Source organism: Myotis nattereri, assembly GCF_964212035.1.
Source record: "Myotis nattereri genome assembly, chromosome: 2".
NCBI lineage: Eukaryota > Metazoa > Chordata > Mammalia > Chiroptera > Vespertilionidae > Myotis > Myotis nattereri.
Genome location: NC_138076.1, coordinates 12561900 through 12810585, shown reverse-complemented (window position 1 = coordinate 12810585; position 248686 = coordinate 12561900). Strand labels below are relative to the sequence as shown.

The window sequence follows — 248686 nt, the reverse complement described above, 5'->3', positions numbered from 1 at the left end:
CTGGATGTAGGGATGGGAACTACCACATGGTGTGAGCTGGATGTAGGGATGGGAACTACCACATGGTGTGAGCTGGATGTAGGGATGGGAACTACCACATGGTGTGAGCTGGATGTAGGGATGGGAACTACCACATGGTGTGAGCTGGATGGTAGGGGTGGAACTATCTCATGGTGTGAGCTGGATGGTAGGGGTGGAACTATCTCATGGTGTGAGCTGGATGTAGGGATGGGAACTACCACATGGTGTGAGCTGGATGTAGGGATGGGAACTACCACATGGTGTGAGCTGGATGTAGGGATGGGAACTACCACATGGTGTGAGCTGGATGTAGGGATGGGAACTACCACATGGTGTGAGCTGGATGTAGGGATGGGAACTACCACATGGTGTGAGCTGGATGTAGGGATGGGAACTACCACATGGTGTGAGCTGGATGTAGGGATGGGAACTACCACATGGTGTGAGCTGGATGTAGGGATGGGAACTACCACATGGTGTGAGCTGGATGTAGGGATGGGAACTACCACATGGTGTGAGCTGGATGTAGGGATGGGAACTACCACATGGTGTGAGCTGGATGTAGGGATGGGAAAGGGATGAACTGATGGAGGAGTGTCAGTGGAAATAAGTTCCTGGATTTAAAAAGTTAAAGACAATGGCCATACTCTGACATTTACCATAAGAGACAAAGAACTGAACTCGATTCATCAGTCTAGTTCAGTATGGCATTTCCTATTGCATATTTTCAGGGATGAAGCAGGCACTTGAAGGTTAGCAGATTAGTCTACTAGCAGATTTTAAACTGAGGTAAAATGAGAGTTTAGGACAAAATGAAAGGCAATTAATAATGATATTTTCAGGCTGTGGTATATAATGCTTTACTCATTGCAAGCCCTAAGGTGCTATAAGAGTTAAAAGTTCAAGCTGAAAAATCTACACAAACCACTCTGAAAATCTATACTATTTAATGTCATTGCTCTTTGGTGCTAAGAGGTTCTCAATAAGGTGAGTATCTTATATACCATTTGTGCTGTAATATTTAATTACAGCGAGTGTACAGATTAGCTCTCTCAAAGATTCTTTTGAAATCAGATTGCACATCAAAACTGCATTGTGCCCAGCTAAGTAAGCAAATTTAAGAAAGAGGAGAAGGTGATGTCAAGACTTATTGCAAAATGAACAAATAAAGAAATAGGATTTGCTGATGTTCAGCCTATTAAAGTATGACCAAATGTTAGCCTTTGTTTGTCAACTTAACTATGTTTTTCTAAAATTTACAGAGGTTCAGCCCATGGAAAGTGTCCTTTAGCTAGGATAGTATCTGTACTTGAGAAATAAAATAAGCAACATGAAAATGCTGGCTAGATTATACTAATAGTTCAGTTTCTCATCGTGATTGATTACCACATAGATATGTACATTAGTAATTCAGATACAGTTTTTTTTTTACCTTTTTTCATTTTTCTGATTATAAGATTAATACGTGTTTTTGCTCCCTGATACTTAAGGTTTTATAAGCTCAGAGGTTAATTTAACTTCTCCAAAAGAGCTAGACACTCCCCTCCCCCAAATACAACAAACACTGAAGTATTTCCAGTTTCCAAGCATTTCTCCCTTCAGAAAAACTGTAAAAATAAATTTTAAATTTTCCAATACCCTAATAGCCAGGAATGAAGACTAAGTGGCTTGGAACCGGAATTGGACTTGCAGCAAATACCCAGGAACATCGGTGAGGCTCTGAGACCAGAGCAACGGGGTCCCAGGAAGGACAGAGAGCCTGCAGGCTCCATGCGGGGGCAGGATCGCCTGGGCCAGAGTACTAGACTGATGGTATGTGAGTACAGGGTGCGGCACAAGCAGGTTTACAGTTGTGAGTAAACAAAACAGGTTATTCTATTATTTTCTATAAGAACAACTGTAAACCTACTTTTGGAGCCCCCCCTCCTCTGAGCTAAAATCTTCAAGGAGGTCCTGAAGGGTTCTAAGATGTGTGTGTGTGTGCACGCAAACACACACACACACACACACACACACACGTGACTGGTTGAAGCAGAAGAAACCATCCCACAAGTCTCCCATAGATTATACTCAAGCATAAACCTCCAAACAAAGACTACCAAACCCGGAGAAGACCAACCACTACTAGTGTCCAGTATAAGTGAGACTCAATAGAGACAATAAATGTAGTCCCAGAGAATGTAGGTGTTGGAACTGAATACAGAATACTATGTATGAAATGAACTATGAAATCATAAAAATGAGTTTCTAAAAAAAATTATTGGGACTAAACAGATATACTTACCAAATAGAATTTCTAGGGGAAAAAAGTTAATTGCTAAAATCAAAACCTCAGTGGAGAGGTTTAGGTCCAGCCATGACTGACTGACTGACCCTTTCATCATAAACAACGACAGCTTAGTACAACAAACACTGTGGGGCTTTGATCCTTGAGAAAAAGAGTCACGTGGTGACCTGTACATTCAGTCTGGCTTTCTGCCTGGGAGCGCGTTCCAAATGCAGCAGAGGGAAGTGGGTCTCACAGTGCGGGTCTTGGGAATGCAGATTAGCCAGTGTGAGGCCTCACTGAGCAGAACAGGCCTTAGGAGTACGGCTACGCCAGAGTAAGGGTGACCCTGTGTTATCTATATATATAAAAGCTTAAGCGACCATCACAACCGAATGGATCACCGAACAGGCTGCGTGGGGTGGCCAGGCCGGCAGGGGGGTTAGTGAGAGGCAACCAAACGACTGAGCAGCAGGCTGTGTGGGGCGACCAGGCCCACAGGGGGGTTAGTGAGGGGTAACAAAATGACCAAGCAGCAGGCTGCGTGGGTTGACCAGGCCTGTAGGGGGGGCAGGTGGGGGTGACCAGGCTGGCAGGGGGGTCAGTAAGGGGTGACCAGGCTAGGGGGGGCAGTTGGGGATGACTAGGCCAGCAGTGGGGGCAGTTAGGGGTGATCAGGCAGGCAGGCAGGCAAGCAGTTGGGAGCCAGCAGTCCCAGATTGTGAGAGGGATGTCCCGAATTAGAGATTGTGCAGGCTGGGCTGAGGGGACCTCCCCCCCTTTTGCATGAATTTCATGCACCGGGCCTCTAGTCATTTATAAATTGTGTGTGCCTGTCCTTTGTCAAATATAAAGGTCTTTAACTTTTTAAATCTGAACTCTTTGTATATTAAATATATAGATCATTTGACTGTCATATAAATTGCAAGTATGCTCCCAATGTATTGAGTTTTATTTATATATGTCAAATGTTTTTGTTTTTATATATTTGAATGCTCTTTTTATTTGCATTTCCTCCATTGCTTTTAAGCTTAGACATTCCTCTCCCAATTTGATAAATATTGTCATATATTTTTATGGTTTATGTCCTCTTTGCACTTAACTAAAAAAAAAAGTCACCTAGTATTAATTTTGTTACATGGCAAAAGTAATGAGGACCTAAGTCTAAATTTCCCTGCAGCCTTAGCTGGTTTGACTCAGTGGATAGAGCATTGGCCTGTGGACGACCAAGGGCATGTACCGCAGTTGCAGGGTTCAATTCTGGCCAAGGGCATGTACTGTGGTTGCAGGCTCCTCCCTAGGCCAGGCCCTGGTCACATTGATTTTTCTCTCTGTCTTTTCGTCTCTTTTCCACTCTCTCCCCTCAAAAAAAAACAAAACAAACAAACAAAAAAAAAACATCAAACGAAAAATATCCTAGGGTAAGGATTAAAAAATAATCCTATATAATAAAAGGCTAATATTCAAATCACCTGAATGGTGGAACGACTGGTCACTATGATGTGCACTGACCACCAGGGGGCAGATGCTCAACACAGGAGCTGCCCCCCGGTGGTCAGTGTACTCCCACAGGGGGAGCACCACTCAGCCAGAAGCCAGGCTCCACAGCGCTAAGGATGTCCAACTGCTGGCTTAGGCCCACTTGGGGAGCAGGCCTAAGCCATCAGTCGGACATCCCTGAGGGCTTCCAGACTATGAGAGGGTACAGGTCAGGCTGAGGGGCCTCCCCCACCTCCGTGCATGAATTTCATGCACCGGACCTGTAGTAATAAATAACTAACCAAGTTATCCAGCACTACTTACAGAATAATTCTTCCTTTTTGCCACCTAATATAATGTAAATTATATTTTAAATATTTTACATACTCGAATCTGTTTTAAGATACCGTTCTCTTCCCTTGGACTGTCTGGCTGTCTTTATAACTACATTGTTTTAGTTATTTTAGCTTTATAATGTCTTCATATTTCATAAGACTAGTTTTTCTTCCCATCAATAGACCACACTTAGATTCCTCTTGTTTTAAAATTTTTCTTAACTGTTCTTGTTTATTCTTTCAGATAAACTTTAGAATTGTTTTATCATATCCCCTTCACTTTAAAGTTATGAATGAATTTGGAAAGCCATCACACCTATATCAGTCAGGGCTCTCCACAGAATCAGAATCAATAGGATGAATATATGTATGAGTATATGTATATCTACATGTATATGAAGAGAGAGATTTATGATAAAAATTGGCTCACAAGATTATGGAAGCTGACTAGTCCCAAGGTCTGCAGGGGGAATCAGAGAGCTGGAGACCCAGAGAGCTGATGGTCCCATCCAGTCTGAGTCGAAGTCCTGAGAGCAGAGAGCCAATGGTTTACTTTTAGTCCTGAGGCTGGCAGACTCAACACCAGGAGAGCTGATGTGTCAGTTCAAAGGCAGGCAGGAGGAATTTGTTCTCCTTTGCGGGGAAGTCAGCCTTACTCTTCTATTCAGGCCTTCAACTGATTGGATGAGGCCCACCCACGTTAGAGAGGACAATCTGCTTTATTTGGTGGACTGATTTCAATGTTAATCTCATGAAAAACTCCCTCACGGAATCACTCAGAATGTTAGACCAAATAATCTGGATACTCCATGGCCCAGTCAAGATGTCACAAAAAATTAATCATCACAGTACCTTTGTAATATTTTTATCCCCTCCAGGAACAATTATTCCAGTTATTTATTCTCAAGATCTATGGCTTTTATTACCCAGGTCCTACTTCTGCTCATAAGGTCTTTTCTAGATCCTATATACTTATTGTTGCTTTTAGGAATGGAAATTTTCCTCTTAGGTTTTTTTTATCTGATCATTATGGATACATAGAAAAGTAGTTGATTTATTCAGCCACTTAACTCTAAGTAGTTCTGATACTTTTTCCATTGATTCTCTTGAGTTTTTGGTGGACAATCATGTAAATAAAGGTAGATATGTCCTTGTCATTCCTATATTATTGCTCTTATTTCTGTTTCCTGTATTATTGCATTGGTCATAGCTTCCGGAACAATGTAAAATAATAGTGATGGCAGAAAAATTTTTATTTCCTGTTTTAATAGGATTATCTCTGTTTCAAATTAAGTACAATATTTTTCTGTTGCTGTGAGACAATACTTTATCTTGTTAAGAAAGCATTCTTTATTTTCTGGATTTAGAGGAGTCTGGAAAAATGAATGAGTGTTGAATCAGCTCAAATGCCCTTTCAGCTTCTACTGACATGATTATACATTGTCCCAATCTGACCTCCAGATGTGACATATATCTTCTTTATAGGCTTCCTGACCTTAAAGTATTCTACATTATTATAATAAATGCTGATCATGATGGCACATTTTTTTCATTTCCTGGTCTTAGGCTGGTTGACTTTCCTCTCTCAGGTTCCTCATCTCTAAATTGGGGCTAAAAATTGTATTTTTCCCATGTTACAGGGATTAGATGAGGTAATTCCATAAAGTGAATTTGTATAAAATCAGTGCCACCACAATATCTGGCACATAGAGTAAGTTCACCTAGTAGTACCATCGTCATCATCATCCCAAAGGCTTGAATACAGTTTGAGTGGGGAAAATTATATTTCCTGTAGGGTTGTTTAATATTCATGAGAGAGATGTTCCTCATATTTTCTTAAAGAAAAATAAAATAGGCATTTTTAAATTTTTATATATGAGTCATGAGAAGGAGCAATAAGAAGTCATTTTTCATGATCTTTTTTAAAAAACTGTTGTTTTTTTACATCTACCTCCTTGAAGGTCAAATACTGACTCCCTCATAATGTTCCTGGGCAGGACCGGCTTCAGGGTCATGTGACCAGTGCAGGTGCACAAAGCCCCAAACCACAGTGGCCCTGTGCTGTGGTTTAATGGTCAGCAATCACCAGCTTATCTATCTATACAAAAGGCTAAGTCACTGTCCGACTGATAAGTATGACGCGCACTGACCACCCGTGGACAGACGCTCAACACAGGAGCTGCCAAGCTGCAGTGACTTGGCAGCAGCAGTTCTCGGGTGATGCACCCCGGACCAGAGAGGAGGGAGCCCGATTCTGGGGTGCATCACCCGAGAACCGCCCTCTTGCAATCTGGGACCCCTCGGGGGAAGTCAGAGAGCCGGTTTTGGCCCAATCCCCTCAGGCCAGTCTGGAGGGACCCCCCCCCCCCTCACTCTGAGCCACAGCATTGCCCCAGGCGCGGCCTGCCAGGGAGGAGCCATGGGAGGTTGGCTCCAGGGCGTATCTGACCCATCTTGCCCAGTCCCGCCCCACTGGCCACCTTCTAATTAATTTCCTTTCAATGTGCATGAGTCGGTGCACCGGGTCACTAGTAATTCTTAATAACACTAGCTTTGAAGTTTGTGAGTGAGGTCACAGTGGAGCTTGTGCATGGAGCCTTTGCTCACACAGTTCACTCCCTGGAGGGGTTCTCGGCCACCCTCTCCACCTCTACCCTCCAACCTCCCTGCAGGGGCCTGGGTGCAAGTATGGATGAGGATGGGGAAGGGGAAGGGTACCGGTGACCCACAGCATCTTGAGGCAGGACACGGAGGTCGTCCTGCCCTAGGCTGGCAGTGCACCCTGCGTCAATTGGCAGCCAGCCCACAGCCACCACTCCTAAGCCAAATACCAGGACTTCCTAACACCGAGGGTGCAACACCCTTGGGAGTTGCCCAGCCACTGTGGGTTGGGGGTATCAGGCCTGTGGGAAGCAGAGATGTGAGACTGAGCATCCCCAGCGTGTTCCCCCAGCTGGAGCATGGCTCAGCCGTCCAGCAGGGGGCACCAGAGGGAACCTAGCCCCTGCCAGGCCTGAGCAAAGGCATGTGCACTGAGGCATGGGAGGGGGTCCCAGGGCCCCTGAGAGGGTCCACACTCGCCCTGAAAGGACCCCGCACGCAGAGCAGCACACCTGGCTTGCTGTGTGCTGGGGAGAGCTCTTCTGCGTCAGCCATCGGGATTCTGATGCGAGCGGCTGGAAGTGCTCCCAGAAGCTGCGGCCTGACTTACACAGTAAGTAGTTGCCCTGGTCCCCGCCAGCAGTGACATGCTCGGACATTTGCATTTAAAACTGGCACCGCACTATATAATGCTGCATGGGAAAGTCATGCTGATCATTTAAATATTTACTTAAAATGATATTAAGTAGCAAATAAAAAAACATCGTAAGTTGAGAATGAGAGAGACCACGGAAGAAAGGGAAAAGCTTTGTATTTTAACATCTTAACACTTTTTCCTGTTTCGTTTTGTTTGGGTTTTTAACAAAGAGTCCTGCATTTTCCTTTTGCCCTAAGTTCTGAATATTAGCCAGTCCTTCCCTGGGAAATGGAAGTTTGGGCCAAGTGTGCAAAGGTGTCCGTGGGTTTGGTGGGATTTAGGCTGGTAAAAAGACAGGTGAAGAAAGGGTAATAATTTATGCTATTCGGAAGTGGACATGGATTTTCTCAAAATTACATGGAGAAAATGGTTCTTGTATTAGAAAACTAAGAGAAAATGATAGTAAGATGACAAGTATACTGCTTGCAACAAACAACACGGCGTCAGCTCTAGGACAATTTGGTGTCTAGGGAGCAATTGTGATGAACTGTCTGAATTGATTTTTTAAGTTTCATCAATATGATGTCATCAACCCAATTCCAAATGGGTTCACTTAAGAAAAGGTATAAAGTTAACCTTATAACTCCGGCAGAATATAAATTTATAAGGAATAATAGCATGATGTTATACCATTTTTTAAAAATTTCACATCAGGCAGAAGCTATTTCGATAAAATGGAGATTTAAAGGACATGCAGAACAAGGAGGACAGAAAACACACCCTCAACTGTTAGGGCGCAGCCGAGGGCTACAGGCAAGTGACGGGAATGACAGAGAGCCTGCTTGGGGGACAAAGTGGGGAAGGAAATGATGAATGACAATCGCAAAGAAAAGAAACGCAAGAACCAGCAAATAGCGTGTCGGCTTTGTCTTTCATTTACCCAGTGCTGGAACGAGCCCTGGTCACCTCCCATTGCAGTAACAGACACACCATCACCTTCAAACAGGAGAGAGAGGACCAGTTCTTTCAGAGCCGCTTCTCACCCCGTGGACTTGAAGGGCTGCTGCTGCCAGACGATGGACTGCAAACGGCATTTTCATTCAAGATGACTCTGCGGTTGAGGAGCACTTGGGAAAAAGCAATTGTCTCTGGTTCTCTGCACTTGAGATCCTGATACCATTTCTCATTAAGGTGATTCATGAATTTTTTTTCAATTAGATTCCTGTGGTATTTTAAAAATCAATTTGGCTTCTCCCTTTCCACTAAATGAACGAGTCAGTGTGTCATTCAGAGCGGTGTGGACTTGCATAGTTCCAATGTTAAATGACCCTTGGATAGAACCGAGAAAATGGGCAAGGACGAAAAGTCTCCAAGAGACGTACGATTTCAAAAAGGACCAATGGGAAAATATGCAAAAACAAGGGAGATATATGGCATCCGTCCATTCAGAACAGCACGGGCTCTCAAGTCAGACTTCCCGCGTTCAAACCCTGGCTCTGTCGCTCCTCACTTACCATCGTAGTTAAGCACGGTTCTTACATTTTCTATATATATTTATCTTTATTATTGAAAGTTACACAGATGCACCCCCTTTTCCTCCATTGACCCCTTCTAGCCTGCCCCCACCCTCCATCCCCCACCCCAGGCCTTCACCACACTATTGTCGGTGTCCATGGGCTATGCATGTACGCATAAAAGTTCTTTGCTTAATCTCTTCCCACCCAGACGCCCCCCCCCCCCCCTTACATTTTCCATGCCTCAGCTTTTTCACATTAAGATGAGGCAATGATAGCAGCTGAGTCTGAGGGTTGTTATGAGAATTAAATGGGAAATTGCCTGTAAAGCACTGAATTGAGCAAACAATAAATGTTATTTATTATTATCCCTAACATAATATCCCTATGTAGAATCAGTTTATTTGCAATCATGTTCATCAACTTGACCTTAAAGATTAATACAAAGTTAAATTCATGGGCTATTAAAAAATGTAAAGTGGTACTTATTATTAAAGTGGAATAAAAATATTTTTAAAAACATTTTTTTGGTAAATATTGCCAAATACTGTAACCCTATCCTGTACATACTTCCCATTTTAATTGTTGCCACCAACTTCGTCTACTGAATTCTCAGGCACCTACTTTATTGAATATTTTATGCTGTACATGTGAAATGTACATATAGTTTATGGACCTAGAACCATTTCTGTCTACTAGTTTTCCTTGTTCTTAAAAACAGAAAAGAGGAATGCCCACAGCAAAAAATAAAAATAAAAAATTCTGCCTTTCTGTCAGCTTCTGCTGATATTTCAAGGACTCCAAATTATATATTCACATAATTTGCATTTTCCCACTCTTAGTTTTAAAAAACATACATTAAGTCAAAAACTAAAATACATTCATTTTATAGAGGAAACTGCTCTATTGCTCAAAGCTAATTTAAAATAAAATCCAGTCATCCTGAAAAACACATATATATCTTAATTTAGCTTCAGATCCCTAGTCACTCATATTCACACACAGCACCTTTTTTTATTTTTTAAGTGTAATACTTTCCTTTAAGAAGTGGGAATAAAGCCTTAACCTTGTTGAAAAGTATGGCTCAATCCTGTGACTAACTTAGTGCCTAGGATCTAGTGAATGAACAGGAATGAATGAATGAATCAATCAATCAAGTAAGGCATATCAAGCCTGAAGAGCAGGCACAGTCTTTGCCTGACTTTTACTTTATCCTTAACACATTTCCTTAAGTAGGTCTCTGCCATCTATTACGAAAACTAATACATACAATGAATCCCATACTCGAGAGCTTTCTAGTAAAATACATGCCTCAACAGCTAAAATACTTCAGCCTCTAGGAGATGAATTTGCCTTCTGTGATAGTAAGTGCTGATTAATTAGCGTATGTTCATATATATTATGCATGTAAAATACTTAGTACTATACACATAGTATATGTTGTATATGTGTAGCTTTTCTGCATATGCTGGGCACTACGCTAAACATTTTAAAGATGCTCCTCAAGTTATGATGTGATCACAAACCAATAAATCCATTGTAAATTGAAAATACTGTAAGTTGAAATGCATATAGTACACCTAACCTACCAAATATCATGGCTTAGCCTAGACTACCTTAAGTGTACTCAGAACACAATCTATAATAATAAAAGCGTAAAATGCTAATTAGACTGGTTGTCCTTCTGGATGACCTTCCAGATGAAGCCATGGTGGCAGGGGCCAAGGCAGAGGATTTTGTGCATTAGGCCTCTAGTATTTGATAAAATGGTGGCAATACAGTGCACAGTAAGAGTACCAGTTTTGTTTTGTTTTTAAACATATTTTATTGATTTTTTACAGAGAGGAAGGGAGAGGGATAGAGAGTTAGAAACATCGATGAGAGAGAAACATCCATCAGCTGCCTCCTGCACACCTCCCACTGGGGATGTGCCCGCAACCAAGGTACATGCCCTTGACCGGAATCGAACCTGGGACCTTTCAGTCCCCAGGCTGATGCTCTATCCACTGAGCCAAAGCGGTTAGGGCAGAGTACCAGTTTTTAACCCAGGTGATCTCATGGCTGACTTGGAGCTGGGCGCGCTGCCGCTGCCCCAGCATCACAAGAGTATATCCTACTGCATACTGATAGCCCAGGAAAAGATGAATATTCAAAATCTGAAATACAGTTTCTATTGAATGCGTATCACTTCCACATCATTGTGAAGTGGGAAAAGTTGTTAAGTTGAACCATTGCAAGTCAGGGACTGGCTGTGTATACACGATCTCATTAATATCCTCAACAGTCCTACGGGGTAGTAGATAATACTGTATGTCCCAGCTTATATCTGAAACATAAAGAAGTTTTATAATACTCTGAAGTCAAAAAGCTGTTAAATATAAAACTGAGATTCAGATCTAGGGTGCCTAAGTGTTGACCCAGTCTCTTTCTTACCTGCCACGATAAATCGCTTACTGTGACGCAAGAACACTAGGAAGCTGACTGGAGGTGACCCTAACTCCTGGAAGAGGTGTGAACAAAAGGCTCTGGTTTGGCGGGAAATGTAGGCTTCTGAGTTAATGTTTCCGAGCAGATTCCCAAGGGGTTGTGGCCAACTAGGCATGAGGGAAAGATGGAATATTAGCACAGAAAACTGGGTGGAAGGAAGGCTGAGCTATTGGCCTATGTCCACAGTCGTGTAATGTATCATCCAAACCAGGACCCTTTGAAAGTGAAAGGGGACTCTACTCATAATGACATGCGGATAACACCACAACTGGGACTGTCCAGGGTGAACTAGGACACACGGTCACCTTTCCCATGCCCCCCTCTGGCTAACGTTTTCTCTCTTATTCCTTCTGGTTTTTCCTCTCTCACCTTCTCTCTTCTCTCCCTGTGTTCTCCGTCTCTCTCACTGGCTCTTTCCTGTACCTTAAGTGGCAATGAGTTCCCATGGTTGCCTAGAAGTGGGTGCTCCCTGCGTGCGTCATATTTAAACTTATTTATAAAAATGCTACAATTTTCTTTGCTGCTGTATTAGTTATCTATTGCATAACAAATTATCCCAAAGTGCAGTGGCCTAAGAAAACATTATCTCACATAATTTGGAGAGTTGGGAATTCAAGAGCAGCTTAGCTAAGTGATCCACCATCTCCTCTGCTTTCTTCTATTCCTTATAAGTCAGTCACTAAGCCCAGTCCACATTCAAGGAGAGGAGACCTCGCCGCCACTTCTTGAAAAGAGGTGTAGCAAAGAATTGTGGACATATTTGAAATATGTCCTTCTGAATAATTTTTCAAACTTTTGACTCTTTGATTTAATTTTATCTCTGAGACTTGATCCAAACAAAACAATAAAATGTGAGGAAATGCTATGAGCTAAGCTCCTTGTGTGAAAATATTAGAAAACACACCTAAATATCCAGCAATAGAGAAATGGTTTAATGAATTATAGTACTTATACAAAAGAGAACATTGTGCAATATTTAAAATTATCCTGAAGCCAGTATAGTAACATGAAACATATTTGTAATGAAATATTTATGAGAGAACACAAAATTTACATTGAAAAGATGTGTGCAAAATAGAGTCTAGATGGGAACATATCTATATATATAAAAGCCCAGTGACCAGACAGTGGAATGACCAGTTGCTACGATGGACAATGTGGAAGCCAACTGGCTCGATCTGGACCCCGATTGCCCCCCCCCAACCACCCGCGGTCCCTACCCCCAGCCAGCCCCGCCCCCCCAATCAGCATCCCCCACCCAATTGGGGTGGTGACCAGTGGTCAATCTCCTACCTCCCCTCCCCCACCGGCCCTACCCCCAATTGGCCTCCATCGGGGCAGGCCAGCCAGACCCCACCCATGCATGAATTCATGCACCTGGCCCCTAGTACTATAATAATAATGGTTGTGCTAACTGGAAAATCATACAAGATTTTTGTCATTCTCTGTTTCCCAAATGTCTGTTATGTATTGTCCTGTGATGTGTAATTCTGTTATGATTTTTTATCTTAAAGGAGATAGTTAAAGAGCCTGACTGGCATGGCTCAGTGGTATGAACCAGTAGGTCTCAGTTCGATTCCAGGTCAGGGCATGTGCCTGGGTTCAGGCACCGTTAATGCTGGGGTTCTCTGTTCCAGCATCTAGAAGGGTTCAGCAATCTGGAGAAAGGCTGTGTGTAACTTAAGTAAGAGTCCAGAGGCAAAATATAATTTTGAAAGTCATTGGGGGTCAGAGGAGCCTAGCTAAAGAAACTAAGTTCTCCTCATCTCAGGACCCCATGCTTTTTATTAACACAAAAGGACCTGAGGCAACGCAGAGATATACACTTCAAAGGGTCAGGTTTTGTATACAGAGTCCATTGTCAGAATGGGGAGAATTAGCCTACGGCTGTTCAAGTGTTTGGCCAGTAGGAGGCAATAACATGTAGATTAAGATGCCCTGAGCTGTCTGGCAGCGAACAATCAATTTATTGCATCCTTTTCAGGTTTGGGGAAATGCCCTGGCCACTCCAGATTCAGCCCTGCTGTCATGCTGGAATTGGCTTCCGGCAAGTGTGGGTTGTGCAGGAGGCAGCCAATCAATGATTCTCTTTCATCATTGATGTTTCTATCTTTCTCTCCCTTCCTCTATGAAATCAATAAAAAATATATTTTTTAAAAAAGAGATAAAGATAATACTGACTTTCAAAATAAGGATTTAGTAAGCATTTATGTATTTTTTTTCTTAGGTAGCAAAAAATAAAGTGTATTCAGATTTACAGATAGGCTTGTTAGGAGTTAAATTAGTGATGGAATTGCTAGGGAAGAGACAACGCATGCAAAAGTGGTAAGTGAGAAAAATTTATTTAAAGGAAACCAGCAGGGTATGGTTGAGCACCCCTAGGGAGTCAGGTACCCACCCAGCCCCAGGCTCGAAGAGGCAAAGGGAGAGGGTAGCTGTAGCTCACAGAAGCTGTGGTCAGTGGTCAGGCTGGGGAGCTGAAACAAACACGCCCGAGTTATTCTCTGGCCCTCTGCCCGACCCCATTCATTGAACCAACCAGAATCCAGAGTGCAAGGGAGTCCTTTGCTATAGATCTTAAAAAGTGAGCCCCGAATAACACAGAGAAGGGTAGAGAAAGGATCTGGCGGGGCGAATGGAGGTCTCCAGCAGGGGAATCATTTAAAATGCCAGGGAATGCTCTGCTTTGGTGAGAAGAGTCCAAAGATCATGCATGCAATTCAGACCTTTACGCTCTAACTCAACATCAGCAATGTTTGAAGAGCATACATTTCAACTTCAAATTGTTCATGTAAACGTGTCCAGGTATCACACCAGCTATGGACATTGTCACCTTGAGACACAAACAGACAGACTGCATTTCAGATCGTGGCGTTTCAAACTGATTCTTGCATCTGGATGTACATATCTCACACCTTGTTTTATGCAAGGAAAACAGCGTGCAAACCAGCTGGGCGCTTTGATGACACATCAATGAGCCTCAGATAGTTACCCCCGTTCCAGTAAAAGTGGACCTTTCCCCCCAGCTGTGTGGTGAGCTTCACTAAGGCAGGCTCCTTGTTTTGTCTGTGTGTGTTTTTCTCACCATGTGACTAACCATCACCTATCGTAATACCACAAACACAGGAAGTCATCAAAATTTGTTAAATAGATGAATGCATGGATTTATTAAAAGACTTTCATATGTTGCTTTCCCCATTTATCTGTCGAGGAAACGAGACATATCCCAAGAAATGCCAGAGACTTTGAGTAACTTGCTGCAGATCAGAGAACTAGTAAGTGACAGAACTGGAATTCACACCCAGGTTTTTTCAGTTGCAACCCCCAGAGGAAACCAAGCTGGTAGTTCAGTTATATTTCTCAGCCTCTGTCCTGAAACATGGCCGTGGGCTCGCAATGCAAACATGAGAAAACTTCACCTTCTCTTCAGTGTCTCTGGAAATAAATGCAATGTTCTTCCAAATGAGAATGTTTTATTATACAGTTTGAGGTAAATGTACTCTTTTTTCTGCATGAGTGAACATTATGGGAAAATAATCCTACATCCCACTGTTCAAGATGGAGGCTTCTGTCCCATTCCTTAGTCTAACAGTGGTTGTCTCGAAGGTGGTGGTGCTTCTAATCATATGGATTCGGAACCCTCCACGACTCTATTAAATGTTTGCAAAACAAAATCTTCTGTTGTCTCATAGTCCAGATGTAAAGGTTATCAATATTCCCGCCAGCCCCCATTTTCTCACAGCACGCTCATTATCAAAGGGACCGGAATAGGAATATGAGCAAGTAGAGAAAGGTGTTATCGAGCAGTAGCAGCAAGTCAAAAAGAGACTCGCAATCTGGAGTGTGCACGTATCACTTGGAAACAATGATAGACTCGGACTCTGAGGAATAAGATATAATTTACACTGGATTAATTCTAGAACAGTCTGCCTAGGATGCCAGTGCTGACCTTGATGACAAAATGTTTTCTACTGCAAATCCGAAGCCAGTGTGCCTTTTTTGTTAAATGTCAGCATTAAATATTTATTTTTCATCTCGCCTGCTCTTTTTAAAGACCTGGGAAAACCCTGGGTAGGCTTTTTCCCATTTACAATCTAAACTGCACTGTGACCTTGAGCTTTAAGTTACATTTGAAATCTCTGACAACACCTGGAAATACTTATCAATATTAAGCATTAAATGTGTGTTTTTTTCCCCCAGAAGAGTGTGTTTTGAACCAGAGCCAATGTGGATGTACAGAGACCACTGGGCAATACACATTAATTCCACCCCCTCCTACACACACACACACACACACACACACACACACACACACACGTGATACAGAAAATCCTGCGTGACCAGTCTAGCCTGCAGCTTGAGAGAGACAGAGCTGGATATAACCAATTATGATTTGGCTGCCCCAGTGATTATCTGATCAAACAACAGAACAGGAAGGGCTCTGTGGCCACTGGATGAAGGCAGGCGATTCCGTGTTTCAAGGCTAGAGTTTTCCAGGAATAAGGCTATACCTTCAAGTACTATTGGCTGAACAGCCCATTCTAAGAGTTGCCTTTATGTATAGAAATTTGGATACAGTAGGCGCTAAGTTTATCCCTGCATAGCCTTTGAAATTAATCATTTGTACACAAACCTCAGGCTGAAGAATCTGTAATGTTACCTCTTATCCCTCCATTTTCACCAACTGGCTCCTTCCTCTTTAGACTCATGTCTTCAAAGGAAGAGAACTCCGAACACTATAAATCCAAACATACCTTCAACTCCCTAGGACCTCTCACTTTTTGTCTCTGCAAAACAGTAGACATATAATTAGAGAGGGGACTTTTTTGTTTCTGCCATTTGTAAATATAAAGCCTGCTCACGAATGTTCAGACAAGATAAAATGTCCAGCCAGTTCTATGCCATAGAACGTTCTGTGATGACGGAAATGTTTTAGATCCTCACTGTCCGACATGGTTGCCACTAGCCACACATAGCTGTGAGCACTTGAAATGTAGTTACTGTGATTAAGGAAGTTATTTTTTTTTATTTTATATCCTTTTCATTCATTTTGATTAAATGTGATAGCCTCCTGTGGCTAGCAGCTACTTATTGCGTGGCTCCTCTGTCACCACTTCCCGCATCCTGTTTCTCCCAGGGCCTGGCTCCGGGAGCTGACACTGAGTCTTTAAGAAATGGGATACAGCCCAGCTGGTGTGGCTCAGTGGTTGAGCATCAACCCGTGAACCAAGAGGTCCCTGGTTCGATTCCCGGCCAGGGCACATGCTCAGGTGATGGGCTCGATCCTCAGTAGGAGGCATGCAGGAGGCAGCCAATCGATGTCTTGCTCTCTCATCGATGTTTCTGTCTCTCTATCCCTCTCCCTTCCTCTCTCTCCAAAAATCAATAAAAACATATTGTTTATAAAAAAAAATTCACTTATAATACCAAGTGAAATTAAAACTATGTTCCAGTCCATGTGCTTGTCTGCAAACATAACCAATCTAGTTGACTTACACAACCAGACAAAAATGTTTTTCCAGGTATATAAACCCCCACAAATCCAACAGGGAGCCTGGAGAGTCAAGCCTGAGCTGACAGGATAAATCTGATGCTCGGCCAAGACCTTGCATCAAGAACAGTCTTCCTAGGATGCCAGTGCTGGCCGTGACAACACTGGACACTCGCCACCACGCTGCAGGATTCTACTGCCCTTGGCCCCTCTCCGATGGCCGGTGACCTCTCAGGTCCACAGCGGCCACCTCCAGTGATCGGCCCGAACTCCTGCCATTGTGTCACCCCTTAAAAACCTGCCAGTGTCGGGAAGAAAATATCTGCCCCCCCCCCTTTGGGGTTCTATAGACACTGCCTTCTCCTCATTTGAGCACAGAGGAAGGACTCAGCGTAGCATTCACTTAAGTGCAAAGTTCCAATTTTATCTCCAAAGAGATCAGCTGTAGTGCAACCTGTAAAGAAGTGGAAGCAGAGTTAGAGTGATTTTCCATACAGAACAAAACGTTCTCTTAACTCTTTTCAATTTTCTGAATATGGTTTTTAGTAATTAATCATTAGCTCCGGAACTATAACATAGAATTGTACAATTATAATGTAATTATAATTAGGTATAATTACATATCATTTGTCATGAAGTTATAATTTATAATAGGCTTGGTTAAGCTCATGGTTGATGCTATTGAAGTCTCTGAAAACACCGCAGGGGAGCTGCCTGCTTGGGGTGCGCCTGCCATCTAGTGGCGGCAAGCGTTAATATGTCACACAGAGACTCCACAGTGCTTGAAAAGCAAGGTTTGTCAGAGCTAGTTTTTCCCATTTTAGCAATTTTTCTAATGTTTTGAGCCAATTAACCATACAATCCTTAGAGTTTTGAAATGATCTTGCATTGTATTCCATTCCATCCTTGGCTAATTGCAAACTATAAATCTCTGAGAGGCACAGCGTATCATGGCACTGCGCCATCCCCACATTCCCTAACCCAATCCCCTTTCTAAGACTGCTTTTATTTTACATGTGCCCGAAAACATGTGGTTTGGGCATATTATTATTCTCCCACAGAGACTATGTTGGCCAGAATTATAAATGTGCAATTATCTCTGGAATCATTGATGCGGACTGCTGACTTCCAATGGGATTTACACCCTCCCCCGGCCCCCCCCCCTAAAAAAAAAGAGTGATAGGTTTCCTTTAAGAAAACAATGGAAGAGGATCTATCCATATTCTCACCGACCACGCCAGTACGAATGGGAGAGCTATAAGCCAAAGAGCAGGTCCAGACCTCAGCTTCATTCCCACCAGGCCTGGTGAAACTCAGACGGCGGCATTTGCCACACACCACACCCTGAGAGTAAAATCAAAACAATTTATCACGTATCTGAGAGAAAGAAAAGTGACCTTATACTTCAGAGATGCAATGCATCCCTCTAAGAACACTTTCAAAAGGAAGTGTAACTATCAGACAAGGGACCTGGTGACGTTTCTGGGAGGTTGGTATAGGCGGCATGAATGGAAGTCTATACTCCCTGAGGAGGGTGGATCCGTGGGCCTGGCCGACTGCTATTCTTGATTCGGACTATGAAAGGGAATAAGTGGAAAAAATTTAACCTGGATCTGGGAGCAGGAGGGAAATTTGGAGTATTAACCATGACAGTGAGATAGGTTTGAGGTTTGGGGACAGAAGTGTGTGGGGAGCTGGTTCAAAGCCCACCGTGGCTAGAGGGAGAACACGATCAAGTTTCCTTCTTGGGAGCAGGGACTGACAATAAGGGTCTTTTCATTTTCAGAGGTTAATGACTTTCACAAATTCCTGAGTGGGTGGAGCATCCAGGCAGAGGCCTAAGGGTGGAATTTCGGTCCTTAGGGACTGGGTGGGCCAGGTGAGGGGGCCAGTCTCCTCTTCTCCGATACTCCCCTCCCCCTCCCCCTGCCTGGCCATCCCCTCCCTCCTCTTAGAGTTGCCCTCTCTCTCCTTTGTGTTGGCTGACTCTCTTTTTCAAAAATGGCTGTAGCAGTTTTATCAAAATGATTACATGAAAGTCACAATTTGTTGTAACTATTGAATATCTAAAATTAGTGAGTTAACCTTCTATACTTCTCTCTAAAGAGGAGGTCTCTGGTGACATTTCTTCTTAATTGACCATGATCCCCAATTCCTAAAAACTAAAGTCATTGTTCCACTCTCACCAAAGCCCGCTATTTAGAGAGATGACATGTGCATGCATGCTCATGCCTAATGAGTGATTATGCAGAGATGAATCCTGTCCTCATGTGGCTTTTGAGACAATTCTGTCTGAGCTCAACCTTTTCTAAAGGATAAGAGTGGTATCCTTGGAGAACTCAGTAATGGAAGTACTCTTAAAATGGTTAAGGATAGGTTGCAATTATTCCACAAATATTTAGAACTAGAGGCCTGGTGCATGAAATTCGTGCACTGGGGGTGGGGGGAGCGGGGGCTCCCTCAGCCAGGGGCCCTCTCACAGTTCAGGAGCCCTCAGGGGATGTCTGACATCCTTAGCACTGCTGTGGTGGTGAGAGAGGCTCCCACCACCACTGCTGCACTCGCCAGCCATGAGCCTGGCTTCTGGCTGAGCGGCGCTCCCCTGTGGGAGCACACTGACCACCAGGGGGCAGCTCCTGCATTGAGCATCTGCCCCCTGGTGGTCAGTGCGCTTCATAGAGACTGGTTGTTCTGCCGATCGGTCGATTTGCATATTAGCCTTTTATTATATAGGATAAGTATGAACAATGAAGTCACATTTCAGATAACGAATAAAAATGAAGCCTCCTCCAAAGATGTTACACTGGCATATTCTTCCAAAAAAATTAAAAATGTGAAAAGTGTGTAGAATGTTACTGCATTTCTGACCTCAAGACCCTGGCAGGACAGGAAACTGTAGCCTCCGCCACAGAAAGAGGCACAGTTTGCCCTGACTCCCCCTCTGGGAATCAGATCCCTTCCTTTTCATTCCGGATGAATCTGGAGTGACCTTCAACCACGGATTTGCTCATCTCTCTGAGGGTGTTCCAGGCCTGCGAGGGACTTTTATTTCTTGTCTTCAGTATTTCCTGACTGGGAACATAAGGTTAACATCCATGGGAGAAGTTAGGATTTTCGGGGACGTTACCTGTTTATACTCATCTACCCTGCGGGGTATAACCAGTACAGGGTAAATGGTGCTACAACAAAATAAAGCGATTCCCAGGGACTGACATTCTTTTCATTTCAATTATTTCAAGTCCCACAGAAACATGACTGACATTTTCTATGCATTTTTGAATAGATGTGCGCAGGGATTTGGGACTTGAGTCTAATATAGTAGCTATTTGGGTCCAATATAGGAGAGAAGATTAGCTTGTTTAATCCAGTCACAGAAAGATAACCACAAACTCATAAGAGCTTAGATTTCTTTGGCTAAATTTATGCAAATCAGTGCTTTTTATTACTCCTACTTTATCTTTTCATCCTGCAGATGCAGATGAAGTTCATTCACTATGGCGGCTCTGTGGTGTCAGTATACATACACCCACCAGTGTTCATTTAAATTGTTGATACAGAGCAATTCTGTATATAATTCAGATCCACTACATTGACTGACTTGTTCATAATAAGATGAAGGGGGAAAAGAAACTCTCAGAAGATTGTGCATTTTCCCCGTTTCACCATCATAAGTCTGACTACTCTGGGGTCCCTCCCAGGACTTCCAACAAGCGCTTGGGAACCAGCTGTGCAGCGGGCGGGGCACCGGAACGGCCGGGGAGGAGGACGCGGGACCGGGCTCCCCGCGGGGCCCTGGGCGCGGCCACTCTTCTATTCGGGAGGAGTTCACATCCTCAGGGCGAATCATTAGTTTCTCACTCCCGCGGATTCTCCACCCAAAGTGCCTCGTCCTCAGCCCGCAGCCCCACTGCGGGGCGTGGAGGTGCGCCCTGATCCGAGCCCGCGGTCTCCCTGGAGGGAGCCCCGCCCGCACGCGGGGAGCCCCGAGTGGGAGACGGTTTCCCCGCCGGAGGGCCTGGCCGCGGCGCCCACAGACTTTCCTGGGGCGCATGGACCGGGCGGGCGACTCGCGCCCCACCAGCCTCGGGGCTGCGCTGCCGCCTCCCCTCCCCGCGGGCGGCTCCCCTCCCCTCCCTCCCCGGGCGGCTCTGCGCGCGGGTGGCCGCTGGGCTCCCGGCTGCCCGAGCTGCGGACGCCGCCCCGCCTCCCAGCCGACCCGAGCGGCGCCTCCTGCCCCGCGGGGTCTGCCTCCCGGTTCACGGATCGGAGCCCCCGCAGGCCCACGGGGGGCGCCCTAAGCGCACAGCCGGCCGGGGCGCAGCGCGCGGGGCGGGGGAGGCGGCGGGGCGGGGGCAGGGGCGGGGCGCGGGCTCCATCGCCGCCTCCTCGCCGCCCTCCGCGCCGGCTCGCCCTCGTCGCAGCCACCGCTCGGCCGGGCTGAGCACCGGGGAGTCCGCGGCGCCGGCGCGGGGCTGCGGGATGGGGAGCTAGCGCCACGGCGGCGGCAGTGGCCGCAGCGCAGCCTCCCGCCGCCCCCGGGCCCGCGGCGCCGGGGACGCCGGGCGCGGCCAGCCCGCCGGGGAGCCAGGCCCGCGGGCGGCGGCGCCGGGCAGGTGGATGCGGCGGGAAGATGGCGCCCTCGGGCCCGGGCCGCGTCCGGCGGCGGTGCCGGCGGGTGCTGTACTGGATCCCCGTGGTGTTCATCAGCCTCCTGCTCGGCTGGTCCTACTACGCCTACGCCGTCCAGCTGTGCGTCGGTGAGTGCGCCCCGGCGCTCGCCCGCAGCCCCCCGTCCGCCCCCCCCCCCTCCCGCCCCGGGACCCCCGGGAGCCTGTCCGCCGGCCCCGCGGCCGCCGCCAGCCCGGGGCCGCCGCCTCCCCCTCGCAACTCTCGGGTGACCGTTACACCTGCACCCCCACCGCACGCAGCCCGGAAACCCCTTCGCCTTCCGCTCCCCGCTGCGGCCGCGGCCACACCTCCGCCCCACCTGGCGGGACGGTGCCGGGGACCCTGGGCCCCGCCGCCGGCAGCCTCCGCCCGGGGAGGCGGGGAGGGAGCGCCGGAGGCTGCGGGCTCCACGCCGGGCCCGGGACCGGAGCCGCACCGGGCCGGAGCGGGGGGTGGCGGCTCGGCCTCGGCCTGGGTGTCACCGCGGTCCCTTGCTGGTTGCCCGTCATCCACTTTTTTAAATGTCCCAACAGCACTCAGGTTTTGCTGCCTTTGCAGTTTGAGGATGAGCAGTTGGACACTCGAGTTGCCAGGAGGTGGGGGGGGGGGGGGGAGCTACTAGAAAGTATTTTCTGAGCCAGATGCACAGTTGGGATGTTCCAGAAACAGGAGAAAAGAGGTGGACGTCCGAGCGTCATCCAGAAAGCCAAGGGGCTGCAGGCCGAGTTGTAGGCTCCCGAATGGTTGGGTGGGTACTTTCAGTGCTGAAGATCTCCAAGTAAAGAAGTTGATTTTGCACAGTTTTAGGGACTCGTCACGGCCCTTGCTGTGGCAAGCAGGCTGCTGCGGTCAGAGGCTTTGTGAAAGCCGATTGGGGCTGTCGCCAGCCAGGGACTTGAGAATGCTTCTTGTGTTGCGGGTCACACCTAAGAAAATGTGGATGTTTTTGCTTTGGGGAGCACTGACTGGCCCTAGGAGGGGCAGGGGGAAAGGTTAAATGGTGGCCTGTGGAGTTGAACCTTCTCAACATAAGCATTTTCCCAAAGTGTCAGATTCAAACTTGCCTAAGGAAGCATCTCATCTCAAAATGTTGCCCCTCGTGAGAAATCGGAGGTGTCAGAGTAATACACACAAAAAAAATGACCGGCATAACTTTTAAGAGAATTGGGACCAACTTCCAATTCCATGTAGCTTTAAAAGGTGACCTTGTTCCTCTGTGTGTTGAATTTAGAAATGCTACTTCAGTACCAAAAAGTGAGTCTGTTCTTTACAAAGGGTCAGGTTGTGCGGAAATCAGGAAGACAGTGCGTCTAACAGTGTATTACAGTCATCTAGAATGTGTCGGAAGAAAGTTTTCAGAAACATGTCCGAGTTCTGTATGAGCTGTCAATATTAAGACGGCTTGCCCTATTGAGACACACTGTATGTGTTACATAACAGTTGGGAACCTTTGTGGTATTTCATTTCTTCACCCTCCTAAAAGCAGCTGTTCCCATTAACGTAACTGCAAAAGAGGGAAGTCCCAGGAGGCGCTTACTCAGAACAGGCAGCTTACTCTCCTGTATTAGCATAGGAAGCCGAGAGGCTTAGCCTGAGACCTGTCCCCCGTGTGTGATGGTGTGTGATGGCTTGGGAGGGCTTTCCTTCCCCTGCAGCTCGCCCTGCCCTTGCCTGAGGTGCGATGTGGAAATCTTACTGCAATGAGTAGGCAGGTGATGGGGCGGAACTAAGTGGAAAATTGCTATTATAGCTGGATGATACTTAAAAATATTTATATTGTTACTGATTTCAGAGAGGAAGGGAGAGGGAGAGAGGTAGAAACATCCATGATGAGAGAGAATCACCGATTGGCTACCTCCTGCACGCCCCCTACTGGGGATTGAGCCTGAAACCCAGGCATGTGCCCTGACCAGGAATCATACCATCACCTCCTGGTTCATAGGTCCACGCTCATAGACCAGCCCGGCTGGCTGATATTTTTTATATACGGGGTGGGCAAAAGTAGGTTTAAGTGGTGAGTATGCGGAACAGATTTATTCTTGTGTTCCTGTTTTCATCACCTGCATGCCTTTTTACATACAAACAGTTGTAAACCTACTCTGAATACTTTGTGTTTAAGATAAATCTAAAGCATCCCTGACGGCCACATCACTGTTTTAGTAGGCGAACATTTGACCAAGAGGGAGCATGCGTCTTTTTAAGCTGCCTAAGTGACACGGCTGGTTATTGATACCCGGTGATCGCAAGTGAAGTCTTGGACCACTTCCCCTCTTCCTGCCTCGCCTGGGACAGTGCCAGTCACGTTGAAAGCAATCAATAAATGGTTTTGACTGAACCAATAAATGATTCAGAGGCAAAATCTCTGAGGTTGTCAGAAAGTAGTTTTTTATATTTCCATTGCTATAGAAACAAATAGTAAGTAATTGTATGAGAGGCCTGGATCCCAGAGTCCGGAAGACAGAACAAGTGGAAAATGAATTTGATTCCAGAGCCGGCGGCAGCGTGGGAGTGGTCCGTTCTAAAGTCTTGGGTAGCGATGGTTGAGAGGGAAGTTGACCTTGGCTGTGCTGTGCCTCTGTAAGCACAGGGAAGATGGCAATCCGTGTGACAGACACGCAAAACCAGCCTCCTCTCCTTTTCACAAACAAAGCAAATGGGAATGCCAGCCTTCCCTGCCCACCCACCCCCACCCCCCATCCCAGCTTTAATCACATCTCCATTTACCCAGCCCTTTGTGGATTCTTTTCCTCTTGGAAGTTGCTATTCATCATCAGATTTTCCATATTTCACCTATTAAACATCAGCCAGGGTTGGGACCAGAGAGCGGGTGGGGGTGGGGGGGGGGGGGGGGGGATGTCGGGGGCTGGGAACTAGACTAGGCAACAAACAGATTAGAACAATCAGGGCGATGTGCCTGCTCCTCCTCCTGCATCTGCTCTCAGCTGGGGATGACCCTGAATCTAAATTACTGTGTGCCCTTTGCTGAGGGAACTGCAGTTAGGAGTAGTGCTTATCCTGGTATCCTTGGAAACGGGAGATAATGATTCTCATTACAGTTCGTTTCTATATTTAACAACGTCGATGTATGTGGCCCTCCGGGCACCTTTTCAGTTAGCGTAATGTTTGCATGTTATAAAAATAAGCTCACATCTCTTCTTGGAATGTGTGTATATAAAAACGTATACTGCATGAGGATCAAGTGCTCCGGGTAAGTTTCCTTCCTGTTCTCCCAGAGAACCGCTAAGGTAGGACTGTTAAAGCTAGTGGTCGTTCTGAACACGTTTGTCTGGTTTGTTGATTAACTAGGCTCCTTTATTCCTCTTATTTCTTCCCCTCCTTCCTTTCCTCTCCCTCCTCCTACTCTCTCAACCCTAGCTTCTTTTGTCTTAAAGTCCTTTGATCCCTTTAATTATTAGTTAGCTCGTTTCCCATAAAGTAAGATAAATTGAAAGGGTGAAATTTGTAAGCTGGTACTTTCGGCTACAGAATTAGAGGGAGTCAAGGTTGTCTGCAGCCTCAGGCAGGCTTGGGTCAGTGGACATCCTAGACAGGGTTTAAAGGTTTTACAGATCCATTATGGGAGACATTGCATTGACTTTGCTTGTTGAAGAAGGTACCGGAAGTTTTCCCTTTTCAAGGCTAACTAACATTGAAACTTGTTTGAACTCTTATTTTTAATCTTTTTATTTTGTTGTACTTTCAAATTTATAGAAAAGTTTCAAGAATACACCAGAAGCCTGCACACAGATACCCTTGTTTAACCATGTGTCATTTTCTCTTGTGCTTGATTTAATCTCGTGTTGCTTTGTGCAGTCCCACGCTGTACAGGCTTGTAGCCGAGGAGCAGCAGGCTAGACCGTCCAGCCTTGGTGTTTCGGAGGCTAGACCATCTACGACGAGTAGGCTCGGGTGGGTGAGCTTTCTGATGTTTGCACAATGACAGAGTGGCCTGGCATTGCATTTCTCAGAAGGTATCGCCTCATTGAGCGGCACAGACTTCTCAGCTCTGCTGTTGTTGCAGAAAAGCAGCCTGAGACAGTGCTTGAGCAAATAGGTGTGGGTGTGTTCCAGTAAAGTTTTAATTACACAAATACTTGGCAGGCCAGACTTGGCCCTTGGGCAATAGATTGCTGACCCTGGAGTAGGTTAGAAGTTAGCTCATTAGAATATTGGGCTTTTACTCACAGTTTGCAGTCTTACTAATAAACATCTCTACCATGATTGCAGCATCCTGTATTCCGCAGTGATTATGGAAGATGTTTAAGAACTAGTCTACATACTTGGGGATCAGTTTAGGAGATACACAAGCATGTTTTCCTTCTTTTAAAGAAACAAATATCCTTAAGGATAAAATATGTAAAACCTCATTCTTGGATACTATTAAGCTATGATCTACAACAGGAGTCCTCAAACTTTTTAAACAGGGGGCCAGTTCACTGTCCCTCAGGCTATTGGAGGGCCGGACTATAGTTTAAAAAAAAAACTATGAACAAATTCCTATGCACACTGCACATATCTTATTTTGAAGTAAAAAAACAAAAACGGGAACAAATACAATATTTGTATTTGCATGTGGCCTGCGGGCCGCAGTTTGAGGACCCCTGAGCTACAAGGGCATAGCAAGCTCAAGGATGGAGACTGAAGCGGGCTCTAAGTTGCCTTTTTTCTTGAAACTAGAGGTCCAGTGCACGAAATTCATGCAAGAGTAGGCCTTCCTTCCCCCGGCTGCCGGCACCGGATTCCCCCTGGCACCTGGGACCTGGCTTCCCTCGCAGCCCCGCTGGGCTTGTTCCTGAAGGACGTCCAGTGTAATTAGCATATTACACTTTTATTATTATAGATCAATTTGAGCCACACAGAGAAAGCAGTGTGTTCTTGGTATTGGTAAACTATCCTTTACAAAATTATGCAGAATATTAAACCTTTTTAAAGAGAAATACAGACAGGTGATCGTGGGAACATAAATTACCATCTATAATTATTAAAATAATCTTAAATGAGGTGGATGGAGGGCACATCCATAGGAAACGATGTATGTAAAACACTAAGACATTTTTTCTTGTTGACTATCATGATGCAAAGAATATTACTTCTGTGACTTTTCTGGATATCAAATATTTTGGAGATTTTAAGTTCTGTGAGTATATCTTGAAGTCTCTAAAGTTCAAATGTATAAAATATATGCTTCATATTCTTTTTTAACTTTATGTTTTTATTAAATTTACCGGGGTGACATTGGTTAATATCATATAGGTGCTGCCATTTGACTTTGATGTAATTGGTCCCTGGAAAGGAAGAGAAGACTGGTTAATGCTATCTCGGTTCCATTTACTGTCAGAAAAATTTTGTCCTTTGATATATTGGATAATGCAGCATTTTTATTTGCTATTAAATCCTATTAGAGATAACATGTCAAACAATTATCGTGCTCAGCATGTAGAGGTGCTTAATACATGTTGGATGAATTAATCTCTTTGATTTTTTTTCCGTCATTTGATTTTAAATGATTATTCAATCCATTTTTAATACGAAAGCAGGCAATTGTATAAGGTTAATAGGTGAGTGAATAGGATCTAGCAGTCAAAACTCAGTTTAAACTCAGGTTTGCTATAAAAGTGTTTGCTTTCCCATGCTTGCTAAGATTGGCATCCGTACCACTAAATGGAATACTCGCACGGTGTTTCTGGTAGTTAAACAGAAGCTGAAGGGATGGCTTCTTAAATCAAGGTCATCAGTGGTCTCCAGGGAAGGTTAGAGAAAGGTTAGCTTCAGAGGGTGGTAGTAGGGTTCGTTCAGAAGCTTTTGCTGAACCCTTGTGCCAGGCACTTTCCCCCACAGAGGAGTTTAGAGGGAACTGAATTGAGATCTTTTCCTAATAGCTAAGAAAACAGATTGCCTCTGGGGAGAGAAAACACACACACACACACACACACACCAGCAAATCAAAAACAAAAACCCTGAAACCTTCTGTCTGGCTGAGCAGGAGGAGAGAGGTGGTACCTTTCACAGTGCCACTCCCATAACGGAGCAGCAGGAAAGCAGAAAGAGAAAACACACACACATACACACCCACCCGCCCCAGCCCTGGGAGTCGGCTGCTGGACCAGCGTAAACAAGCAGAAATCAATGAATCAGGTCAAAGGAGCTGATGGCGAACCTCCTGTAAATGACTTTCTAATTGTGTTCTTAATCTTACCACGGATAAATCTCTCAGAGTAAGGCTGTGACCTGCAGTTTTTGCCCCTACTGCCAACGAGGTGGCTGTTTCGGCTCCTTATTTCTTACCTGACGCTCGGGCAGCTTTTACTCCGCTCCCTGCTCAGGGCCAGGGACTTGGGGGGTGAAACTGAGCTGGGTGCAGAGAACCTCCTGAAACAACTCGGTGGATCCCCGAGAAGACTGGAGGACTAGCTTAGGAAATAGCCCGGCCAGCGTGGCTCAGTGGTTGAGCGTCGACCTATGAACCAGGAGGTCACGGTTTGATACCCGGTCAGGGCACATGCCCGGGTCGGGCTCCATCCCCAGAGTGGGGCGTGCAGGAGGCAGCCGATCAGTGATTCTCTCTCATCATTGATGTTTCTATGTCTCTCTCTCTCTTCTCTCTCCCTTCCTCTCTAAAATCAATAAAAATATTTTTTTTTAAAAAAGAAAATGGGCAGATGCCCAGAGAAGGTGGGTGAAGTGGAGCTGACGTTATTCTGGAGGAGTGGCCATTGGACGGGGCCAAGGCCCTGGTGACCTGCCGTCAGGGAGCCTGAGGCCACCCCTGCTCCCTGTGGCTGGTCGAGATGGTTCCAGTGGCCCCGGCCGACTAAGCCAGGCTGTGCCCATGGCCCAGTCAACAGGGTTCTGCAAGAGCAGGTGTTTGATCTCTTTGGCTTCCGTGGTAGAAAGAAGTGCCAGGAAAGACAAAAAAAAAAAAAAAAAAAAAAAAAAGACCAATATGTTGCAGAGATTAGGATGGGTGAGTTCTCAATGAGAAGATCCTCACTGATACTGTCTTGCTTGTGTCATTTGTTTTTCGTTTTCATCTTGTGAGAAAACTTGTGGTTTTTCTTCTCAGAAAAATGAAACCAGGACTTAATATTTCATAATTTATACTGATGAGTTCCTGTGCTTTGGGGTGACATCACACCTCTTAGCCTCTCTTCTCCAGGAAGTGGTGAGTCCATGGGGCTCCTGGGATCCACGCTGTGTTTGATGGCTGGAGAAGAACTGTGTTGCCTGGCATGCAGAGTGAGAGATTCGCACACGGCACAGAGCCTCGATGCTGACCCGTGGGAAACCAGTTTTCCAAAGATCATTTGGAAAGACAGTCTTCTTGTTGTTTTGTTTGTTGTTAATCCTCACCCGAGGATATTTTTCCATTGATTTTTAGGGAGAATGGAAGAGAGAGGGAAAGGCAGAGAGAAACATCGATGTGAGAGAGACACACATCGATTGGTTGCCTCCTTCATGTGCTCCTTCAGGGCCTGGCCAGGGAGGAGCCTGCAACCGAGGTACATGCTCTTGAGCGGAATCGAACCCGGGACCCTTTGGTCCGCAGTCCGGAGGTCTATCCGCTGAGCCAAACCAGCCAGGGCTGGAAAGACAGTTTTAATACTGTGTGGAATCCTGTGGTTTAATGGAAGCATTTAGGTATGTCACAGAGAATTGACACCAAAGGATAACATAGTTGAGTTAATTTTCTTAATAGTCCATTAGAAGATTATTGAAATGTTTTTTGCTAATTCCTTTAAGGGTGACTTTATTGTAACATCTTAGTTGTCAGCTCAGTCACATGCTGAGAGTGGAAAGGGGTGGCGTCGGCAGGCGGGGCGCTGAGGGAGGGCCGCAGGGAGGAGGTGGGTGACCTGGTTTCTCAAGAAGCATATGGCAGCAGTAAAGTAACAAGCTGGGATCGCCAGCAATGTTTCCTTTAACGATGATGTCTCCTTGTGAAACATTTGTGTAGCAGTTTTCCCAGCTTGACTTTTCATCTGACCATGCCTTTTAAACTCCATCATACATATTAGTTCCTGAAATGTTACTAAATCCATTTTACACTTGATCTCAGCCAAAAGGCCAAGAAGTGATGAAAATCCACTTTTATATGAGAGGCACTCTTGAGCAAAAAATATGCTGCATTTCTTACCTTAGAACTTCTCACCACTCTCAAATGCATACGTGTCGGTAGATCATTTTAGATATGTTGCTGATTACATTGTGAAACCGCAGATGAGGGACAAGTGCTTTTATAAAGATGGCTGGGCTTTAGTTCTTTGCCAGTGTTTCTCCGTGGTCTTCTGAAATTTCTCTCGTGCGGAGTGAAAATTAAGCATCCCTGCTCTATGTAAATTAATTTGACCTTGTTTTGTTATTTCACTAGCATTGCAGAAGTCCAGGGGAGTGCATCACAAAACAAGTATCAAGCAATAATCAAACACCTTTTTCTTTAAGTCCTTTAAAAGCAAATACCCAAAGAGTACAGTAGCATGGCTGGTGTGGCTCAGTGGTTGAGCACCAACCTATGAACCAAGAGGTCACGGTTTGATTCCCAGTCAGGGCACATACTGGGGTTGCAGGTCCTATCCCCAGTGGAGGGCGTGCAGGAAGCAGCTGATCAAAGAGTCTCCTCATTGATGTTTCTAGCTTTCTCTTCCTCTTCCTTCCTCTCCAAAATCAATAAATATATTTAAAAAACAAGAACAAAGAGTACAGTAGTTTCAATGTAGTTTATCTTCATGATCATCTAATAAGACAACTAGAGGCCCGGTGCACGAACCACCGCAGCGACCACCACCGCAGCGGCGCTCGCCAGCCGTGAGCCCTGCCTCTGGCACCCGTAGGTCAGCTGAGCGGCACTCCTGCTGTGGGAGCGCACTGACCACCAGGGGGCAGCTCCTGTGTTGAGTGCCTGCCCCCTGGTGGTCAGTGCGCGTCATAGCGACTGGTCGGTCGGTCGCTTAGGCTTTTATACACTCTCTCAGATATGAGACAGTGTAACTTGAAATGCAGGCTCTGTAATGCGCGTGTAACTCACAGTGGGGACTCCCCCTCCCACACCCCCACACCCCGCTTCCAAGTCGCCAAGGGACCTGATGCCATTCATGAGAAAGTAACGGATTTCGATTAGGAGCCTCAAACTGAAAGTCTAACAGAAATTGCAGGGGCTGACTCGTCACCAAGCTTATGACTAGGAGGGAACTGCGTACATGGGCTGCGTTTTAGGAAGAGCAGCCGGAAAGGGTTTATCTGTTTCCCTGTGACTAGTGATTATCCGAGGCACGTCCGGGAGGCCAGTCCATGGGGAAGGATGGAGACCAGACACCAGTTTAACTTAATTGAGGGTTTATTTATAGAACATTTTGCATGACATGCAGCTGATTCCAGGACTAGGCCACACTGAAAATTAAGATACGCAGAACTGAGAACGGTGTGTCCGTTGGTGGGGGGGAGGGGTAGAGAGTAGTGGTTCATTATCAGCCCCCCAAACTTGCATGTTATAAGTTACTACAAAATCCAAGAATCGAATGCATTTCGACCACCTGTAATATATTGAATACTCTTTTCACTTACTCATCCGTTGAGAAATATTTATTAACTACTCTGGGAGTTTACATTCTCGTTAGGGGCCGGGAGAACAAATAGGAAACATAAGTAGACACTTCAGTCATCAAAGCACATGAATCTTTGGAGAGAATTATCTATTTTAGCTTTCTATTTTTTTGATCCCTCAGATGTGATCAACAAGTTTGTAATACTGTATAGTTTCATATTAGTGCAGGCTGAATTGCGCCCCCCCCCCCCCCACACACACACCCCATTCATATGTAGAAGCCCTAATCCTCAGCACCTCAGAATGTGGCTGTACCGGGGATGGAGCCTTTAAAAAGGTGATTACGTTACAAGCAGGTCATTAGGATGAAGCCTAATCTCGTACAGTCTGATGGAGACACGTAGAGATCGAGGACAACGGGAAGACAAGGGGGAAGCTGTCACCTACCGGCCAGGAAGAGAGGTCTTAAAAGAAAGTGACCCTGCCAACGCCCTCACCTAGGTTTCTAGCCTCCAGGACTGCGAGCAAAGACACTTCTGTTGTGTAAGCCACCCGCCGAGGGTGCGTTGTGATGGCAGCCCCACCCACGTGTAACACACACATGAAACAATCAAGGGCCTTTAATTCTTTCTGGACATTGATATGCAAGCATCTGAAGTAAGGATTTAGGTGACAAAATTAGTTAGAGAAGCCATTTGAATGTTTAAAAGAATAATTTAGAATATGTAAAAACTTTGCCCTAATATACTTACAAAATAACGAATCAAAGCCCTAGCCCGTTTGGCCCAGCGGATGGAGTGCTGGCCCACAGACCGAAGGGTCCCAGGTTCGATTCCCGTCAAGGGCACGTACCTTGGTTGCAGGCTCCCTGGCCCTGGTTGGGGCGCATGCAGGAGGCAACCGGTGGATGTGTCTCTCACATCAGTGTTTTTCTCTGTCTCTCCCTCTCCCTTCCACTCTCTCTAAAAACCAATGGAACAATATCCTCGGGTGAAAATTAACAACAACAACAAAAAGTAACCAATTTAAAAAAATAAAAAAAGCTGCTAGCCTACTGTACGTAGTCTAAAGCTCAACAATAGCTTTTGAGTCACCAGAGCACTCATGACGGGTGGAAACCTTGTCCTTTTAAAGAGCAACATGTGAGCAGGTGTACCTGGTGCACACACATGGGGGGAGACATCCTGGTCTGTGGTATTAATCCTGAGCCAGGTCCTTCCCCACAGCGCAGGGACCCGACACCGTTCGGGAATGATCCCAAGGTATTTGCATCGCTGGCAGACCCAGGATAAGTGAAATGGTTTTAGGAAAAGAAAGCAACGATCATTTAATTGGGGGAGAGACCCAGACAGGAAACAGGAGATGTGGCCCACACAGGGAGCCGAGGGGGCGACTCAGCCCCAACACTTGTGATGACTGTCTTGTCCAGTTCAGTTCCGTACACAGTGTCTTTACACTTCCCGGGGACATGAATGGATACATCTAGCACGTAATTAGGTGATGTTTGCATAATGTTGCACTCTTACCACAGACTGTCTTACAGCAGGGGTGGTGCAAACCTTTCATCTGCCGGCCACCAGTTTAGGATGTTATCAGATTTGCTTTAGGGCAAGGGAAGGATTTGGCTGCAAGTTAGAAGGAAAAGGCATACTGTCATTCAGGCTGAGATCAAAGCAAGATTGTGTGCCTGAGAAGTTTACCCCGAAGGAAGTAGTGCTTCCTAGTGACCCGGAAGGGTGGGCCAGGAATAGCTCTAGTATTCCCTTCCTGTTAATAGATGTGGCGACCCAGTGCTGTTGCTGCAGGAACTATGGTGCTGATGTTGTTTTAAATCATCTTTTCGTTCATCCCTTCAAGAGCGCCACTGTAACACCCATTCTGATGAGCATCATAAACACCAAGGTTGGAGTTACAGTTTTATTCAGTCCCTGGAGTACGATGCATTTGTCAAATAATTTACACGACCCTAGAAATGCTGCTTTAATTTTTTTTTAATGTGTTACGTGTGCTCTGTTATACCACCCTGGCCTTAGAGTACTCAGCACGTAGCTGCTAACCTTGGGAGGTGGTGTTAGAAAGAAGTCTGTTTCCTTGGAGCAGTAAATGAGAAGCATTCGTGTGTTTTTTTTAAGTAATAAATCAGACAGCTGATGTTCAGTAGCGAACAGCAAGTACTCTGGGCGTTGCCCTCTGTGATAATTCTGAGAATAGCCGATAATAAGAGATTGCTCTAAGGCCGAGTAAAAAATACACAACAAAAATTGTCTCCCTCTGATCTGATCTATTTTTAAATGCTGAAATAACCAAAACGCAGTGGGATTTTTGTTTGCTAGCAATACATAAATACGGACGTACACATATAAGAAAGATGGGGAGTTACACTGGGCAAGATCGTCACGAAGACCCCTCCAGTTCTGACAGCTTGGTTCTGATAAGGGAGGGAAATGTGTTCAGGATCTGAAGTCCCCACTTGCCCCTAGATTTCCATAGCAGACAAGCGCCCAGCGGGAGCCAGGTAGAGAGGCTCGCTGAGGGAGTGGTGTCCACCACAGACTTGCAAAGTCTTTGCCTCTCAGGCCCAAGGGCATCTGGACTTGGGAATGAGGGGGCTTGGAGTTGAAAAGATCCCGGCATTCCAGGGCCTTGGTGGGCCCAGCCCCCCTGTGGGGAAGCCGGAGGCCCACACAACCCTGCCTCACAGGGCAGGTAAGCGCACCTGCACGGACATGTGCATGCCCTGCTGGCACCGGCGGTCGCTGCTGTTTTGACTGGCGACGGAGGGATCATGGGATCCCGTTGGGCAAGCCCTGAAATGAGGACACCAAGAGCAAGGGACCAGCCCCGAGGTCAGATTGCCTGACTTAACTGCCCTGCTCAGCACAGTCAGCGGCTCCGCCTCCGGAGTGGCCTCTCTCTTTGCCAGGGGAAGCGGCAGGGAGAGTTTCAGAGCCACATCGAGAGACAGAGTCTTCATTGCCCTTTCGAAGCTGATGGATTGAAAGGCCTACACGTCCCGGTTGATTGAGTACAAACACTCAGTAGGTGTGTTCTCGGCCTTCAGTCGGATAAGTTCGATTTGACGCTGTCTGATTCTTCAGCGAAGAGCTTCTTAGAGATTTAGGACAATGCTTTGGCCGACCTGCTAAAGAAATGTTGAGAGAGAGAAAAAATACTCTGACTTGGGAGATTTTGATAATGGTAAGAATGACGAATGACCATTCCAGGACAGGTGGACGTCCCATCTCTCTTTATTGCCCAATTAGGCAAGCGGGGCATATACCTTCGGAGTGTGTCTGGGCAGGACCAACCTGAAGAATGTTTTTTCTTGCCCTAGCCGGTGTGGCTCATTGGACTGAAGGCTCCCCGGTTTGATTCCTGTCAAGGGTGTATGCCCAGGTTTGGGTCTCGATCCCCAGTAGGGGGGTGTGCAGGAGACAGCCGATCAGTGATTCTCAGCATTGATGTTTCTCTCTCTCCCTGTCGCTCTCTGAAATCAATAAAAATAGATATTAAAAAAATAAATAACATGACAATCCGGTCATCCCTGAATATGTGGGGTGGGAGGAGTGCCAGTTCTCTTAGCCCAGCAGGGAGGCGGAGAGAATGAGGGCAGCCCCTGTCCACTGTGGTGGGAAGGAAATGAGCTGCATTGTGGCAAGCTCCAAAGGCTTTCCTTAACACAAAGTAGCCAAGCTTCGTAATGCTGCTAATTTATCATTGTGTATTAGAAAAACTTCTGATGGCTAGGTCACACGGAGGCCTCCCTGGCCCCCTGATAACAGGCGGGTGTCACCTTTTAGACCCTCCCCTCCGGTGAGAGACTTCCTGTGCCTTGGCTTATGTGGCCTGACTTAACTGCAGTTCACTTCTGCCTTTGATGCTGCACTGCGGCATTCTTCCGGAAAAGGTCTGCACTCATCGTCCACCATTTTTCATGGTTGTTTGGTCATTTCTAGCACCAGTATACTGATTTCAGATCAGTATAGTTTGTTAGATACACGTTCTGGAGTGGAGGCGGGGGGAATGCATCAAACCACCTGGGAAGCCCTGCTTCTCCCCGAATTACACAGCCTCTCCTCCTCATATTGAGGTTCTGATGCATATCAGGCCCTATCAGGGCCTGGCCGAGTCCTGGTGGTTGCACGCATGTTGGCGGGAGTGGGGGGTGGGGGGAGGTGGGAGCTTTGGGAGGAGTAGGAAAAGAAAAGGCAGTTTAAAAATTCCCTGGGTTAGTGTTTTCATTATGTTAATTTGCCCACATTGTAATTCACCTGCATTTTTCTGCTTACTCACACTCAAAAGGTCTCCCAGCAATTTATTCCCATCAACTTGACATTTCACTCTCCGGAAACCGTAGGAAACTGTAGCGCGGCTGAAAGCTAAAAATGCATGGTGTGCTTCCTTCTCCAGCCAGGGTAAATGCGCTAAGGGCTGGAGTGTTCCAGAAACCAGGTCAGCCTGTTTGCAGCTCAGTGGGCAAAGGATGAGCTATCAGAAGTGATCTGGGAGATGCTCATAGGAGCCAGATCACCTTCAACCCCCCAGGCTTCAGTAAGGAGATTGCACTTGTCTATTCCATGCAAAGCCGTGGGAGGGTGTTCAGTCAGAGGCCATGAAGTTACATTTTAAAAGACATAGAGCTTTCTTATTGCAGAATGAGTTTTTAAGGCACGTGTGGGAATCCCGTGAGAAATGTAGATTGCCTGGCATGGTGAGTGTGGTCAGGACCCTTAGGAAAGTGAGATCTGGCTTTTATGATAACTGAGGGACCCTCAATTGGAAATTACGTCTTTAGGGTCCAAGCTCTGCACTATAAAAGCTGTCAACATAAGAAACATCCAAACCTACAGAGAATGTTCATGAGTTTATTTGAGCCAAACTGACGACAATTGCCAGGAAGCGAAGTCTCCATGGGTTGAGAAAATACTCCGGAAAAGGGCAGTTTTACCACTTGTTTTATACATCGGCATCAAAGGGGAAGGTGTTCAGGGGGTTACATGAAATCCATTGGTGATAGATTAGGGGGCAAGAGAAAGCAAAGTGGGGAAATCTCTGAGATTGGATCAAAAGTAAAACAGACACTCCTTTTACACTGTGTGTTAGGGGCAGAAATAGAACAGTGGCCGGGGACATGGGAGTTAGCACCGGAATGCAGATTGGCAACCTTGTCGCTAAAACAATCCGGAGGCGCCCGCCCTTTGCCGCCCCAGCCTGCATTGCGTGTGACCTGTAGCCATTACACCTGACCTACTTCCCCAGGCCTGCAATTCCTACTTTCCCGTGTGACCTTTGTCCTTCTTCCCAATATACTAGTACTAGTGAGTGTACCTGGCTTACGGGGAGGGGTAGAGCCGGTTTTCACGGAGGGCCTGCCGCTCTCCCATGCCACCGGCAGTATTGGAATAAACACTCACATGTGATGCGACCCTGTCTCTGCTTAATTGGCTCAAGTAGTGACAGGCAGCCCGGACCCATTGTTTGTTCCATTTCAGGAGGGTACAGGGTAGTTAATAAGGAACATGTACAGCATATAGCCAGGGTGTGAGGGGAACAAGATAACAACCAGGGGTCTGTGGGTTAGTGCTTTGGTGGGAGATTGTGCCCTACGGGGTCTGGAAAAAGGGAACTACTCTGACATCCCAAAGGTGCGCCATTGTAGACGCAGAAAGACAGTGAAGGTAGGTTTGTGCCGAGCCAGCACAGCCCAGGGTTCGGTGAGCCTGAGTGGGGGCGGCAGAGGATTAAAGAAAAGACAAAGAGAATAAGCTTAGCCTAGGTCAGCGGTTCTCAACCTGTGGGTCGCGACCCCTTTGGGGGTCGAACGACCCTTTCATAGGGGTTGCCTAAGACCATCGGAAAATACATATATAATTACATATTGTTTTTGTGATTAATCACTATGCTTTAATTATGTTCAACTTGTAACAATGAAATTGGGGGTCACCACAACATGAAGAACTGTATGAAAGGGTCGCGGCATTAGGAAGGTTGAGAACCACTGCTCTACTCTTTGTTTCTGTGTTGAAGCTACTTATCTGTCCTGGACAGAACAGTTTCTACAAACCCACTGATGACTGTATTTGCAGAATGGCTTTTGCCCTAGGTTTCTAAAAGTCAGTATTTTTTCTTTTTCTATTAATACATCACAGTAGAACTGACGATACTTTTAGAGCCAGAGGAACCTTTCAGATAAAGTGCAAATTTTTGTTTAAGGAATAAAATTGAAGGACAGGTCAGCTGAATGTCATGATCAAGGTCACATGTGCTGGGTGGGAAGATTGGACTGGAGTCCAGGTCTCCTACCACCCAGCTGGATGCAGAGGGGAGAGAGGAGACGGTGTTAGCATGCTTACGAAGCAAGCAGGACCAGGGATGCTGCAGCATTGGGAATATGAGGAGGAGCAGGTGAGAGATAGGGATAGTAAGGCAGGACTGCACTTGTCAATAAAATTATAATGGTGTGTGAGGATTACAAAGGAAAACACAGTGTGAGCAATATTTAAAAATATAAGTAGGCCCCAGCCAGCATGGCTCAGTGGTTGAGCGTAGACCTATAAACCAGGAGGTCAAGGTTGGATTCCTGGTTGGGGCACGTGCCCAGGTTGCAGGCTCGATCCCCATTGGGGGGCATGCAGGAGGTAACTGATCCATGATTCTCTCTCATCATTGATGTTTCTATCTCTCCCTCTCCCTTCCTCTCTGAAATCAATAAAAAAAAATAGATTTTTTAAAATGTAAGTACATCTGTTGTAAAGGAAATAAATTCAAAAAGCTGTGTTAGCAATAGAAGGGTATGGTTAGAATTCCACTGGAAACATCAGTTTGAATAATCTATATTCCTTAGGTCTGCCATTAAGATGGTCTGGCAGTAACGTCACCAGTATTCATGGGGATGGTTACTAGGATGCCCTCCCACTGCCCAAGTTGTGATCGTCATCCATTGAAAATGAACTAGAGCTTCTAGGAAAGTAGCTGGAAGGACAAAGGAATGTGCTGCAAGGGGTTCCCACGCCAATTCAGTCAAAGGATTCCCTGGCTCAGTGACATAGCATCTCTACCAGAGCTTAGCTCATTCTGTCAGAGGAGGCTGAGTGCGGAGAAGTGGGCGGTGAGGGTGCGGGTGCAGGCGAGGTAGTCATGCGATGTTTGGGATGAGGACTGTTGGAGCTGGCCGAGAAAGCAGTAGGGAGGGAGGGGTAGAGACAGTGCATTGGAATGACTGCTCAAGGGAGTTTTCCTGTGAAGGTCAAAGGAGCGATTTTGTTAGACATGAGGAGGTCAAGAATATTTGTACTGCTACTATTATTTTTACCTTAATCTTCTGAATCTGAGCTGCTTCTGTGATTAATTGGAAATTTAAAAAAATGTGTTTTCTCAATTATACATACAGTTTACATCCAATGTTATTTTGTATTGGTTTCAGCACAGAGGTTAGGTAATCCTATGCTTTACAAAGTTCCCTCCGATATTCCCAGTGCCCACCTGGCACCATACAGAGTTATTGTAATATTATTGGCTATATTCCCAAGGCTGTAGTTTATACTCCCATGACTATGTTGCAACTACCAATTTGTACTTCTTAATCCCTTAATTGAAAGTGTTTAATAACGATGTCCTGGTTTGAGGTTTTTGTGTGTGTTTTTTCCAGTTTTAACTTCTAACTACAATGATTTCTCATAAGCTTTTGAGCACAGGGACAGAGGCTCATCATCATTTTATCGTCAACAGTGTAAGTATAGTTTGGTCAGGGAATGTTTTTCAAAAAATGAGTGAAACATAAGCAGGAAAAAAAAATAAACCTTAGCTATAAAGTATCCTTAAGATTCCTTCACTAGAACCACATCTTTGTTGTTGGTGTTCTTCGTTATCTACACGTATGGGGCTAAGATGTGTCTGTGTGAGACTGAATTTGGGAATAGCCTAGTGGTTTTATATGGAGGAGTTGCCGTGGGTATGTGGTATGGGTGCATTATTCCCTCCTCCAAAAGAGGGAGTTTCAATTTGAAGGCAAGTTAAAGGAAATTGTGATTAAGAACAGAAATAAAAAGATCACAGCAATATACATTTGCAGGGAGACTACGAAATTGTTCTAGCAACAATTATGTAACTGTTCTTGGCTAATTTAAGGGGGGAAGTACTTTTTTTAAAACTACTATGAAGGCGTATTTTAGTATCTGAAGTTTTGGATGTTTTTTTGTTCAAGCCAAGTTGGATCAAGAAGTAGTTTGTCTTTTGTATCTTAAACGGTTATTCCTTGGGCTGACAGCCTCACTCTTCAGCTTTGGTTTTACCTGTTATATTTTTACAAATGGATTTCTTAGGGATCAATACGCAACGCAGAGTATCACTCTTAAACATTCTAAACCAATTCAGCCTTTGCAGTAATGCCTGGCTCTGTTTCTTAGAGAAATGCTTACCGAGGGAGGAGGGGGTTAGGCAGAAAGAGACACAGTAAACAACTGGCAGCTGGAACTCCCAGCCTTGCTGTGTCCATGATGGCTCCAGATTCTCAGAAGTAATCTTTCACGACCTTCATGTGCTCTTGGCAAACAGGAGCATCGCCCTTGGTAACTGGTAATAATTTTCCATTCCCACTTCTCTCTGTATATACACAATCAGTGCCGAGAAATTGCTGCAGTTCCTTAGGACAGTGGTCGGCAAAGTCATTAGTCAACAGAGCCAAATATCAACAGTACAACGATTGAAATTTCTTTTGAGAGCCAAATTTTTTAAACTTAAACTATATAGGTAGGTACATTCAACTTTAAATTCACGGTTTTCGTCTTCTGTTTTTCTTTGCTTCTTCTTTGTAGCCATCTCAAACAGGGCACCTAAAGAAATGTTTCATCCTATATAATAAAAGAGTAATATGCAAATTGACCCTAACAGCAGAACGACTGGGAATGACTGGTCACTATGACACACACTGACCACCAGGGGGCAGACACTCAATGCGGGAGCTGCCTGGTGGTCAGTGCGCTCCCACAGGGGGAGCTCTGCTCAGCCACAAGCCAGGCTGCCAGCTGCCAGCACAGCGGGTGGTGGTGGGAGCCTCTCCTGCCTCCTCAGCAGCGCTAAGGATGTCCGACTGCAGCTTAGGCCTGCTCCCCACTGGCAAGTGGACATCCCCGAGGGGTCCCAGATTGCGAGAGGGCACAGGCTGGGCTGAGGGACCCCCCCCCCCCGCACAAATTTTTGTGCACTGGGCCTCTAGTTTTATAAAATAAAGCCACCAACACAAAAGAATTACAATTCTTAAATTGATGACAAAAATACCTGTAGGATTTGCAGCTGGGAAACATACAGGTAACTTTATGCTTCGAGTAGGTACTTTTGTCACCCGCGCGCGATTTGCAGACACAACTACTAACCACTGCACATGAGACTGCTGACTGACCGGCTCACTCAACTCGTGCATGAATGCACGTACCTCCCCCCGCGCTGCTTATCCGGCGGCCCACCTGCGCCGTGGTGTCTCCGGTCACCTGACCGACCGACACTCCCCACTTCTTCTAACGCCACTTCTTCAAAATAGACTCGCCCAGGCCAAAAACCGACTTCTGCGCATGGGCCACGAAGTTTCAATCGCCCGCACGTGGTATTTTGTGGAAGAGCCATACTCAAGGGACCAAAGAGCCGCATGTGGCTCGAGAGCCGTGGTTTGTGGACCACTGCCTTAGGATCTTAACAAGTCAGAGGACTTGCTTTCTAGCTGCACTGTAGCTAATCAGGGAAGAGTTTAAAGTTCTGGAAGCGTATTGGAAAGTTAGAAATCTTTAAATCTTAAAATGGGATCATGGGGTCCTAATATTTGGTGACAGGAGATTTGACTTTGGGTGGTGAGCACGTGGTGCAATATACAGATCCTGTAACATAGAAACCCACACCTGAAACCTGTATGTTCATATTGACCAATGTCACCCCAATCAATTTAATTGAAAACAATGCAATCATTGTAGGCCATGGACCAGAAAGAAATTAGGCCAATCCAAGATAAAATTAGACAAATAAATTTTTGAAATGAAAATTTAAAACAGTGACCCCAGTGTTACTATTAAATGTATTTAGATGATCATCAGATGTACGAATAGTAAATATTTCAGGTAATACTGTGATGCTTTTATCCCAAGAGTAAATGCAACCTTTTCTTAAAATAGGCATTTAAGAACAAAAATATTTGCATTTGACGATGACATTGTACATTCGATGTGTTTTTCCAATGAGAAAGAAAATGTTGAAATTGACAGTTGTGCTATACTGAAAATTACAAGTTGAATCATTGACTTACTACTTAGATGTACATGTTTGAGAGAGTATTGGTGTCCTCAGGCTCACCATGGGAGAGACCCTGTATCTATTACTGAAATAGGTCAATTTGAAAATGTTGGTACTGTTATTTAATCAATGATAAGCCATAGATTTTGCTAGTGTATATTAAATCCTTTGAAAGTAGTTATGCACAATGTTACTTACAACATATATAACAACATGGCATTACTGTCCAGAATATATCAAAGAATTCAATAAGTAAGAGACATACACTAATGGGAAAGTGGTAATTCACTCAGAAAAGATGGAAAAACCCCCAATCATTATATTTTTTAAATAATGCCAACCTTCACCAGTGACCAGGGAAATTAGTACTAAAGCAGTGATTTTTATTTCTACCTAAGATACTGACAAAAGTTAAGATTTATTTACTGTTTATAGGACACCGGGAAGGAGCAGAATCTTTGTGGTGTGTAATTGACACAGCCTTTTTGAACTTCTACATTTTACGGAATTATTTACCATCAGCAGGCCTCCGTGTCCATGCATATAACTTATTTAACGGGAAAAAAAAATAGAGGATCTGTGGATTTTGAAGTACATTTAGAGAAAAACAAGTTGTGAAATGAAGAAATAGCCTTTAAAACGATGTCTTTGAATGCGTATCAGCCAATAAAGTAGTGGTCCCGGTCAAAAAGATAATCCGTTCCTACTAACTGTACTTTTTCGTTTTAAATTTCATTTTGTTTTCCTTCTTTCAGTTTTGACAGCTAGAGTCATGGGTTAGCAAATACATTTTCTTTGAAACACCACCTCCTTTGGAATGGTCATTAAGGGCCATTCATACATAGTTGTGCAAATGGAGTCAAATTGCTTTTCCAATTCCTTATATTAGCTCCACTAATGGATTGGAAATTTTGAAATTTTGATCCGAGGAAGAGCTGTAGTCAGCTTTGGAGCACTTTGGGAGCCCGGGAACTCAGTGCCTAGAGAGAAATGCATAAAGGGAGGGAGGGGCAGGGTCTGAGAGAGTGGATGGCTTGCTGAGGGCCCTCCCAGGCCCTTCTCGGTACCCTCAGCCCAGCCGCTGTAGGGGTTTACTGAGGAAGTGCACTCCGTCACCCTCCAGCCATTAGTAAGGCAGAGTTCATCTGTGCTGGCCAGTCCCCTTCTGGGGGTCAGAAATGTTACAGGAAATGGAGAGCCTAGGAAGGAGCCACATTAGCGTTGGTGAGAGTCTGCAAGTCATGCCTTATTTGGGCTAAACGAGAACATTTTTTTTAAATTAAATCTTTATTGTTCAGATTATTACAGATGTTCCTCTTTCCCTCCCCCCCCCCCATAGATCCCCTCCACCCGGTTCCCACCCCACCCTCTGCCCTTACCCCCCCACAACTGTCCTCATCCATAGGTGTACGATTTTTGTCCAGTCTCTCCCCACACCCCCTACACTCCTTTCCCCCAGAGAATTGTCAGTCCACTCCCTTTCTATGCCCCTGATTCTATTATATTCACCAGTTTATTCTGTTCATCAGTTTTTTTATTCACTTGATTTTTAGATTCACTTGTGGATAGATATGTATTTGCTGTTCATAAAAAAATTATGAACTTTAACGAGAACATTTTTAAGGGGAACGGACACAGCTTTGAGTATGGAAAGGTCTGTCATTTAGATTTTCTGCTTATGGATACAGGTGGGAAACATCGAAGCCATAGGCAGAAGCCACAAAGAGGCTAATTTCATTGCACAATAGTCCCATAATCATTCTTAGAACAATCCAACCCTGGAATGAGCTGCTCTCCCAAACTGTGGCTCTGGCTGCTGAGGAAATGCCTAGACAACATTCGGTAGCCCTCTCCGAAAGGAGGTTGGTTTGATCAGAAAATCCCTTTATTTTTTTGCTTATGAAATACGTTTTCTTTTTAACTTTATCTTTATTGTTGGGTCAGGTAATCTTAAAAATCTTTTACAACATTACCCTCTGATTCTAGTGCTTCTTAAGACAATGAAATCATATGTTCTAGGACTAAGCCCTGGAACAGTGCACCCCTTTCAAAAGCCAAATAGGGGCGGAAATACACAGACAAGTCACATCTTCTTCTGCTGTCGCTGAGATAGACGAGAACGTCCAAAGACTTTAGCACAAATGGAGGAAGAGCAGATGGGAAACTGCCAGTAGGCAATCCAGACGCTGAGGAAACTGGGTCACCCAGTTCCGGCTCTCGTCCCCGCTTGTTTTAGCTCCCGTCCCCGTGCTCACCTCCCTGCCGCGCGGGGGTATTTACCGCGGCTCCGAAGGGGTGGCAGTCTCTCTGGCAGTTCCCCGGGCCTCTCATTACGCGTAGGGAGCAGTGAGTCACTGGGCACAGGAATCTGTACTTTCAGAAACTGGAAAAGGCGTGTGTGGCGTGGACACAGCTTTTTTTTTTTTTTCATTTTGGAGCGCTAACTAGGTGGTTGCCAGTTTATCAACAACAACGAACTGTCTCTGGAAATGGAATGACCTGGAGAACAATGCTTCTGTCTGAACTCTGTAGTTGGGAGGGAGACGAGAAACCAATCAGTACTAAGGGAGCAAGACCCCCCGGGGCAAGCCTGACAGGTTTTGTGTTCTGTGTGGGAGCGACCCTGTCTCCCTTCCCCACCCTCTCGCCCGCAGTGCTCACCTCTCCTCTGAATAAAGTGGGACAGATATTTGAAGAATGTGGGTTTGCAGGGGAGTCCAAAGACTAACTAGCCTATGTCTCTGTCAGGCCCTGTGTTTGCCAGGTGCTTCATATAACTCTCTTTCTTTTTAATTTGTCTACAGTGTCCATGGAAAACATTGGAGAACAAGGTAAAATATACTATTGTTTCAGATATAAAATTTTAAAAATCATTTGAAAGAAGCAAATTGAATTCACTTAGCTTTGATTGGGATAAATAAACTGTTCTTTAAGGACGTGGAGATAAGATGGGGTCAAAGATATCCATTCTCATAGTCCCCAGACTGAATCCTGCCCCACACGGCAGGGAACTCTGCCGGCGATGCCTGTAACTGTGCCAGCTGCTCATGGCTTCCACATACGGGAACACCAGCAACGTCCTGTTCTACCCCGTACCCGTCTCCTGCATAATCCATGGAAAATATCGTTGGCTCTAGTTATGTCACACTGATTTATGCCTTAATGGATGATTTAACTTTTTAATGATTCTGTGAGTATCATCATTCTTTTAAAAAGTTAAAATTGCTACTGTTTATTTTTAAAAAAAAAAGCCAGAACCGGTTTGGCTCAGCGGATAGAGCGTCGGCCTGCGGACTGAAGGGTCCCGGGTTCGATTCCGGTCAGGGGCATGTACCTGGGTTGCAGGCACATCCCCAGTAGGAGATGTGCAGGAGGCAGCTGATCGATGTTTCTCTCTCATCGATGATTCTAACTCTCTATCTCTCTCTCTTCCTCTCTGTAAAAAATCAATAAAATATATTTTAAAAAAAATTGCTACTGTTTTAAAATACCAAATAGGCTATCTTTTAAATTAGCCTATTTTATTCAACTGTATCTACAGAATTGTTATCTGTAGGGTGTCCCAAAAATGTATACACACACTTTGAATCAATATAAAGGCAGTGTTTATGAAAATACATTTCATTGTCAAAATTGAGCTCTCAGCTGTTAAAGTGTGTATACATTCTGGGGGACACCCTGTATGTATATTCCAGAATTAATCATTATCACTGTATACAAAAACCAATATTTTCTATTTGCATAGCACGTCAAGAATAAAACACAACACAGAGTGTGTTCACATATTTTACCTGAAACAAGTGTCAGAATGCTTTTCCTAACAGTCGTCCGGTGTGGTAAACAAGACACTTGACCTTCCACTGGAAGACACGACTCTTTATCCAGATGGTTCTCTGCTTAGATGTGTTGTCATTAACACAGCGAGGGCCGCCGGATTTGACTGGAGCTGAGCAAGCGATTAAACAGCTTCTCGCATAGGAGCGGCTTTTGCGATTCTTTGTCCATGAAGCAGAGATCTTAGAGCCTGAACGTTCTGACAGTTGTTTAATGCTGTGCTTCTGATTTAGAGTTGCAGGCATAAGTGCTCACTTTACCAGTTTAGGAAACATGGCTGTGAGCCATTTTTGACAATAGACGGGCCTACCTACAGGTGGGAGGGCACTAATCATGGTCACATCTAATTATGCATTATTAGGGATTTTTTAAAAACCCTTGGCTTTAGGTATAAAAATTCATTCATTGAGTTGTGCCTATTCCAGTATGCTATAAATGAACTTACTTACAATTATAAAAATTAATAATAAAAATTCAAAATAAAATGAACTTATTATATTTGGCAGTTTTGGCGTTTTAGAATAAGCAGATTGTTTTGAATACCAACTCACATATTACAGTAATAATTATGTTTCTCTCACTTTAGTTGTGTGCCTGATTGCTTATCATCTCCTTTTTGCAATGTTTGTCTGGTCGTATTGGAAAACCATCTTTACATTGCCAATGAACCCTTCAAAAGAAGTAAGTAAAAATATTAGTAAAGTTATCCTAAAGTTGGAAATCAATAATTCTGATGTCTGAAGAGTTAATTTTATGTCTTTTTATTAATATTGCAAACTTATTGAGTGTGATAGTTTTTTAATATTAATGTATCTATTAGTAAATACTTGAATTTTCACTTGGTAAATATTAGTTTTGCACTGGATGAGTATTATATTTCCAATGTTAAATCTGTCGTGTGTTCTACTTTTAGGGTTAGATATCAGGATGGATGGATAGATAAAATACATTAGATAGATAGACAGATAGATAGGAAAGTAGACATGCTTCTATTAAAATTACCCTATTAATGGTGTGTTAGTTGGCTGTGAGCCACCAAACAACAAAGTAATTATTTACCTAATCTCTATATTCAAAGTCTATAGCTGGGCTACACCGGCCAGGTCTCCAGGCTGCTTCTGTGTTGTTGCTCTGACATGTGTAGCCTCCATTCCCAAGGTCACCTCTTAGCCTAATATGGCTGCTTGGTTCCAGCCGTCATGTCTACATTCCAGTCAACAGGCCAGAAAAAGTAGGAAAGAGGAGCAGAAGGATATGTCCTTCCCTTTAAGGACTCTTTTTGGAAGTTGCTGATGCTGTTTCCACTTACATTTAGAACTTAGTTCTATGGCCATAATCTGTTTGCACAGAAGACTGGGGTATAGTCTTTATTCTTGATGGCCGTGTTAGCCATGTTAGAAGAAGGAAAGAGTGGATATTAGGGGTCAATTTCATCCACAGAAGCTTTTAAGTAAAGTAATATGATCTGATATGCATGTCGCAAAGATCATCTGGCTGTTTGTTTCTGGGTCTTTAATCTTGGTTAGTTAGATACTCTTGGAATAAAGGGCTGTGTCTTACTCATTTTTATATATTTGGCACTTAGTCCAGTACATGTTCGTTGAATAGAAATAAACTTTTTTCCCAGTAATAATAGTGTCTTAGTAGGCTAACTTAAAAAAAAAATGGAAAAGGCCCTGGCCAGTTTGGGTCAGTGGATAGAGCGTCGGCCTGCAGACCAAAGGGTCCTGGGTTCAGTTCCAGCCAAGGGCACGTACCTTGGTTGCAGGCTCCTCCTGGGCCAGGCCTTGGTCGGGACTCATGCAGGAGGCAACCAATCGATGTGTTTCTCTCACATTGATGTTTCTCTTTGTCTTTCCCTCTCTCTTCCGCTCTCCCTAAAAATCTATGGAAAGATATCCTTGGGTGAGGATTAACAAAAAAGGTGGTTTTTTTTTGTTTTGTTTTTTTGTTTTTTGTTTTGTTGTGTTTTTTTTTAACATAAAAGGTTTTAAAAAGTTAAAGTCTGGTCATCACTACAGATTGTTTCCTAAAGTGACCTGTTTGAAAAGCAGCTATAGTAAAAAAAAAAAAGAAAAAAAAAAGCCAGTAAATATACTATATGTCCTAGGAAAGGATATTAAAAACAAAACACAGTACTTGCAAAGAAGTAATGGTATTCTTGGCATAGAATGTGTTAGATATAGCCCCTTTTCCTTCTACTACCTACTTTTTTCCTCCTACCATGGTTACCTCTTTCCTATTGTCTCTCTTACCCCCATCCTTAATTGTAGGTTTGAAGGGAAATTGGGACGTCCATTGTAGGTGATCTCATCCACTGTACTGATGATTATAACCTTACCCATGACCTCTGTCAAAAATTTCCAAATGTATTTTTACTTCTGACCTCTCCTGTGAATTTCAGACACAACCTCCCTGCCAAACATAGCTTCTTGATCATTCCACTGACCCCTTAAACCTAACACATCAAAAACTGAATTCACTACCCTCTCCTTCCCCAAACTGTGACTCATCCATTTCTTAGGCTGCTTAATGCCCCTGACATCCACCTCGTCATTCAGGCCAGAAGCTTGGCAGCCGTGCTCCATCTTCTGGCTTCCTCGCCCTCCTGCCAGCATCCAAAGTCTGCTGATGTTTTCACCTCCCCATATATTTTTTTTAGTTACAACCCCTTCTTTCTTTTTGAATCATTGACTTAATTCAGAGTCTCCATCCTCTCTTTTGTCAGAGACACTGCAGTCTTCTATATGATGTCACTGTTTTCAGCTTTGCCAACGTTCCCTTCCCAGAACCCTGCAAACATTCATGCTCCATCCTGAAGCTGGAGCGACCCATCCAAAAAGCAAATGGAGTACTTTCCCTCCCCTGCTTGTATCTTCTCGTGCCTCCCCTTACGGTGAAGGCCCGTCGCCTGAGTCGGACAACAGGGACTCTTGTCTAAATTTCTGACTTCACACTTTATACACTAGTAGTTCTTCATTACGCGTAGTTTCCTGTGTACACCGGGCCATTATTTTCTTTCTGGTTTATTCTTATCTCCTTTCTCATCCAGATCATTCTGTTTTTATTTGTACTGACACCTCCTTATTGGCCGACTTCGGTGGTTCCTCATCATCTCGTGAGCCTCTAGCAGTGGTTCTCAACCTTCCTAATGCCGCGACCCTTTAATACAGTTCCTCATGTTGTGGTGACCCCCAGCCATAAAATTATTTTCGTTGCTACTTCATAACTGTAATGTTGCTGCTGTTATGAATCGTCATGTAAATATCTGATATGCTATATGTGTTTTCCGATGGTCACGACCCACAGGTTGAGAACCGCTGCTCTAAGGCGTTGTGTCTTCTCGGAGCTCAGCCTCGGGGTCTCTCTTACTTATCTACGTTATGGCTTTACCGTCTCATGCATTGCTATCGCTTTCAGGTTAATATCATCAGTCCGGTCCTCTCTTCTAACCCCAGGCTCGTTGACAGCTGCCTATTTGGCATCTAGTTGTGAAGACAGACTTCGGGTCCCGCCCCCTCCCCTAACCCGCCGATGGCTGACGTCTCCCTGTCTCAGCGGTGGCCGCTCCCTTCGTCCAGTTGTCCAGACCCACACGCAGTCACTCAGCGCGTGCTGTAAGCCGGGCCCTCGGGGCTCTCGGCGTGAGCTGTGTCCCCTCACTTCCTCCCTCCGGCCCCGGCCACTGCCTCTCCCGCTCGTGTGTTGCGGTACCCGGGCAACAGGTTTCCTTGCTTTCGTACTTGCCCGCTTCTGTGTGTTTTCAACGCAGTAACCAGAGTCATTCTTTCAAAAACAAGGCAGATCCTATCATCTTCTTCTTCTCAGGACTTTCCTATGACATCTGAGCCCCTCAGCGCGAAAACCTAGTTTCCTGCTGGAGCCCAGGAGGCTGCCCATGGCCGGGCCCACACTGCATATCTGACCCACTCTTCTGTTTTGTTTTTTTAATTATTATTTTTAATTTTTAAATCTTTACTGTTGAAAATATTACATATGTCCCCTTTTCCCCCCATCAGTCCCCTCCAGCCCCCCTTTCCTCCACCCCAGGCCCCCCCCCCCCCGAGTGCGTCCTTGGGTCATGTGTGCACACAGTGACGCACTCTTCCTGAGTGCCACCTGGCCTCCTGCTGATCCATCCACGTGCTGAGCGCGTTCCCCCTTCAGGGGCCGCGACACCTGCTGCTTCTCCTTGACCTGAGCACTGCTCTCTTCTGTGACCCTCCCTTTCTTCTCTCTCTGTGTCTCTGTCCAAGTGGTACCTCATCTGTGAGGCTTTCCATGACCACTCTGTATGAAATAGCAAAACCCTACTACCCCCGGTGTTCCCTATAACCTGGACTTCACTCTGGTTTTCTCCGCAGCGTAACATTCTGTAACACATCCCACATTCATTTTTCTAACACCCCTAGGACACAAGCTCTAAGAGGCATGCACTTTATCTGTTTTGTTCACTAATCCATCGCCAGTAGGGAAGCAGTGTCTCAGCCATAAAAGGGACTCGATAAATATTTATCACGTCATTGGAAGTAGAGAAGGTGTCTGTGCAGATGTAAGGCTCTGTTTCTAGCTTTGCCAGGAACTTGAAATGACTTCTGATTTCTCCCCCAAATTATGTGGAAGGTTATTGGCTAAGAATGATGAGAGAGTTGGGTTGACTGAGGTTTGTAAGAGCAGAGAAGGTTTGAAATAGTGAATGAATACAGTGGGGAAATGGAGTGATACAAAATGCAGAAGAAATAGCAGTTTCAATGGGATTGACGACAGTGAAGTTACAGCTGTACCAGGCTTTGTCAGATGATTTTTCCACAAAACACATATTTACCTTATTTGTTTCATTTAACTGTGTGAGATAGATAGTATTTATCACCATTGTAAAGATTTAGCAACAGGCTCTGAACATTGTAATACGTTTTCCCAATATACAAGTAATATAACCATACTAAATTACATTTAGAAAATAAAAGGAAAAAAACATCCCATTCCACTAATTCAGTTTACATTCTTAATTTCTTTCTAGTTAATTTTTTTTCACACCATAGTCCATCATTGGCTCATTTTCATTTTTAACTACAGCCTAATATTCTCACTGAAACATTGAAATGTACTCAGTCACATCCTAACTTAGATTTTCAGGTTGACCCCAACTGATCATATTGTAAATAATGTTGGTGACATGTCCGCACATAGACCATTAACCATTTTTTAATCATTTCCTTAATATAAATTCTCAGGTAGAATCACTAGATGGAGGAAATTTAAGTCACTTGCCAGATTGTTTCCTAAAAGGATTGTAGACATTTACATAAAGTGCTTCTAGTTTTATCAGACCCTTGGTGTTGCATGTTGTTATTAAGAAAACTGTTGCCACCTTCACTGTTGTAATTTGCACATTGTAGGTACTTGTGAGATTATATGTTTGTTTTTGTTCTAAGTGAAAAACAACTAGCAAAAAGAAAATACACTTGAGAGTTTTGTTTCTATTTAGTTAATTTATTTTTAAATATATATTTTTATTGATTTCAGAGAGGAAGAGAGAGGGAGAGAGAGACAGAAGCATCAATGATTGATCAGCTGCCTTCTGCGCACCCCACACTGGAGATCAAGCCCACAACCTGGGCGTATGCCCTGACTGGGAATCGAACCGTGACCTCCTGGTTCATAGGTTGAGGCTCAACCACTGAGCCACGCTGGCTGGGCTGTTTATTTGTTTTTAGAGTCTAGTTTTTTCTTTAATTGGTATGTCCTTTTAAAATTATACTTTCCTTTGATGTGAAACTGCATTTGAGCCCTGATCTTGGTTTCTAATACCATTCTTCAGTGGAAGGAAGGAGGGCTCCCTGGAGAAATAGCTGGTCCTAGAACTAGAACAGGAAATATTCAAGGTGAGCCAGGAGCATCTTATGGTACCAGAAAGTGAAGATGTTCAAGCAGACTTTTAAAACCGTTTTTTGTTTTTTTTTAATTATCTTATTGGAGCCCAAAGAAATACTTATTTTTCTCAGATAATTATTTTTTAATTGGTTGGGCCAAATTGGCAGTACAAGAAGTAAAATTAACAATTAGTCTGTCTTGAGTATTAGAATTTGTGTAATAATTATTCCTAATTTAAAACTTAGGTTAGAAAACATGCATGATAGATTTGTTTCTATTTTTGTTCCTAATGATATCCAATTGAAAAATTCATCTGTTGAACCAAATTTGTTTCTTGTGCTGTTTATCTATTAATATAACTAATATTTGGATAGAACTCCACAGTTTATAAAGCACTTTTATATATTCTGTTCCTCTTGAGTTTCACAAATCTCTGAGGAAGTGGGTATTATTATTATTACGAGAGGCCTGGTGTGTGAAATTCGTGCATGGGTAGGGTTCCTAGGCCTGGCCAGCAATCAGGGCCAATCGGGCCTTCTTTGTCCGGACCCCTGGTGGTCAGCACATGTCATAGCGAGTGATCGAACTCCTGGTCTCCCAGTCAAACTCCCAAGGGGACACTTTGCATATTAGCCTTTTATATATATAGACTAGAGGCCTGGTGCACAAAAATTTGTGCACTCGGGGGGGAGGGGGGTCCCTCAGCCCAGCCTGTGCCCTCTCACAGTATGGGACCCCTCGGGAGATAACGGCCTGCTGGCTTAGGCCTGCTCCCGGGTGGCAGAATGCAGGCCCAATCCCTAGGTGCAGCCCCTGGTTGGGCTCAGAGCAGGGCCGTTTGGGGAGTTGGGGCGCCGCCCCCTGTCATGCACAGAGCAGGGCGATCGGGAGGTTGTGATGCCACCCTCAGTCACGCTCAGGGTAGCGCCGATTGGGAGGTTGGGGCACCGCCCCCTGTCACACTCAAGGCAGGATCGATGGGGAGGTTGCGGCCCCACCCCCTGTCACGTACAGAGCAGGGCCGATCAGGGGGTTGGGGTGCCGCACCCTGTCACACACAGAGCCGCAGGGCGGTCAGGGGGTTGGGGAGCTCCCCCCTATCAGGCACAGAGCAGGGCTGATCAGGGGGTTGGGGCGCCTTCCCCTGTCACGAACAGAGCAGGGTGGATAGGGAGGTTGTGGCCCCGCCCCCTGTCACACACAGAGCCGCAGGGCGATCAGGGGTTTGGGCGCTGCCCCCTGTCACGCTGATCCCAGTGCTGGGAGGCATATTACCCTTTTACTATATTGGGCAGAGGCCTGGTGCATGGGTGGGTGCCGGCTGGTTTGCCCTGAAGGGTGTCCTGGGGTCCCCACTGGGGTGCCTGGCCAGCCTGGGTGAGGGGATGATGGCTGTTTGTAGCTGGTCACACACCCTTCAGGGTGGGGGTCCCCACTGGGGTGCCTGGCCAGTCTGGGTGAGGGGCTGAGGGCTGTTTTCAGGCTGGGCGTGACTGAAGCTCCCAACCGCTCCTTTTTTTTCTTTTTCTTTTTTTTTTATTCTGGCTCAGCTTTAGCTTTGAGGCTTGGCTCCAGCTCTTAGGCCTCTGCTGCTGAAAGTAGGTTTCTGGCCTTTGTTTACAATGTTGCGATCCTGCTGGCTGAAGCCTGGCAGACTAAAGCAGGTTTCTGGGGTTTTGTTTAGCTTCTATATTTGTTACATAGTTGCTTAGAGTTGCAGCTCAGAGGCCTGCAGTGTCAGGCGGGGAACATTGGAGTCCTCCGTCACTGAAGCAAGCAAGCCTCATGTTAGTTTCAAGCTGCCTGGCTGCCAGCCGCCATCTTGGCTGGCAGTTAATTTGCATATTGCCCTGATTAGCCAATGGGAAGGGTAGCGGTCGTACGCCAATTACCATGTTTCTCTTTTATTAGATAGGAGGATTATTATTCTACTTTCTAGATGCATAAACTAATCACCTGCAAGGTTAATAGACTTGCCCAGATCTCAAACTCTATTACCTTTCTGAATTTATAGACTGTATGCCATTAACATTTTATAAATGCCTTCTTCTGGATTAGTAGATCAATATATGTTATCATTTCTTTGAAAATACTGATTAACATTTAAATCTGTTCCCCAGTTCCACCTCTCTTACGCAGAGAAAGAGTTGCTGGAGAGAGAGCCGAGGGGAGAAGCCCATCAGGAAGTTCTCCGGCGAGCAGCCAAGGACCTTCCCATCTACACCAGGACCATGTCTGGAGGTAGAGGTCGATAATAAGTGCTCCGCACAGGAGCTTGTGGTGACTGTGGGAGAGCATATGTATGTCCTTGAAACTGGCAGACACTCATTGAGAAACATTGTGCTAGGTCTTGGATGGCTGTGAAGTCTTTACTGCACAGTTCCATGAACCACAGTGGGAACACGCGTACCACTGTGGCACAGAGATCACAACCAGGTCACAATGGACTGTCCATCTATCCTGCCTACGTGCTGTGACTCCATGACATGCTGAAATCTTGATTTGTAGTAGTAGTCGTTGTTAAAGGTTGAATTTAAGATTGTCCTGTTGTCATTTAATTTAATTTAAGGGATCAAGATCTATAACATATAATCTTACATACCTTTAAAACAGAAATTATACACAATATATAATAACATACGTAAAATATTGGTACAGTTTTTCATCTTTAAAATTTATGGTAATTTTTTAACAAATGCAACTTAAATAACAAATCTCTTTTACTTGGGTGAGATTTTTAAGATAATTTAACAGCTATCTAATTAAAAGACTCGAAACAAAAAACTTATTTTTACGTTGTTTTGATTTCCAGTGAGTTACCGCCCACTTTGATTTGAAAGTTTTTCCTTGTGTACGCTAAAGTACAGAGAATCACCAGCCAGGGAGGATCTAGCGTTGTCCACCAGACGTCACCTGGAGATTTTGGGACTTTAGACCGTGCTGCCCATTGACGGTCTGCTAGTCCCTTGTGGCTACAGAGCACTGACAGTGTAACTGTGAGTGTTAAATACATTACAGGTTTCAAAGAGCTGGTATGGAAAAACCTAGAAGATACGACTTTCTCTTTAGTTTTTTTAAGGTAGCTCCTGGAGAGCTTAAAAGCGCACAAGTAGCTCTTGTTATATTTCTTTTTTTTTTTTTAATTTATTGCTTAAAGTATTACAAAGGGTATTACATATGTGTCCATTTTATCCCCCCGCCCTAGACAGTCCCCTAGCCTCCCCTATCCCCCAATGTCTTATGTCCACTGGTTATGCTTATATGCATGCATACAAGTCCTTTAGTTGATCTCTTACGCCCCTACCTCCTGCCCCCCAACCCTCCCCGGCCTTCCCACTGCAGTTTGACAATCTGTTTGAGGCAGCTCTGCCTCTGTATCTATTATTGTTCAAAAGTTTATAATGGTCTCTATTATCCATGAATGAGTGAGATCATGTGGTATTTTTCCTTCATTGACTGGCTTATTTCACTTAGCATAATGCTCTCCAGTTCCATCCATGACGTTGCAAATGGTAAGAGTTCCTTCCTTTTTAGAGCAGCATAGTATTCCATCGTGTAGATGTACCACAGTTTTCTAATCCATTCATCTGCTGATGGGCACTTAGGCTGTTTCCAGATCTTAGCTATGGTGAATTGTGCTGCTATGAACATAGGGGTGCATATATCCTTTCTGATTGGTGTTTCTGGTTTCTTGGGATATATTCCTAGAAGTGGGATCACAGGGTCAAATGGGAGTTCCATTTTCAGTTTTTTAAGGAAACTCCATACTGTCTTCCATAGTGGCTGCACCAGTCTGCATTCCCACCAGCAGTGCACAAGTGTTCCTTTTTCTCCACATCCTCTCCAGCACTTGTCGTTTGTTGATTTGTTGATGATAGCCAGTCTGACAGGTGTGAGATGGTACCTCATTGTTGTTTTGATTTGCATCTCTCAGATGATTAGTGACTTTGAGCATGTTTTCATATGTCTCTTGGCTTTCTGAATGTCCTCTTTTGAAAGGTGTCTATTTAGGTCCTTTGCCCATTTTTTGATTGGATTGTTTATCTTCCTTTTGTTGAGTTGTATGAGTTCCCTATAAATTTTGGAGATTAGGCCCTTATCAGATATGACATTGGCAAATATGTTTTCCCACACAGTGGGTTTTCTCGTTGTTTTGTTGATGGTTTCTTTTGCTGTGCAGAAGCTTTTTATTTTGATGTAGTCCCATTTGTTCATTTTCTCTTTAGTTTCAAGTGCCCTAGGAGCTGTATCAGTGAAGAAATTGCTTCGGCATATGTCTGAGATTTTGTTGCCTTTGAATTCTTCTAGAATTTTTATGGTTTCCTGTCGTACATTTAAGTCCTTTATCCATTTTGAGTTTATTTTTGTGTATGGTGTAAGTTGGTGGTCTAGTTTCATTTTCTTGCATATATCTGTCCAATTTTCCCAACACCATTTATTGAAGAGACTATCTTGGCTCCATTGTATGTTCTTGCCTCCTTTGTCAAATATTAATTGAGCATATTGGTTCGGGCCGATTTCTGGGCTCTCTATTTTATTCCAGTGATCTATATGCCTATTCTTGTGCCAGTACCAGGCAGTTTTGAGAACAGTGGCTTTGTAATACAACTTGATATCTGGTATTGAGATCCCACCTACTTTGGTCTTTTTCAGGATTGCTGTAGCTATTCGGGGTCTTTTTTTATTCCAGATGAATTTTTGGAGAGTTCGTTCTATATCTCTGAAGTATGCCGTTGGTATTTTAATGGGAAGTGCGTTGAATTTATAGATTGCTTTGGGTAGTATGGACATTTTAATGATGTTGATTCTACCAATCCATGAACACGGTATGTTCTTCCATCTGTTTATGTCTTCCTCTATATCTTTTTTCAACGTCCTGTAGTTTTCTGAGTAGAGGTCTTTTACCTCTTTAGTTAAGTTTATTCCTAGGTAGCTTAATTTTTTTGGTGCGATGGTAAACGGGGTTGTTTTTATAATCTCTCTTTCTGAAAGTTCACTATTGGTGTATAGAAATGCCTCAGATTTCTTGGGGTTAATTTTGTATCCTGCTACATTGCCAAATTCATGTATTAAGTCTAGTAGCTTTTTGATGGAGTCTCTAGGGTTTTGTATGTATAATATCATGTCGTCTGCAAATAAGGACAGTTTTACTTCCTCTTTTCCAATTTGGATGCCTTTTATTTCTTCTTCTTGCCGAATTGCAATGGCTAACACTTCCAGTACTATGTTGAACAGGAGTGGTGAGAGGGGGCATCCCTGTCTTGTTCCTGTTCTTAGGGGAAATGGTGTTAGTTTTTGTCCATTGAGAATGATGTTGGCTGTGGGCCTGTCATATATGGCTTTTATTATGTTGAGGTATGATCCTTCTACTCCCACCTTGCTGAGAGCTTTTATCAAAAATGGGTGTTGAATTTTGTCAAATGCTTTTTCTGCATCAATTGATATGACCATGTGTTTTTTTTCTTTCAATTTGTTTATGTGATGTATCACGTTTATTGATTTGCGGATATTGTACCATCCTTGCATCCCTGGGATAAATCCTACTTGGTCATGGTGTATGATCTTTCTGATGTACTGCTGGATCCAATTTGCTAAGATTTTGTTGCGGATTTTGGCATCTATGTTCATGAGGGATATTGGCCTGTAATTCTCTTTCATTGTGTTGTCTTTACCTGGTTTTGGTATTAGGGTGATGCTGGCTTCATAGAATGAGCTTGGAAGTGTTCCTTCCTCTTGAATTTTTTGTAGTAGTCTGAGGAGGATAGGTTTTAGTTCTTCCTTGAATGTTTGGTAAAACTCCCCTGTGAAGCTGTCTGGTCCTGGGCTTTTGTTTGCTGGAAGCTTTTTGATGACTGCTTCAATTTCTTCCATAGTTATTGGCCTGTTGAGATTTTTAGATTCTTCCTGATTGAGTTTTGGAATGTTGTATTTTTCTAGGAATTTGTCCATTTCCTCCAGGTTGTCTAGTTTGTTGGAGTAGAGCTGTCCATAGTATTTTTTAACAATCATTTGTATTTCTGTGGGGTCTGTTGTTATTTCGCCTCTATCGTTTCTGATTTTGTTTATTTGGGTCCTCTTTGCTTCTTGGTGAGTCTGGCTAGAGGTTTGTCAATCTTGTTTATCCTTTCAAAGAACCAGCTCTTGGTTTCATTGATTTTCTGTATTGTTTTTTTGGTCTCTATGTCATTTATTTCTGCTCTAATCTTTATTATCTCCTTTCTTCTGCTCACTCTGGGGTTTTCTTGTTGCTCTCTTTCTAATTCTTTGAGTTGTAGAGTTAGCTGATTTACTACCATTTTTTCTTGTTTTTTGAGATAGGCCTGTAGAGCTATAAACTTCCCTCTCAGGACTGCTTTCATTGTGTCCCATTGGTTTTGGATTGTTGTGTTTTCATTGTCATTAGTTTCCAGGATGTTTCGAATTTCTTCTTTGATTTCATTGGTAACCCAATCAATATTTAATAGCATGCTATTCAGCTTCCAGGTGTTTGAGTATTTTGGGTTGTTTTTATTGTAGTTTATTTCTAATATTATGCCATCATGGTCTGCGAAGACGCTTTTTATGATTTCAGTCTTCTTGAATTTGTGGATACTTTGCTTGTGACCCAATATATGGTCTATTTTTGAATATGTCTTATGAGCATTTGAGTAGAATGTATATTCCCTGGCTTTGGGGTGAAGTGTTCTGAAGATGTCTATTAAGTCCATCTGATCTAGTGAGTCATTTAGGATTGCTGTATCTTTGCTGATTGTTTGTCTAGAGGGCTTATCCAGTGTTGTCAGTGGTGTATTAAAGTCCCCTACTATGATTGTATTGTTGTCGATCTCTCCTTTGATATCTTCCAGGAGTTTTTTTATGAATTTGGGTGCTCCTGCATTGGGTGCATATATGTTTACCAGAGTTATATCTTCTTGTTGTATTGATCCCTTTAGTATTATGAAGTGGCCTTCCTTATCTCTTGTTATGGCCTTCACTTTGAGGTCTATTTTGTCCGATATAAGTATTGCTACCCCAGCTTTCTTTTCCTTTCCATTTGCCTGAAAGATATTTTTCCATCCTTTCACTTTCAGTCTGTGTGAGTCCCTTCTAATGAGGTGGGTTTCTTGTAGACAGCAGATGTATGGGTCATGTTTTTTTATCCATTCAGCCACTCGACGTCTTTTGTTTGGAGCATTTAGTCCGTTTACATTTAAAGTTATTATTGAAAGGTACTTGTTTGTAGCCATTTCTGTTTTTGTGTGGCTGTTTTCTTTCTGAGATTTTTATTTCTTATTTTTATACCAGTCCCTTTAGCATTCCTTGCATTGCTGGCTTGGTGGTGATAAACTCCCTTAGCCTTTTTTTGTCTGTGAAGCTTCTTATTTCCCCTTCAAGTTTGAATGATAGCCTTGCTGGATAGAGTATTCTTGGATTCAGTCCTTTGCTTTGCATCACTTTGTAAATTTCTGTCCATTCTTTTCTGGCCTGATGTGTTTCTGTTGAGAAATCATTTGACAATCTAATGGGAGATCCCTTGTATGTAACTTTCCGTCTCTCTCTTGCAGCCTGTAAGATTCTCTCTTTGTCCTGAACGTTTGCCATGGTAATTATGATGTGTCTTGGTGTGGGTCTTTTCGGGTTCACCTTGTTTGGGACTCTCTGGGCTTGTGTGACTTTTTTCTTCACCACTTCAGGGAAGTTTTCTGATATTATTTCTTCTAATAGGTTTTCTAATCCTTGTTCATCCTTCTGTTGTTCTGGTACCCCTATTATTCGTATGTTGTTTTGTTTCATGTTGTCCCAAAGCTCCCGTAGGCTCTCCTCCTGTCTTTTAATTTTTTTCTCCAATTGCAGTACATTTTGGGTGTGTTTTGCTTCCTTGTCTTCTAATTCACTAATTCGGTCCTCCGCTTCTCCTAGTCTACTGTTGATACTTTCAATGGAGTTTTTCATTGCAGCTATATCACTCTTCATTTCTTCTTGGGTCTTACTTAAGTTGTTGATTTTTTCATCTGTTTCTTCTAGCTTCTTGCAGAGGTGGTCGATTTTTTCCTCCATCCGGTTTATGCACTCTAGAACACTTATTCTGAATTCTTTTTCTATCATGTTGCATGCCTCTGTATTACTTAGCTGCTTTTCTGGAGAGTCCTCCTTCTCTTTCCTTTGGGGGTTTCTTTGTCTACCCATGTTTGATCTCACTGACATATCTAGACGTTGAGTCGTTCAGTGGTTGCTCCCTTGGTGGCAGTGACTCCTTGGTCTGTGGTTGCTCTTCGCGCGGTTGCGGTAGCAGCTGCTCTTCAGTTGGCAGCAGCTCCTCTGGTGGGTGCTGTTCACAGCTGTGGTGGCTCTTCTGGCTGGTGGGGCGAGGTTTCACGTACAGCTGCTGTTCCTCAGCAGAGGGTGTTTGTGCTCAGGAGGTTGCTGTTGCTTGGATCTGCTTTCCAGGGGAGTTCTGCTCTTCCCGGCTGCAAACCGTCTCACCAGCTGAGCAATTTTGCCAATTCGGGGTGGATGTTACTAGTTTCAGCTGCTCACTCCATTTGCTCCGGAACACGACCTGGGACGCGTCTGCCTATACCGCCGCCATCTTGTTCCTCCCAGCTCTTGTTATATTTCTCTGGACAGCACCGCCTTTCACCTTCATACTGGGCAGGAGCCAGGGAGACCTTGGAGGGTCACGGGGAGGGCACCCGTGGGCGTCTTCACTCCCAGGCTGAGCAGCAAGGCCACGCTGTTGATCCCTGCAATTCCTGAAAAAGGAAAGGTGTGAGGGGTAACGAGGGACTCATTTCAACACTGAAAACAACTCCATTTAGACCTTGTGGTCTAAGAAAAGCACCTCTTATTCTTAGTTCATAGCAACTGTTTTCTTTTTCAGAGATTATAGCATTAGCTTGACATAACCTTGGTAATTACTTATGGCGAGTATTTTTTCCAAATTTTACATTTGTAAGTGTGGTTTTACTGATCCTACTGGACTGCCCCCGTAATAGCTGCTTTCCTGTAACTTTGGTAGCTGCCTCCCTCCTGTGAGACGCCTGCGGACTGAAATAGCCTCTCCTACTCAGTCATTCATAGCTGCCTTTGCTGCCTGTATTGGAGAAGGGAGGATCAGGTCTCCCGTTACAAGGATTGAAATTCTTATTGGGAGTACTTCTTCTAATTCTCACTTCTAAGCTTGTACCACGCTCAACACAGAAGGTGTGAGACCTTTCTCAATGTAAGCGATCAAGAGAGTTTATTCACAAATTTCTAAAATTAGGTTTGCATAATATTTCTAAAATGTGGTTGTCTCCTCTCTTGGTTATCCTGGCGGGTACAGAAAATCATTGGTTTCATGGAGCGAGACATTCTGTTTACTCAGATGGAAACGGACATATTTCCATGAACCTTTTGAGCCTTACGGTAGGTAGGTAGGTAGGTAGGTAGGTAGGTAGGTAGATAGATAGATAGATAACCACTGACACTTGCGGATGCCCTAGAACAGCGGTCGCCAACCTTTAGGGCCTCACAGACCATCGGTTGGCGACCGCTGCCCTAGAAACATTTCCCCTGACGATCCCCGTCCTTGGGCGACCTCTCCAGAGAACTGAGACTGGGGGCCAGTCTTTTCCATTCCTGTATTTAAACAGTCGGCTATCTCAGTTTTACCGAACGCAAATTTGGAACGTTGTTTAGAATTTAAACGGGAACAGACGACGGGCGCCAGGTAATCGCATGTTCAGTGCGCTGTTCCGTCGAAGGCTAAGTGGGGCTCTTTGTTCACAGCGATCCGATACTGTGACCGATGCCAGCTGATAAAACCAGACCGCTGCCACCACTGCTCCGTCTGCGACAAGTAAGAAAACCGCCCTTTCTCCTACTGAGTGTGTTTCTTTTCTCACTGTTTTCCAGACTGTTTCCTTCTCTCCTTGCTCATGTTCTCACACCTTTCTTGAGGAAATGGAATTGGCATGATCGCTTGCGTTATAACGAGTGTGGTTTAGGGCCAAAATCGGTTGTCCCCTTCCCCCGATTCACACTGACGTGAATGTCCTGCATGATGTTTAGCAGCTCAGACTTGGCTGGCTCGAGGTGGTAAGCATTTCTTCTGTGACCCTCTCCCAGTTGACTGTGACGGCCGGGTGTTACTACATACTTCGTGCCACCACAAGAGCAGTAGAATAGCTCGGCCTCAGGATGGAAAGGAAAGGACAAGTTTCACCCAGACTTCCTTTATATCCGTTGACATGTTGCACCTTCTTCAGCATCAGATAGTTGTATCTGAACTCATTGCGTTGTTTCAGTTGAAAGTTCTATTATTGCATCATAACTGGAAGTAGCTACTGTCTCTATTTTAGATGAGGACTTTCATTATTATTCTATTTTTATTTTGTTTATTATTGACACTTATTACAGATGTCCCCCTCTTCCCCGCTCCTTACCCACCTCCACCCAGCCTCTGCCTCCTCCTATTATTCAGTTTTTAAATAAGTAAATAATTTTGCAATATTTTACTTGCTACAACTCTTTTGAAATAACATATATATTTTTTAATAATTCAGTGGGACTAAGTTTCCATGGGGTGTTGAGTTTTGTGTATATGTTTTTTTTTTTAGATGTATTTTGAAGATGGACCATCATTGCCCATGGTAAGTCTGGCTCTATGCTTAAACCGATTTCTGTCCCTTCTAACTTAATAAATAAAATCATTTATCTGTTTAAATCTTTTTATAAATGAAATTTTGCCTTAGCTGATCTAGGAGGTACTTTCGGATTTAATTTCTGATACTTGCTTAATTAGTTCAAGAGTCTTTATTCAGGAGAATTTCCATGAATAATTTTAAAACCAGTAGCTTACCAATTTAAAAGTTAGCTTCTCATATTTTCTGAGAACAAATGGTTTTCTTTGTATGCACATGCATAAACATAGAAATTCTAAAATACTCCTCAGAAATTATACCAAAATGTACATATAAACACAATACCTCACTGGAAATTTCTAATAATTAATCTAAAGCTTTAACAGTTTATTTTACATAAAACTTGGCATTATGGAGTAGAATAACAAGTATGCAAAAATACACACATACTGTTGAAATAAGGGTTTCCACTTAGAATTCGTTAATATTTTAAAAAATATTCCTAAGTCAGGAAATTGGGTGTCTTAATAGAGTATTCAAAAGGCCTCATTATCTACTGAAGGCGTTCTCTACCTTTCCCCGTAAGTTACCACCCCGTGTGCACGCTCCTTTGCCAGTCACGCTGAGGTTGCCAGCCAGGTTGACTTGCGCACTGAGCATGATATTCCGTGAGCCTCATCTTCTCCAGGGGTGGCGCTTGAGGAGCCTGTGCCAGTGGTAGGTTGAAGCATAGACCTACAGAGAGTGATGATCTCAGTTGCAGGAACAGCAGGGGGACGTCCGGTTTACTGTCTTCTGTAGCCCTCCCCGGGCTGCCTTTTGCTACTGTCTGTGCAGACGTTCTCCTTGAACAGGTTATAAAGCTCCTTAACACCTATAAGAACGATGTTCTTCCCAAAAACGACTTCACTAAATATCCTCCGTTGTGTATTAGTTTTCATTATGTTCATTCTTTTTGTTTTTTTAAATATATTTTTATTGATTTTTTCACAAAGAGGAAGGGAGAGGGATAGAGAGTTAGAAACATGGATGAGAGAGAGAAACATCGATCAGCTGCCTCCTGCACACCCCCCACTGGGGATGTGCCTGCAACCCAGGTACATGCCCTTGACCGGAATTGAACCTGGGACCCTTCAGTCCGCAGGCCGACGCTCTATCCACTGAGCCAAACCGGTTAGGGCATCATTCTTTAGCTGTCCTCACTCTTTCCCCCCGTTGCATTCATTCTGCTCTCATTCTCGACAAGCAGTGCCCCCCCACCCCCCCACCCCCGTACCTTCAGTGATAAGCAGCCTGATCCTTCGCATATCCCTCTGCTGACCCTCCCATGGCGCATGCTGTCAGTGCCCACTGTCTCCCCACAACCCACCTGAGTCCACTGCACCTGCGGGGCAGTCCCCACGCCCGCTGACAGCTCCTCCCCCCCCCCCCCCCCACACACACACCAAGACACCTCAGTCTTTGCTGCTCTGCCTGAGGGCCCTCTTCCACCTGGGCGTTTGCTCACCTCACTAGCCTGGCGTCCCGAAGTGCCAGGGCATTCCTGCTTCATGAGGCCACTCAACCCGTGAGAGGCTAGTTAAGAGCACATGCTTTTTTGAATTTTCTCCCTTCTTGTTTCAAATAAACTGGGGTTACAGAGTGCCGACTGTATATTTATTGAAAAACAGCCTCTGCCTAAGTGGACCCATGCAGTTCCAACCCGTTGGTTCAAGGGTTAACTCTATAGTTATATGGTTCTTGATCGATTAAAGCGATATTACACGTCAAATTTGAGAAATCGAAACACAGAGTTCCTTTTCAGTGGAACGGATATTTTGAATGTGTGTATGTGGAAAGAAATCTTACGAAGGACACTTAAGATCTGCCAATACACTTTAAATGATAAAAAAACTAAACGCTGTGTTAGGGTTGGGCATATGTATACCTGTGCTAAAAAATGTAAAACTCATCGAAAATGTTTTCTGTTTTATCAACAGGGTGAACAATTGTGTTGGATTTTCAAATTATAAATTTTTCCTCCTTTTCTTGGCGTATTCCCTGCTGTACTGCCTTTTTATTGCTGCTACGGATTTACAGTATTTTATCAAATTTTGGACAGTAAGTCATTACCTTGTTGATTTTTTTTTTTTTTGGTATATAAAAGTATATAGTACAGTTTTTCGTTAGTGAATTATTTCAGACACTGATTTTATAGACTTGAGCTCATTTATAGTCAGTCCTCATTATTTGCAGATTCTGTGTTTGTGAATTCACATCTTGCTAACGTTTCTCTGTTACCCAAAACCAGAACTCACAGAGCTTTTGTGGCCATTTGCAGACATGCACAGGGTGGCCAGGAATGTGCGTGCCCCGTGTGCATGTCAAGCAAGGAGATAAAACAAGGAGACGCTGCCTTCTTGTCTCAGCTCCCACGCTGTGCTTTTCACTCTACTTAATGCCACGTTTTTGTTTTTTGGTTTTTTTGCATTGTTGTGCTTTATGTTGGTCATTTCTGTTTAAAATGCTTTTCAAGAACAGTGCTGAAGTACTGTCGGTGTTTTTGAGCACTCATGTGAGGTGCTTGATGGAGAAAATCTGTGTGTCGGGTGAGCGTCCTTCAGGCGTGAGTCATAGTGACGTTGGGTGTGAGTTCTGTGTCAGTGAATCAACAGTAAATGTTGAATAAGCTGTCGATACTGTGTCTTCAGGCACAGAAGCACAGAAAACCAGGTTATGGATAAATAGTTCTGCTGACAAAAGTATGACCGGAGGCTCGCAGGAACCTTCCCTGTGTTTTCCCTGGGAGGAAGCCAGTGCTCATGGCAGCTTTATAGAGCACAGCCACTGAAATAACAAGAATTGACTAAGAAGATTTTTTTTTTAGTATTTAAAAATATAAGTGTTTTCTTTATGTGTAAAAAGATTATTCTTTTAAAGTGTTATATCTAAAATGCCCGAATTTTTACTAGGTATTGCTTGATTAGTCTTTAGTTAATTCATTTGTTTTCTGCACTATTTACCTTAAATGCAAGCAAAACAAAATTAAAATTGAGTATTTTAAATATTCAAAGATACTCCTCGTGAATACCAAACAACAACAAAAAAAGTCATCCCCTGCCAGAATTGCTTTATTATTTTCATGAAATTATTCTTTATTTGGTAAGACTTTCCTAATTGCCAGGTCATTCATGCGGGACGGGATTTTAATCACATTCAGTACCAGAGATTTATTGAGCACCTACTATGTGCCACTTCATGGCTGGGCACTAGGGATACATAGGTGTGTGGACAGGCTCTCAGCATCAAGTAGACCTTCACTGTGCAGCTAGAGGAATGATCCCTGAGGAATGTCTGAGAGATGTCACCCCACGCTCCTCGTTCCTGTGAATAGCTTTAGTCCCAACCATAAATATATTTGTAAAGGAGTAGCCAGGGTTTTCACTGTGAGGACTGCTGTCAAAAGCTCCTGGTGAGGTCTTGTGACCTGTCAGTCTGACAGATCCGCAGGGTGGGTATGGGTGCAGTATTCCCTTCTATCAGAAGGAGACTCCTCCTGGCAGCTCTGGTGCGTCACTGAGCGTCCGTAGCCCCAAACTTACCGTTCTAGATAGAGCCGGTGTCCCTGGGCAATAACACAATGAGAGTCGCGCTGGTTTTGCTTTGAGATGGCCTCTTTTGTCACAGAGTGACGTAAGGTTTATTTTACACCGGCGTTATGCTCTCCTGTTTATCTTTTCTGTGATGCTCTTGTTTACAATAGCCTGAAGCATTACTGTGGATGTGTTGTTGTATGTGTTCTTGTAGTAGACGCCGTTGTAGTAAAGTAAAACATTGGTGAGTATAGTAGCTAAATTGTGCCAGTCAACCTTCATTTTTGGCACTTTAATAAATTTATTTAATCGTTTATAAATATGTAGTATGTTACAAAACGTATTCAAGTAGTAAATTCAAAAGTAAATTTTATAGTTCCTTATACCTTGCTTTCTTCTGTTATAATTTACACTCATATTACCACAGTTTTTCTATGATTCAGTTATGCCAAACAAAATAAATACCCCAAGTTTGAATATATTTTCCATATATATTCATATTCCAATAAACATTTATTTTAATCTGATGCTATATGTTTTTTCTCAAAGTTTTAACATAAAGCCATGTATCTTTCTCCATATCTAAATTCAAGAAATATTTTAAGAAAAAAAAAATCTTACTTATAAAAGTAGGGGAATGCTTATTCCTTTGACAAAACATTTCATTTTCTTCCTTTCTTTATAGAATGGTCTACCAGATACTCAAGCCAAGTTCCATATTATGTTTTTATTCTTTGCTGCAGCTATGTTTTCTGTCAGCTTGTCTTCTCTGTTTGGCTATCATTGTTGGCTAGTCAGCAAAAATAAGTCTACATTAGGTGAGTATGCAATTTTGTAGTTAAAAGAACTTAAGTACATAAATAGATACTCATCAAAAGTTGCCATATGAGTAAATGCCTACCTGTCCTGAAGTGGTAAAAATTATTCCTATTCCCCACATTGTTTTGTGGGATGTGACTTAGACACAAACAAATTCACTCATATAATTGTTTTGCTGTTTATCACATGTAAAACATTGTGTATATGCAGTGGTGAGTAAGGGCTGAACAGCCTGGTGAAGGGCATAGAAAAACCAGTAACTAAACATAAAAGTAATTACAACAAGCAAAGTACTTTAAAGGAAACAAATAGGATCCCGAGGTATATATCAAGGGCTGAGGGTGAGAGAAGGGTGCCTGTTTAGATGAGTGATCAGGGAAGAACTCACCAAAATAATACATATTTAACCTAAGAAGTCAGTCATGGAAAGAGCTAGAACATCTCAGGCAGAGAAAACAGTATGTTCAAAAGCCTGACAGAGGGGGATGCTGTGAAAATAGAGGAAAATAAATATGTAACTAATAAATGCTTACATTAAGAAAAGAGAAATCTCAAATCAATAACTTCACACTTTAAGAACTATAAAAATAAGAGCAGTTAACCCAAAGCCAGCCAAAGTTAGGAAATGATAAAGATTAGAGAGGAGATAATGAAAATAGAGAATTTAAAGATAGAAGATCAATGAAATCAATAGTTGGTTCTTTGAAAATAATAAATTTGACAGGCCTATCGCTAGAAATAAAAAAAAGAGAAGACTCAAATTATGAAAATCAGAAATGAAAGTGGGGACTACCAACTTTATAGAAATCAAAAAGGTTATAAGAGAAACCATGAACATTTGTACATCAAAAAATTAGGTAACCTAGATGAAATGTACCATTTCTAGAAACATATAAACTACCAGTCTGACTCAAGAAGAAATAAAAAATCTGAATAGACCAGGAGCAAGTTAGGAAGTTGAATCAGTAATCAAGTACCTCCCAACAAAGAAAAGCCCAGGACTTGAGGGCCTCACTGGTAAATTCTAGCAGACATTCAAGAAGAATTAACACCAATTCTTCTCAAACTCTGCCAAAAAAATTAGAAGGAAACACTTTCTACTTACGCTTTAAGGTTAGCATTGCACTAATTGCAAAGCCAGATAAAGACATCACATGAAAACTGCAATATCCCTTAGGAACACAAATGCAAAAATCCTCAATAAAATACAAGCAAACCAAATCCAGCAGCATAAAAGGACCATATGCCGTAATCAAGTAAGATTTATCCCAGGAATACAAAGGTGTTCACTAGAACAAACATCATATATCACATTAATAGAAGGGGAAAAACCAAATGATTATCTCAACTGATACAAAAAACGTGTTTGACAAAATATAATACCTTTCATGATAAAAGCACTTAACACACTAAGAATAGGAGGGAACGTCTTTGATCTGATAAAGGGCTTTATGAGAGCCCCACAACTGATACTGCACTCAGTGGTGAGAAAGAAAAACCTTTAAGATCAGGAACAAAACAAGGATGCCCTCTTTCTGCTGCTTTTAACACCACTGGAAATTCTAGTTAGAGAAATTAACCCAGAAAAATGTCCAAATTGGAAAGGAAGTTAAAACTATTCTTTTTCACAGATGATATGATCATATATATAGAAAACATTAAGGGCCCCACATAGTGAAAACAACATCCACCAAAAAATAAAACAAAGTTCTTACTATTTTCAGAACTTGCTGCAAATCTACAGTGATCAAAACATTGTGGTGCTGGTATAAGGATAGAGATGTTGATTAATGAAATTGAACTGAGAGTCCAGAGCTAAACTTATACATCTTTGGCCAATTGATTTTTTTTTTAAAATATATTTTATTAATCTTTTACAGAGAGGAAGGGAGAGAGATAGAGAGTTAGAAACATCGATGAGAGAGAAACATCGATCAGCTGCCTCCTGCACATCTCCTACTGGGGATGTGCCCGCAACCCAGGTACATGCCCTTGACCGGAATCGAACCTGGGACCTCTCAGTCCGCAGGCCGACACTCTATCCACTGAGCCAAACCGGTTTTGGCTGGCCAATTGATTTTTAACAGGGATACCAAGACCATCCAATGAGGAATGAATAGTGTCTTTCAGAGTAATATTTGTAAATCATATGTCCAAGGGCCGAGTATCCAGAATATGTAAATATTACAACTCAACAACAAGAGAAACAAGCCCAGTTTAAAAATTTGCAAAGGATTTCAATAGACATTTAAAAAGACATTTCTCTAAAGAAAATATACAAATGGCCAACAAATACCTAAAAACATGCTCCATATTATTATTTATTAGGGAAATAAAAATCAAAACCACAGAGAGTACCACTTGGATGGATATTAAAAATAACCCACAAGCTTTTGTGAGGATGTGGCAAATTTGGAACCTTCACATATTGCTGGTGGGAATATAAAAGTGTGCGGTCACTGTGAGAACAGTTTGGCAATTCCTCAAAATGTTAAATATAGAATTACCATATGACCCAGCAATTCCAGTCTTAGGTATATACCCAAAATAATGGAAAACAGCAATCAGCAGATAATTTGTATATCAATGTTCATAGCAGTACTATTTGCATTATCCAAAAGGTGGAAACAACCCACATTCCCATCAAAGGATGAATGGATAGGAAAAATATGGTTACATATATTCCAGTGGAATAGTATTCAGCCATAGAAAGGAATGAAGTACTGAAACATGCTACCACATGTGACTGCCTAATGGTTTCCTCTGGGGTGAAGAAAATATGTTGGAACTTGATAAAGGTGGAAGCTGCAGAAAATCATGAATGTACTAAATGTCACTGAATTATGCTCTTTAAAGTTATTAAAAAATTTTTCTTTATTGGTTAAGGTATTACATATGTGTCCTTATCCCCCCATTACCTCCTCTTCCTCCCACTCATGCCCTCACCCCCCTGGTGTCTGTGTCCATTGGTTAGGCCTATATGCATGCCTACAAGTCCTTTGGTTGATCTTGCCCCCTTCCTCCCACCCTCCCCTACCTTCCCTCTGAAGTTTGGTGGTTTGATTGATGCTTTTTTGTCTCTGGATCTGTTTTTGTTCATCAGTTTATGTTGTTCATTATATGCCACAAATGAGTGAGACCATGTGATATTTATCTTTCTCTGACTGGCTTATTTTGCTTAGCGTAATGCTCTCCAGTTCCATCCACGCTGTTGCAAATGGTAAGAATTCCTTCTTCTTTACAGCAGCGTAGTATTCCATTGTGTAGATGTACCACAGTTTTTTAATCCACTCATCTGCTGATGGGCACTTAGGCTGTTTTCAGATCTTAGCTATGGTCAATTGTGCTGCTGTGAACATAGGGGTGCATATATCCTTTCTGATTGGTGTTTCTGGTTTCTTGGGATATATTCCTAGAAGTGGGATCACTGGGTCAAATGGGAGTTCCATTTTTAGTTTTTTGAGGAAACGGCATACTGTTCTCCACAGTGGCTGCACCAGTCTGCATTCCCACCAGCAGTGCACGATGTTCTATAAATTTCACCTCAATTTTTACAGAAGTCTGTAGGAAGAGACCTAGCAATGTTTGAGACACTACCCACATGGTTGATACATAGAAAGCTAAAAAACAAAAAAATATATACTATGAGGTTTGCTGAGTAAGCAGGGACTAAGCTAACTGGAGTTTTCTAGACTAAGGTTGGGAGTTTGGGAATACAGCCAGGACTTACGATCTCAAAGGACACTTCAAACAGTGAGATTCCATGATTATAATTGTCAGTGAAGATTAATTGTGGCCAATGAATGACAATTTTTAATATTCAGGTGAAATCTTCTTATAGCAGATACTATTAGGGTGAAAATTGGTATAATAAAGTAATTTCTAAACAAAGTATCTTACTTTCAAAATAGATGTTGGACAATTAAATTTTAATTTATCAAAAGTAAATGAATTGCTTCTAGAAGCTTTTAACTCCTCAAGCTTGTAGATTGAACTTGTAACACCGAAAGGACTTCCTACAATGTGGTCCTCCAGTTATAAACCTGTGTTAGACATAAAGCTATATAACTTAGGGCAGTGATGGCGAACCTTTTGAGCTCGGCGTGTCAGCATTTTTAAAAAACCCTAACTTAACTCTGGTGCCGTGTCACATATAGAAATTTTTTGATATTTGCAACCATAGTAAAACAAAGACTTACATTTTTGATATTTAATTTATATATTTAAATGCCATTTAACAAAAAAAAACAACCAAAAAAATGAGTTCGCGTGTCACCACTGACACGCGTGTCATAGGTTCGCCATCACTGACTTAGGGGGATAAATGCTAAGGAACTTGGAAATTGCCACGTATTTTTAGTACCTTCACTCTGCTAATTAGAGTTTTCTTTTTTTACATGATGGACAGAACTCATTATACTCATGCGTTTAAACATTCATAGTCAAAAAATAAAATTTTATATTTTTACATCTCAGAAAAAAATGAAGCATGGGAAGAACATTGCTGGCCTTGTTCAGGTTGCATGCTGATATTTACTTCCTGTGTGATCATTTATTTCCTGTGTGATCTTGGGCAAGTCCCACAGCCTCTCTGCGCCTCAGCTTCCATATGCAGTGTGGGCATAACCACACACAGAGTATGATTCTGCATTGGATCTTGGTTTGGACAAACCAGCTTTAAAGTATATTTTGGGTTAGCTGGGAAAAAAGGTACAATTCAATGAGATTGTAAAATGGAACATACTATAAAATTCAGGCTATAGAATGTATGTATGGTCTCATTTTAGTTAAAACCTATGTAGATTTGTATATATCTATATCCATCCACCCATGTATCTAAAAAAGAATTAGAAGATGTAAATTACTTGCTTTTTGTATTTTCTAGTTTTCTGCAATGCCATCTGCTGCTATAATAGTTAAAAGGTTACTTAGAAATTAAAGTAAATGTAATCATTAGATCCTTTTAAAGCGGTACAGGCAATCTTCATTGCTGAGCTGCTGGTCGGCACATAAGTCCTCAGGGGGTTAGCCATTGATTTTCGAGTGCCCTCATTTAACTCAATCACTTCTAAAGGTACGGGTTACTAGTTAATGTTCATTACTCACGTGATTGCTCTGCTGTCTTTTTTAGAGGCTTTTAGAAGTCCTGTATTTCGACATGGAACAGATAAGAATGGATTCAGCTTGGGTTTCAGTAAAAATATGCGACAGGTTTTTGGTGATGAGAAGAAGTACTGGTTGCTACCCGTGTTTTCAAGGTATTTCGTTGTGAAATGTTTCCGGTATTAAACCAATGAAAGTAATCCAGCAAAGGGACTCTATGATTCTGCACAGGACCTCCTGTTTTTTAGCGTACTATTTTATGATTCACTGTTGTACCAATGTGGAAATAAATTAACTCCTCCCTTCCCTATACAGACTGTATTGAAGTCAGTGTCTGGCACACGTTTGGCCCATCCCGGAACTGTGTCTGCTCGCAGACGTGGGCGCTCTCAGAGTCTCACTCTGTTGGTGTTTTCGTGGCTCCGTTGTAAGTGTTTGTTTCCATTATAGCCTCGGCGATGGCTGCTCCTTCCCAACTTGCCTTGTGAACCAAGATCCTGAACAGCCGTCCACGCCTGCAGGACTGAATCCAGCTTCGAAAAAGTAATCTCATGTTGTTCTTTTCTACTTCACTTTCCAATAACATATGTTATCCTCACCTGTCCTTGGGTTACATGATTCTTTGAAAAGTTTTAAGAATATAAGAGAATTCACTACAGTGGTTTCTATTTGGAATGAAGAAGGGAGGAAAAAATCAGGAGCTTTAGTTATACTTGAAAAATTCTGTTATTAATCTGGGTGGTGTGTAAACAGGTTGTTAATTCTCTGAACATTTTAGTTGACTGAAGCATATTGTGATATTTTAAAAAAATGTATTGTACTTAAGCCCTAGCCGGTTTGGCTCAGTGGATTGAGCATCGACCTGTGGACTAAAGGGTCCCAGGTTCGATTCCGGTCAAGGGCACATGCGCAGGCTGTGGGCTCGATCCCCAGTGGGGAGCGTGCAGGAGGCAGCTAATCAATGAATCTCTCTCATTGTTGATGTTTCTATCTCTTTCTCCCTCTTCCTTCCTCCCTGAAGTTAATAAAAAAAAAACTATTTTTAAAAAATTGTACTTCCAAGAAAAAAAAAAGTAAGCCCAGATCAGCTTGCCTGGCGATCAGGTGAGCCGATCCAGGTGGACTTTCCTCTGACTCCCCAGGTAACTTGTAAAAAGATCAGGCAACTTCCCTGAGTCAGGCCTCAGGAAGACGAATGGGATCCCAGACACCTGCTCTTTTGTTAGCAGTTTTGTTAGCAATGTGCACCCTATTCCTGCTGCTCTTTACAGACCTCTGGGCATTATCTGAGCCATTTCTTTGGAGAGAAGGGAAGGGCTCTTGGGAATGTATTAAAGTCGGGAGACTTTTGACAGTGTTTTAAGTCTATTTTGGTTCTAGTCTGTTAAGAATCTAAGGAAAACCTGAAATTTGATTCTGACTTGGCTGCTAACTGGCAAAAGGCAAACTACTTAAACGTTTAAAATGCTATACATATATGAAAAGTTTTTAAAACTAATTTTTATATCGTTAAGACGGAGTTATTTGAATATGACATACTTCTGATTTTTAATGAAATCCAATAGCAAAAGCATAACCATAATGGCTTTCTTAGTTAAATTTTAGAAAGTTTCTTAGGTGCCAGAATGCAGTGTGCATGCACCTATACCTGTGCTCTCCCTGTCTATTGCGGATTTCTCTCTTTCTTTTTTTTTTAAATATATTTCTTTATTGATTTCAGAGAGGAAGGGATAAAGAAAGAGAGATAGGAACATCAATGATGAGAGAGAATCACCGATTCCTGCACGCCCCCTACTGGGGGATAAAGCCCGCAACCCAGGCATGTGCCCCACGATGGACTTGAACCTGGGACCCTTCAGTCCACAGGCTGACGCTCTATCCACTTAGCCAAGCCGGCTAGGGCTAGTGTGGCTTTCTTATTGCCAACAGTTCTCCTCTGCAGCCTGGCCTGACCCCAGAATGCGTCTCAAAGCAGTGATCCTGGCGGCCATTCCAAATTATTTTAAATTGTCCGGAGATGAAACCTATTTACCACCCCATCCCTAGAGGGAGCTATGAATAGACCATACTCCCTGTCAATGAGGGATTTCAGTGTGCTTCACAGGGACATTCAAAGGCACCGGAGTGTTTTGGGTCATGCTCTGAGAGTTTTGGCTTGAAAACTCCTCAGGAGCTAAATGTTAATGGTTTTCTTTACTTTAGTGCAGCAAAATCTAGTTTTATTTTATTTATTTTTTTATTAATTAAATCTTTATTGTTCAGATTATTACATTTGTTCCTCTTTTTTCCCCCCATAACTCCCCTCCTCCCAGTTCCCACCCCACCCTCCGCCCTCACTCCCCACCCACTGTCCTCATCCATAGGTGCACGATTTTTGTCCAGTCTCTTCCCGCATTCCCCACACCCCTTTCCCCCCACAAGAATAGTCAGTCCACTCCCTTTCTATGCCCCTGATTCTATTATAATCACCAGTTCATTCTGTTCATCAGATTATTCACTTGATTGTCAGATTCACTTGTTGATAGATGTGTATTTGTTGTTCATAATTTGTATCTTTACCTTTTTCTTCTTCTTCCTCTTCTTAAAGGATACCTTTCAGCATTTCATATAATACTGGTTTGGTGGTGATGAACTCATTTAGCTTTTTCTTATCTGTGAAGCTCTTTATCTGACCTTCAATTCTGAATGATAGCTTTGCTGGATAAAGTAATCTTGATTGTAGGTTCTTGGCATTCATCACTTTGAATATTTCTTGCCACTCCCTTCTGGCCTGCAAAGTTTCTGTTGAGAAATCAGCTGACAGTCGTATGGGTATTCCCTTGTAGGTAACTGAGTTTCTTTCTCTTGCTGCTTTTAAGATTCTCTCTTTGTCTTTTGCTCTTGGCATTTTAATTATGATGTGTCTTGGTGTGGTCCTCTTTGGATTCCTTTTGTTTGGGGTTCTCTGTGTTTCCTGGACTTGTAAGTCTATTTCTTTCACCAGGTAGGGGAAGTTTTCTGTCATTATTTCTTCAAATAGGTTTTCAATATCTTGCTCTCTCTCTTCTTCTGGCACCCCCATAATTCAGATGTTGGTACGCTTGAAGCTGTCCCAGAGGCTCCTTACACTATCTTTGTATTTTTGGATTCTTTTTTCATTTTGCTTTTCCGGTTGGGTGTTTTTTGCTTCTTCGTATTTCAAATCTTTGACTTGATTCTTGCGATCCTCTAGTCTGCTGTTGAAACTCTGCATAATATTCTTTATTTCAGTCAGTGTATGCTTAATTTCTAGTTGGTCCTTTATCACAACCTCAAGGGTCTCATTAGATTTCTTGTAGGTCTCATTAAGTTTATCGGCAGTTTCTAGAAAATTCTTGAAAAACCTTAAAAGTGTGGTTTTGAACTTTATATTTAGCATTTTGCTTTCCTCCATTTCTGGAATTTATGTCCTTTTTCTTTGTCTCCACATTTTTTATGCTTCCCTGTGTTGATAAAGTGGTTTTCTGTGCTAAGTGTCCTCTAGGGCCCAGTGGTTCAGCCTCCCCAATTACCTGAGGAGGACACTCTTGGTGCACCCCCTTGTGGTCTTTATGCACAGTCTTGTTGTAGTTAAGTCTTGATTGTTGTAGGTATTACTGGGAGGAATTGACCTCCAGGCCAATTGGCTGTGAGAATCAGCTGTGTCTGCAGTGGGAGAACTTCTGTGCTGGAGACATCCCTCTGGGGCAAGACTTGCTTCAATGGGGCTTTGGTGCTCACTGAGTCTGCCCCCTGAGTGTGTCCTTTATGGTTCCATGGAGCTGCAAACTGGATGGTCCCACTCTGACCTCTGGGTACACTGGCTCCGGGATCTCTAGGGAGGTGCTAATCTAGCCTCTGCCTTAGGCTATCCAGCAAAAGCCTCCCTGCAGGGCTTGGGCAGGGCGGGTCCCACGGGATCAACAGGGCGGGGCTAGCAGTTATGGCTGCTCTCAGAGGCCCCACTTCTCGAGGTCTCGGCAATCGCTGTAAGCCCTTCGGAGAGAAAGCTGCCCTCGAGTTCCGACCGATGCCAGACAGTCCTGCTTCTCCCGTATGAGTCTGGGTCCCCAGGGACTCACCCGGAGCTGGAGCTCAGAGCCTGAGACTCCCTCCTGATTGAAACGACAACTGCACCCTCAGCCGCCAGCCCGCTCCTTGTGCGCCTCTGTACCTTAGTATTTTACTTCCATACTGCGCCTCCTCTGAGTCTTGGTATCTTTTTCTCTTTCCTTCTAGTTGTAGAATTTCCACTCAGCCAGCCTTCCTGTGGTTCTGGATGATGTCCGTTCCGTCTTTTAGTTGTATTTTTGAAGTTGTTGTTCGAGGCAGCAAACTCCGTTGTTTACCTATGCCGCCATCTTGGTTTTTCCAAAATCTAGTTTTAATAAGTTATTATGCTGTCATAGCTTTCATAAAATTTAACAGTAGTTTTCAATAATGCTTGTTATCTTTATTAAGTGGTTTTTGTAGTTTAAGACTCTTTGGGTTCTAAAGATCATACCTCTCCCATGACGTGTCCCCAGGGTATGGAGAGGAAGCCGTTTCTGGCACTGTTACCTCGCCAGGTGATCTTGAAGAGGTCAGGCTTCTCCTGTTTCCTTTAATTGTTGAGATTGGATTTTGGCAGCTACAGAATTTTATAATTACCCCTGATTAGCCCATATAAAATTTCTATGGTTATTGTTGGGATCGCTGTGCTCCAGAGTTTTATATCTGGCTATCTACTCAACATTCCCACTTCAGTGTCTAAAAGTCATGAACAGGTACAAAGCAAAACTCCTGATTCCAGCCATCCACTCCCTCACGCCCACCAAAACCTGATTCTCCTCATTCTTCCATACGTGAATCAGTATTTGTGACCTCTGTCCTCCCAGGTACTCTGGCCAGAAACACTGGACTCATTCCAATTCCTTTCTTAAAGTTTTCCTTTATTTACTCCATTTGCAAACCCTATCAGATTCCCCCTCAAATATATCTGTATCATTTCTCACATGAATTGTTTCAATTTCTTCCTGACCTTCCTGATTCCATTTTTTCCCTACTCCTGTCTATTCATTAAGTCGGCGTGATCCTTTTGAAACATAAATCAGATTTTGTTGCTCTTCTGCTCAAAAACCTCCATTGGTTTCCCATCTTACTCAGAATAAAGACTAATGAATGCCCTTACCTCATTCCATCTAACCTGGCTCCCAGCACCTCTCTGATGTCAGCCCTACTGTTACTCAGTAACAATCCTTGGACACACAGATCTTGGCTGTTCCTCATACACCAGGCATGTCCCTTATTTAGTGCCTTTGTACTTGTTCATTCCTCTTCCTAAATGTCTTCCTCCAGAATCCTGAATGGTCTGTGCCTTGTCTTCATTCACTTTCTACTCAGGTGTAAGTTCACAATAGAGGCCATCCTTGAAAAGCCTTTGTAAAAGAGTAACCTGCTCTGACACTTCCTGGACACTAGTTGTCGTAGCTCATATTGTCACCTGACTTATTATATATTTATTTCTTTATTATTATTCTTCCTCGGTTACAGTGAAATTTCCATGAGATCAAAGACTTTATTTATTGATGTAATAGATAATGAATATCATTAAAAGAATGGATCCATGCCAGCAATCAGTCTCCACGGAGTCCCTAAACAGGACTTAGTCTCCTATACCTGCTGGATGGCCTCTTTCCTGAGGAATCAAAAGAATTAGAGTAAAAGGAATGGGAGACATTCATAGGAATGGAAGACATAGTTTTTAAAAAACATTTACCTTCAAATTTTTAATAAGGGTAGGTTAAAGCTGCACAAAATTAAAATATTCTCAAATTTTAGATCTGAGATGCAAAAGCATATCCTTTAAAAAATAATAGTTACAGACAACTGAAATATGTGAAATTATTCTGGGAGGAATTTTAAATAGTTTTTTCTTTTGAGCAGTATTATAATTAGTATTTCAGGGTGTTCTAAAATAATAGTTTCTATGCCAATATTTTTTTTTCTAACTCATGTTATTTTAATTTATATATTTATTTTTTCATACCATCCAATATGTCAATATGTGGCATGTATACTTAAATTTTAAAACTCAAGTTCTTCTTTTAAGACTCTTTCATTTTCCCAAATTAAACACCAGGCTTGAAAGACCTGATAAGGTCAGATGTTTTCAACACCTCCTGCAAGATGATGCTCAAGTTTGTTGTTTCAGTCTTACAGGGGATAGAGCATTCTTTGTTCAAGACCAGTCAGGCCACTTTCAAAACACTAGACCAATTTTTCCTCAAACTTTTCTTTCTATCATCACCTTCATAGATTTTTCCCATATCCACATACCACTTAAAAATAACATTTTTCTTTAATATGTTTGTTTAAACTTGCACTGAGATTTATTTTTAAACCAAACTTCATACCACTGTCATAAATGACAAACCAGTATAATTTGTCATAAATAGAGTATAACAATGGAAAATTGGAAATGAAATACTGTTAGGTCTAATTAGATTCCCTTACCTGCTAAAGTCTGAAGCTAAGGCCAAGTTTTTGTATTAAAAATGGAGATTTGCCAGAGTTGCAGGTTGTCACCTTACTGTAATCAGAATGAAGAGAGAACTAAAGAGAGAACACTTTTTCTCATTGCGAGCCAGGATGATTTAATTGTTCCTGTCTTCCCCCAGTTCTCTTGGGTAACTCCTGCAATGATCTCGCACCCCAGTGGTTTGAGTTCCACACTCTGAAAAACACCTTAATATTGTCGAGAGTTAATGTGATGATTGTGATGATGATTATTCTTCTTCAGTCCTGAAAACCATCAATTTCCTGCGAAGCCATTGAGAGAGTCCCAGAGCCACCTCCTTACTGATTCTCAGTCTTGGACAGAGAGCAGCACAAACCCGGGGAAGGATAAAGCTGGTAAGGGTGTGCCTGTTCGGCTTTTCGGATATATTTTATTTTTAAAAGGTTAAAGTAGTGAAAAACATTCCATTATATTTCCTATAGGATTTTTCTTGCTTTACAGTCTGACTTTCAGTGTAAATTTAGAGTTATTTTCAGGAACTTCTCTTTGGGAAGTACTTGAATGTCTGTTAGCTCTAGAAAATCATTTTGTGAAAGATAGATCTACACTGTGTTTTTTTCCAGCTTAAAGAACCAAGTCTTTATTCCTGCATACTAAATGATCGGAATAAATTCAAAGTATAATTTTTTAAATGGAAAAATGTAATCAACTCAGATAAAAGATTGAGAAATATCTGCTGTAAAGGACTTCAAATTATGCAGTTCTTTTACCCTAAGGTTTCTATCCAATTTCAAAATGTCAAAGTGACTGCATAATTACCATAACTTTAGCTACATGTATTTTTTTCATAGTTCTCTTGTTATTGCTGTAGATTTTAATCTTTTTTTTTAAATATATTTTATTGATTTTTTACAGAGAGAAAGGGAGAAGGTTAGAAACAGCGATGAGAGAGAAACATCTATCAGCTGCCTCCTGCACACTTCCCACTGGGGATGTGCCCGCAGCCAAGGTACATGCCCCTGACCGGAATCGAACCTGGGACCCTTGAGTCCACAGGCCGACGCTCTATCCACTGAGCCAAACCGGTTAGGGCTAATCTTTTGATTACTTCTTTATTGGCAAAGAACGGCAAGGTTTGAAGCCAGACAGACTTGATTTCAAATCCCAATTTGGGCACCTAATTAGTAGGTGGTATTTGTGAAGTTACTTAAACTTTTAGATTTAGCTTCCTTATCTTGAAAACACTACTTATTTCCCAGGTTTGGGAAGGCTTAAGCAAAAACAATGTGGTCAAACATGCAGGTGTGAGTAAATGTGTATGGTGTCTCTATAAATGAGTATGAAACCACTCATTCACCATTGAGACAGTGTTAGCCAGAAAGTCACTCGGTTGACTAATTGAATTCCTTAATCCTTTCTCCTTCATTCCTGTTCTTTTTCAAACTCTCTCTTAGCACTGCGTAGTTTTAGCTGACTGCACTTTATTTACTGGTTTCCTTGATGTCTCTTCGGGATTTAGTAATGGTGGAAAAAAAAAAGGATTGTCCTGATTAAAAATTGTAAGGTCTTTATTAAATATACTACAGGCCCGCTGCATGAAATTTGTGCACTCGAGGGTCAGGGGGGTCCCTCAGCCCGGCCTGTGCCCTCTTGCAGTCTGGGAGCCCTCAGGGGATGTCCAACTGACAGCTTGGGAGCGGGCCTAAGCCGTCAGTCAGACATCCTTAGCGCTGCCGCGGAGGCGGGAGAGGCTTCTGCCGCTGTGCTCACCAGCCGTGAGCCCAGCTTCTGGCTGAGCTGCACTCCCCCTTGGGAGCACACTGACCACCAGGGGACAGCTCCTGCATTGAGTGTCTGCCCCCTGGTGGTCAGTGTGCATCATACTGGCCAGTCGTTCTGGTCATTCCGCCTTAATGGTCACTTAGGCTTTTATTATATAGATTAGAGGCCCAGTGCATGAATTTGTGCACCTTAAAAGGAACTGTGGGCTGCGAGGCTGCAGTGGGCACAGGGCAGGTCTCAGCCCATCCTCTGTACTCCTGCCCTGCCCTTCCTGCCGTAGTCCCCTGTCTGCTGGCAGCCCCACTCCTGCTGCTCCCATGCGCTAACGGTACCAGCCCCACTCGCACCCGCTGACAGTGCAGAGCAATTGGGGCTGGCGCCAGCAGTGGGTATGAATGGAGCCGACACTGTCAGTGGGTGCGAGTACTGGGCGGGACCGCGGCACACAGGAGAAAAGAATTTTCAGTACTGGGCGGGACCGCGGCACACAGGAGAAAAGAATTTTCAGTAACCACCAGAGGCTCGCCCCAATGACAGCAACCGGCGCCCTGCCTTGGTCTGGTGCCCCCGCTCACGTGCTCCACCATCTTGCTGCTGCCGATGCCCACCATGTTCTGTGCGTGCCCTTTGGTGGTCAGCGCTCCTCATAGTGACTGGTTGTTCGGTTGTTCCGCTGTTCGGGCTGTTTGCATATTAGCCTTTTGTTATATAGGATAATCAGTCATATTCTCCTAAAATATTGGCTTTCTTTAAGAAGTCTTGTATTTTTTTGTTTGTTTTTTTGTCCCACTTACTTATTGGTTGATTCTTGTATGTGCCCTGACCAAAAATCTTGTTTTCTTTTAAGGGTCGGGCAAAAGTAGGTTTAGTTATTCAAATGGGAAATAATACAATAATTAAAAATAATAATACAATTATAAATTCTGTGTTTTGTGTATTTATAACTATAAACCTACTTTTGCCCCATCTGGTATATTCCCTCAGAAGATCCCATCATTTGAGTATTCATAATTTGGTCTCTCTTTACCTTCAAACCTGCCATTGCATTTTTCTGATCTATGGGAAGGACAAAAATTGATGACACCTATTTGCCTTTCAAATTCATCAGTTGCCTTAGAGGCAAAGAAGTGATGTATAGTTGCAGGTCAGTTTTTGGGGGGGATGAAGAAGGATTCATGCTGTTAGTAGTTGGCTTCTTGGATTAATATTTCTGTTACTTTGATAGGTGAATGAGAAACATGAGAAAGACGAGGTGAGAAAGGGCTCAAAGATTAGTTTAACTAGAATGAGGTAGGTCAAGGAAGAATTAGGAAACAATGATTTATGATAGTGGGAAGTGCCAGGTTCAGTGTGCCTTTTCCCTCAGGTATACATCTCTGTTTTTTTTCAAAATTTTTTTTTTGGTGACAGTGGTTGTGGCCTACACTGTTTCTCGTGTGTGTGTTTATATTACCATCTTATTTATAAACACCCATACCATGTACTAGGAAAACTCACGGATGAATAAACAAATCTCTGCCTATTTGTTCAAAAGCTACCAAAAAAATGCTAATTCAAGTTCTTTCTTGAAGGGATGAGCAATCCTGCATTGACCATGGAGAATGAGACTTAACTCTTCAAACAAAACAAATTCCTGTTGTATGAAAGTAAGTTAAGCTTTTCCTTTATGTTTTATATTTTTCACACTTTTCTAATTCTCATAGGGCAAATTGTTTCCGTAAGCATTACTTATTTTTGAGTGATTCAAATTAAAAGATGTCTTAGCTGACCCAAAATAAGTTGATGAACAAATTCATTTTTATAGTAATACATTCTGTGGCAAAGGATTGATCCTGGAATGTTGATGTTTACATGTCAATTCTCTTAACATTTCATAGGATTGTACAATTTAAAAAAAATGTTTCTGTCCTTCGGGATACAGAGTAGTCATGTCCTTGATCATCATCAGCACTGGGTCTAAGCACAGAGAGAGAATCACGTACTGTTAGTGGAGACCTTTTACCCTCTTTTTGGTCACACTAGGACCCACCCCACAGCATGTGCCATTCTTAAAATATAGGCATTCCACATCACTTCCATTATACCATAATTTTTAAAAACCTGTACTTCAAAATCGGTTTCTTTAATACATAACCTACTTATAAGCCCGCAGTCAATAGGAAGATACGGTAAAGCGCCCTTTGGAGCAAAGCCATAAACATGTCGACAAAACAAACAGCTATAGCTACCGTTATAACAACTACAAATACATCAAGGTTATCAAAACAACTCTCTATTTATAAAACTTCAATCTAGAATCCCAAAGTCTATGAGAAGTGAGACAGTTGCATCTCAAACAAAACCATTCGTGTCAAAGTATTTCATGGCTATCTGAGTGTGTTTTTTTAGTTTCTGTGTTTGTTTTTTTAACCCATTTTAACCCTCAAAATCTGTTTTTTTAAATCTTTTAAAATTTGTTTTGTTTGGTTTTAATGAGTAGCTCTCTAAGTAACAGCAAAACACGGATCTGGCCATTTGCCCATTGACTTGTTTTGGTCTTGGATGACTATACATTATGGTAGAGTGCATCAGGTTCATCACAACTATGGTTAGGGGAGTGAAAATGTCATCTTCTTATAAGGTTAAATGGCAAAGACACACTATTAAATTTCTGGAAATGATTCTTAAAATGTAACTATGAATAAACAAATGTGAATCACCAACCAATAGCACAAATAAATGTTTTACAGAACATAGGTCTGTAAAGCATGCAGATTTTTATAGGAATTTCCTTAGTATTTTGAATTATTAGTAATAATCACCATTGTTTGGGAGGTCATGTGTTAAATATTTTACAGGTTTACATTGTAATATCATGTCATGTAGATGTCCCAGTGTATTGACACGAGACCGCTGTTGCATTTGTTCATCATTATCCTCCACACTTTGCCAAGTACCAGACACGTAGTAGGTTCTAAATAAGGATTTTGTAAATACGTGGTAAAATAATGTTGTTAAAATTAACAGTCTCACTAAAACTTGATTTTATTACATTTGAATATAAGACATAATGGTCTTAACCATAGGACGGCACAAGTCAGCTGCATTGACATTAAAAAGTGACTTTCTGATGTCATACTTTTCATTTTATTGATATAACCAGTGACAGTAAAATGTTCCTTTTTTAAAAAATTGCATTTTCCTAAGGTATAGTTTTTCCAAATAGTTTTTATAATAGCTTTTCTGCTTTACATCTTTGACTTGAAATTCACTCAGTGCAGATTTATATTGAACATATGCTTAATTTAACTACCTTACTAAATGTTATCTTCATATTCTGTTCTCTTTTTGAACGACATTAGTAAATAACCTGTGGCCTTTTATATATTATTTCTTAGTCAGCATATGTCCCAGATAATTATAATGTACCTAGACCTATAGTAGTGCTAAAGTAGAGACTCAATTTAGGCTATCCAACCTTCCCTCTTATAAATTATAAACAAAAATTCCTGTGTTTCTATGCACATGAAATTTCAGACATATTTCCTTAAGTAAGTCCCTCTTCTAACTCATCTGTCACTCCTAAATGTGTAGTGGCCCTCAGACAAATGCAGAAGAACCCTGCCTCTCAAATTGGCGTCCCAAACCAGTATCATTGCCCTCACCTGAGAGCTTAATAGAAACACAGGATGCTGAACCTCACTCTAGTCCCGTGATGGCGAACCTTTTAGCTTGGCGTGTCCGCATTTTGAAAAACTCTAACTTAACTCTGGTGCCGTATCACATATAGAAATTTTTTGATATTTGCAACCATAGCAAAACAAAGACTTATATTTTTGATATTTATTTTATATATTTAAATGCCATTTAACAAAGAAAAATCAACCAAAAAAATGAGTTCGTATGTCACCGCTGACACGCATGTCATAGGTTCGCCATCACTGCATCTAGTCCTACTGAATCAGAATCTGCGTCTTCTGCATTCTAACAAGGTCCTCTGGTCTTGTATATACACAATATAGTTTGAAGGCATTGATATTGAGGGCTATATTCAAGAACACATCTACTGAGTCTTCTAGTATCGAAAACAATTTTGAACAAGGGATGTTATTGCAACAATGAGTTTGTTTGAATGGATGAGTTGTTGTTTTCAAAATAGTTAACACAATAGTTTCATGTTTTCTGTTTCATTTCTAGGTATCAGTGCTGTAGATGGAGGAAGAGGCTTCCCACAGGAGGGCACCGTTGACCAGTTGTCCCATTTCCCTTTGGCTGGATACGCAGAATATGAATTGATTACTTCTTTCCGAGCTGTTGCTTAAAACATCACCTTTTTAAAATCAGGATACAGATTGTCTCAACTAACACAAATTTCTGTGAAATATTAAAAATAATTGTGTCTTATGGATCAAGGGCAAAAATACCTTCTATCATAAAAAACTTTGAGTAAATTCATGGGCCAGTTTTCACCCAAATAATTCGGTAGCACAATTTATCACAATTTTCATCCAGAAAATTAAGATGAAGAAACTGAGGTTGAAAAGATTTCTAGTCACATTATAAGTTTATTCGTAAAACCTGTTACCTATGAAAACAGAGAGATAGCCAAACAGACTTCTTTGTTTATTCCTTCTGATGTCAATCCAGCTTCAGATGGAGTGAATTTATTACAAGTTCCAAATGACCTTTAGTTGAAGATCACCATCCATTTTTGCTAGACTTTAATCTGATTCTAGCTTTTGTTCCCTGCTAGAAAGTAAGTATGATCACTGATGCTCGAGCTCACTGATAAGCAACTCGCTAGAAAAGTTTTGTCAGAAAGAATACATTTCCATTACATCTGAAATATATTTTTCATCTCTTCTTATCTTAAATTGGGGGAAATCTATAACAATTATGAAAATCGGTTTATTTTTTATGATACTCCTTAGCCAATTTGGCTTAAAAATTTTTTTAAATGTTTTTATTGATTTTAGAGAGAGAGTAAGAGGGAGAGAAACACTGATGCAAGAACCATCCATTGGCTGCCTCCTGCACGCCTCCTACTGGGAATCAAGCCTGCAACCCAGGCATGTGCCCTGACCTGGAATGGAACCAGCAACCTTTTGGTGTGTGGGACGACACTCAACCAACTGAGCCACACTGGCCAGGGCTTAACATTTTTTAAAGTTATTTTATTTTTATTGAACATAGCAAAAATATCTAATTTCTGTTAAGAATTGCTGATGGGTCAATCAATTAATCCTCCATTTATATTGATATTATTTCTGTGTTCTCTCATCAAAGGTATGATAGTTTAAATATATAGTTCGTCATCTATTAAGATTAAATGATGCAAATCATCAAAAATTATACACTTTTGGAAATTTAGTTAAACATAAGTAAATGGTGTGCTGTTTGGAAATTGAGTTTCAGGTAAACTGAAGTGGTGTGTTTGTTGATGCCAAAATCTTAGGCTTCAGTAAATATACTAAGAAGCTCTTGTGCCTTGTATGCACTATTAAAAAAAAAAAGTTTTATTTACTCTTTTTTAATTTGTTGGAGTGTAAGTTTTATAAATGTTAGTGATTAGAATAAGCTGTATACATTTTTTTGGTACCGATTTGCAGAATTTAAAGCAGATTATCTTTTAAAAACTACACAGCTAAGGAACTGGTATTTAATCAAAGGGAAAATGGTATTAAACTTTTCAAATTCTGAGTTAGACAAAATAGGTTAGAAGGCCAGAGGATAATGGAGTAATAATAGATCCTTGTGATTACTCATCCTTGCTAAAAATACAAAGAGTTTAAAATGAGTTAATGGAAGAATCGGTCCAGTCCATTTTCTAGGTCATTTGAGTGCAATTATTTGAACAATAGGATGGCAGTTTTTTTGTGTGTTTTTTTGTGTTTTTTTTCTTTCAGATTTTTTAAAGCTAAATATTTTAACCTGACAATCTGCTTCAAGAAATTTCATACGATATATTTTTACTTTTAACTTAAAGCATTTTTTGGTCATCACTTTTCATTACCTGAAGTGCCAGGTTGGAACCTATAGCTACTGTTTGAAGTCTTAAGGGCAACAGCATTATGTGACATATTAAGAATGATATGCAACCAGATATTTTTCAAAGCACAGTACTATTGCTGTTTTTATTGGAATAGGATTGTTAGATGTTCCCTATTGTCAAACTAGAAGCTAGGGGGGAGAAAGGGAGATTTCTATTCTTTACCTTGCTAGAGTACTGTTCATCATTTCCCCATTTAGGTCATTCATGTAATTATTGAAATACATAAAGCCAATACACATTAAATTCGGATTTGAAAACATTTTTAAAAATAAAAAATTTTCATTAAGTTTCAATGGTTCCCTTTTTGTTTCATACAGTAAATAATCTTTAATGGGTTTTTTTTTTTTTGTTTAGTGAGGGTGGGGTTTACAGTTCTAGGGGGTTATAATTTTTAAAGATGGCATATCTTATTAGATATGCAGTATAAATTTTACTTGAGTGAATAAAGCATACTTATAAAATGTACCTATTCGTTAACTATTTGCCATTGTTCAGTGAAAGGGGGTTTGGTCTTTCAAAAATAAGTTAAAGAAAAATTGCATCTAAATACAATGGTGAGACATTCAAGGCAGCGCTTACCCACGAATTCCCTGCTGTTACGCCGTAATAAAGTCTGGTTGATCGCCTGTACTAGCTGTCTGTATGAAGTTGCTCTGCACGACCCTCTGAACTGCTTCACAGATAGACACACGGTTTCCAATAGTGTACCAGAGTTAGCTACTTACTACAGGCAAAATTCATGTCTATAACCTGGTCGTAACACAGGTTTTCTGAGGAGAAATGGGTGACAGGATGAGATAATTACTCAGTAGTAGTTAAATGATTCCAAGGACAATTGGAACAGACTATAAAACTCAAGTACACTGTAATCAACAGACAAGTATTGGAAATACGGCATATGTTTGGCAAAACTATCGTCACTAAGAAAATCAAAGGATTTATAAACCATGTTCATAAAAATTTAAGCTAGTAATTATGTGAGTCATGCTCAAAAGAACCCATGAAAAACTGTTACTCCACTATAAGCTAGCAAATTTTGAAATACATGTAAACTTGCTGAGCTGATTCTGAAGTTATAGAGTGTCTTTAATATACACATCTTATTATCAAATATTTACTTATAAAAGTGAAAGTTCTAATACCGTTATGATTTTTTTAAACCCAATACATGAACCACATAAATGGTCAATGTAGCAAATCCACTTGCCTGGAAAACCATAAAGAAGGTATTCAGTGTGACCATACCAGCTACCCCTGGACAACAGATTTTAATCTGCTAACGTTTTTGTCCACAGTAACACATTTGGACAATGGATTTGCACAAAGAACATGTCTCCAGGTAAGATCCTCCTGCAGAAAACGCCTACACTGCTTTCCCACCCCCTTGGACAATTTAGAACGTATTTTCTCTTCCGTGTGGAAGCAGACCACATACACACTCTAACTGCTTGTTACTCTTTTACAAACATACCACTAGAATTATTTTAAACGTGGTAAAAATTCAGATTCTAACTTTCATTGACATTTTAGCAACTTGATCATGTTACTTATTAAAAGCATTACACACATGCGAACAATTTTTATTTTAAAACTAGCAATCTGGTCCCTCTAGGATTCCATTAGAATTTATTTTTTTTACTCAAGGATCTTATTTGGTTACAGGACACAGGAAGTTGTGTTATACTTTATAATGGTCCAAACTGTGCACTTCCCTTTCCTCTGCCAGGATGGGTTTGTTATTGTATAGAAATGTAGCCAGTGGGCATCACTGGGGATGAATTCCAGCAGGCTTGTTTCAAACGAAATTTGTGGATCAAAATTATGAACATGAAGAGGCTCTGATACAGACGTTTTTTTAATCCTCAAACAAGAGGATGTAAATAAAGAGGATGCTCTACCATGCTAGAATCTAAGCCAGTGGTTCTCAACCTTCCTATTGCCGCGACCCTTTAATACAGTTCCTCATGTTGTGGTGACCCCCAATTTCATTGTTACGAATTGAACATAATTAAAGCATAGTGATTAATCACAAAAACAATATGTAATTATATATGTTTTCCGATGGTCTTAGGTGACCCCTGTGAAAGGGTCGTTCGACCCCCAAAGGGGTCGCGACCCACAGGTTGAGAACCACTTGTCTAAGCCAACTAAAAGCCCAATCTCTGACACCCTTTAATTGTTGTTATACCAACGAAAAGTTCAAATATGATAATCTGGGCAATACCAATAGACTTGATGCCGCTTGCAGCCCTTTCTCACTGCAGGGAAGTGACAGCAAAAACAAAAAATAACTGGTGACAGTGCCCAGTGATAGATCTTCGTTCTTATTCATAGCCAGGATTCAGTAAGTAGTTCTGTGCTGTTAGTTTACAGTCGGGGAGTGGGGAGAGATGGCTAAGATTATTCATCTGCTGAACTGAATTATTTCTGAGTACTACTCAAACCAAAGATGGCCTTCTGACAAGTGACGTTCCACTCTGGTTTATGCAACATAAAGGAGCTCGTTGCTCATGAAGAACAGGACTATTTTATGGTTTAGGTTGCATCTTGCAGGGAAGGTTTCACAGTGTAAGGAGCTCAAGTAAATTCATTAATATTTAATAGCTGTCTGACAGATAAAGGTGCTGAATTAAAATGAGAAAAAACATAATGCGCTAAAGTAGAATTCTGTTGATGCTGAATTGCTGACCCCATGGAGAGCTTCAGTTCAGTTTTTTATTGGGCTATGAAAGTAAGGCTGTTGTCAAAGTTTAGGCTTCACGTCCCTTTCTATCATTATGTAGAGCCCTCTAACACCTAGTATTAAAAGTATCTTAAATGAGTTAAACATTTAATGGACATTGAATATTTAAAAAGGGAACCTTACCCTGGCTGGTGTAGCTGTAGCTCAGTTGGTTGGAGTGTTGTCTTGTACACTGAAAGGTCGTGGGTTCAATTCCCGGTCAGGGCATATCCCTAGGTTGTGGTTTCAGTCCCTCGTTGGGAGTATTTGAGAGGCAACTGATCTATGTTTTTCTCTCACATTGATGTTTCTCTCTCTCTTAAATTAATAAACATATCTTTGGGTGAGGATTTTTTTTTTAAAAGCCACCTTAATTACAGTAACTATTCTTAGTGTAACATGGAATATATTTTAAAGTTCTTTAAAAACCACATTTAGGCAGGAAGCAGATGTGGCTGAGCCCAGAACAGTTAGAAAGAACCGACAAAGGGAAGTCTGTATACATCCATGTAGCTAAAGCTTGACTATTTACTTTCTACATGATCTTTGCAGTAATAAAAGGCACCAGCTAATAATGAACAATGCTAATTCTTGTTTAGAAAATAAAACTAAGGCGTAAGACACAAGTGGAATGGGCTCCTGCCAAACGAAAACAGCTTAGTTCCTTTTCACAAGTTTTTAAATGTGACCAACTGAACTTTGTCCTGGTTCATGCATATTTTTAGCACCATCAGTTACATCACATCTTAGATTCCACTTCAGGTTGTACTGACTTCCTAGCTTCTCAACTTCTTTGAACATATTCACGCCTGTAGTTGTTCCACAGATACTATTAGTAGAAACTAATTCTTTAGTCACTTCAAACTCTGCATTGGTTTCCCAACAGCTGGGCAGTACTGACTCTTTAACAGCCAAAGAACACTCAAAATCATTTGTCTTGTTTTATAATTATTTTATTGATTTCAGAGAGCAGTGGAGAGGGAGAATCATTGATCCGCTGCCTCCTGCATAACCCCTACTGGGGAGTCAAGCCCACAACCCAGGCATGTGCCCTGATCAGGAATCGAACCATGACCTCCAGGTTCTTAGGTTGACGCTCAACTTCTGAACCACACAGGCTGGGCTAATTGTTATTTTATATGCAATGTCCTCACTCTTGAAGCAGCTAATCTCATCAAAAGGCTAATTTATTTCCATATTCCTTGGGCTACTGCATTCAGAGAATGTGATATGACTCACCATCAGTAAATGGCTTGGCTTGGCTTACACATGAGCCACTTGTAAACGGACTATGGTTGTAGCACCTTCTCATTTTTTATTTTTGTGAAGAAATTACGCTGTGATGAGTTGTATTTTAAAGTTTATAGTTTAAAGTTGCTTTCCCATGAATTGGGAATATTATGATGAGCTTTAGCCTGCTTATGGCAACATGTATTTCTTAGCAGTTAAAGTTGCATGATAAACAGTATTTTACCACATCATTTAATAAGATAATCCATACTTTAAGTGCCTTAAGAGCAAACCGTTCAAAGTGCGCTTTTCTTGTTTTGGCACAGTACTAATTGGTAACAGAAGAATAAAAAAATATTGTGGTACACTCCCAATGATGTTGTAGCATACATACCAAGCAGAAATGTGAACTGAAAAGAATGGTATGGGCTTTCTGTACTCAACTTCCCCATTGTAGTGCATAAAGTATTGTGGCTGCATCCCAACAAAACTTTATTTATGGGCACTAAAATTTAATTTTCATAATTTTCACATCAGGAAATAGTTTCTTCCCAACCATTTTAAAATTGTAAAAACCATTCTCATCTCACTGGCCTACAAAAACAGGCAGCAGGCTGGTTTGGGCCTGCAGGCCAGAGTTTGCTAACCCTTCATCTAGTAGATTTAACAAGATAGTAAGCCCAGAATTAATGGCTCAAGAACACTAAAAATGTTATCAGCTAAGTATCTTTTATGCAAAGCTACATTTAGTAAGTCATAATGTTCCTCTTATAAAAGTTATATTACTTCTTAGAGACAGAAACCAATAGTGATAAAAACTATGAAGTTCAGCAACTATGCGGCTATTCAAAAGGCAATCTTAATTCGTTTTTTTTTTGTGTGTGTTTTTTTTGAGGAGGTGAAGATAAAAATAAAAAGAAACCAATTAGATACCTGCTATATTGGATCAGCTTTAAAAAGAAGCCACCGTAAGTTATGCCAAGTGCATTTACTTTATAAATCTTTCAGAATAAATGCATTCTTAGAGATAGGAATCAATTCTGAAGATCCAGTTGAAGCATTAATAAATAAGCCACCACTGTTGAAATGCAGAAGGCCCAGATTGATTTTTCAATAATTAGCTACAGTTAATGACGTTACTGAGTTCTGTTCAGTTACTCAAATTAAAAAAAGTAATCCCCCAAATATTTTCAAAACAAAAAGACCATTCACCAACATATATAAGAAAACATTTCTGAAGCCTTTATTTACAAAAGCTTTAAAAACAAATAATACCCTCTGTTTTGCAAATGTCTTGTTTAAAAAGGACCACCCAGTTACAGCTCTGTAGTATCATGAATAAATGTACAAGGAAAACAAACCAATGTGGCTAACATTTGGAGATTTGCTATTATTACTGATTGAAGTGTAGATAACACACATCATTACTTGTAGTCCATCATTCTGAGTAGAGTTAATGATTACCAAAATGTCTTCCTACACATGCTCTGGTCTAGTCACATATTCTGCATGGCTAAATATTTCACAGTCTCTTTTGTCAATATATATAAAATAGATTGCAAAGATATACACACACAAAATAAACAAACATTACACTCCTCAGGTAATTTTATTAGCTATATATTAGCTATGTGTGTATATATACACACATAGCTAACATATATATATTTTTGTATTTTGTTGTGCACCAAATCTCTCCATTCTTTATCTTTGTAACAACTATGAAAGCATAATTTTTTGTCTAATTTAATCTGGTACAAAATATACCTAAAGATTTATTATCTTTGGACTTTAATGAATTTGATTTTTGGAATTAACAAATCAAGAGCTCTTAAGTATGGCTATAAAATTAAAAAAAAATTAAAATAAGATGAACAGTGATGGAATAAAAAGCAGATCAAGGGAATTGTGCCATCATAAAACAATTGCAGCATCAACATCTTGGAGACCAGTTTCCTGGCAGACAATAAATGTCCAATCACAAACAAGGGACTTTTCCTGGAGGGTGTAAAGCTGGTTTGAAAGGTTCTTCAGTCAGAGCGGCCTACACACATGCCAATCAGAAACTGACAGACACTAGATGTGCTTGGAAGATTAAACACTAGTACTGAGACAGCAGTTATTAAGCTCCTCAGTAGTTTTCGTCTTTTCTTTTGTAGTCTTGCTGAACCAACCATTTGCACAATGCATGTGCGATATTCCACAGGTGAAAAGTAAATACTTTATAAAGTTGGCAGATGGTCATTTTTCCAGCTAAGAGCAAGGAAAACCAAATTTTCTGATAAAACAGAGGATCTGAGTCAGAATCACTCTCTAAAGTGCAAAATTGATGGTCCACAATCTCAAATAGCTAAAACTCCTGCAGAATGGAAGGGAGACATGAAACACGGAAATAAATTACAGTCAGTGCTAGTTAATTTAGGAAAGGGAAACAAACCAAGCTCCAATCGGTCAAGTTTATATGATGCAGCTTTTCCACTCTCTGTCACACACGCCTGCTAACAAGTATATTAAGGCCAAATTTAACCTGAATGCTTTTCTATTTAAGCTCTGAGATAGGAATGGTCATATTAAATACTGAAAGACAAAAATAAAATGGGCGACGAAAAAAAAAAGTCTATTGTTCAAGGGATTCAACCAGAGATAAAACCTATATACAAGCATGTGTGTAGTTCAAATAAAATAAAAATAAAAGGACTATTTCATGTCATGACTGCTTGTTGGCTTCCTCTTCATATGCATTCCCTGTGCCATTCTGTACATAGGATGAACCAGAACCAAGGCCATACAAATGACCACAATATTTGGCATCATCAATATGATCTTCAAAGAACATCTAAAAAGGAATTTTGGGGGGAAAAAAGAGATAATTTTAACCAAAAGGTACCACTGGTAATGTATATTTCAGCAAAATCAGTACTGGCTGTTCCTAACTACAACGGCAGCTCTTTTCTATCATCTCCTTTGAGGCCACACATATAAATCCATGAATAATACTGAGGTCCTCAAGTTCAGAGCTCAAAAGAAACCAAAGAAAAAGACTACAAAAAAAAGTATAAAATGCATGTCTTTCCTTTTAACATTTAGACCATTTTTATAAGAATCTGTAATCATGGAAAAATGGCAGACCTTTTTACCCCGTTAACTGAACAGCACTCAATGATAAGAATGAATGAAAATAGCAAATGGTGGGTGGGGGGAGTTTAGATAAGTAGCCTTGAGCCTACCTCAAGGCTAAGTTGACTAAAAACAATCAAAGCGTAAACACATCCTGGACAGTAAAATCTGAACATTCACGTTTGGTTACTATCCTTGAAGAAGCCAAGAAAAATAAAGGTAACCAGTGAGTAGTAGGGAGCCCACCATTAATCCAACCATTGAACTATTTTTAAAATGCGAAGCTGAAAATCCAGCACTGGAATGACATACAAAACAAAGTATTTACTTTAATGAATCGATAGTCCAAATCAGTTGGTAAAAAAATCCAGTACTACTTGGCAAAACAGATATTATGTTTCCTATTGTTAATATATTTCTATAAAAAGTTTTAAATTCCCAAAAGACTACTTAGTCAATTCTTCAATGTCTTAGAGGATATACTAAAGAATTTTATAATTTTTTGTAAAAACTAAAGCTTTTATAAGCAAAAAGTCCATTCTATCTTGTTTTTGCACAAATAACCTTTTTTCTTTGCATTTTACCTACAGCGAGGCATACCTGCACCTATCCCTTAACCTAAGGATAGACTCAGGTTAATTCAATTTTATTCTTCCACACCCAACTTCTTTATGTTCTTTATCTCTGCCTTTTACTAAAGGAGGGTCTGCTCAATATGACTTTTGACTCAACTACTTCTTCAGATTTTATTTAACCCTTTGGAATTAAAAACCTCTGGTAAGACGCAATCTTCTAAAAGCACAAGTCCTACTCTATTAATCCTCAAAGTACTGAAGAATGGAATAAGCAAATAATGTTTTTACCAGCAACTTAATACCTCAGATTAAGACAATGCCAGAGGAAACAGATGAAAGAGTCCCCAGACTTGGCAAGAGTAGCACTGACGGGGTCTAGAGCGAGAACTCGAGAGCTCTCCACTGGAAATGTATACACCTGGCCCCCGTGTTCCCATCTAAAACATAATATAGTTGGGCCTATGCACTTTCTAAGGTAAATTCTTTAATCTCCAAAGAAATTATTTTTTCATTTCCACTTAAACTACATTTCAAGATGACTTATTTTAAAATACTTTCATTCAAGTGTGGTAGAAATGACTTACATGGTACCTCTAATTATATTTTCATTTAATAAGTACTTATTGCCCCCAAACTTTACCATGTGATTTTTAATGTTCTCAACCTAACAACCAATTGAGAAAAAGGCACTGATGTCTTCATACTTCTCTCATTTTGAAAAAGGCCATTCCTGTGAGCAGTGAATCAGACCCTGCCTGATGTTGTGGTCCTATCCGTTCCAGCTCTAACTGTTCCGCAACTTCCTGTAAACCGCCCTAGAAGACAGGAGGAAAAAAAAAAAAAAAAGCCTGTCAAGAGAAACATTGCAATGCCTGAATTTACAAATTATATAACTTAGACAATGACCAAAATATAAATAAACTTCAGAATGTAGAGATGACCTTATGAACACTGGAAAACACAAGAGAATGTGAAATACTAAATATTTGTTGAATGTGGGTAAAGTTTATAATTTAATAGAAAATTAGATTTTAATTGGGCAAATTTATCTTTATCATATGTTTTAAGGCATGAAATAGATAAATAGCTTTCCTAAAGATATGGCGGAAGCAGATCATATGGTAACAGGTATCAAGGGTAACATTATCGAGTACATGCACAGTCAGTCCACCCACTGATCAATTATTATAAACCTGACTGTAGGTAGTTACTTTCTAATTTTCCTAAGCTTCTCAATAATCTATTTCTAAATAGTTTCATCCAAATAATTTGTACAAAACAAAGCTATTATGACTAATAAAATCTTAAGTGCTTAACTATGGTTTTGCTGGTTAAAAAGAAAATGTTTTATAATACAACTCCTTAGAAGGGTCTGCTAAAAATCTGCCTATGTTAATAATGCTAGGATTAAAAAAAGAAAGATGATAGTGAAAGAAAGGAAGAGAAAGAATGAACAAAAGAGAGAAAGAGGAAGGAAGTGAGGAAGGGACTATAGCAAAGGAGGAAAGAATAATAATGGAGGACACTTGGAGGAAAGTAAAGGAAGGAAAGCGTAATCAGGAAAAACAAGACAAACACAAAGAAATTCCTCTCTAAATTGTTAAGGACCCTACTAGCAAACCAACCCTTCTGTTTATCACAGCCTAAACAGAGCTTTGGGCAGCAATTGCTTCTGAGCTAAAAATAGCAGGAGGATTAGGTAACATTAGCAGCTGCTTAGAGAGCAACAGGGTAGGTCATTCAGGTGGTGGTCAAAAAGCACTGCTGTCATGAACCTGAATTTTAACATTCTAGGTCACTTATATTCAGAATATCTGATATACTTAGAAATTTTCAAATAACGTATACATAATGAGCAATAATTTGGTTCTGTTTCCAGAAACTGTCATTGTACAGATATCAATTTTAAAATGCAGTTCCAAGGCCACATTAAAACATTCCGGCCTTGGAGTCTCAGCATGTAATACTTTCAGGGTATGGACTGAGTTTCTAGAGTAGTAAGGATATACTACTGCAAGTTCACTTAAGTCACATAGCTAGAATTCTCTTTAAATTGCACAGAAATCTGCTGCTCTTAGGTGTTACAAACATGAAATAATCTCCCTTAAAAATATCCCTGGTTATATGGCAAATTCTATGAGGAGGCAAGCTGACTTTGGCCAAAAGACTGTTTCTCTTATGATTTTGGTTCATCTGTCAAAGCAAAGTTTCCTATTTAATTCCTAAAATATTTCTTTCTGCGTAAAAGTAATGCTCTTAAAGTTTTTAGCATTTTCTAAAAGTATAACATAATTGCACTTCTAAAAGCTTGATGAGGAGAAAATTTGATCAAACTTGAGATAGGTTCTCTGAAGCAACCACTTTACCTAAATGTTTGTTTCTGTTTATTATAGCTTATTCACTGTAACAGAAAATACTGTGTTCCTTAGGAGGCTGCGCCATCACAGATGCATCCTCAAACGAAAGGAACACTTTTCCTTAAAGCAATCTTCCTCTTGAAAAAATTAATGTTCAAAAGTAACAATTACACATGTTAAGCAGTGTCAGGATATAAGATACTGTCTGGACAGGACATTTACTCACTATAGCACTTACTACTAACAAGTCGACAATCTTTGGGGCAGGAAAAGCAAACAAAACCCTTTCAGCTTTGTAATTTAATCCTTGAAACACGATCCAATGACTAGACCCAACAAAATAATCTCTAGCCAAGCCCAACTGAAGGAGAAACTTTTGTACCCTACTGACTACATCTGCACACTGCTGGCCCCTTGCACTCTATCTTGCGTGGATAGATTATGTGCGTGTTGGGAGAGTGAGAACCTGCACTTCTATGCAAGAGAGCCTCACAGTGTCTGTGCTGGTTTTTTATCTTCAATCTGGCAAGCAATGACAAACATCTGATCCTTGGTTTTAATTTTACTGAAAACTTGTTCTGCTAATACATATTAAAGCTTTGCAAAAGGATTTCCCACAAAGCATTATTTATGCAAGGAAAAAAAAATGACCAGATAATACAACTGCACTTAATATAAAACTATGACACATGTTCTGAATCACCATCCCAACCAGGACCCTATCATGTCATCGCTGGTCGGGACTGTGCAATTACAGGTGAAGCCACTAGAAGCCTTACTTTGAGGTTTTTGCAGCTCTTCATGAGGTACTTCACATCATAAATGACGGGAAAAAACAATCGAAGGATCTCGAAGAAGTCAAGCTCTTCTTCAGGCAAGTTAGAATTGGTCAGGATTTTGATTAAGTAGCCAAAGTCATAACCACTACAAAAGGGTTAAAAGAATACAGAAGAGGGACCTTAATACCATGGAGATGAAAAACCTTTTCTGATAATAAATTTTAAGTGAGTCACACTCTAGACAAAAAAGGAATCAACAAAAACAGTGCACAAAACCAGAAAATAAGTTCACAACTGTAATGGGAAAATGTCTTCTTACACAGACCTTGGTACTTCATCCTCCAGACACCAATATGCAGACCTCTACTACCATACCAAGCCTATAGTCACTGAACTATTTTGCTGATCCTTGAATAGAGAACTCTTCACGGATAATGTCAAACTGCCCACAGTGTATGTCTAAAAAATTTAATTAACTATGGAAATGAAGAAATAAAGACGAATGGAAAGTTGGCCAAACAGGTAGCAAGAGAACTGGCATTCACAAGGCAAAACTAATGCAAATCTCCCCATCTTTTTTATAAAGAGGGCACATACTTCAAAAATCCAAAGGGTTAATTCTCTACCAAAGTATATTCACTTCCTTTAACTGACTTTATTAAGTGCTCTCTTCCCTCAAAATTATTTCTGTTACCATCTCCTGATGGCTCCCCAAGAGATACTAGTGGGAATGCTGCACATGCAAGTGAAGGCAGCAAAGGCTGAGACTGTCTACAGAACAAAATACAAACCCATACTCTCCAATCAACACCTCCTGCACCTACTGTTTGGCTTTCCCCCAGTTTTACAACTGCCTACACTCCCAGGCCATTACACACCCTCTTTTCCGTCTACCTTTCCTTCAGGGACCTCTCCCAGGTGCCTTCCCTGTAGAGCCCAGCTCCCACAGATTTGTTACACAAGTTGTTTTCTTGTACTATCCTTCAAAATGCATGTATTGTTTTCTCCATTAGTTTAAAGGGCAGGAATCGCATTTAAAAAACGTCTTTTCAGTATGAAGCTTGACATCTGATGAGATGTTATTTACATATCTTTTGGGGAGGGTATAAAACAAAATTTATATTTACTATTCAGAGTTTTACTTCTAATCTAAAAACGGCAAGAGGGAACTCTTTCCCCCTCCCCACGTGGGAGTCTGTGCTTGTTCTTCAATAAATTTCCACCTTTGCTATTAAAAAAAAAAAAAAAAAAGGCAAAGACAGCTTTACCATTGAAGACCACTTAGAAATATCAAGGTATAAATAACAAACAGCAGAAACCTTTAAATTTCTGGTAGTTGGCAAAGACGTAGTACTCTGGTGTCTACCTAAAATATAAATCAACACAGCCTTTGCTTACTACTAGTAAAGGTAAGATTATATTAGAGTTTAGGATTTATAAATTAGTCTTTATCTTCTAGAAATAGGTAATATGAAGAAAACATATAAGAGCATTTTGTAGAATAAAAATCTTAACATATCTTGACAAGTATTCAAATACTAAGAGTCCAATCTAGACTAACCTCTAAAGCGACACGAACCCTTTGTTCATCTCAATACCCAGTGCCAAGTCACAGTGCTGGCGCAGAGTATCTTTTAAACGAAAGACCATAATGTATGTAGTAAAAGCACAGGCAAATCCTTTCCCATTCTTTTGTTTCCTTCTGACCAGGAAATTTTGTAAAAAAAAAGAATTCAAAAACATTTCCCAAATTAACAGAGACTGAAGTCTTATTTCCTGAGGTAACAAGTAGAGGAGAGTAGAAAGGAAAGATAACAGGTAAGAATTAATATGTTCAGTATCTCCAACTCAAAAATTACTGCTTAGTCTTGCGCCAGGTTTACAACATGAACAGTCTTTTACTGTAATCATTCCACAGGCCAGAGCTGGAACTGGTAAAGCATGTGGGATAGTCTTATTTTTTTAAAAAAATGTATGAAGTGGAGTGAGTATAAGAACATTAACACCTGCATAATACAATACTTTAAAACAATTCTGCAAGATAGTTCTTCTAAATGATGCCATCCTGATCCTTTGTTTAAATAAAATTAAACTCTACCACACACCAACCCCTAGCACTTTGCTTTTTTGCCTCCATAGCACTTAATCTAAAGTGCTAAAAAAACCACATGTAAATTCCATCATTTAGAAAAATTGTGTGCCTATTCCCACCAGAATGTAAACTCTATGAGGACAAAAAGTTTAGCCTGTTTTGTTTATATCTTAATTCCTAGAATTTTATCATAGGGCAAGGCTTATGGTAGATAATAAGTATTTTTAATGAATGAATTCTTGCACTTGGGCTAGGTAATGTTAAATAACCTTAGGTAACAGACTCCAAATGGCATTGCTGGACTAAACCAAGGTCTATTTTCCTAGCCTGTACCCTTTCCACTATGCAGTGCTGACTCTCATGGGCCAAAATGTACCCCATGTTGTAAAACCTTTAAGCAGACCAACATTAGTCTCTTCAGAGTTAGGAGACTGCAATGTGGCAACCAGTTCTTCATCGAACTGAGCCTGAAAGTGCTGAAACAGTGACCAAGCCAAACGTGAAGCAGCTAGGAAACGGTAACACACATGCCATTCTCTTTTTCTGTTTATCACTTCTCCTTGTTTAATTTAAGCACTTCACTCAAAACTGTTGCAGTGTGAGTTCTGTGTGGCACAAACACGCATGCCATTTGTAATGCAATCTCTTTACCTATGAAATGATAACCATTTGACCCCTTCACAGAGGACCACTCCCGATGTCATAAGAAGTTCTGCAAAGTACTGGGTCTCAATTCCTTCCTCCTCATGCTTTTTAAACTGGATACCAGATGTTGTTAGTAGCTCTATAGAGTCTTGGGCATACATGTCCTCCCTGGCAGGAGAAGAAGAAACACAACATTCAAAAGTGCCATACTTCAAACTCTTTTTCTCAACTTAGACCCACAACTACAATGCCACAAACAAGAAAGAGGGCTGGCTTGGGTCCAGGTGTTCCAATGTTTCACATACATGGGAAGAAATTACAGTTTAATCATTAACAGTCATGATTTCAGGAAACTGTGCACACATTAAATAATCATGCAGAACAGTCCAATGGTGAGATTTTAATCTTTACTCTGAACTAGCCTTTCAAAAGTTAAATAAATTTGGGTTTGAAAAAAAGAGTCTTCTATTCACTGGGGACTAGCACCACAAACTGACAGACATGTTCTTTTAGTCTCAGCAGCCGCTTTAACACTGCCAGATGCTGCTGTCGCTACAGGGTGAGGGCTCACCTACCTGCTCTGGGCAGCACCAGAGAGAACACGTGCAAACATCTGACGTGGCTGCGTTAAACGACATTCCAACATTCCGTATTAAAGTCAAAGGAGAGGCCTCCTCTCATAAATAATTAGCCTTGCAAATGGCCCCCCTGAGCAGTAACCTGATTAAAACGAAGGACTCGGGTATAACAGCAATCATTTCTTCTTCTAACAATCTTAATCCTCCAAGATTGCCTACCAAAAATCAAGCCAGGAAATCTAAATATAAACCAATCACTCAAGACTACTTATGCCAAAAAGAAAGCCATCTCTACTTTGTAAGTATACACGGGTATCTAAAATATTAAATAAGTGAAAAAATGAAGGTATATGTTTCTGAGAATGTAAGACAAGTATTTTGTGCATTGCCCCACTAGACTTTTCTGTTTACATTTTAAACTGTAAAAATATCACTTTCCATCATTTAGCAAAGACAATCCTATTAAACCATTTAACAAAACTAATTATACCAAAAGAAAAATCACACTTGAGCCGAAATGTATTCTTATGGTCTAGTCTCTGGAAACCAATCTACTTCCAAAAGTCTCTAAAAAATAAAACTAGCCACTGAAATATTTAAAAATAGGAAAACCAGAACAATCACTGTCGATTTTCCTCTGGAAAACTCCTCAGAAAGGATATCTGAATAAACCCAATACAAGTGTTTTTCATTCAACAACAGTATCATTTGGCCTTATTATACTAAGAATATGTATCTTAAACAGCTAGACCCTCACTCATCAGGTCGCGATGCTCACAAGGGGAGGCATGTTTTAGCAATTATAGCCAACCGAGGCATAACAGATTCTTTCTCCAGACTCACATTATTCTGGGCCACATGCTTGCTTTTATTAACTGTCTGTCTCTCTCAACCAGAATGCAAGCTTTAGGAGGACAGTCATTTTTACCTATTTTGTTCAATGTTATATCATCAGATAAAAACAAAAAAAAACCCCAAGAAGTGGAATAGTGAGTGTTGCCCAAACTTGCCAAATGATAAGAATGACCCAGAGAGCTTACCATAAATATGGACTCCCAGGTCCCATACCCAGGCCCATTGAACCCCAATCCCCAGGAGAGACCTGGATGACTACTTCTGACAAATTATGATCAAGTAAGTAGTAAACAAAAACATGTATGCAAATTATTTCTTTTTTTGTTCCTCCATAGTTAACATAGCTCAATCCAGATAAGTTAATGTACTGTCATCTGAATATCATTGGACTAAATATTTTATCATTTGGAACAAATTCCATGCTTTATAATACCCATGTTATTAGAAAGAGAAAGCTGGGAGCCCCATCCAGATAAGCTAACTAAATCTCCAAATAGGACAGAAGATACTTGGTGTGGTAAGGGAAACTCCGTAACTGTTATGACTCAATTCTCTAAATCAGCAGTTCTCAACCTGTGGGTCGCAACCCCTTTGGTGGTCGAATGACCCTTTCACAAGGGTCGCCTAAGACCATCCTGCATATCAGATATTTACATTACGATTCATAACAGTAGCAACATTACAGTTATGAAGTAGCAACGAAAATAATGTTATGGTTGGGTCACAACATGAGGAACTGTATTTAAAGGGCCAGAAGGCTGAGAACCACTGCTCTAAATCAATAGAATGTCCCTTTTCCCTGACGTCCATTTCAAGTTCTGAAATCATTCCACCTTGCTAGCAGATGTAGGAAAATATTAAAATGTTAGTTAATTCAATCTCAATAAATTACTTTAAATATTGCTTATACTAGAGGCCTGATGCACAAAAATTGTGCAAGGGACTCGGCCCTCACAGCCCCACCCGCCTCAGCTGGCCTCGCAGCCCCGGCTTCGTCCAGAAGGCTGTTCTGCTGTTCGGTCTAATTAGCATATTAGCTCTTTCTTATAGAGGATATTAGAATTGCTATAGGTGCAAGTGCTGGCTTACTGAGTGGATCAATCTGCTCAGAATGGCAATAGACAATGTGACCACTCCTAACATGAATTAAGTACTGAAGTTGATGGTCACAGAATACCCAGTTCTGACAACTGAACAGAAAGGAAAGCCATGCATAAATCTCTAAAAAAAGTTTTCCAAAAAACAGAGATACAAGGCTGTCTATCGCAAGTATTTCCTAAAGTCAGGAACTGACTCATCTAGGTCTGCTAAATGCAGTAAATGTACTGAAATCACCTCTAGCTACAAATCAAACTTAGCCTACTACACAAATTCACGTTTTTAAACATGCAGGTTAGAGATTTTACAATATAGCAACACTTTCCAAACTCAATGAAATCCTGGCTCACCACACATTTTACATTTTTAAAAATGTTAACTCCTATATATTTAAATTGATGCTGAAAATCAGAAGAGGTAAATAAACTGGCATACAGATGGTCACAAACACACAGATGGTTACTAAACATAGCATCTAATGAACCCCAACTGGGAAGAACACAAAAATGCCCCCCAAGTCTGCAAAGGCTATGAAGGACAACCTATTCAGCCTACAACTCCGTAACTGACAGCTGTCCTTTAACCTTCAAATGCCTGTGCACTATCAGTAAAACAAAAGCTATCCTTTGTTTCCGTTGTCCCCGCTTCTTACGGCACTATCTCCTCTGCACTGCCATTTTCCTTAAATGAAGTCTTCCTTTCTGTTATTACTGAAGCCATGATCCCCTGTAATCTCTTCCACACTGTGCAAATGATTCTCTCAAATATCAATTACTATAATCATCAAATTGATGACGCAATAAAAATTTCATTCTCATCTCTTTTGACTTTTAGAGGAATTCTGCCCATGGCTTTCTTCACAGCTCAATACCCCACTTCAAGTTTCATGTACATATCAACTCTGAAATTCAGTCTGGAGAAGATTATAATATATTGATCAGTACCTCACAATTCTAGTTCTTGGGTTTTAGTAACATGAAGCAGACAAAAGAGTTACGATGACCACGACCAACATCCCTCAATTCTGTATCCCTGGTGCCTAGCACAGCCGCTGATACATTCACTTTAGGCCGTAACACAAAGGGAATTTTCACCTTTCTTCAAAATATCCAAGCTTCTGTTCATGGGGCTCTGTCTCCACATTAGATGGCACTTGTTTTATCTCCCAACTGACTTTTTCTACTTAATATTTTTTCATTATATCCTTCTCCTTAAACATCTCCCAAGACATGAACATCAGTGGAAATGGATGCAAAACTTGGTATCGCAAATCTACAGTAGCCCTCTCTGTATGAGAAAAATGTCTTTCAAAGACTATACTAACAAAGCAGTTGTTATTAGAACAATGATGTTTATAGATAAGGAAAATTTCAACTTTACCAGAACTGTGACACGGATGGGTCTCCTCCTACTCAGGTACTAAGATCACAATGGTATCTTAGTTAAAACAATGTTCTAATAATGACAAGTTTAGAAAAAGAGTAACATAGAACAAATGAAATGGTAAACAAATAATTTTAAAAAGTGGTCTTTTGGGAAAAGGCTAAAAAGCCATTTTCTGTGTTTCAGAACTACTGTACTTATGAAAGGTTATTATCAGTTTGAACAGAGACAAGTATTTTTTTACCCTTTACAAGGTTCTGAAGAGTACATTTTAAAATCCAAAAACAAGGAGTCAGGCTAAACACAATGAAAGTATAAGCCATATTACTGCAACACTAACACTACCCTTTAAAATCATCAACCCTGCTTTTCCTGAAATCTCCTATACTACATTTCACATTATTCTACAGAGAATGGGAGGTTCATACATTGGCATTACCACCTTCTTTTACTATTTTTCAAATCAGACGTTACAGTACATTACACAAGTACAGGCTGTCAAACAGGACATTGCAATCCTGTATTGTAACACACTTTGAATGTATTAAAACATTTTCTCCAACTTACAGTCAGTTTATAAACAATCTACCTTTGGCCCAAACAATCTACATTTCTCTTAAGCTATCAAGATTACTCCTACCAATGATAGACAAGAATTACAAGTAAGGAAACTGGGTTTCTACCCTGGGCTTCAGTTAGAATTCAGATTCTGGAAGACAATCTGCCAGATTCTGAAGGGTTCCCGAAAGAAGCACCAGGTTAAAGGACAGTATTACTTCTCCCATATCTATAATAATAAAAGAGTAATATGCTAATTAGACCAGACATCCTTCTGGACCAAGCCGGGGCTGCGAGGGAAGCCGGTGCCAGCTGCTGGGGAAAGGAAGGCCTACTCTTGCACGAATTTCATGCATTGGGTCTTTAGTGTAAGTATAAAAGATTTCGTTGCCTGACCTGGGAATATAATCATTTATATAACATTGACTTGTCAGGAAAATGCACCCAAGTTTCCAAGAAATATCTTACCACGTTTGATATATAAACTACTCATAAACTGGAGTATGACTGTAATAAAAACCTCTTAAGAAGCAAAACTATTACAACAAAGATGTATTTCAAACTGTACACAAGTTTGAAAGTGAAACTAATATTCGTTATTTTTTTTCTGTTAAGAAGTATTTCCAATACTCAAAATTTTCCAAATTCCAAAAAATGTGGCAGGAATTCTTTTCATATAACATTTCTAGAATTCAAAGTACATGAATTGGAGACTCTTCTTTATTCAATTATTTGGACCTATAATATCTAGAAGCACTCTAACCTTTGAGATTTTAGGTTTTAAGTATTTCCAGGATAACTATGCCATATTCACTTAGAATTTCATTCACTATACTTGAGGGAAATCAACTCCAAAAATTAAACTAAAAAAAATTATCAGGTTATATTTATTTCCCACTTACGTCAAATTAAATTTAAAATTAAACTGCCAAGTTGAAGTTCCTGGAGGGTATTCTCCTTGCTCATTCATAAATGTCAGTCCTAGCTGAATTATCTTTAACAAGTCTACATTACACCGTAATAGTTGGTACTGATAGTCAGCATTGCTCCTGAATTCTCCAATAGGTCTTGCAACCACACCTGGAAACTCGGTGTCCTGTAAAACAGTTTTAAAATTCATTATTTACTAAAAACCACAGTCCACAAATTCCTAGAATAAATAAGCAATTTTTGGTACAAATTAAAGAATCCTGTTATTGATGATATTCTATACACTCATTCCATTACAAAGTACCTTTTAACAGAAAAGAGCATTATTTTTTGGAACCATAAAATGAAACTCTACAACCTCAATGAATTTTCCTTACTTTAAATATCGTATCAGTAAAAAAATTACTTATATACAGCATGATAAATGCAACCAAGTACTCTGTTCCCAAGGAAGAGACAAAAAATTGTAAGTTGATGTTTCTCAAGAGGTATGTGAAACTATGCTAATCTGTTAAAACCAATATGGAACTGGTCATAAAGAATGGAAAATGCATCATACTTTCCAATTACTTTTCTCAGGCAAGGATTACATAAACATCAAACCCTTCTAATTTCTTGAGCCAAAACAGTCTTCTCTTTATACTCCAGAGAAAGCATGTCATCAAAAATTGCATGCCACTCACACTCCTGAAGAATGTTATCACGTCTCTAATGTTGTCACTCCTTATCATCTGAGAAATAAGTGAGTGCTAGCAATTTCTACTGAATAAGAAAATTTAATTCTGTGAGGATGTACACCTTTATTAAATAGAAAATTATCTATGTACATTCAAATATTCATATTTTAAACAATCAACTTTTCCCTCCCTATAGAAGTATATTTATTTGTATTAAAAATACTGAGAAAATGATACATCAGTTTAGTATTAAAATTCAAATTAGGAAGCTAAGAACAAAATCTAAATACCAAGTCACTATAAACAGTAAAGAAATTAAAACTTCTCTAAATTTTCCCTACTCAAAAACCACTCTATTGGAAGTACTGTGATATGCTAGATGTTGGAAGAACAAAATATTAAGATACTAACCCCTTGCTTCACAAAGCTAATTTTCTAGAAAAGAGTAGAGTAGCTATAACAGAAGTACAAGATGAGATGCTTAACAGCAATATGTTCATGGAACTCCACTGATAACTTTTTTAAAATTAAAAACCAAACAACAAAACTGCAGATCAACAACGTTTCACTGGGAGACCTTTTTTGTTTGTTTAAGAAAGACATCAGCAGTTTCCTAGCTTATGGGAGCTGATCTGGTATTATCAGTTAGGCCTTAGCATTGCTAGGGGCTGACTTGGCACTTGTAGCTAATGTTCTTCCGTCGAATATAAACAATTTCACACTTCAACATCAGACAAGGCCACTCTGTAATCATGACTAAACACGGAGAACCAGGAAAATGACCAAATACCCATCTTGGTTAGTGACTGACTGTTGCTTCTTTATAGCTTTCGACTTACTTGGGTCTTCTTTCAGTCTAGTTAAAACAAATTGCCCTGGCTGGGTAGCTCAGTTGGTTAGTGTCGACCCTACATGCCAAGGTTGCAGGTCTGATCTCCAGTCAGACCCCACACAAGCAACAAATGAATACATCAATAAGTGGAACAACAAATCCATGTTTCTCACTCTCATTCCCTCTCTCCGTTCCTCTCTCTAAAAATCAATTAAAAGGAAACCTTTATTAAGATACCCCAGCTTCCCACAAAGCCCTGCTTCCTTAATCCCTATCTAAAACTGCCTCACCCAAGTTTCCTCCAATGGTATGCATTTTCCCTCATTCCAATAAGTAATAAACCCAACATGTCACATCACAGGTATGTTTCCTGTGGTCTTTGGTTGGAGGACACAGACAAAATTTCCTTTGCATAATTAAATTAATCCGTTTAAAAAAAAATCAATCAGAAGGGTTGAATTCAAGCCTTTTAAAATTCCTCTTCCCCTTGTATAAGAAGCATTTAAGGATATTTGATCATAGGCATACCATAGCAACATAATTATATTTTCTAATAACTTGACGAATTTTCTTCATCTCTTCATCCAGGTTGCAAGCCCAAACTTCACAGATTCTTTGGCTATGATCTACCGTTGCTGCTGGCATAGTGAGGGCACAAGGAGTCTAGCTGCCAAGCATCAAAATGTTATACTTGATTGAAGATCTCTTTCATAAAATACTTTATCCTTTATTTGTGTACCTGTCAAAATAAACACAGGTTTCCTGGTTCTAACATCAGTTATATAGTGTTTTATGTGCACATATTAATAATTTCCCACTAATTAAAGACTGCTCTGAATTCAACTCACTGAATAAAATTGATAACCATTTTCAGACAAAAATGAAACTTGAAATACTGATACACATGTGAGAAGATCACATGTTACTAGGACAGAAGTAATGTTTGCTTTTATTCCTAATGAACAGAACATTCAAAATCTGATTTGATTACAGAATCTCCTTGACTGGCATTTATTCAAGCCAATTGGAGGGGGCAAAATTAAACCTACTTTAATAATAATAATAATAAGTTATTTCTGAGCAATAAGTAACAGACACAGCGCTTGTCTGAATGTCCATTAACTGCAGGAGGGAAAAAGCAAGGCATTTCAAATTGTTTCTTTCTAATTTCCTAAAAATCATAGCATTTCCCCTGGTTACCAAACACACACACTTCATGTTGCTGGGCCATATACACTGGTTTCACGGGATATGATAACAGGACAGACCACATTTTGGTTCTTGAACAGGAAAAGGCTCCTTCGTTTTTCACAGTTTGAAAAAAATAGCGTAACAGAGATTTTTCAAAGGAATTATGCCCCCACCCAAACTCTGCAGTCACAGGTGTAACCGACGGCTTTGAGAACAGAAACCCAAAGATCTGGGGGGCCCCTGCTTTCTAAGCCTGCCCACTCTGCCACACAGGGCGGGCCGCCCCTGCAGTTCCAGTGCTTTTCTGCACGGCCCTGACTGCAGCTGCAGAAGCAAAGGGGGCCACAGACCGCCCTGCTGGAGGAAGCGTCTCCGCCCTGCGGGCTCCCCGAGAAAGGAGAGGGCGGTGCAGAAGCATCCCAGCCACAGATAACTCTCCTCCCTGGCGGAGCGCCAGGGCGAAGGTGCAGATAACCACCGACTGCAGCCAGATTGACCCCGGGCACTGCCGCGCGCCAGCATCCGAGGAGCTGAGGACCTGGGCCACCGCCCTCCGCGCCCCATTTCCTCCCACCGCCGCCGAGCCCCAGGTACAAAGCCTCTGCGTCATCACTCCGCGCCAGCCCCCGGACAAACCCCCAGCCTCAGCTACCTTCCCTCTCCTCCGCCCGCCACCCTGCTCCGTGCTCCGCCGCCCCGTTCCAGCTGGCGCCATCGCGCACCCTCCCGGGTCCACCGTCCCACCCCCTTCCCACCCCCTTCCCACTTCCCCATCCCGCCCGCCCCCGCCGCCGGCTGCAGGCGCCAGATCTACTTGTGTCACCGAGCTCGCGCTTCTCCTCCTCCTCCTCGCCATAGAGACAGCACTCGGCGGCGGCGGCGGTGGCGGGAGCGGCGGCGGCAGCGGATGCCCCATAGACACCTCTCGCCCAGCGAGGGGGGAAGGGGAGCCGGCGCTGCGCCGCACCGAGCTGCGCCGTCGCGTCGCGTCGCGTACGTCCTGGCGGCGGCGGCGGCTCCGGCTGATGACGCGGTACGCACAGGGGGCGGGGCACGCAGGGCGGAAGCTGGGGGCGGTGAAGGCTGGGCGGCGAGGCTGTCGGGCCGGTTTGGCGCCGGGCCTTGGAGGTAGGGGCCCGGTCCCGGCCCGCGAGTTCCCGGCGTCCAGTACCCGCAGTCGTAGCATGCCCCCGAGGGCCCGGGGACCGCCAGGCGGGCCCGCGTAGAGGAGACGTGGCCACCCCGCGCTCGGGTCCCGGGCGTCCGTCTCCTCCGTGGTGGAAGCACCCCCGGCCTGAGCCGCTGGGAGAGGCCGGCCGGGCCGGCTAGGGCCTCGGGCCCGGGGAGCCGGGGAGGATGAGCTGGCTCTTCCCCCTGACCAAGAGCGCCTCCTCCTCCGCAGCGGGGTCCCCCGGCGGCCTCACCAGCCTCCAGCAGCAGAAGCAGCGCCTGATCGAGTCCCTGCGGAGCTCCCACTCCAGGTGACTGGTCGCTCCCTCTCGGCCGCGAGGAGGAAGGAGGGCGGGCGGGCGGGCGGGCTGGGACGAATCGCACTCGCGGCTCCCGGGCCGGCTCCGCGCCGCTGCCTCTGGTTGATAGACCTCCCTGGGTCCTGGGTGGTGTGTACGCGGGCTCTGGCTTCTCGGACCCCAGTTCAGCGTTTCCCTCCGGACCCTCCCCCGTTGCCCCCCACCCCTCCCCCCCCCCCGCCCCGCCCCGCCACTGCTCAGCTCCTCTCATTCTGACTTGCTCAGCCCTCCTGACACATGGCCGCCGGCTATAATCTGGCTCATGGGCTATTTCCAAGATCCCTCGCTCTGCCCTGCTTCCCTCTTCACTACCCTTTCCCTCTGGCCACCTGATGGCCGCTTTGGCCAAAGTGCGAAGATATTTTACGTGGCCAAAAAGCATTGTGAAGCGCAATGTCCAAGATTCACAAAGAGTGGGAAATGGGGGTGTGGGGGCGGGGGGGGGGGGGTAAAGGAACGGTCGCAACATCCGAGGAAAAGGAAGCCCGAGTTTTTCTCAGCGAGTTGTCCCCTGGGAGTGACATCCTCAATCCTCTTAGGTCTCTAAGTTAAGATCCACGCTGTGCCAGCTCCCCCTCCCCTCGGACAGCCACCAGTCTCGGTGCTTTGCTCACTGTTGTTCTTGCTCCCACCCTCGGGAGCGGTCATAGTCATCATGATGGTTCTGTTGTCTTCCTAGGAGGTTTTCCTTTTCAGCCGGGTCAGGTCAGAAGTATTTTGCAGTTCCAATGATTTCAGCCGTTTCTGCTGTCACCTGGTTTGCTTCTCCTTTTATATTGCAGATACCTGTGGCCTCTAATGGTTTTCAAAAATTAGCACCGCCTCTTTATGTTACCGTATGAATTAATGCAAGTGTATTTACTTAGTAGTGTCACAGCATGCATTTTGATGTAAAGATGTTAACATCGCTCAACCCTAACCTTTTTAAAATAAACTGTTCATTCATTGTAAAGATATGTGTTTAAAGAGAATAAAATTAAGTCCTGTTGACAAACGATTAGAGGCAGTTTTTATCTGTTACTCTACTAATTTTTCCCAAGCAAGTAACTTAAGGTGTAGAATAATTTTAAATTAGATAGATTCGTAAAAATTCACTACAAAATCAATTTGGCTAAAATGAGGCCTATTGCTGATTGAACTTCAGCTGTTTCTTGGTTCTTTTGTCTCAATTGTTCTACTTGTTCAGAACTTTCAAAAGGTAAAAATTTGTGGCATTTAACCAGAAAGAGTAGCATGCTCTTTTATCTAAAGGGGGCTTTCTTTTTGGAAAATTAAGTTCACAGAGTTCTTAGAAGTCTTTTTCTAAATAGAGTTGTGTACTAACCTGTAAGAGCTACTCTTACAAGATATTCTTATGAAAATGACTCATTTTTTTTAATTGAAACAAACATAACAAAAGTTTGTCCCCTCAGAAAGTGCCTCTTGTATGACTATTGATGTACTAAACTTGTACTACTATTGCCAAAATACTTTTTTAGAACCACGCCTTTGGAGTTAATTGCTTTAAGCCTTTAGTATATTCTGTTAAGTATTCTCATTGCTGACAAAATTTTATTCTTTGGGGTTGGAGTTGAATTTTTCAAATATTCCAAAGTCCTTTGCTGCTAAGGCTGGTAAATATGGGAAGCGATTGATCTGAAATGTATTTATCTTTTTGGCCTCCCAAATAAGGTGAGATTCTAAAGCAGTAATTATTAATCTAAGGAGTTCTGAAGTTGGTTAAAGAGGATCTGTAAATGCTTTGAACAAATGCAGAAAGGATCCATTTTATTTATTTTTTGAGCCAGACGTAATGGACGTATAATTGGTCATGTGACATTATCTACATATTTTGTAATGTTATAAAAATTTAACTTTAAGTACTCTTTATTTCTGCAAGTTCTTTTATAAAATACTTGAAATTTGTTGTTGTTGTTGAAATATTACACATTTATAAACTAAACTTGGATAATTAGGAGACAAGTACATTCCAGGAATGGTATGATTCCAGAAAAAATGATATCCACCTATTTTTGTAAAATCTGCCATTTTAACTCATGACATACATGTTAAAGCTAGCTGGTAAAAAATGATCTGTGCAGTATACTACAACTTATACTTAAAAGATTTTGGGGCAGAAGGACACTGATTGGTTATTCTGAAGGTGCACTGTGCAAAAGTTGAAATGTTTTGAATGGTATTTTAATGAATAATATAAAACTTCCTAAATTGTGAATGTGTTGCCTACCTCCCTCATTTTTCATATCTGTCCCTTCTCCAAATGTAAGGTCAACAGCTCTTCCTGACAGTGAAAGTATCCGATTTATTTTTTCTTCCCTTCTTCAGATTTCTGTCCCCCCCACCCCCACCCCTACCCCCCAATTCTCTCATTTACCTTCCAACTCTTCAGTCCGCAGGCCGACGCTCTATTCACTGAGCCAAACCGGTTAGGGCTCCTTCCAACTCTTAAACATTTCATTTTAGGAAAGAGCATGTTGTTTATTCCCTTTCTCTATGAATGTAAACGCCTTTTTTTGTTGTTGTTAACCTTAAGAAATTATTCCTTATCTTCCTCATGCCTCTCCTCCTAAAGGCTAGATGAGTTTTATGTGTATTTCCTCATCTAAGTCTTACTGACAAGGCAAGGTAAATTGGAAACTCGTAGGTGACAACAAAGAGTGTTTAACCAGAGCATAATAATATGTTTGTCTGCCATGAAAATGGAAATTGAGAGTCATGTTGACTAGGCTTAAGTGACATATTCCACCTTCTGAATAACAGGTATCACCATAATTCCAGACTTTCTGGGTAGGAATGGGACTCATTCTGTAGTTCTACTTCCTAAAGAAGCTTGCTCTAAAGCAGCAGTTCTCAACCTGTGGGTCGTGACCATCGGAAAACACATATAGCATATCAGATATTTACATTACGATTCATAACAGTAGCAAAATTACAGTTATGAAGTAGCAACGAAAATAATTTTATGGTTGGGGTCACCACAACATGAGGAACTGTATTAAAGGGTGTCGGCATTAGGAAGGTTGAGAACCACTGCCAAAGCACACTGTTTTGTTTCCCACCCAAATCCTCTTCCCCTGACTTCTTGGGAGAACACCTGTTGTTATCTGGTTATCTGCAAAGCCACCTACTGATTGGAGGCCGTGCTCTTTCAACCCCAGCAAGTAAATAATGATTGTTTACACCAGTGATGATGGTTCAGGTCCTGCTGCTAGTTATTGTGAAAGCAGGCCTGTGAACTTATGGTCAGTGGGAGTTGGAGGAGAGAAGTTGCTGGGGAGCTGTTCAAACATTTTCTCAATTATAAAGATGTCTGAAAGGAAATGTTTTGGATATTGTGCTACATGGACATGTGGAACTGCTTGGATCAGGGGAGGAAGACAGGCTGACTACAGAGTAGAAAGCTGGAATGTCCGTGATGAGATTGTGATGCTGAAGTAACCAGTTCAGGGGCACTTCCTGCCTCTGGACCTCTTACTGTATAACATTAATAACCCCGTACTGTTTAAGCCACTTTCAACCTGGATTTTCAATTAGTTGTAGTTGAAAATGTCCCAGGTGATACTCACTAATCCCAAAATTTAAAGATTCCTCAGAAGTGAAGCCGTTAAGTATTTCCCTGCATTTTCCCTGCAATCAGACAATATTGAAAACTGATGGTCTTAACAGTTACCATCCTAATTATCCTGGTTTCTCTCTCTCTCAGTATCTAAAGGCAGCTTACTTTATTTGTATTTCCTTAGGTCTAAAAGCACAACACGCTGTAAATGGTAACTATTATCTGCAATTAACTATGTAAATTCTAAGTTATAAAATAGTAATCCTTCATTACTTTTTGCTTAGGGATATCAGCTGTCTCAAGCAAAGGATTTCTGCATCATTTTAATAAAGTGGATGATAATTCTGGTGCTATTTTTATTTTATATTCAGTAAGAAAATCTAATTTGGGAATTATGTTTATCAGAATTGCTATCTTTTTTTACTCTGGGATGACTAATAATCTTAATGAAAGAAGCCCTGTACCAGAAGTCAGGAGATCCTGATGTGTCATTAACTGGCAGTGCAAACTTGGGTGTTCACATAACCTTAATAGTCCTGGAGCTACTGGAGTGAGAGGACCGATTGACTACCTGAATTGTTACTGCCACTGGAAAGTCTATAGTTTCCTCAGGTTCCTTGATGTGAACATTGTGTTAGAGATAAAAGACAACATGAATTTGAGCAACATAAATGGAAGTAAGCAAAAGTTATTGACCTTAGGAAAAGCAGCTTGACTAGGTGAATGAAAGCTTTGTAATCAAACGATCATGGATTCCAATTCTGGCTCCAACATATTGTTAGTATGTAGTATATATACTATATACTAACAGTGTGACCTATTGGCAAGCTACTTAATTTCTCTGAGCTTCCATCTGTAAAATTAGGAATTGTGATTCCTCTTGTGCAGGATTGTTGATATTTAAGTATTATACTAGTATATAATCATTTATTGTTGTCTCTGGCACATAGTAAGCTTATGACAAATTACTTCCCTTTTACTACTGCATAGAATTAGTGTGCCTGGAGCCATTACTTCTTAACCGACATGCATATTGCCTCTTAGTCCTAGCTTATTGTTTATGAATCCCTCACCAGCCTACCTAAAGCTCATCTACCTCTGGCAGGACTACATCTGACTTCCCATTCAGAAAGCAAGTCCATTCCAGAGTTTCTACACAAAAGCAATGCATGCATTTTGAAGGATGTTAGATATAGTACATGTAAAGAAACTAGAATATTCTCTGGCACACAGTAGGTACTCTGTAAATGGCAATTATCTTTATTTTAAAAACTAGAGACCCGGTACACAAAAACTTGTGCACTGGGGGGGGGGGGGGGGAGGGTCCCCTGGGTCCCCTCAGCCCGGCCTGTGCCCTCTTGCAGTCTGGGACCCCTCGGGAGATAACGACCTGCTGGCTTAGGCCTGCTCCCGGGTGGCAGAGGGCAGGCCCAATCCCTAGGTGCAGCCCCTGGTCGGGCTCAGAGCAGGGCCGATTGGGGAGTTGGGGCGCCGCCTCCTGTCATGCACAGAGCAGGGCATATTGGGAGGTTGTGATGCCACCCTCAGTCACGCTCAGGGTAGGGCCGATTGGGGGGTTGGGGCACCGCCCCCTGTCACACTGAAGGCAGGGTCGATGGGGAGGTTGCAGCGCCACCCCTTCACGCACAGAGCAGGGCCCATCGGGGTTGGGGAGCTCCCCCCGTCACGCACAGAGCAGGGCCGATCAAGTGGTTGAGGAGCTCCGCCCTGTCACTCACAGAGTAGGGCTGATAGGGGATTTGGGGCACCGCCCCCTGTCACAGAGCAGGGCGGATCAGGGGGTTGGCGCGCCACCACTGTCACACTCAGGGCAGGGCCGATGGGGAGGTTATGGCTCTACCCCGTCACACACAGAGTAGGGCCGATCAGGGGGTTGGGGCGCTGCACCCTGTCACACACACAGCCGCAGGGCGATCAGGGGGTTGGGGAGCTCCCCCCTATCAGGCACAGAGCAGGGCTGATCAGGGGGTTGGGGCGCCTTCTCCTGTCACGAACAGAGCAGAGCGGGTAGGGAGGTTGTGGCCCCACCCCCTGTCACACACAGAGCTGCAGGGCAATCAGGGGGTTTGGGCGCTGCCCCCTGTCACACTGATCCTGGTGCCGGGAGGCCTCTCGGCTCCGCTGATCCCGGTGCTGGGAGGCATATTACCCTTTTACTATATAGGATAGAGGCCTGGTGCACAGGTGGGTGCCGGCTGGTTTTCCCTGAAGGGTGTCCTGGATCAGGGTAGGGGTCCCCACTGGGGTGTCTGGCCAGCCTGGGTGAGGGGATGATGGCTGTTTGCAGCTGGTCACACATCCTTCAGGGTGGGGGTCCCCACTGGGGTGCCTGGCCAGCCTGGGTGAGGGGCTGAGGGCTGTTTTCAGGCTGGCGGGTGACTGAAGCTCCCAACTGCTCCTTTTTTTCTTTCTTCTTTTTTTTTTTTATTCTGGGCCAGCTTTAGCTCTGGCTCCAGCTCTGAGGCCTCTGCTGCTGAAAGCAGGTATCTGGTTGGTTTGGGTTCTATAATCGAAACAATGTATAACTCCAGCTCTGAGATCCTGGCCAGCTGAAAGCAGGTTTCTGGGGTTTTGTTTAGCTTCTATATTTGTTACAATGTTTCAAACTGCAAGTTCAGAGGCTGGCAAGGCAGGCGGGGAACGTTGGTTTCCTCGTCACTGAAGCAAGCAAGCCTCATGTTCACTTCCAGCTGCCTGGCTGCCGGCCGCCATCTTGGCTGGCAGTTAATTTGCATATTGCCCTGATTAGCCAATGGGAAGGGTAGTGGTCGTATGCCAATTACCATGTTTCTCTTTTATTAGATAGGATATTAGTACCAATCTTCATATTCTTAAATTATTTGAAATTTCCTATTGTTGCCAGCCCCTGAGTACATTGCCAACATTTCTAATTTGAGATTTTTTTTCATTAAATTTTTCAAATTTCCAATTAAAAAAATAGACTTTATTAATTTAAGCAATTTTAGGTTCACAACAAAACTGAGCAGCAGGTACAGAGATTTCCTATATGGTCCTTGCCCCTTCCAACTTGTCTTTTAACATAGGAAGCTCTGGAAAGATTTGGCAACTGTTCCCACATAACAATATGTATTAGCTTTGAGTTGAAGAGTAGCTGTTCCCTTACTAGTCTGCCTCTTGTCCATTTTACCAGTTTGCAGTCACTCCCTATTGTACTACAGGAAGCTGTCTTCACTCATTACATTATTTAACAATTATAGGTATTTGAGATTAAAACTTCCTTATGGAAGGAAATAATCATATATATATATATATATATATATATATATATATATATATATGGCTAATATGCAAATTGTCCCTGCTGGGGTTTGACCAGAAGTTCGATCGCTCGCTATGATGTGTGCTGACCACCAGGGGGCGGCGTGGAATGAAGGCAGGCCCGGGCTGGCAGCTGAAACGCCTCGATCGGCCCTGATTGGTGGCCAGGCCTAGGGACTCTATCCATGCTGAATTTTGTGCACTGGGCCTCTAGTGTTGCAATAAAAAATCCAAAAATCTGCTATGCCTTAGCCTATTGAAGCTACAGAATCTATAAAATGTCAACATTTTGACTCTAAATGGATGTTGAGCTCATAGTACACTTCAAAAATTATGTATATCAAAGACCATAATTAAGTGAATTTTAATTTGATACATTAAATCTTATAGTCTGTTTATAACCAGTGATTGAAAGTTATAATTGTGAAGTATATGATACAATATAGTAGGTTGCCATTTAAGAAAAAGTTTCCTAAATCCTATATAATAAAAACCCAGTGATCATAACAGCAGAACGACCACTCGACCAGTCACTATGAGGTACACTGATCACCTTTTGGTTCCCCGGCCTGCAGGCTCCTATTGCTGATGGCAAAGGGAGAAATAGGGTGGGTGGCAGTGGGGGACAGGACTGGTGAGTGGGTGGAGCATCCGACCTCTTAGTCCCTCCTCCCAGCCCGCAGGCTCCGATAGCTGCTGGCGAATGGGAACCAGGGTGGGTGGCCAGGGTGGGTGGCGTCGAGATGGCCCTGATCACAGGCTAGGCCTAGGGACTGTACCCGGGCCTCTAGTAGAATCATTACAGCTCAGATGCTATCTCTAGTTAATTTCCCCTTAGTAGTATCAGTCAATACCTACCTTAAAAAAAAAGTTACCAGGCAGTCATTTCTCTCTCCATTGTTAATTAAACCCAGCCACATCTACCTCTCCCCTCCTACTCAGGAACTCCTAAGCTGTCTCTACTCTCTGCTCACCTGAGCCAAGTCCTGGTCACCCTGGTTACACTGGGTCTTCCCTGCTACTGCTGGGTTCTAAGTCTCCTCTCTGCCTCCAGTCTTCTTCCCTTAATTTGTTTCTTCCACGTGGCTGCCAGTGCATCTTTCTAAAATTCAAGCGTGGCTGTGTTATTCCTTTCAGGAGATCCCCAAAGTACAGCCTCCTTAGCTAGGTGTCTGGTTTTCATAGAAGATGGTTATGTAACTGATGAAAAGGTGTCAAAGACAAAGAAGTTGTAAAGTTTCTTTAATGGCCAAAGATACAGAGACTATTAGAGACCGGTGTTCCTCCTTTCTGAAGCTTTCCTTATGGTGTTTACTCTGCCTAGAATGTACACTTCATTTCCTGGATTTCACTTTCCTGAGTGTTAGCTCTAATTTGACTTCTATGTGTAGTTCAGATATGATTTTTTTCCCTAGAAGACCTCGCTGCTACCAGTGTTGCGGTTCTTAGGTTCCCCGAGATGGAAATTGAGAGGAAACCCCAGAGGAATTCTGAACTGGCTCAGGGGCTGGCCCTGCTTGGCTGCTTTCATAAGCTGGGGACATAAGCTTGCGCCGAAAGGTGGGCTTTTTTACAAAGGTGCTGGGGTCCAACCCCAGCAGGTCCAGGGGTCCCCAAAGGTGTGGATGGAGTCGGCGAAAAAGGAATGACACGGAGACAGCGTTCAGTTGATCAGCAGCCTAGCCAGGATCTCTAGCCAGGATCTCCAGCCAAGTTCTGGTCTGGATCTCCAGCGAAGTTCTGGTTTGGATCTCCAGCCAGGTTCTGTGTCCATGTTCTCTTGCTAGGTTCTCCAGGTTCTCCAGCCAGGTTCTGTAGCCATGTTCCCTCGCTAGGTTCTTCAGCCAGGTTCTGTCCAGGGTTCTAGTCAGGTTCTGTAGCCAAGTTCCCTCGCTAGGTTCTCCAGCCAGGTTCTGTCCAGGTTCTCAAGCCAGGTTCAGTCACCAGGTTCTAGTCAGGTTCTCTTGCCAATTTCTGTAGTCAGGTTCAGTCCAGGATCTTTTGCCATGTTCTCTCGCTAGGTTCTGTCTCTAGGTTCTGAGGCCAGTTTCTGTCCAGGATCTTTTGCCATGTTTTCTCCAGCGAAGTTCTTCTATCTCTAGAGAACGTTCTGTGTAGGTTCTGTGCCTCCTGGTTCTGTCTTCTTAGTTCTGTGTTCTAAGTTCTGAGTCTTGCTGTCTTGTTACATCTGTATTTATACCAGTTGATTCAATCCTATCAATCTCTATTACAAAGGTTAGCGCGTTTCTTATCTCCATTCCAGGGAGTAAAGATTATGTAGCTTAAGCATGATTGTTCGTAGTTAAAGTGATTAATTACCCGCCTGGCACTTAGTTGAGGGGTTTTATTCCCTCCCTAACTTCAGGGGAAAATCCCTACCTGGGGAAACAACCTTTCTCAGGTTTTAACCTTGGTTAAAACACATAGTGCCAAGAAGGTGAGCAAACATATTAAGAACAGTATGCCATATATGCCAGGTCCTTTGAAACAGCAAGGATGGACCGGCTCCCGGCACAAAGGCAGGCTTGAAGAATTTTCCATTATAGATTCTGGTGACTTCCTTTTCCAGCTGCTTTGTTTAATAACTATGTTGGCTCCTGGGCTGTGGGGGCAAGCTGGCTAACTGCTTATTATGCCACCCTAAGAAAGGTTGTTTAGTGGTCGCACCTTGGGGTTAGTAGTTTAAACAGGCAGTTCAGAAGGGATATAAAATTAGTTACTTCTGTGCTTTTGAGTAGGAAGTGGAGGGGTTTGCAGTCAGCTAATTATTTTCCAGTCCTGTGGCCAAGTCCCTATGCTGTCTCACCACAACCCCCACCCGTTTGATGAGGTGGTTTTTTCTGTGTTCCTATAGCTCTTTGCACATCTGTCATTAGTAGCCTGTGTGTTCTACAGAGCACTGTTCAAAAGGTATTGTGAAATAAATCCATGTTAGACATATTAGAAATCAAACACTTTAGAATTTCTCAAAGCCTTTAATAGGCCTAAGTGCATTAGTATTCTCCAGGATAAGGATCAGTTTTATTTATTTATTTATTTTTTTAAATATATATATGTATTTTTTAATGTAATACATTTATTTATTTATTTATTTTAAATTTATTGCTTAAAGTATTACAAAGGGTATTACATATGTGTCCATTTTATCCCCCCGCCCTAGACAGTCCCCTAGCCTCCCCTATCCCCCAATGTCTTATGTCCACTGGTTATGCTTATATGCATGCATACAAGTCCTTTAGTTGATCTCTTACCCCCCTACCTCCTGCCCCCCAACCCTCCCCGGCCTTCCCGCTGCAGTTTGACAATCTGTTTGAGGCAGCTCTGCCTCTGTATCTATTATTGTTCAAAAGTTTATAATGGTCTCTATTATCCATGAATGAGTGAGATCATGTGGTATTTTTCCTTCATTGACTGGCTTATTTCACTTAGCTTATATATTTTATTGATTTTTTACAGAGAGGAAGGGAAAGGGATAGAGAGTTAGAAACATCGATCAGCTGCCTCCTGCACACTCCCCCCTGGGGATGTGCCTGCAACCAAGGTACATGCCCTTGACCGGAATCGAACCCGGGACTCTTCAGTCCCCAGGCCAACGCTCTATCCAGTGAGCCAAACCGGCTAGGGCAGGATCAGTTTTATATCGTGTGTGTGTGTGTGTGTGTGTGTGTGTGTGTGTGTATGTAAGTGTAAGCGAGTGCCACTTTCTGTTGTTCCTGTGAGGATTTTAATTTCATGAATATATAGTCTTTGCTCAATTAACTCTGTTTCCTTGAGTTTCTGTGTTTTGGCTTGCTGAGTTTGGAGCATGCCTAGCATTGTTTGGTTTTGTTCAAACCTTTCAGATGTGTTTGTTTCTGTATTTGGGGTTCCTTGTTGACTTGTTTGAGGATACTTAACTATTTATCATAGCCTGCCTCTGGTGGTGAATGAAAAATGACTTGCTCCCATATGGGACAAGCCACCTCAGGCTACTTCACTGCTATTCCGGGTGCTCTGTGCTGGCTGGCACAGTCCTGGGAAGAGTGCTCTAGCATGCAGTGCTGTTACAGGTCTCCCTTTCCATTACCCTAAAAGCTGCTCCTGCTCTGCCCGCCACACTCCTGGTTTGCATTGACTTGAGCTTGGAGGACCTTCAAACTGCTCCACTTTGCATTGGTTTTATGTTTTGGATTGTCATTAGGTTCTGTATTTACTACTATCTTTTCCTTTCCTTTTTCCTCAACTCTAATCACATTTTTTTAATCTTGCAGGGATTCTTCCAAACTGCTTTTCTGCTTATGGCACTACTTGCCTTGTAGCAATGTTATAGATTTGCTTTTAAAGTCTGTTTTGATATTCCTGGAGATTTAGATAAAAAGGGGAAGTTGTCTATTCTCCTATAATCTTTATTTACATGTGAATCCTTCATTTATTCACCTATAAACAGTCCTTTAGTTACCCATGGGAAATGCATGGTATCAGTACCTTGAGCTCTTTAGTTACTTGACTATTTCTTCATGTCATGTGTGTCTCTTCAGAGCCAACACCATACAATATTCATCTCTATTTGTATTTCCTTGCAAGATGCTGTAAAATGGTAGCTGTTTCAGTTGAACCAAGTTTTACCTATTAAATCCAAGTTTACAGAAAATATAAAGTAGAAGATGAATGATTGTTCTACAAAAGGAATCTTTTAACCATAATTAGTGCCTCTTGCATTTCAGGGTACATTTGTTTACAGTTTTAGGGACTATTAAAGAAATGAAGATTCCAGTTAGTCATACATTCTGACTAACAAAGTTATCTGTTGTTTCAGCTTTCTTTAGTCCCAGATTTAGAGCCACTGAGGTAAAACCATACTACTACACTTGTCTCAGAAAACCTAGAAAAGAAAATTATTAATGGGGCATCGTTTAAATTTTCTCTTGTGGTGTGATTACAGTATTGCTTTAAAATATTGTATGTTTATTTACACCTGAAGTAGTACTGCCTGTCAGCATAAAGATGTGGTTGTAAGAATGTTTATCAGAACATGGTTCACAGTAGTAAAAATTGGAAACAACCTAAATATCTAAAAGTAGAGAATAGGTTAAACAATATGCTAGAATATTATGCTGTCATTAATTGTGGTGACAGTGAATTGAACATTTCTAACCAAATACAATGCCTAAAAACAGTTAAAATTTTAATACTACAAATTTAGGCAGACTCCAACTTAGATGCAAATTCTAAATGCTTATCTAATAATAGCTAATTTTTATGTATTATGTGGAAGGCTTTCCATGCATTATCTCAATCTAACAACTCTTTTAGGTAAATAGATGCTTGTAATATTCCCATTTCCCATGTGAGAGATAACGCTTTGACAGGTTAAGTAACTTGTCCAGGACCACACAAGTTAGTGGTAGAGGATTTGCGTCCAGGAAGCCTAACTGAAGAGGTCATGCTCTCAGTCACTAAGATGCTCTCTCTACTTGGCTTTGAACTGGTGGATGCGTTTGTGACCAGTATTCCCTTGAAGCAGTGACATGGGTCCCAAGATAATGTAGAGGAATAAAAAACTTAATAAAACTTTATTGATTACATGGTGTTCATACAACTGAGGAGGCTGTCAGTATCCTACTTCAAACCTGCTTCCCAGAGAAAAACATTCATAAAATTTTTAAGTCCTAATCTTGAATTTCATCATTTTGAGTCTCCTTACCTATTTCTTCTCCTCAGTCATAGCCCCACTCCATGGATCTCAGAAGAGTAAGCTTATCAATATATGTGATTTCTTCATAACTCCCAACACTTTTGAACCTTTCAAACTACCTAAAATTTACTTATTCTAAAGACTAGGTTTTTATCAAAAGGCCAAAAAATGTAGTACAAAAAAATGAGGAAAATAAGAGGTTTTCTAAAAAAGATATATTCACCTTTACATCTGAAAGAAGTTGAAAGTAACCAAAACAAAATAAATTATTATGCAAAGGCGTTTAGCCTTTCAAAGGTATTCATGCTTGAAAAAGTTTGTATGTTTAAATGTTAAGTTTTTTCTCAACCATAACTTATTAATACAACTTAATATTTTTTCCTTTTGAAAATGTGAATGTTAGTTAGAATTCCACATGAGTCCCCAAAAATCTGGTTGGTAAATTATAATTGTAATAATATATGCCTGAAAACTAACAATAAAATAGAATTCTGAATATAGAATGTTAAAATATAAGGGACTTAGAGTAGTTGGAAATTATGTTCAGCTGCTAGTAATAAAGACTCCCAAAATAGTGACTTACACAAAATAAAAGTTTGTTTTTCTCTCACATAAAAAGTTGTTCAGCATTTCCGTAGTCATCAAGAACCCGCTCTACTTCTTTCGATCTGCTTAGTTCTGCCTAACCTTCCATTCTCAGGGCCACTCATGGTCCAATACAGCTGATTGAAGTCCAGCTCTCAGGTCCAGGCAGACAGGGCACATACACTCATACCAGGTTTTTTGTTCCCCTTTAAAATGCTTTCCTGGAAATTCTACTCCCCAATTTCAGTTTTTGTATATCTTACTGGCTAGCACGTAAGTCTATAGCAACAACCAGCTGCAAAAAAGACTAGAACGTTACTAATTTAGAATAAAATTAGGCTTTTCTTAGGAAGAAGGGGAGTATTTGTTTTTTGGAAAACAGCCAGCAGTCTCCAGCATAAGACTGTAGGAGACATCTCATCCAGACTTTTTAAGTTTAAATACAGCTGGTTAGTGGCATAGTTGTAGTTAGAACCCAGATGTCTTGCCAATCTGTATTAACTAAGCATGCTCACAATCGCTTTTACTAACAGTGAATTAGATAAAGTGATAGTAAGGCAATCTAACATTATTACAAGTGTAATTCTTTGCCCCTTTACCTCAACATCTACCCCCCCACACACACACTCTCACACACTTAAGTATTTCAGAATATTATTGCCTCTTTTTTGATAAACCTTTCTATGATCACTTTTCCTTCAAGATACAAGTTATATAGGCCATCTAGATTCTGTGATTAATACTTAAAATAATTTTAGTAGGCTCTAAAAACATTTAATATTTGTCTTTAATATTAATGGTTTTACAACTTTAGGAACAATTTTTTTCTCAAATTTTCTCCTACAGTATAGCTGAAATACAGAAAGATGTGGAATACAGGTTGCCATTCAGCGTAAACAACCTGACAATTAACATTAATATGTGAGTAGAAATTGTATCCTATTTTTCTATATAATACGACTATTTATTATTAGAAGTAACTTGTTTAAAGTGAACTTATTTTAAATATTCCCTTTCCAGTAACTATAATTTATCAAAGTTGCACAATTTTGTGAATAAATATTTTGTAAAGAAATTAATGTATATTGCCGTAAGAAAACTATAAAAGAGGAAATGCAATAAAAAGATATAAAAATCATGAATACTGTATTCAGTTTCATTGATCTGTACTAAAGTCTTAGCTGGAAGTAGATTGAAAAAGGAGAATGATAATAACAAACAATCAAAGAGATCATGTATGGAAAACCATTAGAGATATATTCACCTTTACATCCGAAAGAAGTTGAAAGTTCAAGACTGATTTGATCTACTGATTATTTTTAAAGGAAGAAATGTAAACATGAGGTTATTAACTTATAAAGAGGAAAGTTGGACAAATTAAGTTCTTACCTCAGGTTATATTAGGTGGCTGGCTTCTAGAGGCAGTGTGTGGGTGAGGTAAAAAGGTACCTAACTGGAAGACAGGAACCAGGGCTGATTCATCTTCATATCCTCATTGCCCAGCGTAGTGCCTGCACAGAGGAGGCGTTACTACATTCTAGTTGAAGGAATGAATTCAAGTATTATGCTGTGTTATCTTGGTGTACAGCAGTTTTTTGATTCCTCACTGTAGCAAATTGGGGCAAATTATAGACACATAAGTAGTGACAGCATAGTCGGGATACAAACCCAGATTAGGCCGGCTCCAAAGGCCACGTGTTGCCTTTTTACCAAACGAGTTTAACATCTTCAACTACATAAATTAAGTAGCTTTATTTCTCTCCAAGTGTCCTATGTACAGCTAAGTAGGAGAAGCCAACAAGGACCCAGTTTTCTTCTTGACATTGCTGCCAACAAAGAGTTTTCTGAGCCAACAGGAACAGAGAAGCAATTTAAAAGGACATATTCTTTTGAGTTTTAGAGGAAATTTGGAGAATAGTCTCATATCCAGTAAAATCCCATTTTTTAAGATTCACTCCCTAATCTTAAATTTGTAATAGGTCAAAAAAAGGTTGAAGTTTTCACTCTCTTATATTGAGAATGTACTGTTTTTTTATTTGAAACCATGTGATTCACCTCAGAATTGGGAGAGATGTGTTAATTGGGACATTTAGAAAGGAGCCACATGAACTGAGGCATTAAGGCAGCTTTGATGTTTCATTCCTAGCACTTTCCATTTTCTCTTTAAAAATTCAGTAGATAGTGAAATAATTCTTGGCAGCATTTTAAAAGTAAGAAAACCACGTGTAAAAAAAATGATATGACCAGACCTGTGGTCCAGTAAGTAACCAGGCTGGGTTAGTGTGACTCACATGCTACAAATGCTTGATCTAATTTTTAGCTGAGATTTGTATTGGTATATTGTATTAGAAAGCAATTAATTGATACAGTGTGAAGACTATTCCATATTCATGGTATCCATGTTCCACATTAAGTAGGTTTTACTGTAAGGCAAGCATGTCAAACTCAAAGGCTAACACAGGCCAAATAAATAAGGTTTAAGTGTATGTGGGCTGCAAAAAAAACAAAAGCTCCAATTTTCATAGAAACGTAGGTTTATTTTGATAGTGACATGCTGAATATAAAGGGCTGAAATAAATGAGCCATCGTTAACATAAAATAAGACATTTTAATAAAAATTAACATTTTTTTCTTGAACATTAACTTAGCAGACACTGAATAACTGCACAAATTAATAAGCGTAACATAAATAAACCTAATTTTCTTGTTCTCCGAAAGCGAAATATTTCCTGTTACGCACACCAAACAAGTCAGTCCAAGACTAAGGATGTGGCAGTTGGCTGCTAAAATATTCACTGCTAGTATCAGTGGAGAGAAATGGTGTGCCTGTATGTAAGATGCATAAGGGAAATGAATGCAACACGATTATAATAATCAGTCATTAGCGAACATTGTAGTTATTAATAATTATGCATAACAGGATATTGTAAAAATTACGTTATGAAATTTTTATTAAAACATTTCTTACATACTGTTATGTTGGCTGGGCTGCAAAAATATTCATTGTGGGCCGCATGCAGCCAAGTTTGACATGCTTGCTGTATGGAATTACTTAATCTTATTTCCAAAGTGTATCCTTTTATATATTTTCAGTCATCTCAGCAACTATAAAAGAGCACTTATTACTGAATAATGAATCCAAATGAAAGTATGAAAATTTAACGTGTTTTAAACTAACTTTGTTTTAGGATTATTACTATGTAATGTAACATTTGTTGTCTTTGTTTTTCATCTGTTCTACCTTTACCAGATTGCTTCCTCCACAATTTCCTCAGGAAAAACCAGTGATCAGTGTTTATCCACCAATACGACATCATTTAATGGATAAACAAGGAGTATATGTTACCTCTCCATTAGTAAACAATGTATGTTTATGGTATATTTATTTCAGAGTAATAAAACAGGTGTATTACTTTTTTACTAAATACTTTAGAAATCTAAAAATGCACTTAAAATCTCATTTTGGAATCAGTAAGTTTCAAAAATCTTTTCCACTGTCTATGATAGTACCGATTCAAAGGCTGCTTTTTAGTGGCAAGGACCTGCTGAGGTTCACAGTAGATATTCCGTAGTTTTTAGTAGAAATAAAATTCAGATATGCCTTAAAGTTCTCAAGCTATGTATAACATTGATTAACGTGAATAATGTACTCTCAGTATTTACCTTTGAACCTTCCAATCTTAATAGTGAAATGTGGAAATATTTTAAAGATGCATCATTGATTAAATAGGCTTTTAATTTGATTTATGGTATTGATTCTATTAGAAAATACTCTATAAGTTGTGGATTGCTGATATGTTTGACACAATGTCCTTTGCTTTCCATTTAATTCTTGACTTGCAAAAATTGGTTTTAATATTTAAGTTTTAGAATGAAGTTATCCTAATGAGAACTTACATTCTTTTTCTGAAAGTGATTTTAATCATTCTGTATTACTGTTATTTTCAGTTTACAATGCACTCAGATCTTGGAAAAATTATTCAGAGTCTATTGGATGAGTTTTGGAAGAATCCTCCAGTTTTAGCTCCTACTTCAACAGCATTTCCATAGTAAGTATATTTATAACAAATGTTTGTATATATTTATTTTAATCAAGGTAATCAAAATATAGTTTAAAAATTCAGATGATGCTAAAAAGCACTCCTTTGTTTTTACATCCCCATCTTCACAAAAATACATTCATACTTTTCAGAGACAACTGTTCTTTTAGCTGCTTCTCTAATATTTACTTTCATCTTTTTAAAAAAAATTATTGATTGATTTGAGAGAGAGGGGCGGGGAGGAAGGGGGGTGGAAAAGGGAGTGTAAAGAGAGAAATAGTGATTTGTTGTTCATGTGCTTATGCATTCATTGGTTGTTTCTTGTATGTGCCCTGTCTGGAGATAGAACCTGCAACCTTGGTGTACTGCTCTAACCAACAAAGCTGCCCAGCCAGGGCTACCTTCATCTTAATCAATAATATGTATATACTGCTATATTTTTATCCTATCATTTAAATATTACCTATTGGGTCCCTATTATGGTTAATAAGGATTTTAGTTATCTTTCACAAACCTCTCATTCAGTGAAATTATATCATAATTTTTATTTAAATAAATTTTTATTAGTTTGACTACACATATCCTGTCACTTAACTAAGTGCTTTACCCTAATTACATTTTCTTGTTATAACTTTTTTGCTTTTTTCTGGAGTTAATTACTTCCAATTTTTCATTGGTTTTGTTTTCTTAGATCTTTTTAGTTTTCCTGCTAACAGTCTTTTTGAGGCCCTGCAGTCTTTTACACTCTCCTGAGGGTACGTCTAGCTTTCACAAACTCTGGTTGGTCCCAAAGCCACTCTCATGGTTTAGATTTTTTTGTCATAGCAGCAGTCCACTTCCACGTGCTAAAATCTTTTCTGGTTATTAAGGCTTCATAACATATTAGCCACAAAATTGTGGTTTAAAACAACGAGCACATTTATTGTATTCAGCTCAGAAAGAGTTCATCAGAGTGAGCTCTTATCTGCTTCGTTGATCATAAGGAGGCTCTCCTCAGAGGCCTTACCTGGAGGTGTCAGCTGGTATACCTAGATGTTACTACCTTTATGTGTGCTGGGCTCCCTCACAACATAATGGCTGGTGTTCTAGCGTGAACATCCTGAGAGCGAGCTATGAGAAAGCCATAATGACTTAGTTGCTGAAGTCCTTCACTTTTGCTACATTTGATTTGTTGAGGCAGTTGTAAAAACTTGACCAGGGGAGAAAAATGCAAGGGGAGAAAAATCGCCTTTTCTTCTAGATAATGGAGTGGCCTGGTTCTGCAAGGCCATATAGGACCAAAAATAATGCTGTGAACATTTTTGTAAATTACAACATGGATGCTTGGAAGATAAATTTTGAGACTTTTTTTAAAAATCTGCAAATGTGTTTAATATACACTTACACTTAATAATTGGTGCAGTTCAAATTCTAAGTTGAAGTGTTTTTTCCACTTTGAAAGCATTTCTCTATTGTCTAAATATAGGCTATTGGTGCTAAGATGTCCAATGCCATTTTGATTTCTGATTTACATAACTTTTTTTATATCTTTGATATTCTGAAACTGCATGATGGTACAGCTTCCTGTTGATTTTTTTTTTTTTTTTTTTTTTTTACTTTTCAGAATAGTTATTGTATTTGTCGCCCAGTCCTTCTGTTTAATTTTAAAGAACGTCATTTTGTTCATAAGTCAAGTGGCAGTGACATCTTGTGCCCGGACATCTGCATAGCTAGATTATCAGGTTCATTATGTCCATCAGCCCTAGCTCTCATCTTTGCCTCTGGTCTATGTCCTGGAGTCATGAGCCTCACTGATATTCTTTATCTAAAAATAGTATTTCCTGTCTTCTGTTAGGATAGGGCTAGATGTTAACTCATCATTCATCTTATCTGAAAATAGAAGCCAACAAGTTTACTTGCTCTCCTTTTACATAAGTTCTATGATAAAGTGCACATTATTATTATCTTTTAATATGAGCTGGCATACTCTATTTCAGATTTTTAAAAATTAATTCTTTATTGTTGAAAGTATTACATTATAGTTGTTCCCCCTTATCCCTCATTTACCCCCTCCAACCCGCCCCGCCCCCTGCCCTATGCTAAAGTGCACATTATTAAAAAGGAAGTTTGATGCATCTCCTAGATTATTTTATAGGTTGTGTCTATCAAAGGGGTCAAAATAAAGCAAAATGGTTCAGAATTATTAAGATTCATTCAAGAATAGTACAAATATTATGTCATGTTGATCATATTGGTTCTTAAGAACGTATCTATATATAACTCACTAATATACCTACAGATAAAAGTAAGTTTTTAAGTTAAAGATGAGAGATCCTTTGAAGTAAATAAGTTTATTTCAAAATGTTTTTAACTTCATTTTTTTCAATCAATAATATAGTCACTTGGCTTAAAATTCAGAAAGTATAAAAGAATATGAAGTGAAAAGTCACCCTGCCGCCTGGCTGGTATGGCTCACTCAGTAGTTGAGTGTTTACCCAATGCACGAGGAGGTTGCTGGTTCGATTCCTAGGTTGCTGGCTTGAGCCCCAGCATGGGTGGTGTGCAGGAGGCAGCCCATCGATGTTGATGTTTTTCTCTCATAGATGTTTCTATCTCTCCCTCTCTTTCCTCTCTTTAAAATCAATAAAAACATATTTTAAAAAAGTCACCCTGCCATTTCTGTTTCCCTGGAAACTTAGTTTTTCTTCTCAGAGTTGTTCATTTGGCTGTGTATGTATAGAATTCATACAAACATGTATAGAATTCAAAATACAGTAAGATTTTATGCATATACAAGGAAGTATGTGCATGTAGTATTTTATTTCCTTCTTTTCATACAAATGGTAGCATGCTATTAGCTTGCTCTTTTTTTTCCTTCAAATAATATGATTTGGAGAGAGCGTCCCATGTTGGTATATGAAGCATTTACTCGTTCTTCCTTATGGCTGCAAAGTGTTTGGCTTATGGATGTACTATAATTTATTTATACAAGATTCCTTTTGTTGTTGTTGTTAATTCTCACCCAGTGGTATTTTTTCTATTGATTTTTTTTAGAGAGAGTAGAAGGGAGGGGGAGAGACAGAGAGAGAAATATCAATGTGAGAGAGACACATCAATTGGTTGCCTCCCACACACTCCCTGACCAGGCTGGGGATCAAGCCTGCAACCAAGGTACATGCCCTTGACCGGAATTGAACCCATGACCCTTCAGTCTGCAGACCAATGCTCTAACCATTGAGCAAACCAGCCAGAGCTATATAAGAATCTTACTCATGGATATTTTTGTTTCCAGTTTTTCTTAAAAGGCCCACCCTCTTTGTCCTCAATGTTGCAGGGAATAACTTTAAAAATATAATTTACCCAAATGTGAGTATATTTGTTGGATATATTCTCAAAGTGGTATTCATATTCGTAATTTTGACAAACACTGCAAAATTGCCCTACAGAGTAGTGGAGTAATAACTTCTACTCCTATACATATATCCTTTGTCAGTGTAGTATATTACCAGAATCAATCTTTGCCAATTTATAAGAAGAAAATGTTTGTATAATTTTAGTTTTTATTTTAGTATTTATTTTATTCCAGTAAAGTTGACCACCTTTTTCTATGATTTAGATATCCCCCCCCCCCAACTTGTGATTTTCCATTTTGCTACCCCCTCTCCCCCAACTTGTGTATTGTTTCCTAGTCTCCATTCTGCTGTTAGGTTGTTAATCCTTTATCAGTTTGTAGGAACTCTTTATATATTAGGTCAATTATCCCTGTGTCTGTGATGAGTTTAAAAAATTTCCCCAGTTTGTTATTTGTCTTTTCTTATAATGGGCTTTGTTGTGTAGAGATTTGTTTGTTGTGGTGTGTTTTTTTTAATATCATAGAATTTGTCATTATTTTTTCTTATGACTTACGAATTTGGTAGTTCAATTTTTAATTTTTTGAGGAACCTCCATGCTTTGGTGATAGAAAGTGGCTGCACCACTTTGTATTACCAACACTGCATAGGATTCTCATTTCTCCACCAACACTTCTTGCCCAGTTAGGAATTTATGACCAGTTTACCCTTGAGATTACTTTTAGTCACTGAACTTGTCAAATTTATTCCAGAGCCCCATTTTCATTCACAACTTTCATTCTTTTTTCTTCTCATATTGGCTTAGTTCAACTGCTCAATCTTTGAGTTCTGATTGTTTCTTCTGCTTCGCCCAGCCTGTTGTTGGACCCCTCCAATTTACTTTTCCCTTCAGTTATCATATTCTTTAGCTCTATGACAGCGGTTCTCAACCTGTGGGTCGCGACCCGTTTGGGGGTCGAACGACCCTTTCACAGGGGTCGCCTAAGACCATCGGAAAACACATACGTAATTGTTTTTGTGGTTAATCACTATGCTTTAATTACGTTCAATTTGTAACAATGAAAATACATCCTGCATATCAGATATTTACATTACGATTCATAACAGTAGCAAAATTACAGTTATGAAGTAGCAACGAAAATAATTTTATGGTTGGGGGTCACCACAACATGAGGAACTGTATTAAAGGGTCACGGCATTAGGAAGGTTGAGAACCACTGCTCTATGACTTCTGTTTGGTACTTTCTTACATTTCTTAGTTCTTTGTTAAAGTTCTCACTCTGGTCCACCATTCTTTTGAGCAACTTCTTAACCATTACTTTGAACTGTTTACCAGGTAAATTATCTCCATTATTGAGGTTTTATCTTTTTCTTTTGTTTGGAGCATAGACTTTGTTTCTTTATTTTTGCTTGACTCTTTGTGTTGGTTTCTATCATGAGATAAAACAGTTGCCTCCCCCAGTCTTGAGGATTGGACTAGGAGATGAACCTTGCCCTATCTCTTGAATGACTCAAACCTTTATGATTATTCAAGCAGTCTATTATATTTTTAAGAGCTAACAGTAGTTCAGGTTGTGCCAGTTCCTGCCTGCTTCCCAGGCTGTGGGTGGTAGCAGCTTTTAAAATATGCAAATATATACTGTCGTGTGGGACACAAGCTTAAGTCCCACTGGCCACAACATCCAGGCAATTTAGAAGTGTCCTGTTAGAGACAGTCTCAAAAGTCTGGCTCTAGGTAAGTGTATAATCTCCTTTCTGGGAAATACCAGCAAGCTGTAGAGAGGCAAAGGGAAAGTGCAAGATGGCGTCTACCACCCATATTCCCTGAGAGCACCTTTGTTAGCCTCTAGATCAGCCGTCGGCAAACTACAGCCCGCGGGCCGGATCCGGCCCGTTTGAAATGAATAAAACTAAAAAAAAAAAAAAAAAGACCGTACCCTTTTATGTAATGATGTTTACTTTGAATTTATATTAGTTCACACAAACACTCCATCCATGCTTTTGTTCCGGCCCTCCGGTCCAGTTTAAGAACCCATTGTGGCCCTCGAGTCAAAAAGTTTGCCCACCCCTGCTCTAGATATATGCCAAACCTGAAACCGGCCCCTCATGCCGAAGTTCCTGCACAAGCAAATAGGGTGTTCCTGCTGTCTGTGCAGGGCCCTGTGGGTAGTGGTCTCTGTAACTATTAAAATCCTATTGGCCCCAGGAACTCCAGCTCCCTGGCCTCCGAGCCAGGTGATCAGTGGCATCTCTTGAATAGCAGACAGAAAAAGCCGGTGCACCAGGTGCTTCAAGAACTGATTCTCAGTTTGCTGTAGCTTTGGGGAGCTGGTGGATGCCAGTCCCATTGGTTCGCAAAGCTAGATGTTTAGAGGGCTCATCTTCATGGGGCTGGTTTTAAAAGTTGTGGAGCTCAAACACTTTGCTCCGTGGAGAGAAACTTTGGGTTTTGAGTTCCCTCCCAATTATGGTTGCCTTGCCACGGGTGTGATTTATGGCAAGATTGTATCTTATCCTCTCATACCCATTTTGATGTCTTTTTTTTTTCTTATTTGCTTGATGTATAGAAGTCAGTTTTTAGGATTTCTTTCAGAAGAAATTATTCATATGTAGCTTACAGATTCTGTGTGTTCATGAGAGGAAGTGAGTTCAGGATCTTCCTACATCACCATCTTGAATAAGAACCCACATTATATCTTTATATATTAACATTTTTAGCAGCTCATCTATACATTTAATTTTTCTTTAAAATTTTCTAGAAAATCAGTTTGTTTTTTAATTCTGTATTCTTTTAAGTATTACATGTGTCTCCCCACCCATTGACCTCTCCCCAGCCACTCCCACCCCTTAGAACATTTCCTCACCTCCCTAGAAAATCAGTCTTGACTTTAAATCATATTTGTTCTAATACAGTGAAAGTTACTAAGCAACCTTCACTTGAATAAATTTTCTGAATTAAATGTTATTTTCCATTCTCTCTATGAAGATATTGACTGTTGCCAGTGGAATGCTTAAAACTTAAATATGGCTTGTCTATTTGCTTCTATTGAGAAGTTGAACTTGTATGGTTTCTAAAACATTTTTCTTCTTCATGGAAACCAACATTTTCTTTTTTGGGGGCAGGGGTTATTTATATTTTATCAAATTATATAATATTTAATTCAGTTATAACAAGTGTCATCTGCCATAAACGGATTCCATCTGTAACATATGACAATTGTTACTTGAAAATTTAGGAATAATTTTACAATTAACCCTAACTTCTAATATTTCTCTTTCTCTTTAGCCTATACAGTAACCCAGGTGGGATGCCTTCCTATGCTTCTCAGGGCTTTCCATTTCTTCCTCCATTTCCCCCACAAGAAGCTAACAGGACCGTCAGTTCTTTATCTGTTACTGACACTGTTTCTTCATCAACAACAAGTTATACAACAGCCAAACCTGCTGCTCCTTCATTTGGCATCCTTTCAAATCTGCCATTACCTGTTCCCACAGCAGACACTTCAGTGCAGGTTGGTATCTTCAATAACCGATACTTTGTACCCTTGAAACATTAATTTAATGAACATCTATTAAATTAATTATTTATATGTCTCCTTGTGCCAGCCACTAAAGTAGGCACAAAAGATAAAAAAGATTAGATCACATTTTCAACTCAGTTAACAAATTCAGAGAGGTCACCAACATATCAAATAATTGTAAATAAGGAACTTCCAATAGAGTAGAAGACAAAGTCGGAAGTTATGTTGAAGACACAATTGAGGGAATGGTCAGTGCTGCTAGGGACCAAGGTAGAGCTTAGAAGGAAAATATGAATCTGTTTTTTCATAACTTTATTCTTAAGTGCCTTAAACCCCGATACAGATATTAGGTGCTCAGTTAAAATGAGGCAGATAAATGAGTGAATGCATTTATGCCTGAGGCTAGATTTTGATACATGGTAATGAATTTGTCTGGATGACAAGTGGTTATATAAAGCATTCTCTGAAGAGGCAGCAGCATTAGCAGAGGCATGGAGGCATTACCAGATGGTGTATTTGTGAAGCTGCCTGTAAAAGATCTCTCTGGCTGTCATATAGGACTTAGGCAAAGGCACAAGAAATGACCATGTAGGAGAAGCAGATTGTGGAGGGTCTGCCATAGCATACTAAGGGCTTCAAGTGTCCATTGGTTTAAAAATTATGTTCCTTAATTAAGCTACTAACTGTTGCCATGTGGGAGTTTGCTGAGATAAGAGACTAATATTTGTGCATACAACATATAAAGGGATTTAAAACCTTCACTTTTAACCTTTAGTGAATTATCACCCATAGTAATACTCAAATGTTATAAAACATTATATCTAGCTTTACTAGTTGTAGTGTTTGTAATAATTAGAATATAGACCCAAGTAAACTTTGTTTTCCAAAATCTTTTATCATTGTATTAATGAATATTATGAACAAGCCACAATTAATAGTAAAACAAAATTATAACTTTTCATGAGTCTTCAATTTTAAAGTCATCGATATTCAAATGATGGATACTCTGTTTCTTATCTGCCCTACTGTCTCACTGAACTTAGTCATGTAACTATTCAGACTTTTGTCAACTTATTAATGTTCTATACTTAATTCCTTTCATTTGAGGTAACTTTATTCATATATTTCAATGAAATTCACATATAATTCTCCACACTTGTCACAGATATACTTAAGAGATTTATTTTATAGCCTGTACTTAGCCCAAGAAAGAGAGCTAAGAAGGTACTCACATGACCACCTCCCTCCCCCACAAAAAAACAAAAACAAAATCAAAAACAGTAACTGAAAAGAATACAGAAAAGAAAGTGGGGAGAGTAAGGACAGTGTAAAGTGCAAAGATAAAGATGTGATAATGAGAACAAGAGCAGTTGAAAAGATGGCTGAAATATAATACTATTTCAAACTCTCTTTAGATAAGCCAGAATGGTTTTGGTTACAGGATGCCAGATGTCCCTGATGAATTTCCCGAACTCTCCGAACTAAGGTAAATGACTTGGAGAATAACATTGGTATTTGTTGTCTGTTGTATTTGTAAATACAAAACAGATCATCATTGTCATATCCACATTAAATAAAAATATTTTTTAATCCTCATTATTTCTAATTTGTGGTTGTCTTAATTGGGAAATTTTATAAATCAGTTTTTATGTTTTGTAGGTTGTGTTTATTGAATGACTAGTATGTACCAGGGATTTTTCTAGATGCTGGGAATGATCATTAGTTACCAGGATAACAATGTTCTTTCTCTTACGTGATTTACATTCTTGTGAAAATTATTTCATTTATATGTTCAATAAATATTTACTGAATGTAAAAAAAAATAATACCAATATTATTAATATGAATACTTAATGTAGGATAAGATTTTGTGGGGTGTTTTACACTTTTTTTTTCCTTCAGGATATACCACACCAGAAATGTACAGCCAAATACTATTTTTTTCTCTTCAAATAATATATATATTTTTAATATATTTTATTGATTTTTTACAGAGAGGAAGGGAGAGGGATAGAGAGTTAGAAATATCGATGAGAGAGAAACATCGATCAGCTGCTTCCTGCACACTCCCCACTGGGGGATGTGCCCGCAACCAAGGTACATGCCCTTGACTGGAATCGAACCTGGGACCCTTGAGTCCGCAGGCCGATGTTCTATCCACTGACCCAAACTGGTTAGGGCTTCAAATAATATTTTTTCTGGATGATTATGTAACTTAGAAAAAGTTTGCTTTGAATTTTAAGAGACAGCTTTTTTCTTTAATATTGAATTTAGATTTTTAATCATGCATTGCTTTTATATGGATCTGTAGTCAAAAGTAAAAGATATGTTCAGAAAGGTTTAGGTGCCATCCCTATCCAGTTGCCTTTTTCACCCTATGGATATTGAGTTTTTATTTTGGCTTAATCTTCTATGCCTGCTCACATACACACAAATAGACGCATTTTTTATTGTGATAGCCACATATCTGTTAGCTGAATAAGGCACTGAGGCTAAAATTGGGAGGTTGTGACTGTTCATACAGCCTACTCTTTATATAGTCCTGCAGTGATTTGACACTACATTCAGACTACTTTATTACCCATGTGGTTGATGTTTTATTTGTTTTGAGGGTTATAGTTTGCCATGTGTGTGCATCCAAAATTATTTAGAACCCTTCAGCTGGATAACTGAAAAATAGTGAATTTTTATCATAATGGAGAAAAACTAGATTATTGATAGTCATTAACACATTGTCTATTCTGTTTCTAGTGTGTCACAACTTACAAATATGAATGAACAAGAGGAGATATTACTAGAACAGTTTCTTACTTTGCCTCAACTAAAACAAATTATGACTGACAAGGACGACTTAGTAAAAAGTATTGAGGAGCTTGCAAGTAAGTCTTCCTTTACTTGTTAAATTTCCTGAGAAAAATGTGACCTTTACCTAGAAATAAACCAGATTTTTATTTTACAGGAAAAAATCTGCTTTTGGAGCCCAGCTTGGAAGCCAAAAGACAAACTGTTTTAGAGAAGGTGAGTTGGTGCTCATTGTGAAGAAATTCATGTGATTTATAAATACAAGAAAACAGCATTTTTATTTTCTCTTTTAGTATGAATTACTTACACAAATGAAATCTACTTTTGAAAAGAAGATGCAAAGACAGCATGAACTTAGTGAGGTAAGATTGTTTAGCTCTTTTTATTTACCATAAGAAATTTTTATCTTAATGTGTGTCAGCCACATTGTTACTTTCGTTTTTATCAGAAAGCATTTATTAGGTGTCTGGCTTTATGAGGCCTTTAGATGCTGATGAACAGCCCTCGGTTATGCAACATTATAAGTCATTTGTGCTCATGCAAGAGCATATTTGGCTCCAAAACAGAAAAATATTAAAATCCCCATAAATAACTTTTCTGGGAAAGTTATTATAAAGCCAGTTTAACTCTTGCAATAAACTTTAACTATAGACTCACTTGTAAGCTTCTGGGGGGCGTGGGGGGGGGGTTTGGGGGGGGGCACGGTCTCCTCAGCCCGGCCTGCAACAACGCAAGTGTTCTGTGCCCGGCCTGGCCAGAGGCATTCTGCAGCTGGGCACAGAATGCTTGCTGCCTCGTTCCCCTCTGCACCCCCACTCGCCCCCCCTGGCTGTTCCATGCCCGCTGCCCAGAGGCCCTCCGTGGCCGGGGTGGAACGCTTGCCTCGTCACTGTGGCGACGAAGCAAGCATTCCGCCAGGCCGCTCACGCTGCCCACTCTCAGTGGCCGCGCCCCCTGCCCCCCACCGGGACTGGGGAACTCCGGCAGGGCTGGGTGGACTGGGCGCTGCCATCTTGTGGTTATGGGCACCACCATCTTTGTGACGGAGTGATGGTTAATTTGCATATTACCCTTTTATTATATAGGATGCCTTAAATGAAAAGTGAGCAAATAGAAAAATATATAAAAGTATAATTCACCACAAATAAATTTTATGCTAGAAATCTGGTTATATGAAAAATGAAAAGCATTTTATAAAAGTAAACTCATTTTAAAAAAATCTCTAAAAGTAAAAGAAAATAGAGTTCATAATCTTTATATCTCATATTAGTAACTAACATCATAATTAACAATATTCTGGTGTTTTTAAAATCAGGAGTTCTGGGAAGGTAAAGCCAGTGTAATAAAACATAAAAAAGAAATAAAACAACAGCAAAAAAAAAAAAAAAAAAAAAAAAGAAAGATGGTAAAGGAGAATATAAATTTATAATGGATTTCAGAAATGGTCATTCTTTAGAATAAAAGAAATAACTACCATTGAGCAATCATTATGTGTTTTACATTGCACTAAGCTACTGACATATACCAGTATTGCCCATTACTCCCCCATCCTCTGAGGGATGTTTTATTACTGAATAGCTTTAGTTCCTTCATTTAGTTCCATTTTGAGTGAATTTTACATGCAGTACGGTAAGGGTTCATTGATTCTGCATGTGGACCTCCAGTTTACCCAGCATCCGTGGTTAAAGACTGTCCTTTCTCTATTGAGTGGTCTTGGCACCTTTAGAAAATACTTGGCCATATATGTGAGGGTGTATTTCTGGGCTTGCTATTGCATATTGGTCTATATGTCTCTTCTTGTCAGTATAACACCGTTTGGATTACTATAGTTTTGTAGTAAGTTTTGAAATCAGGAAGTATGGATCCTCCAACTTTGTTCATTTTCAAGATTGTTTTGGCTATTTGAGGTCTCCTGAGCTTAAATGAATTTTAGCAGAACTTACTCTATTTCTGCAAAAAAATTACAAAAAAACCGTGGAGATTTTGGTAAGGATTGCATTAAAACTAGATCATTTTGGGTAATAATTGTCTTCTTGACAATAATCAAGTCTTCCCATCCATGAATACGGAATATCTTTCCACTTTTTTATGTCATCTTCAATTTCTGTCAGCAGTGTTTTGCAGTTTTCAGTGTACAAGTCTTTCACCTCTTTGGTTAATTTTAATCCCATCACTTTTCATGTTTTGTTCATTAGAAGTGAGTCACTAGGTCCAGCCCACATTGATGAGAAAGAGGATTACACAGGGCAGGGAAATCAGGAGTTGGGGTTCATTGGGGATCATCTTAGAGGATGCCTACCACAATGATCTGATTGCTGACTCTCTAAGAGAGGACAGTGATTTGCCCAGGTTCTTTCATTTAAGAGTTTGCAGCCAATGGCTTGGTCTCTCTTGTGTTAGGTATCCACCCCTATATCCAAAACTGAGGACCTGGGTGGTAGCAGATTTCCTCAGAAAGAGCCTATGTAAGGCATATAACAAATTGCTTCTCCCTCCCTCTGCCTTGTTTTCTTTCTCTCTAAGGAGTTCTGGTCATTATGAACTAACATAATACGTGACTTTCTTTTTCAGAGCTGTAGTGCAAGTGCCCTACAGGCAAGATTAAAAGTAGCTGCGCATGAAGCTGAGGAAGAATCTGATAATGTTGCTGAAGATTTCTTGGAGGGAAAAACTGAAATAGATGATTTTCTCAGTAACTTCATGGAAAAGAGAACAGTATGTAATATTCTTTGGTTAGGACAAGTGACAGTCTAATATCAAATTAAGTAAAAGTAAAAAAATGTTAGCACATTACTGAGCTGGGGTTTTGAGTGCCATGAAAGAAAACTGAAAGAGCCTCTTTGAGAAAGATAGCAGCATCCTTCTATCACTTTAAACCTTCTGCTTGTGAGTACACAGCAGGTAAATCAAACAGTGGTTCTTTTTTAGAACTGATAGTGTGTCATTCCGAAATAAAGCTAGTAAAGTAGCTTTAAGTTTGTGCTTAATATTTGTAATATTCTCCTGTAATAACTTGTTTCCAGTTATTCTAGGAGAATGAGCTATAGAGATTAATTTTTTAAATGTTATTAAGAACATTCTGGAATAACTTCCTGTTTGATGTTACTAGTATTTCCATTATATTTAAAGAAAAATCAGAGTCTGCTTGGCAGTATCTTGCCCTTTGATAAAGTCCTTTATATTTACCTAATTTCTCTGAAACATCACATTTTAAAAATAACCTTTGTTACTAAACTTTGTAAAACATGTGCTATATATATGCCTATTCTGTTAAGGAGGGTGGGGCAGGTTTTATTACCCCATTTCCCATGAGAGAAAATTGAAATTCAGGGACATTAACAACTATGGCTGTAGCATTAGTAAGGCATTGATTTTTCATCTGTTGTTTGTTGGTACTATATAACTGCACCTTGAAGTATTTGTTTGTTAACCTCCCTGGTTAACAATGGTAGGATTTATTTTCATATTTTAAAAACACAGATATTGATATATAATCAGAACTGACAAAGATTCAGTTGTTTTACATTCTGGAAGTTTATAGGTAAAGGTTATCTGCCAAACAAAATTAATTTTTAATTCAACAGGTTAAAAGAATCCTACATAGAATTCTGTCATAATGTAGGAAGGAGTAGGCACATGGTTGGAGAAGTGACTGGTATTTTAAATAATTTATCTTCTAGATTTGCCACTGTAGAAGAGCCAAGGAAGAGAAACTTCAGCAGGTGATCGCAATGCACAGCCAGTTTCATGCTTCATAGGTAAGGTGCATTCCAGAAGGCTTGTGTCTCAAGCCTATTGCCTGACTGAAGTGTGCTTACCACTGCCTGTTGAGCCAGCTTTAAGCGTGCCACCATCATTATAGCTCTTATGCTATGTTACATATAGGATATTTTGCATTATATATTAAGCATAATGTTATATACATAAGCATATAGCCAATAAAAATCTTTTGGATATTTTCTCACTATGATGTCAGCTTAAATGAAAAGTTTTTTTTCAACATCTGATAACTACTGATGTATTGTAAACTATAATTGGTTCCTTTCTCTCAGCTGGTGTGTGAGTATACCATATCCTCATTAGTTTCCTTTGTCTTTGCTTCCTTTAAAATGAACTTCTGTCTCCTTTCCATCTCATGAGGATTTTTCCAATAACATTCTGGCCAATCCCCTGGCCAGGGTTTCTCCTTCCTGCACAGTACTGACAGACTAATCTTCTTAAAATACCACTTCATGGTGTAATTTCTTTACACTAGAACCTACAGTGGGCCCCTAGCAATGACAGTATCAGTGCCAAATTTTTCTCTGGTTTTAAACCTTCTATAATCTGCCACATATTTGAGATTATCCATTTTAATTTTCCATTTTTCCCTTATGCTATCTCATGTGTCATGTTCTTTTGTCTACACCATGTCTTTGTTCATGCTCTCACTTGATCTCAGGACACCCTTCCTTTTGTTTTCCATCTGTCTTGGCAGGGAATGATTTGGTTGTAAGAATTAATTCCCACCCTGACAATTAAAAAGCTGTGTTATTGGGTAATGCTGGGATACATTGTAGAACTAAGTACAAGAAAGTACAGCTTAGTCACCAGAGAGTGAAAACATGACTCAGGGCCACAATAACCAAAGCAGCTCCTCTTCCTCACACCCTTCCATCAACAGTTCAGGCAGCCAGTGAAGACTGACAGGGGACTCACTACAAATTCCTGGGAAAGAAATTGGCTGGGATGGGTGGTGTCCATCCTGACCTCAGCAGTCTGGCTTGGAGATTGGTGTTGTGTGGTCCTCTGCCCACTCAGCTGGGCTGAAGGAGTGGACTTTGAGGAAGGGAGCATAGGAGAGCCCCTAAAAGAGGGAACAGACTACAGGGAGGGAAATCACAGGCATTTCTGATCTTCAGGACTCCCTTCTCTCAACGAGGTTGTGTTTAAGATTAGGGCCAGCATTGTATTGTTTTACACCTTATTTTACAAATTATGCTGATTTTTAGAGAGAGGGGCAGGACGAGGGAGAGAGAGAGAAAAACATTGGTATAAAATATTGATCTGCTACCTCATGCAGGCTCCCTACCAGGGACCGAGCCCACAGCCCCATCATGTGCCCTGACCAGGAATTGAACCAGCAGCCTTTTGGTGCACTAGACCAGCGGTTGCCAACCTTTTGGACCTCACGCACCACCGGTTGGCGACCGCTGCACTAGACAACTCCCAACCAACTGAGCCACACCGGCCAGGGCAAGGGTTGAGTAGTAATATCAAGTGTGCCTTTCTCACAGCTTGAGAAAATGACAGGCACTGAGCAGTTGCTTACTTAGATGAACATGCTAGAATCCTTTCCCACCTCTTTCCCTCGTGGTCAAGTTATCTTTATAGGTAGGTCTTACTGGGATGAAAATTTCTTAGGTTTTTTAAAATTTCTTTTCTTTCTAGATTTTCCTGAATACATGAACTGCTGCAAGAGGAATGGGACACATAACTAAGCACATTTATATTTATGATTTGCAGATTGGCACTTCATCACAGCAGCTGACTTCACAGTATACTGTATAGATTGTATACAGAACTAAGACTGATTTTGTACACATCAGAATGATAGCTCTGATCTTGACTTTGAGAAATTTTTCTGCGCTATTTGCACTAAAAATGTTTATTTATTATTGATAAATCCTATCATATTTAAGTTCCACTGCTCCTCTCTTATTGGTTACTTATGCATGTAATTTTGGCTAGTTTCAATATTTTATAAAATTCATTTAAATTTGTATTTTTAATTTGAAATGCCTTGTTTCTTTATCAAAAATGGTTGGTTTAGATTTTTTCCCCCTCTCAGCCTTTTATGAAAAATTACTATTTTCAACAGTAGAAAGACTTATTTTTCTTCTTTCTTTCTGGATAATCAAACTTTCAAAAACAATTTCTTTTAAATATTCCAGGTGTCAGTAAACATTAAACCTGCCAATGTGCCATCTCAAGAAAGTAACTTTTAATACGTATAATAAACCAAAAGAATCAACCAGCTGTTTATATATTGTTGTTTTATTTTTAAAACTAAAGATGCATTTAAGAAGCAATACAGGTAAATATTTCACCTAATAGAAGAAAATTGTCTTTTATTTAAACTGGTTCAACATAAACTTTCATGCAAATTTTTAATAGAAGTATGTGATGTGGTTGGATAAGAATAGGCTGTCTAAATTACTAATGTTAAAGTTAAAAACAACTTTTGTTAATAAATAGTAAATCTGTACCTAATTAGAAAGTCAGTGAAATTTTCTGACCTTTACTATGAGTTAGCTTTTCATAAGAGAAAAACTATAATAATAAATGAAATTAATATTTAATTTTAGGAGGTTGAATTTATAGTTAATTTAATTGAATTTTTCATTTACCTGGTACTATGTTCAGCAGTTTGTCTCTATTCCCTATTACAGAATGAACACATTTAATGGATAGCTGTAAAAGCTAATAAGAAAATGTATACCCGAGGCTTGGTAGATAGTACCTAAATCACAAAACAACCTAATGTATACTTTGTTTAAAATTCATCCCAATGTGCTTGTCATTTCAAACACCAGCATACAGTACAGTTTGTCTTTTCTTCATTTTTCTGTTCACCCAGAAAATATTTTTGGCAATAGAGTTTTAGGAAAAACAAAATTATGTTCTTAGACTTGAAATATTTTTAATATTTGGTTTGTGTTTAGGGCTAGTATTCACATGGACTTTAAAGATGGACTTTGGATAAAGAAATGATCTTTTATTAATTGCCTGTCTTCCTCGCACTGTGCTAGGGTGTGCCGTTTGATCTTCAAAATGACCAGAGGAGGAAGGTATAATAACTACTCCGGATTTATAGATAGGTGAGGTCACTTCTAAGGTTATGGCGGAGTCTTTGGGGTATTCAGAAACCTTTCCTTATTGTTCTAGTTAGTAGAGCTTCAGTTTTCCCTGCAGTCACTGCAATGGAGGGCATAGTGGTCCCAATCTTTTGCCAACAGGTAGTTTTCTTATATACCAGGTAGATCCCAGAATAAGACACCAGCAGACCACAGCCGTTCTTCAAGGATGTCAGTTCATTTGATCCAGTAATATCATTTAACACCTACTAAGAATGAGGCATTGTGGAAATACTATACAAATATAGGTAAGACATGGTTTAGGTCAACAGTTGTCAACCTGTGGGTCGCGACCCCTTTGGCGATCAAACGACCCTTTCACAGGGGTCGCCTAAGACCATCCTGCATATCAGATATTTACATGACGATTCATAACAGTAGCAACATTACAGTTATGAAGTAGCAACGAAAATAATTTTATGTTTGGGTCACAACATGAGGAACTGTATTTAAAGGGCCAGAAGGTTGAGAACCACTGGTTTAGGTGCTTATCTAAAGCAAAAACAAAATTTTACATAGTCTCTTCAGCCACATAAGTAATTCATCATAATATATTTGTTCTTTTTTGTTATTGTTGTTATTCCTTACCCTAGGACATTTTCCATTGATATTTTAGAGAGTGGAAGAGAGAGGGAAAGACAGAAACATCGATTGGTTGCCTCCTTCAGGTACCCTGACCAGGGCCTTGCCAGGGAGGAGCCTGCAACCAAGGTACAGGCCCTTGACCGGAATCAAACTTGGGACCCTTTGGTCCGCAGGCCAACTCTGTCCACTGAGCCAAACCAGCTAGGGCGTATATGTTTGTTCTTTAAACTATTCCAGTTTTTTTCTATACCAGTTAACATAGCTTGATTTCTCCTTCCAAAATTAATGTGTTGGATAATCTCCTTACAACCCAGTCACTAAAAAGTGGAGTTTAATTGTCACTGTCAGCATTTAAAACACAGACACATTAGTTCAGATATAGGTTATATAAGTCATCCAGGATAGAAAAAGTCTGCATTTGAGTCTGCCTGTGTGAATTTTGGTTCTGTTACTGCAACAGGAATTAAGGGACTCTTTTTGTAACTTTATGGCTATACTATTTTCTTCTTATATGTTATTTATCTCTCTCCAACAAGGCAACTTTTGTTTCACTAGATGTCTCTTCAGAAGTTAAGGTCACCCAGTAAAGTCCCATTTCAACGGGCAGGAGAATAATTCTGTTTCAAATGTGCATTTTAGTAAAACAAGCTTTGCAGAACTAATTCCAGCAGTCAGAGATGGAACAGTGTAATTTAAAACATGTTAACCACGTACAGTTTCCGAAGTGGCAGAACTCATTCCACTGGTTAAGTAGAAACAACCAAATTCTCTAGTTCTTAATTGGGATTTTCCCTCATTGAAATACTGCCTACTGCCCGGCCGGCGTGGCTCAGTGGTTGAGTGTCAGCCTATGAACCAGGCGGTCACGGTTTGATTTTCGGTCACGGCACATGCCTGGGTTGCAGGCTCGATCCCCAGTGGGGGGGGCATGCAGGAGGCAGCTGATCCATGATTCTCATCATTGATGTTTCTATCACTCCCTCTCGCGTTCTCTCAAGTCAATAACACTATATATTAAAAAAAAAAAATTACTAACTTTACACTGTTACACTTCAGTGGTGGTTGACCCACACTCTTGGTAATATTATCTCTGGACTAGTAATCAGAGCTTGTTAATAAGAAAGCTAATAGGTTCTGAATTCATATATACTAACCAGAGAGGAAATGTTGCTTCTACTTTATTAGGTATTTGACCCGTGTTAGAGGAAAAAGTGAGTTATAAGTGTTAGCATTTTTTTTTAAATATATTTTATTGATTTTTTACAGAGAGGAAGGGAGAGGGATAGAGAGTTAGAAACATCGATGAGAGAGAAACATCGATCAGCCGCCTCCTGCACATCTCCTATTGGGGATGTGCCCGCAACCCAGGTACATGCCCTTGACCGGAATCGAACCTAGGACCTTTCAGTCCGCAGGCCGACACTCTATCCACTGAGCCAAACCGGTTTCAGCATGTTAGCATTTTTTAAAACGTGAGGAGAAATAAGATATTCCAAAATAAGGCAACAAGATTATTATAACAATTCAAAAAATATTATCTAAGGAAAAGTTAATAAGTGATCATGAAACCTGAAAGATAAGCTGAAGCAATTACAAAGCTCTTCAGTTACAGAAATAGACCTATTAATCAAAAGGTTACATCTCAACACTGCCCTCTGTTGTTAGAAGTATTAATGACAGGCAGGAAGGATGATAATGTCAAATGTTTTAGGAAATAAAATATGCATCAGGAAATGAAATAAGGGGGGGGAAATGAAGATAGCAGGTGTGCAGGCAAAGGATCAGAGCATTTTTTGAGCTGATCAGGTACATGCTGTGACCAGGAAGGTTTATGTAGATAACCTTAGGTGATGCTAGAGGTCGTCATTCATTGTTCTGTAGTGAATAAAACTTCCATAGACTAGAATAATTTTCGAAATGGGATAATACCCTTAATATTTATTTGACAAAAAAAATGTATACTTCCTGTTCTTCAACACCTAAGGAAACTAAGAGTTGGACTTTCCCCCCCTTTTCATTGCTATAGTTTATAATTATCGATTACACGTACCATTTCTTGAGTTACTTTTTATCTTAAATTGCACTGTTCCCTTATTTTGGAAGGTGTTTCTTGCATGTCCTTTATGTTGGAACTCGAGGGAAGCTTCAGGCCATTAGAAACACGGCTTCGTCAGAGTCCCGGTCCTTGGCGCTGTCCTCGCTGGGCGCACACTCCCCTCCGCTTGGAGAGCGGCAGCTTAGATCCTCCACGCCAGACTCCTGGTCGCTGTTGGCTGACAGGTCTGGGTCTGAGCTTTTCAAGTTGTCCTGGGTGAGGATCAGAGCGGAGTCTTCGTCGCCTTGGGAGGGGCTCCTGGATGGGAATGACTTCACGTGCCCACTGTAGTCCTGGGGAGTGTTGGCTGCGCTGTTGTCCGAGGTGGAGAACCCCGAGTGTTTGCTGGGCTCAGTTGGCTTGCTCTTCACTTGGGAGCAATTTAACCGGACTTTTTGGATTTTTTCCAGCCTCTAAAAAGGAAATAATCTCAGGGGAAATCATAAATAATTTATCTTTTTTACATATGCATGCCTTTAGTAACCATTACCTTCCAGCCGAGTATAATGTTAAGAACGGGATTTAGAAGGACTTGGGTTCAAAGGTACACTATGACTTTGGACAAAATAATTAGGTCCTGTGAGGCTTGGTTTCTTCATCTGTAATATAAGGATGGTAATACCTGCCTCAGCATTGTTTTCTATAAAATGCAAAAACAGTAACAGGAAAGCACCTGGTAGTCAGTAGTCATCCTTCCTTCTATACCTATATGCCACATTTTGTTTACCCGTTGATCAGACGATGGACATTTGGATTGTTCGGAATGCGTTTTACCAGTTTTCATCCTTTGATGTCAGTGAGGAAGACATTATTCATTCAAAAAGCATTCATATTAAGTTATGTGTAAAAGTACTGTACTAGGCAGTACAGATCCAGCTATAGGGAATTTTGTGTAGAGGCAGAGTTCCTGTAATGTAGGAATTTAGAAGAGGCAGGAATTATTTCAGAAGGTGGGGTGCTGTGGTTAGAGGGAAGAGATCAGAGGAAGCTGCAGGGAGGAGGGAGCATGCACAGGACAAGGAATTCAACTTGGACATGATGGTTAGAGCATTCTGGCAGCAGGGACAGTGAGTAGAAGAAGGAAGGTGTCAGTTATGCATAACAAGCAGAGAATGGTTAAATTTGATCAAGGGGAGTAGTGGAGAATGAAGTGTAAAAGGTAGGTTAGACGAGTGTGGGAAAAATCTCATGTGTAAGGCTAAGGAAGTTTGTTATAAAGAAAAAAGAGGTTTTAATTACAGTGCTTTTAGGGAGTTAAGTAATTTTTATTAGTATTTTAATAAGAATACTGGACTAGATTAATACAGTCATCAGCTTTTCATAAAGCTTGGATATCTTTGGGAAGAGTAGATAAAACTGACCCAATGATGACATGAGTGGACTTTGAATGGCAAGTCTTTTAGCACAACTCCGAAATTCTAAACACCTAACTTATGCCTCATTGTTAATTCTACACGTTCTTTAATTCAAGGTCTCTCCGCCCTATGACAGTCTCAGGGCACTCTGAACATTCTCCATCGGAATCTCTAGGCTCGGAGCCCTAGCATCAGGGTTTTTTATGTCATTATGTACTAGTAATTAATTCTCCAGAAAGAATTCATTTTAGTGCTCCCAAATAACAGTAACAACAAATCCTGACCTATTGTAGGAACAGCTGAGTAGTTCGGCGCACTGTGGAAGTGAGCCTCAAACCAGATGTCTGAATGTCTGAAATGTATTCAGTGCTGCTTAGGTTTGGGCTCCAGTTTTCTGGGTGCTCCCCTGGGGGGTTGGGAGGGGTTGTGTTTCAGGTTATCCACTGGCTAAAAATACGAAAGTCTGTGTTGCTGCATTTCACATATCCTGAGTCCTGACAGGCTTCCATGGAGCAGCAATGGTCAGGAAAGTGTGTCTTACCTCTCCTAGGGCCTCCAGCTCTTCCTCCAGCTGCTGTGTTTCCTCCTTCACTGCCATGAGGTAGTCGGTGACCGACTGTCGGGGCTGCAGCCCCTTCTCAAAGCGGTTGTACATGCCACTCCAGAACCTGGAAGGGACAGCAGAGCTCCATGATGCAACCATGTCCGACTGTGAAATCACAGGCGCAAGGCCGCTCGGATATCTCCCATCCCTCAGTCCCACCGTCCTAATCATCATCAAGTGCAACTGCTGGGCTCAAAAAGCCACTTAATTTCATGTTAATGTTTTCCTTGTGGGAGATCAGTAATTTTTTTTGGACAGAATAAATTCATGAATTTTATATATGGTATTGAGTTAGAAGGCATATAATTTTCTAAAGTAGATTGAAGTACCACAAGTTACTATTTTCTTTCTTTTTTCTATTTTTTGGTTTAAGAAAATGGCTCTTTGTTTTGAAGTAAACTTGGAAAATGTAGAACCTTTTAAATTTGAGGATTTAGCTTGTTTTTATCATAATCACCAAAAATTTACATTTGCGTTTGCAATGAATGGTCCCCCTTTTTATCCTACACAACAATGCAAACTGGAATGCAAGTGAGAATCGGGGATATCGTGGGTCCACTCTTTACTTAGAAAAGTACTTACAGGGCAGAGACAGGGTCGTTCATTGTTTTATACACGGTTCCTGGAACAGCTTGGTCTACATTTAACTGACAAGACACTTGGCTTATTCCATCCATCTTTTCTTTCTCCCCCACACCCCACCTTTCACTTTTAAATAATTGGAACTTACATTTTTAAGATATCATTATTACAGAACATGAACTTCTAAGATAATTTCTTATTTAGGGGAAAGTCGAGGGAGAGGAGACACTGGCAAAAAATCAGGTAAGATATTAAAACATCCTCCTTTGTTGTATTTTGTGTCCAAAAAAGCCTTGAAGCTCAGTGTGTCATACCCTTTGGCCTGCAATATTAAACAGTGCCAGCTCTGAGCTCATAACCCTTCCTAGTAAGGTCCTAGAGGTTCACCTACTTGTACATGAAGTTGCATGGCGTTGTGGGGAGACGAAGGATTCCCTGGGTCTGACTGTGATCAGCTCTAAAGAGCGGATTCATGTAGTCGGCCCGATTCTTCCACAGGTGAGCCCATAAAGAGTATGTTCTTTCTTGAATTCTGTTGTAAAGGAAATAAGTTTGAAAATGACCTGTCTTGGTTCTTTTTTATTTGAGAGAGAGAAACATCAGTTTGTTGTTCCATCCATTCATGCATTCAGTGGTTGCTTCTTGTATGTGCCCAGACTGGGTGTCAAACCTACAACCGTGGCATATCGAGACGATGCTCTAACCAACTGAGCTACCTGGCCAGGGCTATCTTGATGCTTATAAATAGTAGACTGTAATATTAAAGCTAGAAAGGAACCAGTAATTATCTGAGTATCACATGTCCGTGTTCTGTAGCAGGGAAATTTACACTTCGTTTTCATGGCATAGCAGAGCACTAATCTCAGCTCCTCTGCTGTCTGTACTGAGTGTAAAATAAAACTGTTATGTAATTTATTTTTTTTTTACCCTAAATCAGTGGTTCTCAACCTTCTGGCCCTTTAAATACAGTTCCTCACGTTGTGACCCAACCATAAAATTATTTTCGTTGCTACTTCATAATTGTCATGTTGCTACTGTTATGAATCGTCATGTAAATATCTGATATGCAGGATGGTCTTAGGCGACCCCTGTGAAAGGGTCGTTCGACCGCCAAAGGGGTTGTGACCCACAGGTTGAGAACCTCTGCCCTAAATAATCATAAACTTTTATTCTTTGCCAGGTATTATTTAAATGCTTCTATGTTTTCTCTCTTTAATCCTCACTGAATTCCTGTGAGATATGTCTGTTTTACAGATAAGAAAACTGGGGCTGAAAGAGATTAAATAGTTTCCGAAAGTCACATAGCTAGTGAGAACAGCTGGGATTCAAACTCAAACAAATACCACTAAAGTGGCTAGTCTGTCACAGCGGAGCACAAAACTGTCGGAACACAGCAAGTTTGAAGGGCGCAGTCCGCTGCTTCCAGATCATTACCATCTACCGGGAAGCACACTGGAAGTTTTTTGCAGAAGCAAACTAGCATCCGCAAGAAAATGTCATTTTCCTTCTGTTCAGCCCATTTCCCAAATTAAACCTGATATTATATAGACCACAGTTAAAATCACTTTAACTTTATGAGAATTTCAAACATTTTCTCGCATTTGCAGTTCATAAATCCCTTCGCTGTTTTTAAGTTTCTGCTTTACAATTTATTTAAAGTTTAAATTTCACCTACTTTTTCCCTGTGGATAGGACAATACCGTTTTAGCCTAAATAAGAGGGTTTCAGATTTGCTTTCCCAGTTCTATTTACAATCTGCATGTGATTATATCTACCAAAGAGGTGTGTTTCCTTCTAAATGCAAAAATCACTTTCTCTGACTCTAGGAAGTTTCCTGTCAATGTTAGTGTGCCAGGTCCGCCAGCCTGTGTGGCTATCAGGAAGAAACTGGGGAAATGAACTTGTACCTACCTGTGTCGGATGATTCATATGAAGCCTTATGTCAGGAAAAAGGAAAGAGCTTGAATCTGTCCGTATAGGTGTGTGGCTAAAATAGTCTTCCACATTATGAAAGGGCATCGGAAATTCTCAGTCACAAAATTAAATACCAAAACACTTACTTGAGTTCTCGTCTCTCCTTCTGACTGTTACATAGGAAGTTTCCAAACTGGCAGGAATATATGTGATGTTGAATGTGAATCAGAAACCGCTCATTGAACTCAAACACACAGGGAAATTGTTCCATTAACTGCCAGACACACTCGATGAACTGGTCAATAACTGGAGAGATTTCTTTTGGATCACCGTCTAGATTGCCATATCTATAAAATAAAGTATTAGGAAAGTTTTATAGCCAGTTATTTTGTTTGCTTTTTTAATTAGAAAGTTATAATATAAATACAAAAACAACCAACAAAAGCAACCCTAGTTCCTAAGTAAATCTTAGCTTATAAATCCAAAATGCAAAGAAGTGGGGGAAAAATAAATTAAAATTTCAATTTCAGGAGAAACTTAGTAGTGAAGATTTGGGTAACGAAGGGAAACACGTTAAAAGTACATTAAATTTTAAAATACACTAAAGCCTGGCTGATGTGGCTCAATGGTTGAGCCTCAACTTATGAACCACTGTTCGATCCCAGTCAGGGCACATGCCTGGGTTGTGGGCATAATCCCCAGTAAGGGGCGTGCAGGAGGCAGCTGATCAGTGATTCTCTCTCATCGTTGTTTCTCTCTCTCCCTTCCTCTCTGAAATATATAAAAATATATTGGGGGAAAAGGGTACATTAGAACTTTTGAATAAACCTTCACTTTGTTTCAATTAGTGAAGAATTATCTAAGCAACTTTAGAGTTTTTTTTTTTTTATATATATATATATATATATTTTATTGATTTTTTACAGAGAGGAAGGGAGAGAGATAGAGAGTTAGAAACATCGATGGGAGAGAAACATCGATCAGCTGCCTCCTGCACACCCCACACTGGGGATGTGCCCGCAACCCAGGTACATGCCCTTGACCGGAATCGAACCTGGGACCCTTCAGTCCGCAGGCCGACGCTCTATTCACTGAGCCAAACCAGTTTCGGCAACTTTAGAGTTTTGCACTTTCGTGTTGTTTCGGGGGGAAGGAATAAGTAAAGACAACTTTTTAAAAAATTGTGGTTTCCCAAGTCTCTAGGGCATCAGTTCTCAACCTGTGGGTCGAGACCCCTTTGGTGGTCGAACGACCCTTTCACAGGGGTCGCCTAAGACCATCCTGCATATCAGATATTTACATGACGATTCATAACAGTAGCAACATTACAGTTATGGAGTAGCAACGAAAATAATTTTATGGTTGGGTCACAACATGAGGAACTGTATTTAAAGGGCCAGAAGGTTGAGAACCGCTGCTCTAGGGATATTTCTGTTTCTAGAATAGTACTAAAACAGCATATAATTTCCACGTGACCACAGATTCTAATATACCTTTCTATCATATCTTTGTTTTTCAAGAGTATATCAGAGAATCTTGAAACTTTCAAGAGATCAGAATCTAAATAAAGACTAGTCTCTTACAGTGTTGTATGAATTTCAGAAAGAATACAAAAGGGGTAATTTGACTGCCATCAGGTATAAAATAACTTAGAACCTCATCTCAACAATGAATGATCCACTTGAGGAATAGAAATGAGTAAGGATTGGTTTAGTTTTTTTCGAGAATGGAAACATTAGAAATTGTCTGGAAACTTCTTAAGAGTTTCAGTTCTACTCACCTAAAAAAAATGATAGCTTTAAAAAGGATTGCCGGATATACTCTTTCCTCATAAAACAGTGATCCATCTAGTCTTCAGCATTTCCCAGTTCCTTCTGTCCGTATGTCCTCTATCTCAGAGATTTTAACTGCTTAGCACATATAGTCAGAACCCCAAAACTGATGATAACAATGATCTTAAGAAGGTTACTTAACTGTTTGGAGGCTTTAATTCATTTGTAAAATGGAATCATTTTGCTTTCCTGGAAAAGTAAGTACCTAATTAAATTATTAGCACGCTGCCTAAATTTAAACTTTAACACAAAGGGCTAGAGTACACCAGCTATAACATTGAACATTTTGGAGGTTAGAGAACACAAGTCAGGCATTATCATCCACACTAACAAAATGCGGCTGGGGTCACCAAAAACAGTAGCTTCTGTGTATCTGAAAGCCTCATATACGGGCCAGGAAGGAGTTAGGCTAGTTATGTAAACTTTTTAAAAACCCTTGCTATCAGCTGTGGGATAGGGAGGGTAGCCCCGTTTCATGGATGGGATGCCAATGCTCAGAGGGGACAGACACCCAAGGCCACGCAGCTGGTAAATGCCACAGTCTGCATCTGGCTGCAAAGCCTCGGCCACTGTACGTGCAGTTCCTCCTCAGAGACGTCACCCAGGACACAAGTGCCTCAGGACAACCCAAATGGCCTCCCTCAGTGAAAGATCAAAGAAGACTTCCACCGCCTTTCACAGCTTGCAGCTTAGAGTGCATGTCTGCACTTGAGAAATGGAATAGTCAGCATTCATTCTTATCAGGACTCAGAACTTCACTTATCTGTGATACAAGGTGCACAATGAAATTTTAACTTTTTGATGAAGATACACAAAGACACTTAAACATATAAGGCTATTTCCCCCAGTTAATTGAGAACTTAAACATAATTTTTTAATCCTAAGCATTTAAAACAGATTTTAAAATATTTCTTACCTGTGATTAAACTTATGGCCAAAGGAGATCCAGTCCTTTTCAATTAATACCTACACAAGAAAGAACATAAATATCATGGAGGGAAGCAAACCAGGAAAAACAAGAGGTCACCGGGATTCAGAGGTTCTTGGCGTAGAAGTCACTCGCCTTGGGTATCCTGCAAATGAGTGAGCTCCCATTGCCCACCAGTACAGAGGTGCGTATGGGAAGGGCAAAGCTGAAGGTCATCCACAGGGAAACAAATGGGAATCGGGATATGGAGATGTTAGTGTCACCACCCACCGAGTGCTGTGAGTCACAGCTCACACTGCTGCTTACACGATCTCCTTTCACTGTGGGGCAGGTATTACCAGCCTCTCTGCAGAAGGGGGAGCTGACTGGGGGTTAGATCCTCACCTAAGATCACACTACTAGGAACTGGTGCTTCCACCTAATAACCTAGCTCTGCACCACAGCCCATCAACCAAAACCAACCTTCTTACAAGGAACAACCTGGAAAGTTTTCCAGTGAACTTTACTCCGCTTAGGAAGAACTGTAAAATCCAGAGATCTTTCCTGTGGATTAGGAGAATTCTAAAATGATGGGGGCACGGTAGGAGCTTCAGCCCTGCTTTGCAGTGAGGGGGTAATAGAGGAGTTTCAAATTTAATTGTAAATGATACAGAAGAATCCCATCAATATCACCAATGCTCTAAGCTGGCCAGAGGTTCCCCTTAAAAAGTATGGAGTGGTTGAAGTTTGTCCTTGACAGCTTGCAAATGTAGTGGGACAATCAGAAAGGCCGGTGGTGACGAAGGATGGTGTGAAGGAGAGGCCCTCTGGGGGAGGTGTTTCAGAATCCCTCCACTGTCCAAGTATAAGCCCTCTGAGCTCAGTGCAGGGAGGAGCTGAGACGGGAGGTGTGTTCACTGACACTTTGAAAAAGAAAAAGCCCGAGAAAGGAAACCTGCCTCTTTTGTCCCCGAGTGTCAACTAATATCCTCATATCCACATGGCTCGTCTGTCAGCATCTGTCCCTGCCATGGATTCATGGCACTTCCCACCAAACCACGGGCAGGAGGCACGAAGCAGACTCAGTCGCTAGGAGGTCTCTGCAGTCATTTTAAGAGAATGGTCCAGTGTGGTCAAAGCATCTCCACTCCAGGCAACTACACACACACATTCTGCAGTTGAAAGCAGCGTGTCACATTCTGATACCCAAGGGGTGCAGAATCTAAGAGGACGTGCGCAGTTTCAGCAGAGGCCACGTAAACAGATTTTCAATACTGTCATCCAGAGCTGTAAAGGACTGCTTAAACAAAAGCAGTAAGTGAAAACGAAACAGTTTTTCCTCTCAAGGACTTTTGTGCATGCTCTGTATCAGTGGTTCTCAACCTCTGGCCCTTTAAATACAGTTCCTCATGTTGTGACCCAACCATAAAATTATTTTTGTTGCTACTTCATAACTGTAATGTTGCTACTGTTATGAATCGTAATGTAAATATCTGATATGCAGGATGGTCTTAGGTGACCCCTGTGAAAGGGTCGTTCGACCGCCAAAGGGGTCGTGACCCACAGGTTGAGAACTGCTGCTCTATATAGATTATCTCCAATTTTTAAAAATTTGAATTTTGTTATATTCACACTACTTCCAACTTGAAATTCCTATGAGCAAATGCTGTGTATAACTATTTTACAAACTACTGAATGTATTTCATATTAGCCCTAAATTCGCATTGAATAGCATTGGTGTTTTTTGTTCCAACATCTTGGACATTTACCCCTTTAAGCCTATTTCTCCTTTAATTCATCTTGCTGATCTAAGAGAAAAATAATGATGATGAGGGAAAAAAAAATTGCTCATGGTTACATTCAGGACCCTGCGTGGGAAGGGGGCCCGGCGGCCGACTCACCATGAAGCCCTTCAGGGTCCGGTAGTGCGGGTCCAGCAGGAGGCTGGCCACGGAGCACACCTGCGCGGTCCTGTCCCAGCCGTCGGAGCAGTGCACAAGCACGCTCGCCCCTTCCTCTGCGACTGCCTGGAAAACAGGGTCAGCAGAGCCCACCGGGAATGGCCGTAAACACGGGACAGCTCATCAGGTCGAGGTTCAGTTTCGTACTCGCAGACACGAAGTGCCAGTGACTTCATTCATTGAGCGTTCACACCCTCATCTGACGGATGCTGGTGGCCAAAGCTTCCCTTCCCAGGACACTCGATCCCGAAGCGACCACGAGGCCACCTCGGCTGAGCATGTGCACTACACAGTCCATACCACGTGCTGGACGAGCACCTCTGAGACACCGCCCAGCCCACCTTTGACACCCCGCGCCCTTCCTCTCTGGGTTTCCACCTTAAGCCTTTCCCTTATTGAAATTATGGGTCTCCTATTGGCTTCTGCCTTTTTTCAAAAGGAAGAGACAAAAAAAAAAAATATGGCAAAACTATGAAATCAGAGATAAAAGCATAAGAGCCAAGTAATGGATCCAGAGTTGGGGGAAGGGAGAAACAAAGGTAAAAATAATAGCAAGTTTGCTACGGAAAGAATTTCTATTTGCTATCACAAATACGAACGCAGAGTTTTAGCTGAGCATCTTGACAGGAAGCAGCCTGGGAAAGGGAGGTTTTGTCACGGCGCTCATCACTGCCGGAAACCCTCCCTTTGCTCAGTTTCCGACTCCCACCCCAGAAGGTCAGCTCCGTGAGGAGACTGGTTATCGCACACGGCCTGCTTGGCACCTAGGAAAGCGCGGTGCGGGCGCCAAGTGAGCCTCTGCCGAATGAACGCATATCCAAGAAGGGCCTGCGTCCCTGCAGTGGGCGCACTCGCCTGTACAAAGAATCCTTTCCTCCACCCAGGACCAAGCCTGACTGCAGAGGATATTCTGTAAGTCTTCTACCACTTGACTGCCGTGCTGACATAAACTAACCGAGCACTGCCCTCTCTCACAAAATCCCACCTCCGGCCGGCGAACTTGGAGGCGTGCACAGCAGCCCCCTCTCCGGCGGCACAGCCACGCGCAGGGCAGCGGAGCGTGCTGGCTGGTCTGCCCCTTCGCTTACCTTCTCTGCCATCACGTACCTTGGCAATGAAAGTTCCTGCGTCCATGATGGCCTTGATGTGCCTTAACCAGCCAGAGTTCTCCAGTCCCCACAGAAAGTCGCTCATGGAGGGAGACTTCAGTTCACACACTGCAAGATAAAGTATGTTATAAAAGCCAAATAAAGGCACTCCCGTTCACAGGTGATCATGTTGTCGGGAGTTTAACAACTCCTTCACTGTAGTATTTTCCAGAAGACTTACATCCAGGTAAATGCCCAAACTTCCTTGATTCTATGAAACCATTTCAAGTCAGGCTTGTATTTCTTTTGGCCCTGGGGGATGTTGTGCAAGTTTAAAAGTATTATAAGTAGAGATTAGACCCTGACAATGAAAATCCTGGGATATTACATAGTGAAGGTCCAGCCGGGATCTATTTACCCTCTTAGCACTGAAAACGGGTCCCTCCACAGCATGCAGCGAGAGGGCGATGGAGGAAACAGTCCCATGACCGGCCCCAGCACTTTCCAGCTAGAACGCACCCGCCAACCACTGCAGCTGGGACCCTTGTAGAAACAGCAACTGTCCTGAAAGTCTTCAATGGACGTGATCGAACAACTTTTGCCAACAACTCCGACCCAGTGGGAGTAAAGCGTGTGGACTTAAAAATGAGACAGTGAGTGGACTTTGGAACTGCTTCAAGAACCTCAGTTAGGGGTTTTCCCTTCGAAAATGAAGAAAACCCAGGGAGGTGATGTCTATATTTACATAGCTAAGGTGTGTAAGCCCGTCAACGATATTAGCACAAGCTAATCTTTTCATTAACATAAAGCAGGAAAAAGCTGGAGAGCTAGTGTTTTGACTACATACCACAAATATTACATTCCAGTGACATATTTATGGGTTTTATAAAGCCCTTTGAGAAACCCTATAAACCAGCCACTGAAAATTAAATAATGTTCCATCAGATTTGGTTGAGTGTATTGTCTTCTGTGATGCAGGGAGCAGGGACCCTGTTCCTACTCGCAACCCTGTCAGTGAATTGCTGTTTAATCTTGCACACGGCATTCAGCTTTCCCAGCCCCGATTTCTTCATGTTTCAAACGGGGAAGGTGTACGAAATGATGTCTAAGTACCCTTCCAACTTTAACTCCCAGAGTCAACTGTGTGCATTTGGAATACATAGTAGACATTAATGACCATGTTTATCAGATATCCTTCCCTAAAATATGCCAGATATGAGGTTCACTCGTGCTTCCCACAACACAATAGCCACCAATAAAGGACAAGCAGTAAGTTCCGAGTCAGACGCCAGCAGTGATGAAGGAAATAACGGAAATTCCCAGCAGAAGGCCCTACTTCAGAAAACCATGTTGCCTATACCTCCTTTAGGCAAGATTCCCATCTCCCTTCCAAACGCCCGCCTGGAGCGGAAGCACAGCTCCAGAGACCCACTGCGCGCTGGCTACCGGAGTGCCCTCTGGCTGGGAGCACGGCCCCTTTGTCTGAGGTGTGGGTGCTGCCCCCTCCCCACCATCGCCGGCAGGATGGGGTAAAGGATGAGATACGCTCATGGAGTGGAATATTACACAGCTGTCAGAGGACTGAGATTACATCATATGGATGTCGCAAAGAGAAAATGTGGAATCAAAAAGTTGTGAAAGGCTGCATAGTATATGTACGTAGATTTTAATGCACACAAAAACAATATAAAGGCAGCTGAGGACAGTCATGGTAATGAGGGCCAGCGCATGCAGCAAGCACACCGGTGCAGGCAGAGGTGCCCGGCTGCAGCCCCTGACAGACAGACAGACGTGCACAGGACCGACTGCTCTGGGTCAGCCTGTGGCCCAGGCACTCAGCAGGCCGTTTCCAAGGTTATGGTGTCTGTCGTTTACATGTGTTGTTTTGAAATAAACACAAAAAAGGAAAAAGCAGTGTAACAGACTGGCCACAGTTGCTTCCGATGAAAGAAAAAAGAAAAGAAAAGAAAAGAATGTTCCAACTAAATGGCATGTTTCCGTGCCATCCTGCCTCTTCCCTCAGGTTTGTTAACATTCCCAAGCCGGTTTCTGTGCCTCCCCTACTTCCATGCCTGTGTGTGTGCTCGGACAAGTTAGTCTCCCTGGACCTGTTTCCTCAGCTGTAACGTGGGGGCAGTAACAGCTCATGCACACGGGTAATGGGTGGTAATAGGATGGAAGGTGTGGGAAAGGGCGCGCTGGTCTTGTGTAAGGTGGCAAAGGCGAGATCAGGAAGGGGAGGTGGCAAAGGCGAGCAGGCTCCTGGACGGAGCAGCATGCCAGGCAGGTGTCGTAGTTCCGGGAGGAGTCTACGACGGTGATGCTCCGGGAGCAGATTCCCAGAAAGCCATGGGGCAGACCTGCCTCTGATCTGCCCCTGAGCTCAGGGTGGGGGTGCCCAGTCTGAAGACAGACTGCTGGATCTGCTGCCCCCTGAAAGCAGACAACCCTGCCCTCCCAGCCCGCCCTGTAGAGATCTGGCCTGGGGGCAGCGCAGCAGTCCTGCCAGGGCCCCCTCTGCCTGCCCACGCCACCCAGCGGGAGGCACGAAAGCAGCTCCTCTGTGAGCCCCACTCCCTGGGCGCCTGCTGTTGGTCTTTCTGCCTAACCCCAGGTCATGACCCCTGCTTAATCCTAAGCATACACATTCCACCACAGGCAGCCTCCGGGCTCCACTGGCCCCGCCCATCGTCCACAGGAACCTTCTCTGGCAAACACCCAGCAGGACAAACTTCCCGGTTGTTATGGTTGTTAGGACAGGGCTCGGTGAGTTGGCATGCGCGCCTCTTAAAACACAACCGGGGAGCCTGAGGGGTATCTGGCAGCTAAGCTCTTAGCTCAGCCCAAGAACAAATGATCCTGTTCACCTTTGCTTCCCCACGAGGCAGGGAAATGATGGCAAGTTAAACATAAAGACACCAGGCTTCCCACCTAACCTGGAGCCGGCCCTGCCAAAAGCAAGCCTGGGTGTCAGCTCGCAGAACAAGGCCCTAACACCTTTTGAGCTCGGCGTGTCAGCATTTTGAAAAACCCTAACTTAACGCTGGTGCCGTGTCACATATAGAAATTTTTTGATATTTACAACCATAGTAAAACAAAGATTTATATTTTTGATATTTATTTTATATATTTAAATACCATTTAACAAGAAAAATCAACCAAAAAAATGAGTTCGCGTGTCACCTCTGACACGTGTATCATAGGTTCGCCATCACTGGCCTAACACTTCCTGCCGGAGACAATGTCCCAGGCCAGCCGGGGCCCACAGCCCCCCCTCTCTTCCCACACTGCGAGCGGCTCCTGGTTCAACATTTCTGCTTTCAGGAACACGGAAACTGTGCACGAGAAGTAAAATAACCTCGCCAGGTTTTCAAGCGAGGTCACCACGGAGGAGTGTGTGTCCGAAACGCTGAGTGGAGCGTTAACAGCAAACAGCTCTGCAGGTGACTAATACGCAGGGACAGATGGGGAACACTGGAGACTGGAACAATTAGTGCTTCAGTGTTTAAATATAAAGCTGGTGGGTCTGTTTGGATAAACTCAGGATAAGGCAGAAATACTGATTTGTTCACTCTTGTTGCCAAACCCAAACCAATATTTACAAACCATTTTGCTGAACGAAGTCCATTTCAGCTGACATCACAGGCATATGCCACCGATTAGAGAGCTGTGCTTCGTGCCCAGGCCTAATATTTGTTTTACAAAACAGGGCAACTTATTCCGTACACATGTATAGGCAACACTAAAATATACGTGTGTTATTCAGGAAACCGAGGAAATATGAAACTTACTTGGAAGGAAATAAGCCTGACGATCGTCCTTAGGAATTTCCTGCTCCAATCGCATTCCTTCCTCTACAGGTGTCGGGGGTCAGGGAGGGACAGTCCCTATTTGAACCCTGGGGATGTCTGTCTTGTCTCCTAAGGTCAGAGCTGGCATGTACCTGGCCCTCCCTTCATTCCCGGGCGTGGCACACCGCCAGGGCTTCTGCTGAAGTGAGGTTTGTCCCCTTCACATTTTAGAATCAAGCCCTGTGAAATGGTCTTCAAAGCACCAGCAAAACGATAGCTGTCTCCCTTCACTGACCATCCTCGCAGGTGAAACCATGCAAAGAGGACTTAATTATGGCCTTGAAAAATGGAAATGCATGGTTAGCCTGGTTCACAGCCCCCCTGCCCCATATTTTACTCGCCCACATGGTGACAGAAGAAACGTCTGAGCCCTGCAGTGAATTGGCTGGGGATCGCGGAGGATTAAAATGTTAGCAACAACTATGATTGATGTGAGTGGTGTTCTTGTCCCTGCCCTTCCCAGCCCACATGGGCCTCCTGTTTAGAGACCTTTTGGTGATTATTCTTTAAAACCACACCAGCTTTGTTCATGCTGCTGTTTTCTGGAATCTGAATACAAGAATGCCATGAGGCCATTTTTGTATAATTTTGTTTCCTTTTAAAGAATTTGACAGTAACATAGAACGGTAAGGTTCAGTCAAGCCTACACTCTTATTCGTTTGCTAGCACTGCCTGAGTCAGTAGCATAGAAAATACACACACACACATACGTGCACAGTGTAACAGCTACTAATAAACACATCTGTGTGTAAATGCATGCATTCACACACATGTTCTAATAATGCTAATTACCATTGGCCTGCAGTGGTTCTCAACCTGTGGGTCGCGACCCCTGAAAATACATCCTGCATATCAGATAATTTACATTAGGATTCATAACAGTAGCAAAATTACAGTTATGAAGTAGCAACAAAAATAATTTTATGGTGGGGGGTCACCACAACATGAGGAACTGTATTAAAGGGTCGCGGCATTAGGAAGGTTGAGAACCACGGGAAGCAGCAGGTTCACAAAACAATGCTCTATTAGCATGTATTAGTTTTGCACATGAATTCTGAATCTAAAGACACGGTTTGCGGCAAATAAATAAAAAAATACACGTGCCCATTTACATTACATTTGCCATATGGAAGGCTTGGGTCTTGCTGGTTTCCTCTGAGTGACCCCCCACACCCTCCCACCTACAGTGCAAACGGTTATCTCAGGGTACAGAGGAGGCAAGGGCTCAGACACGGGGCCCCGCAGGGGCACTGTGATAGCGATCGAATTCCCCTGACTCCGATTTCCATAGTATTTTCACCACAAACAGAGAATAATTAAGTCAGTACACAAACTGAGTGAGGATGACCAGGAGCTGAGTTGCAGGCAGGGCGTAAGGAATGATGGAGTCTGAATAGGAAACTTGAAGCAGATGGAACAGGGACATCTGGACTGGGAGAGCATGTTGAGAGGCTAGGAAGTTGGGTGGGTATAAAATATCAGTGGTAGCCTCGGGAGGGAAGGCCCGGAATCACGGAGGATTAAGATGTTGGCAGCCCAGTGATGCCGAGGGGGCCTGGTGAGGTTGAAACAGCCCTGGTGAGGCCAAGACGGCCCCGGTGAGGTCGGGACGGCCCCGGTGAGGTTGGGATTGCCCCGGTGAGGTTGGGATGGCCCCAGTGAGGTTGAAACGGCCCCGGTGAGGCCGAAACGGCCCTGGTGAGGCCGAAACGGCCCTGGTGAGGTTGGGACGGCCCTGGTGAGGATGAAATAGCCCCAGTGAGGTTGGGACAGATAATGGGGACCAGTATAGACAGGTGAACAGGGGTAGATGCAGAGGCAGAGCAGCATTGAACAGACTGTCAAACTACAGTGGGAAGCCTGGGGAGGGTTTGGGGTGTGGTTGGGGGGGGGGGGTGGTTAAGAGATCAACCGAAGGACTTATATGCATGCATATAAGAATAACCAGTGGACACAAGACACTAGGGGGTAGGGGCCGGGGGAATGTCAAGGGGGGGGAAAAGGAGACATATGTAATACTCTTTGTAATACTTCAAGAAATAAAAATTATTTAAAAAAAAAAAAGATGTTGGCAGCAACTAACCGAAGTGGAACAGCAGCACGTGCAGGGACGGAGCAGGAGGGACTCACTCCATGCTAGCACATCAGCTGGACCGCTGCCAGACCCACACGCTCGTCAAAGCGCAGACTAGGGATGGCCACTGACCAGGGATGGCCCCCGGTGGCCTCACTATTAGCAAACGCCACCTTCTCTTCCTGCCTGACTGTTGCTCTAGCAAAACCAGTACTTCACTTTGTATTACTGAATGAAGCATTTTTGTACCTAATGACAGACTTAGCATATAGACTCAGTCACTGTCTGATGAGCAGACGGATGTCTGACATTACTCTGGTAGCTCCTACTTACGATGTGCTCACTGTAAGCAGGCATTGTGCCTGGTAGTCTCATGAATTATCTACCACACAGGGTATTATTTACTCCCAATTTTCCAATTGGAAAGGGTGGCTTAAAAGAGTTACTAAGTCATCCATGGTTACACAGTCAGTAAATAACTGAGCTGGAATCCATTCCACAGCACATACATCCAAACGGGCATGCTCTCTCCTCTGTCCCTCAGTGCTTACGAGATTATTGATGGCCTGGCCTGTGTGGCTCAGTGGTTGAGCATCGACCTATGAACCAGGAGGTCACGGTTCGATTCCAGGCCGAAGTGAATCCTGATAGGACAGAACTGCTGGCCTAGCACGGGCGGGGGACATCCAGCCTGTGGGCCTTATGAGGCCCTCGGAATCATTTGGTCTGGCCCTGCCAAGGCAACCGCAGGTGGGACTGGAAATTCAATAAATCTAGAAGCTTTTTTCATAGCAACATAAATTCATACATTTATATTAACACATTGCGGACCAGTAGTTTTATTGCTAGCTTTACCCAGTGGCCAGATAAGTTTCTATTTAACGGGTACATAAAATGTTTTACGTAAATGTTAAAGGTACACTTTAAAATTACCCATTGCATTTTGAAGTTATTTATTACATGTTCTTACAAGCTAATATCTTTTTAAAGTATGATACTTTGTAAAACAGTATGTAACATGGAGTGAGAAGTCTCGCAATGTGTGAAGTGAATTATATTAAGTGAATGATGTTATAAATATCCAAATGGCCCTTGGCAGAGAAAAGGTTCCCCACCCCTGGCTAGCAGAACACTCATTAAAAAGTCTTACAACTGTTACTGCTATGTGAAGCTCTCTAGTTCCACTCTCATGGGAAGGTGGGTTTTCTGCGTGGCAGCCCACGCCATGTTGCCAAGTCTGTAAGGTAATGACCAGAGGTTCAGCCAGGTCCTATTGACTGTCTCATCTAATAGGTCAGTAATCTGAGGAAATTAACAATGGTCAAAAGTCAAAAAACAGAGAACTTAAAAAAAAGATGAACCCTTCTATAACCTTTCATGAGCTCATCTCTGGTAGAGTTTCATGGTATAAACTTGTAGTAACGTAACAGAAACACTTTAAAATGAAAAACTTAAATATGAATGATCTACAGTGGGTTGAACTCCTCCATTTCTTCCAGATAGAACGAGGCATCACCTCACACAAAGTCAAGAGATGAAGAAAGTATCAAACACAATGGCCATCCGAACTGACAGCCACAACCCTGACTCTGCGCAGAGAGAAATGTGTCATGGAAACCTTGAAGCTGGGTATGTCAGGGACCCCCGTCCAGACCTTGGTGCACCCATGACAAGCTGGCAGGGAGCCCAGAGCGAGGTGGGGCATGACTAGCACCCACTGCAGGGGTGCCTCCCATGACGAACTGGAAGTTCTCTGCCTTCACCCACCGCGTCTACATCCAATGGCTTTCGGAACAATCGGGCCTCAGAACCGTCACACAGAAGCACAGATCCGATACGATCGCGGGGCCACAAAACCTCTCCACAGTCAGCGCCCACCACGCCAGGGACAGGACAAAAGCAGCTCAATCTCTCCATCGGATCTGCTTGTCCTTCCATCGGAGCTGCCTGGCGCCTTCCCTGTGGGACGGCCCCCATTGCCGAGTGGACACTGGGCCTCTGTTCCTGGCTCAGGACCCACTCCCATGTGATGGTCAGCAGGCTGCGGCTTGCCTCTCTGCCGAACAACTTGCCGAGGAACCGCCCACACGGCCGACATGTGGTTTACTACATTTTCTTTTATGAACTTGTGCTGAGTGGACACGGGCCATGTCACAAGGCAAGCACTTCCATGCCTGGGAAACGTGCTGCTTCCCCCACGTCTCCTGAATGAAGGAATTAAGGAGAGTCGCCCGCAGGAAAGCACAGACCTACCAGATGCGTGCCTGGCTGAACTCATCTACAGCCATTCCCTCACCCACTGCGTTCAGGGCTTGTTTTAAAGTGCAGTATTGCTTCCCAAGAGAAAGCCTAACGCGCCTTCCATAGGAGAGCACTTTTTGGTTTGCGAGGAAACTGTAATAAGTCTGTGAGTTAGACAGCTTGCTATACTCCTTACATTGTTTTCCAAATACAGGAAATGAGGCGTGACCACGTGAGACGAGAGCAAGAACCCAAACGCAGATCTTAAACAGGTGGGTCAGGGTCCCTCCTACCCAGCCCACTACCTGGGGAGGCCATAAAGCCAAACGGTGAAGAGTGTGGCATCTGGATTCACACCAATCAGGTGAAAACCTTGGTTCTACCACTTACTGTCGTGAGCTTCACAAGTTCCTTAGCCTCTTGGACGCAATTTCCTCATCCGTAAAATGGGAATATTAAGAAGATTGCAGTATAGATTACTTGAGTAGATATACCTTAAAATGTCAAACAGATCAATCAGTAAATCACTCCATAAACGTAACATGACCAGGTAGGGTGGGTATTTGTGAGCCTGTGCAATATCGAAGCAACACATCAGCCAAGATCACCATAGCGTGATGGAAAGTACGAGGCTCGAGTTCTGCTTTGTGATGTCATCCTGGGGAAGATGTGTTCCTAAAAACTGAATATAAACATCTTTTTAAATGTCGTATACCAAACGCTAACCAGAGAGAAGCAGGCCTTGAAGACAGCCTGCGTGCTGTGGACAGCTCTGGCAGTGCACATGCAGGGAACAGCAGCCTGGGACCTAAGGGTGCCCCCCACCCTCCTCCACAGCCACCAAGCTCCGGACCCTCAGTGGAATCCTGCCAACATCCTGCATGAGCCTGGAAGCAGATCCTTCCTCATCCAAGTGTCCAGATGACGACGCGGCCTGGCCGACACCTTAACTGCAGCCTGTAAGGCCCTGGGAAAGGGGACCCTGGTTCCCTTTTACATACAGGTTTTCCTCTTCAAATTCACCCTTTTGCAGGCAAATTTGCTCTGCAAAAGGGTGAATCCAATTTGCCAAAGGGTGAATTTGAAGTGGAAAACCTGTATGAGACAATGCCCAGACTCCTCACTCAAGAACCTAGGAGATAATGTGTACTGTGTTTGTTTTTAATGTAATAATCCAACTACAGAGAGTATTTTATAAGAAGGAAAAATTTAAAAAGGGCCTGTCATCCTTCCATGCTAATACAATTATTTTGCTGGACATTCTCTCCCAGTCTTTCTGATTTACCATGGAGTAAATCAGAGTAGTCGTACAATTTTACAGCCTGAATTTTTCACTTATATTATCCACATTCTCCCATGTTACAATGTACACATATATTCTTAACATTTATCATTTTTAATGGATGTAAAATTTTCTATCAAGAGATGGAGCAAAATTATTTAATCTTTTTACTATTATTAGACATTCCTGTGGCCTCCAAACTTCTACTATTATAAATAAAACACTATTATAAAAATAGGCATGTTATGGCTTTCTTTTTTTACAACCATATTTTGGATTAGTCCCCAAGGGGAGGCAATCTGGTAAAAATACAGTATGTCTCTGTAAACAGAATATATTATGTTTCTTTAAGCCAATTGAATGACACCAGAAATACCTGAAGTACCAGTTTTAGCACATATTTTCGTTTTTAAAAACTAAGTGAAAAATGGTAACTGGAAGTTTTAAGTTCCGTTTTTTAAATTACCAGAGCCAGTTTAAATGTTTTCCTATACGTTTATTTGTTTCAACTTACTCATGCCTCTCTTTAAAATTACCTTCACCTGAGTTGTCTCACGTTTCTGAGACTCGGGCTCCTCATGTATGAACAGCAGACAATGCCATATACTGCACACGATTGCAGTGAAAGCCAAATACGAGCGTTTCCATGAAAAACCGAGGACATACCAGTGGCTCAATTTTTAGCTAAATGAGTAAGTCAAAGAGTAAGCGGTCAGTTACACAGAACAACACAATGGCCACCAATATTAACCGACATTTTAGAGTCCAGGCATGAAACCGTTGGGGAGAGAAGTGCAACTTTCTAGGCAAAACCCAAAAGACGGAGCGTGTTGACTGAAAAACGAAGTGGATGCCATTGTCGTCCCGTAAACACCTGCCGACCCTGAACACGGGTTTACACAGAGGTGTTCAGTGTAGCCCAACCTCCAGGAGCCCCGATGGGAAGCTGTTCTATGGACAGCCCTCCCTGCCTCCCGGCTGATTTCCTCCCAACGCCAAGGATGCCCAGGAGATTTTAATCCAGTCCCGTCGGGTGACCATTTCCTCAGCCTTGGGAAGGGCCTGTCCCAGGCTCTTCTACTGGCTGTTCTCTATCCTTTTCTTATTTGAGGGAGAAACCACGATCTATCTGATCGAAAGGGAAGCTCCTGTGGAAAGCACGTAGTAAGTTACAAACTCTGTGCATAAACAGACGGCATCATTACTGTTGCATTGGGAGGTGCGCATAGAACTCATAGGTCAAACGTCAAAGTTCAAGCAGCGCTAGGAGGGACTTGCACAGGACACACACTTGGTCCAGGTTTCAGATTCTGGTGAAACAGCCTGCAGCTCTTGCCCACAGACAGCTGGCTTGCAGCCGGGATGCAAACAGCCCTCGGTTCCTCAGAATCTGTCCTGCTAACACCAGTAACAGTGGTTGGGGGGGGGGGGGGGGGGGCTGACCAGGAGTGAAATGCTACTTCTCTTCCCACCGGGACCAGCTGTGGGGCCCGGAGGCCAAGGCCGCTGTCTGAAGGCGGGAGCCCCCCGAGGTGGCGGATTGCACCACGTCGGCAGCGGAGGCTCCACGGCGGTTTATCATTTACTCGGGGGAAACAGATGGACAAACACTGGTGGAGTCCCTGACAGGCGTCCAGAGAGCTGTCCTTGCGCCCTGCAGTGACACGGGGCGGAGACGTGATGCAGGGCCGCGGTCCCTTACGAAACAGAGAGCAGGCTGCCCTCTGGAACCAGCTCAGTTTGCACGTCCTTGAGCGAGCCGGGCCCTGGGCATTAGAGAAAAGGCTCCTAATAAGAAACCAAAAAACGCTCGTTTAAAAGGGAAAGCCAATGTGGTATGTCATGCACGCTTAGGAGCCACTTTCTGTAAAGAGAATGTCAGTTCTCAAAAGGCAGCTTATGAAACCACTAGAGGAAGAACAGAAAGAGGCCCTGGTGGCTCAGTGGTTAGAGGGTCGTCCTGACACCCCAAGGCTGCAGGCTCCATCCCCGGTCAGGGCAACACCAGAACCAACCAATGAATGCACACGTGAGCGGGACAACAAATCAATGTCTCTCTCTCTTTCTCCCCCTCCCCCCCTCTCTCTCCCTCCCTCCCTCTCTCCCTACCACTCTCTCTCTAAAAAGTCAATAAATGAAAATTTTTAACAAGAAACATATAAAGAATAGCAATGATCTGATAATGACAAACGCCCTTCATACTACAGTTAGACCACCCTTTCGATGGCAGCAGGGCCAACCAAGTCCAATTTTTGAACCTTAAAAGCACAGGGACAGCCAAGCTGCCCAGAGGTCTGAGAAGCTCAGAGGGCCGTGCCCAGGTCACCATGCCCTGACATGGGGATTCCCTGAATTCCCTGGGGAAGTCGGGTGAGATGGCTCTGGGGTCGGGATGTTTCCCGATGCAGGAAGGAAGTTCTTCTAACCAAATGCTCAGTGTTAAAATGTCTGCAAGCAGGGAAATCCCGTTGGAGATTCACAGGAGTCACGGCTGGCAGGGCCCCTGGAAATCAGCCCAACCCTCTCCTTTCCCAGCAGGCAACACAGTCCCAGAGATGGCTCACGGTCTCACCGTGACCGAGATGACCCGAGGAATCCAGGAGAGAGGATGGAAGTCAGGCCTGTGCGCCACCCACGTCTCTCCAGCCCCACCCTTAGGCCTCACTACACCTGCTTGTCCTGATTAAGCAGAGAGCCGCCTAAGTCACCAAGAGCAAATGCATCCTGGAAAAAACCGTCCAGCACTTTCTTCGTCCCGGACACCATATGTCCTGCTCAGACAGCCGCGGCCCAGCGCTCAGCGCCACCTCCCGGGCTTCCCCACAAGGGCCCGCACAGCCTTCCCGGGTCCCCAGGACACACACCCTCCCTTCGCGCTCGGCTCCGGTTCCCACGAGAACCAGGAGTGCTGACTGTGCCAACAGATTCCTCCTCGGGCCTTGACGCTCACAAGGAGCCCGGGCAGTAAACGCAGCTGGTTTTGCTTGAAATGCAGAATTTCTGCTAATCAGCTTACGGCTTGTTTGGCCACACGAATGTAATGTGTCGCTGTAATGTGCTTTACTGTAGGTCGTCTGTGTGTGTCTCCTGGTGCCCGTGACCGTGGAGTGAGTGGGTGTCGTTTAGCTGTGGGACGTTGCTGGGGCTGCTGCTGTTTAGAATGGGGATGGGGACCCCCCAGCATCCTCCCACCTATGGGCCCGTCAGCCAGTCAGCCAGTCGGATTCAGCGTATGGACCGCTTCTCTGTTCCTGAGCCGTGGGCTGTTGCTTTAACCGTAGGGTTGCTTTATGTGAATCAACTAATATCAGGAGGGAGAGTACCTGCCTGCTAACCAAGTCCCCGTGACACAAAAACTAAAACAAAGTCACTGCAACAGGATATGCTTCCCAACGTAACCCACCGGTGTAAACAGCATCCTTGTAGAGACACAATTTTAACATGCAAAGACTACCTTGCTCCGTTTTGGCACAGAAACATTCAACTGCATATTTTTCCCAACGCTGTGCACAGGCAGTGGCTTACCTTCCAGCATCTTCTGCAGACTGTTCCTCATGACGTGGATGTTCTCGATCCCGATGAACTGGAACTTGATGTTGGAATAATTGTCTTCATTCTCGTAGCCTTTCCCGGCAGCGCGGTTTGCCATGGCGTTAAGCTGCAGCGGTCGGCAACACAGAACAGTCACCCGCAATACCCAGGACAGGAACCGCCAGAGCGCGTCATGGCTCTCCCGAGCAACATTCACAATGAGGCGCGGAGACGGGACAGGTTTTACATCACGGGACACGGTACTGAGCTGTGTAGCTTCAGACACACATGCTGAGCTTGTGCCTGACAACATACATGTGTCGACGTGGGGATCATTTTCTGAGCTGGGAAGAAGCGTTCTATGGATACACATTCTACGGATAAACTGCCTCTGGCAGTTCCCTGCCCCGATCTAACCCCGGACATTCTCACCTGTGATCGGCAGGAGGGTCCCGGCAGACACGGATGTCCGTGTGAGGCCCTGCGGGTTAAATGATTACATCCTCCAGCCTCACGCTGCAGCAAGCACACCTCAAATAGGAAGGGCTGCACCGTTCTCATTGGCCCACAAGAATCCCCCAGACGGCCAGTGAAGCCTCGAGCAGGAACCACTGAGTGCAACAAAGAGAGGGCGTGCAGACGCTGTCTGCAGAGGCACGTCCTCCGGCCACCTTACTGCAACCTGGGGGCCTGTTAAAGGGCTGTGACCACTTTTATGACCATAATTCTGTATCTGAGGAGTGAGGATTTCCCAGTGCAAACAGTGTAATGACCATGGACTCTCAGGAGATTTATTAAGTACAGACTCTGCCCTCGTCCTGTCTAACTAAAGTCAAGAAGGGGACAGGTCTTGCCTGCGCTCGGAAATGCGCAGATTTCTAGAATACCTGCTGTCTGGCTGAGTAATCCCATCCTAGAAAACATGTTTACTGGCCATTGTCTTCTTCTGCCCAGAGGACAGGGGCTGTCCCCGGCAAGGAACTCACACCAGGGACTCACCACCAGAAACAATACCTGTTTTCAGGACCACAAAGCTATACTGAGAGGATAGCAATACACACTTTTCAAAAAGCTAAGTTTAAAAAGCCAAGTCAAAAACATATATATTCTTTGACCGAGGTCTCCTGTTTACGAGAATCTGACACAATTAAAAGCATCAGCACATAAAGATGCACGTCCAAGAATATTTATTGCAGCTTTTTATATAATAACAAAAAGCTGAAACTCTGTGAATATCTCAATAGGACAATGACTACTAAGAGTACTAAGAGAAACATAGGTTATCTATCTATCTACCTACATATCTATCAACAGAGACAGACAGACAGGCTTGGAATTGGCCCGTGACATGTTAACATGTTAAGCGAAAAGGGTAAACTACAAAATAATATTCTACAATTATCCCATCTTTTGAAAAATAAACCAACGTACAGAGAAGTGTTAATGTTTATGCAGGTTTGAGTCAGCAGAATTAAAGTGAATGAAAGACTGTATCCAATTGGGCAAAAGTTACAGCAAAAAGATAGAGGTGGCAAGTGACAGGGGCCTCCCCTGCCGGTCCCTACCCACATCGTCTCCAGGATCGTCTTTCTATGTGGACCAAATTATATTAAATTTCAATCTATAGTGAAATAACAGTCCTAAAAACAATTTCTTGTTTCAGTGAAAAAAAAGTCAACACCTCAAAGGCTCCTGTAGTCCTTGTTACTAAGAAGCTGCATGAGGTTCGTAATTTAAATAACAGAAGTCAAGCGTTTAGAAGTGAAACCTAAGCCGGCGGCAGAACGTCCCCTTTCCACAGTAGGTCCTGCTCCGTGATGCAGCTCATGTGAGTGACATCAGCTGGGCCACGTCAGCCCCTCAGCTCCCCTCTTCCAATGCACTAAAGGCTGTCCCCTTTCTCCCAGGCATGCTACAGGAATACAGGGTTTGGCCTTAATCAAGAAAAAAAAATTAAAATAATGTTATTTTTAAGACTACGTACGTTCATGCTTTAAAATGTTTAAGTATTTTAAGGGGGGTAGTTTCTTCGTATAATTATTTTCCAAAGCCACTGGCTTGTCCTTCACAGCGAGCCTCATGAAATGAACCGACTCCCAGGGTCATGTGAGCATCCGCCTGCTACCTGAGCCCCAGGGCTATTCCCCTTCTGGAATAATTCAGGTTAAGCCTGCTCACCTCATGCGGCAGAGGCACTATGTAAACAGTGCAAGGAATAAACCCCAAGTACTATTATAGTTATTATTATGATAACCTGTAACTTGGAGTCCGCTCACATTTTACGTAGTTGATCACCTATAACCTGGGAGAATTTATCGGTAGCCTTCTTTTAGGAGCAAAGAAGCAACACAGATGGCCTCTTGAAAGTCAATGGTGCTTCTCACAGTGAACAGAAGGTGGCGCTATTTAGCCTCCCATCCAAAGTGTACTTTCTCAAGGTTTCTACATATTTCAGAGGACCTAATACGATTATGTGGCAACAGCTGAACCCTCAAAGCAGGAAATACAGCTTTAAAATGAATAAAAGTTCAAGAAGCTATCCTGGACCCCTGGACCAATTATACATATAATTACGTAATTATATATTATATATATTCAGATAAAATGTCCCTTACATAACAAAACACTATTAGTAAATCTAATTTGGTCTCCCATCCCTTTGGGTGAGAACTTCACTTCACCTCTCTCTTTCTCTCTCTTTCCCTCTTCTCCTCCTCCTCTATCCCCCTCTCACTCGCTCCAAAAATCAATGGAAAAAAATATCCTCCGGTGAGGATTTTTTAAAAAACAACAAAAAACTCAAAGGAAAACCTACTTATTTCAGCTCCTAAAAATTCCCAAGTAGATAAAACAATGGAGGTAACTACATTCCAGTTTCAACTTATGCTTAAGAAACACGGCGGACAAATGAAAAGTGGAACTGGAGAAAGGCACCCTGTTCCTAACCTAAGACCACCCAGCTGTTTGATAATCTCAGCATCATTACATTCAGAAAAGCTCCTAAAGGAAACAAAAGGAACCTACTCATTCCTCAACAAACACTTAATGAGCACCTGCTGTGTGCCAGGCAATGAGCACAGTAAGAAGATGAGCAAGAAGCTGTTCTACTGCCATAAGCTCATCGCGGAGTGGAAGGGAAAGCTCAGAGCACCACAAAGCAGGGCTGGGCAGGGGCTGGGTGACTGGAGGCAGTGGCGGCAGCAGGAGCTGGAATCGGGAGCCGCCCCACGTGGCCTATGGGATCAGGGGGAATGTGTCATGAGACGGACGGTAATGATCTGGAAGGATGGAGAGAAAGGGATGGGCATTCCAGACAAAACACGGAGGACGACAGGAGCTGGGGAGTCAAAACCAGAGGAGCAGGTGGGTATTGTGAGCCAACCGATGGCAGCGAGGTGGGAGGTGCAGGTACGGCGGCAACAGCAAGGGAAGAAGCTGGAAAATCTTTGGAGAGCCTTCCGAACAGGCCCGATGAAGATGCTCAGCCTTCACCTGTGGCCCTGGAGAGCAACGGAGGGCTTCTAAGCGGGTGTCCATGACACCAAGACCCACTGGAATGGGGTGGAGGGCACGGGCTCTGGGAGCTGTTGGCCTGTCCATGTCCTCCCCGCAGCACAGGACAGGCACTCAGTGAAGAGCTAAGGACTGGCTCACCCCCCAAATAAATATCAACAGTGGAATGACCCTGCAGGTGAACAGTCTAAACATGTAAAGAAAAAGAACCCAATTCGTCCCCTAATCTTCAACCAGCCTGTCAAACATACCAAAACCATAAACGCTTTGTCAACGAGCGTCCTGCTATCGAGTTAAAGGTCAGCCTGGTCACTGTCTTCGTCTCGGAGTCTCAGGTTTCAGCTGAGCACATGCGACACCTGAATCCTAACAGGAGCTGGTCCTCCGCGGCTGGGAATGGAGAGCAGACGCTGACCTTGGCAGGCGGCTGGCCACGTCCCCGCACAGGCTGTCAGGGGACTGTCCTTTTCTCCCCCTCCCTCCGTAACCGCGGAGGTGAAGAACCGTACACTGTGCCACAGACATGAAAACATGGGATGATTTTACCTCTTGCCACCACCGTCCGCAACTGCGTGAGTGGAAATCCTCCCTTCTCACCCCTGAGGCCGGCCCAGCAGAATGAAGAGCTTTTGAATTACACTCAGACAGGAAACCTCCCTCCAACTCAACCGAAAACGCCCATCCCATACGTGATGCACAATGATCTTCCCCTCATTACAGGCCATTTGGACGGGGGAGGGTGTGTGCCCTGGTGCTGCCCCCCCCCCCCCCCGCCTTTTCTTCTTTCTTCTACAGCTCGGCCTGTGTCTGGGGAAAGAGCATTGTGGAGGAATGATAAGAGGTAAGCATCCTATATAATAAAAGCCTAATGTGCTAAGTGTCCGGTCGTCCAGTCAGCCATTCAACCAAAGTGTAATATGCTAATGACATGCTAAGGCTGCTCAACCGCTCACTATGATGTACACTGACCACAAGAGGGCAAACAGTCGACTGGTCAACCAGTTTCTATGACGTGCACTGACCACCAGGGGGCAGATGCTCTGACTGGTAGGTTAACTTGCTGCAGGGGACCATCCAATCGGGACTGAGCCAGTCAGGCTGGACACACCCTGGAGGCCTCCCACAGTCCTGCCCCGGCTGGCCAACCTCCCGCATCCCTCCCTGGCCTTGATCATGCACCGGTGGGGTCCCTTGGCCTGGCCTGTGCCTCTCGTAATCTGGGCTGAGGGACCTCCCCCTCCCCCTGCCCCAAGTGCACAAATTTCGTGCACCGGGTCTCTAGTGTCTTTATAAAGCTGGACAAGACTGCAATTCTCTCTCCGTTGGTAGTCAATGCTTTTCTGGTTATCACTTACTACCCATCACTGCCCTCCCTGGCATAAGAGGCCAACGGCTGAGTCTCCTAGGGCACGTTCACATATGTGGGATCCTGGGGTAGGAGGTGCACAGTTCGCTAACTCGGGAGATCCACGCTGACTTGAGTCCATTCCAGCATCCCATCTGCCACTGCCCACCACCGGTACAGACGTGGACTCAGTCTCCGGGCTATCAAGGGTGACACCCTGAACCAAGATCGGCAGACATGGTCTTGAAAAGTCTGAAAGCTCTCAGCAAGCAGTGTAGGCCTCATGTGAAGCGTGTGTGCGCGGGGAAACATGCCGAGGGCACACCTTTAGCGACACCAATTTTCTTTAAGGGATCAGCATGAAACGTCTTGTCGCGGAGAGTAAACATACTTGGTGCTTAATATACCCTTCCAATCAGATCCTGTGGATTAATTTGTTTTAAATCTGGCCTTGCTCAACAGCTGCCACATTTCCTGGAAGGTTTACATAACAGTCTATACACTTGGCTCACTGGCCCTTCCATGAGCAGGCAAATCTGTTTGCCTTTGTTTAAATCTGGGAAAACAGCGTAGGAGAAGAGCACCCCAACTCAGTAAACCCCTGTCTTTCCTGCCTTTTCTATCTTGTCTTCAGTGTACGTGTCTGAGAAGCAGACATCCATGAGGTCTCTCCTGATGGTTTGGGAGAGCAGAACAGCTGTCCTTGCCTGGCTGGTGTGGCTCAGTGGTTGAGCATCAACTTATGAACCAGGAGGTTACGGTTCAATTCCCGGTCAGGGCACATACCTGGGTTGTGGGTTCAATCCCCAGGAGGGGGTGCGCAGGAGGCAGCCAATCAGTGATTCTCTCTCACCGTTGATGTTCTATCTCTCTCTCCCTTCCTCTCTGAAGTCAATAATAGTTGTACCTGACCTTCACAAAAGGCACAACGAAGAGGAGGGAAGGCGGTGAGAAAGAAGAGGGCAGAGTGCAACGAGCCGGAGGAAAAGCACAAATCGCACAAGAACAGTCAGAGGGTTTCTGGCATCGGTAGGTGAAAGCCTTCAGGCAGAACCTGTTCTCCCCGCCCCTCCCCTCCCCCCGCCCCCCATGCCCCGGCCCTCCCGTCTGAAGCTCGTCTGCATGCAGTGCTTTGAGGATGTATCTGAAAAGGAGGAACCCTTCCATGTCATGTGCTGGAACGTGGTCTGGCAGGGACACCCGTCTTATACCCGAGCATCCTCTCTGCTCCGCCACACCTGTCCTCCTGCCGCACTCCCGCCAGAAACGCAAGGCCATGCGTGAGGCACGGGCCTCTCACTAGGAAAACATCACATTGCGTGGCCCAGGCCACGGGTCACAGCCCTGATGAAATGAGACTCAGGGAGGCAGGGAAAACTGCCAGGGTCTAGGTGTCTACGCACTGGACAGCGTGCAGTTCTCATGATTTCTCACATCACCCATGAGTACAGACTATGTCTGCAATGACCTGTTCTTAACATCAGTGTATACTTTGGTTAATAAAAGTCCACAGGTTTCGGGTGCACAATTCTATACCACATCGTCTGTATATTGTAGTGCGTGTTCACCACCCAAGTCAAGTCTCCTCCCATCAGCTTTATCCTCTTTACCCTCTTCTACCTCCCTCCGCCCCCTTCCCCTCTGGTAATCGCCATACTGTTTGTCTACGAGGGTTTGTGTGTGTGTGTGTGGGGGGGGGGGGGGGCAGCAGGGAGGTTGCTTTATCCATTCACCAAGAAAAGGTCATTTTTAAAAATTTTAGGAGCATGATCTATAAAACTAAACAACACACATGTGGTGCGTGTCCTGTGTACCCAGCACAAGGGGGGGATGTTAGAGGAACCTGAGGCGCGCACGCAGGAGCCTGGGAACCCGGGCAGCAGCCCTCTGAGCGGCGGGGTGCTGACTGTGCAAAGAGGAGGAGCCCCTTGGCAGCGAAGGAACCTCAGCGGGAAGGCAGCCCCTCGCTCTGCCTCGGTCCAGTCCCGACTGAGAGCTGCAAAGGCGCGCATCCGAATGGCGGAACGGCGACACTTACTTTAGGCCGCGTGTCCACCACGTAGATGAAGTCGCTCCCTGGGTTGGCTTTCCTGATGGCCTGGAGCATCTGCTCGTCTTCCAGGCACCGGGCGCTGAAGCCGGACAGGGGCTGGCTGCTCCGGCAGATGGAGGCCTGCGGGGAGGGCCGGGCGACACAGCGGCGTCAGACAACTGTGCAACGGGACGCAGCAGAGGCCTGCCGGGCTGGCTGCCCCACAAGGCGCCCCCGGCTCACTGTGCCCCCGACATGGCTGGCCTGCAACGGTGTCTGTGGGAAATCAGAGTGTGTACGGATGCCTGGGTGGGACCCTAATGAGGGCACGGAAAGCCACTGAAATAACCTTTCCTTTTCCTGCTGAAGCAGAAATAGAAAAGAAATACCTCTGCCCCTACAACGCACAGGGCCCTGCTCATGGCAAGACTAGTAACAAACGTTTTTAAATGCGTGCCACCATTTTTTCCTAGCCCGTTTAGAAACTTCACAAATACTCAAGACCACGTTTAATCCTGATGAGGGGCTTCTGAGTGTGAGGCGAGCCCAGGCTGCCGCTGGCGTGGGCCCCGGCGGGCAGCGGGCATGAGGCTCACCCAGGTGAGGTGAGATGGAAGCAAGGGGTGTCTTTGGACTCAACCTGCCTTCTCTTCTGCAACCTTCCTAGTCTTCAGTTCCAACAGAGCATATTGTATTGTTCGATAAAATGTGTAACAGCATAACCATTTCCCATGTTATTAACAGGCCAGGATAGGTACAGCCTCACCGCTAAAAAAAAAAACTTGTGTTTTTGTGGCAAAGTTCCTTTTATGGAGTTAGATTCTATTTTAATACTTAAATTAAGCTGGAATCACCAGGTACAATCCATCCAGGAATGGCTCAAATAATCTACGCCGAGGGGCGCCCCCTGTGCGGAGGGTAGAGCGTGGGGTCTGTGGGAAACGGTAACAGAACAGCCCGGAGGAGCCCGCTCAGAGCGCCGCGCCGCAGGCTCTCCAGGAAAAGGCATCCAGCTCTGAGTCCAGACGCGGCTTAACTGTCCCGAAGCTCAGCCCAGGGCGCCTTAGCCAGGGGTTCGGTTTCTCCATAAAACGGGAGCTTGGCACTCCTCCGCGGGAAGGCGGTGCTTCTCGCTAACTCTGCCAGCCTCCGGCAGGGACCGTGGCAGGACCACAGCGCAGAGCAGCCAGACACGTAGCGGGGCAGCTGTCTCGGGCTGGGCGCCTTCTGTCACAGCCACGGCGCCGCGGTGGCTCCAGGAACTCCGGCCTGCAGCCAGGGAGGGAGAGCGGGGAGAGCGGGGAGAGCGAAAGGCCGCCGGGCTGCTCCAGCTTCAATCTTTTTTTTTTCCCACTGAAGCCGAATAATGTCTTTATTGGATGCTGTTAAGGATACGGTTGCTGTGGAAACAGAGGATCTCACCCTCCAGGTTGGGGTGCCAAACCTGAACGGTGCATTTTTCTAGCAGCTGCTGGAGGACTGGGGATGCTGGGAGGAGAGACAGCCGAGCTCTGAGGTCACGCTGCAGTCTTCATGTGGCCCCCCCTGCAGGTGGTGGCTGTCTCCTTTAGAAAGTCCTTCAAGACTCACACTTCTCCGTGTGCCACCCACTCGTCCCCCACCTCCACCCCACCGTCGTGTTTCCCTGCTGGCCTGACCCTGGGGCCCCTAGACCAGCCTGCTTCACACAGTCCCTGGGCTGTCTGTGTGTGTTGCCTCTGCTCGAACATTCCTAGCTGTGTGACTCTAAGCAAACTGCATGGCCTCTCAGCTTGAGTCACTGGCAGCACAAGTCCAATGGCCGTGAGGAGGAGGAAGGGAGGGAGGGTCTGAACATGGATGAGGATAGCCAGCTTCGGGGAGCGCCAGCGGGAAGGGGAACTGAGGGAGGAACCAAAGGGGGTTGACGGGCAGGTACGTCCAATGGGTGGGAGACAGTCCCCACACCTGGCTTTCACGGAGCCTGTCTGGGGGCTGTTTCTCCCACCTTCGGGGGGTCGGGCGCAGGGAATGCTGGCTGCAGGGAGCACCTCTGAGCGGCCTTTACCCGATACTTGCTCTGCGCGAAAGAGTTAAGGGCAGCTGCCACTGGGCAGTTTCTTGGGTTCTCGCAGAGGAGTTCAACGGGGAGGGAAACATTTAAATGGTGAGAATCTGTCCGAGGATGCACGCACCGCACCTACAGGGCAGCACACGGAGGCACCCAGGGAGCGGTGAGGGTCCGGGGAGCGGTGAGGGTCCGGGGAGAGGTGAGGGTCTGGGCGGCAGGGGAAGCCGGGCTCTGCAGTCTAGCTGTGAGCAATTCGATCCTATTCCGAGACATTCCACACTTGCCCTTCATAATGCTCACCCTTCCCAAGAATCTCAGGACAGAAAAAACAAAAAAGCAGTCGGACAGCACTACGCTCACTTTTTAAGTACCCAGCGCATCCCTACCCCCTCACAATAAAAGAATAGAAGACCCCTCTCTTGTTTATCAATGGATGCTACAAACAAACAAACAGGTAAATGCTGCTGGCATGCTAATTTCAAGTACAACATTGTAAACTTCCCTATTCATTCCATTTTTTTGTTTTACAAAAAGGATTCATGTTTTCCTTTGCCTCTCACCATTGCTCCAGTTCTGTAAAGGCTGAACTATCTTTGGAGTGAAATCAGAGGGACATTAATAAACTACTTGCCATCTTTAGACCCCAGTTCAGAGCAGTGAGTGTAACTAAAAATACGATCACATATGTCCTTTCAACTAACAGGACTTACACCACTAAGTGAATGTTTTCCTTTAAAGCGGGCAACACAGGAGGCTGCTGCTCGCTCTGGAAACAGCTCGAGGCAACTTTGGAAAAGCCTCCCTTTAGAACCTCTGGGACCCTACCCTCCTCCCTGCCTGCAGGTGTGCGCATGTCACATACACTCACACACATTCTCTCTCCCTCTCTCTCTCTCTCTCTCACACACACACACACCTGCTGCAACTGTCTACAGCAAGCATGTCAAACTCAAAGGCTAACATGGGCCAAATAAACGAGGCATGTGGCCCACGGGCCGCGAGTTTGACATGCTTGGTCTACAGACTCACTTGGCTTTGAACCCACAGACATATTATCTAGCTGGAAAATCCACCTTTTGCACCTGGCTACAGTCAAACAGCTTCTAAAGTGGGTGGCAAAGGCCATTCTCGTCTTCCCAAATTTGTTCTCTTGTCCTCCGCAGAAATGGAACCACAGTTTTTGGTTGTTCATATGGTTACCCATAGACGGTATTTTCTCACCTGTCCTGGGCAGTTCTGGCCAACGGATGTGAGCAGAAGTGTCACGTGACCATTTCAGAAACCGTCCCCCAAAAGCTGTGAAGGCACCACGAGAAGGTGACGGCTGGTACTAAAGTCACCTCACACAATACGGTGAGGCCAAGCCCCCGATGGCAGCCCAGACAGGTGCAAGGGGCTTGGGTCCCTGACAGGTAAGTGGTGGAGAGCCATACCATCAGGCCTGGACTGCTCACCTTCGGAGTTTTAGGTGAGAAAAAACAAAGTTCTATCCTGTTTAAGCCACTGTCATGTGGTTCTGTTGGTGGCAGACATACCTAATTTAGCACTTACAAATAGTGTTAAAAAATAAACCCACTCTTGCCCTAGCTGGTTTGGCTCAGTGCATAGAGCATCAGCCTGCAGACCAAAGGGTCCCGGGTTTGATTCTGGGCAAGGGCATGTACCTCGGTTGCAGGCTCCTCCCCGGCCCAGGCCCTGGTTGGGGCGCATGCAGGAGGCAACCAATCGATGAGTTTCTCTCACATTGATGTTTCTCTCTGTCTTTCCCTCTCTCTTCCATTCTCTCTAAAAATCAATGGAAAAATATCCTCGGGTGAGGATTAAAATAAAATTAATTAATTAAAAAATAAACCCACTCTCCACAAACAAATATTTCTTATGTGGGAGACATTCCAAAAATGCGCCATTAAAAAGAAGAAGGGCAGTGGATTTGGGGGGCTTTTCAAAGAGAGGCCTTGCCAAGGGTCTGTGTGAGCAAGCCTAGCGCCTCCCCACCACTCACTCGGACGGTTAAGTTTAGGCATTTTCTGACTCTGTCCCATTATTTTATTGTCGAATAATCGCAATGAGCTAAGGGTCCCAGCATAGCTGTGTTGTGTCGTACCACACACAGCCATACCCGCATTCCTCTGAGAAGAATTCAAACACAGGCACAGCGAAGGCCGCGAGGAATGCCCGCTGATAACACAGGCACAGCAGGGCGCAGAACAAAGGCATGCCCGGGGACTTACGTGGTTCTCTTTACTGTAGTAGGAAAGGGCAGGAAACCGCCGTCTGCTCCGGAACTTGGAACTCCCCACGATGATGTGTGCTGTGGCCGATTTGGGAACGTACAGCTCGGTCGGGTAGGAGTCACAAACCTGTCGCAGAAAACACAGCGGATTTTTAAGCCACCGAGTCACGCTCTGCAAACCGCCACGAGAAGTTCAAGTTCCGTTCGCCAGACTTACAGGTGGGGGGTCTACGGAAAAGTCACAGAGGAGGCTATTGTGAGGAAAGCCACTGCAGAGAGATGAAGGGCTGTTGCGGCTACAACAGCAGAGCGAAGGGAAGCAAGACGCTCTTGAGCACCCCGCCTTGTGCACGGTCCCTTCCCAGAGCTCTTGGTGGGAGGCGAGGCAGTGGCAAGCGAGCAGTTCTTCCATCGAAAGGGACGCATGGCAATTCTGCATCCTGGCAGCTGAGAACACCTTAGCTGCCTGCCCTGCTTGAAAGACAGCCTCGCCCGGCCCTGCCCGGGCAGCTGGGTTGGTTAGGGCAGCAGCCCAATGCAACAAGGTTGTGAGTTCAATCCCTGGTCAGGGCACAAACAAGAATCGACCAATGAATGCGTAAATAAGTGGAACCACAAATCGATGTTTCTCTCGTCCTCTCTCTCTTTCCCTTCCTCTCTCTCTAAAATCAATCAATAAATAGAAAGACAGTCTGACTGTGGGAAATGCAAGTCCAACAGTGCTGTCCCGTCGCTGTCCCCGGCACACACTGCGTGCAGTCTTGCCCCCAAGGCCTCCCTCAATACTCCTTCCTTCGACCTTCCCACATCTCACCCATTCTTCAAGGGCCAACCTCATGCCACCTCCTTCAAGAATCCTCCCCAGCCTTCACGCCCCACCCACCCCCCTCCACACCCCAACTTCCAGCTCATGAGGACTTCTGGCTCCCGTACAATATAGCAGCTTTATTTCTGTTTCTCATGTGCCCACTTTATAAGAAACGATTTGCTTGCTCTGTGCAGCCCGGCAGTGATTCCCACGGTGGAGACTGGCACCTTCGAAGGATCCCGCAGCGCCGTCGGAAATCCGCTCTCTAGGACCTGGCTCTGACTTGCCGACCTCACGACCTCTGGAAGCCCCACTACACTGAGTGCTTTGGTTTCTGATCTCTAAAACTGGCTGAGACAGAAACAGTGCCCCACGGGGTTGGCATAAGGATGAAACCAGGTAGCACCCTGACAAAGGACCAGAAGCCACCGGTCTGACGAAGTGTCCGAGGCGGCCGCAGTAGCAGCAGCCGGTGTGTCTGCTGCTGGACACCCTGTGCTTCGACACCAGCCAGCCAATCTCTTGGCAAAGTGAAGACGGCTCCGGAGGCTGTTCGTGGGCTTTGCCACAGCAAGTGGCTATTTCCTGGAAGCCAGGCACCTTCCTGGCGTTTCGAGAGGACCCCTCGAGCCAGGACAGCAGCAGTGGAAGCGCTCTATCCGCGTGTCCTCTGTCCGTCGCCCCCCCACACCCCGCCTTCCACGCTGGAAAGATGGGACTGAAGTGAGATCCGAGCCCGCGAAGCTCACACCCGGCTCCCTGATGTCCCTTCCCTCGCCTGCCTGCCTGCCTTTGTCACCAGCTTGGAGAACATTGAGCAGGAGAAGGAAAAAGGGCCCCAAATGTAAGTTCAGCATCTTGTCAAAGACATTTTAGGGAAGACCTTAACGTGGGTACTGATGCTCTAGAGCAGTGATGGCGAAGCTATGACACGCGAACTCATTTTTTTGGTTGATTTTTCTTTGTTAAATGGCATTTAAATATATAAAATAAATATCAAAAATATAAATCTTTGTTTTACTATGGTCGCAAAGATCAAAAAATGTCTATATGTGACACGGCACCAGAGTTAAGTTAGGGTTTTTCAAAATGCGGACACGCCGAGCTCAAAAGGTTCGCCATCCCTGGTCTGGAGGAAAATCGGTTCCTACAACACAGGGCCCAGCCCACGAGGACCGGAGAGCTTTTCCTAGAATCTCGGCCACAGACACCAGGCTTCTCCCCGTGTCTCACCGCCCTTAGTCAGTGGGCGAGGACATTGCAACACAGACCACACCTGCTCGTCTGAGGGTCAAGAGACACGGAGTCATTGCGTCCTACTAGTAACATTTTCTTAAAATAACAGTTTTAGAAGGGAAATTGGTACGTTTTCAGTAAGTTGGGGATTATCCACTTTCTTCTTACAACAGCACCATGGAATGGCAAAGTTATTTATGATTAAATGAAATAAGAATAAGGAAGTAATGGGTGAGATGCTTTAGCATGCTTATGACATACAGCTTTTCTTTCTTTCTTTTTCTTTTTTTGTTAAACATCACCTAAGGATATTTTTTACATTGCTTTTTCAGAAAGAGTGGAAGGGAGAGACAGGAGAGAGAGAGAGAGAGAGAAACATAGATGTGACAGAGATACACTGACTGACTGGTTGCCTCCTGCCTGTGCCCCGACTGGGAGCAGGGAGCAAACCTACAACCCAGGTACATGCTGTTGACTGGGAATTGAACCCGTGACCTTCTGGTGCACAGGCTGAGGCCCTAACCACTGAGTCACGCTGGCCAGGGCTACATACAGCCTTTTTAAGAACCAAGAGCTGAGCTAGGAACTCAGGAGCTTCTGCCAGGGCCTCTGATGGCCTCCCAAGGTCGAAAGATGCCCAGCTTGGCCCTCGTCATGGCCCTGATGGGGACCATAACTGGGAGGGCACCCAGAGAGAAGGTAGACACCCAGAGCCCACGCTCCTTGGTACTCAGCCCCGCCCTACTCAGGGACTCGGCTGTTGTCTCTCCACCCAGGGTCCTCTCTCTCCACAAGGAGAGGAAGACTCTCCTGCCCTCTCCTAGTCCCTGGGCTCGCTCTACACAGAGGAGGAAAAGGCAGAGCTTGGTGGCTGGCAGGTGCAAGGACTGGGAGCGCACCAACCCGAGCCCAGACAATAGCGGTCAGGCCTGTACCAGTCTCGAGGCCACCCCGCCAGCAGCACAGCAATGCCAGTCACAGGGCCTCCTGCTCTCCCGTGGGGTCTCCAGGGAAAGATTCTGAGGGTCAGAGCTGGAATTGGGGGCATTCTGACAAGCGCTTGCATGAAAAGCTCTAAAGTCAGACTCACGATGCCAGTGAACTTGGGTTTCAAGGTACAACTACTTCACCAATTTGGGAAAAGTAAATTCATCCTGCTTTCATGAAAGTCGACAGCACTTTCAGTCGGAAATAAAAACAACAAGCCTAGGCAGCACTGGCTGCCGCCTTTTTTGCAACAGGCTCACGCAGTGACAGCCAAAATCCTGACAATGACTGATGCCCAGCACAGCAGTGTACGCCACCAAACTCTCAGACCACGAAGTGCAGTTCCCAAAATGTTGCCTGGTTTGGAAAATCACATACAGAAGTTCAGAGAGAATATGAGAAGTTCAGAAAAGTAGCAAATGCTTTTCTCCCCTCCCCCTCCCCAACTCCTTTTTATTGACTTTATTGGGGTGGCACTGGTTGACAAAGTTACACAGATTTCAAGTGCACAACTCTGTACCACATCATCTATACACCGTACTGTGTTCACCACCCCAAGCTTTTCTGCTGAATTTTCTTTACACTGACTGTCACAGCCAATGAAAGTAGATTAGGTTAAAATGCTTTCTGCATCATTTTTTATTCATAAGGAAACAATTTTCTTTGTCCTCCACTACATGAATTAGCCTGCCTGGAGTGCTTGCGTGTCTTGGTTGGTCTTGCCAAGAGGAATCGTTTTGGGAATTCTTTCACTCACTAGACAAGTTTTACTGAATACTTACTACGCGCTAGGCATTATGTTAGGTGCTAGGGCAGTAATAAAGCTTTATTACTGATCTTTGTTGGCCTGATTACAATCTTCCAGTGAATGTATTTTGAATTGCAAGATAAGATCCATCTGAGGTACCATCCAAGGCATCTTACTCAGGTCTCTGTATTTCCTGAGGACAAATCACTCAATTGAGCACTTTGAAATAAGAGCTGGTTGTCAAGAACGGAGATATATCTACATAGATAACTTTCTTTTTCAACTTTTAGGACCTAAAATTTATTTCAAGGAATTTATGGTGTAATGAGGAGAAGAAAAAGAGTATGAGCAGCATAAAATGATTTATATGTAAATCAAAATAATACATAAAACATAGCTGTGGAGAACAAAAATAAACAAAATTTTAAAAAATTACTGGTTTGGATTATACTTTAAATTTTACTCCAAGAGAAACAGATTAAAATGTTAGCCTAGTAATGAATGTCAATTATGTTATATTAGAGGCCTGGTGCACAAAATTTGTGCACAGGTAGGGTCCCTAGGCCCAGCCAGCGATCAGGCCCGACCAGGGCCTTCAGGCTGCCGGCCGGGGCCTTCCTTTGTTCCACACTGTCCCCTGGTGGTCAGCACATGTCATAGCGAGCAATTGAACTCCTGGTCTCCCAGTTGAACTCCTGAGGGGACACTCTGCATATTAGCCATATACATATATATATATATATATATATATATATATATATATATAAAATAAAAGATAATTTCAGGAGTTAGGTACAAAAGAAAATCTTACTTTAGAGAGTTAGACTACCATGCACAGTGTCTTATAAATAGGGATAATAGTAACGATGACAGAGATGATGATGGCAATAATAATAATTAGCCTGCCCAAGAGCAGTGAATAGAAAATGGCAGGACTGTCTTTGCACTCTCTGGGTGGTGTCATTCCACCCTGGACAATAGCTTCCTCCCCATCCACTTAAGTCAAACAATTTGTGAGAAGAAATAACTCATGTAAAAGAAGTAAGAAAAATTAAACATCTTCTCAACCAGGAGGTTAAAAACCGAAGTAATGGATGAAGACATAACCTTCTCAGTGCAGTATTCGTCCAAAATTTTTGAAAGAACCAACTTTTTTTATATTTCTAAATTGGTAATAAATAAGGGTACATCATCTTTTCCCCTATTTCAATATTTGTAAAACCAGAAAATTCCCTGGGTTTTCACCTTTTCTGTTTCAACACAATCGGTGTGTTGTTCGTTTTGGTTTGCTGTGTGTTACGTTTGAAAGGCAATGCGAAGGGACTCATGTTTTGCAGCCTCTACCGTGTAGGACTTAAAGTGACTAAATCTGAGTCATGTTTGTGGTGCTAATTCCAGATGAAAATCTCATTAAAAATAGGAAGAACCTGGGTTCCCAAGAAAATATTATGCCACCAAGTTGTCTTCCTGACACAAGGGTGTGTCCTGTTAAAAGTTTTTCTTTGCTAACCTTGGGTTTTCCTTCCTTTCGTTTCCAGGCTAACCATGCACTGCAGAGGTTGGCTTCAGCGTGAGAACTGGCTCTCTGGTTACATTAGCCAGATACTTCATAATGATTGAGACAAAAAGGCCCCAATGTCTACTTACAGTGTAGGGTTATGGTTGTTAGATTTATGTGTCATTATGAAGAAAATTCAGTATCATGAAATCATCCATCCTATCCCAACTAATCTATGAAGTTGAGATATTCAGAAGAGCAACGTCAAAGGCCCTGGGCTGTAGGATATCAAGATTTATTACAAAGCTATAACAACCATAATTAATGAAATGTAATTACTGAAATTGTACAGTGTCAAACTGTATTGCTAGTAAAAAGACCAGAAATACTGAAAAAACAATATACTAAAACATGAACCAAATTCGTAAAGATTGACAACTTAAAACTTCCGAGGATCAAGGGATACCCTGGAAACAGCATAGAAATATCTTTGAAGAGGAGATAATTGCAACATGATAACAGATTATTCTCTAGAATACATAAAAATTTCTACAAATAAATAAAAAGGGACAACCTTAGAGGGGAAAAAAGGACCAAAAATATGAATAGGCAATTCACAGAAGGGTCAACTTGAATTGTCAATAAACACACTCTCAGACTTGCTAGTGATGAAGGGGATGGAAATAAAATCACACTGAGACCCATTTCACACCAACCAGACTAGCATTTGTTCAAATTTAACAGTATGATTAGTTAATAAATTCACATGGTTTTAAAAATGAGTAATCTAAGTATCTAATAATGGGAACACTAAAGTATATTATGGTACATTCATTTGATAAAATGTTATATGATCATTTAACTGACTGATACACATCCTGTGTAGCAATACAGAAAATCCTTATAACAGGATGAAGAAAATAATCAAGATTCAAAATATGTAACCAGAAATGTTCTCAATTAACAGGAGATAAGGTATAAATGGTCAGTCAGCACATACAAAGCATGCATATGAAATTAAAATGAGAAATTACCTGTCTCACCATCAAGTTGTCCAAAGATTTTTAAAGAAATAAACTCTTTACTGGGGAGGGTGCCAAGAATCAAGCATTCTCATACACAACTCCTGGAAATTTATAGAAACTGGCACAACTTTTTTGCAGTTCTGTTGACAATATGTCCAAAAACTTGTGTAAACCTTTGGACTTAGAAATTCCACAGATAGGAAGCTTTCATTAAAAAAGGATTTTCGATGTGGCAAAGGTATAGTTACCAGAATATTTTCACTATGTTATTTAATATAATGGTAAATAACAATAATCTAAATGTCTAAAAAGAGGAACTACGCACACCAACTATGATATAGACCTATGATGTAATCCTATATAATAAAAGGATAATATGCAAATTGACCCTAACAGTGGAACGACCAGTCGCTATGACGCGCACTGAGCACCAAGGGACAGACGCTCAATGCAGTAGCTGCCCCCTGGTCAGTGCACTCCCACAGGGGGAGTTCCATTCAGCCACAAGCAGGGCTGATGGCTGTGAGTGCAGTGGTGGTGGCGGGAGCCTCTCCTGCCTCCTCGGCAGCACTAAGGATGTCTGACTAAGGATGTCCCCAAGGGGAGCGGGCCTAAGACATCAGTTGGACACCCCTTGAGGGCCCCCAGGCTGCCAAAGGGATGTCTGAGTGTCAGTTTAGGCCCATTCCCCCAGGGAGCGGGCCTAAGCTGGCAGGTGGACATCCCCTGAGGGGTCCTGGACTGCGAGAGGGGGGCAGGCCGGGCTGAGGTACCCCCCCCAAGTGCATGATTTTTCAGGCACCAGGCCTCTAGTAGTTTATAATGTTTTAAACAATATAAAATACATTTATTGGCAGAAAAAATACATATGCCATGTGAAGAAAGCCAGAACACACATAGTATGATTCCATGTTTGTTATACATATTTGAATGGTTCCTTTCCGCTGCATTTTCCCATTTTAAACAATGAAATACATTACTTATATAAAAAAGTTATTAAACTATGCAGATGAGAAAAACATCTGAAGGAAAATGTTAAATCTTAACAGAAGAGTGTTAGGGCAATGGGGTGGTGGGTGTGTTTTCTCTTTTCTCTCTTTTTTGTAAATTCTCTGCAATGTTCTTACATTACTTTTATTACTTAAAACTAGAGGCCTGGTACACGAAATTTGTGCAGGGTGGGGTGGGGGTCCCTAGCCTGGCCTGCACCCTCTCGCAATCTGGGACCACTGGCTCCTAACCGGCTGTCCGGTCTAATTAGCATATTATGCTTTTATTATTATAGATTTTTTTTAATGAATGGGAACAACAGTGTGGTGATGGCAAGGGTGGGGGAAGAGGTGGAAGAGAGCATGGAGGGAATAATGGTGGTGGAAAAAAATAAAATAATAATAAAAAGCAAAAATGAATGGGGAAAGCAGTGCCGACCTGTGAGCCCACCATTAGGAAGAACATGGGATTAGCCTGCCACGCCGGCTTCCCTTCCCCTCCATCCTCCGTTCTGCGAGTGGAGACGCATTTCTCCCCATTTCTCCAGGGAAGCCTCTTGGTGACCTTGTGTACCAACCAAGAGTTCAGTGAGCACAGAGCAGAGCTGGTGCCAAGCTGCCATCAGCGTCTCTGGCCGCCCCACTCAGCACTTGCTGCGCTATAAAAAGACTCGGTGGGAGGCGAGGTCCCGCCGGCGCTCCCACCTCGGGCTCGGCCAGGAGGTCCACCTTGGGCCTGTAGGGGTTCCCATTCCCTCAACCGTTAGAGGAAGGGTGCGGAGGGGATGGTCCCCATGGTGCCCTCGTGCAGACTTTCTGATTCTAGGAACCGGTAGGACATACACCCAGCAATCACCAAGACAGACATAGAAAGCCACACACACATTCGCATCGATCAAGAGCGACACAAACGAAAGGGGGGCGAGCAGGCGCCCCGCGAAGCTGGGTGCCATCACGACGGCATTTGCACGGAGGACCGGCTTTCGCTAAAGGCCTCCCTCCACTTACTCTGTAGTCTCTGTTCACATCGCTGAGCTGCCAGTGGTCGTCAGGGAGGCCCATGCGCTGGTACTCTTCACTGAGGTCCAACAGTCGCCAGCCTTGCTCTCTCTCTTCTTTATCCAGCTTGGGGTTGAAGGAAAAGCAGTATAACTCCTCGTATGTAACTGCAAGGGGAGGGAGAATAAAGCCTAATCAAGCTCAGTCACTGCCAGAACCAAAGCTCTTCAAAGCATCTCTGTCCGGCTGGAGCTCACGGAGAAGCCAGCCCAGCCCGCACCCCTGGGAACCCAGCAGCGCCCTGTCCTGTGGGCAGGGCCACCCACCTCCTCCCAGCAGGGACAGGGAGACCTGGGACAACCGGACTCAGCTCTGCAAGAGCTGCTTTCATCTTAGAAACAAGGTCTTCTCCATTTTGTGCTTTCTTTTTTAGAAATATATTTTTGTTGATTTCAGAGAGGAAGGGAAAGGGAGAGAGAGAAACACCAATGATCAGAGAGAATCACTGATTGGCTGCCTCCTGCACGCCCCCCACTGGGGATCAAGCCCGCAATCCAGGCATGTGCCCTGATCGGGAATCGAAACTGTGACCTCCTGGTTCATAGTTCGATGCTCAATCACTGAGCCACACTGGCTTGCCTGCACTTTCTTTTTCTTTTTTCTTTTTTTTAGTCACTTTTGAAAGCAAATATATTTTCCGGACCACAAAATGTAAAGCATAAATATTAATTAAGAATTGCATTCATTAGAGGTCAAGGTTATGTCTACTGAGCTTGGATTTGGGAGGGCCTCTGGGAGATGGGCCAGTGCCCAGGCTGCTGCCACATTTTGATGCTCGACGGTATTAAAAAAGGAAACAGTTGGAAAAGCTGTAGGATATATTTATATGTTTGCACTGAAAACATTTGAACTTTTTACGACCACATAAATGTCATGATTATACTGCTCAGACAATATTTATAGGATCCCTAAAAAAATATCAGTTCAAAGTGCATGGCACCCTGGTCAAGAGGGGCAAGTTGAGGAATATGTAATGAAGTTCTTTTTTCATTTCGGCCAGGATATCTCTGCCTTTTATGCCTATGGGGCCAGACCCATTCCCCTCTCCCCCAGTAATAGCTAGGATTTGGTTTGGGGGGCTCTGCTTTTCTCTGTGGGCAGCATTGAGGCCAGTGCTGTCCAACAGAAATCTAAACAAGCCGTGTACGTCCTGGCCAGTGTCCTCGTGGCTATGTTAAACAGCTGAAAAGAAACAATGACATTCATTTTACTAATATAATGTATTTAACCCAATATACCTAAAATATTGCCATTTCAACACATACATATTGTAAAACTTATTCATTGATAGCTTATATATTTTGGGTTGTACTGTCTTTGAAATTCTGTGTATATTTCACACTTGCCAGCACATCTATTTTTTTTAAATTGGTTTCAGAGAGGAAAGGAGAGGGAGAGAGAGAAAAAAAAACATCAATGATCAGAGAGAAACACTGATCAGCTGCCTCTGGCACGCCCCCTACTGGGGATTGAGCCTACAACCTGGGCATGTGCTCTTGACCAGAATTGAACAGGAGACATTTCAGTCTGTAAGCTGACCTCTAACCACTAAGCCCAATCGGCTAGGGCAGTGGTTCTCAACCTTCTGGCCCTTTAAATACAGCTCCTCATGTTGTGATCCAACCATAAAATTATTTTCGTTGCTACTTCATAACTGTAATTTGCTACTGCTATGAATCATAATGTAAATATCTGATATGCAGGATGGTCTTAGGCGACCCCTGTGAAAGGGTCATTCGACCGCCAAAGGGGTCGCGACCCACAGGTTGAGAACCGCTGGGCTAGGGCCTTACCAGCACATCTTAGCTCATTCCAGCCACGTGTCAAACTCTAGCAGGTACATATGGCCAGCAGCTACCACACTGGACAGGTCAGATCTAAGCACTTCCGGTGACAGTGATTCGTGGCTGATAACTCACCAAACCCTTGTTTCATCCCGGATTTGTTCTAGTCAAATGTATGAACCCACCTAGCAGGCACTATGTGGGCCTCATCTTACAGAGGAGAAATGTGAGCAAAGGGAGGTTGAAGAATGTTCCCAGGGTCACACAGCTAGCAACTGGGGAGTCTGAACTTGAATTGGGCAATCTGGCTGTTCAGTACATGTTCCTATCCCCCCTCCCACCCACCCCCCTCCCCAAGGCAGATCCTTCTCTCTTCTGCCCTGATCGACCACCTGTGTGTCTTGTCTTTCCTTGTTCCATATCCTTAATCATCCCGTTTTTCTCCAATAGATGTCTTGCCCCTCACCGTTTGCTTAGGTCCCACCTTGATTCCTTAATCTGTTGAAGTACGCGGTGTGGACAGGGAAATGCCCCTGAATGTGTGCATCCGGAGGCCCTGCACACGGTCTCCGTGACACACAGGCAGCCTGTGATCAAAACTCAGCTTCCAGTGCGATCACGACTGAGGTAGCTCATTTATGAGGAGGAAGAAAGATAAGGGTCATATTGAACTACCATACTTTCCCATTAGGCACGCACCCTGTCTTGTAAGAGCAAAGTTCAAAGACTGGGGGGTACCAGTGAGGTAAGCTACGTTCTGCCTCCGTCTCTCTTGACGTCGTATTTCTAAACGTCAGAATTCAGAATTCCGGTGATGTCAGCGAATAAGAAAACGCACACAGCCAGGCTCCTGCACACACCAACACGAAGCAGCTGCCGTCAGTACACAGCGTTGCTTACAGTCTTAGCTGACTGAGCCGACGGCATAGAAAAGTGAGATTCTGTTCTGGGAACAGCCGGCTTGACCCTGACACATCCTTCCCATCGCTAAGTACCATTTTCATGAGTCAGGCTCTGACAGCATCCCGCTAACCGCAAGTGCGATCGGCTCTGATGCCAAAAAAAGTCCCTTGAGAAAGCCAGTTCCCTGAGCGAAAGAAGAGCAAAGGAGCGAGGAGTAATCGTGGACGTTAAGTTCCCTCGTTAAATATTTACGAATAGGTTTACGGGTAGAAGGATTATTATCCACAGTTATTGAGTGTTCTATGCAGGGGCTCACGCTCGTCCTCACTGGCAAGAGGCGAGGACACTCACTGCGCAGAAATGAAAGCGAGAATAATCTGTGACGGGCGTTCAGAAGATCGCTCTCCAACCGGGAGACAGGAGAATGGGTTTCTACTGGAGTTATGAGATTGCTGCTTTCAGTTCAAGAAAAAAGGGTGATCCACCACCCGTCCATCCCACTTTAAGTCAAGGCCTATAGAAGGGCAGAGAAACCTACATTTCTGTCGGTCAGAGCCCAGTCTTGCTAATGCGGGCAAACTTCCCACCCGGAGGCCAGCCCAGGAGAAGTCTGCTCGGAAAAATGAAAGGGTGTCATTGACGCAGTGACAAATGTCACTGAAGAGTTCCCATTCGCAATATTCTCTTCCCCTCCCCTCCAGCTCCTGCAAAATACCTCACAGACTGTTCAGTGAGTGGCAGGGAAGTAAGTTAAAAACAAGGGGAGGGCTAGAGAAATCTCTAGTCCAGTGGTTCTCAACCTTCCTAATGCTGCGACCCTTTAATACAGTTCCTCACGTTGTGGTGACCCCCAACCGTAAAATTATTTTCGTTGCTACCTCATAACTGTAATTTTGCTACTGTTATGCATCATAATGTAAATATCTGATATGCAGGGTGTATTTTCAGGGGTCGCGACCCACAGGTTGAGTCTGTCTGTAGAGTCTAGTCCAGTGATGGCGAACCTATGACACGCGTGTCAGAGGTGACACGCGAACTCAGTTTTTGGGTTGATTTTTCTTTGTTAAATGGCATTTAAAGATATAAAATAAATATCAAAAATATAAGTCTTTCTTTTACTATGGTTGCAAATATCAAAAAATTTCTATATGTGACACGGCACCAGAGTTAAGTGAGGGTTTTTCAAAATGCTGACACGCCGAGCTCAAAAGGTTCGCCGTCACTGGGCTAGTCTCTACAGAATCTGAACTGAGAAAACATGTACCTGGCCCCTGGAGGAAGGGCAAATCCCTGATGGGTCACCCTCCTAGAACAGACGTGTTCAATACGCCGCTGGCTTTTCACATCCCCGAGTCTGGGCCGCCACGGCCCACGTGGAACGTCTTCAGCTGCCGGTGGCGGCAGGTTGTACAGGAGGTGCCTCACCCAGGGCCCATCCCTAGGGGACATCACGAGGGGACACAGGAGCTCCTCCCACGAGAAGTAAACACTCCCCACGCCTCGGACTGGGGAGGTAAACGGAATGTGCGCCTCTCATTAAAACTTCCTTTCAGAAGAAGTTAAGAGTAAATTATTCTAGTATTTATTGACCTACGTAAATCATGTAATTGCTCAACAAAAACAGGCTTGAAGGTGTTTCTATCTACTCAGAAAGAAAAAGGATAATTTCTGAAAATACCACATTCAATTCGGAGGGAACAGCACTTTGCCTGTGTTCCCAGAAAAGCCAAATCAGTGTCTCGGGGTCTAAGCGGACAGCATACGCTCGACCCGAGCCCAGAGATGCGGATGCGTGTTTCACGGACATGGCTCGATGTTAGCCCCGTGGCCCATCATTAACTCAGCATGTGTCACCGCCATGGCTTCAGGGCCCGCGGCTCTCAGCAGCTCCATCACTCTCAGACCATCCCACTTCCTGCCTCCCAGAGAGGATGCACGCCATCAGCGGAAACTCCTCCGACTTGGAACCACCAAGCCCGCAGAAGGTCCTGGCTGGGCACCCAACCTCTGCGGCTTCCCTCCCATAAAAAGGGACGGGTGTGCATTCCACCCAGTGAGGGAGCTGTGGGTAAAACAAAGCACTTGGGGAAGAAAAAAAAATAACCTCGCTTGTTTCCCATGAATCAGGATAAAGGTTATGAAAACAGAATATTTAGGGAAAAAATATGGGGACAATCTCCTCTTATTATAGACTACCTAGGAGGGGAAGTAATTTAATATGAAAAGAAACAGTACTTTTCAGCCCTAACCGGTTTGGCTCAGTGGATAGAGCGTCGGCCTGCGGACTGAAGGGTCCCAGGTTCGATTCCGGCCAAGGGCATGTACCTGGGTTGCGGGCACATCCCCAGTAGCGGGTGTGCAGGAGGCAGCTGATCGATGTTTTTCTCTCATTGATGTTTCTAACTCTCTATCCCTCTCCCTTTCTCTCTGTAAAAAAATCAATAGCCGAAACCGGTTTGGCTCAGTGGATAGAGCGTCGGCCTGCGGACTGAAGGGTCCCAGGTTCGATTCCGGTCAAGGGCATGTACCTTGGTTGCGGGCACATCCCCAGTGGGGAGTGTGCAGGAGGCAGCTGGTCGATGTTTCTCTCTCATCGATGTTTCTAACTCTCTATCTCTCTCCTTTCCTCTCTGTAAAAACTCAATAAAATATATTTAAAAAAAAAAATCAATAAAATATATTTTTTTTTTAAAAAAAGAAGAATGAAAACAGCTCCCTGGTCTGGACAGTATATGTGGCTTATCATCACATTAGTATTAAAAAAAAAGTACTTTACAAATCAAAAGGAAACATGTAACAACCAATGTAAAAACTGAACGACATAATAATAATATTGATTGTTTCCCTTACACGTTTTTTTTTTTAGTTGAAAGGAAAAACAAACATGAATCAGCAGCAGCTGAATGGGAAGGGTGGGTGAGGGAAGGGAAAAGTCACCAGAGAGACACAGAAATGTGGGCATTTTGGATTTGAAAGTAACAACTGAAAGCTAAACTGCTCCAAATGGTCTGCTTAAATTGGGCAACTTAAAATAAATGAACCTGAAAGCCATTTAAAGAGGGGTGAGAAGATAACACAGCTATTATTGGATTTTGCACTTAAAATGAAAATGAGACTTTTCCTGTGTATTTTCAACAAACAAGTGTTCAAATTAAACATCAGGATTGTGGAAGCTCACACTTAGGGGAGAAGAGCTGTGGACTCAGAGGTCAGTATAATCAATAGAGAGGAAATGGCCACTGTAAAATCCGCTGACGCTGCAAGGACTAGACAAAGACTGTAAAGAACTATGTTCAGCAAGTGACACTATATCAACTCTGATATTTTATTTTTTGAATATATATTTTTCTTGATTTCAGAGAGGAAGAGAGAGAAATATCAATGATGAGAGAGAACCACTGATCAGCTGCCTCCTGCAGGCCCCCTACAGGGGATTGAGCCACCTGGGCACGTGCCCTGACTGGGAATTGAACCATGACCTGCTGGTTCATAGGCTGACGCTCAACCACTGAGCCACACCAGCTGAGCATTATGAGATTTTAAGAACTGGGGACTAAGATAAAATGAAAAAATAGTTTAGTAAAAATGGGGAAATAAAAGAGATGTTTTAAATGCTAAAGGGCCCACCAACACTACAGAGGGAAAGACAACTGTTACAAAAATAAACAGTAGGCAGCAAATTAGAGGAAGGAGAACATAAAGAACATGGGGAAAATGGAAGTCCTCTGAGAAACAGGGCCTTCTTTTAATCTGAAAGCTGTATAACCTGATTAGCACTTTGAATCTAACTTATTTTCTCACTAGGGCCACGCCACTATTTTAACCTAAGTTATTTCTTTACTAAGAATTAAGGAACTCACTGAATTTGGCTACATTATTTTTTTACTGCGATCTTTATAGTCCATGACCAAATTCTTACCAATCTTTTTTGCTGTTGTTGTTAATCCTCAACTTCACATCAATTGGTTGCCCTGTCCCTCCGCCCCACCCCCACCCCGCCATGAGCCCCAACCAGGTGGTGGGGAACCTGCAACCCAGGTATGTACCCTTGACTGGAATAGAACCCATGACCCTTCCATTTGAAGGCCAACCCTCTAGCCACTGAACACCACCAGCCAGGGCAAATTCTGACCAATCTTAATTAATTAAAAAGGCAAACCAATAAAATGTCACCAAATGTGCTAGTCATTTGGCTTACCCTTTCCCCAGAAATCCTAATTCAGGGAAAAGAAAATCTCAAGAGCTTTGGAAATATCTCCTTCACAGGCCTTGACTTCAATGGACCCCCCAACATTTCTTCTTTTGTTAAAAAAAAAAAAAAAAGTCCTCTACAGGACCTTGTGGTTAGCTATGTCCATAAAGGAAAATGAAAGTATGTGATTTGTGTCGTCCACTAAGCACAGAGCTATACTGTACCACTAGAACTCAAAGTATACCCCCCCACACACACACACCTCTTTTCTGATGTACCTGGAGGAGAGGGAAGGTATTTTGTGGAAGATCCTTGGATGGTTCTGATAAGCCACCCCTGGCCCCAGCTGGGACACCCTCCAGCCCCATTCCCCACCTCCACCCAGATTCAAAACCCTACTCCCAAGGCTATAGGCTGGAATCTGTCCTACTTTTAGCATGGCCTTGAACATTCAACTGTGAAACTGCTTGGGTCCTACTTCATCTTCCCACACTTAGTAAAGTACTGTGGTTTATGTAAACTGTCACTGCTCATTCCAATGTTTCAAAATGCTGGTGGCTTTTTAAAACCTTTTAAGATAACGGCTTTAATTCAATGAATTACTAAGGTTTCCTTTTTTGATGTGTGGTTGTCTAATAACTAACTCTCAAAAGTTCACTTTGAAGAAAAAGTGTGCATTTTTAAAACCAGGGGAACACTGTGATTTTCCCCCTGTGGGGGACCCTCACACTGTGGGTCCTGGGGCTCACCATCCTTGGGCCGGAGCCCTCACCGGCCTGGGATCTTCCAGCTGCTTAGCCCTTTCCCAGGTCTCCAGGCTATTCCTAACCCCATTAATCCGGTCGGAGCACATTTGTTATCCAGCACACCCATTAATCAGTGACACAGACACTGCTGGCCCACAATTGTCCTCACATTCTCGGCTGCATGCAACCTCATGTCCCTCTTCCCAGACCTCTGTTCCAATTATAGTGCCGCCTCCCAAAAGTTCAACCGCTTTCCTGGCTAACTCTGCAGTTCTTTTCAACACAGCAAGAGGAGAACGCTCCAACCAGCTGCCTTCCAAGAGGAGCACACAGAATCGTCAGGTTCTGACAGCCCCTGGCACCGTTTTCATGACCTAACTTTAGCTCTTAGCTGTCTACCGATGATATGGTCAGAGCCTAAGAAACCGAGGACCCGACTCACTGCCTTGAGGAGCATCATCAAACTGCTGGTCCTGAATCGCAAGGCATTCAGCAAAGTAACTACACGCCCATATCCTATTTCCTTACTCATGACTTCTGGGTAGCACTACCATGGATATGACCTTTACATCAAGGACCTCTTTTCACTGTATTCTCCTCAGAAACTCAGGCATGTATTTCAATGTATTGATTTCAGAGAGGAAAGAAGAGGGAGAGAGAGAGAGATAGAAACATCAATGATGAGAGAGATTCATGGATCGGCTGCCTCCTGCACGCTCCGCACTGGGAACCAAGCCTGCAACCCGGGCATGTGCCCTGACTGGGAATTGAACCGTGACCTCCTGGTTCATAGGTTGATGCTCAACCACTGAGCCACGCCAGCCGGGCGACATGTATTTCTTTTAAGCAATAAGAACCCACAGCTCACAGAGGCCACACAGGGAGACAAGACACACTTCTGTAGAAGAGGGTAATGGGCTACACATCGGAAGACCCAGGATGAGGGACATATCACAATACTTCTCAAATCAACCAAACTGCCTTCGAAGGACACTTAAAGAGCTTCTGTTTAGGAGATTCAACAGATCCACGCTTTGAATATTCAATGATGCTAACATGGTCTAGTTATACCAGCCTTGGGACACATATGTTACTATCAAAAAGGAGCAGAAACCAAGCCTTAAAAGCCCCAAGGTGGGGAAGACTGCATTGGAATTGTGTGACAGCAATGTTTTCCATAGGAAACAATTTGTCAGGTTGGGCTTAGACCTCCATCCAGGTCACGTGATTCTCACAGTATCAGAAGGGCATAATCTTAAGAGGATTTTACCCTGAAGGGAAAACAAACATGCTTATAACCCCCAGAGATAAAGTGAATGCTAAGAATAATGACAGGTCCCTATAGGAGGCAACTCAGGGAGAGCTCCTCAGAGATAAGGAGAGCTATGATTCTGATTTCTTGGCCTCTTCGGAGGCCTGGGAGAGCATCTGATGCCTAAAACACTGGACATGCTTGGGTGCCATGTGCACTGGCCGGGTGTGATCTGTGAATTTCTGAAGGGTGGGCCCCGTGCCATGCCGAGCTCCCCTGGCCTACCTGGCCTCGTGAGGCGTATCAGAGAGATGTACACGTCGTGGCAGTCTCTCTCCTGGGGGATGATGAGTTGTAAGAGCTGGAAGTTCTTGCAACGAATAAGCAGATGGCACCCAGTAGCCGTTGTTGCCTGTTTCTCGATGGTGGAAATCTGGCTGTGAAGAATCTGCAACCGAAAGTGACGTGGATAAGCTAAGCACAAACAACTGATACACAGGGCGAGGAGTGACACAGATCTCGGAGCCACACAGACAGACCGGCAACACTCCCCAACCTTCAGCTAGCTCAACACCTGCACTCAGATAACAAGAGCTGAGATGTTTTGGGAAAGAACCAACCAGATTTCCCGTTTTGTTTTTTCTGTGCCAAGCTTTCGGATACCCAGGCTCATGATTTGGAGCCAATGATTCAGCGTACTCTTTTGCACAAGTCCGGGCAAGGGAACATTTTGGTAGTCAACTGCTGATTGCAGTTAATAGCTCAAATGAAAGAAGGTCATGAGAAGTTAGTAAAATAAATCTTGCAATCAACAAAAGTCAGAGATGACTCCGCTGGGAGGGGCCACCGTGCTCCCGAATTCCACATGGAATGCTCAAGCTCAATAGCAACTTGCACTTGTTTGCTAAGTTGTTGGGGGTCAGGCTGGCTGCAGAGGAGACTTCTTTTAAGGGAAATCATGCTGAAGGGCATGTCCATTGTCTCAGGAGGGTCTCTGCTCAGTCCTCCATGGCAAGCATTTCATCCTTTCAATTCCTCTCCAGTAAGTAGTGCCTGCCACCTTCAGCTGCAAACGGAGCAATGTCTATGGACTAGAGTTCTGGTCCTGGTCACGATGTCATGGTGAGCGGGCTATACAAAATAAGGAATATCCAGTCTCATGATTGCATAGCAGAAATGCCTGATGATAGGACGCTTCCCTAGCTTTGCTTTTCCCTCCCTCCCTCCCTCCCTTCCTTCCGTCTAATTATCAGAAAAGTGGAGACAATGGAATAAAATGACTATATCCAGGATACTGACATTACAGAATCTCTACTCAAAAGCTGTGACATGAACCACTTGTATCTCTGGCTCTTTCTAGTGAAACAATTAGTGTTTAAAATGAATATGTAGATCAGTGGTTCTCAACCTTCTGGCCCTTTAAATACAGTTCCTCATGTGACCCAACCATAAAATTATTTTTGTTGCTACTTCATAACTGTAATGTTGCTACTGTTATGAATCGTAATGTAAATATCTGATATGCAGGATGGTCTTAGGCGACCCCTGTGAAAGGGTCATTCGACCGCCAAAGGGGTCGCGACCCACAGGTTGAGAACCCCTGATGTAGATGAAGTAGAGTGGACTCTACAGGAAAAGGCGAAGGTCACATTCCCCAAACAGTCCCCTGAACACCCACACACCAAGAGCCCGCCCACCTCACCCTAGGGACAAACAAAAGAATGGTGGATCCAGCTCTTTACTTCAAATAACGGAAATAAGAAATGCATACCCATGTTTCCTTTCTTGTGTCAGGTGCATTTTCCACGAATATGACATGAGTAGCCGTCAAATACAAAGTTCCTAGGGCTGCTTTTTTGGAAGAGATTCGATCTAGCAAGCGGACATTTTCGACCTAGGAAAAGCATTTGACACAGTTATAGTTACAGCACCGGAGCTAGTCAGGAAAGTGAAAAACAAGTGGGTAATCTTGTTCTTAATCCAAAATGCAATTTGAGAATTTTCCCAATAAGAAAAAACCAAAATTTTCCCCTTAAATTAATTAGCTCTCAGAATATGAATCTGTATACCAAAAGATAAAATTTCCCCAATTACTTAAATATGACCTTTAATGTACCACAAAAGATTTATAAAACCTCTTCTTTAAGATTACCCTTTCTATATCTTAAATAGGTCAGTGTTTTCATTTCACTGTAATTATGTAATTCTAATTTAAGGCAGGTAGTGTGTGTATCAAAGTTCAGCACTCACACAATAACTATGTATGAATTATTTTCTATTAAAAAGAAAATATACTTTCCTATGTGTTTCATGGTTGTAGAAATTGACTCAAGGCTGTTTGCTTCCACATAAATGAGTAGGAAATAGAAACATATATCTGGGAGCAAAAAGTATCAGAGAAGTGTTCTGCATTTTCCAAGGAAAACTTCTCAAATTAAGATGCTCACATTCACTTATAGTAAAATCTCTCTAACAAATGGAATTCTCACCACTGAGCTCATTTGAACTGTTAGGAGAGATTTCTTGGAAACGATTTTTTATCAGGAAGATATTTCTTACATGCAGAGCAATTTCAAGGATGTGTGCACTGGGATCATTCCAATACAAAATGTAATGGAAATGACAAGACAATCTCTCCAGGGCAAGCAAAAAACTGAAGACGGACGCTGGCTCAACCCTCATCCCTCAAGTCAGGATGGTTACTTGCCCTCCATGAGGCAGCTTAGGGCCTAGTGAGTCGTATGTGCCCCATTCTTTAGGCCAATGGAGAAGCTGTGGTCCTGATGTGACTGGAGAGCCCAAGGCTTCCCAACTGCTCCAGGGAAGACCTAGGTGGGTATCCAACCTAACAAACACTGCAAGGACAACTCCAAGGGCAAACAGCACTCAAGACACCCATCGTCCAGTCTCCTCTGAGCCCTTAGAACCAAACCAGTCTTCCAGGTCCCATCCCATTTCTTCCCAATTTCCAGGGATCTAATGAGGTAAATAAAGCATTAGGTACTTCAAATATTTTCTTTAGTCAGACCATTTACTCCAGGGTGGTTGCATACTTCTTGAGACTTGGTGAATGGTTGTTTCTTAAAGATGTTCATTGAAGAACCTATCAGCTTCCGGATTTGAAAAAGTACTTCTGTTGTTACTGATATGCTCCACATTCTTTCAATGGGTCTCCATCCCTCTGTCTCCTTCGTCAATAGTCTTCATAGCATTGGTTTACTTTCCTACTAGGTGGCCATCACTCCTTACATATTCATCGGAACAGTTCATACAGTAAGGATAATAACCTATGGCCTAATTTTATGTTTTATAACTGATTCTTTATCAAGCTCTTTTATTGGTTCTAAAGCTTTTTTCAATAAAGTCACTTGGATCTTCAAAAAGTTACTTGAGTAGAGAGGAATATTTTCTATAATAATTTGTCTCTTTCTTTCCAGTATTTATACCTCTTTTCCCCCTTGTGTAATGACATGAACTAGACCATTAAAAATAACAATGACAGTGGTGACAGCAGCCACTCTTGTGGGTTTTTTTTCGTTTTTTTAATAACAGTGTTATTGAAATATAATTCACAATTCACCCATTGAAAGTAGACTATTCAATGGTGTTAAATATATTCACAGCATTGTACATATCATCATTGTGCAAACATTACCACAATCAATTTTAAAACATCTTCATCACCCCCACCCCAAGAAAAACAAAATCCTGTACCCATTAGCATTCCCTCCAAATCACCTCAGCACTAGGCGACCACCAATCTACTTTCTGTCCCTATGCATTTGCTTATTCTGGACATTTCATATAAATGGAATATGTTATACTTTGTGACTGGTTTCTTTAACTTAGCATCATATTCATTTTGTTTTATTGCAAAGTAACAATCCATTACGTGGATACTAGAGGCCCGGTACATGGGTTTGTGCACTGGTGGGGGCGTGGCCTTCGAGGATCAGCCCGCTGTGGGAGCTCCGCCCATCCTTGTCAACTGAGCGGCGCTCCCACTGTGGGAGTGCACTGACCACCAGGGGGCAGCTCCTGCATTGAACGTCTGCTCCCAGTGGTCAGTGCGTCATAGCGACTGGTCAACTGGTCACTCTGGTCATTTTGCCGTTGGGTCGCTGGGATTTTATCTATATAGATACAACACTTTATTTATCCATTTGTCAGTTGATAGTCCTTTGGATTGTTTCCACTTTCTGGCTGTCATGAATATTGCTTCTATGCACGTTCTTATACAAGTGTTGGTGAGGGCATACGTTTTCATTTCTCTTGGAGATTTATATATATATATGTATATATATATACACACACCTAGGAATGGAATTGCTGGATCAGATGGTAACTCTTTGTTTAACCTCTACAGGAACTCTCAGACTGTTTTCCAGAGGGGCTGTTTCATTTTATATTCCTACCCAGTATGAGGGTTCCAATTTTTCCACACAATGCTTGTTGAAACCTCTTTTTTATTACAGCTATTCTGCTAGGGATAAGATGGTATCTCACTGTAATTTTGATTGGCATTTCTCTGATGATTAATGATGTCAAGCATCTTTTCCTGTGCAGTCCTGTTTTTAACAGGAGCACTCCCAATATCTCACCATTGAGTTTGGTATTTTTTTTATCACATTGTGGAAGTGATCCATTCTTAGTTTACTGAGTTTTAATTTTGAAAATCAGAAATAAACAGTATGCCATTTTAATAATACTTGGATGAATTATTTGCTTTCTAGCATTAATCCTGTGTTATCCATAGTAATAAATTTCTTAGTTATTAAAGAAGTCAGATTGTTGGTGTATGACCAACCTGGAACTGGTGTATTAATGTTTTAATATTGCTTACATTTCATCTCTGCTAATTATTTTGTTTTGTTTGCAGTATTTTTGTTGTTTTGTTTTGGGTTTTATTTTTTTCATCTATGCTTTTAAGAGAGACTTGCTATTTGTGCTACTTTTATTAGGTGAATTCATCATGGCCATGATTATATCAATTGATTAGACAGATTTCAATATTCAAATAATTTATTACTTGAAACACTTTTTTATTCAGAAATAACTCTTTAATAATTATTTCAATGTCTTAAGTGGTTATAAATCCTTCAATATTTCCATTTCTTGCTAAATCTCATTTGACATCTATTTTACTTACAAATTATCTCCTAATTGCTGATTTTCAATTCTTACAATGTTTTAATTCTTATCTGTGGATAAATCTCTCTCTCTTTATCTCTTCTCTCACTCCTAATATTGTAAATTATGTTCTTCCTTTCCTATGGTTAGATATGCAAAAGTTTTTGTTTTATTTATTTTAAAATATATTTTTTTTATTGACTTCAGAGAGGAAGGGAGAGGGAGAGAGAAATAGAAACATCAACGATGAGAGATAATCATTGATCAGTTGCTTCCTGCATGCCCCACACTGGAGATTGAACCCGCAACCCAGGCATGTGCCCTGACCGGGAATGGAATCGTGACCTCCTCGTTCATAGGTCCATGCTCCACCACTGAGCCTTGCCAGCCAAGCACAAAGGTTTTTCTTCAAAGTAACAGATCTTGGACTTATTAATTTAATAATTTTTCTCTTTTGAATTGTTCATTATGCTTGTGCTTCTTAGTAAATGTTTTAACTTGCTTTCTTCGGGTATATATGTGGTTTTTGTTCCTTTGTTCATTTCCAAAAGCTCAGGTTTAATAGTCAGCTCATTAAGTTTTATTCTTCTTGCTTAGTAACAAAATTTCAAGTCCAATAATTTTCCTCCAAAGTAAATTTTTGGCTGCATGTTATGAGTTTTGCTTGCAGTATTAGCATTCTTGCTTCCCAGATAGACTATAACTGGAATTTTTATTTCTTCTTTGACCCAAGAGTTTTTAAGGAGAATATTTTTCAATTCCCACATGATTGGATTACTTTATTCAAACTTTTGTCATTAAACATTCTATTTTAAACTAACTCCAACGAAGATATTATGAAAGAGAGTTGTGGGAAGAGAGGAGCAAGGGGATATATTATTTTTGGAACATTTCTATGGGAAAAAACTAATTTGCATGCTAAAATGGGCCTAACTAAATTAAGCAGCTGTCCAGGGTGATGTGCCAGTTAACAATATATAGAAACGAAACAAAACTTTATTGAGATAATCATACTGAACATAGGGTAATATTTTGAGACAAGGAGATCTAGTATGAATTATTCTCCCTGTGGAAGTGAAGGAAGCCACACCACTTAGATTATCTGTAGAAAACCTCAGTTGAACTGAACAAGGATAACAGATGGTGGTAGATTAGAATAGTTAATGTCTTCCTGTTACCTGTGGAGGCCGCTGCAGGAGAGTTACATTTCAAAATCTGGCAAAAGTTCTTACCCATCCCACAGCTATCCAAAGTATTTTGAAGTAGAAGAAGGAAAAAAGAGACAAGACACCATTAGGAAAACACCCACAGCATGATTTCCCAGCGCTGTGTCACAACGAAAGAGAACAACTGGCATGTCATGCCGTTCAAAGGTAGTAAGAACTAAAATTCATGGTGGGTGGGAAGAGACCAACCTAAGAACTTGTATGCATATATGCAAAATCCATGGACACAGATAGTAGGGTGGGGTGGTGAAGGCTTGGAGCCGGGGGTGAGGTGGGCTAGAAGGGGTCAATGAGGAGAAAAGGGGACATATGTAATATTTTCAACAATCAAGATTTTTAAAAAATAAGTAAAATAAAATTAAAACAGAACTAAAATTCAGGTGTCTGAGAAATTCTGTGAAGGTCAGGACCCTGCTCAGTTCCACCATGTAGCTTTCACTAAGGTAGCCAGGACACTCTTGACTGCGATTCTAGAGCCAGTCAACTCGAGATAAAATAAAATAAATCTTGAGAACTTTGCCACCATCTTGAAGACCCACTGGCTCAATTACTCTGCCTCGTTGTTCAGGGAATTTAATGCTATCTCATCAGCAGTTACAGTGAGCTCTATGATAATAACGCCTCTTACATCCTGGGAGAGAGATGACCCTCAGGAGCTACCAGCTTCTCCAGAAAAAGTTACTGCAATTCCTCTATATTTTCCTAGGAACCCCTAGGTGTTCCTGCTCTGCAAACGGCAGCTCATCGGTGCAAATTACAATAGGTCACCAATTCTTGGGTGTGCATTTTCCACATTCTGACATTCCTGAAAATGCAATGCATCTTATGATCAATGTGGTAAGAAGCCGTGGTGTCATTTCCTTGGCAGTGCTTTTGTCCTTTATGGAACATTAATCTTGGTGCATCTTACAATCACTGATGTCCCAGATTTGCTGAAATGCAGCGGAGTTTGTAGTCATTGGCATACAAATGGCACCTGAAACCATGAGACCAAAAGAAGTTACCTAGAGAGAGCATGTCGAGAGAGAGAAAGGAGATCTGAAGAAATCCAACATTTAAAGGATGGACAAAAGCGAAAGGATGAGAAAAGCAAAGTAGGAAGGAATGGCCCGTTAGGAGAAAAATCAGACACCAAGGGAGGCTGTGCAGAGGCAGAGGTCTCAGAGAGAAGGAGTGTTTTTGTTTGTCTGTTTTGTGGGTTTTTTAATATATTTTTTATGGATTTCAGAGAGGAAAGGAGAGGGAGAAAGAGATAGAAACATTAATGATGAGAGAGAATCACTGACCAGCTGCCTCCTGTCCCACGCTGGGGATTGAGCCTGCAACCCAGACATGTGCTCTGACCTGGAATCAAACCGTGACCTCCTGGTTCATGGGTCGATGCTCAACCACTGAGCCACGCCAGCAGGGTGAGAAGGAGTGTTTACTAGTATGTCAAACGCTGATGAGAGATCAAACAAGACAAGAACTGTAATATGCCCATGGAGTTCAGTAACAGGAAAGACGCTGGTCACCTTGGAAGTGGACCCGGGACCATCGGCATCAGAAGCCATAACACAGTGGCTGGAGGAGTGAGCTCCCGGGAGCTGGGAGAGTAGAGGCCCTCCTCCTTGTTCAAGTGAGTGGGGGACAGGACAGAAGCCAGAGGGGGGCACACTGGCCACTCAGACTCCATCCCAAAGCAGCCAACGGCCAAAGCATACAAGGAGCTTTCCAGAAGCAACTGGCATGTCAAGACGTTTTCAAGAAAGGAGCTTAGTAATGTTGCCAACGAGGGGGATCTCAAGTTGAGATACACACAAGGGAAAAATAACTCCCATTAGGAGGAATTTGTGGAAAATGGGTTTTAGAGGATGAGAAAGAGAAGATGAGGACCACTGGGCAAGAGTTTATCCTGCCGATGCCGAAGTCTCCCCAGTCCTAAGAAGCTCTCTCCCCCAGCTTAACCAACTGGTCTTTTAAAAAATGTGGAAACATATACTTATTTACGTAATGTTGTAAGATTCCGAAATATAGGAGGAAGGAAAGAAAATCACCCTTAGTCCCATAATTCAAACACAAGCACTGTTAATCTTTTGGTGTGTTTTAGAAACTATTTCCACCTCATTTTTGGGGTTGTTGGAGGAGGTGAGAATCCCAGGGGTGCGGAGGAAGAGGCTAATCCCAGTCTTTTTGCTTCATGAGCCTCTCCTTTGCCCCAGATCCTCAGCGGACTGGGCTTTACCCCTAATGCCTTGATGAGCTGGAGACGGCTGTGCAGTAAGCAAGGGGCGGGTTCTGATTTCTCATAGCTGTGTCATAACAGAGCTGCACACGTGTGTGCTGAGACAATCCCTAACCTGAACAAATTCATTGGAAGCAGAAGATCTGCCTGGGGTGACTGTGAAGGTGCAAACCTCCAGAGGAGGTGGCAGAAATCCTGGGGCGAGATCTGGACTTCCAAAGGGAATGGAATGGGGTGTTGAAATAACTTTACCACTATCTCCTGGAGAGGGCCAATCCTGTCATTTGGGCTTATGTAAAAGTTACCAAAATAATAATAGAAGCAATCACGAATAGCTGTAGAGTACTGCCTCTACGCCATGCACTACGCTACCACTTTGCACATCTGACCTCAGGGAATCCCAGCAATAACCCCAGGAGTGAGGTCCTTGCATAGCCTGGGACTAACATCTGTCTAACCCCACAGCCCAAGTTCACCGAGGCAGTGGGCACTGGTGAGTGCTTCTGAGGTCATGTTAGCCCTTCAAAATCAACATGTTTAGGATGACCAGTGAACAATTATTTTAAGCAATTTTACACAAGAAAGGAGTATTTGCAAATAGAGTGCTTTCAAACAAAACTATTCTGCAAAACTACATGCACAAACCACTGTCAGAATATGCTCTGAGACAAACCCAAAGACAGAAAGCCTGGGAATGGGGTACCAGAGCCCCAGTGCTGGCTAGGGAGATGGTCAGGATTCTCAGGGCTGAGACCAGGGAGGACCCCAAGCCTCCAATTCCATTCAACAAACGCCGATGAGCGGCACCGTGTTAGGTTCTGGGGGGAACAAAAGGGTGAACTGATCAAGTTGTCTCTCGTCAAGAATTGTTCAGACTCCGTGGCAAACACTGTGCCCCAGTTTCACAGCCTTTTCATTCCCATCCCTGCTCGGTTGAGGTTAGATCGGGGGTGGGGTGGGGAGAAAGATTCCGTTGGCTTTTCTAGGCCAGGGCTGAAAAGCTTTAGTGTGCACACCAGGCCCCACACGGCCGCGCCAGGCCTGAAACGGGACACCCGCTGCGGGACACAGCCCCAGCTGCTCCTTGCTCGCCGCCTGGAATCAGGAGGCCCCCGTGAATCATGGAGCCTCTGAGCCATGCCCATCGCGCCACCGGCTCATCACAGCCTTCACGGGAGAGGCCTTTACTCTGTCCCCTGCAGGCCGGACACTGGACTGCTGGACATCGTGGGCTCCAGAATCACCGGGGACCATCTGGAAAAGTTACAGCTTCTCCTGCAGGACAGGAAGCCCAAGGTGCAGGCAGGGCAGGCTTTCCTTGTCTGGAGAAGGACCGATGGCACTGGCCACCGGCTTCCCGGGGGCGGAGGATGCTCAGCACCATATAAATGAGGCTGGAGGTCATTGCCTTTTGCGGGGAGAGGGCCAGAGGTTGTTGAACAGGGGAAAATCAAAATGTCTCCAGCGGCCAAAACCTGAGAGAAATTTATGTTCTAATCTAAGAAAAGCAGCTAGATAAATAGTGTGTCATACTAAATTTGGTATCCTGACATTTCCTGACTCCACCAACACGAAGAGTCAAGAACTTGTCTGTGAGTCAGGAGGCCCGAGCCTCCTGGTTCTGGTTCTGATTTGGAAACCCAACGGCTGGGCGCTGGCAGCTGAGTTACTGTCTCTGGGTTTTGACGTCCATGAGGCCCTGACGGGTACTTACCGGCTTTCTCCCCTCCAGCCAGCCCCAGTTCTAACTCAGTGGCACCATGTAGAGAAGCTAGAAGCACACAGAACAGCCGCTGTGAAGATGCAGTGATGACTCAATGCTAAACCCTCTGCAAACCCAGCCACTCAGTAACGTGGTTGGCCAACAAAACTCTTGTGATTTCCCCAGGAAAGGAGGCACCAGCCTCTGCAAGAACAGATGCTGGCAAAGTCTCTGGACGTGGCTCCAAGGCCGCACTGACAGCCCGGGTTCGAGGCCCAAAGGGGAAAGATGAGCCGGCCCTAGCACACCGCTAATGAAGTATCACTGCGGTGCTCGAAAGAAAGTATTTCAGTTGCCTTTTTTTAACAAAGGACATCGATTGCATCTTTTTAAAAGTCATATTTAACCTTCATGCTCATAAAATTCTTTAAGATAAAGAATTATGTAAAATGTATGTATACTTCAGAATACCAACCTGATTTCTGAAACCATAATACTTTAAAATCTATCTACCTAGCCACCCCTCTTTTTTATTTATTTATTTATTTTTTACAGTCTAATGATGCTATTCATGCTCCATGGCATACAGACCAGTCTGGCTTCTCAGTGCCCACTCATCAGATTCCCACACCACTGGCCAGAAAGTGGCTACGTGACAAGGAGGACCTGTGCAGAAACCAAACCTGAGACCATTACAATGATGCGAAGCTAAAAGTACAGGCAGAGGCCATTTTTCCTAAAATGTTCCACTGTAGGCAGAACACAGAATGAGCCACAACGTGTATACAACACAAACAATGTGCGTGAACGCAGCAGCTTAGAATTCACGATAATAAACGTGGGTCCGTCACAGTGTGGGTGATGTCAGCACAGTGATGAGGAGACAGGGGAGAGGGCTGCACAGCTGGGCTTGGGTACCCACGGCCTTGGGGGCGGAGGCTGTTCTGGCTGTGAGCAGTGCCCACTCCCTCACCCCCACCAGCTAAGTGCTGAGAATCACTCAGGCCAACCCAGGACTAACTTTCCAGAAATGCTGATGGTGAAGAAGGAAGCACAATTGTGGCAGATTCCTATCCAGTGGTCGGCAAACTGCAGCTCGCGAGCCACATGTGGCTCTTTGGCCCCTTGAGTGTGGCTCTTCCACAAAATACCGACTTCTGCGCATGGGCCACGAAGTTTCAATCGCACTGTACATGTGCGCCTGCACGTGGTATTTTGTGGAAGAGCCACACTCAAGGGGCCAAAGAGCCGCATGTGGCTCGCAAGCCGCAGTTTGCCGACCACTGCGTAGTATACACTAAGGTCTCCCTTGAGCAGAAGGGTGGAAAACGGGTGAGTAGTCATTAGAACAATACCCACTACCTTTAAATACACAACTGCTGAGCATCCATTATTACACTGAGTGTTGTCCACATACTATTTCTAACCTGCGCTGGAAGGTAGACTTGGTTGTCCCATTTTACAAATGATGGAACAGAAGGGCACGAAGAGTAAAGCAACTGCCCAACGTCTCCCAGACAGACAGTGGCGGAGCCAGATTTCAAACCAGGGGCGTCTGACTCTTGTATCTGCTTCCCTAGACTTCTCCCAAACTTGACCTCTAGCGTCCAGGCCTGACACTGTAGAGTAAGAAAGGCACCATGGCTCAAAAGCCTACCCTCCACTTCCCCTAAACTTTCAATTACAGAGGAATGTGGTGGACAAGGAAAAGCTCTGGCTAGAGAAGCGTTGATAATTGGTTACACAGCAGCTCGGTGGGGCATCTGAACCCCCTGCCTGTTCACTCATCTGATCTGGAGGGGCAGCCCCCCGGGGAACGGAGGTCGGCCTGGAGAGCCTGGGCCCAGGTCATCCCTGGACTAGCTGGCCTGCCTTGAAATGCACACGGGTGAGGGTCAGGCCAGAGGGTGCAATGAATGACCTGCAGTGCGGGGAGAACCACTTCGTTAATCGAGTTTCACTTCTCACCAGCCGTGTATTGCTTATAGAAACGGCCATCCTATTAGAGATTCGGAATGGTTTTATTATGGTAGGTGCCCCGTGTTGCTAAGATGTTTTAAGTTTGAATCCACGGCTCCCGGACAATGACTGATTCCACCCAGGAGGAGCTGCATGTGTCAGAGAAAACACGTCCATCTCAGGAGTGACCAATGAACAGTCATCGCTGGGAAATCCACAGCAAAGACTTCAGAGATTTAATTCTTGCTGCCACCAAACCAACACCTCACGTCTGTGACTTCATTTCCTGTTAGAGTAGTGAAAACGACAGGGGATTCAACGATGATGGGCTTTACCCAGTAATAGTAGCAAAATACCTTGACATAGAAGGAACAGTGAAACAATAAACAATTCTTCAGAATATTAGAACTGTTATAATCTCTTACACTAGCAGAAAAAAGAACCATTAGATTTTCCAATTTAAAAAGAAGTGCTTTCAGTTCTGGACTGAAAGTTGCTAAGAGAGTAGACATTAAAAGTTCTCATGTCAAGAGGGAAAATTTTACTGTGTGAAGTCATAGAGGTTAGCTGAACTTATTGTGGTAATTATTTTGCAACATATCAAATCATTATGTTGTACAGATATTAAACTTACATATCTCAATAAAACTGGAAAAGTAAAATCACAATGTAAAATGTTACGTAGTAAAGTTGCTTTCTAAAAAATAAAATAATTAAATACTTTTTTTCCTACTTGCATAAAACTGCTTAAACAAATAGAAGGATGTAGTCATGAAGCTTCAGGAATTTTCTACTCCTGCTATTTGGAAGGAACACCAATCCTCCCAAAAGGCAGATTTAATCTGTTTAAAACTATAAAACCAATGAAAGTATTTTCCCAGGACCGCTATTCCGAGGTCAGATATTGAGGGAAGGGTGAAAATCACAAAGTGTACTCCAATAAAATATATGACATGCAACCAAAAGAAATACAAGATTCTGCCCTTCCTAAAATCCATAAAGAATCTTTGATATAACACAGAAACCAATGTCCGTGGGCTACACACAGTGAGACTGCAGGAAAAGTATCCTATTTTCAAGCTGCCTTAAAAACTCACTCTTTTCAAATGTATCCTGCTTTGCAGCTAAATTATTTTTTAAAACACAAGGTACCTATGACAGAACCCTATGAAAATTAAATAGCTGCCATCCATCAGTTCAAGCCTTTTAGTTAATTTATTCGTTAACATTATTAATTTGTTGTCTACTCTGTGTCAGGCACCCACACTATTTATCAAAAGGCTCCTAACTAGTAACCGTGCCTACAGATTACCTGACTCCACTGCTATCTGCTAGGATTCTTCTAGGAGCAAGAGAGAGAAATCTCAACCTCCTGTGCTCTAAGTCAAAGGGGTTTTATTGGAATATATACCCATAAAGATCAGTGGTAAGGCTGGCTTCAGACTGGCCAGAGGTTCAACTCAGCCAGCTCCTCACCCTCATCTCTCAGGTCCCCTCTTCGCTGGCTCCCAGCTCTCTGCTCACCATGGTTCCAGCAACCCAACCTCCTCTCCCACCACATCCATGGCCAGGGGATAGATGTAGCACCCGCTGATTCCACCACGACCAAGCAAAAACCCAATGCATTTCACTGGGTCACATGCTTATCCTTAAAGCAGTTGGTGTGGTCACGGGAATGACATGATGAGTGGGTGGATTGAGGTGCATGCCACAGTTAAAATGCAGGACCAAGAGCAGCGCAGGTAAAACCCCCAGAAGGAGAACAAATGATGGCCGTCCAACCCCAGCACATGTTCCCCCCCACCCCCCCCGCCCCCAATCTACCAGAATGCATGCATGGAAGATAATCCTTCATTCTGTTTCTTTCTCTATCAGCATCTACTTAGCCTAGAGAACCAACATCTTCAACCTCATCTCCTCAAGCACCATCTTTTCTCTGGACAGCACCAGTTTCAGCCTGGATAACAGAAGGAGGAGGACTGAGATAAAGAGAGACTAAACTGAAGTGTGAAACAGACTCATAATCCAAGGGGTTTGGACAGCCCAGGGGTAGATACTGGTAGAAAAGTACATCCCAGTAATCTTGGTCTAATTTTTACAGGGAAGGTGGAAAGGAAGGAGGGGCTCGACCAGACTATTTGGTTATGCTGGCTGCACAAGAACATGTGGAAAATGGATAAAGATTCTGGGATTGTATGCATGTGAGAAGGGTATTTAGTGTGTCCGCTTCTAAAGTGAAGAATCTACATGTTTCCCAATTTGCTGGAAAATTTAAGTCCTTTCTTCACACAGAAAATAGGCATTTGATGCACAGATTTCTATAAGTTTCTGAGCCATCTCCAAATCTCCAAATGATTCCATTAAAGAAGGTCATACTCTGTGAAAAAGTAAGCTTTGCAAAACTGGCTTCAAAAAGAAGAAAAAAATCAGTCCCATTTCCTAAACAGACAAGGATATTTTTATCCAGCTTAGGTCAAGGTGAAGAAAATATCTGGATGATCTCAGTTAGGCATGAATGCCTACAAATGGGCAGGTTGTTGAGTTCCATCTACCTGTACAATTGTCAAAACAGGAGCTCTGACTGACATTTAACTGAAGTTAAAAAATTCCCCGAGAAGGATAATAAAGCTAAAATAGCTAGTGACACAGTGCTGTAGCTACTTCAGAAACGGGAGTGCTAAGGATTCTTGGAAAAGGCAGAGAAGAGAAAGGGAGCCCATTGGTGCTCAGAAGACTCTATAAACATCATGCCAGCAGCCAACAGTCATAAATAAAGAGTCGGGCACTTGAGAGTTCTGCACAGGGCTCATGTCATTTATTTTGGTAGGTTGACCCTGGATGTGTAGGCTTCAAAGAACATGCACTCTTGAACAAGCGGACAGTCCCGGGATTTATTTCAACACCACCTTAAAATAACCTCACCCAAAAATACCATCTCCAACGAGCACAAATAAAAGAAAAAGAGGACGAAAGATGCTAAGAGGATAGCAAATGAAGAGCAGATGCTGGGCCCACCATAACCTAGATAACCTAGAGAACAGATGTGTAGAGTGACCTCGTAAAGAATAGCCGGTTTACTAGCAAAAAAACAACAGTCATCTAAAAAGATAATAAACTCGTATGGAAGACTAAGACCTCACTATGAAGCAACATAGAAAGTCAAAGGCTAACTTTACTGTGATGATGATCTCCCTGTGAAAATATGTCTACAGTTCGAAAATGCTTCTGCAGTTGACATATTTTTGACTAAGGCACTAACGACAAAGTCTACATCGTCTACTTATACAGCTCCTTTGGGAACGATAAGAAAACATTTGTCTAAGGCCAGGTCATGCCAAATGGAACTGACTGCTGGTCCAGAGAGAGGAGGCAGCCTTGGGCACAGAGAGCGAAGTCGCCTACACATCCGTCCCACCAGCCTCTGGCAAGTCTCGGCCGGTGCCCGAGGACGGAGGGGTACAGCCTGTCCACACAAGGCAAGGCCAGGTTCCAGCTCATTTACACATTCCCATGCCTCATCCCCGGGCTCCAAGTCCCCAAGGACAGACTTTGTAATTGGCACCACATTTTTCTCCTTCTCCTCTTGCAGGACAGCCCGCTGGAGCCCATCAGTCCTGTTCTGGGAAATGAGCATAAAGCAGACACGAGGACGGGAGGCCTCTCCTGAGACCCAGTAAGAAAGGCTGCACCCTGCTCTGTGGCCGTGAGCCCTGAGTTACCAAAAACACTGAGGACCCCACTCCCCCAGCACCACACGTTCCCTCCAGCCTCATCCCAGGACCCGCCTCCTCCAGCCCACCTGTCCTCACCACCCAATCCACAGGGATCACTCTCTATCCTTTGAATTGTTGTGACACCTCTATCATTACCATCTATTTCCCGTTTACCCTACACTGCCTATTCCACACTACTTTTATTGTACCACTCTAATTGTCTCCAAGGACATTCAGGGCGGGGCAAAAGTAGGTTTATAGTTTTCAGTACTCGAAACAAGGGTTTATTCTTGTTTTTATTATTTATTAATGATTGTATTATTTTCCATCGGAACCCTTGTAAACCTACTTTTGCCCCACCCTGTATATTCTCAAAGATGGCAGCAGTTCTTTTCTTTCTAATATTCCCTGCAGCACCATGAAGAATGCCAGGCCCTCACTTATATTAGAATTTACATTAAAAGAAGGAGATAGGATACAGAGTCCTTGGCTTGTTGGCTTCCTGAAATAATGGACTTGTACAGTGACTTCAGAGCAACAGAACAACCTTTATCTGTAGGACCTTTAAGGACAGACACTACATTTCACCTTTGTACCCTAATGCCTAGCACGTGCATGTGCTGAGATTATCTGTCCAGTGAATGAAACTGAAGACAACCATGGCAAAAACAAAGCATGTGGGGCTTTTTGGTAGGTCAGATACAATGAACCGGGAATACTTTATTATTGAATTTGAGTTTTCAGACAAGAAGGTTAGAATATTCAACTGTGGAAGATGTTGCAAGTACAAGAAACGGAGATGGGAAAAAAAAAAAAAAAGGGATTTCATCTGCAAATGTGGAATCCAAATGCCATGTAACTAAAACGGAGCTGAGACTTTTTACTTTTTTTCTGTAGCTGGGAAAAATGTACACAGCTGCAGTTGAACAGTCTTGAAAAGCTGATGTGAACACAGCCAGCAGGTAAAAATAAAAGCTGCACCATTAATCCAGATTAACTAGACTCAAGGGGTTTTTAAAGTGTGTTTGTTTTAAAAATCTAATTAGTCTTCATTCTGGGTAGAGGTTTCCCAATTGGTGCAGAATCTGAGAAGTTTGGAGAAAGTTAGTTTATCTTTGCTGTAGGTCAGAAGTTCCTTGTGTGGTTGCTACATATGAATACGGAGCTCTTCCTAAAATTCTTTATTTGGAAATTTAAGACTCTTCAAGACACCAGTGTCCTGCCAGTGGGAGGGTGAACTGCGGAGCGGACTCGGGTGACGGTGAGGAATGTCTCTGCATGCTGTCTGTTGTAAGAGGTTTTGGGAGAATCCTTCAGATTCAAGTTTTGGTGACAAGGTTTTTAACTTTAAAGCAAAAACTTAAATTGTGAGCTCGGATCAAGTCCACGTATAACATTCCTATTGAAAGCCATACTTATAGTTTCTTGTAAAGTGCTTTGGAATGAATAAAATGCAGGCATTAGCATAATTATGTTAAACATAAGAGGAAAAAGAAGAAGAAGAACCAAGGTTGAAGGTACTGAAGCTTGGACACACAGTCACTTAACTAAACCATGTTCTTGGTTCATTCGGCTCAAGGAAGATTCATTGTGCATCTCTCCTTGGGGCCAGGCCCAGAGTGCTCTGGATGCTGGAGGTACAGCTGCGGACAAGGCAATGTCACTGCTCACACGTGCTCCGCCTGGGGATCGCTGGGCAGGGGAACAGGCACCAAATACACAAGTTTACAAACACACACACACACACACACATGCCAGAAGGTGCTAGGAAGGAAATGAAAGTAGGAAAAGCAGTTGGAGGTGGAGGGGCATTAACATGCCCAGGAAAGTCCTCTCTAACACAATGACTGGGTCTTTTCATAGAGAAGAGAGTCAGCCACGAGGAACTCTGGGAGTGGAGTGTTTGCGGTAAAGGGTGCAACACATGGAAGGTCCTGGGCCAGGTCTGCTTTGACAAGTTCAAGGGTCTAGAGCAGGGGTGGGCAAACTTTTTGACTCGAGGGCCACAATGGGTTCTTAAACTGGACCGGAAGGCCGGAACAAAAGCATGGATGGAGTGTTTGTGTGAACTAATATAAATTCAAAGTAAACATCATTACATAAAAGGGTACGGTCTTTTTTTTTTTTTCAATAATTTTATTCATTTCAAACGGGCCGGATCCGGCCCGCGGGCCGTAGTTTGCCCACAGCTGGAGAAGGAGGTGGGATGCCTGATGAGAGTCTGTGAGGGGCATAGAACAGAAGCTGAGGTGCCACAGGGAGCCACAATGACCTGTAGAGTCTTCCAGGACAATGTTCGGACTTCGGCTTTCTCTCTGCATAAGGTAGGAGGCAAGGGCAAGGTTGACAGGGGAAGGGTAGCAGGATCTGGCAAGGACACCTTCTAAAAATGGGGGCTTTTCTAAGGTCGTGGCTTACAGTGAAAAAAATATATATAGTGTTCTAAACAATTGTAGTATTATTTGTTTGTTATTTAATTCTTTTCTACCATGTAAGTTCCATGAAACCAGAAACCCTGTTGTTTTTGTTCACCATTGGCTCTTCAGGGCCTACAACAGTGCCTGGCATATCAGAAGCACTCAAGGAACATCTGTTGAAAGTACAAGTGAATGAATAACTGCATGAATGGTGTCTTTGAACCTACGCACGTAGCTCGAGAAGACAGGATTCCTTTCTTACACCTTCACTACCAGACTGACTGAACAGTTTCCCCCAGTGTGCAAGTAGATGTACCTGCAGCATTCCCAATACCTTGTGCTTTGCTGTGGGCCCTAAGGAATGCAACTTTCTATAATAGCTTGGCAATAAATTTATTTCTCTGGGAATCTCTGATAAACAACGTTTTTAATAAATGAAAAAGAGGAGAAAAGTAAACATACAATTTTTATAAAGTTGTCACAGCCTGCCACGAAATTTTAAGTGGGGGTTATTTTTAAACCAGTTTAAATGGCTGTGGGAGGAACGGTTGGGCTTATGTCCTGGGAAGTACTTCTACTCCCAAAGGCTTCAACTAGCTGTCCACCAGGGGAAAGGGCACTAGGAAAAAAATAGTTTTAACTGTTCCTGGCCTAAGAAATAGGGGACAAAATGAGCTTTTGGACTCCCGCTGCGTGTAATATAAGAATGCTAAACTAAACCACCACTTGGGACAAAGTTACGGAATCCTGAGTGTTTTGTCAAGAGGTTTATTAATTTCATGCATACTTCACAGCTTGTCCTGTTCAGAATGGAAAAACGAATAAAAAATCGGGATGAGAAAATATATGCCCATCTGTACTATGCAAACAAGCACTCCGGACACAGTTTTGCCTGTGGAGATGTGACAGAAGTGATGACCAAACCAAATCAGTTGTTCAATGGGAAACGCTGACACTTACTAGTAAGTAAATCAAGTGGACACATACAGGAGGTTACAGATGTATGCCTTTTTCTTTCTTCACCAATGTCTCTAGGTGTAGAATCCCTTCATTGGATCACTTTTGAAAGCTTGGATGGTGGCACAAATGCTACCATGCTACTTTCATCCATTGAGGCACACAAATTACCATTTATTAAAATGGAAAAAGATATAAAGAGATAATTCAGAAAAACAACAGGATGGTCAAAAAACTATTTTTGAAAACACATCAACCTCACTAGTAATAAAAAAAAATACAATGAAATAACAAGATGTTATTTCCCACCTTATATTAGCAAATTTTTTTAAAAAATAATAAAGCAATGGCACAGTGAGAAAGACACTATACCATGTTTCTGAAAACTGGTAAAACTTTAAAAAAAATCATTTGGCAACAAAGATCAATCATGAAATTGTTCATCTCTGTGACACAGTTATTCCATTATAGGATCTATCCTAAGGGAGTAATCACATATGCAGATTAATAATTAATAAAGAAGATGTTCATCATAACATTGTTATAATAGCCTTCTGTGAAAATGGTTAATTTGGTAATGACATTTCCATAGGATTTTTAAAAAAATCACATATCCTTCTAAAAGCATGTTTTCAAAGATTACATTAGAGTAGGTTAAAAGTAGCTACTCCAAAATTGAATGGGGTGACCCTAAGTTTCTAAGCCAACAAATAAGAAGTTTGAGTATTCATGCAATGAAAATAATGAGAGAATAAAATATAGTAAACTATTAACAGTGGTTAGTTCCTATGTTGATTCCAAATAGAATCAAAAGTAACATACTTTTATAATAAAAAAATTAACTGTTAAAAGAAGAGAGAACAGTATGATGGCATTATGGTGGTGAATGACACAGAGAAAGCTCCTCTTCTCATGACTCTACTGAGTTCTCTCCAACACAGAGAGAACCTGCAGATGAGATCCCTATTTTCAAATAGACGACATGGCATTTTGTATAAGTTGGTGAGTTTGACATTAATTCTAGGCAAGTTTCTAAAATGGGCTCTTTAATGGAATTTTGTAAGAACCTAGAAAAAGAAGCCATTGATTGGCAGGAACATCCACTCCGTCATCATCGCAGACTGCTCTGTTTCTTTGAATGAGCTTGTTGAAGAGGTGATGGAGGTCAGTTCACTAAGTGGTAGATGACATCAAACTGAAAGAATTAGTATATCTGTTATCAGGATCAAGATCCTGGGAGACGGGGGCAAGCGGCTTTCGTCACTAAGAAGTCACATCTGCCTGTCTAGTTTCTTCCTGGATAAAATCACAGATGAGGGAATCCAGGGCAAGTCCATTAGTAAATGGTCCCAAACTGAGAGGAATAGCAGATGTGTATCAGGATCTAAAAACAGGGTACGGGATTAAGCAATAAGCAAAATCCAATGAGATAATATTCAACGAAGACAAGTGTAAGATACTATCATTCAAGGAAATAGTAGGGCAGACCTGACCTCACTGACCTCCTGAGCTGGAACTCGATGATATATACAATTGGAAAATAGTTACCAAACATTACTCTCCCCCAGTGCAACCAAACCCAAAGTCATCAAATGCTTTTGTAACTCACTGAGTAAAGCAAGCAGATAGGTAAAGGGACTTAAAACCGAGGCACTGGGTGGGTGCCAGAACAGGTGGTACTGAGCTAACGATTTAGGTAGGATGAAAAGGCTAGGGAGATGGCAGCATCAAATGAAATACTTGAAGGAGGTGATGGAGGTCAAGTTCATTAAATGGTAGAAGACATCAAACAGAATTAGTAAAGTGAGACAGATTTTGACCAAATATAAGGAAAACTTCTTAATCGTGAGAGCTGTCCATGGTCATTATGGACTGCCAAGGGACACAGTGAGTTCCCTGTACCAGAAGTATGAATCTCAGGGTAGCTGGGCACTTGGCTCAGAAGAAAGTCAAACATAGTTCTGATCCATTCTCCCTCTGGATGCCTCCATGTTTTCTCTGATGAGTTATCTGGACCCTGCTTAGACACCTCCAGTCCTTGAAGAGACAAACTCATTTCTCTTATACAAACACATATAATTGTGGGAAAGAATTTCTCTGTATCAAGCCAAGACCTACTCCTCTGCTCTCTGGGACTAAACCTTGGGCCATATGAGAGGCTTTAAAGTACTGAAAAATATCACGTAATAAGAACCCTTATAAGACTGTTCCTACTGTCAGTCATTCTACTCTGAGCAATATACTGTACATTAAGAAAATTGTACCAGGGACGTTCATAAGGGCACAAAACCCAAATCCCTACCATAGAGACAGGTTAAGCAAACTATAGTCAAATGAATAATATGTAAGTGTTAAAACAGTGAATAGGTGGATGACTTCTGAATATAAAATACATATATGCAAAGCAATGGTGGGCAAAAGTTCTATAAAGGAAAAACACACTATGACTGTAAAAAGGGCATGTTATTACAAATTAGAAGCGAATTTGGAGTGATATAACTTCATGCTTTTTGCGTTTTCTCAAAAACTGTTTAACTATATAACAATAGAAATCTATATTCCCTTTTGATGTAAACCTATGTATTCGTGGCCTTTAAGCAAGTGTTTCCAAAGTACCTAGGTCCTGTATTCTATATAAATCATTCTATATTGTTGGATGCATATTAAGAGGAAGGATTTATATAGTTGTATGATACAGGTTGTCCCCAAAAAATATATACACACTTTAACAGCTTATAGCTCAATTTTGAAAATGAAATGTATTTTAACAAATTCTGCCTTTATAATTATTCAAAGTGTGTGTATATATATATATTGGGGGACACCCTATATATACATGATGTAATCACAATTTCCTAAAAAATTAAACATAGAGCTATTATATGACCCAGTAATTCCACTTCTACAGATATACCCAAGGGAATTGAAAACTTATGTTCACACAAAAAAACAAGTATGTGAGTGTTCATAACAGCACTGTTCATAACAATAAAAAACTGCAAACAACTTCAGTGCCCATCAGGTGATGAATGAACAGAAGATTGTATATCCGCAGAATGGAATATGATTCTGCAATATAAAGGAATGAAATACCAGTTCATGCTACAACTTGGGTAAACCTAGACAAGATCATACAAAATGAAAGAAGTCACAAAAGGCCAAATATTGTATTATTTTATTTATATAAAATGTCCAGACTAGGCTAATCTAACAGAGACTGAAGGTAGACTAGTGCTTGTCATGAACTGGAGGACGCAATGAGGATGGTCTACAAATAGGTCTTGGGTTTCTTTGGGGAGTGGTGAAAATGCTCTAAATTAGACAGTGGCGATAGTTGCACAACATGGGAAATGGACTGAAAAGCACTGAATTGTACACTTTAAATTACTGAAATGGCGAATGTTATTTGAATTCTACCTCATTCAAACTATATATCATCACAAAATACATATCACTATATAGATGTATTATATATTGTACATAATATATTGACATTCTCTAATACTTAGCACTAGTTTTGTTAGAAGACTCACAGTACGGTCATTAGTCATGGGTAAAAGAGGCCTGGATTACTACAGCAAACACTAAAAACCTAAGTGCTGAAATCAAGACTTTTTCATTCCTTCTATTATTTGAACGTTAATTTACTTGGTGTGGGCTTACTTGCTGCCAGAAACTGGGTTGGGTTGAGGGGTGAACAACATACGATCCTCACCCTCATAGGGCTCCTGCATTAGCAGGGGAACTTGACATGAAACAAATCATCACTCAGGTAAATACAAAACGTGTAACCAGGGGCAGGAGGTGAAATACTGGGATCTGCGAGGGACTACAACAGGCAGATCTGACATAGATGGGGACAAGAGCCTCTCAGAGGAAATTATATCTAATCTCAAAGGTGAGAGCGTTAGCCAGGTGAAGAGTGAGACCAGAGTGTCCCCATGATGAAAGGGCAGCGCAAAAGTCCTGAGGCCGGAAAGACCTGACACATTCGGGAAACCCACGGGGCCAGTGGTGATCAGTGGGTAGTGAATAATGAGAAGACGCACAGGTTGAGGGCGAGGAAGTAAAAAGAGGTCCATCCATCCAAGGCCTTACGGGCCACTCTGGGGATTCTCTCTTTATATCCTGATACAAAGGGAAGCCACCCAAGAATTTGAGCAGGAAAGTAATGGGTCCAGAAAGCATCACCCAGGCTCCCTCCATGGAGAAGGGGTTAGAGAAGAGCAAAGAAGAAACGAGGGCACCAATTAGGAGGCTATGAGCATAGTGGCTCGGACTGGGGGGGGGGGGGGGCGGGTTGAGTGGAAAGGAAGGGAAGATATTTTCAAAATCTGCTTTGATAGGTCATCACATTCCATTTTACAGCTTAGATTTACACCTTTGGGAAAAAATGTCTGCCAGGAAGTCCAAAGCACAAAAAGTAGAGATTGTTTAACAGGATGCTAGGACCCACTAGCATTGTACCCAGCACCAAGCCAAACCTACAAACGTGGCAGGCTACTTCCAGGAGCCCCAAAACTTTCAACAACTCAGTAGTACTTGAAGCCAAATTGTCCCAGCAGAGGATTTTCTTATCAGCAAGTTCTCCCAGTGGTAAAGAGAGCCAGACAGTGAAGCAGAAACCCAGAAGTTCACGGCGATGAGTCTAGGCAATGTTTGGTGTCCTCACTTCAACCTAACTGCCAACTGGTTTGTCTCCGGAACATTTATTCTATAGATCAGCAATTTTCCCTTAGATTGTCAAAGAAAATAATGACAACAGTCAACGCAACAATAGCTGTCGGGTGTGAATGGGTCAAAATTATATCTATTATTTGTCAGATCAGCAAAACTATTTTTATATATAATACAAAATATCTACCTATATATATATAAAAGCCAGTGACCGGAACACCGGAACAATTGGAACGACCAGTTGCTATGATGCCCACTGCAGCCAGCAAACGGCCCAATCAGGGGCAGGGCAGGCCAACTTCCCGTAGCCCCTCCTCCCAGCTGGCTCTACCCCCAATGGGCCTGCCCCACCCTGATCAGCCCCCAGCCCCTCCCCCCAGCCAGCCCCATCCATGGTCACCCACCCCAATTGGGGGCAGGGCCCACTGGCCAATTGCCCATGGCCCCTCCCCCGAACTGGCCCAGCCCTGATCTGTCCCTATGGGGTGGGCCAGCCGGCCACCCAACCTCCCGTTGTCTCCTCCTCCCGACCGCCCAGATCAGCAGATTGGGCCGGGCCAGCCAGTACAAATTGGTGTACTGGGCCTGTAGTATTTTATAATTAGTTTATATGTGCCATGAGATTTAAAAAAAGGTTGAAAATCACTGCTATAAAGGAACCATTCTGGGAGAAAAATACTCTACTTAGCATATGCTCTGTTAGAGCCTTCAGTTAAACACACACACCCAAGAACTATCACAAAGCTCTCCAGATTATTCACACGCATCTGTCTCCTTAAGCTGAACTGCCGACACTGAAGCAGACACAGAGGTTGTGAAGGAGATCACAGAATTTACAAAGAGCAAACGAACGACTTTCACTATAGCAGGAAAGCAACTGTGCATTGTACATGCATTTCTTTTCCTCTTACAATAGACCCCTGCTACCCACATGGTCAATTTCACTTCAAGCCCAGAGTTGTGATAAACAACTCTGTGTAGCTCCTTGTAAGCCACCCAAGACATGAAATCATGATGTTTAAGGCAAGCTACCTATTCAGCACCCCAGAGTATAAGAGAAGCATGTGATAAAGATGAATATATGACCATCAGTAATTACATATTTTGCAATAAACACTCTGCAAGTTGTCTTGTTCTCTTTTTCATTTAGACCGTGGAAATTCATTTTGCACTTAAAAATGTAAAATGCAAAGAGATGCTGTTTAGCCTCGAGGAGGCACGTCATCATTTCTGCCTTTATCCCTGTCAGGGGTCTCAGCTTCTTTGAGGATGTAATTGATTGCTTACAATGCATCATGTTCACACAATGAATGACAGCTGTCTCCACTGCACCTGGTCCTCCATGACTCCTTGCATGTTAAGACTCAGCCCTTTATGGTAGAGCTCATCTTCCCTCCATTCTCCCCTCCCTGTCCACTGTCCTTTGTACATAGGTTTGTCCAGGTTTACAACTGCTTCCTCTTCCAGCCTGGGAACTCCGTGATGCTTCATGCTCTTGGACCTAACACAGAGCCCGGCACAGGAAAGGTTCACAAATAACTTGTGGGATGAAATGAATGGGTAAATGCATCGGATCCACCCACCCTCTAGAGTTTTGGGGTTTTTTTCCACCTGCATCATCCTAAAAGTTAATGACCTTCAATTCAATGACCTTTCGGACAGTTTTCCATTTCCTCCCTTTTCTTTGCATTTCCTGATTGAAGGGGATTTCTACACTGCTTAGAAGGTGTTTATGAAAACCAGTTTTAAGACTAAGGAAGAATATTGCTTGCCGCTCAGGTTTACACACTGGCTTTGTACTGGGTGATTTTGAAAACGGACTAGAGAAGGCCTTTACTCCCCAAATTCATATTCTATCGGAAAACGACAAAGAAAGGATGCCCTTGGCAAGGGCAGAGAGAACCCATGAGTTAATTTCATCATCCTGGGATAAATAATTTAGCAGCACTTAAACTCTGAAAGCTCTGAGCCACCCACCTTGTGGTTTGATGGCACTCTCTTCTACGTTTACAACTTCCTGACTGTGAAGCAACAATTTCACTCCAACGTGCAAAATAAATACAACTGAAATTTACTGCTGCAACTGACATTCTTTAGCAAACCAAAAGATTGATCCTTCCACTGACGCAAGATAATCATAAAGCCGCTTTGACAAAGGGGTACTTAGGAGCCATTCCAGAATTTAAAAGGGAACTCTTCTTCCTCGGTTTACAAAGCCCAGTAAGTAATGGCTCCCTTGCCCCCATGAGATGTGTGGGATCCCTGGGGCTACCCAAGTTCTGAACACTCAGACCCAGCTTCGACTTAACTGTCCAGAACCTAGATCTTGAACAAGAGATCATGCTGGAAATGAAAGCAGCTGCGGTGGTAGTAACGAGAGCCAGCCAATAGGCTTTTCAAATAAATTCTTTGACTAGTTGAGAGTTTTCATGAGAGCGGATCAGCTTCCACTCTAACTTATGTTACTAGTACACTGTGAGTAGGAAGGTTCGGCACAGCAGTTATTTAGCTGGAATGATCAGGGTACAAAAACTGGTGTTCAAAACACACCAGTGGACGAACCCCCAAGCTACGCTCTTCTCCCCAGGGAAGGAGACAGGCTGGAAAGGGTAAGAAGAGGAAAGGATCGATAACATCGAACCTGCAGTGAATATTGATCATCCGCCCTGTGTAAGGCCCGCTGCGGCCGAGGGCCTGATGATGCCGCGGAGGAGGGCGAGTTGGGGGGGGGTCTGAACCCTGAGATTCCACAAGCTTCCGAATGCCTTCCATCCACCTGCACTAAGCAGATGCCCTGCACCTGCCATTAGGAGGCCCGTGTCTCTTTCGACTGCTCAGAGCAGCCAACAGGAAATAAAAAAATAAAAAAGACAGCAGCAAAACAGTGAGATTTCCGAACGGAGCGTTTATCAGCAGATCAGCAGCCTCACTGCTCAACAGACAAGCGGGGTCCCCTCCCGCCCACCCCCGTGTCCACGGAGCACCCTCCACGCCCAGAGGTTGGGGTGCAGCCCCCGCCCAGGCCAGGCCTGAGAGGCGGCGAGAGAAAGCTGCAGCTCCCAGGGAACCGGGGGATGCTCGGCGCCCCTCCTCCCGGGATGCGGGGCGGCCTCGGCCCGCGCCCCGCGGGGAAGCCAGGCCTCCCGCCGGCTCAGCATCCTCCGCCCGCGCCCTGCTCCGCCCGCGCCGCGCCACCAACCTTGGGCGTGCGGATGTGCTCCATGGCGGGCCGCGTCGGCGAGGTCCTGGGAGGCCGCGGGCTCACGCCCCGCCGCGCGCGCCCAGCAAAGGGAGGGGCGCGGGGAGGGGGCCGCGCGCGGGAGCGGCGGCTGCGGGGCTGGCTCCGCCTCCAGGTGCGGCGGCTGCGGCGCGGGGCGGGCGGCGGAGCACGAGGCGGCCGCGCGGCCCTAGAGCGTGCGGCTCCCCGGCACCTGCCCGCGGCCACCTGCCCGCCCGCCCCGCCCCGCCCCGCCCGCCTCCGGCTTACAAGGTTGCCACTCGCTCCCTTGGAAGGGGGGCAGCCAGCGTCATGCTGCGGGGCTGCTGTTCCCCCAGACACAATGGGGGCCTTGTTTGGGTGTGGCCTCTGGGAGGAGAGATGGGGAATAGCTGCTCCACAGGCCCAGGGGCTTCCTTCCAGGGCGTCCCAGGAGAGTGGGACCTCAGGGCAGAGCCCCAAAAGGCTGCCCGTACGCTCGGGGTCCAGCCGGCCTGGCGGACTCTGTATAGATCAGCTGCCCGCAGCCCGCATCGCATTGGGAGTGAGCGCGGAAATAACGGCAACAGTGTGGGGGCCCGAGGAGGTGACCTAGCAGGCCGAGCATCTCTCCTCAACTTGCGACAACACTGTTAGGAGAGACGCTCTTCCCTGGCACAGTGTTGGCTGCTCGTCTGCCATCTTCACTGAACAGAAAAACCATCCATGATAAGTTGTCGTTTTTCTTAAGGTGTATTTTTATTGATTTCAGAGAGGAAGGGAGAAGGAGAGAGAGATAGAAACATCAATGATGAGAGAGAATCATTGATCGGCTGCCTCCTGCACGCCCCACACGGGGGATGGAGCCTGCAACCCCGGCATGTGCCCTTGACTGGAATGGAGCCTGGGACACTTCAGTCCGCAGGCGGACACTCTATCCACTGAGCCAAACCAGCTAGGGTGTAAGTTATCTTTTTTTTTCATTTATGTTAAACAGTAGTTGTTGCCATTGTTGGGATTAATCCATTGGGAAAAGCCAAAGAGAATCCATGACCTTCCCCCCCACCACCACCACCACCACACACACCACTTTTCCTGCAACCTTGCCTGTACACTGCTCCACCATCACTAAAATTTCATAAAACTACATAGTCCTTAGGATAATACCCAATTTTATCCTCGCTCTCACCTCTCTTTCCAACTGGATTGTAAATTCTTTGACTGTAGGGACTTTTTAAGCCCTTGTCCCATGCCTGGTAGGTACATTGCAGCCTTCCGAATACATGTCTCTTTAATCATTTATTTTTAAATTTACAGATCTCCTTCACATATTTCTTTAATCGTGTCCTCCTCCTACCGCTCTGGGAGGCAATTTGGAGAAGCACAATCAATTGCTATTTGCATCTGACAAAACTGACCAGGGGCTATAATTTCTCCCTCACTAAAGAACACCTGGAATAGAGTGGGCAGGGCTTCAGTACCCAGCCAACACTGACTTCAGTCTTTGCATTTATAATGAAGATGAGCTCAAAGGTAGCTTCTGTCTCAAAATTCCAACAGGACTAGGAACCCTCTATCTGTTGGGGTGGGGGGAGCATTTGAGTGGTTTACTGATCTTGGAATTATGTGCTTTCAGGGCTCTCAATCCCTCTACTCATGACTAATCAAGAGTTTACTGGGTGAGTAATTTTTGCATACAAATACTTCTGACCTGTTGCATATTAGCATATATTTGTGTGTGTGTGTTTTTTAAGTATCCCAAATATGAATTGGTAGGTGACAAGATGTAAATCCAGAAAAGTTAAATAGCTTAATGCAAAGAAAAAAAAATTTCCTGATTAGTTCAAAATACAGCTTTTGTAAATCATAGTGATAATATTAGCTTAAAATGGGTAAAGAATTCCATTCAAATGATTAGGATAAATTAAGGTACAGCAAACTTGAAATACAATAACAAGAGGAAAAGAAGTCTCTATACGTAAACATTTTATTTTGAGCTAACAGTCTTCTCAGGACCCCTGTTGGACTTGTCCCTCAGCCTGTCACCATCCAGGTTATTAGATCCCAAACTGTGCGGACCTCTGACAGCCATTCTGCACTTTCTGCCTCACATCCCCAAGTTTCACTGCTGCTCCAAACCACTGCCCAGTGCGTCAGGAGAGACTGAACAAGACAGCAAGAGCTGGAGAGCAGTGAAGTGAGAGGACCTAGGATGCACTGACTTGTCTGACTATGTTGGTCCTACGCTGGGCAAAAGTGAAACTAGCCATTCATTTGTTTAAGAAACATTGATATTAAGTGACTAATGGTCGTGCCCAAGATACAATGGCAGATGCTGGGTGACTGAAGGAAGACCCAGAGGAGAAGAATACTAAGTTCAATGCCGGTGATAAGGATAACACCAAGGAAACGAGATGTGAACTAACTAAGAGGGCAGCAGAGGGAAATCCCAAAAGAAGCCCCGGGGAGATTAATCTACTGCCTCCATTTTCTGTGTTAACTATTCAGAAAATGACTGATGGACTGGAGATCATTAGTTCCTGAAGTTTGATATGTGGTATGTCTGGTGTGAACCACAAGTCATTTGAATGGATGTTGCATCTTGAGTCTTCACACAGCAGAAATCTCTCAGAACCAAGAAGCGAGAAGGAGAGAAAACTTTGCCTCTAACACCACATAGTTGGCAGATGGATACACACCCAGGTTGACACTACACCAGCCCTTGCCCAGTGGGTTGTAAAATGGCCATTTTTCTTTAGCATTTGTGAATCTTGGGTGGAAAAATAAGTATATTTCAACAAAATTATTTCACCATCAAGCGAAACATTACCCAGTAGGGGTAAGACCAATGACTGCACATTCATCAAAGGATTCCCCACGCCACGGAATATCATAAGCGCCCCCTTCTTCCATCAGCGTGAGGTTTCAGTGATTTTCGCCTTTGTGAAAATAGTAGCTATGACTCTACACGTCAGCGTTTAATGCTGTCCTTCACAGGCACACAGGAGACGACACTCTTCAATCCTGTTACTCTTGGGCGGTGCCAAGTGACCAGTTCGGAACAATTGATGTGTTACTTTGGGGCCAGAGTTCTGCAAAATCTGTGTGTGGCCCTTCAGCTTTCTTCTCCCTGGCCTTGCTATGTGGAGGACATCTACTGAGGTTATAAAGAGAATAATGATGATAAATCCACTCTCAATACATGACATGACTGTGGCCCCAAACGGTTCAGCATTAGGTCAAAATGAATGAAGAGAGAAATAAACTGTTTCCCTGAGTCGTTCCTGGGAAGGGAGCGACTCTAAAGAGTTATAGCAGAATCCTTAGAGTGAAAAGAACACCCTTTGCGGTGTTTGTTGCATGAAAGTCACTGAGATTTCAAGGTTAAGTTTTGTACCTCACCTAGCCTATCCTGACTTTATAGAGAAGGCGTAACCGAGAGAGTCAAAATAATCTAGTCTCTACTTCTGTGTTTCTGACCTTTTTAAGGGGTTCATAATGTCACCAAAAAGCTCTGAGTACACATGTCACCTGCCAAGTCCTAATCTACTTTATTTATGTTGCCAGACTTCTTTTGGAAAACATCTTCTTAGGAAATTGTTTATCACACACATATTCGAGTTGTATATAAATCGCTATAGCAATTTTTAAATAAAAACTTGATACTTACTGGGAACTTTCCCAAAACCCTGTGATCTTCGTGGCCAGAGGAGATTTGGATACTTGCCAAAACACTAGCAAGACTTTTTCGGAATACTTACACCTCTCCCAAGGCAACTAAAACTTCTGGCCTGGCCAAGAAAAGCTTCCTCAGTGGGTAGTATTGCTAATGATTACAAACTCAGTAAAACCCTGTTCAGCACTAATAAGCCTCACGGGCCCATGTTCCGTGTGGTGGAGGGCACGATCTCTGACCAAGCCCCGTCTCGGCTGGCAGCATAGTCGATGCCCAGGATGTACGGTGAGAGCTGCACTTGGGATTCCACCTGGAGAAAAAGGAGCATCCTCACCTTCAGGACTTTGGTAAGCTCGATGATGCGAAATATTGATGTTGTCTTTGGCCTAGCCCTATGCCAGATACGCCGAGCAGGAACTCCCTGGGCAGGAGGCAGCTCTGTCCTTATTCTAGGAACCGAGAGGGAAGCTCTAGGCCGGCAAAAATAGAGCACTTACTCTGGGAACAGGCACGGTTTCAAACAGCCTCTTATATTTTGCTCACCCTCTGAGAAGGCATGTCGCTCAAGCCCAAGTCTCTGTCCTCAGACTACTTATTATGTGTATTGCCTTTTGGCTGCCATCCCTTCAGCCATCATTTTATGCACATAATTCCCACATTGGTATTTCTAGTCCTGAATTCTCTCTCTGTCTCACATAGTTTATTTTTGTCTACCTGCTGAGTACCTCCACCTGGATGTCCCATCGATGTCACACACACACACACACACACACACACACGTGCACACACACACGCACATGTACACGCGCGCGCACACACACAGCTAGTTGAGAACATGGGCTCTACAGGCAGACAGGCCTGCATTCACATCGCAGCTCTTGCATGGGTTAGCTGTGTGACCTTGACCATGCGACCTAAACCACTCTCAGCCTCAGGTTTCTCACCTGTAAAGTGGAGATAATGACAACATCTGGATTGCTTAGCTTCTCGAGCTGAAAAGTAGGTATTTCTAATAGGAGTGTTCGTTATATTGTTCCCTATATTTTTATATATGCCTGAGGTAGTTAAAAAATAGAATTGATAGCAGATGGGAGATAATTACACCATCGTTTTTGGGTGGATGTGAAAATTCGGTCAGATCGAGCATTTGACATGTGTTGTGACAAATCGTTATTGAGTATTCAGCTTGTGCCAAGCGCTGGGCATAAATGTGTGAACCAAAGCAATCCCAGCCCCTGCCCTCAGAGTGCTTCCGTCCAATCATACCCGCTATTATGGTTGTTACCTTCTGCCTAATACTGAATGCTCCTCTTGGCTTCATCATTTTTTGTGGGTCTTAGTCACTCAGTCTCAAAACCTTGGCGTTTGTCTCTGACTCCTCCATATTTGTTCACCTGGCCCTTCCTCTTCCTTCCTCACGGTCATCGCTCGAGCTCAGGTCCTCAGTGCTTCCTCCTGGCTGGAATGTTAGCCTCCGCGGCCAGAGTAATCTCCATAAAGAGCACCTCTGCTCATATCACTCCCCAGCCTGAAAACCTTCTGTGCTTTCCAGTTGCCTTCGGAATGAAGTACCATTTCCTTATTCTGTCCTTTACGGACCGGCCACCTCCTACCACTCTCTTTCACAAACTCGGCAAAGTAAGTGACTGGCACTTCCTTGGTGCTCAATAAATACTTGTTAAATGTATCAATTAGTCAACCAATCACTTTCTATAGCCTGCATTTGCTCATCTCTGTCTTTGCTCACACCATTCCCATCTATCAAATCCTTTGAGGCTCATTTCAAAATTTGCTTCGACATTCCCTCCAGATGGCATTCTTCCAAAATAACTCTTGTCTGTTCATTCCAACAAGCAGAGATCATCACAGGCAGTTTATTTTCATCTGGAAGTGTAATTTTATGCATCACCGTCACAACTTGTCCACTGGGGCCTTGATCAGACCACAGTCCCAGGCTGGGCCACTACACTGACAACATCGTGCCGATTGGATCTGATTAGCAGAACGCAGCAGGTGCCCGAGATGCCCAACTAAGGCACACACAGCATAGGGTGGGAGATGCATGCTGGGAAAACTCAGGGTCCTGCCATTGCGGTGACGTTGGCAGGGGTCCGCGGTAGTCTGGGACCTGTTGAAGTGGCGTCTCAAACTTGAAAGGCAAGTTTCTTTCTTTGCACTCCAACACTTGGTGCTTTAACCTATTACTAAGCTAGCCACAGGGCTACCAGCTCCGAGTGAGTCTAAGCAAGAAAAGGCTCTCCATCTGGTCTGCGTTGTAGTGAAACAGATTAGCTACAGTGACCTTTTGACCCCAGCAGATCCGAATACGCCCAGGTTCCTGCAGCAGACAGGGATGCGGTATGGAGCCTCCAGCAAGCTGCCACTGAAGAAGCAAAACTGGTTACTGGCATGGCCCACCACTAGCCAAACACCACCTATGTGCTCATTTCTTTAAAAGTTGTTTTATTTTATTTAATTGTGGCCCTAGCCGATTTGGCTCAGTGAGTAGAGCGTTGGCCTGTGGACTAAAAGGTCCCCAGTTTGATTCCGGTCAAATGCACATGCCCAGGTTGCAGGCTTGATCCCTAGCAGGGGGCGTGCAGGAGGCAACCCATCAGTGATTCTCTCTCATCATTGATGTTTCTAGCTCTCTCTCCCTCTCCCTTCCTCTCTGAAATCAATAAAAATATATTTTAAAAAAATGTAATTGCGGTAAAATAAACATAACATAAAATTTGCCATTTTAATCATTTTAGATGATAGTTCAGTAGTTCTCACACAAATTTTTAAGCCAAAAAGCCAGATACATAACTATATACAATACCATCTAAATTGTGTTCAATATGAGTGTGTGCACCTCTGTATATACATGAATGTAAAGAGACAGAAAATAGAAGAAAGGAATATACTGATATAACAACTTCATCTGGGTGGTGCGTTTGTGGGAAATTGTCACTTTAAGATTTTTAAATTTTTTACAAATATTTGTGTTGCATATTTTAACAATTATAAAGAATGTGTATTTTAAAAGGTCTTTTAAATAAAAACAAGCCATAATCTATAATCATGACATAGTGTCATGCATCAAACAAAGCAGGCACATTTGTGGAGGATAAATTTTTTTTTTTAAAGCAAAACATTTATTGTATATTGACTAGTTGAGAGACATTCAAAGTGTGTACTTTCTAAAATTTCAATTCAAAAATAATATTTCTGAAAAGTAATTCTTTTCAAGGATAAAATCAGGCTTACTTTCCAGGAGGAAACCATAAAAACAAGTATTCCAAATGTATAACAATAGCTGGAAAAAGATAAGAGGAGGGCACTCTCTCTTGAGTTGTCAGGATCTTGGCAGGGCTGTTTCTTTAAGAAAAAACAAAACAAAATTTTTTTAATCCCAAAGACTTTTCTGTGAAGTTCAGTCGGTTTGGAGGAATGTACTGTGGTGCTTTAAAGCCAACAATCTACAAAAATTAATTATCTTTAACTTTTAGTAAAATGTATCTTCAGCATTTGGGTAATAGAATGAGAAAATAGAATGCATATAATTGATAAAACATTACCTTAATCCCCCTCCTCTTTATTTATACATAGATGCTAAATATTGGCAAAATGAACAAGATCACAGATCTCGTAGCCAGGACAATTTGAGATTTCTAGTAAACAGAAGTTAAGAGTTGTATTTGGGTTACATTAGGGTTTCATGTGGAGATAATGAGTAATTTTGAATGCTGGCTCTGCAAGAAAATTCTTCCTTCTTTTCTTTGGCAGAGAATCTATTTTTGTAAACAAAAGCAGTGAACAAGATTTGTTCAAAATGGGGAGCGAACAAGGACCTGATCTGGATCTAACTTGTCGAGAACCACCTGTGTTTGCATTGACATTTGGCAGTCACTCTTGGCTGGCTTGTCACTCACTGCAAAGACCCACTCAGAGAGCTTGAACACAGTCCATAATAGCAATCCCATTATTTGCAGGCAGAACAAATCAAGTTTATTTTCGGTGTTTTGTTTCTGATCATTCTACCATTTTCCAAGGAATCTCCATGGATAATCACACATTTATGAAGGAATTTTAGTCTAAAAATTATGTTGTCAGCAGGTTGTTTAGTGCTCGGGTTTCACAAATGATGACTAAATTTCTGGGCCATTCCTCAGAAAGCCTTGCAAACTATAGTACTATTTGTGCTACACAAATACCAGACCAGGAAGTCATGATTTGATTCCCAGTCAGAACACATGCCCCGGTTGCTCCCTCAACTCCAGGAGGCAGCCAATCAGTGATTCTCTCTCATCATTGGTGTTTCTATCTCTTTCTCCCTCTCCCTTCCTCTCTGAAAGCAATAAAAATATATTTTTTTAAATTGTGCTACTGCTTATGCTATATCAAAGTTATGCCATTAGTGCCATTTTGTCTACTATTTCTGTCTACATCAAAGTCATGGGGTCTTTTTTGACTTCGCCTTTTTAGGAACAGACCTCCTACCCCCACCTTTCAAGCAGAAGGCAGTGTGGCCAGGGCAGCCTAAAGTGATAGGGATGCCAACAGAGGTGGGTGGCTTCTCTAGAAGACCAGTATCTCAACTCTTTCTTCTTTAGGATGCCCGGTTAAAGAGCACCTGGTAGTCAGAAAGATCTTCAGATTCCATGGTCTTTGCAGACTATGAAACAATATTCTACCAAGATATAGAATTACCAAATATAATTCTTTATGTGACTATTTTTGCAGTCATACATAGAATATATCTCAACCACAATAATGTGTTGACGGGAGATCCGTTATATAAGCTGCCCCTGAATTTTATGCTAATATTTTTGTAGCAATTTGTTCATTCGTTTTCAACTGGGAACGGCAAACACAAACGATTTTAAGAAAATTTCTAGGAGGCAAAACAAAAGCTAAATAGAGATAATTCTGTTAACTTTTTCTGATAACTGAGAAAAACTGATTGCATTCTATTTTAACTGGTGGTATCCTGGTGCAGCTTTTGATAGCATTATCTAAACTAAAAGTTTGGAAGTAGAGAACAAAGAGAGGAGGGAGGGTAGAGGCTGACTAAACAAAGACCTTCTATTCCGTGACCCACCTTTGTATGCCCAGGATCCCTGAAAACCAAAGTAGGACAATAGACTCACAGTAGAATAGACAATAGAGCTCCCATTGCGAGAAAATTCAAAAATATTACAAAATCCCTAAGTGTGGTACAAAGAGATATTACTTGTCTCTTTGCCAGATACATAATGCATGCAATAAACGCCAAAAAAAAAATAGGGCAAATACGTAGAGACAGAGATTTTTGAAAGTAATTTTTTTATCTCAATTCTGTTTTGCTCAGGTCACTTGCAGTGGCATTCTCATGACACAAAAGCAGCTTGTTTTAACGGTAAGAGAGGAAGTTTGCTTGGGATTGAGCAGGAGACTGTGGCAGTGCTCAGTGACTGTACTGACATATTCATCGAGTGAAAATCGAACACCTGACCCCTTTGTGCTTTGGGCAGAGAAGCTGCTATGAGCATATCTCTGCCGTGGCTCTGGGAACCTCCCCGAGCCTTCAGGTCTCTGGAGTGTTTTCAGTGATCAATCCCAATCCTTAAAGACTTTTCCGTGCCCCAGTCCCAGTCATGATCTTCAACAATCTAGTGCTAGCATTTTGGGTTGTTGTTTTTTTTTCTTTTCCCTCACAATTGAATACACACTTGATAGACTTAAATCAAAAGTAGTGAATTCAAAGCCATTAGTCCAGGGCCTGTCCCCTGGACGCCCTCACATACCCTTCTCCTGGCCCCAGCTCCTCCTCCATTTCATTTCTTTTCTAGCTCAAAATAGGCAGAAGTGAAAACACAGCATTTCTCCTGACTGGATGTTAGCGTGGTTTCCTGGCTCGTCCAGGCTGACCATTTCGAAGGGCCAGAGCCGTGCTGGGTTTCCCACTGCAGCGGGGGGATGTCTGTCTGCCCTCGTCTGGCTCACATATTTCTGAGCTGTCCACACACCAGCTCTGTGGGAGCCGTGGGCCCACAGAACTTCTCACGAAGCTCCTAGCGTTTGGGGCTCACCCATCTTTCCACTGGGGCTCAAACCTGTCTGATTAACCAGACACGGAGCAATCCGTTTGTCAGTCATGCTTTCCACTCTCCTCGTCTCTAAAGAAAAAAAACCCCTTATTTTGGTAGTTAACTTCATGTGTCAGCTTGACTAGGCTAAGCTGCCCAGGTGTTGGGTATCGCACTAGTCTAGATGTCACTGTGAAGTATTATTATTATTTTTTAGATCTGATTAACATTTAAATCAGTAGACTTTGAGTAAAGCAGATTGCCCTCCATGAGGTGGGTGGGCCCTGTCCAAGCAATGGAAGGCCTTAAGAGGAAAGACTGAGGTCCCTGAAGGAAGGAATCTGCCTCCAGACGATCTTTGGACTCAAGACTGCAGCATCAGCTTCTGCTGGAACTTACAGCCAGCCAGCCTGCCCTGCAGGTTTTAGATTTGCCAGCCCTGCAACAGCAGAAGCCAACTCCTTAAAATCCTCAGCCTAGATCTTTATCAAAAGAGCAGACAGTGCCCTGGCCATTGTGGCTCAGCGGGTTGGGTATCACCCTGTGCACCACGAGGGTGTTGGTTGGATTCCTCATCAGGGCACAGGCCGGGGTTTCGGGCCAGATTCCCCAGTAGGGGGCATGCAGGAGGCAGCCAACTGATGTTTCCCTCTCACATAGATGTTTTTCTCTCCCTCTCCCTTCCTCGCTCTCTAAACATTAATAAAAATATATTTTCTTAAAAAAGAGTAGATGGATATGTAGATATATAGGACAGATATGTAGAACATATATAGGATATCCTAATAGGATACATGATAATAGAATATATAGGGTAAAAATATTATGGAAATATATATCTTATAATCACACACACACACACACACACACACACACACACACACACACTAGAGGCCTGGTGCATGAATTTGTGCACGGGTGAGATCCCTCTGGGTGGCCTGCAGGGATCGGGCTGAAACCCGCAGTCTAACACCGCAGCGCCTGCAGCTCCTACCTGCCGCTCCTGCTCATCCCGGCCCCACCGTGCCTGCAGCAGGCTCTCGCCCAATCAGTCCTGATTGGGAGAGGCTCGTGCTGCTGCAGCAGTGCTCACCAGCCATGAGCCCTGCATCTGGTGCCCTCCCAAGGGGAGTGGCCTGTGGGATCAGGCTGAAACTGGCTCTCCGACATCCCCTGAGGGGTCCCCGATTGCAAGAGGGCACAGGCCAGGCTGAAGGACCCGACTGGTGCATGATCAGGATGGGGAGGGACCATGGAGGGCTCCAGGGTGTGTCCGGCCCATCTCACTCAGTCCCGATGGGCAGGACCCCAGCAGCAAGCTAACCTACCAGTTGGAGCATCTGCCCCCTGGTGGTCAGTGCAGGTCAACCTGGTTGCCCCTAACTGCACCCCCCTCCCCCACACCAGCCTGGTCACCCCTTACTGCCCCTCCTGCAGGCCTGGTCACCCCCAACTGCCCCCCTCTGCCAACCTGGTCACCTCTAATTGGCACCCTCTGCTGGCCTAGTTGCCCCTAACTTCCCGCCCCCCACCGACCTGGTCTCCCCACGCAGACTGCTGCTCAGTCGTTTGGTCGTCCCTCACTAACCCCACTGCTGGCCTTGTTGGCCCACTCAGTCTGTTCGATCGTTCGGTTGTTTTGGATGTGACGGCCCCTGGCTATATATATATATTATTGGTTTGGTTTCTCTGTAGAATCCTGACCATAATCTTATCCTATCCTCTTTCAGACAACCCAAAAGTCCTCAGTTATAGCAACTCAAGTAAACAGATGCCCGGAGACATCACCTGCTTGCAAGGTCAGCAACCAGACATTGATCGATTACTGTTTTGAAGTCCTCTGGAGCCTCATTTTATGATGTAGGTAATGATTTATAGGAGATTCAAGGTGGTTTAGGATATCAGTCTCAGTTGCTCTCATCTAGGGCTCTAAACAAGCGTTGTTGCAAACCCACACTGGGCTGGACTTGTCTCGTGTTGTTCTTTCCCCAGCCAGTTGGCACTAGGATATCTGCTTCTTCAAGAACATTCCTACCACCACCAAGCTTTCTATTTCTACTACTACTATAATTAGCTAATATTTATCGGCCATTTCTTCTTTAACCCAGATGTCTGTCAGCTGGGGTGTACTCCCTCTCTGAGGTAAAATTAGCTTGAATCCACAGTCCATGCCCCACAAAAGTCCAAGTTCTGCAGATTTTTAGATGAGAAGAAAACTCAGAACAGGCTCTATGCTCTGTTGCCTCTCTTCCATGTCATCTTAGACTTACCACTCAGCTGTTTTTTCTAGTTCTATTTAAAATAACTCATGCTAAGTATTTGAGACTATGTAGACAGTATTGAGGATTTTCTCTCTCTCTTTTTTATGTATTTTTTAAATTGATTTCAGAGAGGAAGGGAGATGGAGAGAGAGAAACATCAATGATGAGAGAGAATCAGTGATCGGCTGCCTCCTGCTTGCCCTACACTGAGGACTGGGCCTATAACCCGAGCTTGTGCCCCCACCAGAAATTGAACTGTGACCTATTGGTTCATAGGTTGACGCTCAGCCACTGAGCCATGCCAGCCAGGCAATACAGAGAGTTTTAAAAATAACTTTTAGGATTGTTTATGTCACATAACCCAACACAGTATGACCCATCTAAAAACACATATTAGTGTAGTGAATAATACTTGAAATAGTAATTGAAGTTCCCTTTCTTTACATTTCTTTTTACCATCTTCATTCCTCCCACGACTTGAAGTAGCCATAACATCTTTCATGTAGTCTTAAGAGGAGCTCAGATATAAGCTAGAACCACCACCACAACAAAAAGCCTTTGAGTAGCAGAAAATTGGTGTGAGAGGCACAACACCTGAAAAAAAAAAGTTTCTGAATTCCACACACTTAGCTTTAATTCTCAAGAGCCAAAGCCTCAAGCAAGAAGACATAACGTTCACCCTTAAACAATATCTGGGGAGGAGAAAAACAAAGAGCCTATTTTCAGCCACACAAGAGGAGGATAAAAGACTTAGCATGGCTACCCAGCCAAAGAGCTTCAAAGGGGAGAAGAAAGCAAAACGGTGTTGGTGTTTCTGGCCCCTGGCTCTTCTCCTGACCTACGTGGGGGAGGCAACTGGAAATCCCAGGTGGGCTTAGGGGACCCAAGGAAAGGACTGGGCCTTGCTTCTCAGAACGCAGTCTGGGAAGACTGGATTCTCTTAGAAGAACTCTGTATACATCTGGCACCAGCAAAATCTGAGAGAGATTCCCAGACATCTGGCCTAAGGGCAGCCCAGGGTGATATGGGGACAGCAGCAGAAAGTTCCTGTGGCTCTGAGAGGGGGTGGGGACGGCACCCGGGCCATTGGATGTGGAGGACGCTGGGATCCGTGCCTCAGCGAGCAGGACCCGGAGTGGCCTGCACGGAACTGATGATCAGGAAGGTTGTCAGGAGGACAGTGGGCATTTCAGCACATGCAGCAGGACGCGCATGCAGAGGACAGTGGGATGCGTGGCAGTTCAGTGGCTGCCAGGGACAGACACAGAGTAATTGAGGACCAGGCCACCTCTTCCCCTGATCTGGATGATAAATTCTTTTCATTCGGGAAGGCATGTCCTCTCCTGGGCAGAAAGGAGGAAAGACTTGAGGGAGAAGAGGAGATGACTAAGGAGACAGCCAGTCTGCCGTTTCAAACTCTGAGTACCTGAGCTAACCTTGAATCGGAAGGTTACTGTGGTCACTGCCATTTAAGAGGGGGACTCAGATTTTAGTTCAATTACCGAGAGATGAAGGAAGTTCTAACTCTGTGTACTTGTGCAATACCCGGGAAAGGTCTATAAAGTTTTCACTCAAAGCGCTGTCATCCCCGCTGGCCTTTCACCCGGCCTTTCTTCTTGTTCCTGACTCTATTCACGTGCACTGCTCTGCTCCTTTTCAGCAAAATTGCCTTGGGAACCCCAGATTCTGTTTCTGTAATGAGCAGGGCAGGTCAACACTCCCCAGCTCCGATTTGCATCGCAAATCAACCAGTGAAGTTTTTGCCAACCCAGAGCACCTTTCCATTGAACAGAATCTGTCCTTAGAAGTCTCTTAGGGTTATGAATGGCATCTCCTTTCACAACCATATACCAGTAATGTGCCAGCTGCTTTATGTAACTCGCTACACAATCACACACACACACAAAGAAAACTGATAGGGTCTCAAGAGAAAATAGGAGGAGACAGGGTCAGAAATTGCACGGGCCATCCTCAGACCCTGGTCTTCTTCTCCCCTAATCCTACATGATCAGCCACTTTATTGCAGAAACTTCTAGTCTTTGCTTATGCACTTGCTTAACACCCTTGAGGATTAAGTCTTGATGCCATTTCTTCCAAAGACTTGGATTTCTTCCAGTCGGCTTTGCCTGACTTACTGGTTAATGAAACGGCAGATGGCTGATTGGCTCTGTCTCTCCAACTGAAGAACTCATTATCTGTCTTCTCACTTTGGCAACTTTCTCAATAGTGCATTCCCGAGGGAATCTTTTAATTCCCCTTTGATGAGAAGAGTCACTTCCTGCCCCAAGTTTCAACTGAAATTTGATCATGAGCATTTCCTGTACATTTCTCTGGGAGCGGAAGCTAATAGTATTCTTGTTGAATACTTTTATGCACATCCCACCCAAATAGAAGGGGGGAAAGAGAGTTGTGTAAACAGGTAAAACCACACAAAATACTTTGCCCTAGACTGGAAAATTGTGTATTTTGAAATACTTAGCAGCTCATGAAAAGTAGACAATTCAGATATTTTTTATTTCTATAAAGACTGAAAAGAACATGTTTTATTAAACCTTAGCAAACCAATTATCACTATGAATTTTATCTATTTTAAGATTATTTCACCCATAAAAATTAACAATCTTTAAGATTTATTGAAAACAATTATAGTTAGAAAAACAACTCATTCATGAGTTGATAGATTGTGCTAAAATAACTAAGCAGAAAACTAGATTAAACTCAAAATTAACTTGATGAATTTTTTTTTAAATATATTTTATTGATTTTTTACAGAGAGGAAGGGAGAGGGATAGAAAGTCAGAAACGTCGATGAGAGAAACACATCGACCAGCTGCCTCCTGCACACCCCACACTGGGGATATGCCTGCAACCAAGGTACATGCCCTTGACCGGCATCGGACCTGGGACCTTTCAGTCCGCAGGCCGACGCTCTATCCACTGAGCCAAACCGATTACGGCTAACTTGATGAATTTTTGTTTTGAAAAATCTATTCCATGCCCTAACTGGTTTGGCTCAATGGATAGAGCGTCTGCCTGTGGACTTAAGGGTCCCAGGTTCAATTCTGGTCAAGGGCACATGCCCAGGTTGTGGGCTTGGTCCCCAGTAGGGGGTGTGCAGGAGGCAGCCAATCAATGATTCTCTTTCATCATTGATGTTTCTATCTCTCTCTCCCTCTCCATTCCTCTCTAAAATCAATAAAAATATATTAAACTAGAGGCCCAGTGCGCACGAAATGGTGCACAAGTAGCTTGCTTCTGCTTGCCTCAGTTGGCCGTCCCACCCATCCCTGCTAGTAGCTCGCACACCCCCCTACCCACCGTGAGAACCGCTGCTCATTTGGTCATGACGCCGTTAGGGTGTCACAACCACAGGCCTTTTATGATATAGACTAGAGGCCCAGCGAATGAATTCGTGCATGGGTGGGGTCCGGCTGGCCCAGCCCCAATCGGGGCAGATTGGGGCTGGCCTGTCAGGAGAAGGAGATGGTGGGAGGTTGGCCAGCCAACCCACCCCGATCAGGGCCTGGCCGGCTGGGGAAAGGGGCCACAGGTGATTGGCTGGTGGGCTCTGCCTCTGATTGGGGTTGGGGTGTTGATTGGGGGCAGAGCCTGCCATGGGGAGGGGCTGTGGGTGGTGGGCTGGCCAGCCCCACCACTGAATGGGGTAGGGGGCATGATCGGGGGCCAGTGGCCTGGGATAGGGGCCATGGGTGGTTGGCCAGCTGGCCCTGCCCCTGATCGAGTAGAGGGGGCTGAACTGGGGTGGGACCGAGCGAGGTTGCAGGAGATTGGTGGGTCAACCCTACCCTCTACTGGAGTGGAGGGTGTGATCAGGGGTGGGGCAGCCAGGGGGAAGGGCTGCAGGAGGTTGGCTGGCCACCCCCACCCTCTATTGGGGTAGGGGGTGCAATTAGGGGTGGGCTGGCCAGGGGGGAGGGGCCGTGAGGTTGGCTGGCTGGCCCCACCCCCCTTATCGGCTGGTTCACTGGCCACAATGGGTGTCATAATGACCGGTTGTATGGTTGTTATTGTAGCTGACTTTTTATATATCTAGATAATAATAATAGTTTACTGCCTATGTTTTCTGGAAGGAAGGAAGGGAGGGAAGGAGGGAGGAAGGAAGAAAGAAAAGTCTATCCTAGGTGTGCAAGTTGCTTTAACAATTGAAAAAATCAATAAATCAATATAATTTACCATATTATCAGACTGAAAAAATCTGTTATCATCTCAATTACTGCAAAAAAATAATTTGACAAAATCCAACATCCATTCTTGATTTAAAAACAAAACAATAACTCTCAGCAAACTAAGAATAGAAGGGACTTACTCCATCTAATAAAGGGCATTACACACACTATAGCTAACATCATACTCGATGAAAAACTGAAAACTTTTCCCCTAATATGAAGCAAGTCAAGGATGTTCACTCTTACCACTGTTTCTCAGCATTGTACGAGAGGTTCTAGCAGCGCAATAAGGCAAGGACAAGAATTCAGAGATGTCCAGATTGAAAAGGAAGAAGTGAACCTGTCTTTATTGGCAACTAATATGATTCTATATACAGAAAATCCTATAGACGTTACAAAAAATAAAAATAAAAAAAGCTATCAGAGCCAGCAAGTAATCTTGGTAAGAATACAGGATAAATGATTAGTACAAAAAATCAATTTTATTTCTATATACTAGCAACTAAAGATGTGAAGTAAGCATAAATCTAACAAAAAATGTGCAACCCCTGTACACTGCAAAATATAAATATTACTAAGAGAAATTTAAAGAAGACCTATGTGAATGGAAAGTTATACTGTCTGCATGTATTGGAGAACTTACTATTTTTATATTTAGTACAATCCCAGTAAAAATTCTAGCAGATTTTTGTATAATTGACAATAATCTATCCAGAAATGCAAAGAACCTAGAATAGCTGAAACAATTTTGAAAAATAAGAACCAGTTTGGAGGACTCACAGTGTCTAACTTCAAAATTGTTAAACTGCAGTAATCAAGACAATCTTGGATTGGCTTATGAATAGAAAAATAGAGTAAAACTAAACAAAATACAGAGTCTAGAAATAGACACACACATACGGTCAATAGATTTTCAACGGAAGTACAGAAGCAACTTCGTGGAGAAGGGATAGCCTCTAATAAATAGAAAAAAATCAGGCAAAAAAAAAAAATCGGGTATCCATGTGCAAATCATAAACTATGATCCATACTTCACACCATTCAACTCAAAATGGATCCCAGATCTAAACATAAAACCTAAACTATAAAGCTTCTAGGAAAAAACATAGGAGAAAATCTTTGGGACCTTCAGCTCAGTTTCTTCTCTATAACACCAAAGGCACGATCCATTAAAAAAGCATAAATTAGGCTTATCAAAATAAGAAACTTCTGCTCTTTGAAAGAAATACTAAGAGAGTGAAAAGACAAGCTGCTAACAGGAAGAAAATATTTAAAAATCACATATCTGATAAAAAAAAACAAAAACTTGTATCCAGGACTTGAATATTAAGTACTCTCAAAACTCGGTCATATGAAAACAAACCACACAATTTTTTTAATGGGCAAACAAGACTTGGAAACAATCTAAATGTCCATTGATAGGTAAATGGATGAAGAAGATGTATATATACAGAGTAAAATATTCAGCCATCAAAGAGGACATTCTCCCATTTGCGACAGCATGGGTGGAACATGAGTGCATCGTGAAATAAGTGAGAGAGAGAAAGACAAATATTATATGATCTCACTTACTAGTATATTTGGGACCAAAAACATTGTACTCACAGAAATAGAGAGTAGTTGTCAGGATCTAAGGGGTGGAAGAAATGTGGCGAAGGTGGTTAAAGGGTACAGACTTCCGGTTGTACAATGAATACGTTCTGGGGTCTAATGTAGAACAGGGTGACGATGGTTAGCAATATTGTACTGTCCAGGCAAAAGTTGCTGTGAGAGTAGAGCTTTAATGTTCTCAACATAACAACAACAAAATAGTAACCATGTGAGGTGAAGGATGAGTAGCCTTACTGCAGTAAACATTTAGAAATATATGTGTATCAGATCATCCATTGAACTCCTTAAATTATTTATTTCAATAAAGCTGGAAAAAATTTACAAATTAAAAGTGGGCAAAATTTGGACCGGTGCTTCACAAAAGGAGATGAATGAATGGCACATAAGCACATGAGCATATGATCAAACGGGTAATAAAAATTAGGAATGGACAAAATTAAAACAACCATATCACGTGTGAGCAAAGTTGCTGAGCAATTGGAACTCTCATTTACTGCTGATGGGAATGTAAGATGGGACAAACACTTTGGAAGAATAGCTCAGCAATTTCTTAAGTAGTTAAGCATAGTTTTGGTGTCACTCAGCCATTCTACTCTTAAGTATTTATCCAATAGAAACAAAAACATATGTGCGTACATGAATGCTGACCTATTTGTAATAGCCCCAAACTGGAAACCGCCGAAATTCCCTTTACTAGATAAAGGGATATACAAATTGTGGTGTATCCATACAATTGATTATTACTCAGCAATTTTTTTTAATTTTTGTTTTATTACTCAGCAATGTAAAAGATGCATTAACTTATGCAATGTGGGTGAGTGTAGAAATACTTATGTTGAATGAAAGAAGTCAGATCCTCCTCCCTCCTCACACAAAACAGTGCATATTGTATAACCAGAGGCCCGGTGCACAAAAATTTGTGCACTCGGGGGGAAGTGGGGGTCCCTCAGCCTGGCCTGTGCCCTCTCGCAGTCTGGGACCCTCGGGAGATAACGCCCTGGTGGCTTAGGCCTGCTCCTGGGTGGCAGAGGGCAGGTCCAATCCCTAGGTGCCTGCTCTGCAGCCCCTGGTCGGGCTCAGAGCAGGGCCGATTGGGGAGTTGGGGCGCCACCCCCTGTCATGCACAGAGCAGGGCGGATTGGGAGGTTGCGATACCACCCTCAGTCACGCTCAGGGTAGGGCTGATTGGGGGGTTGGGGCACCGCCCCGTCACACTCAAGGCAGGGTCGATGGGGAGGTTGCAGCGCCACCCCGTCACACACAGAGCAGGGCCAATCCGGTGGTTGGAGCGCTGCCCTCTGTCACACACAGAGCAGGGCCCATCAGGGGGGTTGGGGCTCCTTACCCTGTCACTCACAGAGCAGGGTCGATCAGGGGGTTGGGGAGCTCCCCCCCTGTCACGCACAGAGCAGGGCCCATCAGGGGGTTGAGGAGCTCCCCCCATCACTCACAGAGTAGGGCCGATAGGGGAGTTGGGGCACCGCCCCCTGTCACACACAGAGCAGGGCGGATCAGGGGGTTGGGGCACCGCCACTGTCACACTCAGGGCAGGGCCGATGGGGAGGTTATGGCTCTACCCCATCTCACGCAGAACAGGGCCCGTGGAGGGGGGTGGGGGGGTTGGGGCACCGCCCTCTATCACCCACAGAGCAGGGCCGATCAGGGGGTTGGGGTGCCGCACCCTGTCACACACAGAGCTGCAGGGCAATCAGGGGGGTTGGTGAGCTCCCCCCGTATCAGGCACAGAGCAGGGCTGATCAGGAGGTTGGGGCACCTTCTCCTGTCAAACACAGAGCTGCAGGGCAATCGGGGTTTGGGCGCTGTCCCCTGTCACGCTGATCCCGGTGCTGGGAGGCATATTACCCTTTTACTATATAGGATAGAGGCCTGGTGCATGGGTGGGGCTGGCTGGTTTGCCCTGAAGGGTGTCCTGGATCAGGGTGGGGGTCCCCACTGGGGTGCCTGGCCAGCCTGGGTGAGGGGATGATGGCTGTTTGCAGCTGGTCACACACCCTTCAGGGTGGGGGTCCCCACTGGGGTGCCTGGCCAGCCTGGGTGAGGGGATGATGGCTGTTTGCAGCTGGTCACACACCCTTCAGGGTGGGGGTCCCCACTGGGGTGCCTGGCCAGTCTGGGTGAGGGGCTGAGGGCTGAAGCTCCCAACTGCTCCTTTTTTTCTTTTTTCTTTTTTTTATTCTGGGCCAGCTTTAGCTCTGGCTCCAGCTCTGAGGCCTCTGCTGCTGAAAGCAGGTATTTAGTTTGTTTGGGTTCTATAATCGAAGCAATGTATAACTCCAGCTCTGAGATCCAGGCGGGCTGAAAGCAGGTTTCTGGGGTTTTGTTTAGCTTCTATATTTGTTACAATGTTTCAAACTGCAGGCTCAGAGGCCGGCAAGGCAGGAGAGGAACGTTGGTTTGCTCCGTCACTGAAGCAAGCAAGCCTCATGTTAGTTTCAAGCTGCCTGCCTGCCTGCCTGCCGGCTGCCATCTTGGCTGGCAGTTAATTTGCATATCGCCCTGATTAGCCAATGGGAAGGGTAGCGGTCGTACGCTAATTACCATGTTTCTCTTTTATTAGATAGGATATTATTTATGTAAAATTCTAGAAAATATAAACTCATTGGTAATGATAGGAAGCAGAGCAGGGGTCGCCTGGGGATTGGGCCGGAGTGGGGGTTATTTGGGGGAGGAGTAGAGAGGAACAGAGTAAAGGATTACATGAGAGCATTTGGTGGTGACCCATCATCTTGATTGTGGGGAAGGTTTCAAGTCTGCCAAAACCTCTCAAACTGTCCACTTGAAACATGGAAGTGACGTGTGTCAATCACACCTCGGTAAAGCTCTGATACAAAACCTTTTTAGTGATTTTAGTTAATCCATTAAGGGAAATATGAATGATTTCTATCTCCTATATTTTAAAATAAAAATCAAGTTAAAATAAAAATAAGTGTTTCAAGCAGTGGTTTTATAAGAACACTTCCATGCTTGAACCGTTTGCCCAAAGAAGCAACACTACACAGTGAGTTCTCTGGAAGGAAAGGCACGCGACCTGCTGTCTTTGAGGGTAACCGTGTTATGCAGGGTGCTGCAGGCCTTGGCGCCAGGGACTCAGATTTGCCCGGGCCAGAGAGGTCGGAACCCTGAGGAAAAGCCGATTCAGGAGCACCTGGGGCTGGTAGCTTGGGCCACGGGGATGGGGGCCACGCAGGCACAGGGCTGACAGTAGAAATGTGCCTCCGTGGTATCTGCACAGTGAGGGGGACTGTCTGGCGAAGCCTGTGTTTGCTTGGTTCTCCTTTCTAACTGGGAAGGCAACCATAAGCCCATTCTGGGGAGTGAAAAGGCCATAATTCAGAGATCCCGCCTGCTGTCCATCCCCTGGGAAGACAAGCCGAGCAAAGGGGATCAAGATGTATGCTCTGGGCCAGTGGTCGGCAAACTGCGGCTCGCGAGCCACATGCGGCTCTTTGGCCCCTTGAGTGTGGCTCTTCCACAAAATACCACGTGCGGACGCGCACGTTCAGTGCGATTGAAACTTCGTGGCCCATGCGCAGAAGTCGGTATTTTGTGGAAGAGCCACACTCAAGGGGCCAAAGAGCCGCAGGTGGCTCGTGATTCGCAGTTTGCCGACCACTGCTCCAGGCCCAATTTTTGTGTTTCTGCCAATTTCCAAAAAGATTCCATGTACTGTGGTCAGTGATACTGGATGATCAACTAACTTCAGAGTTGCTGAGAGACTAGATCTTAGTTGTTCTCACCACGAAAAAGACGTGATAATTACGTCACACGATCGAGGTGTTAGCTAAAGCCATGGTGGTCATCGTATGGCAATATGTAAGTGGAACAAATCAACATGTCGCACACCTTGAACTTACACAATGTCATATGGCAGTTCTATCTCAAGAGACTCAGTGTGGTAGTTGCACTGGCCATGGCGGCAGTGGGAAGGGCCACTGTGGTCCCGGCAGCAGTGACCAGGAGCGAATTACTTTGGTTCCAACCAGACACGCACAAGGGGGCCGGCTGCAGCGAGCAGTGCCAGGCCAGGGACCAAGATGATGTTACCAGGGACCACTCCACTCCAGCAGGAGAGCGAGCTGACTGAATACTGGCCAATTGCTGGAGAGAGACTCTGGGGTCTAGCCAGGAAGGACTCAAATGTCACACTGGGATGGGACATTTGACACTTGCCACTGAAGGGCATCCAGCCAACCTCATGAAACTCAGAGTCATCCAGATATTAAGAAGAGAAAGGTAAATCCCAGCCGGTGTGGCTCAGTGGTTGAGTGTCGACCTATGAACCAGGAGGCCACTGTTCAATTCCCGGTCAGGGCACATGCCTGTGTTTCAGGCTCCATCCCCAGTGTGGGGCGTGCAGGAGGCAGCCGATCAATGATTCTCTCCCATCATTGATGTTTCTATCTCTTTCTTCCTTTCCCTTCCTCTCTGAAATAAAACTATATATATATATAGTTATATATATATAGTTATATATATATATATATTTATATATGTATATATTGTCCTGAAATAAAACTTTATATATAACAAATTCTATTTTTTTTTAAAGAAGAGAAAGGTAAAGAATCATGAGTTTATCTTTGTAACCTCCTCAGAATTTGCTTTTAAGTTGTCTTATATGAGATGTCTTCAGAAATCTCTATGACAGAACTTTAGAAAAAAATTTATAGTTTAAACCATTTTAGCCCAATGGAAGGTCCTACCCAATGGACATAACATGCACTGTCCAACCTGTTAGCCACTCATGTGCACTGAGCACTTGAAATGTGATGAATGGCCATTAGTCTCTGAAGTTTTAACTTCGTTTTCATTTGTATTTGAATAGTGGTATGTGGCTAATGGCTACAATGTTGAACAGTTGTGACCTGTTCCGAAATTTTGGGTTTTAGTTGGTGGTGTATAATGTTGCCCTGTTTGAAGGAAGTTCAAGAAACTAGTTAAACTGATACAAAAAAAAAGAACCTGTACTTTTGTATTCTGAGAGCATCTCAAAACTGGCACCTTTTTTCTTCTTCCTATTGTGTTTTTTAGTAAATACTAACAGTGAAATTTAAACAGGACAGCATCATTTCTTTTTTTTTAAGGAAACCCATTAATTTTATTAATTTAAATGTTAGTTTCTATCAATTTCTATGTAGTGAGAAAGAAAGTTATAGCAGACATATGTCATTTTGCTACTCAGTATCCACTCACTTTTGTCCTGGTAATAGAACAATGGTTGGTTTGTATTTTTGAGTAACTACCAACACCACCCAAACCCCTCCACCCCATTCACATCCCGGCCCAGCACATGCGCGCGCGCACACACACACACACACACACACAGGATTTACAGTTGTGAATACATGAAACACAGAATTTATTTTTGTATTATCATTTATTAATTATTATATTATTTTTCCATACAAGCAACTGTAAGCCTACTCTTGCCCCCTTCTGTATATATACCAATTAATGTATAAACATATATCTAAAATTATTTCTAGTTCTACTAGTATCTATTTACATATATGCAAAGTAAACAGGAGTTCATACTGACGGCTCTGACTCTAATTCAGAACCACAGGGTTCATTCTGGTTTCCCCTATTACTTCTTTTTAATTTTTTATTTGACAGTGAGAAATCTGGTTCCCGCTACCTACAATTTATTTACTTATTCATTCAGTCCTACTCCACATGTAAAGTAGTTTCAGAATTGCTGATTTTCACCCCCATTAGAAATAAATTTACCAACTTGGGAATAATGTTTAGGCACAGGATTTTTTTCTAGCCTTTCATTACCAGTTAAATATACTTCTGTTTTTTATTATGCGGTTTGAATTGGCTGGCCTGATACCTTAATCTCTTATAGCATAATTTATAGGTATTATAAACCCTTATTTAAAAAAAATAGTAAATTTTCCCTATTTTATAATGTGCATTTTTTTTTCAATACACTTTTGTGCTGATGTTTGAAATCTATTATAAGGAACCTAAATCCATGATTAAATCCTTGCAACCTTACTTAAAAATGAGGAAATAAAAGAGCCTCCATACAGCTTAAAAAAAAACCCGTACCCATCAAAAAGGAACAAAATTATGTGGTAATGTCATCATTTTACTGTCGTGATTACTTGAGTTTTAAGTAATATATACAATGGGAAAATATGTGGTTACTGGCCCATGATCTGACTAATATTTGTTGGATGAATAGTGGAGGCTTGTTGAGCCACCATGACATCTGTAATCATCACTAACAGCACTCTATAGTTTGCAAATACCTTTTCACCTACACTGACGTTCTTTATTATTTTACACCAATACTGTGAAGACAAACATTCATTAATTCTCATGATCATTATACCCAGCTTTCCAAGGAGAACTACAGCTGAGTGACTTAAGTAAGTGTTGGAGGAGGTGCTTGAGGGGATATGACCTCCAGTAACCCTCGAGCTGGATCTGGGCAAATGCAGGCTCCTTTCCCCTCACCTGTCCTTGAGATGGACATTCCGTCCACGAGGAACTATTTCAAGGATGCAACCTTGGGAGAGCAGTGTGTTGTTGAGGCCATCTGGACTGGCTATGGGCCTGCACTCAGTCAGAGCCTACATATCAACTCTTAATGTCTCACCATAGGTGTGGTGATCCGCTCATCGCGTGGCCACCCAAGGCCAGCCTAACATGCAAGTTCCCTTGTTTATTAAGCCTGCCATCTGCCAACCTGGAGGGGTCCGCCTCTTCCTTCCTTCTTTCCTGCCTCTCCATGTACAGGGGCCAGTTTCAAACTTCACCCGGGAGCTCCTGAGTCTGTGGGCCAACGCTGAGCTAGATCCAACCTGGGTTATCTACCTCCAGCTCCCATGCTCTCTCCTTTCTGCTCGGTTATTGGTAAGGTCATCGCGTTAATGAGGAAACATGTCACAGTGACATCACATAGGTCATTGGGCTCTTGCAGACAGAGGCTCGTGTCTGGTTCAAGAGAGCTGTGGGCGGTACCGGAGTCCTGAGTCCAGAGCAATAACACATGTCCCTTTTGTCATCACACCATTAGCCATAAGTCAATGACATAAGTGGGCATGCTGTTAAAGAGATGGAAAATATAGACATTTAGGTTTTT

The 248686-nt window shown here is 42.9% G+C and overlaps 4 protein-coding genes and 1 long non-coding RNA gene across 7 annotated transcripts; 3 read left to right on the top strand and 2 right to left on the bottom strand.

Moving 5' to 3' along the window:
• Positions 1-21415: 21415 nt before the first annotated feature.
• ZDHHC2 (zDHHC palmitoyltransferase 2) lies at positions 21416-83783 on the top strand. The gene is made up of 13 exons (XM_081084735.1): positions 21416-21588; positions 44117-44143; positions 45733-45827; positions 53141-53261; positions 60771-60840; positions 61601-61633; positions 63604-63724; positions 65882-66014; positions 71147-71273; positions 71569-71661; positions 77897-78009; positions 80968-81042; positions 83573-83783. The coding sequence occupies exons 1-12, from the start codon at positions 21462-21464 to the stop codon at positions 81006-81008; spliced, it is 1101 nt and encodes a 366-aa protein (XP_080940861.1). The 5' UTR covers positions 21416-21461; the 3' UTR covers positions 81009-81042; positions 83573-83783.
• A 1530-nt stretch (positions 83784-85313) lies between these two features.
• Positions 85314-106731, top strand: LOC308514557. The gene is made up of 3 exons (XR_013995597.1): positions 85314-86766; positions 90275-90347; positions 106444-106731. It is a non-coding gene; the product is annotated as an uncharacterized lncRNA (long non-coding RNA).
• Positions 90599-108034, bottom strand: CNOT7 (CCR4-NOT transcription complex subunit 7). Of its 2 annotated transcripts, none has more exons than XM_081084736.1 (7): positions 107861-108034; positions 106384-106594; positions 104319-104512; positions 98951-99112; positions 96208-96352; positions 93776-93886; positions 90599-92215 (listed from the first exon to the last, which is right to left on the bottom strand). In XM_081084736.1, exons 2-7 carry the CDS (start codon positions 106498-106500, stop codon positions 92087-92089), a joined length of 858 nt encoding a protein of 285 aa, XP_080940862.1. In that variant the 5' UTR covers positions 106501-106594; positions 107861-108034; the 3' UTR covers positions 90599-92086. The 2 variants fall into 2 exon arrangements, with proteins under 2 accessions (XP_080940862.1, XP_080940863.1); XM_081084737.1 differs by having other exon boundaries at positions 107870-108029.
• A 51-nt stretch (positions 108035-108085) lies between these two features.
• On the top strand, positions 108086-147193 carry VPS37A (VPS37A subunit of ESCRT-I). 2 transcript variants are annotated; one of them, XM_081084733.1, is made up of 12 exons: positions 108086-108527; positions 122537-122611; positions 124941-125055; positions 125639-125739; positions 132346-132571; positions 133996-134066; positions 135332-135459; positions 135540-135598; positions 135676-135744; positions 137954-138097; positions 139063-139140; positions 140813-141396. In XM_081084733.1, the coding sequence occupies exons 1-11, from the start codon at positions 108403-108405 to the stop codon at positions 139138-139140; spliced, it is 1191 nt and encodes a 396-aa protein (XP_080940859.1). In that variant the 5' UTR covers positions 108086-108402; the 3' UTR covers positions 140813-141396. The 2 variants fall into 2 exon arrangements, with proteins under 2 accessions (XP_080940859.1, XP_080940860.1); XM_081084734.1 differs by lacking the exon at positions 140813-141396 and adding an exon at positions 146864-147193 and having other exon boundaries at positions 108095-108527.
• Positions 144111-223948, bottom strand: MTMR7 (myotubularin related protein 7). The gene is made up of 14 exons (XM_081084732.1): positions 223785-223948; positions 198352-198474; positions 196866-197028; positions 187653-187810; positions 179352-179480; positions 175077-175211; positions 168175-168307; positions 155221-155330; positions 154054-154179; positions 152162-152211; positions 149560-149760; positions 147891-148031; positions 146855-146981; positions 144111-145371 (listed from the first exon to the last, which is right to left on the bottom strand). Exons 1-14 carry the CDS (start codon positions 223806-223808, stop codon positions 145009-145011), a joined length of 1983 nt encoding a protein of 660 aa, XP_080940858.1. The 5' UTR covers positions 223809-223948; the 3' UTR covers positions 144111-145008.
• Between the last annotated feature and the right edge of the window lie 24738 nt (positions 223949-248686).

Excerpts from the sequence above, each read along its gene's own strand:
- VPS37A (XM_081084734.1), top strand. The coding sequence starts at position 108,403 with ATGAGCTGGCTCTTCCCCCTGACCAAGAGCGCCTCCTCCTCCGCAGCG. Across the intron at positions 132,572-133,995 it reads CAGCAGACACTTCAGTGCAG|ATAAGCCAGAATGGTTTTGG; the intron begins GTTGGTATCTTC and ends AACTCTCTTTAG. Across the intron at positions 138,098-139,062 it reads ACTTCATGGAAAAGAGAACA|ATTTGCCACTGTAGAAGAGC; the intron begins GTATGTAATATT and ends TTTATCTTCTAG.
- ZDHHC2 (XM_081084735.1), top strand. The coding sequence starts at position 21,462 with ATGGCGCCCTCGGGCCCGGGCCGCGTCCGGCGGCGGTGCCGGCGGGTG. Across the intron at positions 63,725-65,881 it reads ATTTTATCAAATTTTGGACA|AATGGTCTACCAGATACTCA; the intron begins GTAAGTCATTAC and ends CTTTCTTTATAG. Across the intron at positions 71,662-77,896 it reads CTGAATCCAGCTTCGAAAAA|TCCTGAAAACCATCAATTTC; the intron begins GTAATCTCATGT and ends ATTCTTCTTCAG.
- MTMR7 (XM_081084732.1), bottom strand. The coding sequence starts at position 223,808 with ATGGAGCACATCCGCACGCCCAAG. Across the intron at positions 152,212-154,053 it reads GGACCCTGAAGGGCTTCATG|GTATTAATTGAAAAGGACTG; the intron begins GTGAGTCGGCCG and ends TTTCTTGTGTAG. Across the intron at positions 149,761-152,161 it reads GGCCATAAGTTTAATCACAG|ATATGGCAATCTAGACGGTG; the intron begins GTAAGAAATATT and ends TTTATTTTATAG.
- CNOT7 (XM_081084736.1), bottom strand. The coding sequence starts at position 106,500 with ATGCCAGCAGCAACGGTAGATCATAGCCAAAGAATCTGTGAAGTTTGG. Across the intron at positions 96,353-98,950 it reads AAATGGTTATCATTTCATAG|TGGTTATGACTTTGGCTACT; the intron begins GTAAAGAGATTG and ends ACCCTTTTGTAG. Across the intron at positions 92,216-93,775 it reads CCTTTTTCAAAATGAGAGAA|ATGTTCTTTGAAGATCATAT; the intron begins GTATGAAGACAT and ends ATTCCTTTTTAG.